At 54.4% G+C, this 237,357-nt stretch overlaps 6 protein-coding genes, 1 non-coding gene and 1 pseudogene across 14 annotated transcripts; 5 read left to right on the forward strand and 3 right to left on the reverse strand.

Moving 5' to 3' along the window:
• Positions 1–46,921: 46,921 nt before the first annotated feature.
• Positions 46,922–90,475, forward strand: PADI2 (peptidyl arginine deiminase 2). Its single transcript, XM_046026061.1, has 16 exons — positions 46,922–47,125; positions 59,103–59,286; positions 60,273–60,345; positions 66,242–66,303; positions 68,524–68,641; positions 69,278–69,403; positions 74,330–74,508; positions 76,222–76,325; positions 77,085–77,196; positions 77,694–77,801; positions 80,346–80,497; positions 82,621–82,765; positions 83,493–83,586; positions 85,332–85,417; positions 86,658–86,786; positions 87,418–90,475. Exons 1-16 carry the CDS (start codon positions 47,034–47,036, stop codon positions 87,649–87,651), a joined length of 1,998 nt encoding a protein of 665 aa, XP_045882017.1. The 5' UTR covers positions 46,922–47,033; the 3' UTR covers positions 87,652–90,475.
• Positions 54,749–54,839, forward strand: LOC123928620 (annotated as a pseudogene).
• Positions 90,476–99,750: 9,275 nt separating the features above from the next.
• Positions 99,751–129,822, forward strand: SDHB (succinate dehydrogenase complex iron sulfur subunit B). Its single transcript, XM_046004812.1, has 8 exons — positions 99,751–99,952; positions 111,368–111,495; positions 119,272–119,357; positions 121,865–122,001; positions 122,617–122,733; positions 125,407–125,508; positions 126,925–127,047; positions 129,622–129,822. Exons 1-8 carry the CDS (start codon positions 99,881–99,883, stop codon positions 129,697–129,699), a joined length of 843 nt encoding a protein of 280 aa, XP_045860768.1. The 5' UTR covers positions 99,751–99,880; the 3' UTR covers positions 129,700–129,822.
• A 6,331-nt stretch (positions 129,823–136,153) lies between these two features.
• On the forward strand, positions 136,154–154,135 carry ATP13A2 (ATPase cation transporting 13A2). 4 transcript variants are annotated; one of them, XM_046021122.1, is made up of 29 exons: positions 136,154–136,368; positions 142,550–142,644; positions 142,818–143,000; positions 143,301–143,359; positions 143,537–143,648; positions 143,917–143,996; positions 144,728–144,805; positions 144,954–145,023; positions 145,733–145,867; positions 145,957–146,023; positions 146,103–146,234; positions 146,737–146,892; positions 147,361–147,471; positions 147,563–147,609; positions 147,699–147,887; positions 148,804–149,010; positions 149,476–149,571; positions 149,649–149,808; positions 149,891–150,011; positions 150,216–150,340; positions 151,050–151,210; positions 151,334–151,450; positions 151,573–151,652; positions 151,809–151,961; positions 152,053–152,149; positions 152,986–153,209; positions 153,308–153,459; positions 153,595–153,764; positions 153,850–154,135. In XM_046021122.1, the coding sequence occupies exons 1-29, from the start codon at positions 136,359–136,361 to the stop codon at positions 153,982–153,984; spliced, it is 3,522 nt and encodes a 1,173-aa protein (XP_045877078.1). In that variant the 5' UTR covers positions 136,154–136,358; the 3' UTR covers positions 153,985–154,135. The 4 variants fall into 4 exon arrangements, with proteins under 4 accessions (XP_045877078.1, XP_045877104.1, XP_045877095.1 ...); XM_046021148.1 differs by having other exon boundaries at positions 153,151–153,209; XM_046021139.1 differs by having other exon boundaries at positions 149,521–149,571.
• Positions 142,345–142,467, reverse strand: LOC123928742. The gene has a single exon (XR_006815796.1). It is a non-coding gene; the product is annotated as a small nucleolar RNA SNORA16B/SNORA16A family (small nucleolar RNA).
• Positions 154,136–157,153: 3,018 nt separating the features above from the next.
• MFAP2 (microfibril associated protein 2) lies at positions 157,154–163,080 on the forward strand. 2 transcript variants are annotated; one of them, XM_046014609.1, is made up of 9 exons: positions 157,154–157,300; positions 159,552–159,627; positions 160,633–160,719; positions 160,893–160,919; positions 161,019–161,105; positions 161,218–161,262; positions 161,993–162,080; positions 162,293–162,366; positions 162,578–163,079. In XM_046014609.1, the coding sequence occupies exons 2-9, from the start codon at positions 159,591–159,593 to the stop codon at positions 162,679–162,681; spliced, it is 549 nt and encodes a 182-aa protein (XP_045870565.1). In that variant the 5' UTR covers positions 157,154–157,300; positions 159,552–159,590; the 3' UTR covers positions 162,682–163,079. The 2 variants fall into 2 exon arrangements, with proteins under 2 accessions (XP_045870565.1, XP_045870573.1); XM_046014617.1 differs by lacking the exon at positions 157,154–157,300 and adding an exon at positions 157,303–157,346 and having other exon boundaries at positions 162,578–163,080.
• Positions 163,081–164,036: 956 nt separating this feature from the next.
• Positions 164,037–204,272, reverse strand: CROCC (ciliary rootlet coiled-coil, rootletin). Of its 3 annotated transcripts, XM_046007766.1 has the most exons (37): positions 204,107–204,271; positions 203,384–203,528; positions 202,108–202,262; positions 197,295–197,480; positions 197,095–197,178; positions 196,940–197,001; positions 196,692–196,857; positions 195,813–195,919; positions 192,333–192,569; positions 191,780–191,876; positions 190,638–190,721; positions 189,982–190,215; positions 189,075–189,274; positions 186,880–187,062; positions 185,877–186,021; positions 185,066–185,212; positions 184,544–184,774; positions 183,597–183,790; positions 183,201–183,328; positions 181,889–182,058; positions 180,110–180,289; positions 179,235–179,369; positions 178,715–178,858; positions 178,055–178,293; positions 177,431–177,590; positions 175,808–175,975; positions 174,322–174,694; positions 170,603–170,772; positions 170,361–170,481; positions 169,919–170,082; positions 168,306–168,521; positions 167,410–167,634; positions 166,887–167,036; positions 166,448–166,648; positions 166,121–166,252; positions 165,208–165,384; positions 164,037–164,596 (listed from the first exon to the last, which is right to left on the reverse strand). In XM_046007766.1, the coding sequence occupies exons 1-37, from the start codon at positions 204,164–204,166 to the stop codon at positions 164,510–164,512; spliced, it is 6,057 nt and encodes a 2,018-aa protein (XP_045863722.1). In that variant the 5' UTR covers positions 204,167–204,271; the 3' UTR covers positions 164,037–164,509. The 3 variants fall into 3 exon arrangements, 2 of the variants coding, with proteins under 2 accessions (XP_045863722.1, XP_045863723.1); XM_046007767.1 differs by lacking the exon at positions 197,295–197,480 and having other exon boundaries at positions 204,107–204,244; XR_006818645.1 differs by lacking the exon at positions 164,037–164,596 and having other exon boundaries at positions 165,298–165,384; positions 165,923–166,252; positions 204,107–204,272.
• Positions 204,273–216,809: 12,537 nt separating this feature from the next.
• On the reverse strand, positions 216,810–230,195 carry NECAP2 (NECAP endocytosis associated 2). Of its 2 annotated transcripts, XM_046021915.1 has the most exons (8): positions 230,079–230,195; positions 227,833–227,933; positions 225,321–225,425; positions 225,153–225,234; positions 224,078–224,186; positions 221,465–221,642; positions 218,788–218,872; positions 216,810–217,994 (listed from the first exon to the last, which is right to left on the reverse strand). In XM_046021915.1, the coding sequence occupies exons 1-8, from the start codon at positions 230,168–230,170 to the stop codon at positions 217,946–217,948; spliced, it is 801 nt and encodes a 266-aa protein (XP_045877871.1). In that variant the 5' UTR covers positions 230,171–230,195; the 3' UTR covers positions 216,810–217,945. The 2 variants fall into 2 exon arrangements, with proteins under 2 accessions (XP_045877871.1, XP_045877882.1); XM_046021926.1 differs by lacking the exon at positions 218,788–218,872.
• Between the last annotated feature and the right edge of the window lie 7,162 nt (positions 230,196–237,357).

The raw sequence follows: 237,357 nt of genomic DNA on the forward strand, positions 1-237,357 counted from the left end.
ATACAAAAGAAAGGCAAGAAGAAAAGCCAAGAAGTTCACTTTATATATTTTGAACTCATGTCATTAGATCATACAAGTTCAGAATTATTCTGGCTTTCCAATGTACCGAACCTTTTTTTTTTTTTAAGTTTTATTTATTTATTTATTTGGCAGAGAGAGAGAGAGATCACAAGTAGGCAGAGCAGCAGGCAGAGACAGAGGGGAAAGCAGGCTCCCTGCTGAGCAGAGAGCCGGATGCAGGACTCAATCCCAGGACCCTGAGATCATGACCTGAGCCAAAGGCAGAGGCCTAACCCACTGAGCCATCCAGGCGCCCCTGTACCAAACCTTTTAATATTACATGGCAATCTCCTTAATTATACATTTATTTATAATTATTCTATTTTATTATAAAAATAACATTATTGTTTCCTAATAATGTTTTCACCATAATTTTTTTTCTCTCTCTCTCTCTTTTTTTTTAATGTAAGCGCCATGCCCAGGGTAGAGCCCAATGCGGGTCTTGAACTCATAGCCCTGAGATCAAGACCTGAGCTGAGATCAAAGGTCAGGTGTGTAACTGAGTAAGTCACCGGGGCGCTCCTCTAATAACATTTTATCCGTGATATTAAAGCCAGACCAGTTTCCTTTAGGTTGGCATTTCTTTTCATCTGTCTTTTTTTCATTCTACTCTTCAAACTTCCTGATTTAATATTTGGGGAGTTTCTTTAGTACAAAATTGTACTTCTTCATCTACACGGACTATCTATGTCTTTAAAGTAGATAATTTAGTCCATTTCCAATTATCATCATTGTTGACTCATCGCTTTTGGACATTCTAATATTCAGGTCCCTACTCTGTGCCAGGCACTGTTCTAGTCACTGAGACATGGCAGTGAGCAGAAGAGCCACCATCCAAGCCCTAGGAGGTCGAGTCTGGTTGGGGGACACGGACAACGAACACATGACTAACACAGATACTGTCCATGGATGAGAATTCCAAACAGCTTCTGTAGCCACTCTCCCCTCAAGGAGGTGGAGCTTAATTGCAGGCTGCGCGTGACTTTCTTCCAACACACAGAGTGTGGAGAGGAGGAAGAAAGAGTGACTGCACCGTGGTGTATATATTTGCTAGGGCTGCCATAGAGAAATCCACAAACTGAGTGGCTCAAACAGCAGAAACGGACTGTCTCAAGTCAATTTCTGGAGGCTGGAAGTCCGAGGTGGACGTATCCGTGGGGCTGGTTCCTTCTGACCACTGTGAGGAAAATACCTTTTTTTTTTAAAAAGATTTTATTTACTTATTTGACAGAGATAGAGAGCACAAGTAGGCAGAGCGGCAGGCAGAGGGAGAGAGAGAAGCAGGCTCCCTGCTGAGCAGAAAACCCAATGTGGGACTTGATCCCAGGACCCTGGGATCATGACCTGAGCCAAAGGCAGCCACTTAACCAACTGAGCCACCCAGGTGCCCCAGGAAAATACCTTTTCCTGGCCACTTTTGGGACTCTTAAATGGCCGCCTCCTCACTCATGTGGCATTCTCCCTGCATGTCTGCCTCCAGATCACCCCTTTTATTATGAGGACACCTGTCATATTGGGTTCAGGCCCACCTGAAATTTCATTTCACTTTCAAATTTCATTTTTGGCTTGTTTCCCTCTGGAAGGATGCTATCTCCAGATGGGGTCAGATTCCGAGGTGCTGGGGGTTCGGATGTGAGTGCATGGATTTAGGGAATGGGGGTATACAGTTCAACCCATAACAAGTGGAGGACACTCACCAACATGCCCTGAGCCGGGTGATCAAGGTTAACGCCAACAGTGGTAAGACATGGTGCTCAACGCCACAGAGCAGGGCAAGGCTGCTGTTTTTCTGTTTTTGTTTTTTTAAGAGAGGGACAGAAGGGGGAGGGGCAGAGGGAGAGGGACAGAGAGAATCTTACACAGGCTGCACCCCCAGTGCAGAGCCCAATGGAGTTCTCAATCTCCCCACCCTGAGATCACGACCCAAGCCACAATCAAGGGTCAGATGCTTAACTGACTGAGCCACCCAGACACCCCAAGACCACTGTTTTGTACAGGGGCCAGCAAGCCGCTCCAGCATAGTAACACTTGAGCAGGGACCTGAGGTAGCAAGGGAACGAGCAGTGGGGATATTGGGGTTGGGGGAATCTCCATGCTGGAAAAGGGAACAGAATGTGCAAAGCCCCAAGACACATCCAAGGACCTGCTGGGAGGCCAGCATGGCTGGGGGTGGAGGGAAAAGGACACGACGTTAGGAGATGAGGTCAGAAAGGTGCAAGGTAGACTCGTGTTGACCTTGAAGACAGAAGGAAGGGCCTCATGTCTTCACGAGTTGAGGAACCATGCGAAGGGTTTAAGCAGAAGAGACATGAACTTGACCTGGGTTCTCACAGAATCCCTCTGGCTGCCTTGCTGACCGTCACTCATCTCATAGGAGGCCACGGTGAAGCAGAGACCCGGGTCAGGGACAGCGATAATAACCCTAATGAGAAAGTGGTGGTGGAGCAGGGGGAAAGTCCTCAGACTGAAACTGTTTTTTGGAGGCAGATCTGACAGCGTTCACGGATGGATCAAATGTGGGGTGGGAGAGAAAGACGGGAGCCAAAGGCTATTCCATGTTTGGGGGTGGGCCCCCTGAAGCCTGGGGCTGCCACCGACTGAAATGGGGACCCTGGGCAAGGGGTAGGCTTGTAGGGCTAGAAATCAGGAGGTTGGTTTGTGGGTGTTGAGACTGAGATGCCATTAGGTCTCCTCGAGCCGATGCATGGGGGGGTGGGCGGGCAGAGGTCCCTCTAGGGTTCAGAGGTGAGGCTGGGCTGGAGGTGTGATGGCAGGAATCATGGGGCTGTTTCGAAGCCGGGAACCTGGATGAGTGCTCCTGGGAGTGTAGACAGGAGAGAGATGAGGCCCCAGGGACGCGCCTGTAGTCCTCCAACAACCAGAGGTTGGAGAGAACCACGGAGCCTGAGAAGGAACACCCAGGGAGGAGGGAGGAAAACCCAGCAGAAGTGGGTGTGTCCGGAAGAGTGTTTCAAGAAGGGGCACGATCCGTTGTGTGACATGTTGCAGAGGAGTCTAAGAAGAGGACGAAAGATGGCCCCCAGCCAGGCCTCCCGCCTTTCCTCTGTCACGGCACACACAGAAAACACCAATGTTGGTGTGGCCCCTGGGAAACACACAAGGCTGCTCAGGGACGAATGTGACAGACTGAGGATCTCTGGCCACCCTGGGCCCTGCCCACGACCTGAGTGAATCCACAGCTGGCCATCCAGGACCCTCCCTCCACGGGACCCCAGTCGGGAAGCTCTCAACCCCTGGGCTCGCCATAGGGAGGTTTTGGTCACCTGGACCAGAGCTGGGACAGGGGGCCACAGGGACAAGTGCCTCACTGGAGTGTGTTGGGAGAGAAGAAAGGTGATAAGTGGAGACGGTGTGTCCGGCCTCCCCTGCGAGGGCCTCTCGCTGGAGTGGGAGCAGAGAATCGGGCGGGGGCTAGATTTACTTCTGCCACCCCTGATTTTTTTAAGATCTTTCTTTCCCCCCTTTTTTTTTGAACTGAGTTTTCTCCTCGTTCTATCCAACCCCTCCCTTTAAATGCTATCGCCTCTATTTCTCTTCTTTCAGGAGCTTCCCTGAAGCAGGCGCCAGCAAACGTGTCCTACAAAGTGCCCAGTGGTAAATATTTTAGGCTTCGCGGACCACAGTTTGGATAGCAACCGCTCAGCTCTGCCGCAGTCGGTAGCATGAAAACAGCCATAAACGATACCTAAAGGAATGCGCATGGCTGTGTTCCAATAAAACTTTATGCATAAAAACAGGCAATGGGCCCAATTGGGCCCAAGGGCCACAGTCTGCAGACCTCTGTCCGAAAGCGTATGTAAGTAAGTCACTACAGCTACTTTCCTCCAAAACAGGACAGCCACCTGAGAAAGCTCTAAATCCTGTCACCCCCTCGTGACTTAACATGCTGCTGTTGTCTGGTATTTTCACTCTATTTTTTTAAGCCCTCAAAAAAGACATTATTACAGCTAATTATAGATTTGGTGTTTAATTACATCTAGCCACATGTCTGGCGTGTTTATTACTCACAATTCCATCTGTGGCTCAGACTTCCTTCTAAGATCATGTTCTTTCTTTCTGAAGCACATCCTTCACGATCTCCTCTAAATGTGTCTCATCTGGGACCACACTCTCAGCTTTTCCGGATCTGAAACTCCCTTAATTCCCTCCGGTTCCACAAAGATAGCTTCAGAAGCATCCAGGGCTGGTCGAGGGCTGCCCCATCTCCCCCCCCACGCCCCCCACCCTCGGTCTTTCCTGTGGATGTGGCCTCTAGCTTCCGCTGTCTCTGATCAAAGGTCCCCTATCACCCCTGTCGCTGTCCCTCTGCTCCTACTGGGCTCTTAGGGTCTTCCCTTTATCTTCGGTATGCTGAAATCTCAATCTAATTGTCTAGTTGTGTATTTCTTTTTCTTTTATTTTTCTATTATTTATTTATTTATTTATTATATTTATTTTATTTTATTTTTATTTTATTTTATTTTTATTTTGCATGCTGGGGTTTCTGAATATGAGGATTCATCTGTTCTTAGCTTTAGAAAACTCTCAGCCTTCTTCCCTTTGAAAGCGTAGCTCCTTATTTCCCTGATGTCCCTTTCGAGAAAGCTGAGTCAATTTGTTTTAGAGGCTTTTATGCCACCCTTTACATTTCTTCATTCTTCTGTGCTGGGATCTGAGTATTTATCCACCAACCTCCTGGTTCATCGGTTCTCTTCTCAGCTCTCTCTTCAGTGTTTAATCTACTACTCAACCTATCCGTTCTATTTTCTCCTTCAGTTTTATACATCTCATCTATAGAAGCTCAAGTTGAGTCTTTGTCAAACTGCCTATTGATTTTTTAATTTAATTTTTTTTCTTCTTGAGAGAGAGTGTGTGTACATGTGAGACAGGGGGCAGGGGTGGAGAGGGAGGGAGAGGAAGAGAATCTCCAGCAGTTTCCACGTCCAGCGCAGAGCCGGACTCGGGACTCAATCCCAGGACCCTGAGATCATGACCTGAGTGGAAATCAAGAGTCCAATGCTTCACTGACTGAACCACCCAGGCACCCCAATTTATTGCTTTTTTAAAATTAACTTTACTGAAGTGTAATTTCCCCAGGTGCAGTTATATTGTATAATTTGCACCCAGTAAAAGCCTCTATTTGAAGTTTGAAGTGTACCGTTCAATGAGTTTTGACACTCACAGAACCACCTCCACAGTCAGGATGGAGAACATTTCCATTGTCCAAAAAAAGGAGCCTCGTGTCCTTTGGCCCCCTTTACTCTCGGCCCCAAGCACCCGCTAATCTGCGTTCTGTCACTAGAAATTAGCTTTTGTCTTTTTTGAAAAATTCATAAAAATGAAATCATACAGTGTGTTGTATCTAGCTTTCTCTCTCTCCACATGGTAGAGTTGAAAGTATCTGTAGTTAATCTCCTGTTACTGCTAGATACCATTCCACTATATCCCGCAATCTGTTTCTCTGTCTGCCTGTTGGTGGACATTTGTGTGTTCAGTCTGGGGCTCTCAGAAATTCTTATGAGCATTCATGCACAAATCTTTCCCGGGACATATTGGTTTGCATTCCTCTTTGGCAAATACTTAGGCGTGGAGATGCTGGTTCATTTGGTAAGCATCTGCTTAATTTTATAAGATACCGTGCTTGGTCATTCTTGATAGTCTCATTCCTTGTTCCTACTTTCAATACTTTCATTTGTTTAAATGATTGGGCACCTTTATTTCCTAAGATGAATGCTCTCATTGCCGTATCTGAGGGTTTGCAGATCTGGTCCTCCTGCTTCTTGTTTCTATTAAAACTTGTCCATGGAATCTTGGTTTTTGTGTGTTTTTAATATTTTTCAGTGCAAGCTCATGACCATTAGGACTCTGTGGGAATTTTATAAGGCTTTTAAGGCTTTGATTGATGTTTTCCCCAAAAAGGATTTTAGTGTTCTTGGTTTTGGGGGATTGTTTGTTTGTTTGTTTGCTGGAGACCTGGGAGTATTACTCATCTGGATCTACTTTAAATTCTCAGCTGGAGGTTTCTGACCAAGCAAGAAGTAGGAATTTGGATTCTAGTCTTTCCTGAGGGCTGGCATGGGGAAGTGGTTATCCCCCCTCCATCCTGAGTCAAAACCAAAACCAACATTTTTCTTGCATGCCGTTTTGGAAGACAGATACTTTGCAAGTTTACTCTTTCACTGAAGACGTTGTCTGCAAAAGATCTCAGATCCCCCTTTCTACCTGGTCAGGTCTTGGGCTACATGTCCTGTCTCATGTGCATCTATTAAAGCCAAAGTTCCAGGGGTGCCTGGGGGGCTCCATTGGTTAAGTGTCTGACTCTTGATTTTGGCTCAGGTCATGATCTCAGGGTCATAGGATCGAGCCCCACTTGGGCTCCATGCTCAGTATAGAGTCTCCCTGTCCCTCTCCCTCTGCTCCTCCCCTGACATGCTTGCTTTCTTGCTCTCCCAAATAAATAAATAAAATCGTTAAAATGTAAATAAGAAAAGCAAAGCTGCACATTGTTGGTCACGGAGGGGGTTGCAAAGTAGCACAGGCACTTGGGAAAACAGTTTGGCAGGGCAGTCTCGTGAAGTCTAGCGCATACATGCCCTACAACCCCATGAACTCACTCCTAGCTACCCACCCAGATGAAATGAAAACCTACATTCACACCGTGCCCTGTGCATGAACGTGCATAAAACAGCTTTACTCGTAATCACCACAAACCACAAACAAGCCCGATGTCCCTCAACAAGCAAATGGATAAGGAAAATGTGGTACGTCCATACAATGACATAAAGCACACGCGTACCCGACCACACTCACTCTCGGATGCTTTATGCTGAAAAAGAGCCAGCCACGAAAGGTAACATACTATAGGATTCCATTTCTACAACATCCCACAAAAGGCAAAACCACAGGGACAGAAACCAGATCACTGTTTGCCAAGAGCCAGAGACGAGAAAACAGGCTGACTATAAAGGGACACAGGGAGATTTAAGAGGAGAGGAAACAGGTGGCTCTTGACGACGGTGATGGGGTCGCAACGATGGTTGACCCTTGAAGGACACAGTTTGAACTGTGCGGGTCCACTTACACTTCACTTTCTTTTTGATAAATACAGAACAGTAGGGCAAATGCATTTCCTCCTCCAAACAACTATCACAGCATTTTCATTTCTCTAGCTTACTTTCCTGTAGGAATGCAGGACACAGTCCATGAACAGACAAGATGCGTGTTGACTGACTGTTGTGTTACCAGTTTTGGTCAACAGTAGGCTGTTAGTAGTTAAGTTTGGGGAGTCAAGAGTGATGGGGGGATTTTCAACAGCGTGACGGAGGAGGGGTGGTTGGCGTCACAAAGCCCCATGTCATTCGAGGGTCAACTGCCTTTTGCATTCGTCAAAATTTAAAAACCTTCACACTAAAAGGGGTGAACGGCATTCTCTGTACATTTCGCTTCCATTGAAAAACTGACAAAGCTCTAGTTCACAGGCATCTTTCAGGGGAATTTGCCAGGGTGGGACTCACTTTCCTCTCTTGATTTGTGTCCACATCCTTTCTTTATCTTGAATTTTTTTTAATTTTTAATTTTTTAATTTTTTAAAAATTTTTTACTTATTTGACACAGAGAGAGATCACAAGCAGGCAGAGAGGCAGGCTGAGAAAGAGGGGGAAGCAGGCTCCCAGCTAAGCAGAGAGCCCAATGCGGGGCTTGATCCCAGGATCCTGAGATCATGACCTGAGCCAAAGACAGAGGCTTAACCCACTGAGCCACCCAGGTGCACCCATCTTGAATTTTTTTTTAACTTATTTTTGGCTCTTGAATAGCTTCTTTATGTTCTTGCCAGCTCCGTCGTGCATTTTAAGCGTTCTTTCAGATCTTTGGTCCAGAGCTCCAGCCTCACGATGGGGATACCCTCTTCATCCTTAAAACGGCTCCCCGTCCAACTGCACAGGACAGAACTGGCTGGAAGCAGGAGCCTCCTCCTAAGCAGCCCTGGAGAGGAGCTCCCCTGGGGCATTCTGGGGCTTCCTGGACCTGCACGGTCACGTAAATTTTTCATAATGACAGTAATGGCTGTAATTAACTGACATCAAAACGTGATGCACGGTAGCTGGCTGGCCCGGCTCATAGCCAGGGAGGCAGTGCTGCCTGACTCATGCCACGGGGCGGGGGAGTCAGCAGAGGCAGACCAGAGAGGCCAATGGCCCCAGCAGCCTCCAGAGAGAGTCCTGGAATGCACCAACATACCCTGGTGCAGGCGGGAGGCAGGGTCCAGAACTTAGAGCACAGGCCTGACTCGGTCCTAGTCAGCATCCAGAGCGTCCTGGGGCTTGAACTCACCACTCCTGAGATCAAGAGTTGTATGCTCTACCCACTGATTGAGCCAGGCGCCCCTCTGTGGCCGCTCTTAGAGCAGAGTGCTCCCCACGGCCAGATGTGGAGCCAAACCCTTCACCCACATCACTGCACTGACGCCTTCTGCATCTGTTTCAATAGCTCCTGTCTCGCAGGGCGGCCATGAGGATTCAGTTAGCCACCACGCGCAAAGCCTTTATGACAGGAGCCGCCACTCCATGAACGCTGGCTGCGGCTATCACCGTCCCTATTACACAGAGCCGGCAACTGAGGCCCCGCGTTTTTAAGGGACTTGCCCAAGGCCACACAGCTATTAGTTTGTGGAGTTGGGTTCACCTACGTCTCACAGGACACCCCCTTGGAGCACGGTCATAGCTTAGACAGAAGTTTCCAAGCCTCAAGTGCGGCTAGCTTTAAAATATTCCAAGGAGGGCAAGCCTGGGTGGCACAGTCAGACTCTTGGTTTCAGCTCAGGTCGTGGGATCGAGCCCCAGTCGGGCTCGGTGCTTGGTGCCGTCTGCTTGTCCCTCTCTCTCTGTCCCTCCTGCTCCTGCTCTCTCAATCTAAAATAATTAATCTTAAAAAAAAAAAAAATTCTAAGGAGGGAAAAATGGCTCCCCTAAGCCCTCTCCACTCAGCTCTTACCCCGTCTCCTGTCCACTTAACACACTTCCTGAACACCTACTGTGGGGTGGGTTCAGAACTGGCCACTGGGATCAAAGACAGCCAGGTCCCAGCAGTGCCTCGGGGGTTGTGTGTAGGGGAGGCAGACGGGCCACAGGAGGACAGGAGGACTGTGATGGTGGGGATGGCAGTAACAATGGGGATGATAGGTTCCGATTTGTTAAGGGCTCACTAGGTGCCCCGCACCATGCTGACCACTTGACGTGCATTAACTCACTAATCCTCCTAACAGCCCTATGAGGCAACAGTAATTATTTTAATCATGGGTAACATTTACTACTTACTAAATGCCAGGCACTGTTCTAAATGCTTTACAAGTGTTAACCCATTCGAGGCGGGTGTTATTATTGCCCCTATTTTACTGGGGAGGACACTGAGGCACTGAGACATTTAATAACTTGCCCAGGGTCACGCGGCCACTAATTGGCAGAGCAAAATGCATTTGTCCTGATGAATGCAGGCAGGGGGTGCTGTGGGGCACAGAGGAGAAAGGAGTCCCTCCTGGGCAGATCAAGGAAGACTTCAAGGAGGAGGTGGCTTTGAAGTCAGTCTAAAGGGATTAGGAGGAGTTTGCCAGGTGGGCGTGGGGGAAAGGGCATTCCAGGCCAAGGACAGTAGGGCAAAGGCCTCAGAAGCAGGGTGTGGTTTAGAGCATGGGCGTCGTTCGGGGAAGGGCGCTGTTCAGAGGGGCCCACGGATTGGGTGGGGCTGCTCAGGTAGGAGAGATGGGGAGAGGCCAGGTCACCAAGGGCCCCAGGTGGGTAGGCTGAGGGGCTTGGACTGACCCTGAAGACAAGGGAGGCTGCAACCCCCCTGTCTCTCCTTTGAACTGCTAAAGCTAACTCTTAACCCTGTGAGGTGTGAAAGAGAAAAACTTTCTTTAAAGAGGCCCACTCAGCAGCATCCTTTCAGAAGCCTGTGGGCCTGCCTCCCCCTCCCCATTCTTGTTGCACCCCAAAAGTGTCCTTGGCAGCCCTCAGGCCACACACCCCAACAGCATGACTCCTGTACCTTGTTCCCCAGCCCAAATGCCCTCCACTCTCCCATCCACCTGTCCACAGCCTGTTTTCTCCCTGCAGCTTTGCTCAGGGACCCCTTCTCCAGAAAGGCCTCCAGGATCACTCCAACCTAGGTGACGCTACACTTTCGATGCCAAGATGCTCATCCCTTGGGACCCACATCATAGCTGAAATTATGGACTCCCAGCTTGCTCCTGACCCATCCTGTCTCCTCAGCGAGAATACAAAATCCTTAAGAGCCAAGACCATATGCTGTAATTAAGCGTACGGATAGGTTCTGTTTCCGGAATGCTGTGTGCGGCACCCGGTAGCACGACCACCTCAGGCTGGGTTCTGTGCTCACTCAGTCCTCAGTGCCAGCTTGCAGCTTGAGCACAGAGCCTCAGACAGGAGAGGGGATTTCTCCATAGCCGCCCCATTAGGATTTGACCCAAGTGTACTTGATTCCTAACTGCCTATAAGCAGTTGCCTTCCACATCTCACCCAGGTCATACCCTCCCAGCTGGAGGCACGTGGCAGGTGCACAGTAGAGAGTCAGAGGCTGATCCCAAGGCTGGTCCAACCTCGGGAGTCACCCTCTGTGCGGGGTCCTGCCTTGGCTCTGTTCTCTCAGATGAGGTCCTCCTGAAGGGTCGCTGGCTGCCCTCCCAGTCACTGCTCAACGACAACACTGAGGTCTGGGTGGCCCACAAGTCCCCAGGAGCTGGAGGCTGAGACTCTGGGCTGAGCGGTTCTGGGCTCTTCTATCAGCTACTGGCCTAGACTCACTCTAAAGGCAGGAATCTCAATGGAGGTCTAAGAGAAACTGACAGGGAGGCAGGCGCAAGTCCCTATCCCTTTGTCCTGCCAAATTACAGCCCAGTAATAGTCTTGGTCAGCATGCACTGGGCACGTCCTATGAGCCGGTGCTGTGCGGAGCCCCCCGCAGACATTTCTCATTTCTCCTCCCAGATACCTAAAGGCAGTCCCGTAACCACCCCCACTGCACAGATGATGAAACTTTCATGCATTTACTCCACCATCCAGTCACTGGATTTATCTGGGAAAAAAAAAAAACAAAACACCATTTATTAAACACCTACTGTGGAGGCCAAGAAAAACAAGGCTGTACCCATCTCGAGTCTAGCCCTGATGTAAGTGCAGCCATCTTGATGTTCCAGATTATCACAAAATATTTCTTGGGTTCTGACCTACTCAGGTTAGCACTTTAAACAGTCCCTCTTTCCTTCAATGATTGATTTAAACCCCTGGACTCAGCTGTCTCTGTCTTTCATAACTCCCTTATACATTCCCCAACTGATCAATGTTGACCCGAGTAGGTAGGGGCAACTCTACGCCCCTACTCAGCAGGAAGAAGTTACAGAAGATGAGACCTTCCACCTTCAACAACCCTAAAGATTTAAGGGTCAAAATTGTTCAGGGGTAAATGTGGAGGCCGAGAAAATTAAGGCCAACCCACCTCAGGTTTAGCCTTAGCATAAGTACAGCTATCTTAGCTCCGGCAGCCATCTCAGACCCCTGTGCCCAAGGCTGAGCTTTCCCCCACCCTGCTTTAATAACCCCCACCCTGCTTTGGTTCTAGGAATCCCCACCCTGCTTTAGTAACAGGAACCTACAAATACCCCTGCCTTAACTAAGCTCGGTCCGAGTCTCTACACTGCTGCTTTGGGTATACTTGGACCCAAGCTTAAGCTTGTCAAATAAACCCTGGTGCGATTGCATCAGGTGCTTGGCTCCTTGGTGGTCTCTCCGACACGAAAACTCGGGCACAACACCTACTACATGCCAGGGCTGGAGTCCAGAACCAGGGTAGGGAAACGCTCAACGTATACATAGTCCCAGCTCTACAGCACACACCGTCTGAGGGTGCCTGACTTTGGGTACCAGCACAACCCCCCCCCCCCCCCCCCCCCCCCCCCCCCCCCCGCCGCCGGGTGGGAATGTGAAGTCCTCACTGACTGTGAGTGTGGGGGAGGGGAGACAGCAGCCCATCGAGAACAGAGTGTGCAGAATGGCTGTGAGCCCCGTGATCATTTCTCCTGTCAGGTGACACCGGGGACGCCACCCCCCCCCCACGGGAGCCCCACATGGGCAGCTGGACACGCACCCCGGGAGCTGCTCGCACAGAGAGGCCACGAAGTGTGGCTGAGAGCCCTCCACCCCCTACACCCTGCCAGGGGCGGACAGGGGCGGGGAAAGGAGGCAACAGACCAGCAGGAGAGGACGACAGGGAACCTGCCACATCAGCCAACCCAGGCAGGGAGCAGGTGATAAAGGCCAACCACGGAGCAGCTCGGGTCTTCCTCGGAAGGGGCTCTGTGGAGGGCATGGAGAGCTGAGGAGGTGTGGGACACGGAGCTGACCAGAATGGGAACCAGCGGGGGAGGCGTCTTCAGCGCCATGGTCCCCAGAGGTGGCTGAGCCATGGAAGATAGGGAAACTGAGGTCCTGAGGGGAAAGAAGTGGCCCGGGGCCACTCAGCACTGGGGTGGGGACCAGGGGCGGGGGGCAGGTGGGCAGCCCAGGGGGATGGTGGAGCCAGCCGATGGCAACCTGACACAGGGCCGCTCCCAAATCAGCACATTCCACCCCAGCTCATGTGGCTTCTTCATGAGGCCCCATCATGCCCTCATGACTGGTGCCCAGCTGCTGGGCAGTTACTCACGGGCTTGTTACAGAGGCCCGAATGCATGGGGGATGGGTAAGACAGGAGAAACTGGCCTTGGCCTTGGCCTCGAGCCAGCTTCCTGCTCCAGCTTCTCCCCTTCCTTGGCCCCTTTCCACCACTGTTCCTTCTTCCCTGTGGACAGCAAGGGCTGGGCCTGAGCCTCCCTCATTAGACTGGGGTCTCCTCTCAGGCAAGGCCTGTGTCTCTTCTGCCCCACCAGGAACTCCCCCAGGAACTCCCCCAGGACCTCCCGTCTCAGACTAGTGGTTCTGCCTGGAGAGAAGCCGAGCCTCCCCATCAAAGTAGGGGCTTCTCCAGGGTGTCCCTGGGAACTCCCTGGACCCCCTGCTCTGGGACACTGGCCAGCCCTTGTAGACCTATCCTCTCTATTTGGGGTTTGTTTGAGGGCAATTTCTTCAGGGCCTCATCCTGACAAAGGTCTCATGGTGAGGGACAACCTTCCAGACTCACACTGACCGGGGTTGGTGACCCACATTGCCACCTCCCTGCCCTCAGACCGAGGTAATTTACTTAACCTTCCCAAACCTCTGTTGTCTCATTTACAAAACAGACAGGAACAGCCGCCTGCCTTCTGGGGTAGGCGAGAAGTACATGACAAGATGCCTGTCAAGTGCTTAATGCGGGCTGGGCAGGGTGAGGGCTGCACAAATGGGCGCCATCATCATCGTAATAAGAATCACGGGAGATAAGCACAGCTCTGCCGTGCCCAGCGCACTTCCGTTCACAAAGCACCTCTGTCCTTGGAGGCAGAGCCCCTGGCTCCCTTGAAGGAGCCCCTGGGGTGACACGCAGAGGCTCCTTCCCTGGAGTCACTGAGCCTGTCCTCCTGGCTCTGGCCTTGTCATCCTGACCCACCACTTAACAGGTGTCAGCGCTGCATCTGAGTACTCCCAAGCTGGGCACCTGGAGTGGGTTACTTGACCTCTCTGAGCCTGTTTGCTCCTCTGCAAAATGGGAATCATCGTGGTACCTCTCTCCCAGGCTCGTCACGAAGAGTAAATGACATCATGCAGGCAGAGGATATAAACGCTGTCTGGCAGAGTCGGTCCTATCCATTGAAGCATTCACCAAGGTTATCATTTACTGAGCAACTACTGTGTGCTGGGCAGTTGCACTTATAAAACATCACAGCAGTATTGTTTCAAGTTTACAGATCTGGGGAACTGACCTAGAGTCCCTCCCGGGGAAGCAGAGTGTGGGGTGGAGATTTGCACACCGGGAGTTAGCTGAGGGGTGCTCTCAGGATCCATACCTGTGGGGTTGCAGTGGGGGGAAGAGAGCCAGCTTGGGTGGAGGGAGAAGCTGGGCTGGAGCGCGTCCCGAACAGAGACCTCAGCCGAGCCCACCGGAGGATCTGCAGCTGGAATGTCCTTCAGAGATATCCTCCCCTGAGGCGAGGGGTGGGCTCTGTACCCCCACACTGGCATCACTGTATGTGGGCTGTCCCAGGAAAGGGCATGGCCTTGGGCAAGGTAGCTCCCTCTGGCTAAGGGCAATTTCTGGAGGGGGACTCACCGGAGAGCTCTCAGCCACCCGGTGTTCCTCACCGCTGGGGCACGTGTGTTTTAGGATCTGGTTTTGTTTCGCAGGAAGGGGGAACATCTGGGCATCCCCCACGGGAAGTTTAAGTGACTTGTCCTAAGTTTCCCAGTCAGAAAGTGGCAAAGTCAAACCCAGGATTTAAACCCAGATCAGACTCTCATTCTTTTTTCTCCATCACACTGCCTCCCATCAGACAAGGAAGGAAGAAACAAGTAAAAATGGAATCAGCGGTACAGGGCAGGATGATTTCACTAACTATGGAACAGAATAAGGAACATGGAAAGCCAACCATGCAGCAGACGGCTAGATGTCCCTCCCCCAGATCCACTCTCTCCTTTGAAAAGTGGACCCGTGGCTGGAGAGGAAAGACCATTTTCCAGCATCCCCTGCAGCCTTCATGACCATGTGACCGGGGTAAGTCCAAGTCATGTGACAGGAAGCTGTGAGTGCAACTTAGGTTGGTACCCTTAAAAAAGGAAGAAAGAATGAATCTGTCCTCCCTTTCCCGTTCTGCTTTCCTACCAGATAGAATGCAGATGTGAGGGGAGGATCTGGGCAGCCATATCAGATCATAAGGTGTTCAATCCTCAAGTATTGAGGAGGGTGGACCAACGAGTCAGAAGGAGCCTGGGACCTACAATACCAGTCAGCTCCTACATCTGTCCTAGACTGTGCATGTCCTGCCCATTGAAGAAACCTATAGCTACCTTGGATGTCTGTCCTTTGAATCTTTTTCCTGCCTGTATCAATGTGGTCAGGAACACTCGGGCATGTGAGTTTGAATATGCAACGAGTGTGGATTTCCCAGGACACAAACTCACAGATGCAAAAACATTCTGTTTCCTGCATATGAATGTAGTTTATGTCTCGGGCTCCTTGTTCCCTGCTGGGGGAAGCCTAAACCAGCCAATGGATAACCTTGGTCATTTCAGATCAATTTCAGCCAATTAAGATTTATCTGCTTTGAGCAAATCAGGGTGAGTTCCACCAATTTGGCATTCTTCCTCCCCATTCCTCACTCCTTCCTCTTTCCTCAATAGCATTTAAATTCATAACTTATATCTAACATTATAGAGGTGTCGGGGTGGCTCAGTCAGTTGAGTATCTGCCTTCATCTCAGGTCATAATCCTGGGGTCCTGGGATCGAGCCCAATATCAGGCTCCATGTTCAGTGGGGAATCTGCCTCTCCCTCTCCCTCTGCCCCTGGCCCTGGCTTGTGCTCTCTCTTATGCCCTCTCTCGCTCTCAAATAAGTAAAATCTTTTTTTAAAATAACAAATATAGCATTATAATATTACTGACTAGAGCCGGGGCCATCCAGCTCTTGGGTAGAATCAGAGGTGGATGTCCTGCCATGTGGTTCCTGACCTTCCTGATAAGTCCACATCCCCACTTGGCCTCTAGGTGTGAGGTCTCAGCCATCCTTGCCCAGGGTCACCCTGTCATGACCCCACAGTGCCACTGTATACCTTCCTTAGAAGTGACAACTGCTCTGTACCCCGTCTGAGGTCAGAGAACTCGGGGTGCCATCTGGAAGCCTTTCCCTAATCACCGTTTTCCAGCTCACGTCTACCTGTTCTCCAATCTCCAAACTTCTGTAGTCTCCGTGCCCTCCGAGCCCCTGCCAAGCTGGCGGAGGGGCCGCAAACTGTCACCTTCCCTCTGAATCTCTATGACTCTTACAGTTTGAGGCCAAAGGGCCCCATGGAATGTAGGAAGGTCGAGGGGTTGGAAGGAAGTACGTTGCAGGACAAGTTCTCTCTCAAAGAGCCCGCCAACCCCCACACACACTCCTGCTGGCACGGAGGACACAATCATGGGAAAACCTGTTCCCTGGCAAGTCTGAGTTGAAAAGTGATTCCGAAAAGTTGGTTTCTGAATATGAAGATGCTTAAATCACATCTTAACCAATTCACTTCTATTTCATTTATACTTTCCTTGTAATGTATCCGTAAGACCGACTTATGATAAAGAATGTTGTCCAAAAGAGCCCTTCTGGTAAGAATAAAATATAACCTTGGTGTAAGGGAGCACTGGGTCCTGGTGGGTCACCTCCTTTCTTTACTTATGGGACATAAAATACTGGTGTTGGGCAATCGATGGAAGTCTTAGCTTTGATGAGCTTTGGTGGCTCCCAATATTGTCCCCATTCTGAAGATGAAAGCAGGCCAAGAGAGGTGAAGACGAGGGCACACAGCTAATAAAGTGGGGAGCTTGTCTGCATCCTTATGGGGCGTCCTTCCCTTTCCAGTTTCCAGCCAGTTTTGGCCTCGTGGTCTTGTGCGGTGTTCACAAACATCTCTTAAGGAAGACAAGGACCGCGACGAGGATTACTCCCGTTTTACAGTTAAGGGAACTGAGGCCGACTAGGGAAAGGTAACATGGCCTTAGGGACCCAGATAGGGTCAAGTGGAACAAGGTCTCCTCTGGGGAGGCCCCAACCCCACCCAGCGATACTTCTGACACTCACAGACCCCCGGCGTGCACACACACACAATGCACACCCGAATGACCTGCACACATATGTACATACTGAGCAGAGCTGGCTGACCTCCTCCCAGTGGCTTCATCCCAGAACACAAAAATCATTACCCAGTGCTGGCACTCGGCCTCCCTCTCCAAGCAACAGTGCAGGGCCGCCGGAGGGGAAAGTGGAACCTCAAAGCTATGATTAACTCTCCAGCCCAATTACCAGTGGTAATTTGAGGAGGGCCTGGACGCTCCTGGAACCAGGCTGAGCAACATCAAACGTGGCTCCTAAGTGCACCAGAAGGAAGTCTGGCCTATTAACCAGAAAGTAGCTACTGTGGGGAGGGTGAGGCCCCGGCTCATACTGGAGAGGGTTGGAGGCTCCATGTTCAAGTCCCAGCTCTACCACTCTGTGGCCTTGGAAAAGTCCCTACACACTCATGGTTGGTTAGGGAGTTGGGGAGGCCCCCTCTGACATTAGCATCTTTAAATAATGGTAACAACAACTTCTTATCCTTGGAAAATTCTGGGCCCTTTGGGTTAGGGACCACATCTGGCTTGCCCATCATTAGATCCCCAACAAGGCACCTGGCACACACAGGTGCTTAATAAATGATTGTTGAGGGATTGGAATGGCCACCCCCTTTTTACAAAGCACCTCTCACTTAATTTCATGATGCTGGTATTACTATCCCCATTTTATGGATGGGGAAACTGAGGCTCACAGAGGCGGGGACAAAGTACGAGCTTGTGACATTAATTTCCACGAGCTAATTCTCCCGGGCTCTATCCTATTTGACCATCATTTTCTCTTCTCCTCAGTTTCTTTCTGATTTTCACCCAACCCTCCCAACCCACACACACAGAAAAGTCACAGTATCCAGGAGCACCTGGGTGGCTCAGTCAATTAAGCATCTGACTCTTGATTTCAGCTCAGGTCATGATCTCAAGGTTGTGAGATCAAGTCTCATGTTGGGCTCCATGCTGGGTGTGGAGCCTCCTTAAGATTCCCTCCTTCTCCCTCTGCCTCTCTCTCCTTCTCTCTACCCCCCCCCCCACAAAAAAAGACTCATGGTATCCATAGGTACAAATGTGCCCATTACTGTGAAAGAGCAAAGGGATGTGTCCTCACAAAGAGGACATGATAATGATTGGGAGGGCCATACCATAGACTCCCCAACATCCATTCTCCCTTCCTAATGGAACCCCAAATTTGCCAATCTGGTGCTTTAAGAGAAACTGACCTCATCTCCAGCTTCAGAGGCAGGCGTCAAGTCAATCAACATGTCCCATCCTTCTGCCCATGGTTATTGACTGAGAGATACACAGATGACCCCAGACAGACCAACTGAGACCAACAAACCCATTCCAGAACTTTTTTCTACTACCCTGGAACTTTCTCTTTACTACTGAATTTGAATCTAGAGACATAGAGTCCCAGAAACTTCTTGAGCCATCTTAGGAACACAAGGGGAGAATCCAACTATAGAGCCACAGAACTGAGCATGTATGAGCTGCTGGATCAAGCTATACCTGAAGGTTATCCTATTGGTTTTTTAGTATCATGAACCAATAAAAATCCCTTTATTGCTGAAAAAAATCCTAACAAATATAAACAGTTTTAAGAATAGCCCCACAATAAATACACTGACTATTTTTATAGGGCTTTTATGACCCCTACTTATTATTAAGGTAGATGGTAGGAGAGTGGGAAACAGGACATGGCCTCTCATCTTCCAGCTCCATCCATGTTGCCTCTTCTCTCCTCAGTTCTTGCTAAATGAAACCTCATGGTTATACTCCAAGATGCAAATTCTAGGTGAAGTCCTAGAGCCGCTGGAGAAGCATGGAGGCAAAGCTAGGGCACCCACAATGGAGCCTGCTCTTCCAGGGCAGCTGTGACACTGGGGGGTCCATTTACTCCATCCTACCTTTGACATTTCCACCCTCCCACTAGTGGTATCTACTGAGCGCCAGTCTACTGAGACATCTTCATTTATAAAGTCATTTATTAATTTAGAAGTCTCCTGAAACCTTTGGGTCAACCTTCATCCAGTCAATAGAAGTTAGAACCAGAGCAGCAGGGGCACCCAGTAGGAGAGGTCAACAGGATTTGGGGCTTGGGGTTTTGGGGCTCAAGTCCTAGCTCTGCCACTCCTGGGCTGTGTGGCTTTGGACAGATCCCTTAACCCCTCTGTTCTGGGCAAAATAACGCCCCCCCCCCCCAAACAGGTCCACATCCTAATCCCTGGAACTCCTGAAAATGGCAGAAGGGACTTTGCCATTGAAGTAGATATACTTCAAGTTAAGGATTTTGAGATAAAAGGAAATAATCCTGGATTAGCCACATGAGCCAATCTAATCACAGGAACCCTTAGGAGAAGACAGAACCTCTTCTAGCCTGCGACGCTGCTGACTCTGGACCTGGAGGAAGGAGGCTGTGCACCTGGAAAAACCAGGGAAATGATTCTTTTTAGAACATCGGGAATGTGCCCCTGTTGACACAGACCTTAGCCCAGTGAGACTCGCGTCAGCATTCTGACCTCCAGAACCATAAAGTAACAAACATGTATGGCTCAGCCACCAACTTTGTGGCAATTTGTCAGAGCAGCCACAGGAAACAACCACAGATGTTGAGCCTCAGTTTCCTCATTTGGGAAATCGGTGACAGCACCAATCTCCCCGGAATCCTGGGAGAACTCGAGGTTGAGAGCCCAGCCCTAAAATCACAAAGTCCAGGGTTCGAAGCCAGACTTACATGGGGTCTCCCTCTTCTCCAGTGGGCAGGGGAAGGGGCTCACCCTCTGCTGGGAAGCCTGTCTCCCCACCTGAGTGAGACTTGTTGGCCCAACACCACCCCAAGCTTTCCTTTGGAGCTTTGATCTTCAGCTACCTGCCAGGTCAGGCCAAAGCAGAAGGGATTAAGGGAGAGTCCTGGGAGGGGCTGGAAGAAACAGGGGCAGGGCCTAGGTCCTGGCTCAGGAGCTGGGTGAAGCTGGGGTGTTGGGGGAAAGAGACAGGCACTTGGAGGCTCAGCTTCTGATCATGGGACTCCCAGAAAGGCAGTAAGCCTCGCTCCTCCCGTCTGGAAAATGGGGAAGAAGAGTTCTAGAAATAGCTAGCTCCCTTTCCTATGTATCCTCTTTTTCTCTCCCCATCCTCTCCCTCCTTCCCTCTCTCCTTCCACCAGGCTCCTTCCACCCCACGCCAAGGCTAATAGTCTCTCCAGGGAGACGGCAAAGGAGAACCTCGGATCCCACTTCAATCCAGACCCAGATCAGACTCCCCTCTCCCCAGTTCTTTCCCTGCTCTTTGTCCCCAGAGACTTAATAGAGAGGAGGCATTGTCACACAGCAGGGGAGAGAGAAAGCCAAATCCCAGGTCGGCCATGAGTTCATCTCCCTGAACCTTCATTTCCTCCTCGAGAAAAGGGGCGTAATAAGAGTGCTTGCCCCACTCAGAGCTATTTACTGAGCACTAGATAAATAACCATGTAGAGTATACAGCAAGTACTTACTAAGGCTATCATTAAATTCCCTTTAAGCCCCCTTCCCCCCACCACACGCACACAGAGCAACAAGGGCAAGTCAGCCCAGAATGGACAACTGCTTATTAATGACCTGCCATGTATAAAGCCCTAAGGGTAGTAGAAACTGGAGGACACATGTCCTTTCCCTGCTGGGGGACATGGACAGAGGGAGACAGGAGTCTCTGCAAGGAGGGAAGGGAGTCCCAGCCCAGAGGGGCAGGCGCTGCAGCTGGGAGCTGCTTTCCAGGAAAGGGGAGCAGGCGGCAGCTGGAGCTGGAGAGGCAGCGAAGGCCGGGTGTGAGAGCCCCTTATGCTGGACGGTCCTGGATGGAGTCTTTCTCTGCACCAGCTGCTGTTCTGTTGTGGGGTGGCTTTTGCGGGGGTTCATTTTTCAGTTGTTTGATCCTCGGGACAACTCTCTAAAAGCACACAGTACACATTATCATCTTCTGCATTCACAGAGGAGGAAATTGGGCCTGGAGTAACTTGCCCAAACTTAGCAGGTGGTAGGAGGCAGATGGGGTCTGCCCACAGGTCTTGGCTCTCGGAGTTCCCCGTTGGGGTTACTCCTCACAGCATGCTGGAATCTTGTTAAAATGCAGGCTGGTGGGGGGGGGGGATGCCTGGGTGGTTCAATGGGTTAAAGCCTCTGCCTTCAGCACAGGTCATGATTCCAGGACCCTGGGATGGAGCCAGGGTGCCTGCTTCCCCCTCTCTCTCTGCCTGTCTCTCTGCCTACTTGTGATCTCTGTCTGTCAAATAAATAAATAAAATCTTTAAAAATAATAATAAAATAAAATGCAGGCTGGGGAGCACCTGGGGGACTCAGTAGATTGAGCCTCTGATTGTCGATTTCAGCTCAGGTCCTAGGGTCAAGAATCTGTCTCCCTGGGGCTCCTCACTCAACTTGGAGTCGGCTTGAGATCCTCTCCCTCTGCCTCCGCCCCACACTCACTCTTTCTCTCTTTCAAATAAATAAATAATTCTTTTTTTTTTTTTTTGGAATGCAACCTGGCTCAGCAGGTCTGGCTGCAGGTCGAGCCGCTGTGTCTCTATCAAGCTCGCAGGAAATGCGGTGCTGCCAGTCCACGGACCACACCAGCAGTTTCCACGCTCTATGTGGCCTCTTAATAAGTGCTCCGTGTTGTTTTTGATAATAATGAGTTTAACCACGGTCCGTAAGGAAACTGGACTTGGAGAGCTTAACTTGTCAAGGTCACGGGTCAGGCAGAAGGCAAAAGTGGCATCTGAACCCAGGGCCCACAACAGCACCAGTACACCTGGCTGCCACGAAACCAAAGGAAGCCTGGGACCACCGAAAAGGGGGTTCCCTTTGGGGTGCCAAGACTTTGCTTTGGGAGGCACAGATGTCCTCGAGGAGCAAACCTGGGCCGGACTGGGGGATCTGAACTGAGGGACAACTGTCCACCACCACCACCACCCCCCTCCGCCCCCACAGGGCGGCAAATCCCGTGGAGGGTGGGGGCCAAGGCTTGCCAAAGGCCTGGCAGAGGGCCACCATCAGCCAATGGGCTCCGGCTTTTCTCTCGAGCCACGGCAGCGGGATGAGACGGAGCCCGTGATTGGAGGAGGGAGGTGTCCCTGGAGCCCTGGCGCCTAGGGCGGGGCTCAGGCTGCGAAGGAGCAGTTTAGTCACCAAAGAGCTGGCCATCCGCGGTAATCCCGGGCTAAAGCCTTGCTAAACCCTGGTTGCAGGTTCACTCCCTGGCAGGCAGGGCGGCCACAGGTCAGCGCCCAGCCGGCGGGGAGCGCCTCTCTCACCCCGCCCACGCCACGGGGTTCGCCCTTTCTCACCTCCAGACCCCCAACAGCAACAGCCAACACCCTCCTCCCCGCCCCACACCGCAGGCTACAGCAGGGTGAGACCCCACAGTTCCTCTGGTCACGCCCATATCCCCGCCTCACAGATGGGTAAACTGAGGCCCAGAGGAAGGAACCTGGCTAGGGCCAGGAGAGCTGGACTTCCCTGGTCACCGAATGTCATCGCCTGTTCCTGTCTACACTAAACTGGAGCCCTAGCACTTAGCCCCGGCCCTTGCACATAGTAGGTGCTAAGTGAACTTTGAGGCCTTTCCAGAACTCCACACTGGACTTCTGAAAGAGACAAGACTTAGTGGGAGAAATGGAGGGATGGCATATTCTGGAAGGGGTGGGAGACCAGTAAATGTGCCTATTTTATATGAATATTTGCTAGAAATATGGACACTAGTGTCTTTGGAACCTGAATTTGCTGAGTTTTCTTTCATTTTCTTCTCCTACTTTGTAAAATGCAGACTCCTCTTTTCAGTGTCAAGCCCCTGGCTGGCAATGTGCTTGTATATTTCATTCACACCTTTGAGCAGGAGATTACATTATTCTTCTTTTACAGATGAGGAAACTGAATGGAATCAGAGAGGTTAGGTCACTTTCCCAAGGTCACACAGCTAGAAAGAAATTGAGCTGATTTTTGAGCCTAGGTCTGTGGTTTGTTTTGTTTTGTTTTGTTTTTTCCTGCTGAACTGGAATAAAATCTGTTGAGGGCGTTCAGACTTGAGGGTCTATGATTCTACTGTTACACTTAATATTTTTGAATTGATCTGTTTGAAAAGGGCAAAATCAGTTCTCCTGCAGCCTGGTCAGCCCACAGCTGCCAGGGGAAGGCACTCCAGTTCCTCCTCTGGGGGGTTGTCCCTTTGCAGAAAAACTCCCAGGGAACGTGCAGGATCCATGCACCAAATGGCCACTTGTCCAGTTTTAATAGAACACAAAATTGAGGCTCGAGGTCTGGGTTATTGTCTCACACAAGCCACTTTCACAGACTTTTCCTGATACTATGTGACAGATATAGTCCCGGGACTAGAAATAGAACAACAAAGATACTGCCACTCTCTGTTCCTCAGTCTCCCTCTCTATAAAAGGCATTTGACTAGGTCAGAGATAGCAAGAAATACAGCCTGCAGACCCCTTCTCTGCCTTCCAGCATCCATAGCAGACATTGCTAATCGATCCCAGCACACTTTCCTGCTGAAACACATCTCAGCTCATATACACCGCTCGCAGAGGCCACCAAGCACCAAGGACAGAGGTCCCAGGGAGGATGAAATACTTTGCCCTCCCTGGACAGACTCTCCCCAGCTCTGCCTTTCAGCTCAGTATCTCCCAGTTCCCCTCCACCCCCACCCCTGCCCAGAGTCCCCATCCCTGTGGTTTCTCTGCTCCCAGAAAGGATTCTCCACTAGCAGAGGTGAGACTGCTGGGCCAAGCAAGAGAGCCATGGGGCAGGGTCTCCTTCTGCCTCTTTCCCTGTTGTGCAGAGAAGGGAGATTTGACAAGCCCCCTAAAGACTGGCTTCCCCAAGCAGCGCCTCCTAAAGGACTGCTTCCCAGCTGTCTGCAGGGAGGCTGGCCACTCCTGTAGTCACACATCAGCCACCAAGGCCACCTTGGCTCAGGCCAAAGTCGGGAAAGGCAAGAAGTAGAGGAAGTGCTGGGTCAGGCAGGGGGGAATCCCACAGATGCCAGTGTCCCCAACTCTGTTGTGTTGTTGCGAGCCTTCCAGCCTCTCTGCACCTGCACATCCCTCCCTCTGACTGCCCTGCCCACTGTCTGTCTGACAAACTTCTATTCTATTTATCCCTCACCCCTTTCAGATGTCCTTTCCTTTGGAAGCATTTCTTGCCCTCCCTCTAGCCAGCCACCCACTTCATGGGTATGCTGTCTGTGGCTCTACACACACACGCACACACACACACACATATCATTTCCCGTAGCCACTGGATGGCTTCTCCTACTTGTCTCTCTCCCTGTGTGGACAGTAAGCTCCTCAAAGGCCGATGATGTCTTATTCTACAGGGCCGTGGCCAAGAGAGGGAACTCACTCAATATTTGTGGGCCTGTTGACCCAACACCAAATCTTTCTACCTGAAAAGTTTAAAACACCCCCCAGCTGATGAGCCAGGAACAAACATCATTATCGCCAATTTGTGAGTGACTCAGCTCACGCAAAGAGAATTGCCGAAAAGTCACCTGCTCATGCCACTAGCTAAGTCAGGGCAAGGATCTGGGAGTCCAAGCTCCTCAGCATTCCCAGGAAGGGAAGTCGTCCCTCCCTTTGATTCTGCATATGAGTTGGCACACTTGAAGTGTCCATTAGTGTTTTTTTTTTTTTCTTTTCTCTGTATATTCTGAGGCTGGAGCGGTTCATCCAAGTAGTTCTAGCTCACGCTGCCACAGTGAAAAGTTTGCACCATTTTCAGCAAACACCTTCTAAGAAATCAAAAGACAGAGTACTGATATCCTTAATAAACATAGAGTTCTTACAAATAAATAATAACTCAGTAGAAAAATGGTAAAAATCATGAAGAGGTGAACCAGGTAATTTCAAATCAATTCAACAATTATTCATTGAGCAACTACTGTATGTCAGGCACTGTGGTAGACATTGGAGGTGCAGGGTGAAGGACACAAGGTCACCTACTCTTGGAATGATCTAGTGAGGGGAGAACAACAAGAATATACCACTCCTAGAAGGTGGGATGGACAGTAAAGTATCCCCCAAACTGAGAAGGCACTTTGAGACCAGAAAATAGCAGGTGACCCCGTACAATTTACACAGAGTTTTATTCCGTGTAACTTACTAATGGAGGCATCTGGCAAAGGACGGTCCATGGCACCTGCCTAGTTATTCTCCGCAAAGTCCAGAACTTAGTCCACAGATTTTACAGAGCGAGGGGCCACTCAGAAGGGCACTGCCATGAGACCAAAGGATCCGGACATGCCTCAAACGGTTTTGCCCTCAACACTGGGAAGATGGTGGTGCTTTCTCTTAGAAGGGAAAAAAAATGGCAGAAGGCAAGAGCGGAAGTTGGTTCAGACAGAAGTTTGTTTCTCTGGAGATTTTATTTTTTTAAGTCATCTCTACACCCAACGTGGGGCTCAAACCCACCACCCCGAGATCAAGAGTCACATGCTCTATCATCTACCAACTGAGCCAGCTGGGCACCCGACAAGTTTTTGTTTTTGTTTTTTTGTCTTGTTTTGTTTTGTTTTTAGAGAGAGCGCAAGAGTGAGCAGGGGAGGGGGCAGAGGGAGAGAGAAAATCCCAAGCAGACTCCCCACTGAGCGTGGAGCCAGACACAATCCTACAACCCTGAGACCATGACCTGAGCCAAAATCAAAAGTCAGGTGCTTAACTGACTGAACCACCCTGGTGCCCCAAAGTCATGAGTTCTTTGGCCAAGTTGGGCTGGAGTGCCCACTGGCCATCTGCAGACAGATATCAACCAGGCAGGCAGATGGCCACGACTGGGGCTCAGGGAAGCAGTTAGGGTGAAGAGAGGAGCTACCTTTGGGAGGCACCGGTGACTGGCTAGGATTGATGCCATGGGAATGGAGGAGGTCCCCAAAAGAGAATGTAACGTCCCCTCTCTTTTGAAGGATCTTACTCCTGTTATCTCTGCTCACTCCTGTCTCATCACAGGATGTGGATGTCCCCATGAGCAAACACAAGGAGCATCACCCTCCTACCTCCCCTCCAGCTCCCACTCCATTTCTCCACTCTCCTTTCTAGCAATATTCCCGAAAGTGTGGGGACGATCTGTCTCTCCAAAACATCACCTCCCATTCCCCCTCTACCCACTGTGATTAGGCTTCCATCCTGACATGTCACTGAGACTGTGCCCTCCAGGCCACCAACCCCAGGGGCCACTCCTCTCTCCTCATCTTATTGGCCCTCTCAGCAGCCTTGGACATACCTGGCCTCCCTCCTTCCAGAAGCACTTTGTTTCCCTGGCTTCCTCAACATCATGCTCTCTGGGCTTCCTTCAACTTCTCTTCTCCTCCTCCAAAGGGGCCCAGGGTCTGGGCATGGACCCCCTTTGCTTCCCTACTTACACAGAAGGAAAATGGGCAGCACGCAAAGGAAAAAAACACGCTCAGCCCCAAGCATAAGGGGTGCCCAATGAAACAAATGAGATACATTTTCAATCTACACAATGGCAGAGATTCAAAAGATTACTAATGCTCAATGTTAGTGTGGGCATGGGGGGACCACTGGTAAGAAAGATAAAAAGTATGGCCTTTTTCTGGAAGGGAACTTCTTAATGTCTGTCATTATATAGATAAAATGGAATAGAATGATCAACCCTATACTTTGTCTGCAGCTTTTCTTGTTGACATAATTTCTGATTTACAGAAAAACTGTAAAAATAATACAAAGAATTCCCAGATACCCGCCATCTAGATCAATTAGGTTTCCCAAATATTAACATTTTACTACCTTAATATTCTCCCTCTCTCTATATATATATGTATTCATGTTTTATATATTTAATATATATACTTTTCCCCAAACTACAGGCATGATGACCTTTTACCATAAATACATATTTGTTTATGTATTTCCTACAAGTGTAGAATTCTCTTATAACCACAGTATAATTATCAAAATCAGGAAGCTAACACGATGCGAAGCTATTACCTAATCCATGGTCCTTAATGTGGATTTTACCAACTGTCAAAATAACGTCCATTTCAGCAAAACAAAATCCAAGATCATCTGTTGCACCCGGTCATCATGTCTCTTGAGTCCCCTTTCATCTGAAACAGCTCCTCGGACTTGCTCTGCATTTCATGACAATGATGTTCTTGAAATTTTTGCAGACGCTGTCCCTCCATTTTATCTGATGTTTCCTCATCATTAGACTCAGGTGACGCACTTTGGCATAAACTTTTGTGCTTCTCTTCCCTCTGCCTAAAGCTGGTTTCCTGGCTTTTCAGTGGCTTTCTGCCTGCTCCTCCCCTGAGTCTCACATCAAACATCGCCTCCTCCGAGGAGCCTTCCCTGATCATCCTAGTAAATAGGTCTCTTCTGCTTTCTCCGTGACATCATGCTTACTTCCTTTACAGAACTTCTAATACCCTGTAATTATTTATACATTTGTTTGCTTGCTTATCATTCTCCTCTTTGTAAAAGTAAGCTCAGCCTGAGCCATGACCTTGCATGACCCGACCCTTGCTTTCATTCCAGAGTAGACCAACACTGCCTGGAATATGGTAGCTGTTCAATAAATATTTGTTGTGCCAATAATGATTGTGCATAAAAGCAATTTGAAGAATAAGATATATATTAGTATGATCCCATTTTTGTTGGAAAAAATTTCATACAATATGGTTATATATGTTAGGAATGTTCTAGAAAGATTCACATTGAATGGCTAAAAGTGGTTACCTCTGGGAAGAAGGATTGTGGGGGAGGGCAAGCTTTCACTTTTTTTCACTTTGTATAGTGAAAAACAGTATTGTTTGATTTTTTTTTACAACAAACATGCATTGTCTATGCAATAATAATTTTTTAAAATAAAATGACTTACTCCCTCTGGGAAGTGTTCCCAAACCACTTCTCCCTCCTCTGGCCCCTCCCTGCGAACAGATCATGCCATGCTGGGCAGAATGCGGGCATCCTCAAGGTCAGGGGCTTCCAACCCTCTCTTCTGTGCTCTCTCCTGCCCACAGGTGCTGGAGCTGAATAAGCAAGTGGTGAAATGGGCAGGATTCTGGATCCAGGACCAACGTGCCAGACCCATTCCTTAGGACATTCTAGACTGCTCCCATCTCCAGAGTGCACACACCATCCCCCTGCCAGGAACACCCTTCTCTATCCTCTGCCTGGCAAACTCCTGCTTGCCCTTTAGGACCCGGTTCAAACACCACCTCCTCTGGGAAGCCTTCCCTCATTCCCACTTGAGCGCAGGCACTTCCTGCTTCAGCAGGTGCTGGGCTGAAACCTGTATTAGTGTCCCCATTTGGAGCTCCCCGAGGCCAGAACCTGCTCCTAAGTATTCCCAAATCCCAGGGTCCAGCACAAAGTAGGAGTCTCAGGTCATCTACCAGCGTCCATGAAACGGTAACAGGTGGCCTATTAGCTTAAAGGGAGGGTAAGATCTCAGACCTTTCACAGGGTCCACACAGTGCCCTGCACAGAGCAGGTGCACCGCCAAGGTCAGTGCAGCACCCAGCAGGGAGCAGATACTCCATCAATTAGCTGGATCCTGAAAGGCGGGGGAGTGAGTTACCCTAGAAAGCAGACTTGAACTGCCCCTACAGCTCCAGAGCAAGATGCATTTCCCTTGTGGAAAAAGCCTCTTCCCTCTTCCTGTCCCCAGGGAGATCTGCACCCACCCATGTCACTCTTAGGACAGGCAATTGGCCACGAGCCCTAAGCATCTCTGTGCCTTCTTGCTGGTTCTGCCAAAATGGTTGCGTCCTGACTGCTCCTCACCCAGGCCATGTCTTGGGCTCATGTTTGCAGCAAGCAACTGGAGGGATGAGGGGATAACACCACTCCCCCCACACCAGGATGAAGCTGGCTTCCTTGTGCTTGCCATAAAAGCAGCAGAGCCCCCAAACTCAGTGTTTCTCTGCCGATGCATTGCTCCCCTTCCTTTGAGCCCTTTCTCCAGCCCTCCTAGCCAGAGATTCCCCCCAACCTGCTCCTGCTACCACCCCTCTCTCCTCCTCCCTTCAACCAGCAACCATGGGGAAGGAACCAACGCAATCATTTCCTGTTCTGATCATGCTCTTCAAGTAACCTAGCCCTGGAGAAACTAACACATTAAAGGCATGCCAATAATTTACTCTCTTGTTCTCCAATGTATCAAAAATGCCACTAGTGGTCCCCCAGACACCTTTCAGTAGGTACAGGGAAATGAACACAGCTTTAAGTAGCACTAAATTCCCCTAAAGCAAGTAATTCCTTTTAGGGTTCTCTTTGTTCCTTCTGGTCACCTCAAGGAGAGAGTCTCAGCTGGGCGCTACTCTTGCCTTTAACACTTGCCAATCTCCTTCTCAGAGAAGAAGAGATCAGGTCTCAGGCCCTCCAGAGCTATGCCAAGCTAATGTCTCCGGCTTGACCTTAAAAAAAATAATTTCACTTTCCTTAAATGTATTTTATAGGAATTACAGAGGAGGTAACTGGGATTGGAACCAAGAGACCCAAAGTTACCACGGTGGGGAAGGACACCTGCCCCCAATATCCAAGAGCATCACGATGGAGGGGCTCCTCTCTGGGACACAGCCTTGAAACCCTGTTCTGCCCCGACCCCCTGAGTTTCTCCGCCAGGCACCTGACCTGGGCCACAGTATCCTAACCAGATGTTCAGGCCACCAGGCGTCTCTCTCTTCCGAGAGAGATCTCTCAGGCAAAGGAGCGCCCAAGCAGCCTGAATCCTTCCCCGCCCATGGAGGCAGAATGATGGCCTCAGAGCAGACACACCAAAAGTCAATCCACCATATTACCAATTCTGTGAGGAAGCCATCGGCCAAATGACCGCAAAACCTGAAGTTTTAGACCAGAGGCTGACTGACTACAACTCATGAATCAAATCCGCCCCCCCCGGCAGATATGCTTACAGCCCACCAGCGAAGAATGATTTTAACATCTTTTAACATTGATTCAGGGAGGGGGGGTTAAATCAAAAGGAGAAGTTCCATGACACGTGAAAACTAAATAAACTTCTGTTTCCATGTCTGTAAATAAAGTTCCAGTGGAACAGGACCATGCCTGCTCCCTACACACTGTCCAGGGTCCCCTCACCCCACAACCGCTGAGCTCAGTAGTTACAGACTTGCCACTCTCCTCGCTGTGCGAGGCCGCGCAGGGCGTGACAAATCACAGTAACACAGCTAAGGTGACAGCGTTCAGATCACCACAGTATATATATGTATTTTTTTTAACCAGTGCATTCCAATCATGTCAAAACATGGAAAAACATGGACTTTGAATGTTGTAATTTTTTTTATTGTGGTAAAATACACCCCACATAAATTCAACATCTTAACCCTTTTCAAAGTGTATGGTTCAGTGGCACTAAATGTGTTCACACAGTTGAGCGACCACCTCTGTCTCTAGAACTTTCCATCTTGCCAAACGGAAGCTCTGCACCCATTAAACACTAACCCCCCAAGCCTTCCTCCCCGAGCCCCTGGCCACCACCATTCTGCTTTCTGTCTCTATGGGTTTGACTACTCGAGGAACCTCATAGAAGTGGAACCATATGGTATTTGTCTTTCTGTGACTGGCTTACTTCACTTAGATGACTGTCCTCGGGGGCCATCCATGTTGCAGCAGATAGTGGAATTCCCTTCCTTTTCAAGGCTGAATAATATTCCGTATGTATACGCTACAATATGCTTATCCCTCCATCTGTTGATGGTCAGACGTCACACTTTTAAGGCACAGGGGGAGCGTGTGTATTATTTTGTCAGTGAATTTAACGGCAAAGCGTTATACTTATGCAAGGGCACTGTATCTGTGCTAAAAGAAAACAATACATATCTTGGTCCAAAGCACCTAAACTACTTCCCAGCCGGCCATCTATGAAAAAGGCTGGGCCACCCCCATTTGGGGTTTATCCTGGCTTCCCAGCAGCCACGGGGCTGGACTGCAAATCTGACTTCATAGCATGCTACGTCACCGTGCCAACGTCAAACACAAGCCCAAATGCTCAACCCTTATCTGCAACTTCCTGTGGCCGTCCCACAAAGGCACTTGACCCTTTCTTCCTAATGGTGCCACCATCAGCCCTGCACCTGGCCCAGAATCACCCCAGCCCCCACCCCCAAGCTGGCCTTGTCCTTTCTCACCCAAACATTCATTCCATAAATATTTCCTGGTTCCTCTTCTGTACCCAACCCTTGGAAACTTGACACTCAAGGAGGGGGTTGATGCTTATGCACCAGCCTTGTCCCTGCCTTCCCCACCTACATGCTTAGCATCTTCCTGAAATTAATCATAGAATCTGCAGATCACAGGATCTGAGACGCAAAGAGCTCTGGTTCAGCAGGTGTGAATTATAGAACCTCCGACCTTGTCAGCTCTTGCTTTAGTAGAAGCTTAGATGGAAACGCATGACTTTAGACCATTAAAATGTCAGGAGTAGGGAATCTTCGGACGCTACATGTTCAAAGTAACAAACACAAAACCCATAGGCTCATTTAGCCTAAGTATGTGAGAACTGCAGACTTTTAGGGCAGTGAAATAGCAAAGTGTTCTGGGTGGAAGGGACCTCCTAGATGGTCAGGACCCACTTCCTACCTGGGTCATGACTTCCTTCCCAACCCCAGCAACCTTCCTCCCTCTGCCTGATCTCGGTCCCAGGGTCTCACTGTCCAGCCACGCTGTGAGCCCCACAACCCACCCTGCTTGCCACTCTCTCCTCCATTTGCTCTCTGAAAACACCCAGAAGTGCTCATGTCTTCAAGCCTTGCTCACATGGTCTCCTCCTCCTGGCTCACCTTCTCCTCTCTTCTCATCGCCCTACCCCTGCCTGTGGACAGGCCAGCCCCGGATCAAGAGCCTCCCCAAACGTCACCTCACCAGGATGTGCCCCTTCGTTCCCCTGGGCAGAGGTCACAGCCCCTCCATCCTCAGGTTCACCTCAAGCCTGAAAGTCACTTTAATTCTGAAAACCTCAGTCTCAACATCAGCAAAATAGAATAGAATCAAAGTTCTCCCTCTGGAAGCATTGCTATGGGAACAAATTTAGAGAACACTTAGCCCAGGGCCCCACGCATGACATTAGCTGGTGATCTCGGAGCGGGGTCGGTGGGGGGCACTCTGGCTCCAGAGCCCCACGGAGCACCGCAGGCACACGGCCTCCGCGGGCAAACGCAGAACCAGTTGAACGCGGCGTTGAACCTGAGCCCAGGAAGAAAGGGAGTATGCACCTGGCAGGGAGGTGCCCATCCGGGAAGACTCCCTAAGAGTAGATGGTCTGCCTTTGCCTGAAAGCGTTTAGATGATGATGAAGGACAAGGGTCAAATGTGGTGTGGGTGAGGCCAGCCCATGATTTCACCCCAGCACTGCAGTGAGTGACAGGTCAGAGGGAGGGGCTGGGGTAGGAACAGGGGAGTCAATCATCTAGCCGGATGAGATTATAGGTGAGAAGTCACCCCAGGAACAAGAAACAGCGCATTTACTGAGCACTTACTGTGTGCCTGGTGCCATGCTGAGCACTTACCCTGAGCTGGTTTGGTCCTCATCAAGGCCCAGCAGCGACATTTAAGAGAGGAACCAGGTGGGCCTAGGTCCGAATCCCGACTCTGCTGTTCCATGGCAGTGTGATCTTGGGCAGGAATTGTCCCCTCTCTGAGTCTCCTTTCCTCATCTGTAACACAGGGATGATAATATCCGGCTATACTAAACACATCCGTCAGCAGTTTGACTGTTTCTGACCTATAAAAATTGCAATTTCACATGCTTCGACCTAAAATCTATCCTGGCAGGTTACTGAGAAGATCAAATAAATTAACCTTTCTAATCTCCTGGCCCGGTGTCTGGCACATAGTAAGTGTTAGCTCCTCTTGTTTAATTGTCCTCTTTGTCCTCGAGTAACAGGTGAAAATACTGAAGCTCAGAGAGGTTAAGTAACTCGTCCAAGGCCATCCAGCCTGCAGGCAGCCACGGAAGATTCAAATCCAGAAGGAAGGGCAGCGCCCTGGGCTTCCCCTCTGTGGAGCCGAGGCTCCTCTCGGATGGGAGGAACAGGGAGCCACGCCTCAGTGTGGGCCCCTCAAGCCTTCCTTCTCCATCTGACAGCCAGATCCTGGGTGCTGGGGCCCACGTCACCCCAGCTCCATGAACCAGCTCCTGGGTCCTCCAGCCCCCTCGCACTCCCTCCCTGCAGGGTCCTGACTCACACCCCGAGGACAGCAGCACTGCCAGCAGCCTGGGGTGGGTGGGTGGCTGGGAGAACTCTGGGGGTGGGGTTGGGACCAGGAGATCCCGGCAGGCGGCGGAGGGATGCGGGGTGCGAGGCTTGCAGCCAAACCCGCTACCAGCTTTCCCACAGACTCACCTTCCTTTCCAGCCACAGAGAACAGGACTGCTGTGCGTGCAGGGCGGGGGGCGTATGGGAAGAGTTGAGTGTGCGCGTGCGTGCACCTGGGGCAGGTACCCCCCCCCCGCGGGAGGATGAGCGCATGCGTGAGTCCGCGTGCACGAGAAGGGCAATGGAGGCACACGTTCCGCAGGTGTGTCTGCGCGTAGTTGCGGAGGCCTGGAGCGCGCAGGCGCACAACGGGCCAGTTAGCAGAGCATCTGGAACTCAGCTCTGAGAGCAGAAAGCCTGGATCGGAACCCTGCTCAGCTCCCTGCTGGCGGTGGGAGCTTGGACAAGTTACGGCAGACTAAACCTGACAAAGCCAGACTGTGTAGGGCACGGCTTTATTCACATGGATTATTGCGGGGAAGGAAGGAACGATTTCATGGGGTAGAAGGGCCTCTGGCAGTAGGGAGAGCTCTGACCGTACATTCTGTGAGCACCCCAAGAGGCAGGCAGAAAGGGCTTTTCTTTTATAGAAAGGAGAGAATGAGGCGAGAGGAACCGGTGTGGGGAAGTGGGCCGGAACGTGGGTGATGGAGAGGTAGACCACTTCCGCCCCAGGGCCCTACTACTGCCAGGGAGCTGTAGCTGGCCCGTGCTGAGAGTGGACCAGACACGCAGGGAGGAAGGAAGGGAGCTTGGTTAACCAGCACCATGTTCTGATGGATCCGTGGCGACAAGCAGTTCAGCTAATCATTTATCCAGTAAAGAATGGGAATTTGGAAACCAAGGGCTATAGGGAAACCAGGGAACATCTAGGAGCCTTAACTAAGTCATGTGGGTGAGGGGAGTTATGTAGAAGGGTTAACCTTCACTGTTGGCAGGCTCACAGGGCTCAAATGAATTCACCACTGTCATCACTGAAGCTCTGTGCCTCAGTTTCCCCTTCTGGAACGTGAGGGTAATGGTAGTCCCCACCTCCTAAGCTTAGTGAGAGCACTCAGTGCCTGGCATGAAGCAGGGCTCGATGCTTAATTTTGTTGCTGTGTCGGGACTCTGCTCGTACCATTCGGTAAATGGTTACTGAGACTTCTGACCCCTATGCCAGGTGCCAGGCACAGAGATGAATTAGAGGTCCCTGAACACCAGGGGCTCACTGCCAGGGATAGGGGCAGACTTCCCAGCCCCTCACTGCCCCTCAGGGTGAGGCATGCCTTCCAAGAGGGGGCTGCGTCCCAAGAAGGCTTCTGGGGAGCTGACCCTTACAGGGTCCATGGGATCATAGCAGGATAAGCTTATGTGCGTGTTTGAGCACACACACGTGCAGGTCTGGGCCCAAGTGGGAGGGTCGACTCATCTGTGCTGTTGGAGTCTGGCTCATGAGGGCAGAGGCTGAGGCTTCGACCCCTCCCTGGCTGGAGTGAGGGTGGCTCCGTGCAGCGCAGCCCCACGTGGGGACCCCAGAACCCCTCCTTGGAAGCCCGCAAGGGCCTATGAGGGCAGAAAGGTCCCCCCAGGCCCAGCAGAGCACATTCCTGCAGGCCACATGTGGGACCCCTGTTCTGTCTCTCGGGCACACATAGCAGGCACTGGGAAGGTAACGGGTCGGACTAGTGAGTGGTTCTCCCCTACATTCGGCTTCGCTGCGGGTGGCCGTCTACTGGCCTCGGATTGGTGAAGCAGGTACGATACCAGGGCTCAGAAGCACCTCAGAGGCTGCTGGCCAGGCTCTCAACAATGGGGAACAGTAGGACCGGTCCCAACCACGGGGAACAGTAGGAAACGCTGATACCCCCAGCTCCAAATTCCATCACAAGACACTGGAACAACATACCCAAAAAATTGCCTAGGATTGGACACCTGGGTGGCTCAGATGGTTAAGCCTCGGCCTTTGGCTCAGGTCATGATCCTGGGGTCCTGGGATCAAATCCCTCATCGGGCTCCTTGCCCAGCATGGAGCCTGCTTCCCTCTCTGCCTCTGCCCCTCCCCCCTGATTATGCTCTCTCTCTGTCTATCTCTCTGACAAATAAATAAATAAACTCTTTTTAAAAAATTGTATAGGATGAACCCAGCCGGGCCCAGGTGGCCCCAGGAAGAAAACCTGGTGTTGAAACTCAGCCTGGAGGCTCGATCTGATTGCTCAAGAGATCACCAAGGGCAAACTCCCAAAAAAGGGGGTGCTATGAGTCAGGTCCCATGCTGGGCACCAGGAGTACAGCAGGGAGCAAGACAGAGAGACTGAACCTTCACAGACTTACGGTATTAGTTGGGAGAGGGTGTAGGACTGGCGATTATCAATACAGTTACGTAGGGTAGGCTTTCTAGATGAACTACAGGGTGTCCAGGTGAATTTCAGATAAACAACAAAGAGTTTGCAACATCTCACGCAATATTTGGAACCTGGGATCATTATCCATTGTTCATCTGAAATTCAAATTTAACTGGGTGGCTTGTGTTTTTACTTGCTTGCACAAGATATTTTCAGCCAGAGACGAGTCATCTGAGGAAAATAAGAAAGGGTGATTGGCACCATAGACCGTGACGGGGGATGGGGGGTTTTGGCCAGAGAGGCTGAGACCATAATGAAGAGGAAGCCCCACCCCAGGCTCCTTCTCTGCCCCCCGACCTGACCCACACCCCATTTCTTCAGCTGCATGCGGGTTCCTTAAACTCCGGCTTAAGAATTGAGTTGTCAGTTCTCAAGTTGTCACTATAAACGCCTTAGAATTGTCCCTAGGAACCAAACAAAATCCGAAAGATTCAGTTGGGTGTCATTTAAGTATCTGTAACAGGGTGGCTCCAAAAGGAAGTCCTTGAACAGGGTTCAGAAGAGATTCAAGCAGTAAATCCAGTTGAACCAAACCCAAACACTTAACCTCAAATATGACTTGAGAAATAGGGAATCCACAGGTGGAACCCGTAGGAACAAAGCTACAGAACCACTCCCTTCCAGGAGATGGGAAATCTGTCCAAGTGACATACGTAGGACCCATCAAGGTCATGGGCAAATCTGCATCAAAGCCTGCGGTTTCTGTAGATATTAAGAAATCTTAGAGGAGATAACCCCAAAATGGCTTGGGAAGTTAACCTCAACATTTGCTTGGAGTGGCAAAATCGTAGCCTTTGTGAACCCACTTTTCTTAAGTTTGATAAGAATTGAGTACAAAGGTATTTAAGAGGGGCACCTGGGTGGGGCGCCTGGGTGCTCAGTGGGTTAAAGCCTCTGCCTTCGGCTCAAGTCATGATCTCAGGGTCCTGGGATTGAGCCGCATCAGGCTCTCTGCTCAGTGGGAAGCCTGCTTCCTCCTCTCTCTCTCTCTGGGTGCCTCTTGATCCCAGGGTCCTGGGATCGAGCCCCACATCGCCCCTGCTCTCTGCTCAGCAGGGGACCTGCTTCCCTTCCTCTCTCTGCCTGCCTCTCTGTCTACCTGTGATCTCTGTCTGTCAAATAAATAAAATAAAATGTTTAAAAAGGTATTTAAGAGAATCAAACATATAGCAGTTACACAGTGACGTCAAGAAATAATGGGTGGGTGCGTGTTCATAATTTTGAGTGTCATATTTAAAAGAACATGCTCCATGGGTGTAACAGATCAGCCTTCTGGTTCTAATTGAAAATGCACAAATGAATCATTGATTGACTTAGACTCAGGATTTTTAAATTGAAATCTATCCAAGTTTGTCAACAGCATCAGAGTAGTTCTGAGAATTCAAATTCACCATATTTATTAACATAAATTATTAGATTTCTAAGAACCATTTAAGTACTTGAGAAAGTTTTGTTTGTCATTAAGGCAAGTGAAGGATTTTAAACATAAATTGAATATATTAAATTTATACATTCCATTTAAAGTGTTTACACATGTTTAACCAAGATCGTAAACATTCATCACTTTTAAATGATCGTTTAAACTTATTTTTAAAGTTGCTCTATTCGTAAGGGATTTTTATTCTGAACTCAAACGCTGAAATGCAGTTATTGAATTTATAACTGTAAGAAATTGTTAATTTTGGAAAACCAAAGGAGACCGAATGATCTTCTCTAGGCAGAAAAGCCACCTCAAGGGCACCAAGAACTCACAGTGACACTCAGGTAGCATTAGCTGTGGAAATGACAATCAGGTCACCCACTCCCCCTTCCCCAGTGACTTCGGTGTCTGCCAACCGCACAGGGGAACTATCATCCCCGGGGCAAGGTCCTGGTCTCTGCACCGCTCCTGTCACTTGACTTCAGCCCTCATGGCTAGTGGCTCTTTCCAGAACTTACCCACCAATTTCTGAGCACTATGTGCCAAGGGCTTTAATATGCTTTATTTCATTTCATCCTTGTAACAATCATCTGGAGAAGACACTTTCATCGTGTACATTTCACGAATGGGAGAACGGAAAGGTAAAGACACAGGGAGATAAAGGTGGCGCGTGGGTTTAAATCCAGGCTGCTGGCTGTGTGTTGTTAGGTCTCAAGCCCTCCCCTAAAGAGTGGAACACGTGGAATTCACTCACTCAGAGCAGAGAGGAGGGGGTCCTTCTTCCGTTTATGAGCTCTAAGAGGCGGAGAGTTTCTGTACCAGTGACGCCTCCTGCTGGAAGGTGGACGTATGGCACAGCGGAGCTCTGGCACACAAAAGAAGCTCACCTAAGGTTTCTGCCCCTGGGAGGGACAGAAAGGGCTCCAGGCTCCAAGATTTCTAGGACCTGTCTCCAGAAAGTTCTTTAACCTCCGGTACGCCTCTCTAACCTCAGTCCCACTGTCCCAGAGGAGCCCTAGCACAGCCTCGCATCTGCTCTTAGGAGTCCCTCCTGCCCACTCTCACCAACAGCAAGAGAGCCTACCTTCCATGGCTCCCTAGTGCCCAAGGAATCCAGCCAGAAGGTTCTCTGGCCTGGCACTCAAAGGCTCCATGGCCTGAACCCAGGCTTTTCTTGGCCCTGCCCCCCAAACATCTCCCCACCGTGTACCCTCACTCACTGAGCGTCCACACCCAACTTCCTTGGCTGTGCCCTGTCTCCCGCCAGCAATGCCCTCGTCAAACTCTTGTCCATCCCTCGGAGGTGAAATCCAGAGCCACCTCTTCCCGAAGGCCTTCCCCTCTTTCCTTAGCTTGATTTAAATTTCCCTCCTCTGTGAAGCCATGGCTGTGTGTCCCAGCCCGCCTCCCAAGAGCACCTGTATCTCTTCACCTGGCAGAAGGCTCTCTCTACCGCAGACCACAGGCCAGGAATGCTCAGGAATCATCCCACCCCCATTCCAGGTGCTGCCCTCCACTGACAAACACCCCAGCTCCATCACCCCTCTCAGGGACCCCTCTGTGAGTTCATGCTCCACGCTCCCCCCAAGAAACTCCCCCCACCTCCTACCCCCCAAAACTGCAGTTGCCTACACCAGTAAATTTGGCACCCCTCTCCCTATTGACTCCCTAACCTTTCCTGCTTCAGTTCCTCATTCCCCTAATGGTGCTTCCTGGGACAGCCCGTCACATAAACAACTTGCCCTGAATTTCTATGGCAGAATCTGCTTCCAGGGAACCCACCCTGGGCCTGTGCACTCCCTCCACAGTGCTCAGCGGATGGCTTTGCTGGAGCACCGGGCCGCAGGGGCCTTGCAGGATGCCCACTAAAACAGCAAGCAAGATGGATGGAGCACTTTCGACGCGCCTGGTCCTTTTTATGTATCCTCTCATTTCCAGCTCGCAACGACCTGGGAAGCGGGTGCCGTGGTGACCCTGATTTCACAGTTGAGAAAACCAAGACTCGTGTAAAACGATTTGTCCAAGGTCTCCTCAGCTAACAAGTGGCAGGGCTGGGATTTAAATCCAGGTGGTTGGATTCTAGAGATGGAGAATTTAGCCACGTGTGGGATATGGCAGGAATAACGACAGCACCTGCTTCCACATAGTTGTGAATGCCCGAGAAGTGTTCTTATAGAAAGGGCTGGGGGGGGGGGGGCAGGGAACCTCTGTCACCCCTGCTAGATTGCTTATAAGGATAGACTGTGTCTATGGACTCACGCGCCTCCTCCTGCCCAGCCCAGTGACGATGCATACTCAAGAATGATTTATTAAGTGTTTATTAGACTGAATCAACAGCCCAGGCTCATAGGACCAAGGCAGTAAGACAACAGAACAGGTGAAAATGTTGAGGCTCAGAGCACCTAGCAGACTGTGTGACTTGGGCAGGCCGCTGTCCCTCTCTGGGCTTCACTCCCCCTTCTCCAGGCTGCAGTTGCCCCTGTGTCTAGGGAGAGGGTCCCTTGTCACTGACCCATACAAATGGAGTCCCTAAGCCCTAACTCCAGCCATGCAGTGGGAAGAAGGTACCAAAAGCTAAAGGAAGGCGCTAAGACAGAAAAAAGCACCTTCCCTCATCTGGCAGCATAACGCTCGCTGGTACCATGCCCCTCCCTGGAGAAAAACGTCCCTCCTCCCTGCTCCTAAAATGAGGATCTGGCGCCACCTCGTGGTCATCACTTCCTCCTCCGCCGCCTTTTCCTTTATCTCTTGTCAATGAGCCCACTGATGCCCTCTGGGAACTCCAGGGCATCCCACCCTCTTCACCAAATATTTACTATGTTTAGGCATGAAGGCACAACCCAGAAGAGAAAATTACGAGCAAGGGGGCCACAGTCCCTGCCTAATAGTTTAGAAGAGGCTAGACCAGCCTTTCCAACGGAAATATGCAAGCCGCAAATGGACATCTCATAGGCAAAGTAAAACTTTCCCAAAGTTACATTTTTTTTAAAGATTTTATTTATTTATTTGACAGAGAGAGATCACAAGTAGGCAGAGAGGCAGGCAGAGAGAGAGAGAGAGAGAGGGAAGCCGGCTCCCTGCCTAGCAGAGAGCCCGATGCGGGACTCGATCCCAAGACCCTGAGATCATGACCTGAGCCGAAGGCAGCGGCTTAATCCACTGAGTCACCCAGGCGCCCCCAAAGTTACATTTTTAAAAATCAAAATAAATAGGTGCGAATCATTTTAGCAATATATTTTATTTAATCCAATAAATACAACTATCATTTGCACGTGTAATCAATTGTTTAAATCACTTTTTTTTTTTTTTTTGCATATAAAGTCTCCAAATCCTGTGTGTATCTTACACTCACCACACGTCTTAATCCAGCCAGAGGCGCCTGCCACAGTGGACAGCACCACAAATAGACTGAGTCCGTTTACTCTGGTCCCTCGGCGACTTGTCAGAGATCTGGCCCTTTACATACAACTTCTTTAGGATTTACCTTTGCAGCTTTGTTTCCAGGGTGTGCTGGGACTCATCCAAATTCTGTCCTGCTGAGCTGCGTTTGAATCTTAACGACTGGGGATAGGATGCCGTACAAGTCGTTTGACCCTTTGAAATGTACAGCGAAGGTAAGAAAATACTCACCTCTGAGGTTGTAGCAAGAACAGCTGGTAGGAAATCAATGCCCCATAGAGGGTGAGCTAATGCACCAAAGCCTTAGCCTGCTTTTTGGCACTGTGATGGTTAATTTCATGTGTCCATTTGGCTAGGCTGTGGCACCCAGTTGTTTAGTCAAACACCAGACTAGATGTTGCTGTGAAGGTCTTCTTTTTAGATGTGATTAACATTTCAATCAACCATCTTTGATATACGTGCTGCCGAAGCGAGCACTCAATCAACAGTCTTTGAGAAAAGCAGATCACCTCCGCACTGCGGGTGGGCCTCGTTCAATCAGTTGAAGACCTTAAGACTGATTTTCTTGGAAGACGCCAATCTGCTTCAAGATTGCAACATAGAAATTCTGCCTAGGTTTCCATCCTGCAGACTTCAGACTCAAGACAGCAACATCAAATCTTCCTGAATTTCCAGCTAGCTGTGGTCCTGCTCTACAAATTTCAGAATTGCTAGCCCCAATAATTAGCCTGAAGCAAATCCTTAAAATAAGTATCTCTCGGGGCTCCTGGGTGGCTCAGTTGGTTAAGCATCTGACTCTTGATTTTGACTTAGGTCAGGATCTCAGAGTCATGAGATCAAGCCCCGCATCAGGCTCTGAGCTCAGCTGGGAGTCTGCTTAAGATTCTCTCTCTCCCTCTCCCTTCTCCTAAGTGGAATGGTTTACAGGACTGAGGGCTGGGGCAGAAGTGGAAGTAATGCCCCACTCCAGAGCCCCTCCTTCACTGACTGGCCAGAGACCCCTTCCAAGAGAGTGGGATCATAGGATAGGCTTTGCCAGGGAAAAAGGGATGTGAGGGAACAAGGAAAGACCCAGGGTGTGAGGAACTGCTCTTGAGGACAGGGTGGGGGGAGGTCCACTGTGGAGTTCCACAGAGAAGCTACTGTGAAGATGGATGGCCCATCGCCTCCCCACTCTGACCTCCTATCGGAATGTCTGTCAAATTCAGCTCACGTTGTATCCAGCGTGATTTTCCTAAAGCACCCATCATGTCATTTGCCATGTTTCAAGGTCCTTGCAAGGCTTTCCTGTGACCTTAAGTAAAGAAAAACATCCTTCCGATGACTTACAAGGCACTGTGTGACCTGGTCATGGCCAGGCCAGCCCCTACCCTACCCAATCCTTGGCCAGATAGAACTCACTAGAGCCTTGTGTGTGTGCTTGCTTCTGTCGGGAGCACTCTTCTCACCCCCTCCTCCCCTGCAGCCTACCTTCTAAGTCTCCCTCCCCTCATCTACAAGGCAGCCCTGCACCCTTCCTCCAGGTCCCTAAGGCCCTGGCTCAGTGGCCCTTCCAGAACTTCTATATAGAGAGGTCTCAGATCTAATCTGCTTGGGTGGCTTTAGGGGGCCTAATCGTGATGTAGGGGAGCAAACTTTGTCACCCCAAAATATGCCATTTTGGCATGCTTGTTATTTTAAACTGGTTATTTTTTTAAAAGATTTTATTCATTTATCTGACGGAGAGAGAGATTACAAATAGGCAACCAGAGAGAGAGGGGGAAGCAGACACCCACTGAGCAGAGAGCCCAATGTGGGGTTCAATTCCAGGACCCCAAGATCATGACCTGAGCCAAAGGCAGAGGTTTAACCCACTGAGCCACTCAGGCACCCCAAACTGTTGTTTTTTTTTTTTTTTAAGAAACTGCAAATCTGCAAAAAAAAAAAAAATAAATAAAGAGAGAGAGAGAAGTTCTAAAGAATCAATAGAAGTTACCATTTCATCAAAGATATTTAATATGTATAAGGGAAAGTTCCATTTGTAGGGTGTCTCCCTCTCTGTACCAGAAAGAGGTATTTAGGATGACCCTAAATCTCTAGAAACTCTATCAATGAGAAGGCATGGACTTAAATCTGCCTAAAACCCTGACCTCTTGTTGACTGTGCTTTTCCTGGTCACCTCCCATAACTGACTCCCTACCCCACACCTTCTTTCATCTTTAGCTGGAGATGGAGCCACTTCAGGAGTTACTCGGTTTCCTTGAACCTCCCCCATGTATACAGAACTTACACATACTCTTAAACTTTGCTTATTTTTCTCTGGTTAATCCTTCTCATGTTGGTTTGAGTCTGAGACCAGCTAGAAGAATCTCAGAGGGTAGAGAAAAATTTCCCCCTCCCCCAGCAGTGATCAAGGGCACTCCTCTGCTCCTGCCCGCCCCTTCTCAAGAAAAGCCACAGCAGGGGCACCTGGGTGGCTCAGTGTGTTAAAGCCTCTGCCTTCAGCTCAGGTCATGATCTCAGGGCCCTGGGGTCCTGGGATTGAGCCCCGCATCGTGCTCTCTGCTTGGCGAGGAGCCTGTTTCCCCCTCTCTCTCTGCCTGATTCTCTGCCTATTTGTGATCTCTCTCTCTGTGTGTCAAATAAATAAGTAAAGTCTTTAAAAAAAAAAAAGAATGGCCACAGCTACTTGTTTTTACATCTCAAACACCTGGTGCCCGGTACAGCCTGGCACACAGTGGCACTCGCTAAATACCACCCACGCCCTGCTCTGCATTCTTCCATTTGCTGTCTGGCTGGGTGACCTCTCTCCAATCTCTCCCCTTCTCTGAGTCTCCTTAGCTAATCAGAACCTTGCTTTCATCTGCAAACTCTGAAGTTCTGGACACCATAAAGGGGGAGGGTGATAACACCCTAGGAATGCATGCTCGTGATAAATTGCAGAGGTGTTTTTTTTTTTTTTAATTGTTATAGAACAGCACGTAAAATCCAAAAGATGCATCTAGAAAATAACTGCCATCTATTAGGCTTAGTTGGAACTGGGCTCTGGTGCACGAAGAATGTTACTGTCTGTACCACCTCGTTATTCCTTACAACCCTGCCAGCCGAGTATTGGGGTCCGTTATCAAAGAAATGAGACTGAGACAAAGTGAAAGTTATGCAAAGCCTTATTCTATACCAAGCATTACAAGTCAGACTGACCGGCCAGGGGAATGAGACTGAGACAAAGTGAAAGTCATGTAGAGCTTTCTCCTAAGCCAAGCATTAGAAATCAGCCTGACCAGCCAGGGCCACCTCCAAAGAGAGCGACCCCGTCCCGATCTCACAGGCTGGTTTTATAGGGCATAACCGCAGACCCAAGATATGTGGCTTCTATTGTCAAGGTGTTTACTCTCAGAATCGATACCGGAACCATACCAGGAACTACTGGGGCGTTTATTCCCGGAATGAAGTCCATGGATGTAAATAATATGGCTACCTAGGCAATATGGAGTTGCTCTGGCTAAGCAGGCCCTAATAGTCAAACAGGTTTTAACATTAAATCGGCCCTAACACTGAGTACCACCAGCATCTCCTATAAGGAAGAAACAGCTAAGGTCCAGAACGGTCCCCTAGCTAGCGAGGGGCAGAACTGGACTTGACCCCAGCTTTGCCAAGTCCAAAGGCCATGCATGCTCTTCACCGCCAGGCCAGTTGGTACCCCTGTGCAAATTGGGAATAATAATAGCTCCCACCTCATAGGGTTGTTGGAGGATTAAATGAGCTAAGAGGTGCAAAGCCCTCAGGGCGGCTCCTGGCAGAGCCTAAGGGCTCAGCCAGCATCATCACCCACAGCAGCACCGGACTGCCTCCGGGCGGGCCCTACAAGATCACACTCAAAAAAAAGTTAACAGTGGCATCTCTGGTCCTGAGGTCCTGGGTGATCATAGCTTTTTTTTTTTTTTTTTTTTTCTATACTAATCAGGTATTCATTGTATATTTCTTTCTTCTTAAATTCTTGCATGAATTATGTCCTCAGTGAGCTGTCCCTCATCTCAAAGCAGGCCTATGATGTCTGAGTCACCTCCCCACAACCTGGCAGAGGGAGACCCCGGGGACAGGATCATAGCACGGAACAGCTCAGAGGAGCCCTCCCAGCCCAGGCTCTCCAGCCACACGCTTGGCAGGAGATGGAGTTGGGGGTGTGGGGTGCAGATCAGTGCCAGGAAGCGGCCCACACTAAGCCTCTTCTTTGTTGGCATTCCCCAAAAGACACAATGAGAGGCTTTTGCAGCTCTTCCGGGCCCCAGGGGAGTGGTGGGAGCAGCCGTGATGCGTGAGACCTCCGGCCCCGAATCCCCCAACAGCTGTGACCACTTCAGCTATTTTAAACCCTTGGGCACCAGGAGGCTCCCCTCTCACCGACCAGCGCCGTGACCCAACTGCAGGCCCTGAGCCAGGGGTAGGAACCCGAATGTGGGTCCAGTGGGTCCAGGTTGGATTTTTGAAGGAGTGGGAATTTCACCTCTTGACTGCTTGCTTTGTACCGGGCACTGTGCTCATGTTTCCCACACATGGTCTCATTTAATGCCATCCTCACACCTATGCTGAGAGCTGAGTCGTCCACAGGTCCCCAAAGGGCAGGGTGAATCGTCCAGGACTTCGTGATGCGGTCCCCACGAAGGAGCTAGAACTTGGGTTTCTTCATCTACCAATGAAGAGATAGCACTCCGTCTCCGCCCTGAGCTGCTCTGCCCCCAACCCCTTCCCCCATGGCCACACAAGTCCCTACTTTGGCTCTGCCCCTCTTGGGAGCTGGGAGGTGGAGGGTGTTGGGGTCCGTCATCAAAGGAACGAGACTGAGACAAAGTGAAAGTTATGCAAAGCCTTATTCTATACCAAGAATTAGAAGCCAGACTGACCGGCCAGGGCCGCCTCCCAAGAGAGCAACCAGTCCCGATCTCACAGGCTGGTTTTACAGGGCATAACCGCAGACCCAAGGTATGTGGCTTCTATTGTCAAGGCGTTTACTCCCGGAATGAAGTCCGTGGATGTAAACAATATGGCTACCCAGGCAATATGGAGTCGCTCTGGCTAAGCAGGCCCTAATAGTCAAACAGGTTTTAACATTAAATTGGCCCTAACAGAGGGCAAATTCCTTAACATTTGTGCGGCTCCCTTTCTTCGTCTGGAAAGTGGCAGGGTTATGCGGAGGGTACAATGATCTAATTCTAATACATGAAACGTGCCGCTGGGACAGCGCCGGGCATGCCAGAAGAATGCATTAAGGGCCCGCTGTCATTCCTTATCTCCTGGCAATCACCACCCCTTGCCTGACGTTATCACTATCCTGCTCCGGTCGTGACCTGCCGGGGCCCCAGTGTGGGTGCGGCATTCCTCCCCCCAAGGCCAGGGCCCTAGTTCCTGGGCGGGTGAGATGAGGTTGTCATGCTTCGTGATCCCCAGGAAGGTGAGACCCCTGGCATATGCCCAGTATCTGCCACACAGTAGGGACTAAAAAATAACTCTGGGAGAGCGGTGCCCAGATGAGAACCCCCCCTTGGGGGACCCCCAAAGTCAGCTCCCAGGTCCACAAGCTTTCTCCTCTTTGGCGGGTAGCTGCCCTCGAGCCGTCTCCTGAGTCTCACTCCTCTCAAAAGTTACCAGGGTCTCTCTGGCTCAGTGAGCCTTTTGGGGCAGATGCCCCCCACCCCAGCCCAACTCAGACCTTTCCCTTTGTCCACCACATTCCTCCCAGATCCTGGCTGCCCGTGAACAGCCGGGCTCTTCACCATCTCTTAATTTGGGCCATCTCAAGAAGGCTGCGGGGGTCAGAGGCTGGGTGTGTCTCAGCTCTGGGCACTTGTAAGCCCCCACCTGCTCATTCAGGGGCACCCCATCCCAGGGCTCCATTCCCCCAGCAACCCTATGCCCTTCTCAAACATGAGCTGCCTCCAGCCTCCTCCCTCCCTCTTGTAACCTGCGTCCACTCTGACCCCTCCTCGCTGGTCCTGAGGTCCTGGGTGAAGCCCAGAAGCCACCCCGAGGCTCCCACTGCACACCCAGCCAGCAATGACTTGGCTTGGCGTTCTGACCCTGTAGGCTGCTGGGTTCCCCTGCCAACTCCCTCACCGTAGGGGGTGGATGGGGATGTCAGCTTGTCTCTGGCTTCCTGGCTTTCCTCCGGACACTGCCTCTCCTCCCTTCCCCTTAGTTTGCAAACGCCTCCTTTAGGAAGGCTCAGGTCCGGACCCCAAGCCGGGTTAGGGCGCCCACTCCGTCTGGGCTACCACCACTTCCTGTCCTCGCCCCTGTAACAGCTCCAGGGCTGCATTATCTGCCCTGAAAAGCTGGGGGCGCCCGGAGGGGAGCCCGGCCTGCGTCCTGGCGCCCGGTAGCTGGGGCCTCACCGAAAGTATACTGAGTCAGTAAACCAGCCGTGGAAAGGAGGAAATGGGCAACCGCCGACTTCACCCGGATTACAGACCCGGGGATGGGGAACGCGGGTGCGCTGGCGACTGCGCGGAGGTGGGGGGGAGCTGTGGAGAGGGTGGGGGCGTGGCCACGCTTGACGGACGGGCCCGCCCTCTGCTGCGAAGCGAAGGCCAAGCGGCCGCCCGCCCACTGGCCATAAATGTGAGCGGAGCGCGCGGCCGGACCGCGGGCAGCGGGAGTGGGCTCACCTGCGGCAGGTGCTGCGGCAGGTGCTTCGACAGGTGCTCCGGGCCGAAGCGACCTGGACGAGCGAGGACCGGCCCTGCGGGAAGATGCTGCGCGAGAGGACCGTGCGGCTGCAGTACGGGAGCCGCGTGGAGGCGGTGTACGTGCTGGGCACTTACCTCTGGACCGATGTCTACAGGTGAGTGGGGACCCTCGCGACCGACGGAGAAACCCCTCCCCCCGCCGATTCCAGAAACCCCCAGCCCCTCCTCGGATGTAGGGACGCGACGGACTTCCTCCAGCGCGAGTTGCTGCTCATCTTGAGGCCCTTGTATCCAAAAATCCTAAGAAACTCACCCGGACGACCAGCTGCCCCCAAACCGATAGCCTCCCCGAAATCCTGACACCCTCTCACACACACTAGCACAGACCTAGCTCTCTCATCACCCCTTTCCCAGGCCCCCTCCCCTGGACCCCAGTCTTCCCATGGTCGGACCCTCTGCAGCCCCTCACCCAGAACAAACTGGGAGACCCCTAGTCTTTCCCCCTTGCTCTCCCCTCAACACCTCCCTCCTCCCCCCTCCGCTCTCCCGTTCCTTTCAGACCCTTCTGACTCATCACCCACCTCAAAGCAGCTGAGCTCCCTCCAGGATCTGCTGGGGGGAGGGGGGTGCGGCCAGGGCCAGGCCAGAGGGGAGTTGCCCTGGGGCGGAATCTGGCCCTGGGGGTTACTCAGGCTCCAATTTCTCCCTGTGGGGGCTGCTGGTGGTTGCCTGTCCCCAGGCACTGGCTGTGAGCTCCATGTCCCTGAATGCCTTCCCCTGACTTCACCCTGGAGTTGGGGAGGACTTGGTTCTGCCAGGCTGCAGGGTGCAGAGGAAGGGTCTTTGGAAGAAGAGCGTCCCTGACTACACCCTGTTCCCTCCCCCTCTTCTCTGGCCTGCAAATTTTGGTGGGATACAGGGTTTCTGAAATAGCAGGAGATGGGGGGGGGGATTGAGGTCATGACCCTCCCCACTGCCCCCAGCTCCCAGGAAACAGGGGGACCCCATGGTCCCCGTCCTGTATTCTGTGGGTCACCCTTGTGAAGGTGTGGCTGGTGTGTGCAAAGGGGTGGAGGGGGACCCTGGCAGGATCATTCCTTGAGCATTTTATCAGAGCAGCCCTCTCCTGCAAGCATGGCTAGAGTGGGACGGGCCAGTGCTGACAGGAGGGAACATGCCGGACTCTAAGGTGGGACCCCAAGCTGATAACCTTGGGCAGGTCCCCTAACCTCTCTGTTCCTTGATCTGAGCTGGAGGTGCCGATGTCTCATTGCTCCCAAATCATTCTGCCATCCGCAGTACCCGTCTCCCTGGGACCTTCACCAAATCCCATCCCTGCATCTTCCCACACCCCCTCCCCAGCCGATCCTCGGTCACCTCCAGTGGCCCTGGCAGCCCTGCCCAGCCAGTCTCCTGCCACCCCTTCATCAGGCACTGGCCACGCTGATACCATTAGGGCCCCAGCCTCCTTCTGTGAGGACAAAGGGTCCCGTCACCATGCAGACCAGGCACCCTCTCTGCTCATCGGCCCCTGGCCTCAGTTGTGCACATGGAAACTTCATGGTGGTTTCTGAGGGTCAAAATACAGCAGAGGACTGTGGTCCAGGCCTCAGTGGCCTGGAAGGGCTCCCCTCTGTTCCCCACCCCCAATCCTAAACCAGGCTCTGCCAGGGAGCGGGCGGGGAGCCAAGGCACTCAGGTCTCTAAGCCTCAGCTGTCCCTATACCCTCCTGTTTGTTCACTGGAGCACTTTCGCTGCAGCCTGAAAGGCTGGCATGGTGTCTCTGGTGGGGGGATGGGGGGAAGGGGGGGGTCATCCTTAGGCCTCTTGCCCTCCCCTGTCCTGGCAGAGAGAGGCTCAGCCCCAGTAGGGAAGTGTGTGGGGGAGGGGTGGACCCACCATCCTCCCTCTGGCGGGGGGCAGAGGTGTGATGATCCCCTTTGTCCTTTCCCAAGAAAGCCCCCACTGTCACGATGACCCCTGGCCCCCAGCTGCCCTTCGCTTAAGACCCCACCACCCCCCACGAGTAGAAGCTTGGTCTAGACCAGCACGGTCCAGCAGAAATAGCATGCCAGCTACAAAGAGAGCCGCAGGTATACGTTAATTTCCTATCACCCACAATTTTTAGGATTCCAATAAAGAGGCAAAATTAATTTTCATAGTGTGTTTTATTTAACCCAAGAGATCCAAAATACTAGCACTCCAACATCTGATCAGTTTAAAATGATTAAGGAGATAGTTTACATTGTCTTTTTCATACTAAGTCTTTGACATTCAATGTGCATTTGTTTTTTTTTTTAAGATTTATTTTATTTGACAGACAGAGATCACAAGTAGGCAGAGAGGCAGGCAGAGAGAGGAGGAAGCAGATGCCCCGTGGAGCAGAGAGCCTGATGCGGGGCTCGATCCCAGGACCCTGGGATCATGACCTAAGCCGAAGGCAGAGGCTTAACCCACTGAGCCACCCAGGTGTCCCCAATGTGTGTTTTATACTTGGGGCTCGTCTCGGTACAGACGCGCTAATCTTGGGTGCTCGGTAGGCACAGGTGCCTGGTTGCCACCGTCCTAAATAGCCCAGGCCGGGGTTCCAACCCTCAACACTAGTGCATTTGGAGCCAGATAATCGTTTGTTGTGGGGGCTGTCCTGTGCAATGTTCAGTGACATCCCTGACTTCTAACCTCTAGACGCCTGTAGTAAGTCCCCTGTCGCTGTGACAACCCAAAATGTCTCCAGATAATGGCAGCAGCCCCCTAGCAGGAGGACAAAAACACCTCCAGCTGAGAACCACTGGTCGAGTGGAAGGAAGCCTCTTCCAGAACGAAGGAGACGGGCTGTTACTCTTCCTGCCATTCCTAGTATCTGTGGCAGTAAGGGCTAGGGTCCGTTTTAATAATAGCGGGGATATTAGTGAGCACTTGGAAACCAAATGCATTCCCTAGTCTCTTCCTCGCCATGGACCTTGGGGGTCAGGCTGAGATCATCTCATTTTCTAGATGAGGAAGCAAGGCTCAGAGAAGTGAGGCCAGTCGCCTGATGTCAGACAGGATTCAGGTCCGGGTCTGTCTGACTCAGAACCTGTGCTCTTAACCTCCACTGCATTGTGTGTGACTTTAAAACTAGCAAGTTGAACTGGGTGACCCTCTCGACCAGTGTTTCTTCCTCCCTCCAATGCCCCAAGACCCTTCACCCACCCCCTTTCGACCCTGCACTTCCTACGGAGTCCTTCTGGACCCAGATACAAGTTCTGACTCTAGATATCACATGAGTCCTCCCCCTCCGCCCAGGGTCTCCAAGGAGACATCAAGGGACAAGGCCTTGTGGACCCTGGGCCCAGCTAGTAAGGGAGTGTGTTTGGACCCCTCACTTCCCGAGTGACAAAAGTGAGTGAACAGGTCTCAACACCCACCTCCTCTTCCCAGGGGCTTGGGCCCCCTTTCCTGAGATGCATGCATGCCCCCTCTTTCCTACAGACACACAGTGGGGGCCACAGCTGTGAGTGAGGAGGCCACACAGGGGGGGTCCTCAGCAGACCCTATGTTGACCCACCCTCTCCCAGCCACACTGGCCCCTGGGGGTAGGTGTCCTGACCCAGGCACTTTCTGCGTGCTGGTTTCCAGTGAGCTGTAAGTAAATACATGCACAGAAAAAGGAAGTAGGTTTTTTTCCTAGAGATTTACTTTGCTGTTGTTAAAGGTAGTTGTTGTTTCCATCTCTCCATCCCAAGCATCTTCTCTTAGATCTGGCACGTGTACGCCTTGCCCACACCATCTCCCCCAACAGTCCCTTTACCTGGCAGATGCTTCCTCACTGGGGCTGGCCCGGGTTCCCCTCTGCTTCAAGCTTGCAGCTGGAGAGAGCACAGAGCGAGTGGTTTCTCCATGTTGATTTCAACCTCCCTGCTCACCTCTGGTTTCCATGAGGAGACACCCCCAGAGCCGGGAGGGATCAGAGAAAGGGCAGCCTTGGAGTCGGGTAACGGGGGTGATCACACTGTGCCTGATTGTCCCACTGACCCACAAACCGGGCTGTGTAGACAGCTTCTCCTCTCTCTCTCTTGGTCTATGCCTCTGTCCAGGGGAGTCAGAGGCGTACCCTTCTCTCTGGTGGAGAAAGGTCAGGATCTGTTTCCTAAAGCTTGCAGAAGCCTTAGGACGCAGATGACCTTAACAATGGTCTCTTGCCTCTGGAGCATTCTCCTAATTACAGCTGACATCAGGATGAGATGGGGGGTGGGAGTCATCCCCCGCCCCCTCCTGTGGGATACCCCAAGGCAGAAGCTGGCCAAGGGTACCAGGGCAAGAGAAGCGAGCACAGTAAAATGCTGGGAAAACAGGGAAGGGTACAGAGAGGTACCCCACCTTGGGGAAGAGCCTGGAGAATCAAAATTCGCCATCTCACTCCCTTGACCCTTCTTAGACTTCCTTCCTGTTCCTTGGTTGGTGCGAGTGTTTTAGAAAGTATCCTTAGGACAAAGGCCAAGGGCGGGGGGTCTGTGATCCAGTTAGAAGCATTAGAGAACTGGAGTGCCATGGTGTCCCCATCCCTGAGAGTGCCAGGCCGTGCCCCACAGATCCCATCTCCTGCCAACTACCCTGCACACATTCTACTCTGGCCACGTTAATTTTGTGGATGCTATTAGCTCTTGACCACACTAAGCTCATTCATGCCACAGGACCTTTGTACGTGCTGTTCCCTCTGTCTGGAGTACTATTCTCCAAACCTCTGCAAGCCTGACACTTCATCCACCAAGGCTTAGCTCCCACATCACCTCCTCTGAGAAGCATTCTTCATTACCCTCATTTCATGGCACACTACCTCAAGCCCCAAGCGTTCTCTGCCTCCATGCCATTTTTCCTCCTGCAGATCTTATTTACTTAATATTACCGGATAACATTTATTGAACACATATTCTGTATCAGACTGCCTTCCTAACACGTTCCATACTCATCTCACATGTATTTAATAATTTACATGTGTTTAAACCTCACAACAATTTTAGGAGTTAGTTATGGTTCCTGGCCCCCTTCGTTGGGGAAACTGAGATAAGGAACGTTTGTCCAAGTTGGCACAGCTGGTAAATGATGGCACTGCCTCACCCCAGCCCCAGACTATTCTGCCAGGCTGCCTTCTAAGGACTTATGTTTGGGGCGTGTCCCCTCCACACCTGCTGACTTCCTTACTCCCCTGTACCTCCGGCCCTCACATCAATGAAGGGCTCCTTCACTGAGTAAATGAATGGATGGATGTGGCCAGTGATGCATGTAGATCGGCCCGTCACTGGGCTGAGCTCCCCACCCCCAGCCTCAAGGGATGAGCGCTGTTGGACTGGCCAGTGGAAGGTCAAGGGCATGTGGCCGAGCTTGGCCAGAGCAGCACTTGCTCCTAAGGAATCAGGCCAGATCAGGTGGCCTCATAAATTAGAACAGCACCCAGCGCTCTCAACCCTAAAAAGGAGGTCTTGCCAGGAGCTGTTTTGCAGCTCTGGTTTCAGGCTAGTTCCTGGGGGAGGGGGAAGCAGGGTTCTAAGGAGGACCTGGTACCCTGTGTGTGCAGCCCACAGCCCAGGACACAACAGAGGTCCCGCAGAGGCTTCCCTTCTTGCCCACAGGACCCGCCATCAGGTTGGGAGCAGAGTGGCAGGAGCTCACCACTGTGTCAATCCCCCCAGCTGGACAGGGACACCTGTTAGATGGGGGAGGTAGGGGGAGGCCAGTTTTCAGAGGCAGCTCTGCCTGCCTAGCCCTGCCAGGCTCCATGGCCAGGGGCTTTGACTGGCCCAAGCCTGCCTATCTAAGTCACTCACCCAAGCCTTCGGTGTCCCTTTTCTGGGCCTCAGACCCCACCTTCAAAATAAGTAGGGGGCTCTAGAGGTTCCTTCGGGCTTCTCATTTGCTCCTCTCCTAAGCCAGGCCCAGGATTCCCCATCCCCAACTAGAGGACCTTTAGGGAAGACTGTAACCTCTGGACCTCCCCCCGGAAGGGAGCAGCCAGGCCAGGGGTTCAGAGAGCTTGAGTTTACCTCGCACTTGGCCGTTACTGTCCCTGAGACTCAGATCCAGTGCTCACACTCTGCAGGTCTGGACACACTCATCTGTAAAAATGGATGATATTGACACAGACCTCCTGGGGTTTCAAAAGGATGGGTGGAGATCACGTGGGCCAAGCCCTTAGAGCAGTGCCTGGTGCATGATAAACACCCAGTAAGTCATTATCATGAATTAGTATTGGACTTATCGTAATATTATTAAAACAGTGATGAGCTTTGGCCTCCAAGCATCCATAACACTCATGGGAGAGAAAAGTTGAACAACATTTGTTTGAGATGCTGTTTAAAGCATCAACAAAGTGGGGAGGGAGGGAGGAGTCCTGGCAGATGGAATCAGGGACGACTTCCTGGAGGAGGCGGCAACCAAGCTGAAGGATGGACAGGGGTTCACAGTGTGACCAGGACATAGCACGCAGGAGCAATGGTGCCTGGCAGGACTGTTGGGACACATGCAGACAGAAAGGCAGAAAGGGCATAGACTCAGTGACCTACAGTGCAAGGCTGGAGAGTGTATGAGCTCAAACCAGGGCTTTGACTGTGAGGCTCAGGTGTTGGGCTTTGTTACAAAGGCAGTAGGGAGTTCTTGAAGCTGTCTGGAAAGGGAGTGACCACAGATTTGATTGTTTCTGCCCTAAGAAGAGGGGCCAGCTAGAAGCACCAGTATCCAGGGAGAGAGGTGGCTGAGGTCACCAGGCAGAGAAGGGGACTTGCTGAAGGCAAGGCCTTTTCAAGGCAGCCACCCACCTCGGGGCTCCAGCCCCCATCATGCCAAGCTGAGGCTTCACCTTCCTCCTCTCATCCCTGCCCTTGAGGGTGCTCACCCTGGGCTTGCGTGCCGGGTTGGCACCTGTGAACCCCTCAGACTCGTGCAAAGACCGGAGGGCAGGATGTCACACCCGCAGCGCCAGGAGCCGGGTTCGCTGGAGCGGGGGGAGTCGGGGGGGGGGGTGATCCCTGGCTGGTGTTAACGAGGCCCAGGACAGGTGGAGAAGCTGGGAGGGCCAGACGCCAGCCAGAACCAGGCACATCACACCCTCCAGCCTGGGGCTGAGTGGGCACCCCAGGCCTGCAAGACCAAACCAGGAACCTCCCCCACCAAGTGAGTGAAGGCCAGAGAGGCTGACTGGCTCCCCAGAGGCCCTACGTGGGGCTGAGCAGCTGTTAGATCACAAAGCCTATTCCCCTGGGCTGAGCTCAGGAAGCAACTTTCTTCCACATCCAACACTGCATTCCAGTCTTGCTCAAAGTTCCTTTGTTTACCAGCCATTTCTCCCCATTTCCCCAGCCACCACTTTGTCCCACACCACCATCATGACTCACCCAGACAGCTGTGGGGTCGCCCTCTCCCTGAGTCCCCATCTTTCGGTGCTGCTCTCCTGAAATGCTTTCTCCACTCTGTACCCTGGGTGATCTGTCCTCAGGGCAAAATCAATCATGACCCCCGCCCCCCAGAAGCCTTCGGTGCCTTTGGTGGGGAAGACCAGCTCCTCACCACAAGCTAGGCCCTCTCCCCTGACACACCGCCACTCCCCCCGACCACAAACTGCAGCCACACTGATCTCCCTCCAGTCCCTCCAACACACTGGGCTAACATCTACCTCGGCCCCCACCCAGGTGGTCTGTGCTGCCTGGAACTTGCTCCTCTTCCTCCTCCCTTTGTCCAGTTCACTGGTTCTCCAACTGTGGTCCCTGGACCAGCAGCAGTAGCAGCAGCTGGGGACTAGTTAGAAACGCAGCCTGAAGTTGCGAGGTTAAGACCATGCCTAAGTGGCCAGGCTTGGTCCTTCCCCAGGTCTCGTTTGATAAAGGCTGGTGATAAACCAAGTCGGATTTATATCCTGACTCTTCTGTGGGAAGCGCCTGGGATTCTAGGTATCTGATCAACCTCAAGAAATGATAGCCCATCCGGCGTCGTAACTTTTGAAAATACCGTTGTTAATTTGCCGTTAAATGAATTATAAAACTCAGAAAAGAAATGCAGTTTCTTTCCACGGCGTATATGTACAGCAAGTCATCGTGCTGGACACTTTAAATGTATATAATTATATTTGTCGATTGTTCTTCTGCAAATCGGGGGGAGAAAAAGAAAGGTAAGCCTCATTTCCCGGGCCCCACCCCGGATCAGCTGAGTCAGAGACTGGATGATCCAACAACCTGTATTTTAACAGACCCTTCCGATAATGCCGAGGCACGCTCCAAATTTAAGATCCGCTGGCCTAGTGAATTCTTGCTGTCTTTCAGAGTATAGAGTTTAGACCCCAGCTCCAATGCCACTTCCTCCAGGAAGCCCTCCTTGACCTTCAGGCCAGGGCTTCATGGCACCCCGTGCTTCTATGTTAGAGCCATTCTCACCGCCAAAACCACATTCTCATCGCCAAAACTGTGTAACCCATGGAAAGTTCTTCTCTTCCACTGGAACATGTGCTCCATGGGCCCAGAGAAACTGTTCTCTTTTGCTGATCTACCCCCAGCACCAAGAACTGTGTCTGGCACTTAGGAAGTGCTCAGAAATGCAGGCTGAGTGACCACAAAAGCAAGCCCTGTTCTTCCAGTCCTTCCCGCAGCAAACACCTAGATTTACTGTGAGCCTGGACTGGGCCAGGGGCTAAAATGGGAAAAAGAGACAACCCCCACCTTCAAGGACACGGATGGAGACAAATGGATGGAGCTGGGTCTTTAAGGTGGGATGGTGAGTTGCCCGGCAGAGAAGTCAGGGAAAGGAAGGGTAGAAGGAACGGCATTTGCATGGGACAGTTCAGGCTGCAGAGGCCAGAGAGTCATGCTGAGACCCAGTGACGGAAGGTCACTGGTTGGGTCCCATCTTTTATTGTATTGTCTGCCATCGAGGAGCCACTGAGTATTTTCAAGCAGGCAAGTTGCCTGATTTCATTTTTCTAATCCCTCTGTGATTTGTTCTTCAGTTTGGGAAACCAAGAAGGGTGGGTTCAATCATTCATATATTCCCACCAAAGAATATATGGAAGGTGTGGCCTTGTCCAGGGCACCGGGGTGCAGTGGTTGGCGGAACAGATGTGTCCTGGGGACTGGTAGCCTGTGCCAGGCACGCTACCTTTAGCCTCCGTCCCATAAGCTGGAGGTCCTGGCCACCATCAATACCCTCCTTCTCTCCCTCAATACCATCCTGGGCCCCTCTCTGCAGCCTCCTGGGACCACTGAGGCACTCCCTAGCCCCTGGTTCTCGGTTTCTGGGAGATGAGTTCTGAGCGGTTCTTTCTGCGGAGGGAGGCAGCCAGCAGGATCTGTAGGGGACAATGGTTGCCTTTGTTGCTTCTGCCAGAGCCTCTCCAAGAATAGCTGTTTGCTCAGCTCAGAGCAGAGCTGGTGCTGGGGTAGGAGGGTGTGGGGCCCAGGCGTTAACCCCCGGAGCCTCTGGGGCCTCCTGCAGCTTCTCACTGGCCCAGAGGAATGAAGGAGGCAGGAGGCACCGCTTAAAGCAGCTATGGTCAGAGTCCCGTCCTAAAACGCATCCTGTCTGTGAGTTTAGACAGCATTCTTTTTCCTAAATAGAACTGTATGCAGAAACCCAATAGGTGAAACCACGTGACATCAGTGGTTCTGCTTACGGGAGAGTGGGGACCCAACCGAGAGATCCCCAGCTTTTCCGTGCCTCCCTCCTCACCCCTTCGTCCAGGGCTTGCCCCCTCTGCACTGCCCAGATACCAGCCACCAGCCCGACCTGGTGCCACACTCCCATGTCACACTTGGTGAAACTGAGGCAAAGTGCCTTGCAGACAGACGGCAGCAGACCACTGCTGACAAGTGTCCAGCCTCTGATCAGCCCAGTGGCCCCGTGAGGAGTGGGGATTGTAAAAAGGGGCAGATGGACAAGAAACAGGGTGGCCCTGGAGCTTTTCTTTCAAGCTCCTCTCCCAGGCCCGGGCGTGGACTGCCAGACCCTGGCCCACGCTCTCCTGCGGTGCCCCCCCAAGACCAGTGGTCTCTGCCAGCAACCCCTGCTATCGGTGGCCTGGGTCATCAGAGAGACCCTGCGTGACTCACACTCATGGCCCCGGCCACTCCAGGGCTCTCACCACCAGGCCACACGGCTGAATGTCCCGACCGGTGGTTCTGGACCAACCGTTCCTAGAAATGGTAGAAACGCAAATTCTCAGGCCCCACTGCAGACCTACTGAATCCGAAACTCAGAGGAGGGGCCGGGCAGTCTGCGTGCAGAAAAGCCTTCCACGCGACACTGCTGAGCTGGGAGAACCACTGGTGGAAACCTCTGCAACCCCTGGCCACGGCTGCCCCGCCGAACCTCTACCCGGCCAGCCAGACTCTCCAGGGAAAGGATCTACTAATCTCTAGCCTTAACAACACCAACAGAAAAACCAAGCAAACAAACCTGGAGATTTAGACTGTACCCCTGGATGATTCCGATGCCCAACCCTAGCGGAAGACTATTCTGGAACCCAGGAAGGCACGGCCCTCCAAAGAGCAGGTGTGGCTTAGAGGCAGACACTTGTACCTACGTCTTAGTCCCAAATCCTATGAGAATCCCACCTAAATCCATCTGAGCCCTCTTCACCCTCTGGGAACCTTCAGACCAGGGGATGGATTTAGCAAAATTGTCTGCCCTGGGCACCTTCCCTTCCCCAGTCTCCCCGTCCTTCCTGCCACCTCCGCTTAAACCAGTGTCTTAGGCAGTAACAAAATACTGCGGGCTGGGTGGCTTAAACAAAGAAATGAATTTCTTACAGTCCTAGAGGCTGGAAGTCGAGGAGATCAGGGGCCACTGTGGTCCTATCTGGTTGGGACCTCTTCCTGGCTCACAGGCGGCCACTTTCTCACTGTGAGCTCACTCCAGCTTCCTCGAAGCATGGGGGAGAGAAACATCTCTCTTCCCCTTCTTACAAGGCGACCAGTCAGATCAGAGGGGACCTCGTGCTCATGACTTCATTTAAGGCTATCTTCTGAAAGCCCTCTCTTCAAATGCAGTCATGTCGGGCGGGGTCAGAACTTTGGCATGTGAATTTGGGGGCACACAGACGTGCCTACAGCAACTGAATCAAACTAGTCCGCTTCCTGCCCTGAAATCTTCATGGCTTTTCAAGAAATCCAAGGATACTAGGCTCAGTCATTTAAGCCTCTGCCTTCGGCTCGGATCATGATCCCAGGGTCCTGAGATCGAGCCCCACATCGGGCTCCCTGCTCAGCGGGGAGCTTGCTTCTCCCTCTGCCTGCTGCTCCCCCTGCTTGGGCTCTCTCATGCTCTCTCTCTGACAAATAAATAAAATCTTTAAACAAAAAAATAAAAGAATTCCAAAGCTATCAGTCTTTAGTAGAAAAACCACTCCAGAGCCCCTAGGAATGACTGTCAGAGGAGGGAGTTCCAAGCTGGGAGAGGAACGTCTGGCCGGAGGGAGAGATTCTTGTGACGGAGCCAGCCCATCGCTGCCCCTTGAGGACCCAAGTCCCAGGCTCTTCCCCTGGGCAAACCCAGCGTTGTAACACCTGCCTCGTGCCCTTCCTCTGCCTGCAGTTCACACCCTGGATGGGGGTGGGCGCTGCCTTTGGTGCAAATTCATTTCTTGGTCTGAGCCTCAGTACCCGCACCCGTAGGGCCCCACGTAGCGGCCCATCAGAAGCACCAGGAAGTCTGTTAAGAATTCAGATTGGGGGGGCGCCTGGGTGGCTCAGTGGGTTAAAGCCTCTGCCTTTGGCTCAGGTCATGATCCCAGGGTCCTGGGATCTGAGCCCCGCATCGCGCTCTCCGCTCAGCAGGGAGCCTGCTTCCTCCTCTCTCTCTGCCTGCCTCTCTGCCTACTTGAGATCTCTGTCTGTCAAATAAATAAATAAAATCTTAAAAAAAAAAAAAAAAAGAATTCAGATCCCCGGGCCGGCCCGGAACATGCTGGCTGGGTGGATAGAAGACTGCCCCCAGGGCTCTGTATTGCTATCCAGTGCCCTCCCCACCAACTGGGTCCTTGGGGTCCCCCAGACTGGCTCTCCCGGGGGTCCGCTGCAGCCCCGCCCCCCCCAGGAGTCTTTTTTGGAAACCCCTCGTCCCACCTGCCCCGGGATCCTCCCCGCACCATGACCCGCTCTCCTCTCTCCCCACAGCGCGGCCCCGGCCGAGGCCCGGACCTTCAGCCTGAAGCACTCGGAGCGCGTGCGCGTGGAGGTGGTGCGCGACGGGCAGGCGGAGGAGGTGGCCACCAACGGCAAACAGCGCTGGCTTCTGTCGCCCAGCACCACGCTGCGGGTCACCATGAGCCAGGCGAGCGCTGAGGCCAGCAGTGACAAGGTACCCTGGCTAGGGACGTCCTCCTAGGGTGAGAGCAGCGGGAACCGGGGACGGGGCTAGAGCAGCGTCACCCAACGCAGACAGAACAGAACGTGCATCACACTTGTCACTGCCCGTTCCTAGCATCCATTCTCAAAGAACAGAAAGAGACAGGCGGCCTCCATTTTTGTAGTACGTTTTCCTTAACCCCATAGATCACGTATTATTCTTTTGACATGATGCTAATACTAAAAAAAAAAAAAAAAAAAAAAAAAAAAAAAAAATCCATGAGATACTGTATGTTCTTTTTTACCCCAAGTCTGTGTCACACTTAGAGCACATCCGAGATCAGATTTGCCACGGGAACACCCCTGTGGCTGGTGACTACTGGACACGGAGGCTCAGGGCCAGACCGTGGAACGATGGCTTCATGGAATGTTAACGCTGTGGGCTGCTGAGTGATATATTAGAATCACTGGAAGTTACAGCCCTGAATGTCCTTGGCCTCCTCCTGTATTAAATGGGGTGCTGAGTGCCCACGCAGTAGGGCAATTTGCCCAGTGGTAAAGCTGAGACCAGACGTCTCTTCGCTGGGTTCTGTAGTTATGAACTTCCGATGCGCCCCGTGGCAGTGATGCCACTGGGCATTATTCAAAGAAAACCCCTCAGCCCTGCCCCTGGCTGCTTAGCAGGAGCGAGTCATACACCATGGCAGATATGGGGGGGGGGGGGGTCCAGGCAGCAGAATGCACCAGGGGTCATAGGTAAGCACTCAGTACCCTGATGCCCTCTGAGAAGAGGGGAGCTCCCATCTGTTGGATAATTTGAGACAAACAGCCCACCAACCCAGGAATGCTTACTGGAGGAGAGGGTTTATATGTTTGGGGAGAATTGGCTTGACAGGCTGGGAGGGATGAGTCAGGGAGAGGGGTCAGTGCAGATTTTCCTGCCTGTGATCTGTGATCTCTGCTCTTCTCTCCCTCCCAATGCGCCCCCTCCCTGCCAAGGTCACTGTCAACTACTATGAGGAGGAGGGGACTATGCCCATTGACCAGGCTGGGCTCTTCCTCACAGCCATCGGTAAGTTGGTGTGACTGCGGCCTGGGTGCTTTGCTCCCCAGGGGCTGACCCTGCTACCCTTCTCAGCAGCACTTGGCCTGAGTCCAGTGCTGCGGACCGGACACTCGGAGCTTCCTCTGAATAATGCAGGCCTGAGAAGTGATGCCACGCATGCCCAAGCCCTTCTGTCCTGGGTGAGGGATGTCTTGCAGGAGGAGGCGTACCCTGGTCAGCCGGCACCTCGCCCCCAATGTCAGCATCCCCACCCCAGGCTCTGTGGGCCACTGAGAAGAATGAGCAGAGTCTGTTCCTCCCCTGCCTCTCCCCTGCAGCCTGGAGAAGAGCTTGTCTCTCGTCGTGAGGGAAATGACCAGTCTGCTCTGTCCCTGACAGTCCCAGCTACCCCCTTGCCCTCCCTAGACCCTGCCCTGGGAACACAGAGAGGCAGCCTGGTTCCTTAACTCACCTAGTCCAAGCCTTTCATTTGGCATGGAGGACAGGGAGGCCCAGAGAGGTTAGGGAACTTGTTCAAAGTCACGCAGCATCTCCCTGGCAGGTTGGATCCGGGGCTCAGGACGATCCCCCTCTTGAGGCTCTTCCCATCTGCACAGCACTCCCCTGCCCGGTTCCGGGGCTCAGGCGGTGTGGTTTTCTTCCAACACTCCCCTCTTGTGCAGTTGAGGTGTTACTTTTGCATCTTCCTTTTCATCTTAATTACATGATGTTTAAGCCAGGAGGACATGTCAGGGGGTCGTTCTGTCTGTCCAGCCTTGATTTAGCATTGCTAGAGCTGCCCCATGGCAGGGCGAGAGACCTGTCAGCTGCCGAGAACCAGCCAGGTGCGGAATGCTTTAAAAATTGCGAAAATGTCTCGCACTTACTCAAAACCTACCCTGGGTCCTCTACGGAGCTGGGTGCTTCGAAGAGGAGGAGAAATACCCAACCTTTCTTGACCGCCTACTGTGTGCCCAGTTCCGCCCCTTCACTGTCACGGTCTTAGACTTCTCTTCCCACTATGGCCCGGATAGATAAGGGGTATCAGAACTTCCCCCCTAGACAACCAATTCCCACTCAGCTTCTCCTCCTCCAACCACCAGAGTAGGAGCAATGCACCTCCGCCCTCGGCTTCTTCCCCGTGAGCTTTGTTTGCTGGTCACCCTGACCCTCTTTCTGCACGCAGAGGGGAGTGCCCAGCCTTGGGCTGGACTCCTTGGGACACCCTCGGGGGGGGCCCCCGGAAGAGGGTCCTCACATGCACACACGGCCCCTGGGCGTCTCAGATGACAGGCCCTGAGGAAATCTAATCCCACAGAGATGGGGACACCTGAGGACGTAAGCAGGAAGGGCAGTGGCCAGTGGTCCCAGAGGGCTGACGCCACCGTGAGCGAGACAGCCCCCGAAGCCAGGCAGACAGGATAGATGGCAAAACAGTGCCCCGTGAGGAGGCAGGACCGGACCCCCCCCATCCAAAGGACTGAGGAGCTTGTGCTCGAGGGAAGAGCGGGTTCCACAGACCAGTAAAGTGCCCACCCGCCTCCAGTAATAAGCCTGACATTGTTGGTGCTTGGCTCAAAAGAAAAAAATATGTGGATATTTATTTATATAAATATAAATAAAATAACTTGCCAACAACTATCACCATCATTCTAACATTTTTCACACTTAAAAAGGAGGCAGAGGAATCATTCCAGAATAGAAGACAGTCACTTACGTTGCCAAAATAAAGTCTTGTGGAAACCTCACCCGCTGAACTTAACATTTCCTGTTCTACCAGGGACCCTGGGGGAAATTGGTTCCCCTTAGGGCTCACTGGTCTGTCTGACCCTCCGGGTCTTGTCTTTCTCAGGCATCTATCCCAGGGGCCCTGAGCCCCAAGTCCTGAGTAATCATTGCCCCTTCCTAGGGAGGGCACCTGAGAGGCAAGGAATACCCCAAAAGTTCCTGGATAGGGGGCTGCCCCTCACCCAGGGATATATCGGAGTCCACCAAACCCTAGCTCTGCCCTGAGCCCCACATTCCTCACCTGCCCCGAGGGACCCACAGTGCCCTTGTGCCCAGGGCTCACGGGGATCCGATCACAGAGCCTGGAGTAGACCTCAGTCAATACTCGTTCTTCTCGCCCTTCTGCTTGGGTTAGCCGCATTTTCCCTCCTCCTGGGCAAAGCTGAAGAACCCTATTGTCCCTCAGTCTTCCTCCTGGGACTTGGAAACAAACCCATGGTGCCCTTGGCCAAACCAGGCCCTGGGCTTGGCTCCCAGTCCTGCCAAGGACATGCTGTGTGACCTCACCAAGTAGCCCGCCCCTTGGGACCTCACTTTCTCCCAGCTGTAAAACCAAGGCTTTGAGCCCATTGACGGCCTTCAAGACTCCGGGTAGGGCTGAGTTGCAAAGTCCTTCCTGTGAAGGGGACTGGGGGAAGGGAGGGGTGGGAAACAGAAGAATGGTCTCCCTGTCTTGGCTGTGGTTCTGGCAACAGGAGCAGGACATGAGCCTTGAGAATTGTTAGCTTCATCCTAAGGACCTCATTTCTTGTGCCCCCTCCCCAGAGCCTAGGCTGATTGCCCTAGTTGGCTGTGGGGGAGAAAGTCCTGCCTCCCCACCACACCCCGTGCTGTCCGGTTACGTAAGAAGGGCGGGCACCCTGCCCCTGCCCCTGCCCCCGGGGGCCGGCGGCCTGCCAAAATGCTTATGCCTCTGTGTCAAGCCTGAAGCCTCGGTGTCTAGATTCTCAGGGCAGACTACCTTGAACTCAATCCCAGTGACATTTCCCATAAATCTGCCCCACACCCCAGGTGCCACCTGACCCCTTGGGGCTATTCTAGGGAGCTGAGGTAGGATTCTGAGCCTCTGGGAAATGTCGTCTGGAGCCCAGATGCCCCGAAACAGCTGTCCTCACCCCGCTTCCCTACAGGGAAGGCAGAGCTATCTCAAGACGGCAGAGCTCTGGGTGGGCCACGACGGCCCTGTCCTCTGTCCCTGCAAGGATCATCTCTGCGGAAATCTAGTTAAATGCGACATTGGAGGGAACTTTGAAGGGGAAAAGCCTGGGCGGTTGGGAAGTGGGTGATAAGAGAGCCCGATGACGTCAAGTCTGAATTTTATAACAGGAAGTCAGTGAAACATGTCTGAAGTTAAAGTTAAAACTTGTCTCAAGGGAGAGCAATAAGCATAAAACTCGGTATTCTGGAGATTTCCTAAGGCACGTGAGAGGATGGAATGGACAGGAAAGTGCTATTTTCTAGAATGTGTTTGGTGCTATTTGCGGTTTGCTTGTTTTGTGTGTGGGTTGTTTTGTTTTGTTTTGTTTTGCATTTTGTGCAAATATTCCATCGATAAAATTTTTATTTTTTAAAATTTTTTTAGAGATTTTATTTATTTATTTGACAGAAAGAGAAGGAGCAGGGAGAAGGGGAGAGGGAGGGGGGAAGCAGACTCCCCACTAAGCCTAGAGCCCAATGTGAGGCTCGATCCCAGGACCCCGGGATCATGACCTGAGTGGAAGGCAGATGCTTACCCGACTAAGCCACATGGGCGCCACTACATCGACAAAATTTTTAAAAATTTAAGGAATTTATCATGAAGTAAGACACAGTTAAGTGCTTCGTAATTTCTCTCCTGTGGCCCACTGTGTCCGTGGACCCCCCAACAGCCATGGTATCCTGCCACCTTGAACTAGAGACCAAAGTCCCAGGGCTGCCAGGGTGGGGATGTGGGCAGCTCCCCTGGGAATGACCTTAAGGGGAATAAATCTTGGGTCTTTGAAGGCGGACTTGGTTTTTAGAAACAGCCCAAGGTGGAGATCAGCCTGAGTCAGTGGAGAGGAAATGGGCCAAGGTCAGGGGTCTGGAGTCAGAGGCCCGAGTGGGATGCCTGGCTCTCCACTCTCTGGAGACTTTGTGGGCATTTCCCTGCAGGATGCCTCAGTCTCCCCTTCTGTGTGGTAGTGGTAAGTCATCTCTGCGGGTGTGACTGAGGGGAGAACACGTGATGGGAGGCACTCTGCCTCCAGAGAAGGGAACTGCACACACAGAAGAGATTGTTATCTGGAAAAGCCAAGACAGGGGGTTCCTTAGGGAGCCCAGGAATGTGGCCGGTTCCCAGGGAGGAGCTTCGGGAAGCCAATCTCCCTGAAAGGCAGCACTCACTGGGGAGTGTCCAGTTGGAAAGTTCATGAAGGTCTGGAAGCCAGAATCAATACTGTTCCTCCACCAGAGCCTCCAATCTCTTTAACAGCAGCTGGTGGTACGTACCTCCCCACTTGGTCCGTAGAATCCCTACCCTGCACCAGCCTCCCGGCTATCAGCCCAGTTTGCTGACAGATGACGTCTCTAAGGCTGGGTTCGCTCACCTCTACAGTTGTGGCAATAATATTATTTATCTCATCAGACTGGGGACTCCAGGGCAGGCAGGTGTCCCGAATGCCCACCGCTGGGCCCCCCACGCTCTGTAGAGTGCCTGGAATGAGGGGACGCTCAATGGTGATTTGTTGAATAGACAGGATCGATGGGAGGAGCTTATCTAATAATCACAGCCTATGGCACCCCACTGACAGCTGGGCTGCAGAGGCTGGGACATTGGTGTGCTCCCTCTCCCAAAGGACCAAGCGCCCTGAGAGTTTCCCCTGTCCTGCCTCCTTCTAGACCCAGAAAAGCCACATTCAGGGCATCGGGCTATGAGCAAAGAGAGGACTTGTGTGTCCTCCCCAGGGTAAGCCGCCTCAGGAAGAGTGACATCAGCAGCCCTTCCTGTGCCAGGACCCTCCTCCCCACCCGATCCAGGGAGAGAGCACGCCTGCCAAGGGGACAGACCAGGAATGCATTCACTCCCACCCAGCTCCCGCCTCTGTCCAAGTCATGCTCCGCGTGAGGCCGAGCCCACGGGGCAGTTCCAAGACCTGGCCTCAGCTCATCCATTGTGTGACACTCCCATCACCTCGGGACAAGTCCCCAGCCCTGCCCTGCCCTGTCCTGTTAGTCTCTAACTCGGGGGGCCATTTGGCAACGTCTGAAGACATTTCGGTTGTCGCAGTTGGGGGATGTCACTGGCATCTGGCAGGTGGAGGCCAGGGATGCTGCTAGACATCCTTCAATGCAGGTAGAGAAATTAGGGCTCAGGGAGGCTGTCCAACCTGCCCAAAGTCACACAGCTTATAAGCAGAAAAGCAGGGTTTGAACCCAGCACTCTCTAACACTTAATCTTGGGCTCCTTTCACTGCCCCACATGGTTTCCATGAAGTTGGTCCCTAGGACAGGCCTAGAGATACCAAACACCTCTTCCCCAAGAGAAAGAATAAATAGGGACCCCAGACTGAGTGCTCTATCTGGCAGCCTTTCTTTCTCAGACCCCCTCAGACCAAGAGGGATTGGAGACCCAGCTTCCCATCCAAAGTAAAACCCTGATGGGAGGCGGAAGTTCTGGACGAGATCACACACGTCCATGTGTGCGCACTGCCAGGACAGACGGAGAAAGGCAGTCAGGAACGCCTGTGAGAGTTTTCAAAATCCGAGTTTCAGGTCAGGCCAAACGCAGTGTGTCCCAGTTCCACTAAAGCTGCCTATCCACACGGGGCACGTGACTTGGCGTCTCTGAGCCAAGTCTCCTGGACCTGTCTCGTGAGGCTCATCCCACCCACTACCCAGAACCGTCTGCGGAACCATGAAGGCTGGGGGGATCCCTGCCCTACCTGGTCGCCCCTCTCCGGGCCGTCACGTGTGGGGTTGGCACAGTATTCCTCTTACATCCTCCATCGGGCGGTGGGGGGCTGGGGCAGGGGGCTGCCTGAGGTGGCAGCAAGACCCTCCCCTTCCAGAGACCAAGCAAACGTGGGAACTACACCCTAATCACACAGGGCTTCCTCCTGGCCCTCGCCCCACCCCACCCTGTCTGGCCACAACTCACGCGTGTGTCTGTCCCCAGAGATCTCCCTGGATGTGGATGCAGACCGGGACGGCGTGGTGGAGAAGAACAACCCGAGAAAGGTACTGAGCTACCAGGGCAGACGGCGCCGGACTTGGTGGGGGGGGCTCCCAGGGGTGCAGAGCAGAGCCCCAGGATGGGTGCTGCAGTCAGCCGCGGTCCTCCCCGCAAGCACGGACAGCTCCCCTTTTACAGATAGGGAGACTGAGGCCCAGCGCAGGCTCCCACACAGCACACCCATGGCAGAGCCCACCGAGGAGCCCAAGTGCCTTACAGCCACAGCTGCCAAGCACCTTCCCGAGTCGGTTCCCCGTCCACAGGATGGGACACCCGGTTCGTAGAGCTGTTGGATGGTGTCCTGCCACAGAGGAGACATTCGCTCTTATGTCTCGGCCTTCTTTTTCTTTTTAAAACTGAACGAGGGAGACCCTCGGGAGCAGAAGGCTGCGTAAACAATTCTCGTTCAAGGCGTGTTATCTTTAAGGGCGCACCGACACCCCCTCTCATGTTTTATTCATCCATTCATTCATTCATCCCTTCATTGGTTCATATCTTCATTCATTTACTCTCTCTTACGCTGCATTCTGCACTCCCATTCTGCTCCCTACAGAGGACCATTTTAATGGGTTTAGTGTGTTCCTTTCCGTTCTCATGATTCTTGCAAAACATGCCGTGTGCTTGGTGCACGTGTGTCTTTAGCCTGCGTAGACAGCACAGTGTCTCCGGCTTCCCCGGCTGTGGCCTTCACCCTCCAGCCAGGTTTTCAGCTCCACGGGTTTTGCTCTGTGTACATGCAACGTTCCTTCTCCGTTCCATTTCCCGGCCTTCTAGATCACTTACGTTGGTGGCTTATGTTACGTTCATAATAACAACCCAAATCCTGTTTTAAATTACATGTAGATGGATACTTGCAAAAGTTAAATGAGCACAGCCCAGGGAGAAGCCTGGGTCCCAGCAGCCAGCCGCAGACTCTGTACCAGAGATGTGCGGCCTCAGGCCCACGGGGGAGCCCTCTCTCCCCAGCTCCTCCGTGGGCTCTGCCTTCTGGAGGGCTCCCGCTGCAAGGAGACGCCGAGTCTGTGTCCGTGGCCAAGCCACATGACAGCAGACTCCACGGAGGCCTCGGTGGCACCCCGCCTCCCCCAAGCAGCTCTGCAGCCTTGGTGAAGTCCCACAGTCCTGCAGGTCTAGACTTCCTCGGACTCTCTCTGTCTGGGCCTGTGAGGTTTCATATGCTCTCCCCTTGTCCCATAAGTATTTGTTGATGTTCCCGGATTGGTCAGGCCCTGGAGCTGCAGAAAGAAAGAGTGGAAGTCAGTGCTGCCCTCCGGGAGCCCACGGTCCAGGGCAGGAGGAGGGAAGGCAGGCCACATTAAACAGAGTGACATGGGTGACCATCTCATCACAATTGTCCCAAGCTCGCCTCCAAAGGGAACATGTACGGGGCCCTAAATGTAACCCCAGTGCAGCCGCTCAGGGCTGGAAACTTAGAAAGTCTTCCGGAAAGAAGGGATGGTCATGCCAGGACCCCAGGAGTTGTGGGGATGCCAGGCGAGGGGAGACCAACAGTGTTGGGATCACAGGACCTGTGAGGGCACCAGCCTGAGAGGTCCTGAGTCTGTATCGAGGGAGCAGAGCGAGCCAGCAGGAAGGGGGATGGATGGAGAGTGGGCCGGGCTTGCCCGGCCTTGCAGCCCACAGTCAGGGATTGGGGCTTTATCCTAAGTCAACAGGGAGCCCCGGACAGGGCTTACAGCAGGAAAGCAACATGATCTGGTTGGAGCTTGTTCTAGTAAGGCCCTGGCTACAGCGGAGAGAACGGATCACCTTGCAGGTCCCGTTTGGAGCACTCAGCATGTCTGGAAACAGCTGGGTGTCCGTCCATCCAGGCGTCTCCCCTCTGATCCCCTCCGGGGACTCCAGAGCCTGTCGTAGAATTCGAGCCTCCTCATTCCTCCGGCCGCCCTCCATCTCCCTGCCTCCACCCCTTCCAGACACGGGCACACCAGGCTTGAGGCTCATAAATGCCCAGTGTTCCCATCTCTGTGTCTCCCTCTGCCACCATCCCCCTCCTGAACTTGTCTCTGGTGCCTGCACTGAGCCTCTCCAGGCATCAGACAAGGGGGTCACATTTGCCATGTCACCCCTGCCTCGATGCATGGTGGCTTTGTTCATCCTCATCCTGGGGCTGTCTCTTGAGTGTCCTGTGGGGTCTGTGGCGGAGCTGGGAATGAGCCAGAAGGTAGACAAGAAGATGCTGACCCCTCTCCCTGACACTGCAGGCATCCTGGACCTGGGGCCCTGAGGGCCAGGGGGCCATCCTGCTGGTGAACTGTGACCGAGACACACCGTGGCTGCCCAAGGAGGACTTGAACGATGAGAAGGTCTACACCAAGGAAGGTGCCAGCAGGACCCACACTCGAAATGGGTGGGGGGATGGGCAATGGAAACACGCATGCTCAGGCCTGGGCTGGGCCAAGACAGAGGCAGGAGTGACCTTCGGTCTCCTGGGGATGGTGGACTCCAATATCCACTCTTGGGGCACCTGAGTCACTCAGTCTGTTAAGCATCCAACTCTTGATTTTGGCTCAGGTCATGATCTCGGGGTTGTGAGATCAAGCCCTTTATCCAGCTCTTTGCTGGGTCTGGAGCTTGCTTAAGAGTTTCTCCCTCTCCCTCTGTACCTCCCTGCTCTGCTCTCTCACTCTCAAAAAAAAAAAAAAAAAAAAAAAAAGGTCCATTCTTGCTAAAAAACAGAAAAAAAACTATTAAGGAGGTTCAACGGGAACCATGGTTTTGTAACAGGAGTTACACGTACACAAACACATAGGGAAAGGACTGGAAGGAAATTCCCAAAAAGTTGCAGGAGGTCATAGCATTAGAGAAGACAACTTGTTGTTATGCTTCTCTGTGGTTCCTACAATACACATGTGTGGGGGTTTCTGTCCCGATTGGAAAAGCAACAATTATTCCTGAGCTCACATTCCAGCTGCCTGTCTCTTAATTCTAACCTCTTCTTCATCCCCCGCTCCCCAGACCTCAAGGACATGTCCCAGATGATCCTGCGGACCAAAGGCCCTGAGCGCCTCCCCGCCGGATACGAGATCGTTCTCTACATTTCCATGGCAGACTCGGACAAAGTGGGCGTGTTCTACGTGGAGAGTGAGTGACCCCGGTTCGACCCCTCTGGAAGTTTCTCTCCATTTGGTGCTCACTGAGCTAACTTCCCCAGGACCCCGGTTTGCCCTCCTGCTCCCCAGAGCACCCCACCCCCCCAGCAGCAGCTATGACCTCTGCAAGTGCAGGAGACTGGAGAGGGCCGGGACCTGCTTCTTAGTAATGGTCCGTGGGAGCATTGTTGCTGTCCTGTGAAGTCAGGAGGCCCCAGGGATAGGCCTCTCCTCTCTCAAAGGAGTTGGTACTGATGGGGGTTTATATACAATCCAGAGCCCCTCTCTCCTCTTGATGGTGACAGGACATCCCGGGCCCCAGCTGTGTAGGGAACATGCTTCTGCCACAGAGCCAGTCCTCACAGCCACCTGCTCTTTCTCATGCCTCCTATAAATACGTGTTGAGCCCCCTCTGCACCCGGCACTGTTCTCAGTGCTGGGGTCCCCTGCAGTGAACTCTGCAATCACACCCCATCTGTGTCTCCCTCTACCACCATCCCCCTCCCGAGCTTGACGGAGGGGATGGTCTGGGCATGATAAGGAGCACAATGGGAGAAAATGACACCCACCAACTACTAGGGACTTTCAGGGGCAGAGCTGAGGGATCGCTGGCCCTGGGCCGTCCAGAAAGGCCTCTCTGAGCAGGTGACATTTGAGCTGAGGCCCAAATCCACAGTGACAAGGACCCAGACATTCAGGAGCTGAGGGAAGACTGTTCTAATCAAAGGAACAGCATGCACAAAGCAGAGAGGAGTGGAACCAGCCTGGAGCGTTAGAGGAGAAAAAGGGAGAGACTAGAGGTGGGGGATGTGTTGAAGTCAAGGTCAGCAAGCTGGAGAGAGACCAGGGGCATGAGGAGCAGGCTTGGATTTTATTCTGAGAGCAGTGGAAAGCCATTAGAGGGTTTTAAGCAAGAGACTGTCAAGATCTGATTTATGTATTAAAAAGCTCTCTCAGCAAAATAGTTAGCTTTGCGATTTGCCATGATGCGGGGTGGGGTTTCCCCTGTGTGCCCAGCTGTCTGGGGGGCCCAGGATCTCTGGCCTACCTCTGGGGACCACCTCTGGACAGGCCCACTAGCACCAGGACAGTCACCATGAGGAGCTAGTCATGGGAGCCCCGGACCCTCACTGAGGGAGTGATTTAGCCCGGACAGCAGTGGACAGCTGCCACCCAAGGCCAGTCCTGATCTACCCTAGGCCTGGCAGTGGCCTCCCCGAGATTGGAATGTCCCCAGAGTCAGGCCGGCTCTGCTGCCCCAGGGGGCCGGAGCTGTTGATGTTTGTCCCGTCCAGTCCAAGGCGACCGCAGAGGACGGGGCTGACGGCGCGGCAGGAGGGAGTGATACAGCAGAACCCCCACCTGCTCCTTTCGACCGTGACATTGAACTGGGACATGCGGCGTGTTGCTGATAGTGGCACCTGGCCCTTATCTAGAGGGTGCTGCTCATTAATGGGAGTGGATTGTAGTCTGGCCCCACAATCACATCCCTGCCCCTCCCTTGCCATCCGAGACGGGCCCTGAGCAGACAGACGCCTTGAGACACTGCCATTCCCCAGTCTGCCTTATAGGGCTGCTGTCCGTGGGGCACAGGGGGCACCTTACAGATGCAGTGATGAGTCTAAAATAGTTTTCCCACAAAATGTGGAATCCTGGAAAGAATGGAGTGGGGGGGGAGGGGGAGTTCTCTATCTGTTCCCTCTCTTCTGTGCAAACATTTCCAGGTTTTGTCAAAATCTGAGTACACCTATGGGGGAGAATGGGTCATATTACACAAATGTTTCGTGTCACCTGGGTCCCCCGGGAGCAGGGAGCTGGGCTGAAGGCAGAGGAATCCTAAGAGGGAGCTCTGGTGCCTAGGGGTTTCAAACCTGCATCTGGGCAAGTCTACTTACCAGTCTGTGACTTGGGTTCAGCTGTGATGTGACCTGGGGATGATGGGGGGCATGACGGTCCCTGCCCAGGTTGGGGACTAAACAAGGACCACGTGTGAGACACCCGGCGCAGGAGCGGGCCCACAGAATGTCCTCTAGAGATGGCCCTTGTTGATTTGGCTGGGATCATTCTGATGATCATGAATTAGAACCCTTGCAATAGACAGAAGTCCCCCGCACTGTTAGGAAGACACTGATGTCTGGGTTCCAGCCTCGGATTCTGCCCCAGGATCCTGAAGTCGGAGCCTGACTTCTTCCAATAACCATACAGTGACCAGCTTGTCCCCATTTCATTTGCCCAGGACATCCCTGGTTGTCACAGTGAAAATCCACCTCCCTGGGAAACCCAAGTCCCAGACAAACCAGGATGGTTGGTCGCACCATCAGGGAGTCTCCTTGGGAGCTTGGGAGGTGGAATGGCTCCAAGATGACCAGAAGGGTTATGCCAAACCAGACCACGCGCCGGCCTGTAGGGCCAATGCCTGGGGCCAAGGAGAGGTCAGGGTGGCTGGCAGGCCCAGCGAGGGGCATGTGGGCCGCACAGGGAAGGGCATTGTTTGTTCCTGCAGGGAGAGCCGGCCATGCTCAGGCACCCTGCCCCAAGCTGGGGGCGGGGGAAGCAGACTCCTTGGGACAGTGGCTGCATTGTTACCACCCCTGAGTCAATCGTCCCAGAGCTGGCCCAAGCACCAGAAAGAGAGACGTGTGTAAATCGCAGGCCACAGGAGGGAGAAAATTACCTGCAGAGGAGTGAGAACGTGTCCTTCCACCTGAACCAGCCTCCTGGCCAGACCCCTTCCCTCCCCCGGCCCAGGTGGAGTGCCCCGCCACCCGGAGTCCCGGGGAAGCTTTGGAGGTTTCTGCAAAGACAAGTCAGCTTCTGGGCCTGAGATCTCTCCCCTGAGCCTCACCCCAGGCAGCCTGAATGCCTGGAAGAGAACTTTTTTAATTACAAAGATCCTTCTGGATGTATTCGGCAGTTAGGATCTAGGGAGGGCTCACCCTGTTGTTTCCGAGTGAGAAGGACTTCATCTTCTCAGTCAGCTCCTTGGCATGTCCAGGGTCTCAGCCTGTCGGCCTCATTTCTTGGGCCCAGCCAAGGGGAGGTGAGGTGAGGTATTGTTTCTTTGCCTTCTGCTCATAAGCCGTTCAACACAAAGGCCATGAGTTTTGCAGAAAGGGGCGTGCCAACTCGGCTTGGGCGCTCGTCTTACTGACACCTACGGGTCCCGGCTGTGTTAATGATGGTTACCCACAGTTAACGGGTGTCCCTAAGTTTCTAATGCTGTGTCATTCTATCTTCCAAGACCTTGTGGCCTAGGTGATATTAGCCCCATTTAACAAATGGGTAAACTAAGACTTGGGAAGGTTAAGTGAATTCCCTGAGGTTTTGCTGCTTGTAAAGCCTGAACGGTATTGGAACCCAGGTCTCTCTGACTCTGGAAGTCATAACCAGCAAGGTCACGTGCCCTCAACAAGACGTATAACCAGGGTCCCCCTGAGCACATTGTCCTACCTGAGGAGCTGTCCCGAGCCCAGGCTTCGGAGTTTCCTCCATTTAATTTGCTGGTTTTCAGCATACACCCTGTTTGTACGAGGACCGACCCACGGGTGGCTAGTGATGAACCATTACCGTTGTTGCTGACAATAAATCCTAAGCTGAGCCTGATTCTGCCCTTCCAGCTCTGCGGGGCCTAAAGAAACTCCTTCTGGAACTGCATAGGGTTCTCCCTCCATGCCTTTGGCAATGCAAGTATCTATCTCCTCTCCTCACCGTACCCCTCCTCTGCCACCCCAAAGGGCATCTCAGAGTCTCCCTTCATCTGCTCACATGCTCCCCGTCCTGCCTCCCTTCCCCCCACTCCCCACCCCAGTAACCTGCCCAGAGCTCTCGCCCATGTTACAACACTTCCCACGTCAGCGTTATCATCGGCCGAGCACTGCTGTTGGACAGACAGAGCTATAGAATCTTGCCCATTTCTATCCGCCACCCCCCTCCCCCAGAGGTTGCCCATGCTGGGAACAGAGTAGTAATGCTGCTCTGGCCTGAAGAGTCTCCTATAGGGAGTGGCGTGGAAGCCACGGGCTCATTCGGCAGACATTGATTCAACACGACCTGTGTGATGCTGGCACTGGGCCCAGCCAGGCCGGTCTCTCGCCTCAGGTGACAGTCTCTCGGGGCTAAGAACTAAACATCAAGATCACACCCCCTCAGAAAGGCTGTGATGGGCAAGGATGGGGACAGCAGAGGCTCCACACGGACCCCGGCTTGGTGTCTGGGGGATCCGGGCCTAATTCCCAGAAGGGACCCAAATCAAGTCCTGGAAGGAAAGAACAACTCTGCCCAGAGGAGGGAACGGCGCTGGAAAGAGCTGGGTGACGCCAGTGGGACAGCCGGACGCACTGGGGGAAACCTGCCTTTCCGCCCAGCCTCAGGCCAGTACAGCCAGACAACATGCGTGGGGCTTTACGCCAATGTGACTTTCATCACACGGACAGGAATGTGGGATATAAATGGGCACCTTGGGGTTTTGCGTATAAAAGGGGAGGGGAGCTTGGGGTTCAGAATTGCACATGAATTTGAGCCCCAGCTTGGCCACTTGCTGGCTAAATGACCTCCGCAACCCGTTTCTCCTTTCTGAGACTCGATTTCGTCATGTGTAAAGCACGAACGTACTGTCCTTCCTCAGCACCTCTCAGTGCTCGGTCATCACCTGCCGTCAGAGCGCCTGGGCCATTCCTGGGTGTCAGCCCATCTTCTAGATGAGGAAGCTGGAAGCTAGAGATGTGGTCCGGTTCGCACCGCGCTCGAGCGCACAGCAGTGCTGGGACGATGACCGGCGCCATGGCCCTTCCGGTGGCATTTTCTGCTTGTGCTTATCTCCCTGTGTCTAGAGGACGAGTCACTCTGCCCTCTTGTCCCCTACCCCACGGACACCCCCCTGGCGGGGGCAGGGATCTGACATGAGCCCCTCTCCCTCCAGACCCGTTTTTCGGCCAACGTTACATCCACATCCTGGGCCGGCGGAAGCTCTACCACGTGGTCAAGTACACGGGCGGCTCGGCGGAGATGCTGTTCTTCGTGGAAGGCCTGCGCTTCCCCGACGAGGGCTTCCCGGGCCTGGTCTCCATCCACGTCAGCCTGCTGGAGTACATGGCTGAGGTGAGGGCTCCCGGGCGGCCACCGTGAAGGGCCGTCCCTGGGGACCAGGTGGGAGTCTTTCCAGCGGGCCAGTCTCAGGGCGCCCCACAAGGCTGCAAAGCACTGGGGCGGGGATGGGGTGTTGGCCAAGCTTAGAGACCCACCTACCGCCCTGCCTGCACCTGCCGGCCAGGCTCCTCTGGGCTGTCCTCTAGGGGTCCTCCTGCTGGCCGTACCTGCTCCCCAGGACCCCCCCGTGGGTGAGGGTTTCTGGCGTTCCCCACAGTGGTGTGGTCTGTCCTCCTCCCTGCAGCGCTGTGGGCCTAGTTCTGAGGCGCAGATGCCCAGGCAGGAAGGAAACTAGGCCACACACTTGAGGTTTTCCCTCCCCAGACTGACCCTTCACCCTAACTGTGGGTTATACCAACTCTGACCGCAGGCTGAACCCATCCCCCCAACCCTGCAGCCAGACATCTCACTCGCCGTTGTTCTTGGTTTGGGGAAACTGGACGAGAAGGAAAACGTCCGCCCCTCTAGAGGAGAAGCCCCCCCTCACTTAGAGCGTGTCCTGCTGACAAGGCCTCTTTTCGCAAAGACCGCGGCCCCAGACTCCCAGCTCTTGGGCCCACCCCGCTTTGCTCAGATATAGGGCGGGACCTGGCTGCCCTCCCCAACACAGGGTCCCCTCCCCATTGTCACTTCCAGAGTACTGGGGGCAGGGCACAGTGGGCTCTGTAGAAGGAGAGGCTGAACCTAGCTTACACTTATGAGAACAGGCTCTGGAGTCAGACTGCCCAGTTCCAAGCCCTGGGAGACATAGGGCAGGTGAATTTGCTCCCTGTGCCTTAGTTTCCCCATCTGTAAGACAAATGGCAGAAGTTTCTGCTTCCTGGGGTGGTTGTGAGCATCCAAACTTGTAAGAACTCCTTCACAAAGCATCCTCAAGTCCCTCAGAAGAATAAAGGCAGGAAGGACAGGGCTAACAGGACGGGACGGGGACGGCTTCTGCTCCCATCTGTGCCTGGAGTAGCCTGGCCATCGGGGCCTCAGACTGGCCCCCCCAGCAGGCACCAGCAGAGACCCACAAGGCAGACCCAGGCACAAAAGGACAGCTAGGGCCCCGTCCCACCTGCTCCCATGGTCTCTGCCAAAGGCAGGCACCCATTTCCTGTAGCTGTTCAAAGCCAACTACGCAAAGGAACTGACTCGTTTTCCCTCAGGTTCCAAGCAAGCTTCCTGAACCTTTACTTAAAGAACCATCTGGACACAGCAAAATTCCCCCAAGAAACATTAAAATGCTCACCTGTAGAAAAGGGCAAGGTCCCAAAGCAGAGACAGAAGAAGGTGCCGGGCTGGCCCGGCCATCCTGTGGGCAGGTTTCAGGACGGGGACTTTGATGGGGCAAGACCCGATAGTGGTTGAGAGTATGAGGGCAGCAGCCTGACCACCTGGGTTTAAATCCAGGCTCCCGCCCGACTAACCACACAAAACAGGTCTGTGACTAGAAGTCTGTGACTCAGTTTCCCTACCTGTAAGGCACGGGTTATAATAGCATCTTCCCCCTGCAGTTGCTGTGAGGCAGAACTGAAATGGCATGTGTGGCGCTAGCCCAGGGCCTGGTATACCACAAGTGCTCAATAAATGTAGTTTTGTCATCAGATTCCCCCACTTTAGGAAGCAGGCATGAAAGCTACCCTGACCAGACTTTCTGATCCCCCCCCCCCCCACGTCCAGGAGATTCCCCTGACGCCCATCTTCACGGACACCGTGATATTCCGGATTGCTCCGTGGATCATGACCCCCAACATCTTGCCTCCCGTGTCGGTGTTTGTGTGCTGGTAAGCGATGGCCAGGACGCAGGGAGGAGGCACGGCCAAGTGGCTAAAGCTGGGGATTCGGCGGCAGACAGCCCTGAGTTCAGAGCCTGGCTCTGTCCCTTACCCCCTGTGTGACCTTGAGCAACTCCCTTGAGCAATCTGTGCCTCTGTTTTTCTGAAATGCTGACATCACAGCATCACTGTGGACACTAAATGAAGCAGGTCAGGTATTAATCCAAGGTCCTGGCGCCGTGCGTGCTATAAAAATAAGAGCTGTCACTCCTTTTCTCATTCTTGGCTTGCATCGTCTGCTTGGGAATCTCCTGTGCAATGGATATTCAGCTCACCTTATGCAGCATTTATTTTATTTTTATTTTTATTTTTTTTTAGCAGCTATCATGTGCTAGACATCCGCAGCAAGATGAGAAGCAAGGGAAAGTGCCCTGCAGGTGGCTGCTGGCCATGACGAGAGGGCCCTGAGGCCCTGGGCCCATCCCCTGCCTCTGGGCTAGACAGAACTCTCCAGAAATCTGGGCAGGTGGGGGGAAGAGGGCCCCTTCTCGTTTTTTGTGTTTGTGACCTTGACAAACACCATGGGTGGAGGAATTTGTCTGGCCTTGACTCTAGCAGCCTTCGCAAAGGTGACAAGGAACCCATTTGTGGCCTCATCTTCCCAGCACAACCCAGAGGTGAAAGTTGCTTGTTGCCACCTTGGTTGGACTGGCTCTTGACCCTCCTCACCCTTCCTCCTGGCCTCCCTCTCTTCCCCGAACTTCTCAGCATGAAGGACAATTACTTGTTCCTGAAAGAGGTGAAGAACCTGGTTGAGAAAACCAACTGCGAACTGAAGGTCTGCTTCCAGTATATCAACCGAGGGGACCGCTGGATCCAGGTGAGGGCCCTGCAGGCTGGGAGGGATGTGGCCCATGGCTCAGGCAAGAAGAGTTGGCTTAGCATCAGTGCCCTGGCACCCAGCAGCTCCGTGGATGGGAATTCTGCTGTTGGCTCTTACATGCCCATGTGCACAGAGACAAATGTAGAAGGCAATTCACTGCAACACTGCTTCTTGAAGTAGCAAAAGACTGTCCCCCAAGAGAGACTGGGTCACCATATGAGCAGATAGCCTTACCATGGAGTACTATACAGCAGCGAAAAAGAAGCCAACCTAGAAATACAGAATGCACTTCAAATTAAGATGTTACTTGCAAGAAATGTAAATAGGATATTATTGATTATGTTTTAAGAAATGGGGTTGATAGGAGTCAAACATGCTTGGAGCAGGCAGAGATTATTTGGAGAAGTATATATAAGGAACCCCTGCCATCGCTTGCCAGGGAGGAGAATGAGGGAGGTTGGCTTGTCTAATGGCTCTCCTTGGTGTCCCCACAGGATGAAGTTGAGTTTGGCTACATAGAGGCCCCCCACAAAGGCTTCCCCGTGGTATTGGACTCCCCCCGAGATGGAAACCTGAAGGACTTCCCAGTGAAGCAGCTTCTGGTGAGATGCTGAGGGCCACCTCAGGATAGGGGGTTGGGGAAACGATCCTGGGGACTCTTACAGGGCAGAGTGGGCAGGAGATCTGGGGGCACCCTTGACAAGTTAGTCTATTGCCCAGCGCCTCCATCTTCTCATCTGCAGAATGGGTCAGTTGGAATAGTGACCTCCATGGTCCTTTTCTTGGAGAGTTTTCTCAGAGGAGAGCATGACACTACCCCACGGCCTGGCATACCACAGGTGCTCAATAAATGCACCATTGTCATCAGTTTCGCCCACTTTGGAAGGCAGGAATGAGAAGCACCCTGACAAGACTTCTCAATCCCCTGGGTAAAAAATTTACTCATAGGGGAGTTTTCTCATAAGAAATGGGGAACTTATGGGAAAGGGGCAGCTCCTGCCCTTGCCCCTGCTTACCCCCACCTTGCAGAAAAATCAGTTTCAAAGAGGAAAGTTAGAGTTAAGCCGTTGTCAAAAATTATGGTTCCAACTTCAAAGCCCCCTGAAGCTGCAGTTTGCAGTCTGTGGGTTTTTTTTTTTTTTAAAGCAATCCAACCCCCTGATTCTAGAGGTCATTACCACTCCCAATGATGCCCTTAGCCACTGGTGGAGTGAGGGCAGAACCAAAACCTCCTTCTTTCATCCTCACCTTCCACTTTGAACAGGCAGGGGAGGCGAGGACAGAGCACGGAGCAGAGACTGGGATAGATCAGGGGCTCTTCCCAAGGTCACACATGGGACAGCTTCTGCTAGAGTCGGAAACATTCGGAGGCTCACCTCTACTTCTTAAGAACATAACCTAGGGCCCTCACCACAGGAAGACAGTGCTAGAGCCTGGCCTGGCATCTTGTCCCACTCCTTGACCTGAGGCAAGCAGCTGAACCTCGTCAAGCCTCAGTTTGCTCATCTGTAAATGGGGCTAGAAATGGCATTCTCTCACAGAATCATTGTGAAGATTGAAGGCACCTAGAAGGCGTCCTCCTACTCCTAATACAATGCTCATTATCAGCTGCCCTTACAGTTGTCATCCCACAGCCCTGGACATTGTCCTTGGTGAGGACTGTCCGCTTCTTCCCACACTGGGAGGCGTAGAGTCAAGCTGGTCTTCAGCAGCGGTGGCCACAGGCCTGAGAACGACCTCCCAGCTCCTGCTCTCACGGCCTTCCTGGGTTCTCACCTGCCTTCAATGTTCCAGGCTGGCCTGGTGCCAAGGTCCATGGCTACATTGTTCCTGGGGACCCGGGCCAAACCCGGCTTTGTGCCGCGTGCCTGCCTGCCTGCCTGTGCCCTAAAGCCCAGCTGCCCCAGCTTCCGGCACCGCACACCTTGCCATCTAGGGCTCCCAGGTGAGAAAGTGCTAAGCTGTAGCCATCCACGCCACTGGGCATGGCTGTCCCTTGAGCCTCTCAGCTGGGTGAGGATAAGCCACATCTTCCCACCCCAGGGGATTTTTTTTACCAAGAAGTTTTGTCAGGCAAGCTTCGTTCCAGCCCCAGTACAAGTTCCCAAGCAGGGGCTCTACTGTTTCATCAAAAAGTCCTGAAAGGAACCTTAAAATTCAAGGGTCCCTGGCGTTATAGTGTGCACCAACTCTCACTTCTTGGAGCTCTGTTCGAAAAAGGATTCTGAGGCTGTCTCTGGGCTCAGGGGAGAGGAATGGGTTGGGATGATCTGTGTGTTACATATCCGCCATTCCTGCGTGAATCGGTCAGATGTTCCTAGGTAAGGCTGCGGGCACAAACAACCCCCAGACTGTAGGGGCTGACAAGAGCAGAGGTCCATTTCTTGCCTGCATCTCCCACAGATGCCTGGTTGGTCTTCTGCAGCCCTGCTTCCGAGTGCCTTCCCCATTCTAGAGCCCAGGCTGCAGGTGCAGTGCTAGCCTGGGAAACGCCATTCTCCTAGCACAAGGAGCAGAGAATGATGAGGTCTTATGGCTTCTGCTCTGAACGGGCACGCGTCTCACATTTCACCGGCCAAAGCCAGTCACGTGACTGAGTCCATTGCTGGGTGTGGAATTCTGTTCCTTCCGCCTGGAGATACCGTCACGCATACCAGCCATGGCTCAGGGTGCAAAATCCTCTTCCCGGGGAGAGGGCAGCAAGTCTTTGGGAACAACAATACAACCTACAGCCCTCCCTCCGGTACCGGATCTGGCTCCTCTTTTACAGATGGGAAAACTGAGGGTCAGATAAATAAAGAGATGAGCAGGGACGTCAACAGCACAAAATGAAAACCGGCCCTGAAGTCACCAGTGTGTCTCTGTGTCTAGAGACAGAGGCGCATGATGAGACCCAGTGCACACACGCACTCATAAACACTTATATACCGTCGGGCATGCCCACCCTCACGCCAGCCTGCCCACAAACTCAGCCTCCCTGTGTCTTGCCCTCTGCTCTTCAGTGGGACTAAGAAGACTCCTAGAAACCAAGTGCCCACAGTGCCAGCCTGAAGGAAGTGAAATAGTAGTCCTCAGTGGCTAGCTGAGCTGGGGTTAAGGACCTCTGGCTACAGGAGACTAATGATGTGTGTGTGCTCCCTGCCCAGGGCCCAGATTTCGGCTACGTGACCCGGGAGCCTCTCTTTGAGCCTGTCACCAGCCTTGATTCCTTTGGGAACCTGGAGGTCAGTCCACCAGTGACTGTGAACGGCAAGGCCTACCCCTTGGGCCGGATTCTCATCGGGAGCAGCTTTCCTCTGTAAGAGAGATGAGGGTGGGGCTAAGGGGGGTTGGGGGGTTGGGGATGTTACTCTTTCTCTTTAGGAGTAGCCTGGGCTGCTCACACATGGAGCGATTATCTGGGAAAATGAACCCCTTCCACGACTCTGGAAAGATACAGATACTCTTAGAAACAAAACCAAGTTAGCCTTCATACCTTAGTATGACTTAGGATCTAATATAAAGCTAAATAGCTCTTCCCAAAATGGGAGGTTGTATAATGAGATTATAAACCAGGAAAGGAAGAGACGAAGGAGTCCATAGAAGGTAACTGAAAGAGGCTGAGTGGGAAGGTAGCAATAAGGGGGAAGGTAGCAATAAGCAATAAATTGCCCATACACCAAAGAGGGATGAGAAGACATGGCCCTGCCCCAAAGTGTGAGTACTTGGCTCTTGGGCCTGTCCACAACACTGTCACTCCCTCCCCAGCTGACCCATTTCCCAATAAAAAGGCAGAGTCTTCTTTGGTCAGGACAGTCACTAGGAAGACTGAATACTGTGGGTCCTCATGTCACAAAAGGGCTGCCAGCAACCTGCATACATGGGATCAGCCAGGATTTGGGCACCAAGTACCTGTGAGTTACAACAGGGGATGCTCTACCTTCTGGGAGGAGGCCAGTGCCCGTTTGCCCACCTCCTCTCCTCCCTCCACTCAATAGTCAATCATCTATTCCTTGGGTATTTTCCATGCCCTAGCCAAGTGCCAAGTGTGAGCCATGGCATTCTAAACCTGAAGTCCAGCCCCCACCTTCAAGGAAACAGTCGAGATCACAGACATGAAATGATTGGGGGCAGGGGGACGATCATATACAGTGACAGAAGGAATGATAGGGAGCCGGGGAACCCAAAGAGGGGTCCCTAACCCCTTTGGGGAGTCCAGAGAGGGCTCCTTAGAGACAAATATTTACTGAGGGCCTTCTCTGTCAGGCACTGCTCTGGGCTCTAGGGATACATCAGTGACCCAAGCAGGCAAAGCCCCAGCTCTTGGGAAATTTTCAATCACGGTGGGAGGAGTACAGAAAATCAACATGGAAACCAGCAAACGAGACGCTTCTGGATGCTAATAAGTTGCAATGAAGAAGGTAAAATAGGGTTCCGTGGCAAAGAGTGATGGGGCAGGTGAACTTTAGCTTTTGTAGTTTTAAGGAAATGACTTGGGAATCGAGGCTTGAAGGAGAAGGGAGCAGCCACGGGAAGATCAGAGGGAAAAGGCATTTCATATAGACGGAACAGCAAGGGCAGAGACTTTGAAGGGTTAGCTAACGTAGGAAGTAGAACAAGGAGGAAGGAAGGGAGAGGAGGTTGCAGGTCCAGGCAGGGGCCAAATTAGAGAGGAATTTCTTGGCCACGGGGAGGCCTTGAGTAATAATCTAAGGGCACTAGGGAGATCGAAGACCTCAGAGAGTCTAAAAGTCAGGAAGGGCTTCCTGGAGGAGGTGTCTCTTGAACTGATAAAAGATGGAAGTTAAGGAGAAGTTAATGTAACAAAGAGGCACACAGGCAGATTTTGGAACCATACCTGTGCCCTAGGCCCCTCCAGCGTCCAGGCAGGGCCCCTGAGCACAGAAGATGGTCTCTTTATGTCAACTGACACTCTCAGGATCTGAAAAAGCTGAAGGCTGGGCTCCATGCCATTCAGACCATGGCTCCAGATAATGCCATACAGACCACAGCTCCAGCTAATGCCTCCTTCTTTCCCCTTGGGCTCAAATGCCTTCTTTTTTTTTTTTTTAAGATTTTATTTATTTATTTGACAGAGAGAGAGATCACAAGTAGGCAGAGAGGCAGGCAGAGAAAGAGGAGGACGCAGGCTCCCTGCAGAGCAGAGAGCCCGATGCGGGGCTCGATCCCAGGACCCTGAGATCATGACCTGAGCCAAAGGCAGCGGCTTAATCCACTGAGCCACCCAGGCGCCCCAGCTCAAATGCCTTCTTGCCTGCACCATGGTCTCTCAGCCCCATGGCTCAGGCTCCTTCCCCTGACTTTTGCTGATGCCACCCAGGATACAGGCTGGGTTGCAGAGGCTGAACTGCTGCCGGCCCTCGGTGAGGCAGGCACAGCAAGAGATCTGAAGAGTGGCCTCCTCCCCACCCCTACCCCCAGGTCTGGCGGTCGGAGGATGACCAAGGTGGTGCGGGACTTCCTGCAGGCCCAAAAGGTGCAGGCACCCGTGGAACTCTACTCGGACTGGCTGACCGTGGGCCACGTGGATGAGTTCATGACCTTCGTCCCCATCCCGGGCACAAAGGTGAGCTAGTCCCTGAGGCTGGAGTGAATAGGGTGATGGAGAACCCATGTACTACCAGCTCTTGTCAGCAGGGGGCAGGATCTACAGGTAGTGGACTGCATGCATAGAGGAAGAAGGAAGTAGACTCAAGTTGGTTTGCCTGTTGTCGCTGTGGCAGGTAAATGTTTAATCCGATACAACAAAGTACTAGCATTTCAACAGGTCATCAATGTAAAAATATAAATGAGAGATTTTACGTTCTCTGATCCATACCAGGTCTTCAAAATCTGGTGCATATTTTACTCTTAACCACACATCTCAATTCAGATTAGCCACAATTCAGGAGTCCAAGAATCCCGGGGCTCGTGGCTACTGTATTTGCTGTGATACTCTAGAGAGCTCTGGGGTATGGGCCTGGGGCTTTTTCATTTTCTGACATGGAAGAAATGGCTGCAACTTCATACCCTGGAAATGTCATGTACATGGCCTGTCCTCTTGGCCCCTTGAGGATGCAGTTCCGCCCTGTCCAGAGCCATTCTGGACTCCGAGCTTTGACGTGATGTCATTGCTGAGGTGGAGGAATTTCTACAGCAGGAAGGGTGAAAAGTACTCCCCCAAAAGAGAGAAATCCCAGCCAGGCCTCCTTGCCCCTCAACACAGGGAGGCCTGAGACAACAGGCAGACAGGGCTCCAAGTCCCTGCCCCCTTCCCCCCTGCTGACACGGTCCCTCTGGACGTCCTCTCGCAGGAATTCCGGATGCTCATGGCCAGTACTGCAGCCTGCTACAAGCTCTTTCGAGAGAAGCAGAAGGAGGGCCACGGGGAGGCCATCATGTTCAAAGGTGAGTGTCCGTGGGACGTTGGCAGGGGGTGGGGAGCTGAGTCCCCAGAGGGATGCTCGGGAGGTTGGGGCAGGGGATCGCTTTGCCCCTGAGCATCCAGCTCCCCTTCCCTGGGTGCCTGGCCCACTCTGGGCTGTGAGCTCACCGTGGTGGGAAGCTGCGGTGACCTCTAGAGACCCTCGCCCTGGTCACCCGGACCATCAAGCCACCCACTGCTCCTCATTATCAGCAGCACTGCCAAATGCTTCTCCAGGACCCCGTGGCACCAGACACAAAAGAGAGTTAATTGACACGTGATCTGTATTCAAGGAGCTTGAAAAGGAGATAGAGAAAAACAGACACAACGCAGTTTAGGGACAGGAAGAAAAGTGAGCCACATAGACATGATCTAGAAGCAGACATCACCACCGTCAGTCCCAGAGTGAGAAATTACCTGCTTCATGCAGACATTCCCTTCACTGGGCCAGATGTAGACGGGGATTAGGTGTGCTCTTAAATGAGTCATGGAAAGAGGGGAAGCTGATCAGACGGAGACGGTGAGCCGGGTTAGAGCGGCCGTGACAATTTCTTCCTTACATGTTTTTCTTAAATTACTTTATGTCACTTTTCAGGTTGGTATCTCCAACCTGCCTACTCCCAAAAGTCCCATTACTAAGGCTGGCTGATACTTACATACATCGCTGCCTGCTGGATCCGAAGGCAGTGTTCCTGATAGTTACTGGTGTCTAGAGAAGATGTCAGTTTAAGCCCTCTGTCCTTTTTTGATTCCCCACTGATGGGAAATCTTTTCTTTGGATTATCAGGCACAAGTCTGGATTTTCTGGAGGCTCCTTTATGTATTAAACATACCCTGAAGCTACCCATAGGATATAGAAACCATTCTCTTTGTGGAGATAGGTCCAAGTGGGGCGTGGAGACGGTGTAGGAACAGCAGGGGCGTGACAGCCCCAATCTCTCTGCCACTGACAAGCTGCAGGACTGGGAAGGGCAATGGGCCAGCAAACTTTTTCCAGATCAGGCAAAATGGAAAAAAAAAAAAAAAAAAAAAAAAAAAAGGAGGAGGGGGAGGAGAAGGAGGAGAAGAATTGTGATCAATAGCTTAGGCTCTGAAATCCGACTGTCTGGTCTGCCCGTGGGCTCTGCTACTAGCTGTAAGACCTTGGACAAGTTATTGAACGTCTCTGTGCCTCCGTTCCCCCTTCTTTAATGCTAGCAGCTACCTCATAGAAATGTAGGATTGATTTCTGAGTTAATCCCTGTAAAATGTCTAGAAGAGTGCCTGCCACACAGTCGGGGCTCGATGAGGGTTGGGAATTGCTAATCAGACCAAAAGCCAGGTGTGGACCAGGAGGTGGGTGCAGCAGCGACCAGGGCAGGGGCCGAGCATGAGGCAGGTCTGGAACACAGGAAGGGTGACCTCGGGGTACCTGCTCTGCCACCCTCCCCCTGGTCAGCTGCTTGTCCTTAGAAGGAGGCTCCCGGTGGGAGGCCCAGGCCTTGTGCCACCCCACCCTCTGGCCAGAAAGACAGCAAGACACCACCACCTGGTCTCTGGCTCAAGCAGCATGGCCGCCCTGGCAGAGGGGCCTGGGTTCCCTTGGGGATGCCCTTCTGGGTCTCAGCCTGTCCCGGCTCCATCTCCCTCCTCCCCGCAGTTAGCCCAAAACCTGGGGGCTTCATAGAGGGGAGCACCCAGGCTGTGTACCTGAGGCTAGACTGTCCCCTGGGACCTCTGACTTCCACAGGCTTGGGCGGCATGAGCAGCAAGCGGATCACCATCAACAAGATTCTATCCAACGAGAGCCTCGTGCAAGAAAACCTGTACTTCCAGGTAAGAGCGGAACAGGCGGCCCTGAGAGGGATGGGGTTGTGCCCGGTGACACCACTCACGTCCTCACGGCTTCTAGAGGGAATGACCAAGGGGTCAGGGCACATGACAGAGGGAAGGGCCTCCGTGAGCATTCGGTCCAGCCTCCCTCCATCGCCCCTGTGTAAAGCCGGGAGCTAAACGGAGGAGCAAAGGCAGGGTGTGCAGGTCAACAGAAGTCAGAAGCAGCCAGGAGACCAGGGAAGGAGAGCAGAGCAGGCCGTGCCAAAGAGTCAAGGGCTCTGTAAGGTTAGAGCCCGAGACATCTGGGGGAGACACAGCCCTTTAAACTATGATGTGGGAGCACCTGGGTGGCTCAGTTGGTGAAGCATCCAGCTCTTGATTTCAGCTCAGGTCTTGATCTCAGGGTCATGAGTTCAAGCCCCATGTGGGGCTCCATGCCCAGCATGGAGTCTACTTAAAAAATAAATTAATTAGGGGTGCCTCGGTGGTTCAGTTGTTAAGAGTCTGCCTTCAGGGGCGCCTGGGTGATTCAGTGGGTTAAGCCTCTGCCTTCAGCTCAGGTCATGATCCCAGGGTCCTGGGATCAAGCCCCGCATTGGGCTCCCTGCTCAGCAGGTAGCCTGCTTCCCCCACCTGCCTCTCTGCCTACTTGTCATCTCTGTCTGTCAAATAAATAAATAAAATCTTTAAAAAAAAAAAGTCTGCCTTCGGCTCAGGTCATGATCCCAGGGTTCTGGGATAGAGCCCTGCATCAGGCCCCTTGCTCAGCAGGGAGTCTGCTTCTCCCTCTCCCTCTGCCTACTTGTGCGCTCGCTCGCTCTCTCTCGCTCTCTCTCTGTCAAGTAAATAAATTTTTAAAAATTAATTAAAATAAAATAATAAAATATGAAGCAAGCTACAGACCTGCCCTCTAGAAAAATTAAGTATCAGTATATGCCCTGGATTTTAATTTATTTTAGGGGATCAGAGTCTCCAGAATGGATCCCACCTTCTGAGTCCCCGTCCCACTTCTGTCCAACAGCATGATTTCTGTGATCTTCTGTCCTGCTCTCTCTGTTACCCCTGTCACTGGACCCTGATGGGAGGGGCACTGGAGAGGTGGCGGGGGCGGGTGAGACCTGGAAACCTCTCTGGCGTGCTGGGGCCCAGGGTCTGCTGCTGCCGGAGACAGGAGCAGTTTGGACAAAGCTACAGGGGTGTCCCCTCACTTGCCTGTTCTCCCTTTTTCCCCCTCCCCCAGCGTTGCCTGGACTGGAACCGTGACATCCTCAAGAAGGAGCTGGGCCTGACAGAGAAGGACATCATCGATCTGCCCGCCCTGTTCAAGATGGACGAGGGCCGCCAGGCCAGAGCCTTCTTCCCAAACATGGTGAGGCACTCGGGACCCCAGACTTCACCCAGGCCAGTGAGGGGCAGCCAGATCAGAGGGACCCCTCAGCTGAGGCCATTCCCTCAGGAGGTCCGGGTGCCCGTCCTGGCTGAACTGCTGAGCGGCCTCGCCCACCCGCACCAGGCCCCTCAGGCTCTCTGGGCTGCATTCCCTCCTAGGGGCGAGACTCTCATCCTAGCTGCCTCCCTGGGGTCCTGGGATATCCTTTCCCCTAGCAGACAGCGAAGTGCTTTCTAAGTTAAAAAGGCCTTTACAGAGAGGAAGGGTGCTTTTCATCCTAGGGGAGAGTCTTCTGTGAGGCGGGGGAGGTTAGAACACACGCACGGGTACACACTTGCACGCACGCGCACACCGACACGGACACGTATAACCACGTGCAGGTACCTGTACACAACATACATGCGGTGGTAGGTTGCCTGGTTTTCCGCTTCAACACTACCACGTAGGAGCTGCTTGGCCCCCTCTGTGCCTCGGTTTTCTCACCTGTAAAATGGGGATGATCACAACATCTATGTCACAGGGGAGTTAGGAATGCCCAAGAGCTTGGAACAGGGCCCAGCAAGTAATCGGTGCTCGTTAAATGGGAGCTGTTGCCCACACCCCATCACAGGTGAACATGATCGTGCTCGACAAGGACCTGGGCATCCCTAAGCCGTTCGGGCCCCAGGTGGAGGAGGTGTGCTGCCTGGAGACGCACGTGCGCTCCCTGCTGGAGCCCCTGGGCCTCTGCTGCACCTTCGTGGACGACATCTCCGCCTACCACAAGTTTCTGGGGGAGGTGCACTGTGGCACCAACGTCCGCAGGAAGCCCTTCTCCTTCAAGTGGTGGCACATGGTGCCCTGAGCAGCCGGGGCGGGGGCTGTGCTGTGCGGGTCTCAGCCCGTCAGTAACCAAGATTGTGGTGGGACCGGCCCTCGTGGTTCTTATGATTGCAAGATGTTCTTCAGCAATAACAGTCAGGAAACTTAGTGGGGGGGTGGGTGGAGAAAAGGATGATTATTTCCAGGCCCTGGAAATTGCACAGCACACCTGGGGCCACACAGCAAAGTCGCAGGGAGAGAGAGACAGCCCAAGCCTGGGGTTCTGCTTTTTGGGCGGTGGAGGGTGGGGGCCAGGGGTTGTGCAGCACCGGTGGGGAGTGGGGGATGAGGAAAATCGAGGGGCTCAAGTGGTCAGCTTTAGAAACTAGCCAAGATTTCTAAAACGAAGGAGCCTGGGGCAGGAGGAAGCCTGGTGTTTTATCCAGTCCTGTGGCTGGCAACAAACATGCTTATTGGAGACGGCTTTCTTTGAAGTGGATCCCTCGCAATCAAAGCCCAAGTCAAGCACTTGCATTACCAAAAAGAGAAAACCCCACACAACTGGGGCATTGGTACATCCCTCCTTCCCTCTCTAGACCCCTGGCACCCACCCCCAGAGCTTCCCCCTGCCGGCCGAGGACTTGACAAGGACTAGACTGTCCCCACCAGGCCTCCAAAAAGGCAGGAGGGACCTGGGACATCTGTGCCTCGCCATCTCTCAGAAGGGCCCCAGCATCCACCAAAGTCACTCCCGCTGAACCTCAACTTGGTACTTCCTGAAAAGAGCTGTGCCTTTGGCCGGCCTCTGTATAGCCCTGATACGAAAAACCAAGAAACAAAAACTCTGTACCCAAACCATTCCCCAAAGAGTGCTTAGTCTCTTGTCCAAAACTGAAGGAGGGGAGAAGGCAAGAAGGTTCTGGAAGCTCTAGGATCACCAGCTCTGGCAGCCACGCTCTGAAGGTCAAGGTAGAGCCCATGGAAAGGGACCCTGGGACCCCCCGATGTACTTTGAACTGCCGTCATCATTTCAAGTTCCCCACTCCCTCGGAGTGTGCAAGGGGCTGCCTTCAATTATTCATTCCTTCCCGGCCTCTCTCAGACCCCCTTGGCTTCCTCTCTGCGGTGTAGACATCCCTGACTAGCTTCCCCATTCCCTGAGGGTCCAATAATTTAGCTTAGAACCTTCCCCAGAAGTGGATTTTCTCAGACCTCTCCATTTCCAAGATGCTCCTTATACCTCATCTTTCTGATGGACACAGGCTCTCCCAAACGCTTGTGGGGGTCCCCCCAGACCAGCATCCTTGAACCTGAGAGTGCCGTGGGTATAGATGCCTGGCCTCAGCCTTATCCTTCTCCTGCCTGGTTCTCCATTCCCTGGGCAGTCCCTGGACTCCCTCCTCCCATGCCTCCACTTCCTATTCCCGATCCTATCCCTCCAAGCAGCTAGATGGGGACCGGTTCGCCACCAGCCAGGCTCAGACCTGCCCCAGGTTATAATTAAAGACCCGCCAATTCTCCCCAGACCTTAGATTCAACATCTAAAGACCTGGGCTGGCCCCCAGCCCAGCGGCCAGTTCTGGGCCAGCAGGTGGCCTTAGACACAGACTGTCTATCCCATGGAAGTTTACCAGCACATTTGCTGAACATCCTCTCATCCGCACATAACTAGATTAATTCCCTGGCTCCAACCCAAAAGACTCAGTTTCCACTAAAAAAAAGTTCCTTGAGGGCCAGCTGATGTCGGGAGAATAAGTGAATTATAATCCCACTTTGTGGGTTAAAAAGAACCAATTTATAGCCAATGAGACTGTTATAAATTCGTATTCTTGCGAGAACAGGATTTTCTTCTTGGGTTATTTCATTCACGCATTCAGCAGACGTTTCTTGTGGCCCCTACTAAGGGCCAGGCACAGTGCTGGGCTCTGAGGATGTGGTGGTCCCTAGCAGGCTGGGCCTGGTCCCTGGTCCTGGAGCTGGTCAGTTCTCAGCATGCCGTGTCCACTCTAAATGGTCAACATTTGCCCTTTCAGTGATATGCTCTTCCAAAGTGGGAACCCGCTATATTCAGGAAATGCCTGGGGCACAGACCTTCCTGCAAGTCACTATTTTGGATGAAGGTAGAGGGTTCTTTTCCAACCAGACTTCCTTTCCCACCCAGCTGGGCCAGTACCCACCCGACAGATCAGACCCCAGAGCCTTTAGAAACTGTTGTGCCCCTGCCTTTGAGGGCCACAGCCCCAGACCTCTGCAACCCCAGAGCTGAAAACACCAAGTGCCTATTTGAAGGTGTCCATCTGGAGACTTAGAGTTTGTCATGTGCGTGTTTGTGTGTGTGTGTGTGTGTGTGTGTGTGTGTTTGCTTAAAGTGGGGTTTGGGGTTTTCTTTCATTTTTTTTTTTTCTAGTCTATCTTTAAGGGGAAGTGAGCATCTCCCATGTGGAGAGAGTGTGTGTTTATAAATTTTTCTAAAACTCTCCCCATTGGTAAGTTGGTAACTTCTGATGATTCTGGAGCCCCCAGGACTCAGACACCCATTCCCATCTTGTTTGACCCTCCTACCCCGTGTGACTACCCTCAGCGTGCACAGTTCCCCCAATACCCATGAACTCATCGCTCTTCCCCATCCCCAACTTTCTATAAATGTAGACCTAAGATACAGTTCTGTGTTGCAAAACTCAGCTAAGTTCCTGTTTCGATCTTTATTTTGAAATATTTTATGTAAGAGGGAAGGGGAGGTGCCGTGAAGATGGCAAGAAGAAGGGAAGTTTCAACTTACTGGACGAGAGGCCATGACGGAGATCGAAAGATGTTTGGGGAAGAGCCTAATTAAATAGCAATAAAATAAACCATCAGAGGGGAAGTCATGTGTTGGTGTGATGTTCATTGTTGCCTCAGGGACACAGCCCGGAGTGAAGCAGGCCAGACAGGGGCACTCTTCTGGTCTTGTAGCCCCTGCTCTCCTGGGCACAAGGTCAGGGCTCAGCAAAGGTATCTCAAGAGTTTGGAATCCCCCACACATTCAGTGGATATGTATTCCATGGCCACCCTCAAGGTCAAGACCAATAACCACCATAAAGTCTGGCTGTGTTTTTCTGGTGGTGTTCCACAGAAGGAGATCCTGAAATGAGCAAATGAGAACAGGTGATTTGTTATTTATTAAGTGCCTCCAAGAAAAACCAGGAAGGGAGTGAAGGGAACAGGACAGGGAAGGGGAAGAAACCAAATGAGAATGTGACTTGAGGTGTAGCCTCAGCCTGATCACTGGAAAGCCCTGGAGCATAAGTGCAGCTCGGAACTGTCCCACCTGGACGCAGAGTTTTGTACACCTGCTGCAGTCAGTTGTTGGCTATGGGGACCTCGGCTCTCTGAACGGGCAAGGGGGCACCAGTAGCAATCAGAGCTGCAGTTAGCCACAAAGTCACCAGAGCTGGGGAATGGGCTCACTACCAGAAGAGGACCTGGTAGGGCACCAAGAGTGTCCACCACTCTAGACTATATCATGTTCTTACCATATGGAATTGTTACATGAGGACATTTGTGATTTGACCCCTGGTATAAAAATCCATACTACACAGCCATGGTCTAACAGGGTCTTTGTGAACAACCTCTCTGAAGCCCTAAAAATAAAGACACCTAGTTACTTCCCAGGCCTGGAAACCACTCCTGAGTGCTTTGGGATGGACGTGGGGCTTCTTGCCCCTCAGCCCCATCTTGGACTTCTAGACTGATGTTTTGTTGAAGCCATCTTAAGAAGCAACTGCAAAATGAAAATCACTAGTTCTCATACTCCCAGATTTAACCTGTGGGTCCAGCTGTCTGAGGTCATGCTTCCCTTTTATACCCAACTTGCCAAGCCACAGCAATGGCAATCTTCACGGGCGTTTCCCCATCCACCAATTTCTGAGACTCCCCAAGGGATGATGGTGTGTTAAACCCAGCCCTGGTGGTGCTTTCATATCTTTCACTCACCTGCCTCAGGATGGCTGGAAGTCACCTTGAGACCTCTAGGCTTCTAGAACAGCACATTCCAACAGAAATGTAAAGCAAGCTATGCATGTAATTTTAAATTTTCTACTTATAGGACATCTTCATTCAGATTAGCCACAAGGAGTGCCTATGTTTGAAAGCACAGTTCTAGAATCTTCTCTGCCAGGCTGAGCCCAATTATAAGAGTAGGCACATTCCTTAAATCCCCAGAGTCCAGCTAGTCTGACTGCAATGGCTAACAGAAGTTTATTATTATAATACCAAAAAGAGAAGCATAAAATAGACATCAGCCCTCCCTGGCCCCAGTGTACAGAGCCTTGCTCCTCCAGAAGGTCCTCTTGCCTGAGCTGTGACTGCTGCCGTGTTACCAGAACTGGCCTCAACCTCAGCAAGGGGAATACCTTTGGGCCAGGCCACCTCTGCCCACTGTCAAGATGAGAATCCCCACCAGCCCCATGGGAAATAGAACAGCCTCACTTCCACAACTCGACCCTGCATCTTCCTGAGAGATGTTGTCTGCAGGTCCTGGGTGAGTGGAGTCAAGGTCCCCATTATCTCAGCCCCTTCATTCCAGATGGGACCTGATCCATACCTCAGCAGAGCCAAGAGCTTATGGAAGTGGGATCCCTCCCCCAAAATAAAAAGAGCAGCCAGGGATGAATTCTGCCTGCCCAGTGGGACATATCCAGGATCCTCACCCAAGCGGCATCAGGTCCAGGGAACTGAGGGCGATATTTTTGGTAACTCAATACAGTGAATGACATCAAATGACAGCACGTGGTATCTCTTCCACCAGCTGGACAGCCAGAAGAAGGACATGCCCAGGCAGAAAGCTCAGCTCTGCGGCCTGGTCTCCAGGCTAGCTGTTGTGAGAAATCTGTCTTTCCATTTGAGCTTCACCTCTGGGAAGCCCAGGCTCCTTTTGAGCCCTGATGGCTGAGAAGGCAAAGGTCTGGGCTTCTCTAGCTGGTCTGGAAGGAAAGTACCAGGTTCAGGTCAAGCCTGCTTGTGCCTTGGCCCCTTATACTCTATAAGCTAAGGCCCATTTTGTCCGTCGTGGGAATGCCTCCAGATGAATCTTATGGACCTGTCTCTGACTTGCATTCTGGAACCCTCCTTACATGCTATCCTGCTACTGGAAATGCTATAAGGATTACTCTACTTATCTCCCACAATTCCTAGCACATAACACTCAGCAAAGACCTTTTTTTATTTTTTAAGATTTTATTTATTTATTTATTTATTTATTTATTTATCTGAGAGAGAGAGACAGAGAGAGCAAATGCATGGGGAGGAGGAGCAGAGACAGAGGGACAAGGAGACTCTGAGCTGAGCACAGAGTTCCACCCAGGGTTCGATCCCACAACTCTGAGATCATGACCTGAGCTGAAATCGGGAGTCAGACGCCTAACAGACTGAGCCACCCAGGCGCCCCAAATGCATTTTGAATGAAAGAAAGAAACGTCTGTTCAGCTGAACAATGGAAGCAGAAAGATCAGCCCAACCAGGTGGGAGGTATTAATAGCCACATGTCTTAGGCACTGACTACGTGCCAGGCACCTGCCCGCTTGAACTATGTGAAAAGCCATTTTGAAGGTCAAAATGATCAAATAGAGATGATTTCACGTGATATTTCACATTCCTCATCGCCTCTGATTCCCCCCTACCACAGAGCCGCGAAGTTACTATCCCCACTTTATAGATAAGAAAACTGAGGCTCAGGGAGGAAGTGATTTGGCTCAAGTTTCCACAGCAGGAAGTGGCGGAACCAGGATTCCCACCAGGGTGACCTGACTCCAGAGCCCACCCGCTGAACCTCTGCTCTGGACGACCCCGTTTGAGAAGCAGCTTCCTAACCCAAGGCCAGTGGGTCATCAGCTCTTTTATTCACAAATGTTTCTTTCGCGCCAGTCGTTTCTTAGCGTGGCCCATTAGAACCGTACAACGAGAATGCCCCACCACCTGCAAGCATCTGTCTGGGGATTAGAGGATTCCAATAAATCCCTCTAAGGCACCAGAGCTCAGGGTGAATGATCTCTGCACAATGTAGTGTGTTCTTTCCAGGCTTCAGCTCAGAGTAAGAGGGCATCTCCAAATGTGAGAAGCAATTACATTCATTCATCTGCTGTATCCATTCTTTTTTCCAATTCACAGTTACTGGAAGCATCTATCATGCATAAAACTAAAGCGATCATGTGATTTCTCACCTCAAGCAGAGTGAAAGGGGGCACTACCAATAATTTCACCCGATAACAGGAACCACGCTAGGCAAACCAGGTTGTCTCTTCTCCCTGGAACCCCTATGCATGAGACATGATCTCATCCTCCCAGGAACTGATAGCCAAGTCAGGGTGACGGACAGGAAGCAGACTGATGGAGTAGAGACTTGATGAGTATTTGCTGCATGGAGGAGTGAAAAGGGTACAAAAGGTTGTGGAATCACACCCACGCGTGCACGCACAATTTTTTCCAGCTGGGAGAGTGACCAAGGGTGGCTCTCGTGTTCATTTAGGCTAGGATGAGCATCAACTGAGTGTAGGAATGGATGACTGGTCAGAGAAGGGGGCACTGCCAAGCGGAGCAGAGATACAAGGGAGCGTAAACGTGTGTCATGTTTCAGAAATGGTGATCATAGGGGCGCCTGGGAGGCTCAGTCGTTAAGCGTCTACCTTTGGCTCAGGTCATGATCCTGGGTTCCTGGGATCAAGCATCGCATCAGGCTCCCTGCTTGGTGGATGTCTGCTTTCTCCCTCTCCCACTCCCCCTGCTTCTGTTCCCTCTCTTGCTATGTCTCCCTCTGTCAAATAAATAAAAAAATCTTAAAAAAAAAAAAGAATTGGTGATCATAGTGAAAGTCTAAGATAGAGACTAAAGCCTGCTGAAAACACAAGGATTTGAGCAATGGGAACCCCTCAAGATTCAGGATAGCTGCAGCCACATGATCAATTCTGCGTTTTAGAAAGAGGACAGTAACATATATATATATATATATATATATTTTTAACTGCTCTTAAGCTAATAGGAAAATCATTTTTAAGAAACTACCTGAAGAACAATCAAACCATGGTACATGCCTACACTGAACCATTTGGGAGTGCATAGATGAAATCGATCTGTGAGCACTGACATGGAAAGAGCTCCAAGACATTGGGGCACTTGGGTGGCTCAGTCAGTTAAGCATCTGCCTTCAGCTCAGGTCATGATCCCAGGAGTGGGATCAGGCACCCTGCTCAGCAGGGGAGTCTGCTTCTCCCTCTCCCTCTGCCCCTACTTGCACTCTCTCTCTCTAATAAATAAATAAAATCTTTAACAAAAAAAAAAGAAAAAAGGAGCTCCAAGACAGAACACTTGATGTCAGTATTTAAAAAAAAAAAATCAAGCAAAGCCATGGATTTCTATAGAAACATACATATGTATATACATGCAAAGAAAAAGATATGGACGCAATCTCATGAAACTGACAACAGTAATCACCTCTGGAAAAGGAAGTGTGACTGAGTGGATTTAAACTTTATCTATGTTGCTTGAAATTTTTACTTCCTGAGAATTTAATTACATATGTATTTTAAAATTTTTTTAAAGCTGCCTGAAACCCCTGTCATCATTTTTATGCTGAAGTCTTTCTATCCTGATTAGCATAATCTCTTTTATTCCATTTTTATATTCCCCCAGCTGGGCTTCCCACCACAGTTTAAGACTGACCAGCTCCTTACAGATACCAATTCATTTACTCCTGTCTGTGAGGCAACTATGATTCTTTTTCCCCATCTTATGCAATATAAAAGTAATGCACAGAGACAGTAAGTAATTTGTGCAAGGCCACACAGCAAAAGACCGATAAAGCAGCATTTGAACCTCCAATGGCCTGCACACTTAACCACTCCACCTACCTTCTAGAAGGTAGAAATTGCTTTAGTTTTTTGCACCTGTCTGACTGGTTCTGTTCCCAGGGAGCCAATGTCTAGTCACTACCAATGAGTATTTACCGCTATGCGTTTTTCACATTTCATTTACACAACTCCTTCTCTTATAGAAAGGGGTGCTCAAAATTCTGATTCAGCTGGAAAGGGAATTTTACCCCGGACTGTGTTTACAAAGCACACACCCAGAGGATCAAATTAACTGCTAATTTGAGAGTGTGCTGGTGATGTGGCAGGCAGACGGGAGTGAGACAGAAGTTAGCGGGGGGGGGGTGAGCTCTGTGTGTGTGTGTGTGTGTGTGTGTGTGTGTGGTGTGGTGTGGTATGATGCTATAGGGCCCAGAAACGTGACAGTCCCCAGAAGGCCTTGGGCCACTTGCTAAGTCCCAGCAGCTGAGCTGACTTCAGCAGTGTGAAACGCAACCCCATCTGGAGTGGAGGTGACTTGTGACTTTTGCTCCGGGAGTTCCATAGAGACTGCTCATGAAATTGGAGAAGTCTGTAGCATATGATGGTCCCCATCCCACTCAGAGAGAATATTTTGAGACGTCTAATTATATGGTGGGGTTTAGAGGGAGGAGGGTTTAGATAAGCCTTTTCTAAGGGCAGGTTGAAAAGGGCTATTAGGGAGCCGTGGACATTTCCATGAGGCAGGGGCTCCCTCTGCAGGTGGACCAGAGTAGCTGCAACCACCAGGATCCCCAGAACCTTGGGGAGCTTGCCTAGAGCCCAGGCATCACCCTGATGGAGGACACTGACCTCCTAGCTGTATGACTTAAGTGAGTTGTTGACCCTCTCTGAGGCTCAGCTGCCTCAACCACAGAGGGAAAGACAGTGAGAGAGGGAACACAAGCAGGGGGAGTAGGAGAGGGAGAAGCAGACTCCCCCCTAAGCAGGGAGCCCTATGCGGGGCTGGATCCCAGGATCCTGGGATCGTGACCTGAGCCGAAGGCAGATGCTTAACAACTGAGCCACCTGGGTGTCCCCTGCCTCAACTTAAAATGAAAGACAGAAATCCCTGCTTCATGGGGTTGCTTTCATGATTAGACAGAGAAAATGTATCCCAAGTATTTTGCGAAAGTTCTGGTACACAGGACCAGTGAGTCTTCCAGACGTGGCAGCTGACCTGGAGGCCATGCTGGGGGTGGGTGGTCGATTGGATGTGGCGGGCAGGAGAGTCGAGGTACACTCCAGATTTCTAGCTTAGTGGTGCTGAGAAAAGAGGAGCTGTGAATGCCTCAGGTGATACGTATGATTGGGGCCAGGTTGCATTTCAGAGACCATTGGGACACTCAGATAGAGATGCTCAGGAGACAGCTGCACAAAGGGAAGAAGTGGCCAGAAATGGAAGAGAGAGCCCATTGGTCAAAGGCAAACAAAATCCTGAATTTTGGATGAAAAGGTCCCTGAGTCCCACCATAGAGATTAACTGGGGTGAGGGGGGGTTTTCTCAAAGCCAAACAACTCTCAAAGGCAACAAAATTATCTGACATTTCTCCCCTAGATCTTATCTGACAAATCTTCCCTAAATCCTTGGCCCTCTGGCTGGGGAGGAATTTAGCCTAAATCACAAGACCCTAGAAATATAGTTGATTGTACAAATGATAGTTGATACACCGGAATGGTTTTTGTTTTAATTTTTATTTCTTAATTTTTTTAAAGGTTTTATTTGTTTATTTGACACAGAGAGACACAGCAAGAGAGGGAACACAAGCAGGGGGAGTGGGAGAGGGAGAAGTAGGCTTCCCGCCAAGCAGGGAGCCTGATGTGGAGCTCGATCCCAATGACCCAAGCTGAAGCCAGACACCCAACGACTGAGCCACCAGGTGCCCCTGGTTTTAATTTTTAATTCTGGACTGGAGCTCCTGATGCAAGATTCCCACCCAACCAAGATGGCTCAGCTTTCCCATTATCCAAAGACTAAGAAAGTCTATAAAATGGGGGTAGTTCTTCCAACCAAGAAGGGTTGTTATGAGGACTGGGGAAGACTACTTATGTAAACAAATTTGTAAGTGATGGAGCTCCCCATAAACTTAAAGCACGTAGCTGACTGTTGAAAAGCAATACCTCACTCACCAGCCAAATGGAAACAGACAAACAAAAAAGTCTCAGGTCTCACCAGGGTACACCTTGGGAAGATCTGTCAGGCGCAGGCCATGAAAACTTCTAAGCCCTGCAGCTGTGCCTTTCTGGAATCCCAAAGTTCAGGGCGGAGGTGCAGCCGTCCAGGAATTTATTCCTCCATAACTCTGAGCTCCCCAAATCCCCATGAAGCCCGGGAATGGTGTGACTGCAGGGCGCGTGGGCCCCTTGGCACCAAGAGCCCCTCCATAAATCAAGGTCTCGCTTCTGCTGGCCTCAGACTGCTTTTTCCAAGGTGACCTGGACAAAGTAAAAGGGTAGTCACTTCTCTAGGAATAAACTCTACCTTCGAGGTGAAAAAATCATGAAAAAGCCAACAGGACCAGTTCTCTGGAAACATACTCCTTGGAAGGAGAGGACGCTCTTCCTTCATCTCAGAAGACAGTTCAGCCCGGAGGAGCTACAGAGAGAGTGACAATCTTCCCATGAATTCACCCAGGTGGGGTGGCCCAAGAGGCCTTGAGGCAGACACAGAGGAGCCCTATTCCTGTGCCGGGTCAGCCTCAGCAAAAAGTTAAGGTGACCTCAGCCCTGTCGACAGTTATGCTCCAGATGGCCTCCATCCCACAGCACCCCCAGGCAGCCTCCTGAATCACAGAACCCTACCTCAGCTGGACCAACACCCTGATGATACGGGAAAGGAAATTATAGGCCAGAGATGAGGAGGGACTTGTTCAAGGTCACACAGGCTTGAGAAGTTTGGAGGTTAGACCCAGGGGTCCAGGCTATTTCATATGGCCTCACTACACCCCTCCTTTTAATGAGGCCACAGACCAATGTAGCCAGGTTCCAGCCCAGGGCTCCAGAAACTTCGCCCCAATAAACCAATTTGTCTGGCCTTCTTAATTTCCCCAGTCACATCTAAATGATCTGTGAGAAAACCAAAGACCTTGAAAAGATGTCCTTTGTATGTTAGAAATAAGCAGGCAGAGAAGGGAAAACGTCATTCCTGACAAACACTGATACCTGCAAAGCCAACTGCCTACATAAAGTTTGCCAGAGGTGACCTAAGAGACCAAGCCACTTGGAGAACTGAGGTAATCAAGCCCCCAGAAGGAGGCAGGCTCTGAGATGAGCCTCGGAGAGGTCAGGGAAAGCAGCTGAGAGGACTAAACTGAAGAAGGACACACACAGACTTCTCCCACAAGACTACTGGCAGGCTTAAGTGAGATGATGGCGCCCAGCGCTAGGCATATCGCGCTAGGCATATCAAGCAATGATTTCTGGTGCTATGTAGCTAAGTAAGCCACCAAGGGCTTGCTCCCCTCTCCCCACTATTTTACAGAGCAAAGCTCGCTGAGGCATGAGTGCCTAGTTGTGTCCCTATCCCACAGTAAACCTGGTGAAGGCAGGAACTGTGCCTGGCTTGCTCACTCACAACAGTGACCCAGCGCCCAGCACAGCAGTGCTGCTGGTGTATCTTCGGATGGATGGATGGATGCGTGGGTGGATGGATGGATGGATGGATGCGAGGATGGTGGATGGATGGATGGATGGATGGATGGATGCGTGGGTGGATGGATGATGGATGGATGGATGCGAGGATGGTGGATGGATGGATGGATGCGTGGGTGGATGGATGATGGATGGATGGGAGGATGGATGGATGGATGGATGCGAGGATGGTGGATGGATGGATGGGTGGGTGGTTGGATGACCCATCATCTTTGACATCCCCTCGTTTCCTTCATCAACCCTCCCAGTTTGCCCGAGACTGAGGAGTTTCTCAGGATGCAGGACTCTCGGGATGCCAAAATCGGGACACTCTCGGGCAAACCACACTGTGTCTGACAACTGTCTGACTAAAGCCAATAAGCTCATCACTAAGAGATGAGTGATACTACTGACAATTTCTCAGGAAGGAAGGAGGCTAACACGAGGACTGGACTCAGACCGGAGGGCTCCTCCCCACCCCACTATCTTAGCCCGGGTCCCTACAACTCCCTCCCTTCCAGACTCCGCCCCCTTCTGGGAAGGTCACCTTAGGAAGGCGGGAAGCCAAGTGGGCATGCGCCGCGCACGCACAACTGCGCATGCTCGCGTTTTCTTTCTCCGCCTTCCCTCCTCCCCTTCGGGAAACCGGAACCGCCTCCTACTCCGCGGCTCCAGCGCCGCTAGCGGGTCCTGGGTGGACGCCGGCTCGGCGCCGCGGTGCTCGGCGGGACGACGGCGGAGAGCGACCTCGGGGTTAAGAGGTGGGGCGCGACGTCAGAAGCCAAGATGGCGGCGGTGGTCGGAGTCTCCTTGAAACGCCGGTTCCCGGCTGCAGCCCTTGGCGGAGCCTGCCTGCAGGTGAGATGCGGGGCCGGAGGGAGAGGGCAGGCAGGAGAGTGATGGAGGCGGCCTGTTGCTCAGGGGGCCGTGGAGGAGGCCGAGGGAGCACAGCGCAAGGCCTCAGGGAAGGGGAGGACCCGCTCCCGCTGCGTAGTCTCGGTTCTGGGCCTGGAGCATCCCTGTCCGTTATCTTTCTGCGCCTCGCCGCAGCCTGGGAGATATCAAGGATCTTTTTAAAGATCCGGGGGAAAAGTTCGGAGAGGAGTCTCGAGTTGCCCAAGGTCACATGGCAAGCGAGTAACACTGTTGGAGGCAGAATTCGAATCCAAACCTTTGGGCTCCAAGCTGTTTCTCTGTCTAAAGACTAGCCTCTGTGGGAGAGACAGACCTGCGGGAGTGGGAAGGATGGGAACTGGCAAGGGAGGTCTCTCCTCCAGGGTGCAAGATTGAGGGCTCAGTAAATAGGGACTGGACGGGGATTGGGAAGGGAGAAATGGAGGCAGATCACTCTGTCTCCTGAAGGATCTGGGCCCTTCCCCTGGCGGGAGGCTGCGGGAAAGACTGGATGTCATCCTCTCAGTGTCTCTGTCTGTAAAGGGCATACAACATACCGAGCGCGAGTTTTGGCATGGATCTTAAAGGTACAGAGCTTGGCGCTGCCTTCTTGTATTTGTTTATATTACTCAGTGTGCAGTGGTACGTCTCCCCACACCCCTCTTGTATTGTCAGGAAACCACACGCTTCTGATCTACGTTCTAAATGGGACTGTTTGTAAGCGGGAGGGAAATTGCCATTGCACACATAAGGAACTAAAAATCTACAAATTCCTTCCAAGTCCATTTCCTCCTCTGATCTCCTCAACAGCCCCTGTAGGGTGGGTGATAAACAGTTCTTACCTCCTCCTTAGAAGTTTGCAGACTTAGGCCGCAGAAAGAAAATTTTGCTTGTTCAGGATATCATGGCCAAGAACTGGTGGACCTAAATCCAGTTTGTTTGTTTGTTTTTTAACATAATATGAGAAAAACTCCTAGCACAGATCCTGGACACAGGTGAACCAAGAATTATTAGTTCCTCTCCCCTTCTTGGGCTTGCATGAGGCTGTCTCTCACTCTAAATACTGCTCTGGCCCTATCAGACAGTATGTATGGCCTGTCTTCTGGTACTAGCTCTTTCCAGTATGCTGGCTGTGAACTCTGGACAAGTCATTTTATAGTCTCTCTGAAAAGAGGAGATAGGGAAGGAGGACTGCCTACAAGAGCCTCAGTTGGAGTCCTCGGAGCGTTAAATTGATGGCTAATAATGACCTTGTTTACCAGTTCCTTTTATAGTTGCTGAGCAAGCAATTAAGTTGTGAGAGCCCAGCCAATGAGAATGAGTTCTAAAGCTCAGGTCCCTCTTACACAAATGAGTGAGGAGAAGGCTAATTTCATAGGTCAGTTTCGTAATTCCAGGTGAGGCCGTTGCAGGGTTTCCTGAGGGCAGAGAAATTGAAGAGTCCCTCCTCTGCACCTCTTAGGAATGTGCATTCGTTCCAGTAAAAACCACCTCAAAAGAATCCAGTCATCAGGAGCACCTGGGTGGCTCGGTCGTTAAGTGTCTGCCTTCAGCTCAGGTCAAGATCCCAGGGACCTGGGATGGAACCCCATCAGGCTCTCTGCTCAGCGGGGAGGCTGTTTCTCCCTCTCCCTGCAACTCCCCCTGCTTGTGCTCACTTGTGCATGCGTGCGCGCGCGCTCTCTCTCTCTCTCTCTCTCTCTCTCTGTCAAATAAATCTTTAAAAAAAGAAAAAAAAAGAAATAATGAGCTTGGTGTATTATCTAAGGTGATACTCAGGTTCCTAGGTCTCTAAGATACAGGATTTCCCTTCTGAATTCCTTTTATGCATTAGTCTGCTCCCGTAAATCATAGTTCTTGCCTGTAAGTGTCTGGCTGTAATGTATTAATTGATTGTGTTGCCTTATTTCTTCATCTAGATTGTGAACAACGTTAGGGCAAGTACTGCCTTCTCTCCTTGTGTATCTCATTGCTCTTAGCACTGGCAGGTCTTAGGATACCTGTCTGCCAATCAGAATAATAGAGAAACTGATGATATTGCCAGTGTTGAAAAGCAGAAATTATATTATGGACTATGCTAGCCACCTGACCCTCCAGTTTAATCTTACGAGGTAGATATTAATATTCCCTCCTCTTTATACAAAAGAGGAGATAGAGTCAGAGAGGTTAAGTAATTTACCAAAGAACACACAGCTACTAAGTGGTAGAACTTGGATTTAAACCAGTGCCACTCAGACATTTCGGAAACAAGCCTGCACCTTCTCTTTTACTCAGGCTTATGCAGACTTCTTTGCCTTCCTCCTGTCCTATTTCCACATCTTTCTTTCCTGCCTCCAAATCTGTGTCTGCTCTGTTGAGCTCTAAGCCTGCTCCTTAAGGAAGGTTTCCTAGGGAAATAACAAGCCGCCTTTAGCATGATCCAGAATTCACTCTGTTCATCCTCCTCAGTCTGGTTCAGTCCAGTTGTTAATTATCTTGCCACCTTCCTTAAATTAATTATAAACTATGGAGTTAATCTTATCTGAGATTTTCTAGAAGGCCATGCTCAGCAGTGAATACTCAGTTTTATAGACCAAGGTAGAAATGCTTTTGAAGGCTCCTCTTCGAGCTTGTAATATAAATTGCTGGAGAGACCACAAGGAAAAAAAAACTTAAATTGTTTCCCACCTCCCCACTTCTGCCCAAGTGTTCTCCTTTTCTTCATGTTCCTGTGGGAGAATGAGCAGGACTTCTATGGCTAACCCTTCGATCGCGCTCTGTATCCCATCGCTTATTCAGAGGTAGCTCTCCAGTGAGTCTGCCCTTCCCTCCACTGGCCGTGTTTCCCTCTCCATCAGATCAGCAGCATGCAAGCATGCTACAATCTCTCCCGTTGTTTAAAAAAATATATAAAAATCCAGCTACCACCCCATTTCCCTATTCATCTTTATACCGTGTGGCTTGAGCCAGAAGCTGGAGTCATCCTTGCTCTTTGCCTCACTCTCATATCCAGTCTTTGAGGAGCTCTTGTCAGTTGTTTCTTAAAACCTATTCAAAACTTTACCACTTCCTGCCCTCCATAGCCACCAACCTGGTTCAAGCCATTGTTATCTCTTAGCTGATGACTGACTACTGCAGTTCTTACCTAGTTTTGGTTTTTGTGTTTTTTTTGCTTTTGTCTTTGATTGATTTTCATAACAGAAGCCAAAATGATCCTTTCAAAACTTAAGTCTGACTGTGTCACTCCTCTGCTCAAAATTTTCAGGAGTTCTTCTCTTACTCAGCGTAAAAGCAGAAACCCTTAGAAGGCCAAGACACCTGGCTGGCTCAGCCGGTAGAGCATGCCACTCTTGCTCTCGGGGTCATTTGGACCTAAAGCTTACTTAATTAACAAAAAGTGGGGAGCACTTGGGTGGCTCAGGTCATTTGAGCCTTGGACTCTTGGTTTCAGCTCAGGTCGTGGTCCTAGAGTCATGAGATGGAGCCCACATGGGGCTCTGCCCTCAGCATGGAGTCTGCTTGAGGTTTTCTCCCCTCTGCCTCTCACTGCACATTATCTCTTTCTCTAAAATAAATAAATAAAACCTTTAAAAATATTTAAAAATAAAAATATCCAAAGTTTGAATCTCAAATATACAACCTCCACCGAGTACATTTAAAGAAATTTGCTAGGGGTGCCTGGCTGGCTCAGTCAGTAGAGCGTGGGGTTTCTGAGCTCAGGGTCATGAGTTCGAGCCTCATAATGGGCATAGAGAAACAAAACAAAACAACAAACAAAAGAAAAAAAACAAGATCTTAGAAGGTCCTTTGTGATCTGGCTCTCCTGGTAACTTTCTGATTCCCTTGGCCATTCCTCCCCCTCTCCCTCACTCCGATCCCAACTACATTGACGGCCTTGTCACTCCTCAGACACGTGCCCACCCCTCTGCCCAGTTTGCTGTTCCCCTGGGTACAGACATGGCTTGCTCACCTCCTTCAGATGTTCCTCAACTGTCACCTTTTTTAATGAAGCCTTCTCTGGCCACCCCATTTAGAATTGTAGAATTAGAGCCAGGACCCCCATTCCCTCCTTTTTATTGTCCCTTACCACCCCCCCATTGCACGTACCCCCAGGGCCCACATACTGTCAGTGTTATTTGTGTGTGCCTCCGGCCACTGTAAGCTCCTCGAGGATCAGAATGTACATGTACTTTGCCCTTGATCCCCAGGGCCTAGAACAGTCCCAGGAACATGGAAGCCACTCTGTAATTATTTATTGAGCAAATAAACAAATGAATAGGTCTGGGCCAGCTACTACCTAAGAACTTGCTAATTGTATGAGTTGAGTGTTAGATTTGTTTGTGAAGACAGATTATCTTTTCGTGCTGTTCTATTTCAGATTCGCATTTTTGCCACAGACAGAATGGGTGTAGGGTGGAACTTTGGAGTGGAAGGACCTGTGTTTGCATCCTGGTTCTTTTGTTGTAAGATTTTTACTTTCATTTTTTAACTGAGAATAATAAAACTTCTGTTGTTGAGATGTGGCAAAGATTAGAGACAATTTAGTACATTTCACGCATGGTAAGGGCTCAGGGAATCGAAGCTCCCCTCCCCCTTCTCCTAGGACACCCATGTAACAAATTTTTAAGATTTCTCTGTTGCACAAATTTATTTGTTCTTATCGCAGCTGCCATATTCCACCACTCCTTCACTTTAGAACCACAGCCGCCTCTGGTAATTTTGATTTCCGTATCTTCTCTCCTTCCTCTTGGCCCTCCCCCACTTATCCTATTGAGTGTTGTATAAAATACACAAAACTTAGTTTAAATTAGTTGTTTAGAAAAAAATCAGTAACAAAATTAGTTGTTTAGAAAAAATCAGTAACACTTTGGGATACCCCAGATTTTATGTTGGGGCTCATTGCCTTATGGTAGTACTCTGTTTCAGTGCCCCCCCCCTTCATTGTTTTTGTCTCACGTCATTCGTAGGATAAGAATTTAAATGATCTGCAAAAAAAAAAAAAATTCCCTAATCACATTTGGGAAGATCTGCATGAGCAAGTCTAGACCTTTGTATTTTGTAGAGTGGATATGAAGCCGACTTAAGTATTAGAAGTGTCAAGGTGAGGACCTGTGGCCGGTAATGGCCGTCACCCTCGATAAGCCTTTGTGGGAGTGAGACTGAGTTTCTTTAGACTGGATGACTTTGCCCCCTTCACAGCCATGGAGCTGGAGTTAGCAACTCCAGAGTCCCAGCTTCTTTTGAAAGTCCAAGCTTTACTAATGTCTTGGCCAAAAAAAAAGAGTTCTGTGTTTTTTGGGTTTTTTTTAAAGATTTTATTTATTTATTTGACAGAGAGAGATCACAAGCAGACAGAGAGGCAGGCAGAGAGAGAGGAGGAAGCAGGCTCCTGCTGAGCAGAGAGCCCGATGCAGGACTCGATCCCAGGACCCTGGGATCATGACCTGAGCCGAAGGCAGAGGCTTAATCCACTGAGCCACCCAGGTGCCCTAAGAGTTCTGTGTTTTAAAGGCATTTTGTCCCTCTTTCTCTCACCACCTACCACAGGGAGGGCAGCCACCCACGTCACTGTCGCACAGCTCGAGTTACCTTCCTGGGCATTTATCCCAGAGAAATGGAAACATGTTCACAAATATTCATTGTAACTTCACTCATGTACCCAAAAACCAGAAACAACCCAAATGTCCTCCAGTGGGAGAATGGCTACACCAACCGGAGTCCATCATACCATGAAACACTACTCAGTAGTAAAAAGAAACACTACTTGGATGAATCTCCAGAGAATTATGTTGAAAAAAGAAAAGCCAATCCCAAAAGATTACATACTAGATGATCCCATTTATATATAACATTCTTGAAATGACAAAATTACAGGAATGGAGACAGATTAGTGATGACTAGGGGTTAAGGAGTAAGGGAGGGAGGCCTGAGGGCTGTGGGTGTGGCTTTGAGAGAGCAGTCCTGGGGGGCTTTGTGGGGCTGGGAATGCTCTGTGTCTGTCCGTGTCCATGTCTAGTTGTGGGTTGTGCAGTAGTGTGGGGCATTGTCTTCATGAGGGAAACTGAGTAACGGATTTGAGAGATCTCATTATTTCTTAGAAACGCATGTGATTCTGTATCTCAAAATGAAAAGTTCATTTTTTTTTTAAAGCAACAAATTCTGTACATACACAACACTGAATTAATCCCGGAAGCATTATGTCGAGCGAAAGAAGCTTTCAAGCCAAGATTCCCTGTCTGATTGCATTTATGTGAAATTCTGTAACAGGCAAATCTGTAGTGATAGAAAGCACATCAGTTACAAGGGATAGGGTAGGGCATTGATTATAAAGGAAAACTAGAGAACTTTCTAGATGGAAGTGTTCTGTCATAATTACAGTGGGAGTTATACCACTTCATTAAAACTCATCAAACTATACACTTATAATGGTGAATTTTATTGCGAGTTATACCTCATTAAATCTAACCAAAACAAGGTGGGGGCACCAAGCAAGCAGAAAGCTGCTGGAATAAGTATCTCGAGTGATCTTTTCACTTCCTCCACTTTGTCTTACACGCCACAGGGTGGCGCTAACCAAATGTTCTGCCGTTTTACAAAATGGAGTGGGGGGGGGAGGTGCCTGGCTGGCTCATTCGCTAGAGGGAGTGACTCTTGATCTCCAGGTTGTAAGTTCAAGCCCCATGTAGAGCTTAAGAATAAATAAAATATAACGGACTAGGGTGCCTGGGTGGCTCAGTGGGTTAAGCCGCTGCCTTCGGCTCGGGTCGTGATCTCAGGGTCCTGGAATCGAGTCCCGCATCGGGCTCTCTGCTCAGCGGGGAGCCTGCTTCCCTCTCTCTCTCTCTGCCTGCCTCTCTGCCTACTTGTGATCTCTCTCTGTCAAATAAATAAATAAATAATCTTTAAAAATATATATATATAACGGACTAGAAGAGAATCCTGCCTTTAATTCTTTAAAAAGGGGGGAAGGGGGAAGATGGAATCCCTAATGGAAGACTTCAGTTGTAAAAATGACTTTTCCTTTTACTGCTGATCCGAGCCAGGTTGGTGATAAAGGAAAATACTACTTTTATCTTCCCTTTCATTCTCATCTCTCTGTTTCCTTTTCTCATACTGAGAGCTGATGTTTATATTTTCATCCTCACCTAATTCAGGACACTTTTTTGCCATTAGGTAAGACCATCACATTTCTCGTAGTTACACAGTTAACCTTCCCAGTTTCATCTTTTTTTACCAGCTTTTTTTTTTTTTTTTTTAAAGATTTTATTTATTTATTTGACAGATAGAGATCACAAGTAGGGAGAGAGGCAGGCAGAGAGAGAGAGAGAGAGAGGAGGAAGCAGGCTCCCCGCCAAGCAGAGAGCCCGACGCGGGACTCGATCCCAGGACCCCGAGATCATGACCCGAGCCGAAGGCAGCAGCTTAAACCACTGAGCCACCCAGGCGCCCCGCAGCTTTTTTTTTTTTAAAGATTTTATTTATTTATTTGACAGAGATCACAAGTAGGGAGAGAGGCAGGCAGAGAGAGAGAGAGGAGGAAGCAGGCTCCCTGCCAAGCAGAGAGCCCGATGTGGGGCTCGATCCCAGGACTCTGGGATCATGACCTGAGCGAAAGGCAGAGGCTTTAAGCCACTGAGCCACCCAGGCGCCCCTTTTTACCAGCTTTTAAGAGAACTAGCTGGCCTGGGAGATAGTCTGCATGTGTCTGCATACAAACGGGGGCTCAGCTGCTGGTTGCTCTTTGGACTGACAGGATCTGACCAATCGCCACCGCGCCACCCCACCCCCCCCCCCCACCGCCGACGCCTCTGCTGCCTCGCCTGTAGGTCCCAGGGGACTTGGTGTGGCCTCTGCCTGGTGTCCTCCACTTAGATGGAAGAGTTTCAAGGGCTATGCAGTGGGGACAGCATATTTGTATTATTCTAATGCCCAAGTTTTGCTTTTTGCTTCTTTTCTTTTTTAAATTTATTTTAAATTCCAGTATATAATTTTTTGCATTTTTCTTCAATTATTCCTAACCACAAATTGAACTGCTGTATGCAAAGACCTGGACTAGGCATGCTGGGAGATGTAAAATAGAACCTGTTCCATGCTGTGAATGGTTGTTTTTTTGTTTTTTGTTTTTTTTAAGATTTTATTTATTTATTTGACAGAGATCACAAGTAGGCAGAGAGGCAGGCAGAGAGAGTGAGAGGGAAGCAGGCTCCCTGCCGAGCAGAGAGCCGGATGTGGGACTCGATCCCAGGACCCTGAGATCATGACCTGAGCCGAAGGCAGCGGCTCAAACCACTGAGCCACCCAGGCACCCCGTGAATGGTTAGTTTTATGTGTCAGCTGGGCCACAGGGTGCCCAGGTAGTTGGTCCAACTTTCCATTCTGGGTATTTCTGTGACAGTGTTTTTGGGTGAGTTTAACATTTAAATTAATAGACCTGGGTAGCTCAGGTCATGGTCTCAGGGTCCTGGGATCGAGCCCCACACCAGGCTCCCTGCTGAGTGGGGAGCCTGCTGCTCCCTCTCCCTCTGCTGCTCCTTCTCCCTTTGCCCTCTCACTCTGCTCTCTCTCTCTCTCTCTCTCAAATAACTAAAATCCTCCTTAATGTGGGTGAGCCTTATCCAATCAGTTGAGAGCATAAGTAGAACAAAAGGTTCCTCTTCCTCCAAATAAGAAGAAATTTCTCCTGCCTGACTGCTTTCCAACTGAGTATCAACTCTCCTTGGGTCTTAAGCCTGCTGGCTTTTGAGCTAGAACCGTATCATCGGCTCTCCTGCCTCATCATGGGCCTTCAGGCTTGGGCTGGATTTACATCATTGGCTCTCCTGAGTCTCCAGCTTGCCAGCTACAGTTCTTGGCACTTGCTGTCCTCCATAATCATGAGCCAATTCTTTATAATACGATCTCTTCTTATAAATATATATAAGTATGTATATATTTTTTCATATATATGTAGACATGTATATGTATATATATATAAATATACATACTCCTGATTCTATTTCTTAGGAGAACTCTAGTATACATGCCTTCAAAGAATTTAAGACTTAAAAAGAAGACAGAACTGAGAAGAGACCTGCAAATATTCACAGATAAGTAGGATAGTATAGTATTTAGGAACCTGGGTCCTGGAGTCAGACAGGCACACTTGGGTTCCCAGTCGTGGCCACTCTCATCAGCTCATCATAAATAGTGGCTTTAAAAATGAGTATGAATTCTGAAAAACAACCTGAGGGTTTTGAAGGGGTGGGGGTGGGAGGTTGGGGGAAGCAGGTGGTGGGTAATAGGGAGGGCACGTATTGCATGGAGCACTGGGTGTTGTGCAAAAACAATGAATACTGTTACGCTGAAAAAATAAATGAATGGAAGCATTACCCAAGCAAAGTACACACTGAACAAATCTGAAGAGGTCAGAAACCAGAAAAGAGAAAAAAGAGAAAAAGAAACAAACAAACAAACAACAAATAAAAAACAAGAGAAAAAAGGGGGGGTGCAAGAGAGAATAATCTTACAGGGTGGACAAACCAGGGTGATCCTCATGGTTCTGAGTATGTTTTGGTCTCTCTGTTAGAAGACACCAAATCCCAAAATTGTAAAGAAAGCAAAACCTTCATATATACAAAAATAAAATTGAATAGAATGAAAGGAAAAAAAATGAGTATGAATTTAAATACAAAACTTTTGAGCAACAGCACCCTTTTGGCAAATAGGTTCTTAGGAAGAAGCTGTTCTGGTGAAGGAAGGAAGGAAGGAGGCAGACCAGGCCTCCTCACCCGACCCTCTCACAGCAGCCCCTGCAGTGGCACTCCCGGGTTCTGGGCTCTTGGTGTGAGAGCCGCCGGCAGAGACGGAATGTCCAGGACATGGAATAGAATCATCCTAGAGAACAGGACTCGGCTGTGTGTTAGTTCCCTAAATGTGTTCTCTTCTTTCCTGTGCCCTGAATGTTTGCGTTTCCCCCAGAATTCATACCTGGAAACCCAGCCCCCACTGTGATGGTGCTTGAAGATAGAGCCTGTGAGAGGGCATTAGGGTTAGATGAGGTCATGAGCATGGGGCCCTCAGGACAGGATTGGCGCCCTTAAAAAAGAGGAAAAGACAAGATCTCTCTGCCACATGAGGACACAGCAAGAAAGTAGCCATCTGTAAACCAAGAAGAGGGTCCTCACCAGACACCAGGTCTGCCTGACATCTTGATCTTGGACTTTCCAGCCTCCAGATCTGTGAGAAACAAGTGGTGTTTAAGCCACCCAGCCTTCGGCATCTTGTCACGGCAGCCCAGACTGCCGAGGACACCTAATCTAAAAGCAGCAGCATCTCATTTTGACAACTCCAGTAGCTTTCTGCTGGCTTCTTCACGTGTTGTCTGACAGTTCTTCCTTCAAGCCCGGGATAGTCTTCTCGGGAATAAATATGATTATGTCTCCCGCCTGATCGTTTGTGCTGGCCTCTCGCTCTTAGGATAAAATCGAAATCTTGACCTGCTCACATTCGCCATCACCATCCTTACTCAGGCTTCCCCTCAACTCATACTGGACTTCTCTCAGGTCCCAGATGCGCTGTGCTCTCCCCCATCCAGGCCTCCACACATGTTGTTCCTCCGTTTATACACCCCACTCCTTTCCCTGATCCCTACTAGTCAGGCCACGGCTTGAATATCCCTTATGGGGCCTTCCCCGGTCTTGTACTAGGGCAAGTCCGCTGTGTTCCTCCCTCTTTATACTGTATTATGAATATTTAATTTCTCTCTTGCTGGGGCTTCTGGGTGGCTCAGTCAGTTGAGCATCTGCCTTCCGCTCAGGTCATGATTCCAGGGTCCTGGGATCGAGCCCTGCATCCGGCTCCTTGCTCAGCAGGGAGTCTGCTTCTCCCTCTCCTCCATGCTGCTCCCCTGCTTGGCGCTCGCTCGCTCGCTCGCTCTGTGTCAAATAAATTAATCAATTAAATTTCTTTCTTGCTCATACAGAGTAGATTCTGTGAGGGCGAAGACTGTTTCATTATGTGCTACTTCACCCGCCCCCAGCACCTTGTCTGGTACGTGCTAGGTGCTTAGTATTTGTTAGATTATCAAATGACTCACTGCGTTTCTCAGGAAGACTCTTATCAGGAGGCACCTTGGTGGCTGAGTCCATTAGGTGTCCCAACTTGATTCCGGCTCAGCTTGTGGTCTCCGGGTTATAGATCAGAGCCCCGCTTTGGGCTCTGTGCTCAGAGGGGGAGTTTGCTTTAGACTCTCCCTCTGCCCCTCATAAATAAATCTTTAAAAAAAAAAAGAAAAAGAAACAGTTTGTGTTAATCATGTGTGGGCTTATATCCAGTGTGGAAGTTCATAGTGCCAGCTACACACAGGGTTTATCTTGCAATTTTAATATTTTTTTTTTCTCGTTCTGAATTTTTCAATTGCAGGCCTGCCGGGGGGCCCAGACAGCTGCCGCCGCAGCGCCCCGAATCAAGAAATTTGCCATCTACCGATGGGACCCAGACAAGACTGGAGATAAACCCCATATGCAAACTTACGAAATTGATTTGAATAAGTGAGTATCTGTGTGAGAGCTAGGTATTTGATAAGTGAAAGCGAAGCTTGATCTGATTCAGGGACATGCTTTTCGCATCCTTGGAAGGCTTAAAAACAGATCATTCGTGGTCTGGAATTTATCATCTCTTTTTCAGATAAGAATGAGGTATGTACCTGATTCAGAAAGATGACTGGGGGCTCCTGGGTGGTTCAGTCAATGAAGCGTTTGACTCTTGGTTTCAGCTTAGGTCTTGATCTCAGGGTTTGGAGTTCAGTCCCCCATGTTGGGCTCTACTCTGGGTTTGGAGCCTACTTAAAAAGAAAAAAGAAAAAATACCAAGAAGAACAACTTTTTGAAAAATTTTCTTTCCTTTCCCCAAATCAGAGGATGACAAACTCCTCGGAGTACCGTAGAGCGGGTGGACACCACAGATTTGGCTGGAATGGTGATAGGACAAGAGCGGGATATAGTTAAAATATTAACAATTTGTACCTCTGTTATTCTTTCCATTTCTGTCCCATCAAAGTGCCACAAACGGGTGCCTGGGTGGCTCAGTTGGTTAAGCAACTGCCTTACGCTCAGGTCATGATCCCGGAATCCTGGGATCGAGTCCTGCATCGGGCTCCCAGTTCCATGAGGAGTCTGCTTCTCCCTCTGACCTTCTCTCCTGTCATTCTCTCTCTCACTCTCTGTCAAATAAATAAATAAAATCTTCAAAGTGCCATAAACTTAGTGGCTTAAAACAGCATGGATTTATTATCTCCCAGTTGTGCAGGTTAGAAGTTTGGTAAAGGTTTCATCAGACTGAAATCAAGGTGTCAGCAGGCCATGTTCCTTTCTGGAGACTAAGGTGAAATCCATTTTCTATTTTTCGGGCTGTTGGCAGAATTCAGTTCCTTACCATTGCTAACGCGAGGTGCCTGTTACCTCGTTGGCTGTAAGCTCAGGGCTACTTCCAGCTTTTAGGCCTCTTTGCTCCGTGGCTCATAGTCTGGCCTCCAGAGGCCCCCAACAGCAGCTTGAGTCCTTCCTCTGTCTCTGAGGCACTGTCTTTTTTTTTTTTTTTTTTTTTTTTTATTATTTATTTATTCGACAGAGAGAGAGATCACAAGTAGGCAGAGAGGCAGGCAGAGAGAGAGGAGGAAGCAGGCTCCCTGCGGAGCAGAGAGCCCGATGCGGGGCTCGATCCCAGGACCCTGAGATCATGACCTGAGCCGAAGGCAGCGGCCTAATCCACTGAGCCACCCAGGTGCCCCGGCACTGTCTTTTATCGGTTTCCACCCTGAAGGATCTCCACAGGCAGCCAAAGGGAAGGAAGAGGAGTGAGCTGGGGCTTGAGCTTCCCACTGGGCGCCCCACCTCTCCCCAGCATAACCGGAACGTCTCTATTTTATGACCTCTTTCATTTGTCAGTGAATAAGTATTTTATTTCTGTTGAACAAAAGCTTCCGTGGTGCCAGAAAATGGTTTGAAAACGAATACTGTCAACACTTTCTTTGACTCTGTATCAACACGTAAGTTCTTGATATATAACCTTGTCAAGCAGACAGTTACCAAATACCAGCAACCAAAAATCATACATAAAATTCAAAGAAAAGGAAATACAGAGCGCTTTTTTTTTTTTTAAAGATCTTTATTTATTTATTTGACAACACACCAGGGGGAGGGGCAGAGAGGGAGAAGCAGCCTCCCCGCTGGGCAGGGAGCCCAACATGGGGCTCAGTCCCAGGACCCTGAGATGATTACCCGAGCCAAAGGCAGACGCAGGTGCCCCCCAGGCCAATTTTCTGCCCATAAAACAATAAAACTAAAAATTCACATCAGAAGCAAAAAACTCTGAACTACTTGAAAGTTAGAAAGCACTCTTTTAAATAACTGCTTTATTAAGGAATAATGTAAAATACTGTTAGCTACTTGGGAAATAAAAGCATTGCAAATCAAAACTTACAGAATGAGGCTAAAACTGAAAGAGTTAAATTTATTAGTAATTTTTAATGGTAAACTTTTTTTTTTTTTAAAGATTTTAAAGATCACAAGTAGGTGGGGGAGCAGGGTGGGAGCAGGCTCCCTGTTGAGCAGAGAATCCAATGCGCAGCTCGATCTGACCCTGAGACGGTGACCTGGGCCAGAGGCAGATGCTTAACCCACTGAGCCACCCAGATGCCCCAAATGATAAAATTTTAAAGAGGCATTACATTCACTTCCAGTCAGAGCAGAGTAGCTTTCATCAGACTGCCCTTTCCCAAACAGTAGCTGTAAACTTTGGAAAACTTTGGACAAAACGTCAGAAGTAATGACCTGTGGGCACAGGAGAGTAACCATCACAGGCAGGTCCTGGGAGGGCAGGCCATTGGCACTTGGAAGAACAGAATGCTGCTGGGCAGATGGACAGTTTTTGGATGCTCCTTCCTGAGGGCAGACCCCAGTTGATGTGGAGGTACAAGAGTAGAAATGAAACCAGACTTAATGACTGAACAACAGGAAGGTACACTGTATGGCTACTACGGCAACCAGAAAATGGGGCGGGGGGAGGCTCCTGATTCTGTTTATGGACTCTGTCCAAGTTGGGAGTTCAGCCCATATTAATTGTTGCTTTAAAAAAAAAAAAAATTGGGGCACCTGGGTGGCTCAGTTGGTTAAGCAGCTGACTCTCGATTTCAGTTCAGGTCATGATCTTGAGGATGTGGGATCAAGCCCCATGTCAGCCTCCACGCTTTCTGCAGAGTCCACTTGAGATGCTCTCTTCTCTGCTGCTCCCCCTGCTCTTCGGTGCCTGCTATAAATAAATAAATAAATGAATATCTTTAAAGACAGTCAGGGGCAGGGCACCTGGGTGGCTCAATGGGTTAAAGCCTCTGCCTTCGGCTCGTGTCATGATCTCAGGGTCCTGAGATCGAGCCCCACATCGGGCTCTCTGCTCAGCGGGGAGCCTGCTCCCCCCTCCTCTCTGCCTGCCTCTCTGCCTACATGTGATCTCTCTCTCTCTTGTCAAATAAAGTCTTTTAAAAAAAATAAAAACAATCGGGCATCTGGCTGGCTCAGTAGAGCATGCAGCTCTTGATCTCTGGGTTGTGACTTCAAGCCCTGCGTTGGGCATGGAACCTACTTAAATTAAAAAATATTTTTAAAAATCCGTACTCTCCAGAGAGACAGTAAAATCCAGAGTTTCTACATCGTGTTATTCACGAGGTCTAACGTACAGTCCAGCATCACTGATCCTACCAGGAACAGTGAGACGTGACCCAAACTCAAGTGGAAAGACAAGCAGTAGAGGCCACCCAGCCTTGAAATAATCCAGTTACTGGAATTAGCATACATGGATTTTAAGTAGTTAACACCTGTGTTCACAGATTAAAGGGAAAGATGCTCATGAGATAGGAAGTCTTAGCCTGGAAACAAAAACTTAAAAAATAACCACATGGAAAATCTGAAAAAATAGCAGTATCGTTAAAAAAAAAAAAATCACTGGATAGGGCTCACCGCAGATTGGCAGTGACAATAGGAAGACTCTGTGAACCTGGAAATACAATAGGAGTTACCTGTTCTTAGGAACAAAAAGATTTTTTAAAAAAGAACCTCACTGGGGCACCTGGGTGGCTCAGTGGGTTGGGGCCTCTGCCTTCGGCTTTGGTGGTGGGCCCGGGGTCCTGGGATCAAGTCCCGCAACGGGCTCTCTGCTCTGCGGGGAGCCTGCTTCCTCCTCTCTCTCTGCCTGCCTCTCTGCCTAGTTGTGATTTCTGTCTGTCAAATAAATAAAATATGTTTTTTAAAAAAAACTTTAAAAAAAAAAAAAGAACCTCACTGATCTGTGGAATGATACCAGAAGGTTCCATATACATAATTGCAGTCCCAGGAGGAGTAGAGAGAGAGAATAGCCAAAAAATAACTTGAAGAACTAATGGCCAAGAAATCCCCCCGAAGCTGGTGAAAGACATGATTGACATATTTAAGAAGTTTGGTGAACCCCAAGCAGGGTAAATACAAAGAAAACTATCTCCAGGACCATCATCGTCAAATTCCTGAAGATCGAAAGAGCAAAGAGAACATCTGGAAAGCAGGAAGGGGAAAACATGTTACATCTGGGAAATAGTGCAAATGGTGGTTTACTCTCCTCAGAAATTGTAGACGCCAAAAGGCAATGAAAGGACATCCCTAAACTACTTCTAAAAAACACTTACCAACCAGAATTCTGTACTCAACAAAATGATGAAGACATTTTCGGATAACAAAAAAATAAAAGCATTCATAGCCAGAAGACTGGTACTACATGAAATGCTAGGAGTTATTTAGGCTAAAGGAGCTTGGTTCTTCGGAAAGGAAAGAAAATCACTAGTTACAGTAAATTAAAAAACATTTCTCTGCTTACTTTCATTAAAGTATATATAGTACTATTTAAAGCAGAATTACAGTATTGTGTAGCATATACCTTATACAGATGTAATATGTATGAGAACTATCGTATGGGCTGGGAACAGGCTGGCCTATAAGGTTGGAAGGTCTTACATGTAATGGTACAATATTAACTCTAAGTAGATCAAAAAGTTAAGGATGCACATTAGAATTCTAAAGTAACCATTTTGTTTTTAATCCGGAGAGAGCGAGCTATAAAGCCAATATATAAATTATATGGAATTCCAGAAATATCTACTCACTCTAAAAATATTACTTAGGAGAGCCTGAGTGGCTCGTTTGAGCATCCGACTCTTGGTTTTGGCTCACATGCTGATCTCAGGGTCCTGGGATCCAGCCTCACCAGGCTGGGAGTTGGCTTGAGGATTCCACTCCCTCCCCCTCCTCCCCCTCCTTCCCCTCACACCCATATGCTCACTACTTAAAAGAAGTCAGGAAAGAAAGAAGGGAAAAGAAAGATGTTGGGACAATGAGAGACCCAAATCCAACCACATCAATAATCCTACCATGCAAAGACAGTAAACACTCCAATTAAAAGGCAAAGATTGTCAGAATAGATAAAAACCAAAACCCAGTTTCATGCTGCTTACAAGAAATGGCGCTTTAAATATTGTTAAAAACAAAATTCAGCTAAGTAAATTTTAAAGATATACTGACTTTGTTTAACCATTCCTGAATCAGGCAGCATCCAGTCTAGCAGGTGGAAAGGTGCTCCAAGGGGCACTCTGTGGCTTAAACATCGAAATCTTGAGCTCAGCTCAGGTTTTGATCTCAGAGTTCTGGTTTGAGCCTACTTAAAAGAAAAAGGAGTTCCCCAGAGCTGCGCAAAATGAAAGATTTATAGGCAGACAGGAGTGGGAAGAAAGAACAAAGCGTATTGGTTATGGCCTTGTGGTCAAAGAATATACTCTAGGGGCGCCTGGGTGGCTCAGTGGGTTAGAGCCTCTGCCTTCGACTCAGGTCATGATCTCAGGGTTCTGGAATTGAGCCCCACATCGGGCTCTCTGCTCAGCAGGGAGCCTGCTTCCTCCCCTCTCTCTGCCAGCCTCTCTGCCTACTTGTGATCTCTAATAAATAAATAAAATATTTTTAAAGATAAATAAATAAAATATGATGCCAGGGCCTCTGGGAGGCTCAGCAGGTTGAGCATCTGACTCTTGGTTTCGGTTCAGGTCATGATCTCAGGGCCCTGGGGTGGAGCCCCATTGGGCTCCGTGCAGGGCATGGAACCGCTTGGGATTCTGTCCCTCTGCCCCAGCCATTCCCATATATATATATTGAGAGATGTAAAAGCTAGGAGAAAATCCTGTGTATTCATGAAACCTCAGGAAGGGGTGTGGTCTTCTTAGATTTGAAAGTGGTAGTATCCTAAGAGGAAGAGGTAGTCAGTTTAAGGATGTAAGCATTTAAATCTGTGTTTTGAAAAATTGCATTTTTCAAATTGGGTAATTTGAAAATTGGGTAATTCCACTATCCAAATTAGAACTCAAATAGCCAGTTGCTGGTTGAGGGCTGTGGGTGAGGGAAGGGGAGGGTTAGCATCAGATATAACAAATTTGTGGTATATTTTGGTCTTGTCCAGGCTTTCTGACTCCTAAAACCCTTGTAAATCCGAAGAAATAAGAGCTACAAGGTCATCTTGTATTATTATAATTTGGTTTTACTCCCAGTTCCTGAAATAGCTCTGGATAAATAATAAAGGTAAAGCGGGTGGTCCTTTGTTATTCATAACAAGCCCCTTTTAGCCCTTGGCATTTATGTTAGTGAGGTTTCTGAAATCCAGATAATCTCCTACTTCAGTGGGAGGAACCAATCCTGTCTGGAAGTTTGGATCCCTCAGCCCTACCCCTTGACCTGGGAATAGGGAGAAGTTCAAGGTCGAATCACTTAAACCAACAGCCATTACTCAGTCGTGCTGCGGCACTGAAACATTCCTAAAGTTCATGGAGTGTGGGGTTCAGAGAGCTTGGTTGGGTGAACTCGTGGAGTTGTAGGGAGAGGGAGTGTCTCTGTGCATCTCTTCCATTTGGCTGTTCTACTAAGTCATAGTCTAGTAAGTTAACTGTTCTCTGAGTTCTGTGAGCCTCTCTAGCAATTTCAAATCCAAGGAAGGGATCGTGAGAATCTCTGATTTGTAGCCAGCCATTCGGAGCACAGGGGACAGCCTGGACTTGGGATAGTCTGAGGAGGGATCTGACACTGTCTCCCAGTCGATGGCAGCAGACTGAGTTAGGATGTGGGACACCCAGGTGGTGTTGCAAAGGTTGCTCGGTTCCAAAAGCTACATATTTGGTGACCACCAGTATCTAGGAAGGATCGGGGTGAGCAGGTGAAAGGTTCACGGCTTTGAAAAAATTGCCTTTAAAGAAACATTCCCAGATCTCGTAAGTAGAGGGGCAAAGAGCACGGTGAACGGAGTCTCCGGCATTGGTTGACTAGAAGGAACACGCCACACGGGTGTGGATTTTCATGTGTTCTGTTCTCTGGTGCGCCTCCAGCATCCCGACCAGAACCTGGCACAGAGCAGACTTTCAGTAAACAGTGCAGAAAAATCTCTGATTTTATGACATAATTCAGCCACTGTGATTTTCAGAGCTCTCGCATTAAAAACACTGACAGTGATAAGTAATACTTCTCCCTCCTCAAATAGCAGAGGTTGTTAAGGTCACAGTTCCCGATCTTAGCAAAGATAGGGCTAGGGCGGTGGGGTATTTGCGCTTTGCTGGTAGACTGCGGACAGCTCTGTAGCTAATCTCGTCCTCGTGATCATTTCACAACAGACATGCCCGGTTCTGTGCCACACTGTCCTGCTAAACACCTTAAATCCACACCTTGGCCACGATATCAGTAAAGCCAGGAAAAAAAAGTCTGGGTCATGCTAAAGGCTGTTTGGGGAAGGGGGCATGTGTTTTTAAATGCGATGCCTGGGAAGTACACAGGGCACAGGCACCCGTCCTGTAGCTTTTCTTTTCCTAGAAATGCATATGCAGTGTGACTCCACCATGCTGAAAATGCAAAGGAATACACAAAAATAAAAGTGTGGAAAAAATTGAGTGTGCCGGGATTGCCTGGGTGGCTCCGTGGGTTAAGGCCTCTGCCTTCAGCTCGGGTCATGATCTCAGGGTCCTGGGATCGAGCCCCACATCGGGCTTTCTGCTGGCAGGGAACATGCCTCCTCCTCTCTCTGCCTGCCTCTCTGCCTACTTGTGATCTCTATCAAATAAATAAAATCTTTAAAAAAAAAAAAAAAATTGAGTGTGCCCTGAGAAAACCGAGTGGATAAGAAGAGCAGCTACCGTGTGCAGCGTCTCAGATCATACTGTACTGAAGCAGGGAAATTGAACTTCGTCAGTACAACCGGGGTATTCTCTTGTTTCTGGGCAGATGTGGTCCTATGGTGTTGGATGCTTTAATCAAGATTAAGAATGAAATTGATTCTACCTTGACCTTCCGAAGATCATGTAGAGAAGGTAAGCATTTCCTTCCTTGTTAGGCTTCAGATGCTTAGGCTCTGGTTCCGGGGCCTGCCACGACCCCTTCTGCCAGGGGACCTTGCTGGGCATCACACTTCCTGTTCCTTGGATAAATGTGCCAAAAATTCCAAGTGTAGTACGGGTTCTGGTTTCTGAGTTTCTGAGTTTCCTTCCCATCGGGAGCTTTATGTCACATGGTTACGGCCTCTGGCATCCCCGTGAGGTGCCACACAGTTCGGGGACCAGCTGCTCCCGCCTGCTGGCAGCCACCTTAGCAACCCCTGCGGAGTTCATTCACGGGAGGGGGGTGGGGGGAGACAGTGGAGAGTTTCTAGTTGGGGTCCAGTGCACCCACCCCCAGGCTCCCAGCATTGCGTGTGTCCGTGTGTATAGAGCAGCTGCTCAGTAGGACCGTTCTGGGTGGGAGCAGAGTTTCCCGCCGTGTGCCGCTGCTGCTACAGGAGCGGAGTTCGGGCACGTTCACGCCAGCGTTTCTCATGGTCATGGCTGCATATTGAGGTGACATGTTAGGAAAATAGAATTACTAATGACCATGGAACAGTGATCTAGTTTTTTAATACAAGTTGAAGTAAAAATGAGTTGATTTTAAGAAAACTCGTAAATAATCCTTCAGCTGTGCTCAGACGTAGCAAAAATCCCAGAGGGATGGATAGCCCAAGGGCTGACAGGTCCTGACGGCCGTAGATCCCCGTCAGTGTACCAGGCTCTGTATAGGGCTAGACCAGCACTATTCGCCTTTAGGCCCAGGGAGGTTAAGGGACTCCGAAAAACACGCAGATAGTGAGGAGCCAGGAGTCAGCCATGGTTGTCAGATTCCAGAATTGCGCTCAGGTGGTACACTCTGCTCAGGCTCTCCAGGCTTGGAAAACCTGGGATCAAACCGAAACAGGGTCGCTTGAGCCACGACCAGTGGGAAGCTTCTTCCTGAAATGACCTTCCAGAAAGGGGAAAATCACTATAGCTCTTGGCCTGTCACTTTTTGTCTGTTCTGCTATACTTTTCAAGTATTTCAGTCCTGCTAAGACATCTGCTTTGATTCAGCTAATTGTGGAGGATGGGAGTTAGTGTACCAAACGCTGACAGATAGTATGATAGTCGTGCTGAGTCCTGCTGTTAGGGAATGCTCTGCTCTAATTAAATACCAGCCTTGCCCATGCAAGTCCCAGCAACGCAGGAAATAGAGATGCTTTTCAGTAACCTTTCCCCATAAGACTTTTTCAGAGCCAAGAACATAGGATGTGGCCCATCCGGACTAAAAAGTGTTAGATAGAATGACACTGATTGCCACTCCTTTTTATTCCCTCACTGACCGGTAAAGGAATTTCCAGGGGAGCCTTTTTCGGAGAAGACTCACTGGATTTATTTTTTAAATTGTATTTGATCTCTTACAAGAGCATACTTCTCTGGTTGGATGCTGGGCACACGTAAGTATTTTGATAGCAGTCTCCTGGGAAACTTTTGGAGTATTTGCTTATGATGGGTCTTTGTTGTCTCTTACATGCTTATACTAAGATTTACAGGAAGGCGCCTGCGTGGCTCAGTCGGTTAAGCGTCTGCCAGCTCAGGTCACAGTCTGAGGGTCCTGGGATCGAACCCCACATCGGGCTCCCTGCTCATCGGGGCATCTGCTTCTCACTACCCCTCTGTGTTCTCCCTCTCTCTCTCTCTCAAATAAGTAAAATCTTTAAAAGAAAAAAAAGATTTACAGAAGAAGAGGGGGTGGTCTTCCTAAAGTGTCTCGCAAGTAATCACATTTCTGAAAAAACAGCTTCAGAAAAGTGGGTTCAGATTGTTTGGTCCTCTTTAAACTCTGAAATACCGAGGAACTGCCCATACACGGCAAGGAAAGTGTCATTTTCAGGATCCTTGCTCAGCACCTTATTTTTGTTTCGTTTGCTTTGCTTACACATGCGTTCATTCTTCTCCCTGGCAAGGCAGTGTTCAGGCGGCCTATGTGGGTGTCGTGGCCCCAGGGCAGCCACCGTGCTGCTAGTTCAGTGGGGACGATAGAGTGAAGGTTGTGTGTGCGTTACCTGTGTCCAGGCCTCAGCCGGAAGATGACCGGCACGGTGTCAGTTCGCTTGTGGGTCCAGTCTGTCACAGTTTGAGGTCAAATAACAGGGCCTTTTAAAAGAGGGGCTGGGGTGCTGATTTATTTCCGAAAATGCATGAAGCCTGGCATTAGGACTGGCGTGGGGTCTGTGATGCCACAGTGCCCCGGGCCCCTTCTGTCTCTAGTGCCTTCTGTAGCGTGTAGATTCCAACCCCTGGGCTGCCTCGTGGTCACAAAATGGCATTTGGAACTACAGTCATTAGATCTGTATTCCAGGCAGTAAGATGGAGAAGGAAATCGCCACAGGGCACCCGGATGTATCCTATGTCAGTGCTGCTCCTGCTGGTAGGGGAACGATGTTCCCGAAAGAGGGGTGGAAGCTGGACTGCCGGGCCCGGGTGAGGAAGTGCTGAACGCGTCTCTCTCTCAGGCATCTGTGGCTCCTGTGCCATGAACATCAACGGAGGCAACACCCTGGCTTGCACCCGGAGGATCGACACCAACCTCAGCAAAGTCTCAAAAATCTACCCTCTTCCGCATATGTATGTGATAAAGGACCTTGTTCCCGTGAGTTCCTGCCTCCCCCCATCCCACTCTCTCCCTCTCTCCCCACCCCATTTTTTATTTTGGGGGGAGAAGGGAAGAGGTGTGCGCGAGGGAGAGATGTGTTACCGTTCTCTAGGGCAGGCTTTTCTCCTGAGTTGAATTAAGGAATTTGAATGGTAGAAGACAAACAGGCCTAGAAGATTCTCCAGCCTCTCATTGGGGAGGATTGCTGGGGAATAACAGGGCATAGGATTTTAGATCTGGAACAGTCCCAGAATCAAGAATTTGGCCGTTAACTACAAAGAACTCATGTGGAAAATACCAGCGGGGAAGGCACCGGCTGTTACACGTTGTGCAGTCTCTGCCTCCCCCGTGTGTGGCACCTTCCCCGACAGGGCTGCGGGATTGCAGGGTTTCCGGAGTGTGTGGAGGAGAGATTGCCCAGCTGCCACTAATGCCTGTGACTGTTTGTTCTCCTGTCATCTTTGCGTGGGTCCACGCCCGGGACAGAGAGTCAGACCCCTGCTGGTGTGGGATGGGGAAGTGGGCCGCGTCCCAGAAACAGGGAGAATACGAAAGCTCGGGAGCGATGGTGGACTCTGACCCTTCTTTTCGTTGTCTTCCTCTTAACCGCAGGACCTGAGCAACTTCTACGCTCAGTACAAATCCATCGAGCCTTATTTGAAGAAGAAGGACGAGTCCCAGGAGGGCAAGCAGCAGTATCTACAGTCCATAGAAGATCGTGAGAAACTGGTCATTAGTCCCCATTTATTGTCTTGCCTTGCCAGGAAGCGTGGCTTGGGGGGATGGGGTGGGGAGTAGCAGCACGGGACGCTGCAGACCATTTATGGAGTGTGTTCTGGAAAGGAACTGCAAAAGCATCTGTCCAAGGGGACACCCGTCCTCTCAGGGCCAGGGGGGTCGTGTGATCCCACAAGGGCCCCCAGTGGACCAGGGATCCGGAGCACGGCCGCCCTGCCTGGAAGGGCACATGGTTACCATGTTGCGAGATGTTTGTTTCAGGGGAAACCTGTGTGCAGGTGATTGGGTCTTGCCAAGGCGACCGCTCTGTCAGAGCTGCTCTTCAACAGAGTGGCCACGTCCCACGGGCCGGCCCCTGGCAGTCGTGCCCCCAGCCCGGGTGACAGGTGGCCGCCAGTCGGGCACGGGAACCTTGCTGTTCTTTCCTAATGCTGAGTGTCCAGGGGATTGCTCGGTGGGGCGGTGACGGCCTGTCACTCTCTTGGCGCTCCGGTGTCCAGGCTGGGACGTCTTACAGGGAGCATTCTCAGGTTGTCGGTCCCATTCTCCGGCCCTCCTCTGGAGAAGCCTCTGGTTCGCACCTGCAGTCCTGGCACTTCCAGTGTCCTTGTGGGGAGGGAGCAGTGGGAGGGAGACCCAACAGTGTGGACAGTATCACGGCATGGGGCCAAGGAGACAGCATGTCTGTGCGTCCCACGTTCCTCCCGGGCAGCAGGGGGGGTCTTACTCCTTCCTGAGGCCCTGGCTCGGGTTATTTATTGGTACATGTTAGGCACGTGGATGAGTAAACGCCCTGTACCTTCTAGATATCAGACGCTTGAGGCCCTCTCTTCAACCTGTAGAATTAAGACAGGACAGTCCCCATGTGGGTGCCCCGCACTCTAGGTAGAGTGGTGCGGCGCAGGCAGCTTTCTCCTGTGTCGGGAGTCCTTGTCCTCGGGACAGCGCTCTGCCTGGCATTCCTGACTCGTGCAGGGGGCGTGACTGCGCCGGGCCACAGGGCCAGCTTGGAACTGGTCTCTCTGGGCCACCTCACCCTCCTGCATTCCTCCAGTAGGCAACCCCAGCTAGGAACCGCCTGCTGGGTGCCCGGTACTAAGGCACGAAGAGTCTCCCTGACTCTTTCTACATGATCCAAGTTTACACCTTTTTTTTTTTTTTTAATTTTTATTTCTTTATTTGACAGAGATCACAAGTAGGCAGAGAGGCAGGCAGAGAGAGAGGAGGAAGCAGGCTCCCCGCTGAGCAGAGAGCCCAATGCGGGGCTCAATCCCAGGACCCTGAGATCATGACCTGAGCCGAAGGCAGAGGCTTTAACCCACTGACCACCCAGGCGCCCCCAAGTTTACACCTTTAAACACCAAAAATTTGTTAAGCATTTTTCACTTCCTTAAATGAGTATGCTGAGCATGGCTTTTTCTCACAGTTTTAAAAGCCATAATGGTCACTGTGGGTGATTGGAAAATACAAGTAACTGTTTTTAAATATAAATAATGTGTAATATTCCAGCACCCAAGGATAACGTCCATGGACAGCTACTTTTGTTTTTTTCTTTTATGTGCTACATTACATTTTTCTGTAGCTGGGCTCAAATGTAAATAACGTCGTTGTGTCCTGCCTTCACTTTCGTTACTACGAGCATTTTCCCATGTTCTTCCGAATTCTTCGTAAGCATTTGCCCAGACGCTGCTTTCTGCTGCTTCAGTTGAGTGCACTGTGCATTACGTAACGTCCACCCACTGTTGCACAACGAAATTCTCTCCAGTTGTTCACTGTTACAAATAAGGCTGGATAAACATCTTTATTTTTCAAGTTCTGGCCAAAAGTGTGAGTTCCTTTTCTTGTTAATAGGTTTTTCTGTAAGTGGACCAAAGAACATGACCATCTTCAAGGCTCTTAAGCCTGGCGCCCTGTGCTTTCTAGACCAGTGGGGCAGTGTGCGCTCCCACGTGCTCCCTTAACAGAACAGAGATTTTGTTAAAGACTCGTGGTTACAGTCATGACTGTCAACTCTGTGTCATCTGTTAGAGTCAGAGGTCACTGTGCCCCTCTCTCTTGCTCACAAAATCAGAAAGTCTGGTTTTTTAGAACTGGCTGGACAGATTGAGCATGACGGGGTTCAAGTGCAAGCAGGTGTTTGGCCATCCCAGCCCTGGCTGCTTGCAGCTGTGCGACCCTGGACCAATGACCTAACCTGTCTGCAACTCCAGTAGTCCTCACGCCATAGCATAGGGTTGTTGGGATGATCAAATGAGGGAAAGTGAGTCTGGCACAGGGGGCTTATTTAAGATACCATCCCCGTTTCCAGCCCGGGCAGAGGCCGGGGTAGACTGTTCGGTGCCTCATTGCTCCTAACGAGCATTCTAGGTGGTAGGGTGTTTGGCGTGGGTTGGTTGGTTTTTCGTGGTTTTTTTAGACGATTGAGAGGTTAGTGTTTATTAGAGGATAAGTGCCAGCTCTGGGTTCTAACCCAACAGACACGTACATTTCAATTCCAAGACATTTTCCATGAACCTGATAATCTCCTCAAGCCACCCCTAAGACTTTGCCAGGGAAACTCACGCAGGCAGGCACTTTGTTCGCGCCTCGGCCCCAGCATCACAATCCGTCACCTGGAGACGTGGCTGTCTCATGCACGTTCCGACTGCCCTTCCCCGCACACAGGACGGACTGTACGAGTGCATCCTCTGTGCCTGCTGCAGCACAAGCTGCCCCAGCTACTGGTGGAACGGAGACAAGTACCTGGGACCTGCAGTTCTCATGCAGGTAAGGCGCTCCCTCGCTGCCCCACGGGCACGTGACGCTGAGGCAGGCCCGGGCGCCTGGTTGGCGCAGTCGCCGGAGCGGCTGACTCTCGGCCAGCTCAGGTCCTGACCTCAGGGTCCCGAGAGCCAGCCTTGAGTCGGACTCCATACCTGGGGTGGAGTCTGCTGCTCTCCCTCTGCCCCTCCTCCGTGTTCTCTCCCTCCCTCCCCACCCACCCCCAATAAACAAATAAATCTTCCCCAAAAATAAATAAATAAATAATGAAGAAGTCCAAGAGGAAAATATATTGTTGGAAACCAGGCATTCCAGCGGACATCCATTACAACCAGGACTGTCTTCACTTGGCTTTCAGTAAATCTTTGCCTGCAAAACACCTCATTCTGTGTGCTGCGGGCCACCCCATGGGGTAGTGGCGTGGCTTTTGGCTAAATAGGCCTTGCAGGTGTTTAAACGTATCCCCTGTGCAGCTGGCTCTTGTCTACCCACTGGCCCCCCGCCCCTCCCGAGACCGCATCTGTCGGGGGGCCACCCAGCGCCCTCGCACGGGGGTGTCTGACATGCAAGCAGGGGAGAGACATTTCTTGGAGGGGCAGCTTCCCAGCTCTAAGGCTGGAACGGGTTTCCAGGCTAATGAGAGCCTGGAGTCCTGGGCGTCGGGGTTACTTGGCAGGAAGGCGGCACTGCTCTTCCGTGTGCGGGCGAACGCATCTAGGTCCCTGCAGAGGAGCTGCCTTCGTCCCCAGAGAGCTGTGCTCTTGCCGTCTGTGGTCAGTGCTTCTCAGGTTCCCAGTTCCAAAAAGCAAGTTCTCATTTCTCATCTTCCCACAAAAAGGGAAGTTACAAGCTGTGTGACCGCTTAGCAGTATTGATTTCCATCCACGCAAAAGACCGAATAACGAGGCGCATGCACGGTGGGCCTCTGCCCCCCACGCTGTGAGTTGCTGGGGAACGAGCGGCCCCCGCTTCACTGCGCGAGCAGCCAGGCTGCCTTCGGCCGTTGCAAGCCAGGCCCCGGGGCGGATTGACCCAAGAGTCCATCCGGGAGATCTCCCGACAGATCTAAGTCATGGGTCTACTAGGAGACCTAGGTTGGCGCTGTGAAGACAGTCATGTGACACCGTGCCTGCCTTCCCGCACTCAGAATCCGGGCAGGAAGCCAGTGAGACCTTGAGATGACGAGACGATGCCTGCTGACCTGTGATGAAGTGCGGGTACCCGGGGTGCTGTGCCCCAGGGAGCGGGGGGACACTGTAGTAGAGAGGCGTTCTCGAGGAGAGACTCTCCCTGACAGATGGCAGGAACCACAGAGCAGAGACAGGCCTCTCAGCTGAGGGACTCCCTTTCTGCTGCTCCCCCGGGGCTCTGAGCAGGCCGGTTGGGATGCCAGCGTGGCTCATCGCCCCCCCGGCTCCCCAGGCCTACCGCTGGATGATTGACTCGAGGGACGACTTCACAGAGGAGCGCCTGGCCAAGCTACAGGACCCATTCTCCCTGTACCGCTGCCATACCATCATGAACTGCACCAAGACCTGCCCCAAGGTACGCGGGCCCCAGCCCTGCCTGCGGGGCTCCGGGAGAGGGGCTGGAGAACCATGTCCCCCAGGACGAGCTGAGCTGTGAGGACCAGACTGGCTCGGGCCCTCCCCCTCCAGAGAAAGGTTTCCTTGCGGGGCCTGGGGGAGTCAGCATGCCCCAGGAGTCCACAAGCGGGCACCTGTCCTCGCTCTCCCTGGCTCGGTAGGAGCCTCGAGAGGTGGCAGAGGCGGGTAGCTGCGGGGACTGGATCCCTGCTCCGTGTCGCAGGGTTTCCGCTCGCAGCGCTGCTGCCAACATGCGGTGCTCTCCCAGCAGCCCCTTGGTTCCCAGTTCCCTCCGTGTCCCTCGGTCAGGCCTCCTCTCTGCACGCTTTCCCCGTTCCTGCTTCTCCTCCCCCTTCTTGCGGTCCCCTTGACCTTTGGCTCCCACCACTGCCCATCTCTCAGCCTGCCTGTGGGGCCTGCATGCCAGCAGGATGGCTCGCTGTGGCCTGGCTCCACTCAGGTGCCGACCCTGGTCTGCTCAGTGGGCAGGGAGCGGCCAGGGCCACACGGCTCAGGACACGGCTGCCCTTTGAGCAGAGACGGGGGGCAGAGCGGGATCCCTGAGAGAGGCAGCGAGGAAACAGGCAGCAAGATGGAAAACTCTAGGGTAACCAGTTGGGAGTTTTTAAAAAGGAGGTGGGGGGAGATAGCATAGCTTAAACAGGAAGTGAGACTGGGTAATTCCCTGCTTTTTTGCCTGGAGACGGTTTCCAGGGCCCCCTGTCTCATGGTGCTTCTCATGTCTGGCCAGCAATGGGGCCTGGGGGCCCCCCCCGGTGAGGGAGCGCACAGGCTCCAGCCTGGCACGTGGTGAGCCGTTAGTAGCTGGGCCCACACATGGGAGCCCGGTCTGGGCTCCGGAGGTGCGTTCCCGGGCAGGTGCCTTCGCAGCAGACAGGAACAGAGGCCCTCCGTGACCTGAGGGACTAGAGGAGGCCCGGGTTGTGTGAGCTGAAAGGTTTCCTTCCACAGATGGGGACGCTGAGCCCCGGGCGCGGGGGGTGGGCTGCTAGCCACTTGCTGAGGTTGCTGTTGGGGCAGGGCCGGGAAAGCAGTCCCCCGGACTCCCTGACCCGGCTCCTCCTGCTGCCCCAGGTGTGCTGATGGGCACAGACCCCCCCCCAGGTCCTGCGGTAAATGGGGGCAGGCAGGGGCGCCACAGAGGCCCTTGCCGAGTTTCCATGCTGTGCACAAATGCTCACGGCTCCTGTTCTGTCTCACGCTGCCTTTTCCCCTTCATTTACTTGGGAGACCATTCCGTATCATTCTTTGAAGAGTGTCCTCTCTCCCTTTGTCTATGAAGATCTCTTGTTTCTTTTTCTTTTTTCCTCCTTTCCACGCACTTTTTTTTTTCCCACCACGGAAGTGGTTTTTTTGGCAGTTGAGTTGCACGGACAAAAGCTTCCCAGCTGGGTGGGATGAGGCAGTCACCAGGATAGACTATGCTGGGAGTGAGGGAGAGTAGACGGCGTCCGAAAACTCCCCACCGTCTGGAGCCTCCAGGTCACCGAGTCCACATCGGCCTGCGGGTCTCCGCGGAAGGCATCCTGGTGCACAGGACCACACCACAGCGGGCAGAAGGGGGTGGTGGCCTTGTGCAGGGACCGCAGGGCACACAGCAGCAGCCGCATAGCCCAGGATGGGGGGCTGGGCCTGACCATAGGGCATCAGGCCCTGGGGAGTCTGGTGTGGGCAGGGGGTCCCCAGGGCCAGGCCTGCGGGGAGAGCTGGGCGCTTGGCACGAGGGAGAAAGTTGTTACACATGTCCCCTCCTCCCGTCCTTGCTCAGTCTTCTCTGCGTGCCTGTTGACGATGTGTGTGTGCGAACAAACTCAGCCCTGAATTTCTTGCCCCTCAGAGGGCATGGCCACATGTCTTTGGCCAGTTCTGGGTGTTAGAGGCGACAGACTTTGCTTCCTGCTCAGGATTTTCTGGGCCTCTTCCCACACACTTCAGTGTCAGGATTAGAGCTGTCCTGCTAAAACACGGCACTCTCTTCTAACCTCAGAGGAGCCCTTGTCTCGTTTTCCCATCTTCACGTGTCTGCCTACCTGTAGGCGGTCGGCGGGTCTGCACAGGGTTTCATTGTGGTGCCTCCTGCAGAACCAGTGTGGGCCAGACGGCCAATGGCGCTTGGGAGGGGCCACCTGCCAGGCCTGGGTCACCCAGGAGGGCGCGTGTGTGCCCTGGGGAATGTGTAAGAATCCAAGGGCAGCTGGCTGCTTGGGACACTGGCCATGGCCGTGGAAGAGCCGCCCTCTCCTGGATGTCTGTGCACGCGGGGTGGGCCGGGACCGGGTGCGGGCCGGGACCGGGGGCGGGGGCGGTCAACCCTGGGCAAGGCTTTCACCGCCAGGAGGCCAGTGCAGGTGGAGGCGGGAGAGCCCTGAGCCCGACCCCCTGGCTTTGGAAGGGCGCATTTCGCATCCACGGTTGCTTTGTCCTTGTCCCACTGGGGGGTTTGCCCAAGGCGCTGGGTTCTTCATTTGGCCTAGCTGACCTGGTGATATCAATTCTCTTCTCTTTTCTCAAGGGGCTGAATCCAGGCAAAGCTATTGCCGAAATCAAGAAAATGATGGCCACCTATAAGGGGAAGAAGGCGTCGGTGTAACTGTTCCCACACTCAGCATGACAGCCAGCTCGGCTAGCCGTGCTGTATCTCCAGTCCGAGTCCCTTCAGAGGTCTTGGTTTTCCATGAATACAGCATGTATAATAAAGATTTTAAGAAATAAATAAATGTTATTCTACTTTATTAACAAAAAAGCAAGCCTGTTCCTTTTACTCCCTGAAGAGGAATGCACGGGCCGGAGAAGGGAAGAGTCCCTGTCCTCAGAGAGGGGCCGGCTCCTGCGCTGAGCCCCTGAGGGGTGGGGCGGGGCCTGTCTGCACAGGGGAATGTGCAGGGGGTTCCCTTTGCCGCTTTCCCGCTCCACACCCTTGGGTGGGTTCCTCCTCTAGTCTCCAGTTTGGCCTTCTGTACGGGGAGGGTGGTGACTGCCCGTCTCACCCATGCCTGTGGGAACAGACTTCCCTGCACGCTCACTCTCAGCTCTTGTCCTTATGCAGCCTCCTGGATGAGAATTACCGAGAGGTTGGCTGCCTCCCAACACGGAGCAGTGACCAGGTCAGCTGTGACCTCGAGTTCCACAGCTGACCACCAGGGGCCTCTCCCGGCAAGCTCCGGTTCCCGGCACTTGGCTTTGCCACCGAGGCGGCAACGCTCACTAAAAGCCAGACAGCGCGAAAGTGCATCAGGGCAGAAGTGAAAGGCCCTCTGAGCACACCCCCACCCCCACCCCCGATGGTTTCCTCCCAGACCTTTATGTCATGACAAATGGGCACACAGAAAGCTTTCCCTTCCAAATCAGGGTGTGATACGGGGCAACTGGGTGGCTCCGTTGGTTAGGCATGGAACTCAGGTCATGATCGCAGAGTCGTGAGATCGAGCCCCAAATCGGGCCAAGTGTGGCATCTGCTTGGGATTCTCTCCCTCCCCCACACCTGCGCGCCCCCCCCCCGCCGCCCCCCCCCCCCCCCCGGCACATGCACTGGGTCTCTCAAATAAAATCTTAAAATCTTAGGGAAAACGGTGTGATCTAACCTGTCCACTTCCCATTTTTCCCCGTTTACTGTGGTCACATCCATGTAACAGATTTACGTCCTTAGCCATCGTTAAGTGCCCTATTGGTGGCATGACGTACATTCACATCATTGTGCAGCCGCCCCCGCCGTGCGGACCTCTGTGTCCTGCAAAACTCCGGGTGAAACGACTGCCCCGCCCCGGCCACCACCCTTCTACTTGCTGTTTGCAGGATTGACCACTCCCTCCTGAGAGGGCAGCCGGGCAGTATTTTGTCTTTGGTAACACTTCGCTTAGCATACAATTCTCAAGGTTTCTCTGTGTTGTAGCCTATTGTCAGAACCACTTTCCTTTTTTTGTTTTATACGTTTTTATTTTTAAGGAGCACCTGGGTGACTCAGTCCGTGAAGCATCCAACCCTTGATTTTAGCCCCGGTCATGGGATCATGGGGCCCTGGAGATTCTCGCTCCCTCTCCCTCTGCCCCTCCCCAACCTGCCCCCGACCCTGTGCATACTCTAAAAGTAAAAATTAAATGATCTCTACACCACTGTGGGGCTTAAGCCCACAACCCCGAGATGAAGAGTCACATGTCCCTGGGCACCTGGGTGGCTCAGTCGTTAAGTGTCTGCCTTCACCTCGGGCCCTGATCCCAGGGTGCTGGGATCGAGCCACACATTGGGCTCTCTGCTCCGCGGGAAGCCTGCTACTCTCTCTCCTTTGTGTTTCTCCCTCACTGTGTCTCTCTCTGTCAATTAAATAAATAAAATATTTTTTTAAAAAAGTCACATGTCCCACCAAATGAGCCAGCCAGGTGCCCCTGAACTTGCTTTCTCAGGTTGAAGAATCCTCCCTTGGGTGCAGACCCCATATTTTGTGGACTCATCCATCCCACAGTACACACTTAGGTTGCTTCCGCGTCTTTTAGCTGTTGTGAATAACAGCAGCCTTCTGTTTCCACCCCACAATAACCAAGGGCCTCTTTGGTGCTAATAAAGATCTACTTGTGTGTGTGATTTAAATTCTGCTTGAGCCTTTCGAACCCCAGGTTCAGGTCTCTGGCGCAGGTGCACGGTGACCGACCCTCCTCTCCCTCGGGAGCACTCCAAGGTGCTCTTTTCTTTTTTTTTTTTTTTTAAAGATTTTATTATTTATTTGACAGAGATCACAGGTAGCCAGAGAGGCAGGCAGAGAGAGAGGGGGAAGCAGGCTCCCTGCCGAGCAGAGAGCCGGATGTGGGGCTCGATCCCAGGACCCTGAGATCATGACCTGGACTGAAGGCAGAGGCTTTAACCCACTGAGCCACCCAGGCGCCCCCAAGGTGGCTCTTTTCACCCACAGCAGTGAGATCAGCGGGGAAACAAAGGCTCCTTGCGTTGCCATTGTGAGGCAGGCAGCTAAGATAAATGTCTGACTCATCCGGGATGAACCTTAATGAGCGTTTCTGGCTTTGAGAAGGGACAGCTCAGAAGGACTCGTCTCCATTATTAGGCGAGTTTAGTAGCTAGGGGTAGAGATGAGTAAGATGTGTTCCCTGCCACCGAGGAGCCCAAGTCACCAACTTAAAAAGGAGCAGACACTGATTGATGAGAAATTCAGAACAGGGTCTTTGCCCTGAAGTGTCCAATCTCAAATTCTTGACCAGCCCTGGAAGACTACATGATACCCCGTCCTCAGGAAGCGGGAACCTAAAGACCCCGGCAGCCCCCACACCTTCCACTCCCGCTCACACTCTGTCCATCTCTGTCGGCCCTGGGAAGGTCCCAGTTCTTGGATCCACATATGATTTGACTTTGCCTCTCGTGCCTTGATGGGTAGAGAAAAAAGGGTTTTCTCGTGCATGCGTCATGACTCGGAATGACAGCTCTGCGCCACCAGCTCCGGGGACGAGGCAGTGTCCTGTCCTGGGAGCTGCCACCGCTGATCTGCTCCCGCACCTGGCAGATCCATGACTGCCGGCCACTGTCACCACGTCTCAAACTGGGGCCAAATGGGAACACGTGACCCACCCGTGGTTGCGCTTACTGCTTATTTAAACTTTCCCTGGATTTTGGGCAAGCGTTCCATTTCAACAGTCACAAAGACTTTATAAAAACTTCATACTTGAGCAGACGAAGGGTATTCTGTCCCTTATGCTACTTCTGTGGCCCCAACCGTGTCCAGTCAATGTGCCTTCATTCACAAAAGTAATATTGTAGAATTCCTCAAATTTCTCTAAGACGGGACCAAGCCATCTTTTCTTCCCTGGTCTTTGGGCAACTTGAACTTCTGTGCCTCTGTTTTCCTATCTATAAAATGGGAATTAACAGCATTCATCACTCAGAATTGTGGTTCAGGGGCATCTGGGTGGCTCAGCGGGTTAAGTCTCTGCCTTCAGCTCAGGTCGTGATCTCAGGGTCCTGGGATCGAGCCCCACATCAGGCTCTCTGCTCAGCAGGGAGCCTGCTTCCCCCCTCCACCCCCTGCCTGACTCTCTGCCTACTTGTGATCTCTCTCTCTGGCAAATAAATAAATAAAATCTTAAAAAAAAAAAAAAAGCATCATGGCTCAATTCCAAATGAGAATAAATGTGAGTTCTCAACCCCTCTCCAAAAAAGTAAATATGTGAGCTGATAGATGTGTGAACTCAGAGAAGGCAATCCTTGATACCCCCAAAAACTCAAAAAAAAATTAAATAAATACGTAACATATTAATTTCCAAAGAAAGTAAGGACAAATGGGACAGCATCTAGCCTGCAGTAGAGCAAATGCTCCAGAAACACAATTGAGCGGATTTGTCTCGAGCCCACACGGCGTGGAAGGCCCCCTCAGGGTCACGGGAACCACCCAGGACTTCCGGCCAGAGTGAGGGAACTCCCGTCTGGAGTCTGGAGGATGGTTTTTCTGGCCGCTCATTTCCCGGGTCACACTGACCACTCAGAGTGCTGCGACAGACCCCAACACCCAAATTTTCTCAAGTCCTTCTCCTTGCCCAGGAGACTATAAGACAAATTGCTGAAACCCCCCCCTTTTTGTGTCCAGACAGGCATCATCCTGTCATGGGGTTTGTTACTAGAAGAGAAAATCCACTTTTGCAAAAATCTAGTGAAACTGGCGAAATGGAGAAGTAAGGCAAGGCTCCAGAATAAACGGGTTCACACTAGTCACTTGTCAAACCTTTGGCCACTTGGACCAGGCATATTTTATGTCCTTCTGTCGGGGGGCCTCCAAGGGAGCCGCCACTTGCAAGGAAAATTCCTTGATGGGTTCTGACCCACAGGTGACTAGAGCCCAACCCACAGACCACTCAGAGGACCACACTGTGAGAGCCACTTCCCCAAAGGTAACCCCAGCAGACGGCAGGACCTTCCACATCCTCTGTGGTTTGAAGAGAAGCTTCCTCTATCCTCCTGCGGGTCAAGGAAACAGGCGGGGCAGCAGGTGCAGCACTTTCCCAGCTGGCTTAGAGGGCGGAGCCTCTTCAAAGCTCAGCCCAGGGGACCAATCTGGCAAGGCGATCCCTGAGACCCTTGTTTTATGAAACATCCAGCCCAGCACCAGGAGCTACAGAAAGCGACCAGCTTTCCCCAAGCACCTGCTATCTCCTTCCGCCTTCTGAACAGCTTCTGTTTTCCACAGCAGGAGAGGGGCTCAGTGAGGGAAAGTGACTTTTTAAAGCTCATCCAGCTAGAAAGCACCCGATGCGTATCGTACCCAGGTCTCTGGGGCCATAGTCCAGCTCCGGTCCCTGCACCACACTGCCTCTTGGCAAGGCCATCCTAGCGAGCCATTTCTCTGAACCCAGCCATTCTGCTTGCTGTGGGAGGTCTGGGTTCCCCAGGGAAGAGGTCCGTCAGGCGTGGGGCTGGACTCTGGAGGAGGACATGTGGACTCGGAGAAGTCACCTGCCCACGCTGCGAATCTCATCAGCAGATGACACAGCACTTCTCAACGGAGTGAAGTGGAGCTGCTCCGCCAGGAGCCTGCCCGAGCTCAGCAAGTGGCTCCCTTGTACCCCTCTCCCCCCGACCCCCCTCAAAACAGAGGGTGTTTTGAGCCTGGGTGGCTCAGTGGGTTAAGCCTCTGCCTTCGGCTCAGGTCATGATCTCAAGGTCCTGGAATCGAGCCCCACATCGGGCTCTCTGCTCAGCAGGGAAATTGCTTCTCCCTCTCTCTCTGTGCCTGCCTCTCTGCCTACTTGCGATCTCTCTGTCAAATAAATAAATAAAATCTTAAAAAATAAAATAAAACAACAGACCCCTGGAGCGTCTCCAATGCCACACTCCTGCACTGCACATCGCCTCCATCAGAAAGCGCTGTCAGCGTTTGCTCCTTTAGCAAATGTCTGCATGCATTCCTGCCCTGTATCTGGTACTGTCAAGGCCTTCCCTGCTTTCCCTTCTGGAGTCTATCCTGCACCATTACCCCCGCATTGAAGTTCTGGCTCCTTCCAGCCCTTTCCATGACAGGTTATTATTGCTGGAGTTTTCCTCTGCCTGACTTTGGCTGCTCCTGGTGTCTGTCCCTTTCACCGTCCTGTTCTCAGCTCCTAGAACAGTGCCCTGCATGGCGCAAGTCGTGCTGGATGGATGATGAATAGAGTCAGTCCTACCCTGATATGATCCTTCCCTGATTTGCCCCAGACCCTGGGGTCTCGGATTCACAGTCTTTGGAAGTCCTTAGTCCAGAAGCCACCAACCCCAGGTTAGGGGACACTGTGTCTGCACCTGTCAGGACAGGGCAGTGTGCTCCACGCTGCATACAGGGACAAGATGTCGGGGCCTGTCAGGGCCTCCATGCGTCCCACCTGTGCTGGGGCACCCGCAGTCATGCTGCGAGGCTTCTGGGAGCTGGGCTACCCCTTGGCTCTCCCTCTGGCGTTTCCGACGCCTCCCAGGCCTCACTGCAGAGGCTCCCCGCGTGCACGCACATGTCGGAGTCTGTGAGTCTCTGCGCGGGTGTGTCTTCCTTCTTTGGCGTTTATCAAGCCGTGCCAGGTGCTGTCCCAAGTGTTCTACGTTTTCCCTCATGGGAGGCTCACAACTCTATGAGACGGGCATCGCGGATGTCACTGCCGTCGCGGAGGTTAAGAAAGGAGGCCCAGAGAGTTAGGTGACTTGCGCAAGGTCACACAGCCTGGAAAGGTGTAGCTTAAAGCCGTAGGCAGAGCCCTTAGCTACCGCCGTTGGCAGCTGGGGCTGACTCCGGGTCTACAGCGCACCGGGCGGGGCTTGTATCTGTTTCTGAGTGTCACAGCGCTGTTGTGTATGTGTGCGTTGTCTCTACGTGTTACCTCTGTATGTGTGTGTGTCCGAGGGCTGCCGTCTCATAGTGTGTGTCTGTGTGTTCTTGTGTCTGAGGGATGGGTGTCGCAGTCCCTGAGCGCGTCGCATCCAGGGTGTGTCTGTCGCCGGTGGGCGGTGCAGGCGGCTCGGACTACAAGTCCCGGCAGCCCGCGCGCGGGGCGGACGTGGGGCCGCAGTGGGCCGGGCGGGGCTTGGCTGCGCGCACACCCCGACTGCGGCACCTTCCCAGCCGCGCCAGCCGCCGGCTCCTGCAGGTGCCCCGGGCCGCCTCGCGCCCCCCGGCCTTCCGCCCCACGCCCCCAGCCTCCCGCTGCCGCCTCGCGCCCCGGCTGCGGGGCATCGCGACGCCCGGGCCCGGGCCACGGGCCGCAGCGCCGGGGCCGGCGATGAGCGCTAGGAGCCGGCATGAGCGCAGGTGAGTGCGCAGCTCGGGCCGCCCGGGCCGCCCGGTACCGGGTGCGGTTCTTGGGCCTCCCGTCGTCGCGCCACGCGCCACCCCCACCGCAGGCTCGCGGGTCAGGGGAACAACCCTTGGGGGCATCCCGGCGCTCGTCCCTGTCCCCGCCCCCGCTCCCGTCTGGGGGAGTGGGCACGGGGCGTTCCCAGAGAGGACGGGAGCCCCGGAAACCGGCCCCTCCCCGCCTTCCTGCAGCCCTGGGCGCTGTGCAATCGGGTGATTGGAAGTCCGTGGGGAAGGGGCGCGGGGAGATGCCCTACGCCCACTGGCCTCCTTCCCGCTGTGACAGATGTCCAGGTCCGGGAAGAGCCATGGAGGCCGCTGCATCGCAGCCTCTGGGTAGTACTCCTCTTGGATGAATGAGTGAATGAATGGGGGTTGGAGAAGCCAGGGCTCCCGGAACCCTGAGTCAGTGTGTCCGGGACGCAAATGCCACCCCTGATGTGCTTCAAGCCCGCAGAGGAAGCCTGGCAACACCCAGGTCTGAGGACCACACCCTGCATGTTGCCCAGTCCAGACCCTGTGTCCCAGGCCCACCCTTTTCGGAGTCTAAATCCCACGTGCTGGGAGTGGAGCCCCGAGACCTCTCTTCTCCAGAAGGGTCTCATCTCCATGGCAGTCACTCAGACCCCAGACCTCTGCAAAGGGCCCACCAAAGGTTGAGCATCTACAGAGGCAGACCCCTCCGTTCTGCTCTCTCCCTCCCCTTCTTCTACCTCTCTCCCCCAACCCAACCGGAAGCTCGCTGCGCACCCTGCTGAGGGAGGGGGGAAAGCTGAGGAGAGAGGGCCTCTGAACTCCAGATCTAAAGCGCAGTTTACCACTCACAGGTTGTTTCTCACCCCACCCCCTAGCCTGGCAGAGGAGAGGAGCCTCTGGCTGCAGGGGGAGCACGGCAAGGGAGGAGGCTGCCCTGCCGCCCTGGGCCACTGCCAGGTCAGCTGCAGGAAGCTGGGCTTCCGCAGGAAACAAGAGGCTCTCAGATGGCTTTGACTTCAGCCCCTCCCCTCTGCAGTTGGCGGCATGGCCCCCCGGGCTGTGGAGTCGGGGGAGGTTCAAGTCTAGTCTGGACCACCCGCAGCTGTACCACCGTGGACGTATTAAGACGTGCCTCCTGGTAAATGGGATCCAAATCCATACTTTTCACGGGGTGACTGTGAGGATGAACTAAGGAATGTGTTCATTCTGACCCACTCACTTCCAGCTTCTCCGCTTGCCAGCTGTCTGACTCTGGGCCGGGTACTTGGAAGTTCCGGCAGTTTCCCCTGCTGTCAAGAGAGCTGATAACAGCCCCTCCTCCGAGGGTGATGGGTGATCAGTCGCTGTTACTCAGAAGAGCAGTGCGGTCAGTGTGAAAATATTCTCCTCCCGCATAGCCGGCTCCGCGGCCAGCCTGAACTGGTGTTCCTGAAAGATCAGACTTGGCCCTGACCTTCCTGTGATCCCTGGGGAGACTGAAACGTGCCTGGAGACAAACCAGCACATCCTAGTGTTTGGACAGGGGTCATCCTGCAGGAGAGAGAGAGCACTGAGCTTTTGACCTTGCTGAGAGATTAGTTTTCCACAGATGTGACATCCTCCTTCAAGCCCCTCTTTTGTCCTTCCTCCCAAGGTGGACTTGGGAGAGCGTGCTCCCTGAGGAAGTGAGGGGTGTGGGATAGGCAGCAGGACACTCGTCCCAGAGGGAACACTGTTGAGATCGAGGGGGAAGCAAGCAGACGAGGGTGGGACAGGGTGACCTCTGGCGGGGCCCTTCCCGAAGAGGCTCGCCCCTCAGCATCTGGCTTCTGTGAGCGAGGTGTGCAGGTGTGCTCGTTCAGTAAATGGTTCCTGAGACCCAGCCGCATGCCAGGCACTGTGGGCAGGATGGGGACGCCTGGTCAGGCCCAATGGCGTGATGGCTGCTGGTGGGTGTGGCCGAGGCCACACAGACTCTTTCCAGCTGCTAGACAAGTTGGGGGAGCAACTGCTTCTCCAAGACTCAGTCTTCTCACCTGTAAAATGGGATAAATTGCAGGGTAGTTGCAGATCGGCACGACCGAAGCGACCTGCTTCCAGGGGCGCAGCATGCCATGCAGGCTTCTTCCCCATGCCCTGCCCAGCAGCGAGCCAGGGAGAAGCCACCGAGGGGAGCAGGGGCACGGCGGTGGACTTGGACAGGCTGGTGGGGACGTAGAGGAGAGCCTGAGAAATGGGTCAGAGCCGAGCCACACCTCTGGCAGGGAAGCCGGCAGCTGTCGGTGAAAACAGGCCCAGGCCTCAGGAGCATCCGTCTGCCCCGGGGCGGCCGCCGCCCCCACTTCCTCGAGTGCCAGCTGCTCGGGGGTCCACTCCTAATGAGGGGAAATGGAAACCCAGAAATGTTAAGCACTTGCCTCCCAAAACACAGCTTCCCTCTAAGAGAACCAGGGGCCCAGCGAGGAAACCGTGAGGATGGGGTGCCGTGGTTAGGAGTGTGGACCTGAGAGCCAGGCTGCCTTGATCCAGATCCTACCACTCACTGGCTCTGTGGCCCCTGGGCCCCCGGCTTCACCTCTCCCGGCCTCAGTTTCCTAATCTGTACAATAGGGATACAGGTAGTACCCTCTTCATAGAGTGGGGGTGAGGAATAAGTGAGTCGATGTATTGAAGCCCCTGGAACAGTGCCTGGCCTGTGTCAACCTCTTAGAACCCTGAGGTGCTCTTTCCCTTAAGCCATGGAGACCCCCAACACCACCCCTCAGGGCCGAAACACGACCCCTCATGCCCTGCTCGACCCCTCATGCCCTGCTCGCAGAGCCGGTCTCGGGGGCGGGTGGAGGACTCTGGCAGAAAGGACAGCTGGGACTCCAGCAGTAACTAGACCACCACAAGAGACATCTGTGGCTTTTTGGTGGCAGGGACCTGAGAATCCAGCTTGCCCGGAAGGCCTGCTGCTCTCTCCCGGCAGGCCAGGCCGGGAGCCAGAGCGAGCCACCCCCTCCCAGGCTCCCGCAGCTGACAGAGGGCCCTCTGCTGTGTGCTGTGTGCAGGCCGCTGTCAGGAAGGGAAGGAAATGCTTCCCTGACAAGCCCCACTCACGAGCTGGATGGGGCCAGGACCTGAGAGTGAGAGGGGATCTGGCTTCGGGTCTGTGGGAGCCCCCGGGAAGAAGGCTGATTTGGCCTGCCACTCCTGCTACCAGCCAGAGTACAGGCTACAGGGGTGGGGGGTGGGGGGGTGTGCGCGCGCGCGCGCGCGCGTGTCTGTGTGTGTGTGTGTGTGTGTGTGTGTGTGTGTGTGTGTGTGTTTTCCCCAGGGACTGGCCTCTTCCTGGAGCTAGTGGCTCTGTTTGTTCTCTGAGTCATCAGAGAGCACTGGGAGGGCCTGGCCGGAGGTGTGGCTTGGGCTGTTGAATCGGGAGTTCAGAGAGGTCTGGGGAGGTGAGGCAGTGAGCCCTGGTAGCCCACTCTGGTAGCCCACTCAGGCCCCTGAAGAGCAGGATCTAGCTCCCACGTCCTGATCCCACCATTTACTGGGTGGGGTGGGGGTCTTTGTCTCTCTGAGCCTCGGTTCCTTCATTTGTAAAATGAGAGGAAGGAGTCCCGTCCTCGTCTTGCTGGAGGGTTGAATGAGCTAATTGGTCTGGAGGCTGAGAGTGGGTCTTGTCACTGGGAAGTGCTTAATGGCTGTTGGCGGCTCTGATTGCGGTCATTACCGTTGTAATTATGGTCACCATCGTTATGTGGAGATGCGGGGCCTGTGGGGGGAGAGCACAGACTCTGCCTGGTCTGATGGAGACAGGAGACCCCAGTCCTCAGGCATTCCCGGGTGGCGCAGCAGAGGGATAAAACCCACACTGGAGTCCACCTGCCCGGACTTGCATCCTGACACGACTGTGTCTTTGCTGTGTGAGCTTGGCCAAGGTGCTTAACCTCTCTGAGCCTCATTTTCTTCTATGAAAAGGAGATAATAATGGAGTTCATGCGGCAGGGTTAGTGTGTTAACCACGTTTAAAAGGGCCAGGAGCAGAGCCTGCTCCCAGTGGGCTTTTGGAAGTGTTCTGAAAGCTTCGGGGAAGCCCAAGTGTTTGGGAACAGAGCAGCTGAGGGGCTGGGGATGTTGGGACAGTGGCAGTGGCTGGGACACTCCGGGCTTGTTGCTGGAAACTTTTAGGTCGGGGCTCTGCAGGGCCCTGGCTGGGGAGGGGAAAGGGCAGGAGCTCAGAAATCTGGCGCCTGCCCCCACCTGCTGGTGGCGCCCATCCCTAAGTGAAGCCAGAGGCTCCTGTGAAGCCCGCAGGTGCCCAGCACTCCTGCCGTCACTCCCGAAGTTCTGGGGATGGGCCCGGGCACCTGCGTGTCTCAGGCGGGAATAGTGAGCCCAGGCCCTCCGCAGCCCCGGCATGCTCACTGTCCGCCTGCCCTGCCAGCTCTGCGGTAGGGGAGACAGGAGGAAACAGAATTTCTTAATAGAGCCTCGGTTTTCTGATCTGTACATTGGGGGTGATAGCCCTTCCCCTCAGAGGGTTAAGTAAGGAACCCTGGAACGTGCTCAGCTGGGACATAGCAGCTTCTGTCCTCTGTTCACCCCTCCTCTCTACCCCCCCTGCCCATCCACAATGGCTGAGCTCCTCCATCCCCCATCCCACCTTGAGAGTGGGGGCCCCTTTCGTGGCTGCTGTCAAAGGCAGGCCTCCTCGGTCCAGACTCGGTCTTCTCAGCATCTCCTCGCTGCCAGGACTCTGCTGGGCACCGGAGTTGAACAAGGATAAGCAGCCCTGATCTGTGCCCTCTGGGTGGGGCCCGGATGCAAAAGGGGGCCACAGAGCTCCAGGTGCCCCCTAGCGATGCTTTTCTTCTTTTTTGCTTCAAGTCTTTCCTTGGTCCCGCCAGCATTAGCAGAAATACAGAGGTCGTGGTTTTCCATCTAAAATATCCCGTGGTGGCGCACCTGGGTGGCTCAGTGGGTTGAGCCTCTGCCTCCGGCTCAGGTCATGATCTCAGCGTCCTGGGATCGAGCCCTACATCGGGCTCTCTGCTCAGCAGGGAGCCTGCTCCCCTCCTCCCTGCCTGCCTCCTCTCTGCCTACTTGTGATTTCTCTATCAAATAAATAAATAAAATCTTTAAAAAATAATTAAAATAAAATAAAATAACCCATGGTCTTCCCGCTTGCCGCATTCCCATAGTGTTCCTCTCCCAAGTGTAAGCCTATAATTACAGGTGAAGACCGCTGTCCTGGTCATGACCTCATTCTAAAGCCCAGCTCCAGCAGCAAGCTGGGGTCTTCACCCTTCAGAATCAGGCACCGCCAGAAAACCTGGGGGCAGCCAGGTCCCAAGGTGGTTGTGTCCCATCGCGGCCGTGGCCGCTGGATCCTCACTCAACCGGAAAGCGCCACTTTGGTTCCTGCCAGAACCTTTTTCTCACCCAACTGCAAATACCACTGTCTTGAATAGCCTTATAGTCCCTTTCCTGCGCTCTTCTGCAGCAAAGGTTTGACTGCCTTTGGTCCTGGGACCGACACCTGAAGCTTTGCAGGGCAAGGACCCAAAGCACCACAAGACCTGTGCCATCTGCTGCCGCATTTTTCCAGTTCGCGTGTCCAACCCGCTCCCATCCGCCCCTCAGTGCTGGTCCTTGGTCTCAGCAGGCTCCTTCTCAAAAGCTCTGCTCTGATAACTGTAGGCGAGACCCCCTCAGTGGAACATTTCTGCTGGTTTCTGGGAACATGCCAGGGTTTTTTGTTTGAGAGAGAGAGTGCGGTGGGTGGGGAGGGCAGAGGGAGAGAGAGAGTCCCAAGCAGGTTCCACACCCAGCACGGAGCCCCACACAGGGCTTGATCCCACCACCCTGAGATCATGACCTGAACCGAAATGGAGAATTGGATGCTCAATCAGCCGAGCCACCCAGGTGCCCTGTGTGTCAGTTTTAAGAAAGCACGCTCTCCGAACCTGAGAAATGGCAGGCAGTGGGGGCTGTCTTTTCCCCATTTGTTACAGGTCAGTTACAGCAAGCAAACGTCCAGAACAGTCCCTCCGGCTCCTTCTTGACCACTGCTGCTGTGTGGAAGCCACCGCAGCTTTCATAGGGGCCACAAAATGACGATGCTAATTTTGTTTAAAGACATGAGAGAGGGAGGAGCGCCCCCCCTAATAACCTTTCTCGTTTGTGCCCACAGACAGCAGCCCTCTCGTGGGCAGCACGCCCACCGGCTATGGGACCCTGACGATAGAGACATCTGTAGATCCCCTCAGCTCCTCAGTTTCATCCGTGGTAGGTGGGCCCGAAGCCCCCCAATCCCCCGGACCCCCCACCGCCACCCCATTTCCCCCCATCCCCCCACCCTGCCTGCCTGGCCCTGCCCCCCTCCTCCTCCTCCCAGCCCTCGCCAGACCCCGCCCCCACAGGGCCTGTCTGTGTGTCGTCCCCCCCCACCCCCCCCCCAGAGGCTCAGCGGCTACTGTGGCAGTCCATGGAGGGTCATAGGCTATCACATCGTCGTCTGGATGATGGCGGGGATCCCTTTGCTGCTCTTCCGCTGGAAGCCGGTGTGGGGGGTGCGGCTGCGGCTCCGGCCTTGCAACCTGGCCCGCGCAGAAACACTCGTCATCGAAATAAGAGACAAAGAGGTGAGGCGGCCTCATGCTGGAGAGGGTGGCGCTGGGGGCAGGGTCAGACAGGGTGGGGGAGGCGGGGGATCAGGCGTGGAGTCGCAGCCCCATCTGCCCACTGACTTTCTGTGGGACCACATGCAGGCTGTCATCTCCGGAGCTCCGCTTTCCCGCCTGAGCAGTGGGCAGAAGGGGCAGAGGGTGACTCCTAAGGCGGTCACCTATGTCCTTGATCCCTGGCAGGGGCTTCGGGGCAGCTGGGTGGGACCTGGGAGGGGAGGAGTCTCTCCTAGTAGCAAGTCCAAACGTCTGTTCCAGGATAATTCGTGGCAGCTGTACACTGTGCAGGTGCAGACTGAGGCCGTCAGCGAGGGCAGGTGAGATAGCCCTGTCACCCCTCCCAGAAGCCCCTGCTCCCCGCTTGCCCCTGTCCACAAGCCTCCGGACAAAGGCAGCAGTGCTTCCCACCCCGGGGCAGGGGCTGAGGCTCTGTGGGGTAGGGAGGTGCTGGATCAGCTTCCAGACCTCCCCAAGCATCCCCGCACTCCTCCCAGCCTGGAGCTGCCTGCACAGGGCCCGGAGGACGGCCGGAGCCAGGCAGCGGTGGGAACAGTACCAGAGGGCGCGTGGAAGGACACCGCCCAGTTCTGCAGGAGTGAAGAGGCAGTGAGTGGACAGCTGGGTTCTGGACAAGTCCTTAACCTCCCCGGGCCTCAGTTTCATGCTCTGTACAATGGGAGGGTGGGACGCCACATTCCCCGGGCACCTCCAATTCCATTGTCCCCATTGTCCCCAGTGTCCAGGATGCTCAGCTGACCGCCTTAACACACCCAAACCTCCCTGCCTCTTCCCTGTGACTCTGGCCTCTTCCCCTGCCCCGCCCCCGCCCCCCTCCTCCTGCGGCTGCCCCCAGCCTCCTCTCTCTCCTGCCCAGCACCGGACGCTGCGGTACTACCTCTTCCAAGGGCAGCGCTACGTCTGGATCGAGAACCAGCAGGCCTTCTGCCAAGTCAGGTAAGGGTCAGGGCCGTGGCCTGGCATGAGCTCCCCGCTCAGCCGTGCCCCTGCGATGCGAGCCAGTCACTGAGCCTCCCCAGGTCCCAGGGCCTTTGTCTGTAACCAGGGCATAAAGAGAATCCCTGCCTCCTCGGGCTTTTTTGAGGGGGAAGCATGTAAGCTTTCCCAAAGTTTGGCTCAGCCTCAGGCCGAGGTGGAAACGCTGACTCAGACCTCACGCTCTGGACTCGGGCCGTCCGTCTGGGGGCTCATTCCTGCTCTGCCACACTCCAAGTGCTTGGTAGACGGAGCTGCATCCGCAGAGGGGGGTTCCGAGGGGACGTGGGGATGCACCGGCCACGTGCTTTGTGTGGCTTCTCAGCCCGCTGGAGCCCTATGTGCCAGGTGCTGTCACATCCCCGCGCTGCAGACGAGGCAGCAGGCACGGAGAGGCTAAGTCACCTCCGGAGGCATCGTCGTTGGAAAGAGTCCCCCCCCGTCACTCAGTAACAGTGATTCTTGTCACTCTTCGTTATTCTCATCCTCGCTCGTGTTCTTCCGCGGCGAGGTGGTTTGGGGCCCGATCAGAGGGGCAGGCGAAGGTTAAGCCCAGAGTCAGTGAGGGACTTGCGCCCCGCCCCCGCCCAGGAGCTCAGTGGCCCAGAAGGGGCCTGGAGCCCTGAGTCCCATGGGGCAGGGAGGCAGCATCACCCACATGAGTTACCCGCCACCCCACCCCCCGCCCCCAGCCTGCTGGACCGCGGCCGCACCTGCAACGATGTGCACCGCTCCTGCTCTGGCCTCAGCCTCCAGGACCAAACCGTGAGGTGCGCCCCGCCCTGCACACGTGGTCTTCGGTCCCCTGCCTCCTCCGGGCCTCGGTTTCCGGGCGGTAAGATGAGGAGCTCTGTTGCCCTCGGAGGGTCCAGCTGCCGCTGCGCCCTCCATCTCTTCGCCTGGCCGCTTCTCTTACAGGAAGACCATATATGGCCCCAACGTGATCAGTGTGCCGGTCAAGTCCTATCCCCAGCTGCTGGTGGACGAGGTAGGGCTGGCCCTGGGCCTCCGCCCCAGCTCTGGCCTGGCTTGGCTGTGTGACCTTGGCCGGGGGCTTGCTGTCTTAGGGTCACTTGGTAGGGACTCTCCCCTCCTCCACAAGGGAGAGTTACCTCAGACTCAACCCGGTCCACTCAGCCCAAGGAATTAGAGGCTGGGGTCTGGGCTGGCGCTGGGAGTAGAAGCCGGGAGGCCAGGCCACAGAGCCCGGGCCTTGCTGCCCCTGAGCCACCTTGACCCTCTGGCAGCCACACAAGTAGGGGCACTCAGTTCACATGCTAAGATCCCAAGCTTCAGAGGGGTGGTGTGGCCTAGGGGACAGAGGAGCCAGTGTCACGGACACCCTAGACGACACTGAGCGTCCCAGCGCCCTGAGCCAGAGGCAGACGCCCACGAGTGGGAGACTGGCTCCTGGAGTCGGGCCTGTTGGGAACCCCAGACAGCCCCTGGGGAGCTGTGTGGGTCGGGGCCAGTGGCTGGAGGAGCCTTCTTTGCCTCGGTGCTCTCATCTGCAAAATGGAGCTTGGAATTGTCATCACCACTGGATGACCCTTAGAGGACGGGCTTAGCGGGGGCCTGGCATCTACGTGCCTGTGTCCTCTTCAGATCCAAGAAGCCGGAGGCTCCAGGGATGTCTGGAGGGGCTTAGCCACCCCGGGGATGCGGGCCCTGATGCTGCCTCCCCGCCCCTCCCCCAGGCACTGAACCCCTACTATGGGTTCCAGGCCTTCAGCATTGGGCTGTGGCTGGCCGACCGCTACTACTCGTACGCCCTGTGCATCTTCCTCATCTCCACCGCGTCCATCTGCCTGGCGATCTACAAGACCAGAAAGGTGGGTGGGGGCGGGGCGGGGGGTGGAGCAGGTGGGCCCCCCCAGGGGCCGCCTCCCGCCACTCCCTACGTGCCCCCCTTTGCCCACAGCAAAGCCAGACTCTGAGGGATATGGTGCAGCTGTCGGCGCGGGTGTGTGTGTGCCGGCCCGGGGGAGGTGAGAGCAGGGAAAGGGGGAGCTCGAGGAGGTGGCTGGGGGTGCTCTGGGCTGTGCTGAGGCCCCCGCTTGCCTGCAGAGAAGGAATGGGTGGACTGCAGCGAGCTGGTGCCCGGAGACTGCCTGGTGCTGCCCCAGGAAGGCGGGCTGGTGCCCTGTGACGCGGCCCTGGTGGCCGGCGAGTGCGTGGTCAACGAGAGCGCTCTGACAGGTCAGTGGCCCGCCGCCTCGCCGGCTCCCGCCCCTGCCACCAGGCCCCTGGCCTCGCAGCAGCACTTTGAGGTTTCTCTTCCCCTTTTGCTCTCCCGAGTTGCTGATCCTACACCCCTCGGGCGCTCAGGGCTTCCGAGAGGTTGAGCGCTCCTGCCCCCACCCCTGGTGTGTTGCTTTGAGTTATAAAAATAATACTGCTTGTTATAAAATAATCCCAACAGAGTGAGAACGTCTTCCCCACGCCCCCTCCCCCGGCTGGGTGCAGGTGTGCGCACCCACACTGTCGGGCTCCCCCTGGTACCCGGCTGGCACACCTCTTTCCGCATTGTCTGGCTGTCTTTATGTCTTTTGCCCTGAGCCTCAGGGTCCTTCTCTGTAAAATGGGGGCAGTGACTTCTGCACGTATGGTTACAAGAGTTAAGTGTGCTTAACCCTTGTCTGGGTGGTAGGGAGGGGTGGCGTGGAGGCCCCTCACGGGCTTCCTACCGCATCCCTCCCAGGGGAGAGTGTCCCAGTACTAAAGACAGCCCTGCCGGAGGGACCCGTGCCCTACTGCCCGGAGACCCACCGGCGGCACACACTCTTCTGTGGGACCCTCGTCCTGCAGGCACGGGCGTTCGTCGGACCCCACGTCCTGGCAGTGGTGACTCGAACAGGTGGGAGTCAGGGAAGTGGGGAGGGATGCCGGACTCACGACCCTGGGCAGGGCAGGAGAGTCCCACCCCCCAGCTTGGGGTTGGCCAGATGACGTGGTCAGGGATGTGACCAGCAAGCGGGAGCCCAGCCCTTAGGACAGAAGTAGCCCTATACGACTCGGAGAGGTTCTTGTCACGTGGGGATGGGACCTAGTGTCCCCCAGTCTGAGTGTTGCAGCAGAAGGCACATACCTGGATTTTAAGTAAAACCTCCCACTTTATAGGTGGTGTCCACTCATTCTGTTTTCACTAAACGGTGTGAGGGCTGGGCAAGGGGTGTGGGCCATCACGAGTCACCCCAACCTGGATGATTTCTCATCCCAGGAGCAGTGTCTCCTAGCTCCCAGGTGCGGTGGGGTAGGGCAGGGGCTGGGAGGGCCTGCCCCGACCCTTACCCTCCCCACTCCACCCTTCCCCGGCTCCTCCCAGGGTTCTGCACAGCAAAAGGAGGTCTGGTGAGCTCCATCTTGCACCCCCGGCCCATCAACTTCAAGTTCTACAAACACAGCATGAAGTTCGTGGCTGCCCTCTCAGTCCTGGGTGAGCCGGGGGCCCCCTGCACTCCCTTGGCTGGCCCCCACCCCCGAAGCCCCGCCCCCAAACCAGACTGAGTTCCCTGCTGTCTCCCCAGCTCTCCTCGGCACCATCTACAGCATCTTCATCCTCCACCGCAACCGGGTGAGCCTCGGGGCCCCAGGGAGGGGCAGGGACCGCCGGTGGGGACCTGGGCCGGCTTGGCCCTTGGTGCTCACTGTGCCTCCTGCCAGATGCCGCTGAATGAGATCGTGATCCGGGCTCTGGACCTGGTGACGGTGGTGGTGCCCCCCGCCCTGCCGGCCGCCATGACCGTGTGCACACTCTACGCCCAGGGCCGGCTCCGGAGTCAGGGCATCTTCTGTATCCACCCGCTGCGCATCAACCTGGGGGGCAAGCTCCAGCTGGTGTGTTTTGACAAGGTGGGGGCTGCAGGGCGGGGGCCACGGACTCTACCACGACCAGGTCCCTGTATCTGTATACCTCCGTTGGCAGCCTTGGCCGAGGGCCAGCTCGGTGCCAGATCCTGTCCTGGGGCGGAGATGCTCAGAGACCCCGCCCCCTGCCCCCTCCCGCTGCATGTCCAGCCTCAGGGTCTGGCAGATAAAGCCCAGACAGTGTGAGGTCATTCAGTCGCTCCCTGGAGCTTCTCTCAGCACTGAGACCCAGCAGAGACCCCCAGGGTGCTGTCCCCCCACCAGAATGAGTGACTTGCGGGGCACAGGGAGCTGCAGGTGGTGATGGGTTTGGGGAAGGAAGTGAACGGGGTCTCCCTTTAGGACATGGCATCAAGGAAGGCTCCTTGTGACCTCAGGGCCGGGGTGGGGGGCGGCCCCTGGAGACATGAGGCAGGGGCTGGGGAGCAGTCAGCCTGGCTCCTTGGAGGAACAGACCTAGGGCACGGGGAGCGGGGGGAAGGGGCCAGGCCAAGGCAGCTGGTGCCCTGGTCAGGCAGAGTCTGGTGAGCCCCGTTGAGGATTTTGGACCTTAATGATTCTGGGGGCACTGGGGGCCACAGGGTGTTTTGAAAGTGTGGCCAGGCCTCCTTCCTGGCTTCCCATCAAACAAGCGATGGGGAGGGTAACAGAGTGGTCGTGGGTGGGAACCCAGAGCAGGGGCCTCCTGACGCCGCCGTGGGGGCGGAAGACTTCCGGAGGCAGGGGTACCAGACAGGAGGCGGGGTTGGGCAGGGCCACCTGGCAGAGGGACCGCTTCTGGCTCCTGCGCGGGCTCCGGGGCTTCCCACGGCCCCCACCTGGCCTGGGGTGGGGGCGCCCCGTGCAAGTGCACACAGCTCCTCCCGGGACTCATCACTGGCCCGTCCGTTGCTCCCTGCAGACGGGCACCCTCACGGAGGACGGCTTGGATGTGATGGGTGTGGTGCCCCTGAAAGGGCAGGCGTTCCTGCCTCTGGTGCCAGAGCCCCGCCGCCTGCCCATGGGGCCCCTGCTCCGAGCGCTGGCCACCTGCCATGCCCTCAGCCGGCTCCAGGACACCCCCGTAGGAGACCCCATGGACCTCAAGATGGTGGAATCGACTGGCTGGGTGAGGAGGCCGAGCAGGCCAGCCCCTGGCTCGGGGCAGCTGGGCTCTTCACTGGCCCCGCCTGGTCTTCATGCCAGGACGTCGGGTGGCATCGTTGTACCGCTGTCATTAGTAACAATGGCCCGGGCCACGTGGGAGCCCCCACTTGGTGCCAGGGCTCTGCGGTGCAGGCCTTGGCTCACGTTCCCCTGGAGCCCTGGAGGGAAGCTTCCAAACCTGCCCCAGAGGGAGGAAGCGGAGGCTGAGGGAGAGTCAGAGTAACTTGTCCAAGGTCCCCCTGCAGCTTGTGAGTGGCAAAGCCAGGGTTTGAACTGGGGTCCCTCCGACTCCACAGCCTGTGACTTACATCCGCTCTCCCACGAAGGAAGGCTTCCAGGAGGCTAACTTGAGTCTCCCGCTGCCTCCCTCGGTGGGCCCAGCCACTGCCGTCCCGGCAGAGGCCAACCTTCCCCGCCTGCCTCCCAGGTCCTAGAGGAGGGGCCGGCTGCTGACTCGGCCTTTGGGACGCAGGTCTTGGCAGTGATGAGACCCCCACGCCAGGAGCCCCAACTGCAGGGCCTGGTGAGTCATGGTGGGGTGTGGGGTGGGAGGGGCGGGCTCCCCGCGCCGGCCCTTCAGCTGCCCCCCCATCTCTGCAGGAGGAGCCCCCAGTGCCCGTCAGCATCCTCAGCCGCTTCCCCTTCTCGTCAGCCCTGCAGCGCATGAACGTGGTGGTGGCGTGGCCAGGGGCCGCGCAGCCTGAGGCCTACGTCAAGGGCTCCCCTGAGCTGGTGGCAGGCCTCTGCAAGCCCGAGACAGGTGAAGGGTGCAGGCCACCGCGGCCCAGAACGGGGCGGGCCCCCAGCTCCTTGTCCTGGTGACACCTGCCTCTCCCCGGCAGTGCCCCCGGACTTCGCCCAGAGGCTGCAGAGCTACACGGCCGCTGGCTACCGCGTGGTGGCCCTCGCCAGCAAGCCGCTGCCCGTGGCACCCAGCCTGGAGGCCGCTCAGCAGCTGACGAGGTGGGCTGTCCCCCCCCCCCCCCCCCCCCGGGAACTGGGCCTCTGGCCCTGGCGTGGGTGGAGCAGGGGGGCCTCTCTGCTAGGAGCCCCCAGGGTGGGGGGGTGGACAGGGGCAGGGGGGTGGGAGAGAGAGCCTTTCCCAGAGGCAGGGACAGGGTCCTGAGCCACCCTGTGACCTCTGACCTGGGTCCGCCCACCCTCCAGGGACACCTTGGAGCAGGAGCTGAGCCTCCTGGGGCTGCTGGTCCTGAGGAACCTGCTGAAGCCGCAGACCACAGCGGTCATCCAGGCTCTGCGGAGGACCCGCATCCGTACCGTCATGGTGACAGGTGCCTGTGGGCCACAGGCTGGCTTGGGAGGGCGGCATTCCCCTTCACCATCGTGGACGGACGCACCCCTTCTTTTCGGATCCCTGCCTCAGGCCAGGTCCTTTTCAGATGTCTCATGGGTCTTCACGGGATCCCTCCCAAGTGGCCCTTGTCCCTCCGCTTGATAGATAAGGACGGTGAGGCCCCGGGGAGTAGAATGACCTCCAGGCACCCCCCCAACCCCCCTCACCCCACCCCCACTAAGCAGCCTGGGTCCAGCCCCTGCCTGCGACCCTGTGACTTCTCTGGCCTCCACTGCCCCCTGTAGGAAATGGGGGGAATTATGTCACCCTGGAAAGTGGTGACAGTTTTATGGACCAAGAAAAAGATTCTAGCCAGGGTGATGCGGAGGGGCCGGCTAGGTCTGTGTCTCTCTCCTTGTCCTCCCCACTCTTGAGTGCACGCACACACTTTCCAGAAAGTCTTGCAGCACTAAGTAGGGTATGTGGGACATTAGCCCTGATCCCCACTTCTTTCTCCTAAGTCCTTCCATGCCTGGTTTTAGAGGTGACGAAGGCGGGTTCAGAGCCACTGATGAACCTGCCTGAGCTCACCCAGCCAGTCATGGCAGACAGCGTGTCTGGCCTCAGTTTTCCCATCCGTAAGTGTCAGGGTGAAGACGGCCCTCCCGGACAGCAGTTGGGCCCTGACCTTGCCCCCGTGCTCCTAGGGGACAACCTGCAGACAGCAGTCACGGTGGCCCAGGGCTGCGGCATGGTGGGCCCCCAGGAGCAGCTGGTCATCATCCACGCCACCCCCCCTGAGCGAGGCCAGCCTGCCTCCCTCGAGCTCCTGCCGTTGGAACCCTCCGCAGCTGTGAACGGGGCTAAGGTGAGGCCGAGCCGGGGTTCCAGCCACACACCCCACCGACGACCCCGCCCTGTGCTGCCTGACCCCGGCCCCAGCACTCCGGTGTGGGCAAGGGAAGCTGAGCGGAGTTTCCTGTGCCCCCAGGATCCTGATCAGGCCGCCAGCTACGCCGTGGAGCCGGACCCCCGGTCCAGCCACCTGGCCCTCAGCGGGTCCACCTTCGGTGTCCTCATGAAGCACTTCCCCAAGCTGCTGCCCAAGGTAGGGCTGCCCCCCCAGCACCCCTGGTCGTCCGAAGCCTCCCCGTGCTCCGCCCCCTCCTCACAGCTCCCCCACCCCCACGTGGCAGCTGCCTCAGCCGTTCCCTCCTCCCGTGCTCTCAGGTCCTGGTCCAGGGCACGGTCTTCGCCCGCATGGCTCCCGAGCAGAAGACGGAGCTGGTGTGTGAGCTCCAGAAACTCCAGTGCGTACCAGTAGGCGGGAGGGCGGGCTAGCGGGTCCAGCTGTGGGGAGGGGGGTGGGGGTGCGCAAGCCCCCACCTCCCACCGCAGGCTCTTCTGGGGCCCCTGCGACGTTCCGGGCACCAGGTGGGCTCCGGACAGGTCCCTCCTCTGTGCAGGTACTGCGTGGGCATGTGCGGGGACGGGGCCAACGACTGCGGGGCCCTGAAGGCGGCAGATGTGGGCATCTCGCTGTCCCAGGCCGAGGCCTCGGTAGTCTCACCCTTCACCTCAAGCATGGCCAGCATCGAGTGTGTGCCCATGGTCATCAGGTGAGGTGGGCAGCGGCCGGCGGGGGGGTGAGGGTGCCCTCGGGGCCCGACAGCCAGCCTGGGCCCGCTAACGCCCCAACTCTGCACCCAGGGAAGGCCGGTGTTCCCTCGACACCTCGTTCAGCGTCTTCAAGTACATGGCTCTGTACAGCCTGACCCAGTTCATCTCCGTCCTGATCCTCTACACGGTGAGTGGGGCAGAGCCCGCTGCCTGGAGCAGGCGCAGAGACGGGACACTCGGCCCCGTGCCTAGGAGCCCAGCAGCTTCTGGAGCGGACGGTGTGGCCTCAGATCCCGCTCCGCCACGTTCTAGCTGCGTGACTTGGACAGTTCCTGAGCCTTGGGTGGTGGCACAGAGTAGGTCCTCAGAAACAGGGACAGCTGTCCTTTGCTAACGTGTCATCCCTGTCCTCAGGAGCTCTTGTCTGCAGGGGAGACCGAGGCTGAGCCCAGGCAGGGACAGAGGCAGGAGTGGGGCAGAGCCAGGGCCGCTGCTCCTATCCCACTGTTCCACCTGTTTCCCCACTCGCCCTGGTCCAGACTTGGTCGTGCCCATCACACCTGCTCAGAGAGTATCTCCCCAGTTTTGCTCTGAGTGCACGTGGCTTGGCCCCACGGAAAGCAGGTGACATGGGGGGTGGGGGGCAATGCAGATCTCGAGCTGGCATCTGTCTCTGCATCCACCAAGAACTGTGTCCTCTGGTGACCAGAGGCTCCGCAAGGCAGAGCCTGAGCACCCCTCCAGCTGGGAGCTTCCTGTGGACAAGAGGAACCGACCCCATTAGGTTTAGGTGTCCGAAGGGTCAGCAGGGATGCCTTCTCCGTCACGCTGGAAGGGGGGCTCCCTGAAGGCAGCACGGTGTCTCCCCCATCAGACTCGGAGTTCCCCAGAAGCAGGAGGGCGCTGCCCACCCCGCTCCCGGTTGGGCTACAGGGCGGGAATCCGGCCTTCCCCATCGGACTCCCGAGGGCAGGGCCGATGCCTCCCTGCCATCTTCCCGTGCCCTCCCTCCCCTGCCGGCAGATCAACACCAACCTGGGGGACGTGCAGTTCCTGGCCATCGACCTGGTCATCACCACCACGGTGGCCGTGCTCATGAGCCGCACGGGGCCGGCGCTGGCGCTGGGGCCGGCGCGGCCCCCGGGGGCCCTGCTCAGCATCCCTGTGCTAAGCAGCCTGCTGCTGCAGGTGGCCCTGGTGGCCGGCGTGCAGCTGGGGGGCTACTTCCTGACCGTGGCCCAACCCTGGTGAGTAGGGAACCCGGCTCCCAGATCCCCTGCCCCCTGCCCCATCCCCTGCGCATGAGCTCCCTGAGCCCCCGTCTTCGCGCTGCCCTCCCCCCCAGGTTTGTGCCTCTGAACCAGACCGTGCCCGCGCCAGACAACCTGCCCAACTACGAGAACACAGTGGTCTTCTCTCTGTCCAGCTTCCAGTACCTCATCCTGGCTGCAGCCGTGTCCAAGGGGGCGCCCTTCCGCCGGCCGCTCTACACCAACGGTGCTGCCGCAGGGCCGGGCCGGGGTGGGTGGGGGAGGGACGGGCTGGTGTGGCCTGGGGTGGGGGACTCTCCCCTCCGGACATGCGTGGGAGGGGGCAAGGGCCGCCCAGCCTGATGCGCACCCTCGCCCCCAGTGCCCTTCCTGGTGGCCCTGGCGCTCTTGGCCTCCATCCTGGTGGGCCTCCTCCTGGTCCCTGGCCTCCTGCAAGGTCCCCTGGCGCTGAGGAACATCACCGACACCTGCTTCAAGCTGCTGCTGCTGGGCCTGGTGGCCTTCAACTTCGTGGGGGCCTTCATGCTGGAGGTGGGGCTCACCCTGCGTTGGGGAAGGAGGGGGGCTTCGGAGGTGGGCCACAGCCACCCCTCTGGACCCTCGATGTTGTCCACAGAGCGTGCTGGACCAGTGCCTCCCCGCCTGCCTGCGGCGGCTCCGGCCCAAAAGGGTCTCGAAGAAGCGTTTCAAGCAGCTGGAGCGGGAGCTGGCCGAGCAGCCCTGGCCGCCGCCTGCCGGGCCCGTGAGGTAGTGCAGGCCTCTCGGCCCCCTGGACACTGGACTTCCCTGCCTCTGAGCCACCGCCCGGGACACATCTCCACAGACGCCACCGCCGTCGCTCCCGTGGCCCGGAGGTTGGCAGACGTCATCCTCCTGCCCCGAGTCTGCCCGGCCCAACCTGCCCTGCCATCTGCTGGGGAAATGTTGTTGCTGTCCCCCACTTCAGACGTCCCGTGTAGAGACGACAGCCACCAGCCCCTCTCGGGGCCGCTGTCGGTGTAGCAAATAAAAGTCAAAATATTTTCCTGGTGCAGCCTGTCTCCCACGTGGTGCCATGGACCAGGTGTCTGGTGCGGGGGGGGCCCCGGTGTGTGTCTGCTCCTGGCACCCCTGACTTTTCAGATCATATTGGGCGACCCCCTTCTCGGGGCCTCCGTGTGTTCATTGGACAGTCATGGTGTTTCTGGGCTGAGCATGCCTGGTGCCCCGTTAATCACTCTGTGTATGGCGTCTTTTAGTCCTTATCACTGAAGAGTCCGTCTCATCCCCAATTTACAGATACAGAAACTGAGGCTTAGAGGCCACACACTCAGTCAGAGGTGGGGCCAGATCGCTTGGACTCCAGCATCCACGCTCCTCCATCCTGTGGGCCAGCAAGAGAAGGGCCAAGCCTCCTACAAGTGCCTGTGCCTCTGAGGCTTTTAATGGGGACTGTTCCCTTCTGCCCCCACCCCCACGCCCCAGATCCCGGGACAAGTTTGTGTTCCGATTCCTCTCTCAGATGAAAATCCAGGCTCTGAGCCCACATCTCCCAACCCGAACCACGTGCCCTGTCCCCCGGGGAAGGGTGGGTGCTTCTGACCTCATCCCACCAGCGGGACACTGTCCAAGCCCTGCTCTGGAGAGGCAACTCGGTCATCTGGCCTGTCGGTGCAGGCACTGCCAGAGAGAGCAGGAAAGAAAGACTGCTTCCTGCCCTCCGGACACCCCCGCCGCCGACCTCATCACCGGAAGTCCTGGTGCCGAACCTGGCCTGCCCTGGCAGAAGCTCAGTCGATGTGGAATTAACCTGCGGAGAAGGGATGTGAGGTGTGAAAAAGCAATTTACACTACGCGGCGTGGCCACAGACGTGCGCCGAGCACGGTGGTGTCAACCAGCAATCGTTCAGGGTGGTAGGTGCTGGGCAGGGGGAGGCTTGGAGGACACCGGGAGAGGCCTGGGTTTGAATCCCTGCTCTACCCTTAGCCGATTTAGTCACGCATTTATTGGGCAGTCGTGTGCCGGGCACGGGTGCCAGCACAGCATACGAGAGACTTGGCCTCTGCCGGTATACGGCGTGTAACCTGCTGGGAGAGGCGGGCAGGGAAGGAGTGAGGCTCCAGTCGTCGCGAGAAGAGTACCCACACCCCCTACCCCCTCCTCGCATAGCTGCCACCTCTGCTTGGGTCCTTAGGGCCAGGGGAGGGGGGGGGGAAGCAGCAGAGAGGATCTGGGGGCCAGGACACGAGAGTGGGGAGCTCAGGGGCCTCTATTTCCCCTTTTTGTTGAGTGAAGGGAACAGCCTTTCTGCAAGGTGGTTTCCCCTCCTCCCCTAGTGGGCTTGGGCCTGGCAGCAGCCAAGGGCTAAGGGGAAGCAGGGAGAGCTGTGCTGGCCCCCAGGGCCCACAGGGCTCCAGGTAACAGAAGTCCCTGCTATTCTGTAATAGACCCTGGAGAGGGGGTGGCGGATACTCATTCATTCATTCATTCATTCCTTTGACAAACCAGCGCCAGGGAACGCATCGGACATACAGAGTTTCTGTCTAATAGGCTTCAGAGTTTAAGGGACAGGCAGTGGGGTGCATGACTGGGGGGCAAGGAGATCCTATGTCCTCCCAGCCAGAGCTGCCACCTCAGGCCGAGGCTCCCCTGGTAAGGCAGGGCAAAGGTCTGCCCCAGAGGCAGGGGCCAGCACCCCCCCAAGCCAGTCTGCCCCAGGAGAACTGAGGGCATATCCATTCATTCCATTAATGTTTACTGAACAGCGGCTCTGAGCCTGGCACTGTGCCTAATGAGCATAAACAGGAGATGGGCAAGAACAGACTGTGGCTGTCTTCATGTAGCCCCCAAGCTCCCGTGGGAGAGGAGCAGAATTCAAATGGCCACGAACAAAGGGCAATGGGATAGCTGTGAGTCGCAAAGCAGAAGGTGCTTAGGGGCCAAACAGGGAGAAAAGGAAGGCTCCTCTGAAGAAGGGAGGGTTAGGTCTATCACTTGAAGGAGGGGAGACCTCATCAGTGTTGCAGGAGGAAGAAACAGCTTGTGCAAACGTCCTGGGGCAGGCAGAGGAAAGGGTTTAGGGAGAGACGACCAAAAGGCCATGTGGCTGCTGGGAGACCAGGCAGGGAATGAGGAGGCAGAGCCAGACCAAGATGAAGGGTGGGGTCCTGGGGATAGGCGGTCACAGGCAAGTTTAGCTTTTTCCCCAGATACCCTGGGAAGCCTGCGAAAGGCTTTGAGTAGAAGGGGGCCAGCGTCTGCGGTGGGTCAGGGAGGGCAAGGCGCATTTGAGAAGGCCTAGATTAGAAGTTATTACAGAGTCCAGGCAAGAGCTAATGGCGGTTTCCACCACAGTTGGGACGAGTGCGCAGAATTAGTGGCTGGGTGCTGGGCTGGGTGCAGGGGTGGGGAGCAAGGAAGCCTGAGGGATGGAAGGATGCTGGACCTCTGCCCAGATGGGGACCTCTTGGAGAGCCAGGCCTGGGGAAGGGTCAGGAGGGATGAATTTGGACTTGGGTCTTCCTTGGATCCTTGTTGCTTTGGGGATATTCCTGCGGCCAGGCCTGGTAGCCTGTGGTCCATGCACAGACCTCAGTGCTGGTTCTCAAAGCCAGCCCCACCCTGGAGCTGGCTGGGGAGACCCAGAAGGCACAACCAGAGAGGCAGTAGGGAAAGCAGGTCAGGAGGGCTGTCCTGGAAGCGAGGAGAAGCCAGAGGGGTGGCTGTGGGTGAATCCTCTTTAGGGGTCTCAGTTTCCTCCTCTGTGAAATGGGGTGACACGCCCTCCAAAACCCACCTCACACAAGACCCCAGCCCAGAGGTGGCGAGGAGATGGGGGAGACGTCTGCTCACCTAAAGTCTGAGCTGATGTGAGGGTGGCAGCGGGGGGCGCCTCCCCCAGGGCCGCCCCAGAAGCAGACTGGAGCCCCGCGGGCACGAAAGGCGGACGGAGCTCGCATTAGGACCCAGCGGCTCCAGGGTTGGAGGGCGGGCGCCCAGCCGTCGGGGGCCCGGAGGGGGGCTCGGAGAGGGCGGAGGGGCGGCTCCGCGGGCGGACTCGGAGCGGGCGGCGGAGTGACCTAACCAGGTAGGTAGGCGCGGGCCTGGCGCCGGGAGCGGCGGAGGCCACTAAGGTGACCCGGGGAGGTGGGGGCTGGGGTGCGGGGCTCCTCAGACCCCCGGGCCTGGGGCCGGCTGCCAGGCTTCCTGAACCCAGGGCCGTCTGAGCAGATGCTAAGAGGGCACTTGGGGGGTTTGGAGTCGCTTGGAGGGGGGCTCGAGTTTGGGGAAGTTTGGGGGAGCCCGAGTTGCGGCGTCGGGGCGTGGGGGTGGCTCTCCTTTTCCCCGGGAGGCTGAACTGCCACGGTGGGATGGGGGCGTAGGCCGGAGCCGCTGGGCCACAGCCCCGGAGAGACAAAGGGACACCCGAGACCCGGAGGGCGCGGGGAGTCTACGTAGGAGCTCGGGGCTGATTGTTCCCAGCTGTGCGCGGCCACATCTGGTCTCCCCCAGCCGCTCCGCACCCAGCCTCCTCCGTACCCGGGGAGCATGGGGTCGAGGGGCTCTGAGGAGGCCCCTCTCATCCCCTCTCGCCCACCGTCGCATGGGGTGGGGTCCCCAGAAGGGGAAGGGGCCTCCTAAGCAGCACTCGGCCTCCCCCACACCCCAGAATCCATAGTCTAGACAGAGGTGCTTGGAGATATGTTCCCCCCAAGAGGAAGGAGGATCTCTTACTCCCACACCCTTTGCCCCCCCCGGGTTGGGGCGTCCCCGCAATAATAAGCCTGGGCCTGAGTGCCAGACCTTTCCCAGGAGGGAGAGTCCATGCAGGAGGCTGAGAGGCCTAGGAGGGGTTTGGGGGACAGACAGCCCCACCCCACTTCTAAAGCCCCTTAGGCCCCCGCTCAAGGCCTCCTCCTGAGTGGTGACAGCTCCAGCTGGCCTGGCTGCCACCAGTCCATGGGGATGACGAGGGGACAGTGAGGCCTTGTGGGGAGTTACCAGGAAAGAGCTCCAGGTATTTCGGTCCTGCCTACCGTGAGAGGCCAAGGGTTTTCAGAACAGGACTGTAGGGAGCCAGAGTGCCCTGCCTCTGGGGCCGCTTGAGTCATGGGCCTCATCCCCTCCACCCCACCCCACCCCACCCCAGTAAGGAAGGGGGTGGCCGGGTGGCGAGTGTATGAGCCAGGCGGGGGGTCCCAGAAGGCTCAGGATTGGGAGGGAAGAGGGATCGATGCCCACGTTTCCTTCCCTCTCCCTAGACGCCCTGGGGCAGGCAGGTGTCCAGTTAACTGTCTGGAAGAACTCTCTTTGCTGTGGTGGGAGGGGCCCTCCTGGATGGGGGAGCCCTGGGCTGTCGCCCAACACCGCTGGAGAAGGATGACAGTCCAGTCCGGAGACCGCCTCCCACTGAGCCGGGACGGCACATGGGGACCCGTGGACCCTGCCAACCCCACAGTGTGGCCAGACACTGCCGTTCTTGAACTTCAAGAACCGGGGGAAGGCTAAGGACCGCTTAGGACCCGCACAACACTTGTCATACCGTGCTGGGGGCTCAGAACCCCTGGGCTGGGTGACATCATGGTCCCTTCAACACTGCCCTTCCAGGATCCAGAGAAACTCCCCTCAGACTCCACCCTAAGTGCTTCCTGCCGCTGCAGACAAAATAGACCTTAGTCTCGTGAGTCTGTAATGTAGACAGCCAGGTCTTAGGAGGCCTGGAGGCCTGGCAGGAGAGGAATCTTCTGGGGGTGGGAGCCCTGCCCAGGCCTGGCTGCCCTTCGGCCCCTGGGGCCCATGCGTGCATGTGGTTTCCTGCAGAGCAAGACACTCAGGGCCCTCTGGCTAATTGGGAACAGGTGGTGGGTTTGGCGGACGCTGCGGAGTCCCGGCTATGATGGTGGCTGAGCGGGGCCGGGGTCCTGAAGTTGGGCCTGGGGTCAGGGGTTCACATTAGTGCGTGAGACACCAGAGGTGCTGAGTCAGAAGATGGGCATGGCTGTAGGTTAGGAGTGGAGAGTCAGGCTAGTGGGGGACTGGGAAGTTCCCCCCGGTGAGAAGGGCAGGGTGGGTTCTGTCCATTCGCAAGATCAACGCTGGAACAAGGTTGGAGGCCTTGTCCCTTGGCACCTGAACACCTGATGGGCCACAGGGACAGCAGTTGTCCCTCCGTAGCCCCCCCGTCCCCCGTCTGCCCGACTCCCGGCCCTCCCTATGCCTGGCTTCTGGTCCGAGCGTCTCCTCCTCCTCTTCCGGGCTAGATGTGGGCAAGCAGAGGTGGGCTCCTCGGCCATGGGTGAGTGGGCCTGAACTACAGCTTGGCCCTCCTCTTCCTCTAGCTGTCCTGACACCAGCCCAGACGGCCTCACCTCGGAGCCATGAGAGCTGCCTACCTCTTCCTGCTGTTCCTGCCCGGTGAGTGGCTTCTGGGGCTGGGGGTGGGGTCCCCCCGGGTGGAAGCTGGCAGTGAGCCTTCATCGTGCCCTGTGGCCAGAACTCAGCTCCCTGGGTCGCAGGGCCTCCTGCCCCCTGGACCACAAACTAGACTGGCCAACCCCTCCCAAAGTCGGGGGCATCCCACACCCTCATCCCACCCCCCCACAGAAGCAGCCAGGCTGGGGCTCTGGAGAGTGGGTACACACCCAGGCACCGGGAGCCCCTGCTTTTCTTCTAATGTACTAACCCTCCTGGGAGCCGATGTGTAAGCGGGGAGAAGCACACAAGGCAAGGAGTGTCTAGGTTTGGGTTCCAGACCCATTTGGGACCCAACCACCCTATATTATCTTGACTGTGGAGTGACCCCCAATGCCCTGCCAGGTCTAACATTTATTCGTTTAACAGATATTTGTTGAGCTCCTACTATGTGCGAGGCACGGGCTTAGACCCTGGGGATACAGTGATGAACCAGGCAGACACATCCCTGCCTTCGTTGCTGCCCATCTCGGGACGGGAAGCTGCTATATCAAGTCCCTGTGATAAATGTCAGTGTGTCAAGTGCTATGATGGAAATAAACAGAAGAGTGGGAGGGAGAGGGCGGCCGGTGAAGGCCTCTTGGCAGACTGGATTTTTAGTTGAGACCTGAAGGAAGAAAAGTTAACCAAGATTGTAGGCCTGGGGAAGGTCAAATGCAAAGGCCTTGGGGCAGACAGGAGGATGCTGAGTTCCAGGAAGAGTCAGGAAGCCACGATGGAGGGGACAGCCCAAAAGTCAGTAAGGTGACCTGGTAACAGGGAGTGTAAGGGCCTTTATGCTTGACGAATGAGTTTGGATCCCTTGGATCTAAGAGTTGGGGTGTAGAATCTTAAGGTCTTACCTGCCTGCTGCCCTTGGGACTCCTACCTGTCCTCCCCAGATGTGCCTTGGGGCCGCTGCTGTCCTTCCCTGCAGGGCACCCCTCATGCTTTGCTTCCTCGCGGCAGGCCTGCTGGCTCAGGGCCAATACGACCTAGACCCGCTGCCTCCGTTCCCAGACCAAGTCCAGTACACCCACTACAGTGACCAGATAGGTAAGGGCCTTGCCCTCCCCGGGTCTCCCCACACCCTGCCAGGGTGTGCCTGACTCAGCTGGGGACCCGGTGGGAAGGGGGTGGGAGGCCTGGGTTTAGTTGTGACCTTCTTGGCCCCTGGGACTGAGAGCTCACCCAACCCCCGGCAATTCCATATTTGTCTTTGTTCTCAGAAAACGCGGACTACTATGATTATCAAGGTAAAGGCGGGGACGTAGGGCGGGGCAGGCCAGGTGGGTGAGTAGCGGGGTGGGGGCTGGAGAGAATGGAGTGGACCCTCTGATCGTCCCCCATCTCAGAGGTGACTCCCCGGCCCCCCGCGGAGCAGTTCCAGTTCCAGTCCCAGCAGCAAGTCCAGCAGGAAGTCATCGGGGTCCCCACCGTAGGTAGGCTGTCCGCTCCTGTCAACCGTGGGAGGGCGGGTCTGTGCTGGGCTGGGGCGGGTCCTCGGAACAGACCCCTCTCAGTGATCTCTGCCGGCCCCTCTCCCAACACCAGCTCCGGGAAACGTGGAGACAGAGCCCACGGAGCCTGGGCCTCTCGGTAAGCGCTTCCCCTACCGCAGGGGAAACGGAGGCACGGCCCCCCACGCTGGGGTAGAGTAGGGGCGGCGCTGGTAGGACAGAGACAGCCAGGCCTTTGGCTTTTGCCGGGTAGATGGTAGGGTAGTGGCTTGCAGACGTGCCCCTGCCTTAGGCCAGCAACTCCAGGGCCCCTCGGGCAGCTCTGGGGGACCTTCTTGCCCCTGGGCTCAGCCGTAGACTCAGGAAGGGCCCTCTACCCCCAGACACTGAGAAGGGGAAGGGGGCACTGGGTGGAGGGAAGCCAAAGCCCTAGCCAGCCAAGCGAGCCCGTGCTGCCCCCACAAGCCTGAGGGAGCCAGACTGTGACGGCTGCGCTCCCCGAGCTGAGCTCAGTGTCAGGGTGTCGTCTTGCGAGTCGGCACAGCCCTGCCCCGGTGGTTGGTGTGTGCTTGTGTGTGCTTCTGCGACCCTGTGAGTGCGCGTGGTTGGGTTTGAGCTTATAGGCTTCCAAGTGTGGTTGCAAATCTGTGCCCGTTATCAATACATTGTATAAAACCCGGCGGCCCCTGGGGGCTCAGCCGCTGTCTGTGCAGCTGTGCATGCCCCTGTGCGTGTGCGCCCCGGGCCAGAGGGCGCAGGGTGGACCTAGACCCCCATAGGACAGCCGGTCTTGGTGGGCAGTGTTGGGGGCTCGCCCCAGCACGGGGCCCCAGGCTGCAGCCGCTCGTCTGATCCTGCCCGTCACCCAGACTGCCGAGAGGAACAGTACCCGTGCACCCGCCTCTACTCCATCCACAAGCCTTGTAAACAGTGTCTCAACGAGGCCTGCTTCTACAGGTGAGCACGCGTAGGGCAGTGGGGCGGGGAGGCCGCCGCGGCGCAGGGCGGGCAGCAGCACCCAGCCCAGGTGGGACTTGAGGGAAGCACAAATCCTGAAGTGGAACTCGACTCTGGCTGAGGCCTGACCTCGGGGGTCGGGGTGTGCGGGCTCCCCCAGTGGGGCTGGGTGACGGTGGGGTGACACGACCGTCCCCGCTCCGTGTCCCCAGCCTCCGCCGTGTGTACGTGGTCAACAGGGAGATCTGTGTCCGCACGGTCTGTGCCCATGAGGAGCTCCTTCGAGGTAGGAAGACCTGCCCCCCTAGACCCCTCCCTGCTCCGCCCCTGGTGGTTATGAAGCATGTGTCCTGTGCCGGGGTCACTGCTGGGGGGACCCTGAGCTCCCTCCTGGCTGCTCAGCCTCGGAACGTTCCCTGCCACGGGGCGTGGGGGGGGGCAGGGGTTTTCCATCACCCCAGCCTCACCCTGACCCCAGCTCCTTGCCCCCACCGCAGCTGACCTGTGTCGGGACAAGTTCTCCAAGTGCGGCGTCATGGCCAGCAGTGGCCTGTGTCAGTCCGTGGCGGCCTCCTGTGCCCGGAGCTGCGGGGGCTGCTAGGGCCGAGCTGGCAGCCCCGCGCCCTGGACCTTCCCCGGCTCCGGGGCCCTCAGGCCCTGCCTGACCTGGTGCTTTTCTCCCCAGCCTCACATTCCTTTTATTCTGTAAGAAGTTAGTGGACTGTGGCCCCGGGGGTTCGTCTCAGGCCCCTCTCATAGCCTGCGGCCATCCCTGGGACCCAAGGCAGGGGGCTCCCCATTGTCCAGTGTTCGCCCCCAGATGAGGGGCCTCCCAGGTCTCTCGGTGGGACCGGGGCCTCTGATGTGCCTTCTCAGTCCCTGTGAGGACAGTCCCCCGGCCCCCCAGCCCCTCGAGGCAGGCTATGCCCCTCACCCCAGCTGGTCTGCTTGGGTTTCCTACAGTTCCCGGGCATAGACCACCTTTGTTTTATATAAAATTAAAATTGTTTTTACAAAAGATTCAGTCATTTTTTGGTTGGGAGCACAGGGCAGGTGGCCAGCTGCCTCCAACACTGCTTGTCCTCATTGAGAGGCTGCCTGGCCCCCTGGGACAAGGGACCGTTCAGGTGACCTGTGGCCTTGCCTCTGCGGTCCCAATCCTGCCTCCTTGATCACTGGCTTTAGCGGACCCACCCAGAAAGATGGATTGTGACAACTTCCCTGCCCAGGGTCTATGGGTCACTGGGGGGAAGAAGGGGATACAGCTTCCTCGTCGTCCAGGCTGCTTGGTGAGGGCATGAGTTCCCTGTCATCAGAGGGATGCAAGCCCAGACAGGAGTCTGCCCAAGTGCAGGCATAAAGGTACGTACGTCTAGGATATAAAGCAGGAGGTCAAGGTAGGTGGACTCAGACCCACCTTTGCAGGGGGAAGGCTGGTGGTCAGAGGGCGGAAGTAGGCCAAGGCCTTAGCAGGCCTCCCTCTGACCAGCACATGAGGACCGGGCTCCCCGTGTCAGACCAGCACACCCTCCCAACAGGCCTGCGTGGTGGGTCCTGGTAATGTCTCTAACAGACCAGAAGCCCAGGGGCATCAGTGACCCACCCAGGGTCCACAGCCGGAGGTGGCAGAGCTGGGGCAGAGCCCGACTCCACTGGACTCCAGGGAGGAGAGGAATGTCTCCTCGTCAACACGGAGTGCCTTGCACGTGAACCTCCTCACAACCACCCCACAAGGTGTGTCCCATTTTACACACAAGCAATCCGAGCCTCGGAGAGGTTGTGCAGGCTTCACCAGGCCCACTCGGTCGAGCCGGGACAAGACCCCATGGTCTCTCCCAGGCCTGCACTGTCTGGACCGCCTGCCTGTGTCCAGAGTGGGGCCCCGTCCTGAGGAGGGCCCCGGTGTCCCCCTCCTGGGCCCTCCAATCTCTCAGGTGCAGAATTGAAGAGACACGTCCATACAAACCGTTTTTAGAAAATGAGGTCTCCTTGCTACAAAAAAAACACAATAGTTCTGAACCGTTAACACTGTAAAAAGGTATAAAAATACAGGGACTCTGAACTCTGAGGAATTTCCTGACAAACACTCCGAACTAAGGCAGAGAGCTCTGGAAAGCTGGGGGAGGGGCCCGGGTCTCTGACTCCCGGGCTCCCCTCCTCTTTCCCCCTCCTCTTTCCGGTGAGCCCATGTCCCAGGGCCAGGCGAAGGCAAGGAGGGTGTCTCCTTTACCCCAGGCTTTGGCTCAGCCACTCAGAGAGGCTCTCACAGGACCTGGAGGCTCATCCCAGGGGAGGGACCAAACTGAGGTGGGACCCATGGGTGAGGCCACAAAGCTGCTCCTCGCCTGGGCGGACCCTGCGGACAGGGGGGGCTGCGGTCCTGCCCCGGCTGCTGCGGCTGTTCTCTAGGACGCCAGCCAGGAAGGGGCTCATTCCCCCGCGGGGCCGGACATGGGGGAGAAGGATGCCGAGCTCCTGCGAAACTCCTGTTCCAACTGTCCCTTCAGTGTGGACACCTGGAGAAGAAAGAGAAGATGGCGGCTCAGGCCACCAGGCTGATGTCCAAGAAGGTGGGGATGGGGGGGTGGCTGCAGCCAGGGCCCCACAAGGGACGCAATCCTGCCTGTTTCAGGAAAAAACGGCTCTCGTGAAGCACCAGGCTGCTTCCTTCCCCTCCCATTCCGTCTCACACGGCAGCTGGCTGTCTTCTGACCGCTCCTCGCATCTCCTCGGGCCACCTGTCCCCACTCGCGTCATTGAGGCAGGCCTCGTGCCCATGACCCATGACCCAGGCCTGGCTACCCATGCACAGGTCAGCATCATCCCCGGGACTTCTACGGTTGCTCTCAGGAAAAAGGTCCCCTTTTCTCTATTGTGGGTCGTTGGGATGACCTAGGCTGGGGCTGCTGACGCCAGCTGTCCCACCCAGGGGACAGCCATGAGGACGCAGAGCCACAGCAGGGGGCCAGAGTTCCAGGGACATCACTTGGGCCTGTGTCTGGCCATGACAGGTACCAGGTGGGTCCCCGATCAGACCACCGACTGCTTCTACCCGAGGTCAGGGCCAGCCCTCCGCCGCTCCTCCCCCTCCTCCCTGCTTCCACATCCCGGGGAGGGGCCCGAGTACCTGCTCCTCCAGGCCCCGCACCCGCTGCCGGTGGGCCCGCTCCCGCGCCTCCAGCGTGCGCTCTGTCTGCACCTGGGCACTGCGCAGGCGCTCCACCTCCTGCTGCAGCTCCCGCTGCTGCTGCTCCTCGGCCTCCAGCTGGGCCGGGCTCTGGGCCTCCAGGGCCACCACCTGGGCCTGTGGGAGCGGCAGCTGGTCAGGGGTCTGGCCCTGTGTGCGTGTGCCGTGTGCGCGTGCAAGGGGATGTCAGGCACCTCCCGGAGCCTAAAGGCCCCTCGGAGCAAAGTCAGTGCAGGCACGGGGTGCAGGAGAAATCCTTGTTTGTCCCCCATGTTCCTGGCCCACCTGGTCTGCAAATCCTGGGTCAGGGTACCTAGTGAGCCCCGCTGACAGGCGTGCACCCATGCGCGCGTGCACACACACAGATGTAGTCAGAGACAGACCCACACGCACACAGAGGCACAAAAGCAAGCACGTAAACACTTACCGTGTTCACATGGATGCACACATATGTGCAAAAGCCCAACACTCCTACATGTATCTACAGATAGGAAGACATCTGTACAGAAAGACACACACACACATAAAACACATTCCTAGTACTTGCACTTGCCACGTCCGTGCACAAGACTCAGGAGACATGCACGAGAATACTCCCAGGCACGCTCACACCTCTGCATGCCCAGAGCACACACACACAGGCTCACATACTAACTGGCATGTCTTTTCTCTCCACGCTGGGAGGACCCCTCCCTCCGGGCCCTCGCTTTGGGCTGCCCCCTCCAAGGGTCCGGACTCAGGGGGTTATGGAGGCTGAGGAGCCTGGGCCGGTTCGGCACTCAGGCCAAGGGCAGGGTGGGAGGTGGGGCCCGGCTCCAGGGCTCGGGAGAGAGAGGGTGGCCAGGGGCTGAACCTCCAGCAGCTGGATCTGCTTCTGGGCCTCAGCCAGTTCCAGCTCGGCCCCCGTGAGCGTGCGGTCCAGGCGGCCCCTCTCCACATTCAGCCGCACTGTGTCCTCGTGGCTGCGAAGCTTCTCGCGCTCCACCTGGGCAGGGAGAGCAGGAGGGCATCAGGGGACCCCCAGGAAGGAGGGAGGTCCCATGAAGAGGGAAGGGCCCAGGGAGAGGGGTCAGGTTAGAGGCAGCAAGACCAGGGGCCGGGGTCGGGGGGCACACAGCAAAAATCAACCCTGGCTAGGACCCAGAGGAAGGCAGGGGAGGGCCCCAGAGGCTCGGCCCACCTTGTCCAGCATCCTCTTGAGGGCCAGGCGGTCCTTCTCCAGCCGCAGCGCTGACCGTTCCACCTCCCGCTTCTCGACCTCCAGCTGGCCGAGGGCGCCCTGCAGGCCGTCCAGGCGCTCCTGCAGTAGCCGCCGCTCGTCCCGCAGCTTCTGGACTGTTTGCAGGGCTGCAGCCTCAGCCTCCTGGCGCTGCCGCAGCACCTGAAAAAGCCAGCAAGCGCCCAGTGCGGCCAAGCCTCCTGAAACCCGTCAGACAGCTATCAGCTGAGGCCGTCTCTCCGGGCCTCAGCTTCTCCATCTGTGTAATAGGGGCGGGGGCTGAAGGAACCATGCTTCCCCACGGGAGGCTGGGCCCAGGTCAGGGATGAGGTTGGAATAAGGAGGGTCCCCCTCCATCCTCAGCATCCTGGGGACAGAAGGGGCCCATCCCAGCCCTCACCTCCTGGAGCTGTCGCAGCTGGCCCTCCGCCTCCGCCCGCTGCAGCTCCAGGTCCGCCAGCTCACCCCGCATCGTCTGCACCTGCTCAGCCAGGGAGCTGCTCTGCTTGCGTGCCTCGGATAACGCCTGCCGGGCGGCTTCCAGCCGTTCCTGGGGGACAGGGGCTGGTGGTACCAGGAGGGAGCAGAGGCTCCCCTCTACTCTATAGCTCTGGGTCAGGGTCACAGCCCATAAAACAGCTCCAAAATCTGGAGGACGAGGCAGACGGCAGCCCTGTCCCATGGACCTACATAAGGTGGGGACCCCTCAGACCCCAGCTCTGTCCCATCAACCCTGCCTCTGGGTCTCTGTAAGCCTCAATGACCTATTCTCTTATTGCTCTCCCCCGCCCAAGCTTCACTGACCGGCTCCCTAGGGTTCCCGACTGATGGCCCCAGTGGCTGCCTGTCAGGGTCCCTCCAAGCCTGCCCTTGACGGCGAACTCTCACTGAGCCCACCCCGCGCCCGGCCCCGGAATCCGTACTTGGAGCACTTGGCGGTCATGTTCGCAGGCAGTGAGGGCCTTCTGTAGGTGCAGATTCTTTTCCTGCGTGCTGGTAAGGCTGGCATTATTCTGGGCCAAGGCTTCGGTCAGGCCCTGCACCTTGTCCCTCAAGGCCCCCTCGCTCTCCTCCACCTTGGCCAGAGCCCCACTCAGCCGATTCACTGTCAGCTGCAGGGTCCCTGCCTTCACCTCACTGTCTGCCACCTGGCAGGGGGACACAGGACGGTAAGGCGGCTCTGCTCTCACCACGGCCTCCAGCAAGGAGGCTGAATCCAAGCCAAGCCCCTCCCACTCTGCCTCGGCCTTCATCACTGACGCTCATTGTTCCCATGTGCTCCCACTGGCTCAGCCCACTGCAACCAGGGCCCTGGCCCACTGCTGCTTAACTCCCCTCACCCGGAGTGCCGCCCGCCTGGTTGTCTCAGACCCCACGGTCTCCTCCCTGCTATAGAAGAGGGAGAAAAACCACCACAGCCTCCACGACCCGGAAATGTTCTGAGTTCTTGACTTTGGCAGGTGACCGTGCAGGGCTAGCAGAGTTCCTGAACATTCTAGAGCTGAGCTTCCTAGCAGCCAAGGCAAAAAGGGACACGAGTGGAATCTACATCTCTAACTTGTCCCATCTGCTTCCTAGGCAGGAAGCAGACTTCCTAGACTCTGTTGTGAGAGTCTCACACTCTAATTTTGTCTGTTTCTTATTAGCTATGTTGACCTTGGGTGATGAGGTCACCTCTGAACCCGTCTGTCCTCTGTCTGTCCGTCCATGAAATAAGGATGACGCTTGCCTCACAGGGCTGCTGGGAATATCACGTGGTCCCTGTGAAGCACCTGGTGCTGGGCGGACGAGAAGCCTCCAGGCGGAGGTGGGGACCCACCTGTCTCTGCAGGGAGTCCACCCGGTCCTGCAGGGCCTGGGCCTGGGCCTCACGGTCACTCAGACCCAGGCGGCTGCGCTGCAGCTCCCCCTCAAGCGAGCGCCGCTGCAGCTCCAGCTTGATGGTGCGGCTCTCGGAGGCATCCAGCACCTCCTTCAGGCGCCGCTTGTCGCTCTCCAGCTTCACCTCGTTGGCCTTCATCTTGCTGATCTTCTCCTGGGGGTGCGGAGGGGTCAGACCCCGGCTGCCCGGTCGCCCCACACCCCCCCATCCCCGCAGGAGAAAGTGGGGAGCAGCCTTGAGGCAGCTGGTCCAACCACTCCCTGTGTGACCTGGGGCCAGCCTGTGACCCTCCAGAGGCCTCAGTCAACCCATACGTTTGCAGGATGCGTTGCTCTGAGAATCTCAGCACGTTCTGGTTTGGGCTGAGCGTACCAGGCTTTGTGATCCAGAATTCTCTTTTTCCGCTCTGTGGCCCTAGTTCAAATATGTATAGTGGGAGACTGCACTGCCTGGGGAGGGTACCACAAGGTATTCACAGAGCCCTGGGGAGGACGGAGGGAGGGTAAAAATGCAGATTCCAGGGCGACCCTGCTCTGCTGCCTCACTCCCCAGAGGCAGGCCCAGAAGCTGCACTGGGACCTGAACAGAGCCGGGTAGGAGCCCTGGGCCCCACCTGGTTTCAGGGGATGGTGTTCTTCCCCTCACATGGGGTCAGACAATAAAGGAAGCTTGAGAAGTGGGGACAGGACAGAAAGACAGACGGGGGCCCTTCCATTGCCATTCCCATCCCATTACATCCGAAACAACCCTGCCCTGTGCCCGGCCCCTCTGCCGCCGTGCTCAGAGCCCCAATGCAGCCATGTCTGGACCTGGCAGCCCCACGCTGGCCCCTGCCCAGCTTTGTTCCTGGCCTCCTCCTGCGGCCCCTGTGGCTGGGCCCAAGGCCAGAGCTGGAACCACAGACATAACAATCCAGCTCAAACTTGACCTGGAGCCAGAGGCAGGGGGTGGGCTGTGGGGGCAAGGCTGGAGGGCTAGGGAGTGAGGGGGGAAGGAGCGAGGGAATCTGTAGCTGTGAGAAAGGCTCAAGTCTTTGGTGGCCTGGACGGTCACTACCAGGGCTAGGGTGTCCTGCCCCAGACACACACACACACACACACACATACATACACGTACACAGATGTCCCCCAAACACAGAAAAACCCCAGAGCACCACTCGTATGGCTATACAGAGGAAAAGGAAATGGTCCCCCAAACACCAGACATTAAGACCCTTTGAGCATCGTCTCCAGGAGACAATGGCTACTCTCCCCCGTTTACAGAGGAAGAAAGTGAGAGTGGGCAAGCAAGCTGCCGGACCAGGACTAGAATCCAGGCTTTCCTCCATCAGGCTCAAAAGCCCAGGACTTTTCTTCTACAGCCTAGTGACCCCGGGGAGGAAGGGGAGTGCGGAATCTGAACGTGCTTCTGGGCGGAGTCCCAGGCTGGTCACGTTCACGGGCGCCGGGCCCCAGGCTGACAGCAACAGAGAGGCACACAGTAGGACCCCCAGCCACAGCGGAAGCACGCACGGACTCCACCTGCCCCTGGGGCCCTCGGCTCCTGCCTACCTGGCTGGCCCGGAGCTCACTCTCCGTGGCCTGCAGGCTCCTCTCCAGGGTAGCCACCTGGTCCAGGGCGGCCCGGCGCTCCCGCTCGCTGCGCCGCACACTCTCCTCCTGTTCCGCCAACTGCGCCTGTGCCCCGCTCAGCCGGCCGTCCACCCCTCGCCGGGCTGCGGACCCCCAGCCCCGTCAGGCCCGGCCTGGCCCGGCCGCCAGACGCCTGGCCTGCCCCGCCTCTCCAACCCACCACAGGGCCCTCAGGGGTCTGCCCGTCTGGACACATGGAGTGGGGCTGACCAGAGAGGGCACCCCAAAGGAGACAGGTCCCCAACTCAGGTCACGGTGGCCAGGGCTGGGATGCAGGAGCGGTTCGGGCCAATCCCACAGGTCCCACCACGGCTGCTAAGAGCAAAGAGAGCAGAGCGAGGACCTGGGGGTGGACACTCACCTTCTTCACTCTCGGCCACAGCCTTCTGCAGCTGCCTCACCCGTGACGTTGCGTTGTCCCTCTCTGCCTCCATCTCGGCCAGCTGGCGACTCTGGGTGCTCATCTGAGCCCGAAGCTCGTCCTGAGGCCCCAGCATCCGGGGGAAGGGAAGACCTCTGATCTGACAACCCGCAGGACCCCGCAGGACCCCGCAGGACCCCGGGTGCCTGGTTCCCTCTCTAGCCGCTCACACCCAGCCTCACCCGTTGTCTCTGCGTGCTCCGTAGCTCCTGCAGGAAATCCCGGAGGGCCCCCCGCACCGCCTCAGGGTCCAGGTCTGGGGATGCCGGGGAGGTGGCAGGTCCGGGGGATGGTGGCTCAGACCCAGGGCTGTGTTCCAAGGGGCTGGGGCTATAGAGCCCTTCGCCGCTTCCTAGGGAAGGAGGCACGCTTAGCGGTGCGGGAGCCCTGGCCTCTCCTGCCTGGAAGGGCCCTGCGGGCTCTGTGTGCACCGCCTCCCTCACCTTGCCGCACCCAGCAGTTCACAGGAGCTTCCCGCACTATGCTAGGGCTCTCCCCCTTTTGCGGAACGCTTCCCAGCCCCCACGGCCCTCAGAATAAGACCCAACTTCCTTGCCACCACACAGAGGCCCTGCTGCTCACCCTAGCACAGCCCTCTCACTTTTACAAGCGGTCCATTCCACATCACCCTCAGGTCCCAGGTTCTAGAACATTCCCTCTTCCCTTCTCTCCCCCTGGCTTCGCTCTGCCTGGCCCATTCCTTTAGGCCTGCTCCCCAGAGGTGTCCCCAATCCCAGGCTGGGTTGGGGTGAGCTCATCACCCCCTCATGAGGCACCGAGATCTGTCTCCCCACCCAGACCAGGAGCACTGCGAGGGCTGCACCCCCAGGGCCCAGTCCAAGGGTGGACACTCCACTCCCGTGACATCTCCCTGCACGGAGGGCACGCACTGGCTCTTCTGGCACCCTAGTCCACCTTTGTGATAATTCTCTGAGAAGGACCATCGTCCCCCCTGCACAGGCTGGATGGGCTCAAAGCAGTTAAGGGATTTGTTTGGTCACAAAACTGGGACGATCCCAAGCTGAGATGGGGAACCAGGTAAAGCCCTATTTCCAGGCAGAAAGATGAACTCTTGCTTTAAGAGGCAGGAGGGGCAGTGCGCACAGAGACAGGGTGGCACCTGGAGGCCAACCTTGGAACTGCAGGGCAGGGGGTCAGCCTGCCCCCCAGCATCCTGTTGCTTCTGTCTCCATTGATATAATAAAATATAATTAATTTTTGTATGTTGACCTTGTTTCCAGCAATCTTACTAAAGTTTCTTATTTGTTCTAACAACTGATTGTAGCTTTCCTATATTTTTTACATAGGAAAATCATGTGATCTGTAAATAACGGCAAGTTTGTTTCTCCCTTCCTGAACCTTACCATGGTAATTCTATGTTGTTGTTTTTTTTTAATATTTTATTTATTTGACAGAGAGAAATCACAAGTAGGCAGAGAGGCAGGCAGAGAGAGAGGAGGAAGCAGTCTCCCCGCAGAGCAGAGAGCCCGATGCGGGGCTCCATTCCAGGACCCTGAGATCATGACCTGAGCCGAAGGCAGAGGCTTTAACCCACTGAGCCACCCAGGCGCCCCTAATTCTATGTTTCTTACCATAGTGTGCTGGCTAGGACCTCTGAGACTTCCCGAACAATATTAAATAGAAGGATTAAATGTAGTATTTGCTATAGGGTTTTGAAGATCTAGTTTATCAGTTAAGGAAATCTTTTTCTAGTTTTCCCAGAGTCTGGATCATAATTGGATGTTGTATTTTATCAGATGCTTTCTCTGCATCTATTTTGATGGCCTTTCTAACCATCTTTAAGTGTACAGGTCAGCGGCATCAATTATATTCACAATGTTGTATGTCTATCACCACTGTTCCCAAAGCTTCTCCATCACCCCTGTCTGGGGTTGAACTATGTCCCCCCAGCACTAATAGGTTGAAATTCTAACCCCTGGTACCTGAGAGTGTGAATTTACTTGGCAGTAGGGTTGTTGCAGATGTAATTAGTTCAGACGAGGTCCTGGTGGAGTAGGGTGGGCCCCTGATCCAGCTCAACTGGTGTCCCAATATAGAGGGGAAATCTGGACACACACACTAGGCCTCCATGTGAAGGCTGGAGTTCTGCTGCCACACGCCTAGGAACTATAAGCAGCCAAGAGGCCAGAAACAGACCCTTCCCTAGGGACTTCAGAGGGTGCGAGGCCTGGCCAACACCTTGATCTCAGACTTCTGGCCTCCAGAACCGTGAGACACAAATTTCTGTTGCCTAAGACACTCAGTTCACAGTACTTTGTTTTGGCCAAGCAAACGAATGCGCACAACCTCAAACAGAAACTCGGTACCCACTAAGCAATAACTCCCAATGCTCCCCTTCCCCCCGTGCTGGGCCCTGGGGACCCCACATCTACTTTCTGCCTCCATGAAATGTGTCTTCTCGAAGCATTTCGTATAAGCCTGAATCATACTACACTTGCCCTCTCATGACTGGCTTCTTTCACTTAGCATAACGTCAAGACTCATCCATGTTGTAACATGTCAGAATGTCATTGTCTTTCAGAGAGAGAGAGTAAGAGTGCGAGCAGTGGGGAGTGGGGGTGGCAGAGACGGGAGAGAGGGACACAGAGAATCCCAAGCAAACCCTGCTCAGTGCAGGGCCCGATGCAGGGCTTGATCTCGTGACCGTGAGATCATGACCTGAGCCGAAGTCAAGAAGAGTCCAACGCTTAACTGACTGAGCCACCCAGGCGCCCCCGGCGTTGCGTTTTAAAGCTGAATAACGTTCCTCTGTATGGATATACCACATTTTGTTTATCCGTTCATCTGTCGATGGAGACACCGGCCGCTTCCACCCTTTGGCTACGGTGAATAATGCTGCTACGGGTACACACTTAACCTGTTCCAGTTCCCTTTTCCAGTTCTTTTGGTTATAACCTAGGGGTGGAACTGTGCGGGCCCACGGTAATCCTAAATTTTCCGAGGAACTGCCAACGATCTTCTACGGCAGGTAGAAGTACATTCTCACTACCAACATCCCTTGATACATTTGTCCTTACCGATTCGGAGCCCTTACTACCACCCAGAACATTCTCTATTTCATTTATACACCGCATTTACTGTCTGCGGCTCCCATCCCCAGACTGCAAACTCCGTAAGAGCCGAAATGCTAGTCGTTCTGTCTACTGCTCCGTCCAAGTGTATTCAGCACATAGTAGGTGCTTAATAAATACTGAGTAACTGAATGAATGTGATCCTGGGGCTGTATCTGTGGGTTTGAAGAGGCAAGGACTCAGTATCCCACAGTCAACTGCCCGCAGGGCCAAGACGGTGCTGGTTCTATTCTAGGTCCTAGGAATCAAGATTAGGTCAGGCAGAGACCAGGTGGATGCTCACACCCCCTGAAGTTACAGGGCTGACATTCCCAAGGTCACTGGGAGCAAATGGGACTGGAAGGAGGTCTGAAGGAGTTGCTGGAAGGGCTTAGGCTGGTGTGTATCTGTCTGGCTGTGATGTTGTGGCTGTGATGTCACAAGCCTAGAATGGAGGTGTGTCAAGCTAGGGGTGGGAGACTGCAGAGGATGGGGTGTTGATGGGGAGACGGTGAGCATCGATTCTATTAGATGGAGCCCCAAAGACTTGGAGTCAGGGGCCTTAAGACGCATCACCATCACCCCCTTAAAAACGAAGCAACAAAGGGAGCACAGCTCAGCAAAGGGAAGGAACCTCGCAGGCTCCCCAAAGGGAAGGAAAGTGACCTGAGGGCGGGATTGAGACTCGGCGTCCTGGCGAGGTACAGCCCGCCCCCAACGGGCTCTCGGGTGGAGCCCAACTAGATGGGGTGTGGCCAGAGGCGGAGACTCCACAAGCGGCCCCCCCTCCCCCCCCCCCACTTGCCCTCTGCCCTCTGCTCTCTGCTCACCTCCAGCGGGCGCACTCCGGGCGGGGGACCCGGGCGAGGGCAGCGGGGCCGGGCTGGGGGAGCGCCCCAGGCCCAGGCCCCGGCGCAGGGCTGAGCGCAGGCCGCCCAGCTGGGCCTCAGCTGCGCGCCGCTGCGCCTCCACACGGGCCAGCTCGGCCTCCAGGCCTTGAGCCCGACCTTCCGCCGCGCTCAGCCGCAGCCCCAGCTCCGCGGCCTCGGCCCGCACCGCCTCCAGCTTCAGCTCCAGGCTGCGGCCGTGGTCCAACTGCTGCTTCTCAGCACTGCGCGCCTCCTCCAGGGAGCCCAGCAGGCCTCGCTCTCGGGCCCGGAACTCGCCCTCTTGCTCCTGCAGCTTCCTCTGGGCCCCCTGGAGCTAGAACAGGCAAGGCCGAGAGGTGGTGGTCAGCAGGCCCAGCCTGGAGCAACCCCCCCCCCCCCCCCAGCAAAAGCGGCTTGCACAACACCTGGTTTTTAGTGGTCCCCACTCAGGCAGGCTGTGCAGGAACATCCCCGGGAGTGTGGGAGTTAACTGTTAGAATTTGTTTTTTCTCTTCCGTGTATATGCCTTGTAATATACACAGTTTCTTAGCAATAAACGAACAGCCAACACTTACATAAATAGGACTTATCAGTGCCAGGCACTAAATACTTTGCAAAAAGCTCCAATTACCACTATGAATCATCCCCGTTTTACGAATGAGGAAACTGAGTCACACAGCAGTTGTATAACTTAACCCAAGGCCACACAGCTACTAAGTTGAGAGCCAGGATTCAAAGCCAGGCACACAGGCTCCACGGGCTGTTCTTTTAACTATGAGCTCATACTGCCTCTCTGTGCACATAATTTATCAATAAATCACACAACAGGGCATGTACTAAAAAATTATTTTCTGACGGGGTGCACGGTCACACACACAGCACTCTGATTTAGGGAATAAGTCAACCCCTCACGGTCATTAGTTTCACCAGAAGCCACCACTTACGGAGGTCCTGGAAGCCAGGACCTATGCCAGGGCCCCCATCCCACGAATGCTCTGAAGCACAGAGAGGTCAAGTGACTTAGTCAAGGTCACACAGTAGATTCACTACAGGGAAACAGCCAGAAAAGCAAAACGGAAAAAGCGCAGGCCTTGGAATCAGACAGACCTGGGTGGCCGTGTGCCTAAGTGTCTGGGTGTCTGTGTGAAATGGGGCTTAGCATACCTACCTCCCGAGGCAGCTGGGAGATTCAAACCCAGTTACGTCTACAGAGCTCCCCCTCACCTCCCGGCCCCTGCTACACAGTTCTCGCAGTTGTTATTACTATTATACCTGGGGAGGAATTTCAAAGAGTGGGGGACAGGGACAAGTCCTAGGGAGGGACCTCTCAGAGCGACTCCAGCACCGGAGTCCCCACCTACTTCTCGTTGATGGGAGGAAGCACAGGGCACCCCAACTGTCTCCTAAGACCCTCCCCATCCACGCAGCCCGCGCCCATCCGAGTTACCTCCTGCCGCATGGCCTCCAAGTTGGCCTCGCCCTTCAGCAGCTTCTGTCGGAGGCCCAGGGCCTCCCGCCGGCCCTCCTTTTCTGCCCGCTCGCCCAGCGTCAGGCGACCCTGCAACTCCACTAGCTCCCGGCCCAGCCTGGCGTTCTCACTGTCCAGGATCTTCATCTGTGAGAGGCAGTGGACACCGGGAGGACCTTGAACCCATTCTCAGCCTCCATAGCCCCTTCTAGCCCAACATATTGACAGTCTGTTCAACTCTGCCCCATACCTTGCCCGGCCCAGGCCCTCCGGGGGGGCACTCAGGACCCGTGCTCTAAGGACACAAACATTACACCACCTCGGATCCACTGGGAATCTGCCCCAGATAACTTCACCAAGCTCCAGCCATGCCTGGCACCTGGGCACCGAGGACCTCCACTGACCGCCTCATCGTAACCACTCACCGTGGGGAGGGGCAGACCCCTGTCGGAAGCGGAACTCTGGAGGGCAGGAGGCACAGCTTCCTGGCCCCCTTCTCTGCAGGGATGCCTGACTTTTATGGTGTACTTACCACGTGTCCACCCCTGTTCTAAGCACTTTAATTGTACGAACTCATTTCATCTTCACACAATTCTATACGGACAAGTACTAACATTATCCTTATCGAACAGACAAGAAAACTAAAGCTCAGAGAAGAGAAGTGACTTGTCCAAAGTCACACAGCCCACAAGCAGCAGACTGGGAGTCGACAAGCAGAATGCAGAGGTAAGTTCTAAGCCCCTGTTTCCCCAGAGGAGCAGGTGGGGAGTCAGGCCCGGAGGGAAGGGAACAGAGATCATGCCGTAGCACCCGAAGCCCCCAGCGAGAGCCTGGCGCACACACACACGCCTTTCTTTCGGGGACTCCCATGGCTTCCCAGGACTTCCACCGAGCAGGAAGGGGGCTGAAGGAGTGGTGGGGGCGCCGGTGGGAGATGAAGAGGACTTGGCTGTCAGGCTGTGCTAGCTCTGGGCAAGGTGGAGCCGAGGAGCCCACCGGGGCCGTCGCCTGCTCTGCAAGTCTTCTGGGAAGGCCTGAGCCAACGATGGTTTTTATATGTTTAAATAGTTGGAAATGGTTCGTTTTTAAATGGCTGGAAGAAAACCAAAGAGGAACAACATTTCTTACACGTGAAAAATGATGTAAAATTCGAATTTTGGTGTCCAGACACAAAGTCGGAATCGAACGCATGCCCACGCGTCTCTGTGCCGTGCGGGGCTGCTTTCCCGCTCCGATGGCAGAGCTGGGTGGTTACGACAGACCGTGCCGCCGGCAATGCCAGAAATATTTACTGCCGGGCTCTTTGCAAAAGATGTTTGCAGCTGCGGCTCCATCTCACTGGGTCTGTACCTCTAGGTGTTCGAGGACTGCTTTGAGATTTGGACAAGACCTCCAGACCCTCTCCTGGGAGAAAGGTGAGTGACTACTTACACAAATGTACACATATACACACACACACACACTCACTTTTGCACACAGTTTCAGGGGTTCTTAAGTCGGAAAGGCTTGTTAGAGGTCAAGGCCCTGGTTTTGCAGATGTGGGGGCCCAGGCTCCACAAACGGGGTGCTGCTGGTCCAGCAGCAAGAGCGCAGGGACGGTACCTGCCGCCGGAGCTCCTGCAGCTCCCTGCGGGCCTCCAGTCGGGAGCGCTCCACCTCCTGCAGCCCGGCCCGCAGCTCCTCGGCCTCCTTGCCCACGGCCACCCGCGCGTCCGCGAGCAGTGCCAGCTTCTGCTCCTTGTCCTCGTTGGCAAGCTTCAGGCTGGCGTGGGGAGGCAGAGGTCAGAGGCGGCCACCGGTCCGGGGAAAAGTACAGGGTGTGCATCTACACAGAGGCTGTTCCCTGATCCCTCGAGTGCGTCCGGCCGGCTCTCGGCCCAGAGGTGCCCCGAGTGCTACTTGCCCACAGGGCCCCTCCTGAGCTGAGCCCTGGAGGGCCAGGGGCCAGGTCCGAGGCCATAAGGGGCAGGCCAGTGACTCCAAGGTTGGGGCTAGTCTCTGGGGTGACACCAACAGGTGGGGTCAGAGTCTGGACCCAGCCTTGCCTTCCGCTACCTTTCCCTTTCTTTCAGATAGGAAAATCACCTAAAACCCCCCAAGCGCCTAGCTCCAGGGCCAAAGACTCCCCATCTGTGTGATTTCCCCAGAACCGCGGGGGTGAAGTTAGCTTCCAGGGACGAGATCCAGCGTGAAGGACTCAGGGCAGGTCCCCTCCCGTTGCCCCACCTGATTCGTTCGCTCTCGGCCTTCTTCACGGCGGCCCGCAGCTCCTCGTTGGACCGCCGCAGGGCCTCGCGCTCCTGGACGCCCTCGCTCAGGCTGCGCCGCAGCTCGCTGGCCTCCTGGCGCTGGGCCTCGCGGCCATCCTGCCCCTCCCGCACCTTGCGCTGGGCCTCCAGCAGCTCCCGCCGCAGCCCGTCCCGGGCATCCTCCAGCAGGCGCAGCTGCGTCCGAAGCTCTTCTGCCTGGGAGGGTGCCAGGCCGTCACGGGACAGGGTACCGGCTCCGCTCCAGCTGGGACGTGGCCGAAACCAGCCCACACTCCTGTTCCTGGCCACGGGCACCTGCCGCCTCCCTCTGTAGCCACTGAGACCACACGTGAGTTCTCATTTGGCACAAAGCATGATGGAGTTAGTGGTGTTTGGGCCTGGATCTTTGCCCCTGGGATCTTTCGACGGAGGGACACCCAAGAGGCCTGGGACCCGCCTAGTGCCCTGAGTCCCGCATGTACACCCCAAGGACTCCATAAATGCTTACTGCCTCCTTTCTGCATTGGCTGTTCAATTGCTCTCACACGCGGGGACAAATCTCACACTCTTCTAGACCCCAGCAGGCCAGGCCCCAGTGGCATTCAGTGCGCTGCCCGGAAGAGGGGGGACAGCTCACCTCGCGCGCGGAGGATTCCCGCTGCCTGTCCAGGTTTTGGGCCTGTTCTTGTAGCCTCTTCACCTCCTGGGCGTGGGCAGCAGTGGCCTCCTCCAGCTCGGCCCGCAGGTCCCGCAGCTCGGATGTCAGGGCGTTCACGGTGCTCTAGGACAGGCGGGCTCCTCAGACTTGCTGCCACCGTAGCCCTCCCCCGGCTGCTCCCGGTGGGGCCAGCTCAGCTGTCCACCTTCAGCTCCAAACACGGCCCTTCCTGCCGCCCGGCCAGACCACCTTACTGGTCCCTCGATGCCCAGTGAGTGCTGTCCCCGCAGCTGCTTTCTCCCCCAGGCTAGGATTCACCGAGCAGAGCTCGGCGGCCTCCCTCTGATGGGGACTCCCAAGGAAGGGCTGAAGCTTCCCCCACAGCCCAGAGGCTTCTCCAGGGCAGAGCCATGCACCCCACGCCTTAGACAGGGGGCCCCTCCAGGCAGGGCCATGCCTCCCAGCTGAGATGGAGGCCCACCTGCCTAGCCTGCCCTACCCGGTCCTGCTCCTGCCGGCTCTGAGCATCTCTCTTCTGCCGCTCCATCTCCAGGGAGATGGCAGCCAGGCTGTGCTGTGTGCCCAGCAGCTTCTCTGACAGTGCCGTCTTCTCGGACTCCTTCAGGGACAGGGCCTGGGCAGGGCAGGGAGCAAAGAGGCTTGGGACTTGGCGGGTCATGGGGGCATGCTCGGGCCTTGTCCCCACCCTCCCCTGGGAAATGTGCCCACTGCAGGCTTGGTACCTCATCTGGGTCACTGCAGGTGGACCCAGGGCAGCGGTGTACACACACCCCTTCTATGGCCCCAGAAAAGGGCACAACAGCCGTACAGTAAGTCTGGACACGGACACAACTTAGAAATCTCCCTAACTGGCCGCCAACAATCCTTGCCCTTCATCACTCCCCTTTTACAGATGCGGAAACGGACTCAAGAGGTAAAGTGACTTGCTCAGGGGAACACGGCTAATGAGGAGATGGATGCTATCTAGTCTGACTCCATCACGACATTACGGGTAAGTCAGGAGTTCGTTCTCCTGAGGAGGGTCCACTGATAGATGTGGGTCTCACGGGGACTGCTCCGATCTGGGAGCACCTGGGCCAGCCCACCGTGGCAGAAGGGATGGCGGACCGTGGGTCCGCTTTCCTGGAGCCAGGGCTCACCGCATCACAAAGGCAGTGCCCCTCGGTGAGTTCCCACCACGCACCAGGCGTGGCTGACCACGGGGCTCAGCAAGGCTTTACCCATCTGCAGGAGAGGACCCTGAGACCCAGAGAGGGACTCCCAGCTCCTAGCTGCTGGGTGGCTGAGCAGGGACCGGCCCCAGAACAGGGGCTCCCTCAGGCAGCCGTGGAGGCCACACCAAGGCTCACGAACCTGCTGCTTCTCACTCTCGGCCAGGAGGAGGCCCTCGTCCCGCTCCTGCTGCAGGCCCGCGATCTCTTCGCTCAGCTCCTCCTTCTCCGCCTCCAGCCGCGCCAGCAGCTCCTCCCGCTCCCGCTGCAGCTGGTTCTGCAGCTGGGCCCGCTCGGCTTCCAGCTCCCGCCAGGCTGCCTCCTGTGGGCCAGGCCCAGGCACCTGTGACCCCTCAAGGCTCGGCCCATGCAGCAAGAGCCACTTGTAGGCCAGACCCTGAGGGGCAGGGCAGGTGACCCGGTAACTACAAGGCAGGGTGAGTGATGAGGGCTGTGACGGGGACACACCAGGGCTGTGCAAGCCCCGGGGAGTGGCAGCAGCCTGGCCTGGGAGTCAGAGAACATTTCCCAAAGGAGAGATGGGCAGTGGTCAACCAGGTCAAGAGAGAAAAGAAACAGAGCCCCAGGCCCAGAGTCCGGCCCCAGAGATGGCCTGGAGGCTAGAGAGAAACTGATGCACTGTTTAAGGTCCCTGGAGCTTGTACTACAGCGGGACATGGTGAGCAAAGGAACCAGAGTCCCCAGGCAGCCGCCAGGCCAGGCCAGGCCCTGTGGGCTGTAAGGGGACGTTGGCCAATTCTGAGAACAGTCAGGGCAATAGAGAGCCTCAAGTCAGGGCAACGAGAAATAATCCGAATTTGGGACTAAGGAGTTGTTCAAAGCTATGGAAGAGGGACGGGCATGGGGGCTCGGGTAGAGAGGAGCTGGGTGCGCTGTGAGGGACAAAGGGGGCCAGGGGACAGCAGAACAGCTGGCCTGACGAGTGCAGATTTGGTGACATTAAGAGGCCAAGTCAGAAGGTGCAGGAGGAGTCAGAGAGGACGCAGGAGTTTGGCTCCCTAGAGAGTGGGCAGGTGGGTAGGTAGAACCCACAGAGAAAGAAAGGCCCCCTCGGGGTCCCAGGCAGGTCCCTGGCCCCGGCACTAGGCCCCACCAACTAGTGCAAAGTAGACACAAGTGACCCTTCTGCGAGTGCTTTGCTGCCACCGGCGGAGAAGTGAGACGCACACCTGCCCCAGTCCAAGAAGACTACGGGGGGGACGTGGTGCCCCTCGGGTGCCCTGAACCTCTGTCGGAGGCAGCCCTGTCCAACACGGGTGACTCGGCAGCCCTGCCCCCGGGCCTGCTCTGGATGGTATCTCAGGGCCATAACAAGAGAGGAGCACTTATGAAATGCCAGTCACTAGGCTAAACCCTTTCTACGGATTACCCCGCCTCATCCTCACAGTATCTACAGTCTCGTTGTCCCCACTGTTACAGACGGGGAGATGAAGGCCCCTCAGGTAACCTAACCAGGATGTGGCCAAGATCAGGTCCCAACCCAGGCAAGGAAATTCTAGAACCAGTGTTCTTAGATAGCTCTGTTCTGTCTTCTAGTAACCTGGCTCTCTGTCCTTCTATGTGCTCAGGCTCCAGAGCGGTCTTTCATAGGCAGACAGCACTTCTTAGCAAATGAAAATGCTTTCCTACTGTACGTTGGGTCAGCATTTCCCAACTGCGGCTCTGGATCGCCTGCAAAAGGGTCACCAGGGCTGAACCAGACGTGGGGCCTGGGCAACCGTGCGTTCCAGAAGGCATATACCCAGTGGCTTCTCTCAGCGGCCCCTAGGGTCCCTGGAACAGAGATGAAGTTCCATTTCACAGATTCGGGGACTGATGCAGAGTGAGAAGGAGAAGTTCTCTGAGCTCACAGAGGAGAGACGGGTGCAGAGTCCTGCCCGCCCCAACCAGCTGCCCGAACCTTCTCTCGCTGCAGTCGTTGCAAGTCCTCCTCGTGGGCCGTCCGCTGCTCCCGTAGAGAGGCCTGGGCCTCCCGCTCCGCCTGCACCAGCTTCCGTGCCATCAGCTCCCTGTCCAGAGCCGCCTTCTGCTCTGCAATTGTCATCTGTTGCCGCAGGCCTGCCAGCTCCCCTGCACGGGAGGGGCGGGAGGAGGGGACACGCTCGGGTCAGAACCTCCCTGTGGGCCAGCAGACTCAAGCCAGATGAGCCAGGCGGGCAGAATCCCAGAGCGGAGAGGCTCCACCTGGGATCTGAGCTGAGCTGCCTTGGAGAAGCTTCTTACCCTCCCTGGGCCCGATTCCCCATCTGCCACATGATTCCACTGGCCCTGTCCCCTCCCTATCTAGCCAGAAAGGCATCAAAGGAATGAAATGACATGAGGAAGACCCCCTGGATAGGGAGGTTAGCAAAATACTACCACCCCCATAATGGACTGAGTGCTTACGAGGGCTCAGACTCTTGGGTGAACCCGTGAGAGCTACTCTCACTGCAGCTTCACGGTAACACCCGGGTAGCTGACCTCGTGCCTGACCTACAGAGGAGGGAGTGGAGGCTCAGAGGAGACGGGTAATTCCCCAAAGCCAAACAGCTTTCCATACGGCATCTCCTCGAATGACTGATGGCTACAAACGTGCCTGGTGGGCTGTCAGCACCAATGGATGTGACCATGGGGAAGCCACCCCCCACTGTGGACAATCTAAAAGCCATCTCCTGGGTGGGGAGCCCACCAGAGCCTCTCTCGGCATTTCCCTTCCTGGTTCTGTCTGGCCCAGGGAGATGTGGACGCGAAAGCTAATTTTCGTGGCCCAAGCAGATGCCTGGTCAAGGCTTATTGAGCAAGAGGAAGCCCTGAGTTCAGATACTGGACGGGGAACGTGGAGGGAAGCAGGGCTGTGCAGGGGGGTGGGCTGAGAGAGTCCACGGCTCCGTGGAGAACTCAGACCTAAGTGCCCTGGTGACGAGAAACAGCCACCGCTGGCCGAGCCAGGCACTGCACCAAGGTGTTCCCGTGCTTTTCTCGCCGCATCCTAGCAACAGCCTTAGAAGGTGAGTGTTAGCACTGCTCACTGTCTGATGAGGAACCTGTGGCCCAGAGAGGGAAGGGGCTTGCCCGAGAAAGCTCGGATCTAAGTGGCAGCCGCAGGACTGGAACTCAGGTCAGCCAGACTCCAAAGCCAGCGCTCCCAACTTCTGGTGACCCCAGGACCCGACAGGTTACAGCCTGGGCTGGAGCCTGGAGTTCCCCACCCCCCACTCAGGACCCCCCCATACCGGTCAGGGCTTCCTTGGCCAGCAGCAGGGCCTGGCCGTCGGCTTCCAGCTGCTCCCGGCGGGCCTCGAGCTGCGCCAGCTGCCGCTGCACCTCGAACAGGCTATTCTCCAGGGCTTCCTTCTCCAGGCTGCAGCACACACAATCCGAGGTCTTGGGACTCAGCTTCCCAGGCCCCAGGAAACGGTGACTCCCGGGGCGTGGCCAGCCGTGGGCCAGGTGCCAACCTACCTGCTCAGCCAGGCCCACGCTCCCTGGGGAACCCAGGGCCCTAGCTAGGACATGCTGGCAAGCCTGGGTCCTAAGTAACCATCCCTGCGGGCCAATGCCAGGGTGTGGCTGGTCACAGCGAGGCCCCAGGCAGACCCCCAGGGTGGCGTGGAGCCCAAGGGCCTTACCGTAAGCGAGTGGCCTCCTCCGACAGGGTCCGGCCTTCTCGCTCAGCGGCCGCCAGCTGCACCGCCAGGCCGGCCCGCTCCTTGGCCAGTGCCTCCTTCTCCCGGGCCGCCCGCTCCAGCGCCTCCACCTGCCGCTGCGTCTCCCTCCGCGCCTGCTCCAGCTCGTGCTCCCGCCCGCTCAGCTGCCGGGAGAGCTGCCCCCCACCCCCGCCAAGGCACTATGAGCACAGCTCCCCGAATCTCCCAGCTGTTCACCAAGTAGCACCCCAAGCCTGAGCCCAACCCCGCCCCGGCCAGGCAGGTGGGAGATCTAGGTTTAAGCCCAGGCTGGACCCTGATGTGCTATGAGTCCCTGGGACAAGTCACAGCCCTCTCTGGACCCGCAACGTACATGCGTACCAAAGCACATAAGCGTCCTCACGCAGTTTGGGGGTAACTTTCTGGAGGAGCTGAATATACAAAACAGACTCGGAGTGGAGACCTGGAGCCCTGCTCCCTGTGCCCCATGGCCCATCCCCTAGAGCCCCTTCCCAAGAACCCGGGCCCCCAGCACAGATGCTGTCAAAAGGTCCCTGGATCCCTAAAGCCCTAAGATGCCTTCCAGCTGTGTTCTACAGTCTAAGATTCCAATTCAAAAATTCTCTATCTGGTATCGTATCGTGAATTCTTACTGAGCAGCAAGGTCTCCATCTACCAAGTGCTTACCCGGTGTATACTTCAGAACAATCCTTTATGATGAGAACTGTTAGCCCCATGTTACAGAGGGGGAAACTGAGGCATAGGGAGGTTGGGTAGCTTGCCCAAGACTCCAGCAAGCAAAGGGAGGGCTGGATTTAAACCCAGAATCAAGCTCCTGGGCCTGGGAGTTAGGCCAGCACCGGCTGCAGGGGGCTGGGAGCCTGAAAGCCCCTTCCACCTGCTCCCCCTCGCCCCGCCCCCACACCCACCTGGGCCAGCTGCTCCTGCAGCCGGGAGCGCTCCTGGCGCAGCGCGGGAAGCTGGAACTCCAGGGCCTCCCGGGCCTGCTCTGCCACCCGCAGGGAGCCCTGCAGGCCCTGCTGCTCCACCTCCTGCTCCAGCCGCAGCTGCTGCAGCCGCTCCTGCTCCTCCCGCGCCAAGGAGGCCTCCTGCTCCACCTGCCGCTGCCGGCCCAGCAGGGCGGCCTTCTCCTCTTCGAGCTGCGGCAGCCGGGCGGCAGCAGAAGGAGCAGGTCGGCTCAGCCCCTCCACCTACGGAAGGGGTTCCCACCCAGGACCAAGGATGCCCCCTCCTCTCCACCCACTGCCCACCCCGACCAGCCCAGGGGAGGCCCCATGGGGAGAAAGGGTGGTCCCTCGGGCGTGTGGACAGAAAAAGGGGCAGCAACCAGGACAGGCGCAGGGCTAGAGGTGTACAAGGAGGCAGGCCCCGAGGCAGGGGGTGGGGACCGAGGGGCACGAGGCAGGGGGGTCCCGCTGGCACCAGCCTACCTGGGCGACAAGGCGGTTCAGACCCAGCTTGTCCTGCGCGAGGCTTTCGTTGAGGGCACTCAGCTTGGACAAGGAGTCCCGCAGCGAGGCCTCCTCCACTCTCAGCTTGGTCACCGAGAGCTCGAGCTCCACGCGGCCGGCCTCCGCCTGTGGGGCCAGGGCGGCCAGGGATGGTCAGAGGGGAGAGGTGGAGAGAGAAGGGAGCCGGGGGGAGACAGGAAACGATGCTCAGAGACAGGGAGATGGGAGAGGGTAGAGATTGGAGGCAGGAGTGTGGGGTGGCACAAGAGGCGGGGGGGGGGGGCCCTCCGAGATGGTGGGGTGGGGGGGCGAGAGAAGACATGACATGAGACGGAAAACCACCAGCGAGGAAGGCCTGCTGCCTTCGAAGCTACGCAAAAGCCACACACGGCAAAGCGGTGTGGGAGCAGGCGAACCCCAGCTCGTGCAGGGCGGGGCCAGGGCCAGAGGGTCCCTCAGAGTAGGGTCTAGGGGGGCACTGTCAGGACCCAGACTATGGGGCGGGCAGGCACCCACCAAGGACAGCGCCCCTGGCTCCCACAGTCCCCAGGACCTGCATCTGGAGATGGGACGGGCTGACCCGAACGACAGGCACTGGCCCAGGAGCATGTGGAAAGGCAAGGGACAGGACCACGAATAGAGGGTGGGGTGTGAGGTCAGCCTGTGGTCCGGGAACAAGGGCTCAGCCCGAGGCCAGCCTGGCGACGGGGTCAGTCTGTGGCCAGAGTGAGGAGGCCTAGGGCCCTGGGGGAGGGACGGGTTAGTGGTGGTGCCACCCCGGGGGTCCCACCTTGGTCAGCGCCTCGGCCACCTCGGCCTTCTCCGCCTGCAGCATGTCCCGCTGCAGCGCGGCAGAGCTCAGCGCCTCCCTCACGGCCACCAGCTCCTTCGCCAGCCCCGAGCGCTTCCCTTCCAGCTGCTCTAGCTGTCTGTGGCTGTGGGACAGAGGGTGCCGGCCGGGCCTGAGACAGGAGCCCTGGAGGCCAGAGCCTTACTCAAAAGAAGAGCCAAGCCCTCTGCTTCGGGCTCTGTGACTCCGGGCCTCGGTTTTCACATCTGCAAAATGGGGTAACAGCTGCCTCATGAAGTTGTTGTAAGGATACAGGACCTACTGAACACGTAGTGCTTGGAACAGTGCCTGACATAGCTCCCCTCCAACAGCTGGCAGAAACGTGAATGATACCGAGTACCACGAGGTACTAACCAGCACCACGACTTACGCCTCAGAGGAGGAAGCAGGGCATGCACAGTGAAGACGTTAACGCTGAAGGCAGAATGCCTGGGTTCAAATCCTGGCTCTTCTACTAACTAGCTGTGGGACCTTGGTCAAATTACATGACCCTTCTGTGCCTCAGTTTCACCATCCACAAAACGGGGACAGCGACAGGTCCTACATCACAGAGTTACCATGAGGCCTGAACAAGAGAACGTCGGCGCTTAAAACGGTGTCCGGCACTTGGTAATATTATTATTATCACTGTTCCTGTAACTTGCCATTTACAACGCAATAGGACTATTACCACGGTCATCTGAACTCTGGCTGTTGTCACCATGCCCACCCCCACCTCACAGCGGTCCTCTGATCCCAGGGAAGTGAGTCTATGTCTGAGCCTGTTGCCTGAAACAGGGCTGGTCGGAAGACCCCACCTCAGAGGGGTGTCGTGGAGATTCCTCCAGGCAGCAGGGGGCGTGGGTCCCCCCACCCCCGGCCTCACACCGGTGTCAACGGGGACAACGTTGGGAGCCCCACGGTCTGTTTCAGTGTCCCTGGCAGGAGACCAGGAGCCGCTGACCTGCGCTCCAGCTCCCTGCGAGCCCGTGTGCTGTCCTGCGCCGTGTCCTCCCGCTCCTCCTCCAGCCGGTCCCGCTGGCGCCTCAGCTCCTCCTGCGCCGCCTGCAGCTTCTCCCGCTCCTGCCGCAGCTCCTCGGCCTGCTGCTGGGCTGCCTGCAGGCTGCAGGCCAGGCTGTCCTTCTCCCTGCAGGACCAGAGCCGGGGGCGCTGTCGGGGACAATGGGGCTGCTTTCCCCAGGGAAGGAGGCCAAGCTGCGGTTCTAGCCTCAGCCACAGCCTCCGACCTCTAAGGCACGAGCCTCCAGGAAGCCTTCCCTGGCCCCCCTGCATGGGTGACTCACTTCATCCACATCTCCCTGGAGCCAACTCTTCCCCCGGGGCGACACTCAGCTTTCCTTCTCCAAGAGCCAAGCCCCCCCAGCTCAGAGGCCCAGCAGGATGGATGGCATTATTTCCAACCACCCCACCAGGTGGAAGAGGCCAGGCCAGGCTCCTGGGACCCGCAGGCAGTGCCAGTCCATACGACCAGGAGATACCCCTACAGCTCTTCCACCCTGCCAAGCCCCACGATTCTAGAAAACAGAGCTCGGTGTGCCCAGATGCCACCCTTCCTGCTGCACAAGCCGGCAGCACGTGGGAGCCAGCAGTCGGGGGGCGGGGGCAGCAACCGGGAACTCTGGAGATTTTCAGAGTTCTGCCTTCTCCCCCAGTTCCAGCAGTCACAACAAAGGGGGGTGGGAGCGTGTCTGTCACCCCTCCTTCCAAGCCAGCTGGGGTTTTCGGCTCAAGCTGAGGACTGACTGCTGGCATTGTCTCCACGGCCCCTACCCCTTCACTTGAAGGGACAACCTGACTGTGTACGAGACGCTAAGGCCGGCAGGACGCGAGAAGAACCACACAGCACAACATTAAAACAGCACAATGCAGGGGCACCTGGGTGGCTCAGTGGATTAAGCCGCTGCCTTCGGCTCAGGTCATGATCTCAGGGTCCTGGGATCGAGCCCTGCATCGGGCTCTCTGCTCCGCAGGGAGCCTGCTTCCTCCTCTCTCTCTGCCTGCCTCTCTGCCTACTTGTGATCTCTCTCTCTGTCAAATAAATAAATAAAATCTTTAAAAAGCACAAAAGTTTAAAAAAAAAAAAAACAGCACAATGCAAAGGGAGGTGTTCACTGTGTACACAACTACAGAAATGCCCTCCTTCCAAGGCATGGGAAGCTCTGGTTTTGCTTCCGGAAGGACATGAATTCCAAGGCCTACCCCCAGCCACACCGCTGTGTCAGCTTGGACAAGTCTCTCAAGCTCAGGACAGTCACAGCTCCGAACAGCGTGAGTCTGATGGGGAGACTAACTGGGCTAAGACACGTAATGCACTTGACACTGAGCCTGGCACCCGGTAGGGGTACGGGGAGCGTCCCCTGCCTCGCTACCCCGAAGTGCGACAGGAAACAGAACTAGTGCATTAACGGGTTAGGCTGCGACAAGGGCCCATGTTTTTTATTTTTCCTTCATTTTTGGAAATTTTTACTCTGCAGTTACATTTATGAAGAGACACAGCAAACAACAACAATAAAACACAAAAATAACCGGGCAGGTAAGAGCAGGTAATTTCTTAGCACTGTCCGTAGAACTCTCTGAGATGATCGAAATGTTCTATGGCTATGTGTGGCTACTGAGCACTTAAAATGTGGCGAGGACAACTGAAGGACTAAACTTTTACTTTTTAAAATGGTTAACTGGGGGCACCTGAGTGGCTCAGTCGGTTAAGCATCTGCCTTGGGCTCAGGTCATGATCCCTGGGTCCTGGGATCGAGCCCCACATCGGGCTCTCCGCTCAGGGGAGAGCCTGCTTCCCCCTCTCCTTCTGTCTCCCGGCTTGTGCTCTCACTCTCTCTGTCAAATAAACACATAAAATCTTTTTAAAGATAAGATTTTATGTATTTATTTATTAGAGCACAAGCAGGGGGAAGGGTACAGGGAGCAGCAGACCCCCGGCGAAGCAGGGAGCCCCACACGGGACTTAATCCCAGGACTCCAGGATCATGACCTGAGCCAAAGGCAGATGCTTAACCGAGCCACCCAGGAGCCCGGATAATGCTTAATTGAATTTTAACAGACATACATGGCCAGTGATGACCACGTGCCTACAGGGTCCGGCTGGCATGAGATCCGGGCCCCCACCTCTGACCTCTCAAGCACCTGCTCAGAAGGTCCACGGTGCTCCGCAGACGCTGGGCCTCACGCTGGGCATCCTCGTGAGCCTGGGTGGCCCCGCTGGTCTCGTCCCGCAGACGCTGCAGCTGCTCCTCCAGGCCGCGGCGCTCACCCTCGCTGTCACTGAGCTGCTTCCGCAGGGTGCCCAGGAGGTCCTGGCTGGCCTCATAGCGCCCACGCATGTCCTGTGGCATGGGAACCTCTGAGTGGGGGGGAAGCTCTGGGAAGCTCCCAGAGCGCCCCCTACTCTGCTCAACCAGCCCACTCTGCAGCCCAGGCCCAGGCCAGGAGAGGGGGGCTAAGCCCCCACACTAGGTTTCCACTCCCGTTCACTGTGCCCCCACTGCCCTTTTGAGCGCTCTGCCAGGGCTCAGAGCCTCCGCTTCCTTGGCCACACCGACCTAAGCCCCACACAAACCACCAAGCACACTCTGTCCTCTCCCGGATTCTGACTACTCCAGGGCTCCCAGGCTCCTCCCCTTTGCATCCGGGTTCTGACTCTCCCCCAGACTCCTCGCTGCCCCTAGTTCTCCAGCTCCTCTGATCCTACATTGATTGCTCCCCCCGCCCCCGGCCTTTTCCCGGTCCCAGCTCTGTCCCGGTAATCTCCTGTCTATACCAGGGCTCTAGCTCTGCCCCAGGCTCCGCCGCCCGCTGCCCAGGCACCTCCCACTCTGGGCTCAGATCTGCCTCCTCGCTCTCGGCCACTTCCATGAGTCCTGCCTCAGTTGCTCGTTCTCAGGGCTCTGGCTCCGCTCCGAAAAGCTCAGGCCCGGGCTCCTCCCCCGGAACTCTGGCTCCACCCGCAGGGCACTGGCTCCGCCCCGAGCGGCCGAAAGCCCGACCCCCCGGACTCTGGCGCCGCCCTAGAGGGCGCTGGGGCCCCTCCCACCTGAATCTGCAGCTGGCGCTTGTGCAGGGCCGAGTGGATCAGGGCGAGTGTGGAGGAGTCGGAGCAGGCTGGGGATGGGCCTCGGCGCGGGGATCGGCCGCGGGCCGGCGAGGAACGCCGCGGCGGGGAGGGGGTCCGGGGGCCCGAGAGCCCCCGCAGGCTGCCGTCCGATGCATCCGCCGTGCGCTCAGAGCCGCTTAGCTGGACCCCGCTCTCCATGTCCGACAGCACGGCCTGAGGTGGGGTAGGGAGGCCACTGAGGAGGGGGCCACGGATTAGCGGGCCCAGGCGAGGCAGTGGGGTCACGGGACCACGTGTCCGGCTTCCTCGCACACTGCGCAGCACATTCTAAGCTTCCTACAGGTCTTCCCGATTTCTGGCTCACAGCCCTCGGCACCCCGGTGAGGTCTCTCATGTATCATCCGGCCGTGATCGGGCCGTTCTCATCGATGGGCCTGGAACCGGCAGTGCCTCCCCTCTCAGGCTGGGGCTCCCCTCAGGGTAGAGGCCAGGCTCAGCCAGGGGCGGTGTCCAACAGCAGCAGCCTGGGTCCCCAGGGCCCCCAACCACTTGCAGTTCAGCTCAAGGCCACCAGAGCGGCGATGCTCCCAGCCGGCCTAGCCCCGCCCCGCACAGGGCTCCCTCCCACCTCACACCTGTGCCAGGTCCCGCAGGGTCTGCTGCAGCCCCTCTCCGTCCTCTGTCTCCAGGGCCGCCTGCTCCTGGAGCCGCAGGGATTCCTGGAGTGATGTCGGGGAGACGAAGAAACGGTGGTCAGGCTCTCTGCCCAGCCTGAAGCTCCCCCGTCCTCTCCCTTCCTGGAGGCCCTGCCCATCAGGAGATCTCTAAGGCCATGACCACAGGCCAGCGCTTGGTAGACCCTGTAGCAGCCCCAGGGCCCGCACCGAACAGCCCAGGCCCAGAGAGGCGCAGTGTCACCATACAGTCACACAGACTACTGGAGGAGCGCCGGACATAGAACCCAGGCCATGGGACATCTGGGTGGCTTAGTTGGTTAAGCATCTGCCTTTGGGTCAGGTCATGATCCCAGGGTCCTGGATTCAAGCCCATCAGGCTCCCTGCTCCAAGGGAAGCCTGCTTCTCCCTCTCCCTCTCCCTGTCATTCCCCCTGCTTGTGTTGTCTCTCTCTCTCTAATACCTAAATAAAATCTCAAAAAGAAAAAAAAAAAGAACCCAGGCCAGGCCCCACACAGAAGGATGACCAACCCAGCAGTTGCCTCCCTCTGGGGTGGGAGGCAGCTGAGCTCCAAGAAAAGGAGCCCTGGGCTAGCAGGGCACAGGCATCTATTCAAGCCCCACCTTATTGGCTCTGAGACTCTGGGCAAGTACTTCCCCTTGGCCTCAGCTTCCTCATCTGTGTAATGGGAATCATGCTACAGGGCTGCTGAGAGGATGAAACAGGATGAAGGAGGTGAACGCACTTACCACCAAGCCTGCCACGCACTAGGGGCTCACACTAAGCCTGGCACGCACTAGGGGCTCACACTAGGGGCTCACACTAAGCCTGGCACGCACTAGGGGCTCACACTAGGGGCTCACACTAAGCCTGGCACACACTAGGGGCTCACACTAGGGGCTCACACTAAGCCTGGCACACACTAGGGGTTCAAACTAGGAGCTCACACTAAGCCTGGCACGCACTAGGGGCTCAGTGAATGAGGGCTGAAACTGAGCCAACACAGGATGCTAAGAGTGGCCCAAGCAAACATGACCCTCATCGGGGTCTGGTCTATCTCTCGATCCCATCCTCCACATCTCAGGGGCAGCCGTATCTCACCAGGGCCTCAAGCTTCTCGCTCAGGGCCTTGTTGAGCCGATCCTTCTCCAGATTCTGGTTCTGAAGGCGCTCCACTGTCCGGGCCAGCTCGGTCACTCTGGAGGAAGGGCAGTAACAGAGGTGAAGGGGAGACCCACTCCACCGTGTCCTCAAACCCACCAGCTCTGTGTCCTTCATGCCTTCCCAAACCTCAGGGAGAGACCCTGGCATCTGCGTCCCTGGCTGTGTGACCTTGAGCGAGTCCCTCCCCTCTGCGGCTCAGGCTGATCCTCTATAAAGGAGAATGAGGTTGCCATTTGCTTTACCGCTGGGACTCGCCCAGGTCTCTGGAGCGAGGAGCCTAAGTTCTAGCATCAGCAGTTAAACTGCTCATTAATGTGCCCTGGGCAAGAGCCCCCAAACCTCAGTCTCTCCCTCTGTCACACAGGGTGTGGCTGGGGCAGACTGGGGAGAAAGGCCCGTGGCCAGTGAACGGGCACTCGCTCCTCCCTGCATCCCCAGATGCCCCCTGCGCAGGGCAGCTCGCCTCCTGTGCTGCCTACCAGGCACCCACCTGGCACTGAGACTGGCCTTGTCCAGGTTGCTCTGCACCTGCAGCTGGGCCAGCTCCTTCTCCTGGAGCACCTTGTCCCGCAGCTGCTCGTCCAGCTGTAGCTGTAGCAGCGCCTGCTTCTCCAGGGCCGCCTCGGCCCGGCTCTCGGCCAGATGCAAGCCGGTGCTCAGCCCCAGGTCCGCCTCCTGGATGGCTCTTGAGGTCCGGGCCAGCTCCCCTCCCAAATGCAGCAGGTCTCTGGTGGAGAGAGCACGGGATAGGCAAGGGATGGGGGCAGGCTCCCAACGATAAATTAAAACTACCCCAGGATGCTACAGTGGGATGTCACTAACAGGTTGGCAAAAAAAGAAAAGAAAAGTCACATAACACACAATGTAGGTTAGACAGTGAGACTGTGGAGAAACAGGCCCTGTGGCAGGAGGGTAAGTGGGTATAACCACGACACAGGGCAATTAGGAAGAGCTGTGACAATTATAAGTGGATAGGCTGTTTGACCCACCGACTATACCCGTAAGAGCTTATCCTACAGATACGGCTCCAATGCAAGGAAAGGGACCTGTGCACAAGGTGATCCCCTGTAGCACTGTTCATGGAAGAAATACTGGGGAGAGTCTAAATGTGCATCAAAAGAGGCCTACTATTTCTTTTTATTTTTATTGATTTATTTGAGACACAGAGAGAGAGAGCACAAACAGGGGGAGGGGCAAAGGGGGAGGGAGAAACACACTCCTCGCTGAGCAGGGAGCCAGAAGTGGGGCTCCATCCCAGGACCCCAGGATCGTGACCTGAGTTGAAGGCAGATGCTTAACCAACTAAGCCACCCAGGTGCCCCAAAAGAGGGCTACTATTAAATAAATTTGGTATATCCACTCATGGAATACTCTGTAGCCAAGAAAAATGGGGAAGCTGTTCAAAGTTTGATACCGAACCACTTCCCAGTTACAGCTATTAGGTGAAGACCGCATCTTTAAGAACATAAAGATGAGGGGCACCATGGTGGCTCAGTGGGTTAAAGCCTCTGCCTTCGGCTCAGGTCATGATCTCAGGGTCCGGGGATCGAGCCCCGCATCGGGCTCTCTGCTCTGCAGGGAGGCTGCTTCCTCCTCTCTCTCTGCCTGCCTCTCTGCCTAGTTGTGATTTCTCTCTGTCAAATAAATAAAATATTAAAAAAAAAAAAAAGAACATAAAGATGAAATTCCACCAAGAGTATGGAGCAAAGGGGGTGGGGGAGGGAGAGAAAGAGACAGAGAGAGAGAGAGAGAGAGTGTGTGTGTGTGTGTGTGTGTATCTGCTTTATTTGCTTGAATAAAATAAGCCTGGAAGGTCATGAAGGAAGCTGGTCATACCACTTGTCTCCAGGAGGGGAGGGAAGCATCTGGGCCAGAGAAATGGGGATGGGGGAGACTTTTCACTGTACACTTTTTTGAAATTTGAACTGTGTGAATATGTGAGTTGTTCAAAAGTAAAACATTAAATTTTTATTTTTTTTAAGATTTATTCATTTATTTGGGGGCGGGGCAGAGAGAATCCCAAGCCAACTCCACACCAAGCATGGGGCTCCAGCTCACAACCCTGAGATCATGACCTAAGCCAAACCCAAGAGCTGGATGCTTAATTGAGCCAGCCAGAGGCCCCATACCTCAATGAAGCTTTAAAAATGTAATCTTAAATTGAAACTAAGTAAAGGAGTACCTGAAACCCAGACCTGAATCTGATCAAGAATGAAATCCAGGGGTGCCTGGGTGGCTCAGTTTGTTAAGCATCTTAGTCTTTGGCTCAGGTTGTGATCCTGGGGTTCTGAGATCAAGCCCTGCATTGGGCTCCCTGCTCAGCGGTGAGCCTGCTTCTCCCTCTCCCTTTGCCCTTCCTCCCTGCTCGTGCTCTCTCTCACTACCTCTCTCTCAAATAAATAAATAAAATCTTAAAAAAGAAAGAATTAAATTTAACATCCAACTGACAGGGAATATAGGGGACAAGGTGTTAAACACCACCTCAGAATCCAGACTGTGGGAAACTCTTAGAACAACTGTCCTAGTTTCCTTTTCTTTCTTTCTTTCTTTAAGGGCGGGGGGGGGGGGGGTAAGTGCAAGAGCAGCAGGAAGGAGAAGCTGACTCCCTGCTGAGCAGGCAGTCTGATGTGGGGCTGGATCCCAGGACAGTGGGATCATAACCTGAGCCAAAGACAGCCGCCTAACTGACTGAGTCACCCAGGCGCCCCCCAACTATCCCAGTTTCCTACACGAATAAATGAAAAGACTTAAAACACAAGTCAGCCAATCTCATTTGGTGAGCATCTATGGGTTCTAATTCAAACAAATTATAAAAACAAGTGACTCGGGGTGCCTGGGTGGCTCAGTTGTTAAGTGTCTGCCTTCGGCTCGGGTCATGATCCTAGGGTCTTGGGATCGAGCCCCATGTCGGGCTCCCTGCTCCTCAGGAAGCCCATTTGTCCCTCTCCCACTCCCCCTGCCTGTATTCCCTCTCTTGCTATGTCTCTCTCTGTCAAATAAATAAATAAAATCTTTAAAAAAAAAACAAAAAAGAGTGACTCATCTGTGACACTGATGTGTCAACTGGAAATCCGGACACTGAATATCCAATGACTTTAACAAAAGATCATTAATTAAACAAAGTTTTAATGCAGAAAAGGAAAGGAAGGGGTTGGCCTGCCTCAGCTGTCCCCACAGCCTCACCTGCTCAAAGATTAAGCAGGACCACGCTCCCCTGCTGATGTGGCCCTTTGAGGCTCTCCCAGCCTGACCTCCCTTCCCCTGCTTTAAGCTTCAGCACGGTCGACTGCCACGTCCTCCTACCTCCAAGCCTCTGCTCCCACTCTTGTCTCTGCCTGGAGCACCCCTGGCTCTGCTGGTTAAAATCCTACCCAGCCCTTGAGGTCAGTGCAAATTCCACCTCCTCTATGAACTGTTTCTTTGACCTCCCCAACCCTCCCATCCTCCTGAGAGTCTGGGATATTCTCTGTTCTATTTCCACTCACTTCCTCAGTCTAGAATTTTGGGGTTCCGTATCTTTGCCTCACTAGAGCCTGTGAGGTCCTGTGGCAGAAGCTGAATGGTACAGTGGATTAAAAGCAGGAGCTATAAATCCTGACTGGGCCACTTACTTACTGCTGTGTGACCTTGGGAAGGTCACTCTACCCCTCTGAGCCTCAGTGCCCTCATCTGTAAAATGGGGATTATTATATTCCCTACCTCCCGGCGACGCTGTAGATCTCAGAAGAAACAAAACGGCCAAAGAGCCTAGCTCACTGTAAACACCCAGTAAATGCTGACTGCCAGGAGTGGCAGGAGTTCACATTACGAGTTGTCTCTGCATCTCCGCAGAGCCTGGCACGCTGTAGGTGTGTTGGGCTGGACTGAAGTTCAACTGAGCTGAGTTGAATCCAACTCAAAAAGCGGGGCTGTCTCCCAGCTGCCGCAGCGTCTCCCCAGGCCGCCCCTCCGCCACCCGGGCCTCACTCACCTCTCGGTGGACATCTTCACCTCGCTGACCAGCCGACGGACCCCCACAACCTGCCTCCAGAGGAGGAGCAGGCGGCTGTGCTCATTGCTGAAGTACGTGTTGAAGGACTGGAGGGAAGGCGCGCTGCGTGAAGGCCAGCCCCGCCCCCCGAGGCCCCGCCCCCTCCGTAGCCCCGCCCCACCCGGCCTCCTCCCACAACTCAGATCCAGGGTCCCGGGACCAGGGCGTGGGTCTTCCCGGGGGCCAGCGTCCCAGGCCAGCGGACAGGGGAAGTGGGGGCTGTCCCGCTCGGGCTCCCACGCCTCCCTCCGGCACAGGGAACCGGGTTGCAACGCCTCCACGGGCTGCCGCTGCAGGAGGCAGCGCAAAGGCCGTCAAGTGCTGGAGAGGGCTGGAGAGGGCGCCTGGGCGTCTCGGTGGGTTAAAGCCTCTGCCTTCAGCTCAGGTCATGATTTCAGGGTCCCGGGCCACATCGCGTTCTCTGCTCAGCAGGGAGCCTGATTCCCCCTCTCTCTGCCTGCCTCTCTGCCTACTTGTGATCTCTCTCTCTGTCAAATAAATAAATAAAATCTTTTAAAAGAGAGAGAGAGAGAGATCCGGCTACCAGCGGCATCCCTGCCTCACCGTGGGCAGGTTACGTAACCTCTCTTTAAACTGAGCGTGACGGCACCTCCCACACACAGTTCTGATGAGGAACAGAGGAGAAAATGCGCGCCAGGCACGTGGTACGGGCTGAGCAAGGCCAGCTCTTACAACTATTTACCTCTGCTAAAGGGCTCACCCACCAGCAGGGACCCCTCTCCTGACCCCTCAGTCCTACCTCTGAGGTCGGGCTGGGCCCCGGAGGCCCCACTGGCCTCCCAGCACCCCCGTGCCCACCTCTTCCTCACGCCTCCACGCGGCCTCCCGCTGCTCCAGCTCCTTCCGACAGCGTGTCCAGTCGGCGGTCACCTTGCGTATGTCCTCACTCAGAGCCTGGTTGGCCGAGTTTGCCTGGTCCAGCTGCTCTCGGAGCATGGAGTTCACCTGGGCCAGGCTGGCACTCCTGGGGGGTGCAGAAGGGACTGGTGGGCCCATGGCAGGAGAGACAGCCGTGCCAGCCCCGCGCCCTCGCAGCCGCACCCCACCTCTGCTGCTCCTCCTCCAGGCGGACAAGGGCGCTCTCCAGGTCATGGCTGTGCTCCGTGTCCTGGGCGGGAGAAGTGGGCATGAGCCTGGGCCAGCAAAGGGAAGGGCCTGCCTTGGCGCCACCCCCCCCCCCCACCCCATCCCCGGCACCCACCCTCAGCCGCTGCTGCTCCAGCTCTGTGGATCTCTCCAGCAGCTGCTGCTCCAGCTCCGAGCACTTCTTCCTATACTGGAGGGTCTGTGGACAGGTGCAGAGTGGAAGGTTAGCCCCGGGGGGGGGGGGGGGGGGGGGGGGGGGGGCAGGGCCAAGCAAGGTGGGGGAGGGGGACAGGGGCGGGAGTGGGTGGCCCTGACCTTGGCCTGCAGCCGCTGCACAAGCTGGGCCTGCCGCTGCTGACCCTCCTGGTAGGCCTGCAGCTTGCGCCGGTAGGAGGCCTGCTCCTCCTGCAGCTGCCTCCGCAGCTCCACGCTCTGCCGCACCAGCCCCCTGGGCTCGGGCGCTTCCAGCTCCCCAGCCTCCAGCTGCACAGCCTGCTCCAGCTGCAGGGAAGGTCCCTGGGTGAGAGGCCCGGGCCTCCGAGGAAGGCAGGCACGGAACTCTGCAGAGGATGCCAGGTTGGGCCCAGGCCCACATGCCCTGCAGGCATACGCGGGCGAGCCCAGGGTGGAGCACACGCGTGCACAGGGTAACGCAGCTGTGCAGGGACACAGGCTGGGCATGCATGCACACACAGATCAGGCATGGTGGACACATGCAGGCGGGCCCATGAACACGCACACGCAAAACACGAGGTTGCCTGGGGTTGGCAGGGAAGGGAAACTTACAGGCCCTCTGTGCTCTTGCCTGGGGGCACCATGAGCCTCCGGGCTGAACACCTTACCCGGCTGTGGGGGGTTATTAGCAACAGGCCCCTGTCCTCCTACCCCATCCAAGGTGAGCTCAGGAAAGCCCAGATTTTTGTTCTCCATCGTATTTAGACCCAGGAGAGTGGCAGTGGCGTGCTTGTTGAGTCATGAATTAATCGCATGAGCACATCTGAATACTTTCAGAGGCAAAAATATACGCATGCATATCTGAGCTTAGAGACACGCACCCACAGAAGGCACAGTGGCAGTCTCAAGCATCCCCGGGGTGACACGGGTGGGCTCCCCGCCACACCCCCACTCCCCCTCCAACACAGCGCTCTGTAAGGGGCACCCACTCTAGCACAGGGCGGGCTTCTATGAAAAGCTGCTGTTGGCGCCCTGCCCCGCCCCCAGGCAGCTGGCAGCCCCTTCGTTAGCAGACCCCGCCAGCACAGGCCGGATGCCTGGATGCACGCGCTGTTGTCATCATCGTTGCTCTGGCAGAGCCTCCTAACCCCTTAGGCACCTGCTGGTCCCAGGGGGCCCTTCAGCCTCCTCAAGCTGTTGGGGAAGGGAGGGGGGAGCGGGCAGCTGAGGATGAGCGGGACGGACAGAAGAGTGACAGCGCCCAGGGAGAACCAAGAGGAAGACAGCCCAGCCCGGCTGATCCTGACCCAGGCCCACACTCACCGTCTACCACCCCAGCGCCTGGCACGCCACTCACATGCCCTCCCACACCAGGTCCCAGGGAAGCCAACGGCGAGGGCGACTGCTGTCACGCTGGCTAACGAACGGGACCAGGCCAGGTCAGCCCTCTGGGCCTACATCCACCCAGTACGCCCGGGAGCCCCTCGACGAGCCGCTGACCATGCTAACAACCTGCTCTCTGCCCACCCCGCCCCGTGTGCTGGGGGTCAGTGCCGGAGCAGGGCGACCATGGCCACCGGGGTGCCACCCATAAAGAGGGGCGGGTGGAGAGTGCTTGAGGGCTGCTGCCTGGAAGGTGGGCTGCAGGCCTGTGACCAGGGTGGCAGGCACAGTGTCTCCCTCGGAGCGCGGTGGCACTGAGATCCCACGTGTGTTGCCCATCGAGGGCGCACCTCGCTGGCTGTGCTTTGTCATTTGTCTCCATAGGGGACCTTGTGTGTCTTTGTGGCTAGGCCTTCACAGGGACCCCAGTGAGCGCCCGTGTGTTCACAATGTTGTTGTTGTTGTTGTTTTTCAAAGATTTTCTTTATTTATTTGAGAGAACAAGACAGAGATAGCGAGAGAGAAAGAGAGAGTGAGAGGAAAGGGAGAAGCAGGCTGCCCGCTGAGCAGGAAGCCTGATGTGGAGCTCAGTCCCAGGACCCTGGGATCCTGACGCGAGCCCAAGGCAGATGCTTAACCAACTGAGCCACCCAGGCGCCCCTGTTCATGTGTGTTTATGACTGGAGGCAGATCTGTAAGTGGGCGGGGCTGGGGAGCGTGTCTGGGCTCCACGTGCCTTGGCAGCATGTGTATCAGCAACTCTGTGCAACGTGCAGGTGCGCAGCGTACCTCTGTCTGGCTGCGTGTGCCCACGAGACCGGCGGCCAGGCATTGTGCTGTCTGCGGGACAGCGCAGCTCGGTGGTGTGGCTGTGCGTCTGGGTGGTATGTGCGGTGAATTGTGGGGGGTGGGGACAGTGTGGCGTCTGGCTGTTGGGGGGACTCATGCTGTGTCCGGTCCACGAATCAGAGTGAATCACGATGGGGGACTTGTGTTTCCAGGTGACATCTCTGTGTGTCCAGGTGGGGTCTGATCGGGGCCCTGCTCTGTGTGTTTGCACATCCGTATGAAGCGGGCTCTATTTGCTGTGATTTTGGGGGGGTTCAGGCAGTCGCTGAGTGCTCACGGGTTCTCCACACAGCTCACAGCTGGGCCCTGGCCACTCCCGGCCACACCTGGCCCCTTTGCACGACTTCACCCCTCACAAAACAGCCTTTCAGTTTAACTTGTAATTCAAAAGCGAAAGAGGCGGGTCACCAAGCTAAGGATGAAAGAAGTTTACTGTCTCCCTTAGCAACCGCTGCTTACTACCGGCCATTCATTCACTGGGTCCAGGTTGCCATGGACACTGGGGGAGCCCAGGGGGCGTGGCCATGCTTTCCTTCCTATTCTCAGCTGCCTTGCCCAACACCTGCTCCTCAGGGACAGGAAGATGGAGGGGGCCACCACAGGGACCATGAAGTTCTCCTTCTGACCTGAGAGGAGGCCACGGGAAGCCCCTGCCTCAGTTTCCCTACATGCAGTCAACAGGACACAGATCCTGACCTCGCCGCCACTACTTTTTCCCAGGGATGGCATAGGATTGAAAGGGTCAGAACAACCTCACCGACGGGCCTCCAAACAGCCCACATGTAATAGTTATGGCCACAAGGTCCGGCCCTGCCACCTGCACCATGGGAACAAGTGAGCAGAAGGGACAGAGTGTCACAGGACCGCAGAACCCTGGACCAGGGCCCTTAACCCAGCTCCACCACCGACCCTATCAAGCCCCTACTCTGGGCCTGCTTCTGACTCTGTCATGGGCGATCTCCAGGCTCTGATGTCCTCTGGGAGCCCATGTCCCCGGACAGGCCTGGAGGGCACTCTCATCCAAACCCTGCCTGCAGGCGGGGGGCTCACTCACATCACCGCACACCCAGAAAAGCGAGACACCCGGCTCCCTCTGGGTGCTGTTCAGGGGACTGCCCAGCCACACGAGGGAATCTTCCGGACCAAGGCAGCCTCAGCCGCAGCAGCTGTGTCTCAGCAGAAGAGAAACCTGCCACCTCCCATCTCTCCTTCTCTTCCCCTGCCAGCGAGGGGGTGCCGCGCCAGCTTCATTGTCGGTCAGAAGCTGGCATTTAGGAGACAGTCCCCGGGGGGCCTGGCACTGAGCCAGTGGCCAAAAGATGAGAGAGGGCTAAACTAGAGGAGGGCTGGCTCGAGGCCCCCGTCACCCACAACAACAGGGGACTTGGGCCAGCCTCCACCTCTGCACCCCTGCAAACCTGGGAACACTAGCTCCGCACTGTCGCCGGCGCTAGGGGCCACTCCAGGCTCCCCGCCCTGCTCCTCCGCAAGTCTCAACAAGTCGGGGTCCTGTCCAGGCAAGCCAACGCCAGGACATGTGCACCCCCCACAACCACACACATAAATGTGTGCCCCTCTTCCCAATGTGATTAGGCAAGCCCCTGTGGGACAGGCCCAGCCCAGGGAGCCTCGGCTAACCTGGCTCTGCCTAGCGCACAGGGGGCTCTGGGCTAGCTGCCAACTCTGGCCTTCGCCCTCCCGTTCGTTACATCCAGACGGTCATGTCTGAGGTCCTTCCAGCTTTCCAACTGCCCCCCCACCCCCCGAACTCCCAGCACAGTTGTCTCTTCCTACACTCAGAAAATAAAACGGCAAAGCACAGCCCTGGGCTGGGGATCAACAGCCCTAGCCTTCACTGGCTGTGTGACCCCAAGCCCGGCGCTGTCCCTCTCGGAGCCTGCTCTCTTGGTGCAGCGACAGTGAAGCACCCAGCAAGCGCCAGGCCCAGAGGGAGTCCGTAAACAGGAGTTACTGGGATGACTGGTACTACCCGCGCGTCTCCCATCTAGACACGCCCTCCCTCCGGCAACGCTGTCACCAACTCCCAGCCACCAGCTACTACACCCTGGCGTCCCCTGGAGGGACCAGAGAAAACAAGGCGCCCCAAACAACGCGCAGTCCTGGCCTGGGCCCTGGAGACAGGTGCCTGGGGAATGCGAGTCCTGTCTGGACTTGGAGGCTGGCCTGGCTTCTCCTTCCTTCCTTGGCGAGGTCTCACCCCCACGGGGAGCGGCTGCAGGCCCGCGGCCGCCCCAGAGGGCCATGGGAACGCTGCCCGTGCCTACTCCAGCCTGCCTGCCTCAGTGTCCAGCCGCCGCTGGCCGGACCCAAGACCCGTGTACATGGGAGCACAGAGGGACGTCCAGATACTGGAGGGGTAGCAGGGGTCTCTAGGAGTCTTACTCTCTGTGCCCTCCACCCTGAGCAGGTGTGGGACAGGAAGGAATGAAACACCCTGGCTGTAGGCACTTGGTTCCATCAGCTGGTCCACTCCTCACAAGCCCACACCGTACTAGCATCCCCGCGACAGAAGACAGACCGCGAGGGCACAGGGATTTGCTCGAGGCCACTCGCGCTGGCAGAACCACAATCGGCACCCAGGCCAGCCTGACTCCGGGCTCACCTTCGGCCCAGTGCCCCGGCCCGGCCCGGCCCGGCCATCTCCCGGCCCTCGCATCGGAGGAGCACCGGGTCCAGCTCTCGGGCCGCAGGCAGCACCCACCCTCTCGCTGACCGCGTTGTACTTGATGGCCAGCTCATCGCGCTCCGCACGGCTCTGGGCGAGCAGGTCCTCCACGCGGGACAGCTCCTGCTGCAGCAACTGGTTCTCCTCCTGCAGTGAGCGCACTGATGCCATCTCCGGGGCGGGCAGCGGGGCTGGAGAGGGACAGCAGGCACGAGACTGGCTTCCCCCCGGGGTGCAGTGGGACATCCTCCCCCTATATCCATCCCCAGAGCGAGCCTCGAAGCCGACAGGACCGCAGCACAAGGGTGGCCCCAGCAGGCCCGGACCGTGTGGAGGGAGGCTCGGTCTAGGAGGCAGGGACTAGCTCCTTCTCTCTCCAACTGTTACTCTTCTCTGGGCCTCAGTTTTGCTGCTCTGCAAATGAGTGGATGGTAACCAGACCCGACCAGGAGAGCCGGGAGGCCTCACTTAAGGGAAGGGCTTCATGCAAGCTTCTGAAGCCAGGGCTTAAGACAGTATGGGTCATGCTGGGAGGAGGAGGAGGAAGAGGAAAAGGGAGGAGGAAGCGGTGGAGGGGAAAAAAGGCCAAAGGGAGAAGTGGATGTGCCCCCCATCCTGTGGGCTTCCCTTCCATCCCAGGAGAACTGGACACACGCCAACACACCACAGGCCTCTAGGCTCTTCCAACCTAAGGTGAGGGCTCACTGAGTCTCTCCCTGCCTGGGGCTCCTAGGGGCCCCAACATCTCTGTTCCTCCCAAGGAGGTTGAGCTTGGACAAGGACTGTGGCCAGAGCACCAGCACCACCCCCAAGGAAAGGAGAGCGGCAAACACAGGAGTAGCAACGGAGGGCGCCCTTCCCAGGCTCTCAAACCGCTTATGCAGCTGAGGATGCCACCCGCCAGGAGAAACAAGGGCCCATCAGCCTCTCTTCCTGGGCAGGGAGGGAATGGTCAGTACCACCCTTCGGACTTCTGCAAAGCCCTGAGCTGAGCTGAGCTGCCCTCCCCTGTAGTCTCGGGGTCAGGCAGCTCGCACCATCCCTGGGAGAGAGTGTGGTGTTTGGGTCTAAGTCTTTGCTGCGGGCTACCAGATGGGGTGCTGGTCCCCACTGCCTAGTAGCACCACATGGGGAACAACTCTGGGCAAATACAGCTCTGAGCCTCTATTTCCTCGTCTGTGAAATGGGTCCCTCCATCACAGGGTTGTGTCTGCCTCGCGGTGAGTCACCATTGCCACTGCCCACGGGAAGGGGGCTATGAGGAGGGGTGAGAGGCAGGCAGCGTCTGTGGAAGCTGGAAGAAGAGTGGCACCTTGGCTCTCAGGCTGGGAGAGGTGGCGGGTGACAATCTCTCTGATGCGGGCGGGCAGGCCGGCGGTCCTGAGAGAGTCCTGGGCCGGGTCCTGCACGCTCAGGCCCTCCTCCTGGCCTGTTCTCAGGACGCTGCTCTCCAGGGTCTGGTGGGAAGGGCAGGGGGAGAGAAGCTCTGAAGGGGATCTGGGACGCTGGGCTCCCTGGCCTGGTGGGAGAGGACCAAAGTCCTGCGGCCCAAGATGTGGGTGCCCAGGAGACCCTCAGGAAATCCCCCAAATGAAGGAAAGCCAGGGAGTCAGAAGGGCCAACAGCCCCCATGGGAAGACTGTGTGCCCCCTGCCCAGGGAAGGAGCCCCCACGGAGGGCCAGAGAAGCGAACCAAATGCATGGCCCACTCACGAAACCCATCGGGCCGGCAGTGTGGGGGGCGGCCGTCCAGCTCCAACCCCACATGGATGAAGACCCCACTGTGCTGGCAGAAGTCACTCAACCCTTTAGTCTGGGAGCGGGGATGCCCTTTGCCCCATGGGACTTTGGAATAGGGGAGCCATAGCCGCTGAGCCCTGAGCAGCTGCTCTACTCCCAGCCTGGCTGGGGCCCCTGTGCAACCCAAACCCACCTATCCCACCTCAGGACCCCAAGAGGCATCTACCGCTCCCCTATCCTGCCAGACCCAGGCTTGCCTGCCTTGGACGGGGTGGGCCCAGGCCTCAGGACCCACCTGGATAACCGTCTCCAGTGCCAGCGGGGCCTCCAAAGGTTCCTCCAGCCCCAAACTCATGGGGGGCAAGCTGTGTGCACCCCCTTCCAGGCCCTTCTCCAGGGCCCCAGAGACCAGCTCAGTTTGCCCATCCCACAGCCAGACCGTTGTGCTGAGCACAGGGCAGATTAGGCTTAAATCCCGCGGTGCCCCCATGTGACCACTGAGGTGGGAGGGGCTGAGAGAGGGGGAGGGGCCGGGAACGCAGAGGAGGGGAGGGAAGAGGAGGAAGAGTTGGCGTGGAGAGGGGGAGGGGAGGAGGTGGGCAAGTAAGGAAAGGATGGAGAGAAGGGGGAGGAGGGCCCTAGAGCCAAGAATCTAACACACACACACACACACACACACACACACACACACATTCTCTCTCTCTCTCTCTCTCTCTCTCTCTCTCTCTCTCCACCCTCCCCAGCTGCTGGGTCCTAGAGCCCTCCAAGCCCAGGCAGTGGGGTCAACGTCAGGAGGCGGGAAAGGCCAGTCTTAGACCTTCTTTGCTGACCCAGACAGGGGTCACATGATTTGCTAAGCCCTTATTCCCAGGGCGCGGGGATGACATTTTCCCACAGGAGGTTCCGGGTAAGGATCGCAGGCTGTGGAATCGCCCACACCCAGCGATCTGAATCCCCTCATCCCCTCACCGCCACTCCCCACCACACACACACAGGCTGTGTACTTCTGAGAAAGCAGCTTTGCCTCTCTGAGCCTCACCGTCCCCTTGTAAGATGTGGAGAATGACTGGCACCCATCTCACGGACTTGTCTGGGAGAGTCAACCAAAAACCATGTGGGCACAAACAGCGTGTGACTCAGTGCCAGGTTCATAGCGAGCGTTCAACAAATAACGACTGCACTCATTTGAAAATCCAAAATAGCCAGTCCCTGTACCTCAGGGCCAGAGGTCCGGCCACCCATCCCATGGTTCCTGCCCTGCCAGCAGGGAGGCTGCCTGGACCGAGCGGCATATCTGTGGTCACCTGGGAGTCCCAGCGCTGCCGCTCCTCAGCAGTATGACCTTGGACAAGGTTCTCTGAGCCTCGGTTCCCTCATCTCTAAAATGGGACTGAGAGCCTCTGCCACACAGAGTCACTGAGGATCATGTGGGTTGAAAGGTATAAGGGGGATCGAACCCCAGCGGGCACGGAGTGAGCAGTGAGCAGATGGCAGCTTCCGTTCTGGTTTCATTAGCGACACTCCTGCTTCCTGCGGCCCCTCTAAGTGCCATGTCCCAGAGGAGGCACATAGTTGCATTACCTCATTAAGTCCCCACCTCAACCCATTTCCAGGTGAGAAAACCAAGGCTTAGAGAGGTTAGAGCCTCACCCATTCAAAGTGACACGCCACAGGGAAGTGGTACACCCAGAGCCCATTCCACTTGGGCCAGATAGCCCCCCAGGAAGCACTCCAAGTTGAGGCCAGGCATTTTCCCTTTAAGGCTCTATTACTCTCAGGGCACCTGGGTGGCTCAGTGGGTTAAAGCCTCTGCCTTCGGCTCAGGTCATGGTCTCAGGGTCCTGGGATTGAGCCCCGCTTCCCAGGGAGCCCGCTTCCCAGGAAGCCTGCTTCCTCATCTCTCTCTCTGCCTACTTGTGATCTCTGTCTGTCAGGTAAATAAATAAAATCTTTAAAAAAAAAACACTCTATACTTTCTCTAGGTCAGACTGGGGAATGCAGCAGGTGCTACATAAATGCACATTAGTCAGGCTGCACCCCTCACCCTCAACTAGGAAATCCATTCTGCAAATGGGAAACCAGGCCAAAAAGGTAAGCGCCATCAAGTTGTTGTGGCAGGCAAGGCCAAATTTAGGCAAAAGTGAACTGGGCCAGGGGCAGAGAGCTGTCACTACAAAACTTTGGGACTCCCATTTTCCCACCTCCAGACCCCCTCCAGAAGTCCCCTCTATAGGCTGCACAACCATAACCAGAGCAGGTCGCAAACACCCCCTCGACCAGGATCTCCACCCCCACTTGCCCAGCTTGGCACAGAGGCACCCCAGATGTGCTTAGTGAACTGGCCATTATTCTGTGCCTTCCCCCAGCCAGTGCCCTAACGGATCAGGGGAAGGGAGCAGGATGCCAGAACCCTTGGCCCAGAGTTCTCCCCCTAGAGTCTGACTGGGTTCTCTAGATGCCAAGAAATCACATCTAAACCCTGTGTGCGCAGGCAGGTCTCCCGAATCTGCAGCCAAACCTCGAAGCAACGATTAACTTCCTCATAGGAAAAATCTGGACATTATAGTTTCAGCATCCAACCCCAGCCTTGGCTATCCTTCCCCACCAGCTGTGCGACGGGGGCCAGTGACTTCACCTCTCTGAGCCTCAGTTTCCTCATCTGTAAAATGGGGTGATAATGGTGCCTATTTCTATCATGGATCCATGCCTAGCTGTGTGCTTGGACGTGGTGTGGCAGAGACTGCTATGTGTTCACCAAAGCATACTTCCAATTCTTCTTAGAAAATGGGACTCCCTTGCCGTCGGATATGGCCACGTGACACGTTCTGGTCAGCAGAATCAAAGTAGAAGGTGGACCACTTCAGATCTGCCCATGAAAACCTTGCCTGAGGGACTGTTTAATCTCCTTCCCTGTCCAGAAGCTGGAACGAAAGAATGCTGAGGTCCTAGGGAATGCTAGAGCCACCAGCTGGAGGGGGCTGGGTCCCGTGGGTCGCCATGTAGAAAGCCACCTGCCAAACACCCGCCAGGGCTTTCCATGAATGAGAAATAAACTTCTGTTAAGCCTCTGAGACTTCGGGGTCTCACTGTCACATCAGCTGGTATCACCTTAATGATTCCATGTTGTTAAATAGTGCGTGAGGGCTGGTTCTTACTGGCGTTATCATTACTGCCGCGGGTGTTACTGGCTTTTCCCAATATCCATTCCAGAACCTTGTGCCCGGTACACAGTGGCATACCTCAGCCATTGTTTGGCAAATAAATACAGAGGAGACACTCTTTGCACTTGTTCCCTCCCCACCCCTGCTGGGCTCGGGCCCACCCTCCCAGGGGCAGGAATCAGTCAAAAAGTCTCTCAGAGATTACTCATGAGTTTCAAACACACCATGTTCTTACCCACTTATGCCTTTACTCTCCTACTGCTGACTAGAAATTATAACAAAAACATTTGAACCAACCATGAGCCCAGCCCTCTGCCCATAACTTTGCATCTGTACATATCTGTTTTAACCTTTCTTTTTAAAGATTTTATTTATTTATTTGACAGAGAGAGAGACAGTGAGAGCAGGAACACAAGCAGGGGGAGAGGGAGAGGGACAAGCAGGCCTCCCACCGAGCAGGGAGCCTGATGCAGGGCTCGATCCCAGGACCCTGGGATCATGACCCAAGCCTAAGGCAGACACTTAACGACTGAGCCACCCAGGCGCCTCCTGTTTTAACCTTCTTGACAGCCCTGTCATGCTGGTACTGTTCTACCCACTTTACAGATGACAACACTAAGGCTCAGCGAAGTTCAATAACTTGCTCAAAGTTACCCAGCATGAAGAGCTGGAGCCACATGGGAGACCCAGGCATGCCTGGTTCCAAAATTTTGGACAGTAACAGCAATGGCTCCCGGTACATCACGCTTACTGTGTGCCAAACACCACCCTGGGTCTCGGTGTGTGTTATACAAGCTGCCACCATCTTTCGCCTGCACCACTGAGATGGCTCTTCATAGGTTGCCGGCTTCACTGTCCCTCAGTTCCAGTATATTCCCATGCAATGGAGATCACATCCCTCTTCTGCTCAATGACCCCACCACACACACACACACACACACACACACACACACAGAGCCTCCTATCACACCCAAAATAACAAAATTCAAAGTCTTGCCACAGCATACAAGGCTTGCCGGATCTGGCCCCAGTTCACTTCTCCCACCTCCCCCACTGCTCATGCCACCCTAGCCATGCTGCCCTTGATTCTCATCAAAACACACCAAAATGCGCCTGGGTGGCTCAGTGGGTTAAAGCCTCTGCCTTCAGCTCAGGTCATGATTCCAGGGTCCTGGGATCGAGCCCCGCATTGGGCTCTCTGCTCAGCAGGGAGCCTGCTTCTTCCTCTCTCTCTCTGCCTGCCTCTCTGCCTACTTGTGATCTCTGTCAAATAAATAAATAAAATCTTTAAAAAAAAAAACCACACACCAGGCATGCTCCCACCTCAGGACCTTTGCACCTGCCACTTTTTCTGCCTGCCATGCTCTTCCCTCCTTTGCATGGCCGATTCCTGCTTGTCAACCAGACCTTGACTCAAAAATACCAGCTAAAGTGGTGCCTGCCCGTAGCCAGGTATGTATGTTGTCTATCTAACACGTACGTTGTCTATCTCCTCCAAGGACAGGGACCAAGTTGGCCTTGTTCAGTGCTGTCTCCACAGCCAATGCTGCATGAATGAATGAATGTTGAGACAAGTAATAATATAGGAAACTAAATGAAAGAAATTAAAGAAAAACAATTCTCCTGAGCTTTGCTGGGGGTCACATTGGGCAAGTCCTGGCGATAAACGATGTCACCCACAGACTGGGATCCCAGAACGACCCCCAGGGAACACACGGCCAGCACCTGCTGCATCCCAGGTACTTAGCATAAAAACCTGATAGGGTCCCTACAGGGACCCCCGAGTGGGAAGGGTGCCTAGTGTCCAAGGGCTGGCTCTCATCCTCAGGGCTTGAGAGAAAGCCTGGGGAGAAGAGCTAAGTCAGGCAAAGCCTCAAGATGGATGGGTTCTGACTCCTGAGGTCTCTTCTGAATCCTGCTCCCGACTAAGGAGCCCAGCCTGGCCTTAGCCTCCCTCGGCTCCTAACACAGACTTGTTTATTTATTAAGCACCTGTTGCGAGCCCAGCTAAGGAAAAGAGGAAATCTCTGATGAAAAGAGACAGAAGGTACCCTGACAGACCCTGCCCCACAGTGTCCCAATCCCCCAGACAAGTCCCAGTCCCGGGGGGAGCTGGGGAGATTGGCCACCAAGGGAGCAGACATCTGGCCAAACAGTCCTCTTGGGTTTGCATAAAAATCACGACGGAGCCCGTTCAGAACGCCAACCCTAGACCCCACGCTGAGAAACCCGAGGAGGGCCCAGATCCCCTGCTCAGGCTGTGCCATCTTCGGCAACTCAGTTGACCACTCTGGGCCTGCAGGCTACTCTGCACTCCGTCCGGTCGCCGCGAGGGCGAAATCCCTTCCCGCGCGAGGGCCGCAGGGACGGTGTCGGGCCCACAGGAAGCCGCAGCCGGGAGCTCCTGTTGTGGGGACGGGGGGAAGGGCCTCCGGCGGCGGTCCAGCCGGAGGGGCGAGGGGACGCGGCACAGGGGCGCCCGCCGGGGCCTCAGGCCGCCACGCCTGGCAGGCCCCCGCCGCGCCCGGCCCCCAGCCCGCGAGAGCCGGGTTAGGGTCTGGAGCGGAGGGCAGGCAGGATGCCCGCAGAACCGGGGGGTGCGGGGACGCGGCGACCGCACAGGGCTTCCCAAGGGCCCGGGGACAACGGCTCCGGCCCGCCCCCTGGCGCGCTCCCGCCTTCCCGCCCGCGCGCGCCGCCACCTCAGCCCTGCGGCCTTCGTCCGCCGAAGCGCGCGCCCGCGGCCTCCTACCTTCGCGCGCCTCCGTCGCCGCCGCCGCCGCCGCCGCCACCGCGGGCGCCGCACAGGCCGGGCGGGGCGGGGCGGGGCGGAGCATGGGCGGGGGCGGGGACTGTGGGGGGAGGGGCGTGTCTAAGGGCGTGTCCAAGGCGGGGCGGGGCCGAAGGCCGTTTCTCTGGAGGGACCCATGCCAGTGCCCCCGCGGAGCCCGGGGCGAAGGGTGCGTCTGGTCCCTGGGCCCCGGGGTGGCGGCAGCCCTGACCCAGGCAGCGCCCTTAAACTATGGAGCGCTAGCTGGTGGCGGGTACTGGGTTGAGGACTTTTCCAGCTCGGTCTCACTTGGGGCCCCGGACAATCCAGCAAACAGGGATTATTCGCTCCTGCCGCAGAACAGAAAATGCCCACACTCAGGGGCAGAATCCCGCTGTGGTCTCGCTTTTATTCCCTGGCCCGGCCTTGAAGGTCTAAAACTCAAGATCTGGCCTCCGCCCGTCGCCAGCCAGACTGAGGGGGCAATCCCGCCTGCGCCTTCAGAGCCCACAGTACTGGGGCTTTGATGACTGCACCGCTAGGAGAACGCTTGCCTGATCGCCCTGCAACCTTGCCTGAGGCACCCTGGCCTCAGTTTGTTCATCTGTGAAATGGCAGAACCCATCTGCTACCCACTCTTTCTCTCAAACTCATGTGCCTTGCCCAAATGGGATAGGGACCAGACCATAGAGGAAACCATGCCTTTTTGTTTTGTTTTGTTTGTAATCTGCACCCAAAGTGGGTCGCAAACTCACAACCCTGGAATCAAGAGTCTCCGGCTTCACAGGCCCTCGGAGAAAACCATGCGTTGGGAACTAAGCTGCGCTCTCTAGATTCTATCTGCCCATTGGGGCTCAATCTCGCTCTCTTCTCCAAAGCATTGAATCAAATCGTCCATTTTCAAAGGGGGAGGCAGGTCTGAATCTCTAATGCAAAGAGAGGGGTGTGGTTGGTTTGAAAAAGCATGTTTAGTTTTATGATTTTTCAAAAGATTTTATTTTTTATATGACAGAGAGCACAAGCAAGGGTAGAGGCAGAGGGAGAGGGAGAAGCGAGCTCACACTGAGCAGGCAGCCCCATGGTGGGGCTCGATCCCGGGACCCTGGCATCAGGACCTGAGCTGAAGGCAGAAGCTTAACCATCTGAACCACCCAGGTGCTCCTAACTTGATGATTTTATATTTGGAAAACAGTCAATAGGTGGGCAGGAGGGGGCGAGTGGGAGTTTTCTCTTTGTGAAAGAAGAGCCTGGGTTTTATAACTGAGAAACGACATTTGAGGCTGCCAACGTGGCATTCTAGCCCTGACACCCTGGGATGGCGCAAGCGAGGCTGTGGCCTGGGCCGGGACTATGAGCTATTGGTCCAGAAAGGTTTGGGTCAATCCTTAGTGTTTGGGGTTGGGGAGGTGGAGCTGTGAGGTTGGGAGAGCAAGGGCACAAAGGAGAGGGCTGACTGACGTCTGCCAGTAAGCACAGCTGGCTCCTAGGCACCCTAGCATGGCCCAGGTCTGTGTCACCCTGTCTGGAGTCCCCAGACTTGCGGGATCCCTACCCAGGCCCTGACAGGCTCATAGCCTCCCCAGTCCACTGCTGATCCTCAGTGTCCTTGCAGAGCCCTCACTCCAGAGTGCTCCTCCCAGCGCCAGGCTCCGAGCTCAGGCCCCCGTCCCTGTCCCTCCCTCCAACAGACCTCCTGTTGCCTCCACCGGGGGTCCCTTGGTCACCAGCATGTGCACCTCGAAGGCAGCCTACACCGGCTCTGTACCACACTGTGCTGGCTGCTTTGGCTTCCATTTTCTCATGCTATCCTCAGTCCCCTCTGAATGCTCTTGACACAGGATCTAGGCTACGAAGCAGGTGCTAGGATTATTTCTATTTTACAGATGAGGAAACCGAGACTCAGAGTACGTACGGTCACTCACTCAATGATACTCGGCAGGGAGTTCAGTAGCTTTCAATCCCACCTTCTTTCCTCTATACCATGCAACCTGATAGGAGTCGTTGGGAGGGACAGCAAGCACAGCGACTCTCTCCTGACCCTCTTATCCCAGAGCTCACAGGACCCTGCTGCAGGGAGTCCCATATGTACCTCTGGCCCCCCCTCTCTGTGCCGAGTCAGTGGCTCTGCTCAGCTCAGCCTGGCTAGTTCATCTGAGTCCCCAGAAATGCTGCCCACTGGTCACCCAGCCCGAAAACCAGACGGTGCTCAGCCCAGCGACCCCCAAGATCAGCCACCCAAAGGGAGTCGTGCCGGGGGCTCACCTGCTCACTGCAGAGGGTTCTAAATCTGCAGCTCAGGTAACTGGAAAACAAGCGACTGGAATTGCCACCCCAGGGTTGCTAGGGCCAACTGCCTGCCAAATCCGGGTGCTAGGCTGGGTTGGACTCTGCCCACCATCCGTAAAACCACATTAACCAGGAAGCTTAGAGGACGAGGCATTCTGATTGACTGGTTTCACTGGATATCTTAACGGTAACTTGCAAAGTCTTTCTGTAAGATCCAACTTGGATAGCAAAAAATTAGAAAGAAAGGTTCAGCACTAACTTATATAATCTTGGGTGGTTTCTTTATTTTTTTTAAAGGTTTTATTTATTTATTTGACAGAGATCATAAGTAGGCAGAGAGGCAGGCAGAGAGAGAGAGAGAGAAGGAAGCAGGCTCCCTGCTGAGAAGAAAGCCCCACGTGGGGCTCGAACCCAGGACCCTGGGATCATGACCCAAGCCAAAGGCAGAGGCTTTAACCCACTGAGCCACCCAGGGGCCCCTTGGGTGGTTTCTTTAATGGAAAACTGTGAAATCATTCCAAATGTTAGAGAAGAACATTCAATGCCTGGAGAAATGGTTACAAGTTATTAAGTGACGTGTTTCAGAACACTAGACAGAATAAGGCCCTATCTGTAAAAAAATAAGATTTATTGGGGCGCCTGGGTGGCTCAGTGGGTTAAAGCCTCTGCCTTTAGCTCAGGTCATGATCCCAGGGTTCTGGGATCGAGCCCCACATCAGGCTCTGCTTAGCTGGGAGCCTGCTTCCTCCTCTCTCTCTGCCTGCCTCTCTGCCTAGTTGTGATTTCTCTCTGTCAAATAAATAAAACATTAAAAATAAAATAAAATAAAATTTATTTTCGGCTTATATATATAATAAGATGAGAAGACACTAAAATGCTCACTCTGCTCTGTGTCTTTGAGTGTTGATATAACAAATGACCTTTTAAATGTAGATTTTTTTCTTCCTTCTTCTTTTTTTTAAGATTTTATTTATTGGGGCGCCTGGATGGCTCAGTGGATTAAGCCGCTGCCTTCGGCTCAGGTCATGATCTCAGGGGCTCTTTTTTTTAAGATTTTATTTATTGGGGCGCCTGGATGGCTCAGTGGATTAAGCCGCTGCCTTCGGCTCAGGTCATGATCTCAGGGTCCCGGGATCGAGCCCCGCATCGGGCTCTCTGCTCTGCAGGGAGCCTGCTTCCCCCTCTCTCTCTGCCTGCCTCTCTGCCTACTTGTGATCTCTCTGTCAGATAAATGAATAAAATCTTTAAAAAAAAAAAAAGATTTTATTTATTTATTTGACCCAGAGAGAGAGAGACCACAAGTAGGCAGAGAGGCAGGCAGAGAGAGAGGGGGAAGCAGGCTCCCTGCTGAGCAGAGAGCCGGATGCAGGGCTCAATCCCGGGACCCTGAGATCATGACCTGAGCCGAAGGCAGCGGCTTAACCCACTGAGCCACCCAGGCACCCTTTCTTCTTTTCTTTGAAAAGATGGTATATTTACATGGTTCAGATTCAGAAAGTTACAAAAGTATCTCCTGGTATCCAGCATCTCTGTCTCCCAGGCACTCAGCCTCTTGTGTAGGCAACTTGTGGGGTGCTATTTCCTGTGTATCTTTCCAGAGATATTTTATGCTCATAAAGCTTTCCCTTCCCATTTATGCAAAAGAGTATATTCTATCTACACCGTATTCTGTATGTACCTTGCTGCCTACCCTTGATATAACTCAGTGATAGTTCCTTACAACTACATAGAGTTTTTTTTTGTTTTTTTTTTTAAGATTTATTTGACAAACAGAGCGAGCACAAGCAGGGGGAGCAGCAGGCGGAGGGAGAAGGAGAAGCAGGCTCCCCGCTGAGCAGAGAGCCCTCCGGGGGTGCGGTTCGATCCCAGGACCCCCGACCTGAAGGCAGACACTTAACCGACTGAGCCACCCAGGTGCCCCTATAAAGAGCTTTTTTATTCCGTTTCCCCCCCCAAAATCTAGTATTCCACTATATGGATGTATCTAAATTTATATAACCCATCCCTTACTGATGGATCTTGGAGTGGGTGGACTGTGGTAAGTTGAAATGTGTCCTCCCAATGTTCAAGTCCCAACCCCAATACCTGTGAATATGACCTTATTTGGAAATAGGGCCTTTGCAGATGTAATTAAGGATTTTGAGATAGAATCATCCTGGGTTTTTGGTTTTGTTTTTTTTTTTTTTAAAGATTTTATGTATTTATTTATTTGACAGAGAGGGAGAGCGCACGAGACAGAGAGTGCACAAGCGGGGAGGCAGTGGCAGGCAGAGGAGAAGGAGAAGCAGCTCTCCACAGAGCAGGGGGAGCTTGATGTGGGACTTGAACCCAGGACCCTGAGATCATGACCTGAGCCAATGGCAGTCACTTAACCAGCTGAGCCACCCAGGCACCCAAATTGTCCTGGGTTTAACGTCCACCTAAATTCAGGGGTGGGCCCTAAATCCAGTGCAGGTTGTCCTCAGAGATGGGCTCCTGCTCCTACAAAGCAAGGAGTGATTTGGGATGATCGCTAATTTCCTCTGTGGTTTTGTTTTTGTACCTGCGTTACCTCTGTAATCCAGAAGACATTAAAGTATCTGTGAACGTTCAAGCTGCAGTAAGGAAAAACTGGTCTTCTCCCAGTTCCGGTCCATTCTGCCCACAGAGCATGGCACCCTCCTGTCACAGTCTGCTCAGAGAAATCAACACCTACTATGTGCCAGTGAGGCCTGGAGGTGCTTCTAATCACCTAGGAGGCAAGGCCCCGCCCTTGACCTGTCATTTGACACCTGCCCTGTTATGGCTTTCATGGGAACTCCCACAGATTAACCCGGTCTTCCAAGCCTGCCCCGGGAGGCAGCACTGGTTGGATCCGTCTGATTAGAAGCATGGATGCTGGAGCCAGACGCCCGGGTTCTGATCCCAGCTCTGCCACTCAGCAGCTATGGGACTTCGGGCAAACTACCTCATCTCATTGCTTCAGTCTTGTCATTTGTAAAACAGCTGAGTACCTACCTCGGAGGGCAGATGTGATGGCAAAACGAGTTTTAGGCCAAGTGCATGGATCAGTGCCTAGCACAGAGTAAGCATCATCCAGCTATCGCTGCTGGCAACATAAAGGGGGAGAGGAAGCCCAAAGGAGCATGGGAAGTGAGCTACCAAGGCCACAGAAGCCTCATATCTGTCCAGATACTTTTCTCCAAGACTCCCACTTCAAACATGTTTTGCTCACTTCTTGTCTTAGTGATCTATTGCTATCTAACAGGATTCCCACAAATGCAGCAGTTCAAAACATTTACTGGCTGTTTCTCTGGGTCAGGTGTCTGGGTACAGCTGCAGCCAGGGCTTGGCCAGGGCATGGGGCTCATCTGAACGACCAGCTGGGCAAGGAACCGGCTTCCAGGCTCCCATGGTTTGCGCAGGGCTCCCTTCCTTGCGGCCTGCTGGCCCAGGGGCTGTGGTCTCCTGCAGGCTGTCAGCCTGAGGCTGCCCTAGCTCCTCGCCTCTTTGACCCTCCAACCGTGGCGGGACACACAGAGCAGCTTGTTTCTCCAAAGCCAGTGACAGAGGGTCTCTGTCTGGACAGATGTCCTGACAGCAGGACTGATGGGATGTTCTGTAACGTGATCATGGAAGCCACATTTTGTCCTCTTTGCCTTATTGTGTGTTGCTTAGAAGCCACGGGTCTGGCCGACGCTGGAAGATTCCTGGAGATGGGCACACCTGGTGGTGGCAATTGGGGGAGCCACGCTCATCTGGGAGCGCATTCAACTCCCCCTGCTCTGTAGACCCCACCCCACCCCCTTGTTAGCTCCAGTCAGGTGTCTGAAGAGAAGCCTGGTTTGGCAGTGCGGATTTTGGTAGGTTTTTCCCAGCCAGGCTTCCAGGTGGTGATGGAGAACACCAAACTGTTTTATTACCCGCCCCCCAACCCCTCAGGATCTGTCAAGGTGTTTTTCCGGTTAGGCCCTTGATGGCTGCTTCACCAGCCGCCTCACCACCCCCATTAGGAGTAACGGTTTTCTGGTTCTAGAGGAAGGTCATTAAGGCCAAACTATGGCACGTGGGCACGAGCTAGTGCGGCTAGGCCTCCTGGACTGACCCCTGAGTTAAGGAAGGAGCCTAACAAGGACAGCGCCCAGACCTGAAAGCCAGGTCCAGCTCCAGAACCCGAAAGCCCACCTCCAAGGAAAGGAAACTTCCGCTCAAGGAAGAGTTCAAGGTGAACGTCCTTTCCAGCCTCCAAGCACTCAGGAAGGAAGATGGGATGTAAAGGGCAACAGACATAAGGTATCCCACTCCAGACTCCTCTGCTGCTAACTCCTTACTCTTACTCGAAGGGCAGAGGACCCTTCATTCTCATCTTCTATGTCCCTCCTTACACGGTTTATTAGCCAGAACAGCTGTTTCCATAACCAACGAAAACTGCAGCTTTCTTACCGAACCCTCGAGCACGGGAAGTGCTGGGGCCTTTAGTTTGTTGCTTCTGCTTGCCTGTTACACCCTTCCTATTTGGGAGTGGTTTCCCTGGTGAGGTCTTGGGGGGAAGCAGGGGCCCCCTCCCACATTACAAGCTAAAAATGTCCCAGTGCTCTTCTAGACGCACAGGGGAGACGTTAACTGGTTGCCTTCGGGCAGTAAGACCCAATTCTCTTATTCTGCCTCAAGTGACACCCTGGCACCAGACTTTAAATCTGGACACACGATCAGCAGTGGGAAGTGGCTGTGAGTCTAGCTGCGGCACCCTGGATGGCTTAGTGGCCGTGCTGCCAAAAGCAGGCGCATCTTTGACATACACGGACAGAAGTAAAAATATTTATTTATCTTCGGAATCAGGTCCCACAAAAAGGCCAACACTTTTTTTTTTTTCAGTTGTCTTGACCCTTCAAAAAAAACCGATCTTCAATTAAGAGGTAAAGTATGTTGATAAAAAGCAAAATTTCGAGGTGTGCTCAGATAAAATTATTTCTCATCAACCAGTAAAACAGGCAACCCTAGTCTTCCAGTTCACTCAGAACTCCTTCCGTCATGTACAGTTTCTGAAGGAGAAAAGAAAGTAAGAGGTTGTCTGCAGATAAGGCACTTCAGAAACCACACCAAGGAGAAAACCCAAGGCCCCTGGGAACGGCGCTGGGGGCCCGTGAACCCAGAGAGCTGTCAGTGGACAGGATGGCTGGACCGCCCACCGCCATGAGAACAGTTCCAGCGCCTGCCTCAGCCTGCACTGCCCACGTGGTGACCCGGCAGCCCGGCCACTTAGCCAAGAAGGAACAATGCTTTCTGAAGCTCAGAGCAGCTCCTACGGCGGATGGGGCCGGATGCTTTCCGAGGTCCCTGCTGGGACATCTTGCGGGAGCAGTCCCTTTTGCAAAGACGAGTTAGTGCAGATCAGCACGTTAGCAAAGCAAATGAAAAAATTTTTAAAAGCTGGTTAATACTCTTGATTTCCCTCCTGATTATCTGCTTGAGCTGCAGCCTATCAGGACGGAATCCCCCCTCTGAAGGCACCGTGACATGGCTACCGCCAACGAGCGTGCAGAAAACCTTCCCTCTGGCCAGTGGCCACCGGACATCTGTAACCACTGAGAAGGGCCCAGCCGAGGCCAGGCAGCATGCTCAAGCCCTTCTTTCGCTCTGGGGGCTTCTGTTTAATATGGGTCACGTGATGGAAGCAGCAATCTCAGCGTCTCTCATGTCAAGAGATGGACAGGGACAGGGATGCTGGGCTTTCCTCCTCGAGTCCCAGGAAACAGTGTGACACTGTGCCCATTTACTGCTGAACACGCCAGTCTGCCAAAGTTGGGTGAGGAGGAGAGGGGAGGGTCATGCTCCAAACAGAGGCTGGCCGGGGAGTGCTTCGTCCTCCTTCCTTTGGCCCAGGTGACGTGGCTTCTTTCCAGAAATTGTATGAGGAAAAAGAGGGACTACACTCAGATCAGAACTGGACCCAGCCTGTACCTGGTTGAGTCTGGCCGGAGGTCGACCTGTAAAAGGAAAAAAGGGAGGGGTGGGAGAGGTCAGACATTTGAAAATACAAAGTCAGTAAAATGAGGCTTCTCTCTGGGCAGAAAACGCTCCAAGAAGTCAGTCCCTGAATGTTCTAGAGCAGGGGTCAGTAAACTACAGCCCAGGGACCAAATCTAGTCCTCTGTCTGTATAAATAGTTATTGGCACACAGCCACGCCCACTCATTTACACACCATCTATGGATGCTTTTGAGCTACAAAGCAAAACCAAGTAGAGACCATGAGGTCTATAAAGTCTAAACCATCTGTCTTTACAGTAAACACAGGTGCTGAGTCCTGTCCTACAGCCCCTCCCCATAAACAATGGTGCAGTCAGTTTTTAGTGTCTTTTCCCCTTGACTCCAAGGAAAGGCTTGAAGTTTTATTGAGGCGGAGAATGCAAGAGGGCCGAGGCTAGATCCAAGGTTAACTCAGTCCAGTGTTCTGGGAGAGCTGGGGCGGGGTTAGGGAGTGTGGAGCGGAGGAAGAGGGGGAGCAGCTACTGGGGCAAGCAAAGGCGGTTGGAAGACCAGAAAGAGTTACAGCATAGCCCCAGGTCACCTAGCAGTAGAGAGCAGCAAAAACCCTTCAGGAAGCGAAGTAAGCCACCCAAAGCAGGCACTCTGGGGCTCTGCCCTCTGGCTGGCCAGAAAACATCCAAGTCTGAGTTGTTGCTCCAAACACCAGAAGAAAAGCATATGGAACAATCCCAGGTTTCTAGGGACACAGCCCTGGCCCCAGTCCCACCACAAGAACGTGACCCTCTCCTCACCCTGTGGATTTGGTAAAGTCTCCCCAGATGTCGGTGGTGGCAGTCGTGGCAGGCCTGGGTTGCGGCCAGGATACGGTGGCTCCTCCTATTGACGTCCCCAAATCCGCCGGCAGGGAGAGAAGGAAAGGAGACACAGGAGTCAGAGATCTCTCTTTCTGGTCTCAGTATCAGTCTCATGATTCCAGGTGGCCGAGAAAGACACACAGAGACCCGCTTTGGGACAAAAAATAAACAAACAAACAAACAAGCTGCCACATTTCTATCTGCTCATGAGCCCTTGAGGGCTCCTGGAGAAAAGTGGGAAACCACATACACCCGAGGTGGAGCGCAGGGTGCCGGTGAGGACAAGTCACACATCATCCATCACTCATACTGACTCACACTGACCAAGCTGAGGTCTTCAACCGTTTATGTTGGCAATCTGTTTAAAATTCACACGCTCCCACCCTGGCTTCTTTTTTTTTTTAAGATTTTCTTTATTTATTTGACAGAGATCACAAGCAGGCAGAGAGGCAGGTAGAGAGAGAGGAAAGGAAAGAGGCTCCCTGCCGTGCAGAGAGCCTGATGCGGGGCTCCATCCCAGGACCCCGGGATCATGCCCGGAGCCAAAGGCAGAGGCTTAACCCAATGAGCCACCCACGCGCCCCATCCGCCCTGGCTTCTTGAATGGAAAATGCCCACCACAGAATGCAAGGTCATCCTCACGTAAAGCCCCTCTGACCAGGGTCTGGATCGACTAATTGAAAAAGTTATGCTCCAGACACGTGCCAAGTGCTGGGACCCAAACTAGTTACAGTTTGGGGCAGGCCTTCCAGAAGAAGTAACACAGAGCCCCAAGGTGGGGGCACACGGGGCAGCCAGGCAGGCTTCTGCGCTCATCCAGCACCGCCCTCCAGGCTGCTGTCCCTGCTGAGGGCTCTGTGCCCTCCTCCCTCCACCCTCCCACCAATTTGCTATTTCTAATCTGCTCTGGGCAGGGTGACCAGATAACAGCAGGGCCCTCAAGGATTCAGTTTTACAGCTCACCAAATGCCTGCCAAGTGCTTACAGTACATTGTCCCATTCAGACCCATCACAGTCCCTGGGGGAAGACAGGCCAGGACCAACTGTGTGACTCAATGCACATCCCTCAAATCGGTTTCCTTATCTCATGCGGGGGTGAGGGACGGTACAGTGACTACTTCACAGAACCGGCTTGGGCTGCAGCAGTTAATACGGTGGTAAGCTTGGAGAAGGCCCAGCACGTGGTGGTGATAATGACCACAGTAGTGGAAGGAGACTTAACGAACACAAGCACTTAGTGTTTTAGGTATCGTTCGCAAGTGCTACACACGGATTAGCTCACTGAACCCTCACAGGAAACCCACACTGAGCGTTATCATGAACCCCCCCTCCAGCCTAGAGATCAGAAAACCAAGGCCCAGAGAAGCAGACAATCAATCTTCTATCACACAGTGGGTAAGCCAGAACGTGAACTCAGCCAGTCTGGTTTTAGAGGATATACTAAGTGCTCAACAAACGGTAGCTCTTCGTGGCTCATTATCTGGCAGCATGCTGTCTGCAGACACACTGACTGCCTGTCTTGTACGTGAGAACATAAGCCCCTGGGGCGCCTGGGTGGTTTAACCCTCTGCCTTCGGCTCAAGTCATGATCTCAGGGTCCTGGGATCGAGCCCCGCATCAGGTTCTCTGCTCAGTGGGGACCCTGCTTCCCCCTCTCTCTCTCTGCCTACTTGTGATCTCTATCAAATAAATAAAATCTTAAAAAAAAAAAAAAAAAAAAAAGAACGTAAGCCCTTGGGGCACCCTGGATGGCCCAGTCAGTTGAGTGTCTACCTTTGGCTCAGGTCATGATCCCGGAGTCCTCCTGGAGTCCTGGGATCGAGCCCCTCATTGGGCTCTCTGCTCAGCCAGGAGTCTGCTTCTCCCTCTCCCTCTCCTTTGTGTGCACGCACTCTCTAATAGACAAATAAAATCTTTTTTTTTTTTTTTTAATCACTAGAGCAGGGCACCTGGGTGGCTCTGGCATTAAGCATCTGCCTTCAGCTCATGTCATGATCCCAGGGTCCTGGGATTGAGCCCCACATCGGTTCCCTGCTCAGTGGGGAGTCTACTTCTCTGTCTCCCTCTGCCGCTCCCCCTGCTTGTGCTAATACAAAAATTATTTTAAAAAAAGAATGTAAGCCCTTGAGGGGCACTTGGGTGGCTAGGCTGGCTGTGTCCAACTCTTGACTTTGGCTCAGGTCACGATCTCAGGGTCATGAGATCAAGCCCCACATTATGCTCTGAGCTCTGGGTGGAGTCTCCTTGAGATTCTCCCTCTCTGTGCCCTGGGCTCCTGCCTCCTACTAGATACGAGCAGACCATGTCTGTGTCACTCACCCACGCGACAAACACTGAGCATCCTCTAAGAACCAGGTGCCCACACACTGACGATTTCACAGCTAATCAGTGTCACAGCAAACAAGCTGCAGCCCCCGCCTGGCAGGGGTAGACAGAGGCACTGAGGGGGGAAGTGGCAGGCACCAGAGAACAGAGGAGCCCCTTACCCAGTCTGGGCAGGATCAGCTTCATGGTACCACAGACACGTACCAAATGATGGACAGCGTGAGTGAGGTGGGAACGGCACGGGCCCAGCTGCCGGGGGGAGAGGAACCTGCAGGCACAGCTTACTGACCTGAACTGGGACCAACTGCCGTCTGGACCAGGGATCCCCCCACAGACACCTGCTCCCCAGGGGGAGGGATCAGGGTAGAGGTTTTCCCCCCGGGGGGTGGGGGAAGCAGGCTCAGTCCTCCTGTGCTGGCGGGCCGTGCTCGGGGGGTCCCAGCTGCTCCTTCCTTCTTCTTCATGTTCTGAGGAGAGGCGAGGAATGCAAACCAGTCAGTTCTGCTGGGGACCCCTGCTTATCGGAAAACCCCACTAAGAGGGCCAAGGTGGCCCCCAATCCCCAAACGTCTGTATAACCAAAAGATGGTCAAGAGCCATCCAGCACTCTGTGAGTGCTGGTCAAGGCATCACAGTTCCAGAGCGATCCCAAATACATCTCATATGCAAACTCAGCCCTAGCTTGATTAAGCAACGGGGAAATACAAATGAAAACTTTAAATCAAAACGAGTGCTGTGTCATGAAACAGGCACCGGAACGGCTGGGATGTAGACTGTCAGTACTGACAAGGACGCGGAGCGAACAGAAGGCTCCCTCATACATGGCTACCTGAACTGCTGACCCTGCAATTTCCCTCCTGGAAACAGACCCCACGGAAACATACTCATGGCACCGAAAGACATGCCCTTGGATGTCCACAGCCACACCATTCGGAATAGCTCCAAACTGGCAATTACCCAGTGTCCATCGTCGGTTAAAGAATAACACTGGGGGCACCTGGGGGGCTCCGTCGGTTGAGCCTCTGACTCTTGGTTTGGGCTCAGGTTGTGATCTCAGGTCGGGGGATCCCGTGGGGCTCTGTGCTCAGCAGGGAGTCTGCTGGAGAGGGTCTCTCTCCCTCTGCCCCTCCCCACCTCGAATAAATCAATCAATCTTTAAAAAAAACAAACCAACCCACAAACAGTAACACTATGACACATGCTCACAACGGAATGAGCTACTGCAGTCACAACGGACAAGCTGCGAGCAACCACACAAAGGTAGATTTTGTTTCAAAACAAAATCCAGGGCATTCAACATCAGGACGGTGGTGACTCTGTCATGTGGACAGAACAGGAGATGGGCTTCCAGAATGCTGATAATCTCTGCTTCTTGATCTCGGGGCTAGTTTGTGTGGGTCCATTTGGTTTTCAAAGATTCACTGAGTTCTGCATTTATGATGTGTGCACTTTCCTGTATGTGTATCATACTTCCATAAAACGTTAAAAAAAGGCGGGGGGGGGGGGGTGTCTAGCTGGCTCAGCCAGTTAAGCATCTGACTTCGGCTCCGATCATGACCTCAGTGTCTTGGGATCGAGCCCTGCACTGGGCTCCCTGCTTCTCCCTTTCTTCTCTCCCTCTTTCCCTGCTTCTGCTCTCTCTCAAGTAAATAAATAAAATCTTAAAAAAAAAAAGACAAAATTAAAAAGCAAAAACCTGAGCCCCGATGTGAGCCAGAAACCAGTGTAAGTTACAAAGATGAAGACAAGGTTACCCCCTTGTAATCCAAGACCACAGCCCTGAAGCCAGAACCCTCAAAGCCCTCAGTGAGAGTCCACCTGGGCTGGTTACTTTCAGCTTTATGACCTGGGCAAGTCCCTTAAATTCTCTAAGCCTCAATTTCCTTGCCTGTAAAACGGGAGAATGTTTAATTCATGTAAGTGCCTAAAAACACTACCTGGCACACAGGTGATGCTCATTAAATGTTAGTTTCCTCCCAGCAAGAGAGGAGTCACACCCCGACCAGTCCACTGGACATGACCTGTATTTTCTGTTAAGGGCCAGTTGGCCAACGTCAAAGGTCCCAAATCATCACCAGCATGAAGCAGAAAAGAGGAGAAAGAGATAGTCAATAAAGAGGAAGTAAAGAGGAAGAGCATTATCTTAGGGTTACAAACTTTCTTCAAAAACATTCCCATGTGGTCCGTGGATCCCCCAATCACTCCAACCCCACTCCCTGCAGTCAGGTGAGGACCCAGTCCGGACACCCAGCCCGCCCTACCTTTTCCCGTTCTCCACAGAGGCTAACAAGCGGAAACCCAGAGGCAGGGCAGCTCAGGACGAGACACGGGACGTTAGGACACCACCACCACCACCAGCAGAAGCGGCTCAGGATTCCCAGTGCCCACCTCAATGCCTTCCTGTCCAGAGCCCTCCCTACTCTTCCTCGAGGAGCAAGGCCAGGACGCAGCTGACCCCCACTCTAACAACCTGGTCAGAAACACCAGCTCTGGTGACAAGGGACTGATGCTTCTTCTCAACTCAGAGGCTTTGCACATGCTGATCCCTCTGCTTGAACTGCCTTTGATCTCCCTTCTTTACCTTTCTTACAGGTCACTTTTTCCAGGAACCCTTCCTCACTTCCCTTAACTATGGGCTGTGTGCCCCTCCTCTAGGCGCTCACGGCACTGAGCGTGTCCCCTCCCCTCCCAGGCTGTGGTCACATCTCACCTCGCCCTTCTGTTTAACTCTGAGCTCCCCGAGAGCAGAGCTCTCTCATTCACCCCCAGCACAGGACCTGGCAAAAGGCAGCTGACCCACAAACATCTACTTAACCGATGGAACTCAAGTGTGGGAAAAGAAGGGTGGGCTCCGGGCCAGGGCTGGGGGCTGGCCAACAAAGCCAAGTGAGGTGGGACTCACCGCGATGTTGAGCTTGATGGTCTGGCCCTCTTTGAAGCCTAGGTCCAACTTGGGGCCCTGGTCTGGGTTCTGGGCCTGTTTTGCAAATTCACATTGCTGTTTCACCCACCTGGGGAGAGGACAGGAAGAAAAAGGTGAAGAAGAGACCCGCTGCCCTGCATTCCACTCCCTTATCCCACCTCCACCTGCCACCCGTCTGGGAAGAGGTTTTACATGGCAGAAAGAGCACACGCAGGCTTGGGAGCTGGGCCTGAATTCGAATCCTGACTCTGACACATAAGTAGCTGCAGGCAGATCAGTTCCTTCATCAACAAAATGGCATGACAGTTACGTAGGTGTAAAAGACAGCTCTGAAAATTCAGTGAGCTCATGGATGCAGACAAAGGTCCGCATCCCAGTCTTCCGGAAATCTGAGAACTGGCCCTCTCCTCCCTAGCACTTGGCATGTGGACCAGGACAACATATCCACACTCCCCACTCACAAGGACTCACAAGGTAGACGGTGAGACAAGACAGATGCCCAGGAAGTTGAGAGCAAGACAAAAGTACCCTCCACCCTCCATCTGATACCCGTCCAGCAGCCACCTGGGCAGGGACAGCAGGCCAGGGAAGAGCCAGGGGTGCCCACGTGAGTGGCTGCACACACGTCACTCGACAGCAGCCAGAGACGGAGGCCTGCAGGTGGCAGGGGAGCAGTTTCTCCTGCCCCGTCTTTCAGCTTTCGAAAGGACTCCCCGACAGTGGCCACCTGCCACCACTTACTGTATCACGAAGAAGCAGGCTCAGAAAGGCCCCAGGAGCCTCCCACAGACTCTAGCTCCTCTGGGGCCTGGTAAGGGAAGAGGTTTGGCACCTCAGAGGCTAGGCCAGCTGACCAGTGAGAGATGGGCATGGGGCAAAGGAGAAGACTGGAAAGCAGGGAAGGCGGCCTGTCCCCCAGGAGCAGTGAGTCTCTTGGGGGCTCTGCTAGCAGACGAATCCCACACAACCACCTAAGTATCCTAGGCTGGGAAACCATTCTGTCCCAGGAAAGCAAGGAAAGAGGCACGAGCACGGGTGTCTTGGAACCACTCACTTGAAGTGGTCCTGCAGTGCAACGTTGAAGTCAAAGGCGTCGCCTCGGTCCCCAAAGCCAATTCCAATAAACGCCCGGCGCCCTGGGGAACAACACAGGATTAATCCCACTTGCCAGCGGCAGAGGAAGCTCTTCTTACGAGAAGGAACCCCCGAGACCCGCACACACCGTTTCCATCTTCGATGCGGATAACGAAGTACCTGCTGGAATCCGTCACGCTCTCGACGGCCGTGCCAGGAAACTGATCCACCGGTGCCTGCGCAAAGAGCTCCCCTGGAAGCACAGGTTAGGGTGAGCCTGGAGCCCCCTTCCCGCCTGACATTTCTACCAAACCACTGCAGCCTTTTTCCTGAAAGGCAGCGAGGCAAACCTTACTCTGGGGTTCAAATCAAATCCATTCTGATGGAAGAGAAGACACAGACCTATAACCAAGCAATGGTTTAAGTCAGGAGTGGCCTGAAGATCAGACATAGCCCAAGGTTAATATTCTTGATTTAACTGCCAAACTCTTCAAAATCAAATTACATGCAAAATCATCGAGATTTCTGGTCTTCCCTGACAATCCAAACCTCTAGCGATGCTGGGACTCCATTCCCACAGAAGAGCTGGGCTGGAGCCCACCTGTCTGCACCGGAGCGCCCTGGAGCAGGCAGGCCCTGGTGCAGGTCCAGCCCCACCTCAGAAAAGGCCTGGAACCCGAGGCAGGACTGCAGAGGAGCCGCAGAACCCAGTGAAAGGGGCTTCGGCACCCACAGAAGAACCTGAAACAAGGACGCCTGGGTGGCTCAGTCAGTTAAGCAGCTGCCTTTGGCTCTGGTCATGATCCCAGGGTCCTGGGATCGAGCCCCACATCGGGCTCCTTGTTCAGTGGGGAGCCTGCTTCTCCCTCTGCCTGCCTCTTCCCCTGCTTGTGTTTTCTGTCTCCCTTCCTCTGACAAATAAATAAAATGTTAACAAGAAGGAGGTTCTGAAGCAGCTGACACGGGGCAAGAGGACCACTGGTTTTAAAAGGAGCCCCTGCCGAACGCATCCCTTGTCACTCCGGCTCTCTAGGCCCCTGTGCAGTGCACGCCCTCAGGCTGTTCTGGACTCGCACCGCTTCCACAGGTGCTTCTGGTACTCCACCGAGGCTCCTCTACTCAGGGCTGGGGTTCACAGGTGACTGCAATCAAGACTCAACTGACTCCAAACTGGTGGCCCTCGAGTCTGTAAATTCTTGGTAATTTCTCTACACCCCCTCCCCCAGCTTGGCCCCTGGGGATCTAGTACTCACCTGGACACCTTTGGCCTAGAGCAGTGATTCTCAACCAGCGGTGGTTTTGCCCCCCAACCCCACAGGGACTTGTGACAATGTGCAGAAACACTTTTGGTTTTTCACAGCCTGGGGGGTGCTCCTGGCATCTGGTAGGCAGAGGCCAGAGATGTTGCTACGGATCTGAAATTTGACCTGACAGTCCCAACACTCCCCTGGCCTAAATGCCACTAGCCTTAGCCGAGAAGGAGTGCAGAGTGAGAGTCAAGAGGACCCAGCAGGCCTGACCCCGAGACACGAGCACCCTAGGGCGGCTCCTGCAGGGGAGGCTCAGCTCTGGGCAGCCGCTGGGCCACCAGGCAGGCACCGTAAAGTCTGTTCCCAAGGCTCCCAGGAAGCAGCTGTTGCCATCCCTTGTGAGATCACCTGGGACAGCCCGGAATTGTCTGGCCTAGTCACAGCAGCTGTCTTTTCAAACTCTTCCGCAGCCAACACCCAGCCAGCCCCGTGTTCCAGAACGCATCAGTGCTCTGGGTCACCCTGCAGCTCACAACGCAGCTGGATAAATGTGTGCTCACTTCGTATTTCCAACAATCTTGTGAAGTAGGAGCTAACGTGATCCCCATTTCAAAAAGGAGGCCAAGGCACCAGCAGTCACGTGGCTTGCCAAAGGTCCCACGGCTCAGACACAAGAGACCAGTTCTCAGTGGCAGCGGTTTTGCCTGTGGCGCTTTACAGCCAGTCCTGCCCCACCCAGGAGAATCTTACACATTAGAAAAATAAATGACCGAACGCTGCAGCCCCCAACTGAGCAGCACCATGCCCGACCCCGGCTCTGGGGGCTGGGGCTCTTTTAGGCCGTGGTGGCCTCCACAGCTCACCCGGAGGCCCTGAGGGCACATGACTTCCAGACAGATTTCCCCTAAGGTGACATCTGCCAGCTGACCCCAACACAGCCCAGCCTGGCTTGTCCTTTCACCAAAGAAACAGCTGAGTAGGACAAGGGCGTGGTCAGTCTGGGGAGTTACCATTCAGTTGATAAACAGAATTTCTGAGCAAGGAGTCTCAGCTCTGCGGCACAGTGTTGTGCGTCTCCCCTGGCCAAGCTGGTCTTAAAGACAAACTCTGGGGCTTCCTACCTGAGACCAACTTGTCTGTCTCCTCTTCCTGGATTCCAAAATTAGCATGTTCTTAAGGATGCCCCCCACCAAAGACAGGTGCGTGACAGGAAATGCACCCTTTTGCACCTGGAGACCGGGCTTTCTACAATTAAAGGTGGGGGGGATGGAGGCGGCTTAGAGGTATAGCTGGGCCTTTAATTTCGAGGATCAGTTCCCATGACCCGAGTGGACTCGCCAGGGCTGCCTCTCCCTTCACAAAGTAGGAGGCACAGCATCTCAGCCCCATAAGGGCCTCCCTGGCCTTTACCTGAGGTCCTGTCCTCCAGCTTGATGTAGGCCACCTGCCCTTTTGCAGTGATCCGCAGCCGGCCACTCCATGATGGCTGGTCCAGCTGCCACTCCGCGGCCCTAAGGGGACAAAAACCATTGAGCCTCTGCTAGGGGGTCCTGCTCCATCACTCCAGGGCTGGGGACGGGAATGGGAAGGGCATGTGGGCTGCCTGCTCAGGACCAGAGGCTGGCAGACTTTCTCCGAAAAGGACCAACCCATCTCTGTCACAACTACCCACTCTGCTGTTGTAGGGGACAGCAGTGATACAGAGTACAGGAGCATCTCGGTGCTTTACGTATTTTATCTGAATGTCTGCTGCGGCGTGTGACTGTATTTCAGCGCAACTTTCTGGACACTAAAAACCTGCATTTCATGTAATTTTTGCATTAAGAGGTTTCTTTTTAAATGTTCCCCAACCACTATTTAAAAATATAAAAACCATCCTTGGCTTGTGAGACATACAAAAACACAGTGGGTCGCAGTTCGCCCGCCCCAGTTCTAGACTACAGAGACTTTTCTCAGAAGCAGGACTTCCAGTTTTCTTTCAGTAAAAGCAGCAGCTCCTGAGCCTGCTGTTTAAGACACTGCCAGGCTGGTGGCGAGAGTGACCATCTGGGACCAGTGAGACGATCTCCGAGGAAAAGCAGAGAGGGAGTAATCATTAGCAGAAAGAGAAAAAGAGAGCAACTATACACCTGAGAAAAGTGAATGGGTACCCAGGAAATTTAACCCCAAAGGTGTTCCAGGCCAAAAGAACCCCAGGAAACCACGGACCTATCACAATAGCTTCTTTGGGGACTTTTAAAGCAGTAACTTCACATTTTACTTCTAAAAAGCAATTCAGTAAAATCCCCAAATAGCAAGAACTTTGGGTGTTTTCAAAGGTTTTTCCTGGAAGTCCCTAAGCAACACCATTAACTACAGACACAGGTCTTTTTGAGGACCACACAAATGCAGACTCTGGATTCACAAGTCAGCTGACTCAGTTTCAGTTCCTCCTACTGGGGCAACACAGGTCTCAGATCCAAGCTAAGAGGGGCTCTTAGGGTCAAGGGCAGGGGCCGCCAGCTTCCTCCTTGCCAAACCAGCCAGCCGGACACTTGGGAACCTCACTCTTGCGGGGACCAGGAGGGACAAAACCCATCCTACTGAAGGGGATCAGAGTAGGCTGACCATCCTGGGTTTGGTGTCCAATCTCCAGTTTGGTAACAGAAAGCAGATGTGTTTTTGTAACGGCTTCTCTTGTTGCTTTCGAACTACTTTCAAGTTACACCATGGATATCACAGGTGTTCAAGAAAGTAATCTGTTGTCTAGAAAATCAGCCAGGAGTCTGTGTTAACACACCTGGAAAGTAACAAGAAGCCAGATAATGTGGCCACTCCACCATCCTTGCGATCGATGCAGGCCAATCCTGTATTTCCAAACCACGGAGACAAAAACACTGCCTTCAAAAGCGACTCCACCCCCACTCCAGGGGCACAAAATAGCCACAGACCGGGTTGTCTGTAACAGGTACATCTCCCCCCCCCCCCACCTTTTCATAGGTAATGCATAAGCTTGGTAACAAAATGCGAACAAAAAAGCATATCGCAAAAGGAAGTCTGCTTCCAACCCCCACTGCCCTCCCGTAGCGCCCTTTCCTGTGTTCCCTTCCAGACCCTACAAGCATGTCTATCCGTCTCGGGTGAACATTTCACCGGAGAAGCGCGATGCACTCCGCCCAACCGCCACCAGCTGTGATAAGGACTAAGGTTCGTGCGAAGGGACCTGGGCAGGGAGGGGTCCCCCGGCTCTGGCCATCCGCCTACCGCTCCCTCGGATGGGTCCTTTTGGCCGGTTTTGAGCTGTTTTCCTTCCCCTGGGGATTTCCGCCCGTGATAGGACCCCTCCCCCTTCAGGCTTCTCAAGGTTCCTCTCAAGGCCACCAGTTAGGGCTGAAAGAAAAGGGCTTGAGACACCACCACCCCGAACCACACTGAGGGTACCGGCTAGACACGGCTCCAAAGCCCTCCCCGCGCTGGGAGCCCCGTGCGCCGGACTGACACAGCCCCAAGTCTGGGTCTCCCTCCCTGCTCTGGCCTCGAACTGGGAGAAGCCTCAGCATTACCTCCCGCCTCTCCCCTAAACCGGCCGGAGCCGTCCTCGGCTCCCATGGTGGGCGTGTCGGGCGGCGGGGAAGCGGTTAAGTCGGGGTTAGCCTGGCCCGGCGGCAAGCAGTCACCTGTAACCACGGTTGGTGGCTCGCGGCGGGATGCGGTAGACGTGGACCTCCGGCTTGACACAGAGGACCGACTCGTACTCTCCCTCCTCCATCTCGACACCCGGAGCCCACCGGACTTCCGGCCCCTTTCCAGCCGCGGGGCCGGAAGCGGCTCGACTCTATGACCCTGCTCAGGCTAGAGCGGCAACTTGCGGGCCTCAGCACGTCCGTCTCCCTCCCGCCCTCTGCTGGCGACTCTGGCTCAAGACACGCGGCGGGCGGATCCTGGAGCTCTGCGCTGAGGGACAAGAGCTTTTAGGGGCTTTGGGCTCGTAGGAGGCCTTATGCGCAGCAGAGAAAACTTCAGTGCCGACCCCGCTGCAGTCCATTGTCTGGTTGTGGGTCATCCCCATCCCCTCAACACTTACACCTGCATCCCAGCTGGCTGAAATTCAAAGCTGCATCTACCTACACAGCTCACCCTGAAGCCAATATGGCCTCCAGCCTCTACTTCCCTGGGCTCGTCCTGAACGTCCTGCCTTCTCCTGACTCTAGAAACCTCCACTGAGGCTCTTCCAACCAGAGAGAGGCTTACCTGACCCACCGCTACGTGGGGCGCCACCCTTATCCTCCCCCACCACGTGCCCAGCGGGACGTCCACTTGACAGAGATTAAAGTCTACTAACATAAGTCTGGAAAAAAGACTCCCAGTCCTCATGGATTTCTCACAGAATGTGGTAGGGGATGCATTTTGTCCACCAGAGACAAATTCTCAAAATCCGGGGCGCCTGGGTGGCTCAATGGGTTAAAGCCTCTGCCTTCCGCTCAGGTCATGATCTCAGGGTCCTGGGATCGAGCCCCGCATCAGGATCTCTGCTCAACAGGGAGCTGCTTCCTCCTCTGTCTCTCTCTCTCTGCCTGTCTCTCTGCCTACTTGTGATCTCTGTCTGTTGAATAAATAAATAAAATCTTAAAAAAAAAATTCTCAAAATCCCTTCTCCTCACGGCGCCTGGGTGGCTCAGTAGGTTAAGCCTCTGCCTTTGGCTCAGGTCATGATCTCAGGGTCCTGGAATCGAGACCTGCATTGGGCTCTCTGCTCAGTGGGGAGCCTGCTCCCCCCCCCCACCCCTGCCTGCCTCTCTGCCTACTTGTGATCTCTGTCTGTCAAATAAATAAATAAAATCTTTTTTAAAAAAAATCCCTTCTCCTCCTGTACCATTCCCTCATTCCTTCCACGATTGCTTACTAAGCGATTGTGCTGATCCCGTCTTTGTTTCACTGAATGCTCTCACATGGGCTCCACTGGCATGCCCCCGCTCCGCTCTCTCCTTGTACTCACAGTGTATAAGTTCTTTATTACAGAATTAATCTAATCTCTTAAAAGATCTTTTTTTTTTAAATTGTGGTAAAATATATATAGCCTATACTTTACGGCTTTAACCATTTTTAAGTGTGCAATTCAGTGGTATTAAGTACATGCACAATATTGCATAACTATCACCACCATTTCCAGAATTTTTTCACCTTCCCCAACAGAAACTCTATACCCATTAAGCAATAACACCCCATTTCCCCCTAGCCCCAAGCCCCAGGTAACCTCTGTTCTGCTTTCTGTGTCTATGAAATTGCTTATTCTAGAAATCTCATGTAAGTGGAGTCGTACTGTATCTGTCCTTTGAATCTGGCTAATCTCACTTTGTATAATGTTTTCAAGGTTCCTCCCTGTTCTAGCATCTAATAGAATTTCATTCCTTCTGACAGCTGTGGGGGCAGTCCCCACTTTGTTTACCCACTCCTCTGTTGATGGACATTTGGGTTCTTTCCACCTTTTGGTTACTGTGAAGAATGCCACTAAGTTTGAGTCCCTGTTTTCAGTTCTCTCGAGTATTTATCTAGAAGTGGATTTACTGGGCCATATGGTAATTTTAAGATTTTATCTATTTGACAGAGAGACAGCGAGAGAGGGAACACAAGCAGGGGCATGGGAGAGGGAGAAGCAGCCTTCCTGCTGAGCAGGGAGCCTGATGTGGGGCTTGATCCCAGGACCCTGAGATCATGACCTGAGCCTGAGGCAGACACTTAACAACTGAGCCACCCCGGTGCCCACCAACTGGTAATTTTATGTTTAGCTATTTGAGGAGCCACCAAACTGTTTTCCTTAGTGGTTGTGCCATGTTACGTTTGCACCAGCTCTTGAACAAGGGTTCTGGTTTTTTCACATCTTCATCAATATTTATTTTCCATTTCTTTGATCACAGCCATCCTGGTGGGTGTGAAGTTAACTTTTCTTTATGTGAATTGCTTTAACCTCTTATTTCAACTTTGCTCATTATCCTATTTCCCTACAACAGAGAAGAAATTGAGAAATGACCCAGAAAATGAGATTTTCTCTTCCTTCTTCTTTGATCTTGTCTCTCATCTTCCTAAAGTCCTGGAGTGCCGAAGACAGAACTCCCCTTTGAAGGTGGAGGGGGAGAGATATCGAGAGGGGCAGGGAAGGCGCACTCCCCCTCGCATTCCTGCTCTCCCACCAGACCATGAGCTTCTATTTTTTTTCAAGATTTTATTTATTTATTAGAGAGAGGCAGAGAGAGAGAAAGAGAGAGAGCACACGAGTGGGGGGAGGAGGAGCAGAGGGAGAGGGAAAAGCAGACTCCCTGCTGAGCAGGGAGCCCTACATGGGGCTCCATCCCAGGACCTTAAGATCATGACCTGAGCCGAAGGCAGCCACTTAACCAATGAGCCACCCAGGGGCTCCAGACTGTGAGCTTCCTGAATGCAGGACCCTGTCCCCTCTCATCTGTGGGACCCTGTATTCAGCCACACAGGTTTGGGCACAGAGACAGTGCTCAGAGAATGAATGAGTAAATGTGTGTGTGTTTCGTTGGCTACATCCCAAAAGCAAGTGGCAATTTGGGGATGGGCTGCTGCATTTTCTCTTTCACGCTCTGACCCCTTGCGTCAATACACACTGAACAACAGAGGGGCAGAGAGGGTAGCCAAGGAGTAAATCACTGGACTCATTTAGAGAACTTCCAGCGGGGAGAGCATCTATGACTGGGTCTCGAGAGCTGAACTTTGGGGTGGTGTCCACAGTCACCACCAAACTCCATCGTGTCCACTCTGGAAGCCAAGCAGCAGGTACACGGTGGCTGCCGCAGGTAAGAAGCCTTCCCCTCATGAACCTCAGAGGAAATCATCACTCCATGCCGAGGGGCAGCCTGGCCTTCCAGTGTGTCAGAACACTGGCAAGTCAGTTCTGTGTAATATACGCTGGGTGCCGGCGTCACAGGGAGGAGCCAACCCAGCTCCTGCTTTCATTGAGCACACAAACCAGAGGACACAGCGAGGAAAAGAGTACTTTAGGATGCACAGTGGGAAGTGCTAGGACAGAGGAATTCCCAGGGGCTGTGGGTGCCAAGAGGAGAGAGACCCAACTTAGCCTGGGGCAGTCAGGGAAGGCTCTCCGGAAGAGGTTACAGCAGCGACATAATAATCCCTGTGAGGTAGGCAGGGCAAAGGTTGTTATCTCCATTGTGTAAGGGAGGGCACTGAAACTGCGACAAGTCCCAGGGAAACCACACTGAACTGCAGTTGGAGGTCAGACAGTCCCTGGACTTTTTCTCAAACCCATAGCTGGACATTGCCCAAAATGCATCCCTAGACCTCTCTGGTGAGACCAACTGGATCTACGATCTACTCCCAGGTTAATTACATTATTTACCAAATGAATTCAATTCAACCCAACAGGCAGAGTATAGGCTCATCCCAAGCATGAGGAGATGAGCAGGGAGGCAAAGTCTTGCGGATTCATCCAGCTGCTTTCTGGTAGGTCCAGGGCCAGGGTGGGGGTTTGGTGTGGACAGCTGTCCTTGGTGGCTTCCTGAAATATATATTATAGGTCACTTATTATTTTTCTTTGCTGCATTTTTCTTCCATCATAGACATTTCTTTTTTTTTTTTTTAAGGATTTTATTTTTTTATTTGACAGAGAGAGAGAGAGAGAGATCACAAGTAGGCAGAGAGGCAGGCAGAGAGAGAGGGGGGAAGCAGGCTCCCCGCTGAGCAGAGAGCCCCAACACAGGGCTCGATCCCAGGACTCTGAGACCACGACCCGAGCCGAAGGCAGAGGCTTAACTCACTGAGCCAGCCAGGCACCCCCATCAGAGACATTTCTAAGAGAAATTCCCCCATTCCTCAGAATGGGAAACCACTTATAAAAGGACACTCAGCAACGAAACAATCTTGAAAAAGAATGAAATTGGAGAACTCCTCTACTTCCTGGTTTCAACACTTACTACAAAACTAGTAGAGTATAGTAGAATACTGAAATAAGGCTAAATGTATAGATTAATGGACTAGAATTCAGGATCCAGAAATAAACCCTCACATTTACAGTCAGTTGGCTTTTCAGAAGTGTGCCAAAACAATTCAATAGGGAAACCATGGTCTTTTCAACAAACGGTGCTGAGATGTCTACATGCCGAAGAATGAAGTTAGATCCCTACCTCACACCGTATACAACATGAATTAAAAATGGATCCTAGTTTTAGTGTAAGAGCTAAAACTCAGAACTTTTAGAAGAAAACATAGACCTAAGTCTTCATGACCTTGGATTTATGTTCTAATAAATAATAATCTAGTGGATTCTCAGAAATGATGTTAAAAGCACAAAAAAAGAAAAAAATAGATAAATAAGACTTCAATAAAACTTAAAACTTTGCACTTCAAAGGACAAAAAAGTGAAAATACAAGCACATCATGTGAGAAAAATTTTGCAAATTATTTATCTGGCAAGGGACTCACACCTAATAAGACTTACATCTATATAAAGAACTCTTACCATTCAACAGCAAAAAGACAACCCAGTTTATACAGGAACAATGGACCCTAGTAGACATTTTCCCAAAGAAGCTATATGAATAGCCAGTAAACACATAGAAAGATGCTCCATCGTGGGGCACCAGACTGGCTCTGGGGTTATACAGCACACAACTCTTGATCTCTTGGGAGTTGCCAGTTCAAGCCCTATGTTGGGCATAGAGATTATTTTAAAATATGTATTTATTTTTGAAGATTTATTTATTTTATTTGCGTGAGAGAGAAGCTGAGTGTGGGTGACAGGGGGAAGCAGAGAGAGTCTCAAGCAGATTCTGCAGAGTCTGGGGATGGGGGGTGGATGGGCTTGATCTCATGACCCTGAGATCATGACCCGAGCCAAAACCAAAAGTTGGATGCCCAGCGGACTGCACCACCCAGGACCCCCAAAAACAAAATCTTTAAAAAATTCATTTAAAAAAATGAATAAAGATGGGCACCTGGGTGGCTCAGTGGGTTAAAGCCTCTGCCTTCGGCTCGGGTCATGATCCCAGGGTCCTGGGATCGAGCCCCGCATCGGGCTCTCTGCTCAGCAGGGAGCCTGCTTCCTCCTCTCTCTCTACCTGCTTCTCTGCCTACTTGTGATCTCTGTCTGTCAAATAAATAATATCTTTTAAAAAATAAATAAAATTAAAAAATGAATAAAGAAAGAAAGATCCTCGATCTCATCAGCCATCAGGGAGATGCCAATCAAAACTGCAATGAGACACCACTTCATACCCACACCCACTATGATGCCTAGAATTTAAAAAGGCCGATAATAACAAGTGTTGGTCCAGACGTGGGAAAGTTGGAATCCTTATATACTGCATCTGGGAATGGAAAATGACGCAGCTCCCTTGGAAAGCAGTCTTGCAATTACCCAAGACTAAACATAGAGTTAGCGTATGACCCAGCAATTACTCTCCTCGATATATAGTCAAGAGAAATGAGAACATATAATGCAAAAATCTGTACATGAATGTTTATAGCAGTATTATTCCTGACACCCCAGAAGTAGAAACATGCAAATGTCTATTAACTGATGAAAGAATACAAACATGTAGCATGTTGGCTCTAAAAGGGAATGATGGGTGTAGGCTACAATGTGGATGAATCTTGACATTCTGCTGAGTGAAGAAGCTGGTGACCAAGGGCTACATATCACATGATTCCATTTATATGAAATGTCTGGAATGGGTAAACCTAAAAGGCAGAGAGCAGATTACTGATTGCCTAGGGCTGGGGCTTGGTTGGGCGGATGGAGGTGATGGCTATGGGGTAGTGAGGTTTCTATTTAGGATGATAAAAATGTTCTAATATTGGGTGATGGTCAAACAGTTCTGTGACTGTATTTTTTTTTACTTTTTAAAAATTTATTAATTATTTTTATTAGCATATAATGTATTATTTGCCCCAGGGGTACAGGTCTGTGAATCATCAGGCTTACACACTTCACAGCACTCACCATTTCACATGCCCCCCCCCCCAGTGTCAATTCTGTGACTGTGTTAAATGCCACTGAATTGTACACTATTTGAGAGAGAGAGAGAAAGCATGAGCAGGGTGGGGGCAGGCAGAGAGAGAAGGAGACTCCCCGCTGAGCAGGGAGCCCAACACAGGGCTCGATCCCAGGACCCCCAAGATCATGACCAGATGCTTAACCAACTGAGCCACCCAGGTGCCCCTGAATTATACATTTTAAATGGGAGAATTGTATGGTATGTGAATTAAATCTCAATAAAGCTGTGAACAAAAAGAAAAGGCACCAAGTGCTCCAAAAGGAGAATATTGTCCATATGTACCAGCCACCCCCCTCAATTCTGTCCTCAGATTCCACGCCCTTCTATTAGGGCTGGGGACATCCCTTGTTCAGATGCTCACAGAGTTTGTAAGTTTCAGATGGGGACGGAGAGGGCGCTGGATCTCTTCTGGAAACTCTGCCCCTTAAAATTTCAGCTTGTGGAATACTGGGGACTGAGGATTCTGAGGTGGAGACAGTCGACAATGGGGGGCGTGTTTGAGGAGGTCTGAAGGGGATTCCTCCAGATGGGTCATCCACCCCTGGGGCAGGAAGCCCTGGAGGAAAGGGGAATGCGCAGGGAGTCCTCATGGGAGAGAGACAGGAAGAGAGAGGAACTCCCCAGGGAGAGGGAGGAACTTGGTCACAGTGCTGACTTCCCTGTGCCAAGTGAGAGCCTAAACCCTTTGGGAGGTGGGCACTATGCCTGGGGTGGGCATCCTACGGGAGTGGAGATCTTGTTTGCATTGTGGGGTGCTGATCTAGCTGCGGGAAGGACTGGAAGGTAGGCAGGGGTGGGAGGAAAGGAGGAGGGAGTGGGAATTTGGGTTCGTGGCTGATGAGGGCATCTCCTCTGTGCCCCTGGTAAATGGTGAGAGCCTTCTGAACACCCAGTGTACCCTCAGAGCCTGGTGCTGTAC

This window comes from Meles meles, chromosome 1 (assembly GCF_922984935.1).
Source record: "Meles meles chromosome 1, mMelMel3.1 paternal haplotype, whole genome shotgun sequence".
Classification (NCBI taxonomy): domain Eukaryota; kingdom Metazoa; phylum Chordata; class Mammalia; order Carnivora; family Mustelidae; genus Meles; species Meles meles.

Excerpts from the sequence above, each read along its gene's own strand:
- PADI2 (XM_046026061.1), top strand. The coding sequence starts at position 47,034 with ATGCTGCGCGAGAGGACCGTGCGGCTGCAGTACGGGAGCCGCGTGGAG. Across the intron at positions 60,346-66,241 it reads GCTCTTCCTCACAGCCATCG|AGATCTCCCTGGATGTGGAT; the intron begins GTAAGTTGGTGT and ends GTCTGTCCCCAG. Across the intron at positions 76,326-77,084 it reads GTGTCGGTGTTTGTGTGCTG|CATGAAGGACAATTACTTGT; the intron begins GTAAGCGATGGC and ends CGAACTTCTCAG.
- MFAP2 (XM_046014609.1), top strand. The coding sequence starts at position 159,591 with ATGAGAGCTGCCTACCTCTTCCTGCTGTTCCTGCCCG. Across the intron at positions 160,720-160,892 it reads CCACTACAGTGACCAGATAG|AAAACGCGGACTACTATGAT; the intron begins GTAAGGGCCTTG and ends CTTTGTTCTCAG. Across the intron at positions 161,263-161,992 it reads CACGGAGCCTGGGCCTCTCG|ACTGCCGAGAGGAACAGTAC; the intron begins GTAAGCGCTTCC and ends CCCGTCACCCAG.
- SDHB (XM_046004812.1), top strand. The coding sequence starts at position 99,881 with ATGGCGGCGGTGGTCGGAGTCTCCTTGAAACGCCGGTTCCCGGCTGCA. Across the intron at positions 122,002-122,616 it reads TGATAAAGGACCTTGTTCCC|GACCTGAGCAACTTCTACGC; the intron begins GTGAGTTCCTGC and ends TCTTAACCGCAG. Across the intron at positions 125,509-126,924 it reads GACCTGCAGTTCTCATGCAG|GCCTACCGCTGGATGATTGA; the intron begins GTAAGGCGCTCC and ends CCGGCTCCCCAG.
- CROCC (XM_046007766.1), bottom strand. The coding sequence starts at position 204,166 with ATGAGTTTGGGGCTGGAGGAACCTTTGGAGGCCCCGCTGGCACTGGAG. Across the intron at positions 191,877-192,332 it reads AAGGCCAGTCTCAGTGCCAG|AGTGACCGAGCTGGCCCGGA; the intron begins GTGGGTGCCTGG and ends CCCTTCCTCCAG. Across the intron at positions 170,773-174,321 it reads CCGGAGTGCGCCCGCTGGAG|GAAGCGGCGAAGGGCTCTAT; the intron begins GTGAGCAGAGAG and ends CTCCTTCCCTAG.
- NECAP2 (XM_046021926.1), bottom strand. The coding sequence starts at position 230,170 with ATGGAGGAGGGAGAGTACGAGTCGGTCCTCTGTGTCAAGCCGGAGGTC. Across the intron at positions 227,934-230,078 it reads GCCACCAACCGTGGTTACAG|GGCCGCGGAGTGGCAGCTGG; the intron begins GTGACTGCTTGC and ends TTGTCCCCTTAG. Across the intron at positions 221,643-224,077 it reads CCATCAAGCTCAACATCGCG|AACATGAAGAAGAAGGAAGG; the intron begins GTGAGTCCCACC and ends GCCTCTCCTCAG.
- ATP13A2 (XM_046021122.1), top strand. Across the intron at positions 147,472-147,562 it reads GGCTGCCCTCTCAGTCCTGG|CTCTCCTCGGCACCATCTAC; the intron begins GTGAGCCGGGGG and ends CTGTCTCCCCAG. Across the intron at positions 153,765-153,849 it reads TGGGGGCCTTCATGCTGGAG|AGCGTGCTGGACCAGTGCCT; the intron begins GTGGGGCTCACC and ends TGTTGTCCACAG.